General features: G+C 46.0%; 2 protein-coding genes across 3 annotated transcripts; one reads left to right on the top strand and one right to left on the bottom strand.

Annotated features, from left to right (window-relative positions):
* The first annotated feature begins 110975 nt into the window (after nucleotides 1–110975).
* APOBEC2 (apolipoprotein B mRNA editing enzyme catalytic subunit 2) lies at nucleotides 110976–222765 on the top strand. The gene is made up of 3 exons (XM_086923186.1): nucleotides 110976–111632; nucleotides 118166–118744; nucleotides 220844–222765. Exons 1-2 carry the CDS (start codon nucleotides 111505–111507, stop codon nucleotides 118701–118703), a joined length of 666 nt encoding a protein of 221 aa, XP_086779312.1. The 5' UTR covers nucleotides 110976–111504; the 3' UTR covers nucleotides 118704–118744; nucleotides 220844–222765.
* A 15452-nt stretch (nucleotides 222766–238217) lies between these two features.
* On the bottom strand, nucleotides 238218–283305 carry OARD1 (O-acyl-ADP-ribose deacylase 1). 2 transcript variants are annotated; one of them, XM_086923184.1, is made up of 6 exons: nucleotides 283047–283305; nucleotides 269186–269254; nucleotides 248485–248629; nucleotides 248302–248360; nucleotides 246623–246735; nucleotides 238218–239070 (listed from the first exon to the last, which is right to left on the bottom strand). In XM_086923184.1, the coding sequence occupies exons 2-6, from the start codon at nucleotides 269219–269221 to the stop codon at nucleotides 238968–238970; spliced, it is 456 nt and encodes a 151-aa protein (XP_086779310.1). In that variant the 5' UTR covers nucleotides 269222–269254; nucleotides 283047–283305; the 3' UTR covers nucleotides 238218–238967. The 2 variants fall into 2 exon arrangements, with proteins under 2 accessions (XP_086779310.1, XP_086779311.1); XM_086923185.1 differs by lacking the exon at nucleotides 283047–283305 and adding an exon at nucleotides 282714–282895.
* Between the last annotated feature and the right edge of the window lie 5053 nt (nucleotides 283306–288358).

Raw genomic sequence — 288358 nt, 5'->3', positions numbered from 1 at the left:
TCATATAGGGGAGTCCCAATCGGAGGAACCAGACAAGAGTCCTCTAATTGTGAGTCACTGTTGCAACTAAAACAAGACAACATTTTCCGACTTACCATTTTCAGTCCGGAACACAAAACAAACAAAACACGAAACAAATTGTGCACTTGAACCAAGAACTTAGGCCTACCAAAACGAACTGATGTATCGATACCCAAAACTGAACCAAATAGATTATCGTAACCAGAACAACTAGTGATAATCTTACAAAACCAAACCAAACCAAGAACCGATCAAGGATTTTTAACAATCCTCACAAAAGTAACCAGCTAGCTATCACTAAATACTTAACTGAGGCACTGAAGACGTCACCAAGGAGAAACCCGTCACGTTTCGCTGTACTAAGGACTGCACCACTTCGGGTCCAAGACAGGGCGACGGTCAAGGCAACGGCCCACTGCAGCCGTCCTGAACGGGAACCCTCGTGGAAGAGAACTTCAGGGCCACTTTTGCGATATGCCGGGATCGATGAAGTGGGGCGCCTCCCTCAGGAATCTTCACACGAAGCTTCTCGAACTCTTCAGGCTTTTGGACCGGTACCGAATGACGTCGCCCCACGTTGGGCGCCAATTGGAGTTCTGGACTTTTTTGGTTCCGTCCAGAGGTGTCAGGGTACAACACCCAAAGACCCCGGAGTCCCACCTGCCTTGGTGCACAAATGAACAGAAACACGGGCTTCTCGATGGTGGCGTCAAAGACCAAAGGTTTATTACTGCAGGGACACAGAAATCACAGAATCTACACACGGGCAGAATCTAGGAGACTGTTCGATTTGTACAAAGTGGGTTGTTCCTTATATACTAAAAATTGTGCTCTAGGCAAATATTTCACATGTCGGTACATTCCCAAACCTTTGTGTCTCTAAACAATAAATATTTGGCGTTACACAGGAACTGTCGATAATATCTGATACCAAACATCACGAAGAGGGGTTCCCACCAGTCCATCACAATCCCTTGTCAATATTGCATTCAAGACCCGGACCGCCTCATCGTAAAGTTCGTTACCTCCCCCTAATAAAGGCCCAGAAGGAAAGGAGCAGAGCCAGGTGCAGAAGATAGAAAAGCGGGATAAGAGATGTTTGTGGGTTGTAAATGGGCAAGGCTACCGGCTTCGGCCGCCTAATCATGATCAGGTACAATGGACAGGAAAACCAGTTCAGGTGGGCTGGCCTCGGGCAGAGGAGGCAGCCTTTGTCGAGTCATGCAGCTTCAGCGTGATCTGGTTTAAGGTGCACGTGTCATGTAAGAGGTGAATCTCCGGCTAAGGCTACGTGTCCTTAATCAAAGTGGAGTGAATGAAATGATCAGAGGCTATTGCATATGTGAGGGCAAGGAACCACAAAATGGCGGCCACGATCTAAGATGGATGCCGTGTGTATATCAGAAATGTGTCAGTGGAAGGAGTGCTCTTGCTCGTAGCGTAGCGAAAACACTAGGATATACTAAATGGATCATTTGCGGTTCGCTGATACTAATTTTATGTATTTCCGACAAACTTGAAAACACGGGTTCAAGTCGTCACGGAACCGTCACGGAACCTCAGCGCGTCTTATCCAAAACGGGGTAAGCCCAATAACTGCGCGATCCTTCTCACTTTGCATGGCCCTCTGTAATCCCCGATACTCACTTGCTGTTCTATGTTTAGGAGATTGTTCTCCGTCCCATTGCTGGAACATTGCCTGGATCAATACGGAACGACGAGTTCCTTCTTGGGTAGGAATCGGCGCTCACGACTCCGCTAGCAATTCCATTCCCATTGATATTACACTGCTTACAGACCACCTTGGTTTCTTGTAGGTCACGACTGCAACCCAAATAATTTCACCTTGTACCGGCCGGCACCAACTGCGTGCAAGCTGTTCATCGCGGTAAGACTGTATTTCGCGTGGCATGCTATCACGGGCTCCCCAGGCACCACTTAATATTTTGGCGCGCCATTTTCCGTTCTCAATCACTCCTTACTCACTATTGCTAAACTCCCCATGCCGCACCTCACACCGTTACCCATCAACTCGAACTCTCGATCACGGGGGTATTCACAACCGCCTAAGGATCTTTAACATGGTTGAATTGTTTAACTTATGGCTAACATTTTGGATGTACGCCCGCTTGGCAATATGTCTTCCCAGAATGACACTCCTTGTTTTCACTACATCCTTTTGGAAAGCGCGGGGACCGTATGAACGTGTTGCCATATAAAATTCATCAGCAATGCTATGTGTTTAGTCCTTTAAGACAAACAGTACTTCCTCAAATTGTTTATGATACTTTACGGTTATGCCTCACAGTGGTAGTTTTTAATTCTCTTCCAATTGTATAAACTTCACTTCACTTCTTGTGCACAACACCGTCGATATAGGCCCATAAGGCGACACGGAATGTCACCCATGTCTTATATTAAGATCATGTACAATGTAAGCTTGAAGCTCTCCTTAACATGCGTCCTCCCTTGGACAAATTGCTCTATTTTTCCCCTGTCCTTTAGGCTATCATGGCTAGGAATAATTAGGCTTTATTCAGTCCTGATGATGATCCCTGTTACTCTTTAATGGGATTGAAACGCCGTCGACAATTACTATAGCCTTATAGCCCGCCGTAGAGGGCTATACCGGCTATTAAAGGCCCTCTCCAGCGTTAAAGGCCCCGAGCCGAAGGCGAGGGCCTTTAACAAGGGAGAGGGACTTTAATAGCGGTATAGCCCATCTACGAAGGGCTATAAAGCTATTAGAACATTGTCACTAGAGGACAGAATGTTCTAACAAAAAAAAAAAGACTTTTGGGAGTGTGAGGGGATTGGAATCCCCTCAGGTTCTCTGAAGCCTTTGTTCACAGCCAGAGCTGTGAACAAAGAAACATTGGAATGTTGGAGCTCCGGACTTATACCAGCCATTATAAGCCCGGAGCAATCCATTGTTTTCAATGGAGCTCCCAACATTCCAATGTTCTAATACACCATATACTATGTTGTGTATTAATTACTATAATTCCAGTAATGGTGTGAATGAAAATTCTGTTATTGTTATATTCACAGAATACAATAGCTCTTGCCTAAGAATCTCGCTCTACTTTCTGTCCACTCTGCTAACCATGACAATTTGTAATTGTTTGGGTACAGGCTTGTGCCCGTCTCTAAGAAATTGTTGAAGGTATTCTTTGTGAAAATTTGTGTCAAAAATTAAATACTGGACCTCTGCCCGGCTGGGCAAGTTAATATACAATATAGTTTCCATTGTGTCTATATTTAACCTTTTGAAATTCCTCCATGCATGAGACCATTGTTGCTCTCACTAATATGTTCCCCGAGGTCCTGTGCTGCCTCGATTGGGTGCCCTTGTTGTGTTTCATAATCAGGGGTTTACGGGACATGGGTCTTTGGAAGTGAAGAGATGGTGTGGGGCGATAGATCTCAGCAGGCTTGTGGGGGTGGAGGGGAGGTACAGAGCGCCCAACACAGCTTAGCCCCTCTGATAGCATATTTTGAATCAATGCTATTTTTCTCCAGGTTGAAGCTGAGAAATTCCCTGTGTATCCTCTTTCTGTATGGGGGGGATTGGGAAAGCCTCCTGGTTCGAGTGGCCAAGACTGAGAAGGGCTTTTCGGTCTCACGTGCGAACTCTTAAAGTATGGATACTCAGGGCCCAGTGCATGCTTTAACACAAAGCAATTGTGAGGGGGGGTGCTGTTTGAGTGAGCGGGGAGCTAAGGGGTACTGTAACAGGATTGAACGAGTGTTGTGGCAGGGAGGGGCATTGTGATACAGAGGGGACACGGACTGTAAGCAGAGCGGCACTGAGATACAGGTGAGAAAGGCACTGTGGAGAGAGAGGCACTGGGATAGTGGGAGAAGGCCACTGTGGAGAGAGGTGCACTGTCGGAGGTAGTGGTGGGGCACAGTCACAGTGGCAGGGATGGGAGGTGTTCTTCAAAGCGCTTGTGGCTACAACGGTGCCCACTGCAGAAGGGAGAGGATTAGTGTGATAGAGACGAGACGGTACTGAGACAGTTAGGAGAGTGGTACTAATACACAGACTGGCAGGAAGAAATGTTTTCACCTTCGGAACACCCTCAGCTGCTTCCCGTATTCTGTTATTACGCTACAAGGCCTTGTCTGCGCTCCTGAGGCAGGCAGTTACTGTGCAGTTTTCTGCGGGTGCCAATGTGCAGGAATTTTTCGATGGTGTCCCACGGCCAAGCACTATTCTGTTGCCTGCAGGATAACAGTTGGGTGTAAAATAACGCACACACAACTCACCTAACCTTGCAGCTATGGCTACACTGGAATGCGCCGACCGCTGGCTGGCGCAGCTGAAATTATGCTCCTAGTTCATAGTGCGTGCAGTTTATACTGTGCATGATACAACACACCTGCCCTTCCCCCCCCCTAAAGACTAGGCACTGGTGTGCGCCAAAGCAAACACACTAGAAGCATGCACCAATGAACGTTCAGCTGCACAAGCCTCGCGCCGATGCTGGGGCATTTTAATGGTTGTGCACAGTGCTGGCTGTGCATGGGCGAATAATTCAATAGACCCGGCCCTGATAAATAGGTGCAGGTGCTCAGCACCGGAAAACACCTGCACAAAAAAGGCACTGCCTACCTCACTCCTTGGGGTACCCCACCTCACTCCCTCTTTCTACATGTCCTTCTCCTCATCTCTTTACCACTCTACTTCACTCTGAAAACTGTATCTGTCTTTGTATCTCTCTTTTCTCTACCTACCTCTTCCTCCTTTGATCTCTCCATATCTTTCTTTCTGGCTACCTCACCTTTCTCTCTTTACCTTATGTCCCTCCCTACCTAATCTACAGTTCTACCTCCCTTCTCCCTCCCCTACACCATTCTCCTTAGGCACGACCGAGGCTGAGAGTTAAACAGAAACATTTCCTATTTCACCATAGAGAATGGTGAAAAGTTGAATCAGTGCTTTGACTATCACTGTAGCAACAATTAGAGAAAACAATTCGCCGGAGGGGCATAAAAGCGACTGCGCTTGGGCTACAAACCTCAACAGAACCAGCCGTATCCAAGAACATGGCGACAGCTGCATGGAGGTGGTGCTATGTAAAGTTGTAATGTGCGAAGATAACGTGTTTCGCAGCGTGCATTACAGCAACCCTTTCCGTTTGTATGCGTGGTAAGTACATGCTGCTAATATGTCAGTTTAAATTTACTCACTTACTCGACCTCGTAAGTAAGAAGGCTTGGTGAGCCCTGGGAGCTTTTGAATTGTTGACTTGCAGTGCTGAAACCAACTTGGGGGCTAATTCGTGATTCACACCCAAATGAATCGTATTCATGTTAACAGCCTCAGAAGGATAAACGGCTAAGGCAACCATAAAACCTGAACACTGCTGAGTAGGTGCTTAGCCCACTGCAATATTAAGTGCCAAGCATTGGCAAAGCCAATAGGTCTCGCAAATACAAGATCTATTGACTTAGTGAATATTTTTGACCAAGTTGCATAGCAGCGCGGCCATCCCACATTACATATGGGGAAAGCTTGGAATCAGGAGCAAAAAAACACGACCCAATAGGTGTGTCAACAGTATGTACCCAGGGCTTTTTTGTGTGTGTTTTATGTTTCTCTACCACGAGAGCTGTAGGCCTCACATAGGGAGAGCAGTGCTTCCGCAGGGAGGGGCGTCTCACTAACTGCAATATTGTGAGGAGCGGCGCCCTAAAAGGAGCTGGGTGAGAGCCACGCAGCAGCCGGATAGATCCTGCGTCGGGCCGGTATTTCGGAGATAAGCCGTGGCTGCAGCGGCCTGCTATACTCCGGTGAATGCCGCGAGAGAATTAGTCAGAGCGGCCTCGGAGCCCCCTATCAGGGTGTCTAAAAATACCCCGCGCGCGGCAGATAAGTTTAAGAGGACACGCATAAAGGGAGGGCAGAGCAGCTGAGGAGAGGAAGCGAAGTCTGTCAACACCTCAGGATTCCCCAACAAACGCTGAAATGTCAGGGGTGACAACGGCCGCTTACGTCCTATAAACACATTGGAGCAGCCCTGAGGACACAGTGATCTCTCGATCTCTCCCATCGGCCCCGTCCCTGCTTGGCCTGTCACCTCGAGGTCCAACTATGTCTGTCCCATTCCTTACACCGCCGCCCGCTACACCCTTCATCCCCTAGCAAAGCACATGCAACTAGTGCTGGCGCTTCCCATGATAGCACCAACACAACTCACCACCACACTCCTATAAGTGTGACAATTCAGGCTTTTAATATACATTAAAGATGACTAATACCTGCCGCCCAAGCTATTCCTATAGCTTTGGGTGGTATGTATTACTCATTTTATTGTATGTTAAATTATTGAGTAAATGTTGTTGTGCTCATCACAAAATTACAGACCTGTCGTCGTTGACAATACAGTGCCAGTGCCCAGCACCAGAAACCACCAGCTAAAATTAACCACTGCAAATGTTTCATAATGCCCCCTGCTGAGTCAGAGTAGGTAAATGTATAACATTCACTATTTCATATTTAGTATGCAAAACAGGGTGCACAAGGACAACTGGGCTATCATACGGGTGCAAACAAACGCAAACTTTGGCAAACTGGGTAGGTTTCGAACGAGGGGGGTGAGTAATCTTCAGACCTCAAGTCAAAAATGCCTGTGGGTGCTCCCTCCATCGCCCTTCTCCAATGAGTAATTTGTGCAAGGTGAAAGGCTTTTACAAAAAGATTTCGTGGGGGAATGCTAAGCAGTGGCATAACAAGATTCTTTCTGAAGGAATGGCACATGGTTAAGACTGACTTCTAGCAGGTGCTGGAGCAGAAACAGAATTATATTAGCTTTAGCAAAGCCAATAGGTCTCGCCTATGCAAGAGCTAATGGCTTTGCAAGCCATGCCGGTGTGAAATATGGCTAAAACGCATTGGCCAAGCCAATAGCTCTTGCATAGGTGTGACCTATAGTCTTTGCCGTGTTATAAGACCTTATATATCCACGCTGATGGTCTCAGTCTTCTTCTTTAGCTCAGTTTTTTAGCATTTGGGATTTCTGACTGATGGGCACTGTGGAGTGAGTGGACTGTTTACAGCTTCCCAAGGGCTCTCACTGGCATGCCCTAATATCGTTTGAAGAGTGATTCCTATTTGTCATTGATTCCCTTCACTGTCACTCCACGTCTATTTCTTTGCCTCTCATTTTTCTTCCTGCCTTCTCCTGGTCCCCAATATCTTCCCTTTTATCTCCCTTTCTAGCTATTGGTGAGACACATAAGGCTGGCAATGTTGCTTTGTCTGGTGAGGTAGCAGTGTTGGGAAAGACAACCCCACTCTCAAATCTCCTTCATCATTCACTCTCCTGTGTATCTTAATTTCCTGTCATGGTCCCTCTTTCAGGCCTGCCAACTTGAACAAAAATCTCACAGTGTGAGGAGGGGGTGGGGCCTTTGCAGGGGCAGGGCTTAGTGCAGAGGAGTACCTGAGAGGCACTTGTGCACCAGCCCTGCCCCAACCCCCAAACCGATGCCCCCCTCCCCCTCCCCAAAAAAGCTTGCTGATCTTGGTGCTGATGTCTTGAGGTGTTTTCACACCCCTTAATGGAGTTGGCAGTTTAACACCTTGACCGCAGTGCAAATTCCACCACGGTGCTGGAATTCTAATAAGTGGGCGGGGTTCGGATGGCTCCCGGCCATCCTCCGCACACGCCCACCGAGCATCAAACAGGTTAAAGCCTCAGAAAACAAGTGGAAATGCACTATTTACCGTGGATTTGAGCTTGTTTTCCCTGCCAACATGTGGTATCATCTCCTCACTGGGTGACGGTGTGATGGGAACCGATATCGTGTGTCACGCAGTGGCACCATGTAAGTTGGCAGGTCTGCTATGGTGTACTTCCACTGCTCCATTTTGTGACCCTCACCACTTTGACGTCAGTCAGATCCGGTCGCTCCACCCGCTCCTGGCCGTCCTCGCATCTCATCCCCACTCTGTGCCCTGCCAGCCTGTGCCCCGACCTCGCTTTGCTTGGTATCGTATTTACTGCCTAATTAAGCATCGTGCCCTGCCAGCCTGTGCCCCGACCTCGCTCTGTTTGGTATCGTATTTACTGCCTAATTAAGCATCTGTGCCAGCCTGAGCCCCGATCTCGCCTTGCATTGCTTTCTGCTGCTGATATCGTATTTGCTGCCTTAATTAAGTTGCTGCCTTAATTTCTGTTGCTGATATCGTGTTTACTGCCTTAATTGAGTTGCTGCCTTGGTTTCTGTTGCTGATATCGTATTTGCTGCACTAATTAAGCATTTGTGCCAGCCTGTGCCCCGATCTCGCCCTGCATTGCCTTTTGTTGTTGTTTGGTGCCATTTTGTGTCCCAGCCCATCTCTCCTCACCGCTCCCTGCCGCTGCTCCCCCGTGGCCCCACCCCCGCTCCCTACAGCATCCTCAAGCAATCCCTTCCCCACGCGCCACCCCGCTCCCGCCTCCCAGCTGCTCCTCCCTCCCACTGGAACTTAAGGACTGACCAGAGCGGTGAAGAGCTGTGACCGTCCTGACTCAGCCAGATCCAGTCGCTCCACCCGCTCCTGGCCGTCCTCGCATCTCATCCCCACTCTGTGCCCTGCCAGCCTGTGCCCCGACCTTGCTTTGCTTGGTATCGTATTTACTGCCTAAATAAGCATCGTGCCCTGCCAGCCTGTGCCCCGACCTCGCTCTGTTTGGTATCGTATTTACTGCCTAATTAAGCATCTGTGCCAGCCTGAGCCCCGATCTCGCCTTGCATTGCTTTCTGCTGCTGATATCGTATTTGCTGCCTTAATTAAGTTGCTGCCTTAATTTCTGTTGCTGATATCATGTTTACTGCCTTAATTGAGTTGCTGCCTTGGTTTCTGTTGCTGATATCGTATTTGCCTCACTAATTAAGCATTTGTGCCAGCCTGTGCCTCGATCTCGCCCTGCATCGCCTTTTGTTGTTGTTTGGTGCCATTTTGTGTCCCAGCCCATTTCTCCTCCCCGCTCCCTGCCGCTGCTCCCCTGCGGCCCCAACTCCGCTCCCTACAGCATCCTCAAGCAATCCCTTCCCCTCGCGCCAACCCTCTCCCGCCTCCCAGCTGCTCCTCCCTCGCTCTGCCCCCCTCCACTCTCCACTTATGGCAGTACGGCATACACGCAGCGTTCACGCGCAGCGGACGCGCCCTATGCGCGCCGAAGGCGCGCCAAAGGTAAGCCTGTCTACGCCCGTCCGCGCCTGGACCGCGCCCAGCGCCAGACCCCCTGGACCCCGCAATCACCACTCCACCCGCCTAACATACGACGACGCAACCCTCACTGCACTTAACACCGGCCGACTCCCTGATTGCCACCAAGCCGCCCCAGGACGCGCCCTTGGACCCTTCACCTGCCGATCCTGCAAGTTCTGCTGCATCAGAACCCACACTGCAACCACAAACACCAAACAGAGCCCAAACAACAACCACCTGAAGTGCATCCTGCTCAACACCCGCTCGGTCCACAGACACGCCATTGAATTATGGAACCTGCTCGATACCACAACTCCGGACGTCGCCTTTCACACGGAAACCTGGATGAACGCATCATCAGCACCCGACATAGCCATAGCCATCCCGGAAGGATACAAGATCATCCGAAGGGACCGCATCAACCAAACAGGAGGAGGAATCGCCATTGTCCACAAGAACTCCATCCGCATCTCGACCAGCTCCGACAACACCCTCACAGCCTCCGAACATCTTCACTTCCAGATTCACACTGACCCCAAGACAACACTTAGAGAGCACCCTCGTCTACAGACCCCCAGGATCCTGCACACAATTCTGCGAAGACATCAATGACTTTATCAGCCCAAACGCCCTCCCCTGCGAGGACTACATTCTCCTTGGGGACCTCAACTTCCACCTGGAAAAGAACAACGATAGCAACACCACCACCCTTCTGGACAACCTTGCCAATCTCAGACTCAAACAACAGGTAAACACCTCCACCCACTATGCCGGACACACGCTCGACGCAATCTTCTCCTCCAGCAAACACATCTCCTTCAAGCACGCCACAGGACTCCACTGGACGGACCACAGCTGCGTCCACTTCAACTTCAGAAAAACCACGACACACCACCACCCACAACAAGTTCCCCGCAGAAACTGGAACAAAATTACCACCGACCAGCTCACCACATCGCTAAACCAAAACCCCCCGCCAGAGTATCGGACCCAAACCATGCAGCCATCAATCTCGCACAATGGATCACCCGCTGCGCCGACGAATTAGCTCCCTTGAAAAACCACCACAACAAGCCAGGAAGCAAAAGAGCCACCTGGTTCAATGACGACCTCAAAAACAAAAAAAAAAAATTCCGCACCTTCGAGAAAGCCTGGCAAAAAAAACCAACCACAGACAACATGACCGCCCTCAAGGACGCCACCCGCAAACACCACCAGCTGATCCGATCCACCAAGAAATCAGCATTCAAGGATCGACTCGACAACAACGCCCACAACAGCAAGGAACTCTTCAGCATTGTCAAAGAGCTTAACAACCCCAGGGCCGGCACCAACGACATCACTCCCTCTCAAGACCTCTGCGACTCTCTAGCCTCGTTCTTCCACAGCAAGATCGCTGACATACATAACAGCTTCGGCGAACAACTCACTCCCCTCACCACCGAACTGAAGCCCCCCACCACCACCCTTTGCGCCTGGACCCCGATCAGCACCAAAGACACCATCCGCTTGATGAACTCCATCCACTCCGGATCACCAACCGACCCATGCCCCCACCACATCTTCAACCAGGCCGACTCCATCATCGCACCCCAACTCCGGGATATCATCAACTGCTCCCTCTACAACGCTACCTTCCCAGAAAGCTGGAAACATGCCGAACCCAGCGCCCTCCTGAAGAAACCTACAGCAGACCCCACCGAACTCAAGAACTACCACCCCATCTCGCTCCTCCCATTCCCTGCCAAAGTCATAGAGAAGACTGTCAACAACCAGCTCGCCGCCTTCCTCGAGTCTAACGGCTCCCTCGACCCCTCACAATCCGGCTTCCGAGCGAAACACAGCACCGAGACCGCCCTCATCGCAGCCACAGACGACCTCATAACACTACTAGACAACGGGGAAACAGCGGCCCTCATCCTCCTGGACCTCTCCGCAGCATTTGACATGGTCTGCCATAGCACTCTTGTACAACGCCTCAGCAACGTCGGGATACAAGAAAAAGCATTGGACTGGATCATCTCGTTCCTCGCCGGAAGAACCCAGAGAGTCCGCCTCCCCCCTTCAGATCAGAGGCCACCGAAGTCATCTGTGGAGAACCACAAGTATCATCCCTGAGCCCCACCCTCTTCAATGTCTACATGAGCCCCCTCGCTTCCATCGCACGCCATCACAACCTTAACATCATCTCCTACGCGTACGACACACAGCTGATCCTCTCCCTCACAAAAGACCCAAACACCGCCAAAACCAACCTACACGAAGGGATGAAAGACGTAGCCGAGTGGATGAAGAACGGCCGCCTAAAACTGAATTCAGACAAGATGGAAGTCCTCATCCTAGGATCATCCCCCTCTGCATGGGACAACTCATGGTGGCCACCAGCCCTTGGCAGCACGCCCAAACCAATGGACCACGCTCGCAACCTGGGATTCATTCTAGACTCCTCCCTCTCAATGACCAGACAAGTCAACGCCGTCTCGTCATCATGCTTCAACATCTTACGCATGCTCCGAAAGATCTTCCGATGGATCCCCACCGAAACAAGAAAGACGGTCACCCAAGCACTTGTCGCCCTATACGCCGGAACCACAGCCAAACTGCAGAAAAAACTCCAACGCATTCAGAACGCCTCCGCCCGACTCATCCTAGACATACCCCGCCACAATCACATCTCCGGTCACCTGAGAGACCTTCACTGGCTACCCGTCAACAAGAGAATTAAGTTCCGTCTCCTCACCCACGCACACAAGGCCCTCTACGACCTGGGACCCAGTTACCTCAACACGCGCCTGAGAAGAAACCTATATAGTTCCTAGCCTCCTCCACCACAAAGTCGTTCATCTATTCTTAACCTCAAATTCACATCCCTTCCTGACTCCCTCTTTTCTTCTTCCCCAATGGAGATGTGGTAAATAAATTAATACCCCATACGTAATTTCTATACATTAACAAGAAGCATATATCTAATGAGAGGCAGAGTCTGTGGCGTCCGTTTCAGAAGGGCTTTATTACATTCGCTGCAGCCAATGGAGAATCGGGTTCCATCACCACTAAGGTTCAGGAAGGATCGAAATCTAACGTTTATTCACAGAGTACATCATTTATAGTACAAATGACATTAACTTGATGGAGAAGGTGGAGCAAGCGAAAGAGAGAGAGATAAGAACACATAGGCGTGAAAAAGGGCGTACATGTAGGCGTTTCCTTGGTGAGTCACAAGTGTGTCATAGGTGGGTGGATACCTGGAGGGGGTCTGTATGGCTTGGATGGGGTCATGGAAGGGGTCTGAATGTCCAGCTGGAACCTTTACCCTACTTGTGTGCGTAACCTAGTTGTGACGTGTAACAGACGTGTAGCTGGAGGAGACAGGAGGGGGTTGACTTTTGTGCTAGTAGAGGAGTCTTGGATGTCAGAACGACCTGTACCTTGAGTACTATCTAGTATCTTTAGTATCTTTAGTTTCAGAGAATATATTATCTAACTTAAAGTTCGCTCGGGCAAAGGCTATTCATCATTGAATACTAGTATGGGCCTATATTTCTCCATGCATAGCATGGGGGCTGTGGGCTTTCTATGGATGCGAGCTCCGTAAATCACTTGAATGGAGACAGGAAGGCTAGGCCCTATCTTCTGCAGGCTGAATATGTTTATCCTTTTCATTAAGCAGGAATGCGTTTCTGTGGAGCAGAGCAGATAACTGTAGCCAAAATACTGTCTTGGCAGGCCAGACCGGGCACCTCTCGGCTGAGTAGGAAGTAAGGGAGAGGTCAGGAATGAATAACTAAACTGCATCTTTCAGAGCATTCAGGAGGCTGAATTCGGGTCCTAGCTCGACTAGGCCACAAAAACGGGTGAATCTTATAAAGACGTTGGCAACATAGGCTTAAAAGCAGAATTATCGTTTCTAACATGGAGGGCCTAGTAACTGACATGTTAACGTTGGACGCAAAGGCATATGCGTCTTCATTTCGGCCATAGAGGGAAAATGCATGGATGTCATACATGTACATTGAACGTTGGGGTACACGATAGGGGACATACTTGGCCATATAAAATTCAATTTTCCTCATTCCCTCCTTGTCCCCTACGTTCCCTTCAAGTCACATCTATTTGCATAAGACCTTGTATATGGTCATACTGCATCATCAGCTCATCTTTTCTCTTCTGGATACGTGGATGGGGAATACAGGCAGTGGCGCACAAGCCGCAAATCGCTGGGCCACATTGTAGACAGAGACAGCAACTGAACAGAATGAGTAGCGCTATTCCTATGAATGACAGTACTTTCCATCCCCATGCTGCTATTACATTCCAGAGCCAACCGGACCAAGTCCATGTGCCTGGGTTCTGATGTATCTCGTGAGCTATCTTATGTAGTCTGGTTATTGCTGCATACACGGAGGGCGCGTTATTTGGAATAAACACTCAACAACTGGATCCGATGACTCTACAAGCTCCGCCCCTATCTGCCAGGATGACGTCAAGAACAAGGCGATTCTGAAGAACGACTAGTCTCATAGAAGACTGCTCCTCCGTTAAGTTTGCTAAAGCAGATGCAGTCTCATTTATTACTGCTTCAAGGGTTCTTGTCAACCTATGTATTAATTTACTGTTTTGAATGGGACCTATGAAGAAAAAGAATCCTTTATTAAAATCTGTATATTGCTCCAAAGTTGTTTCAGTCTGATCGACAATTAGGGAATCTGTCTCCCTCTTAGTTCTAACGTGTACTAGTCGGGAGTCTCGATGATAATGGGATGGGGCTAGAAAAACTGGTGGCAAAAGGAACGCTATATAACATGTTCCACCCCAGTCCAAAGGCAGACGAATATATGCTGTCTGACCACAAATGAAATAGGAATGGCGGGATGCTTTGAAAGTAGACTTTCCTTTATCATTAAACTCGACTACTGTTTTACAATCACTGTGTCCTAAATGTACTGATCCCCGTTTTCTAATACATAATTCACCTTTTACGGGTAGAACTGATATGAAGGGCGAACCTGTGTTATTCTCAGACTGGACATTTAAAATCATAAAGTTAAGGGAAGCATTTCCTTGTTCATATACCTCGTTTTCTAGATCTGTTCCTTTCCTTTGGGGAAGACCCTCTGTGTCTGGGTAACATGCCTCATATATTACTTTGTTCAAATCACCCCATACCCAATTGCTAGGGGAATCCGTAACCTTTTTGTCTAGTGAGGACATTAGAGCAAACCATGCTCCACATGAACCATTATGCATAAACGGGAAAGGAAAGAGAGGCAAAACTCCCTTTGTTTTCTGGTAAGGTGGGAGTCGGCCACATACCCAGCAATTCGTTACATTGCTGGCCTGATGAGAATGGTGCAACATTCGAATAAAAGTATTATTGCGTAGTGCTAGTCGATATGACAGTTCATGAGGTGGCAGATCACTGAACACGTGATCTGTGGTGTCATTGGAAAAAGAATGTGTATGCAAAGCAAGAGGTGGAAAGAAAACATGTAGCATTAAACTGATACATATAACTGATATGCTTAGAAGAAACATAATAATCAGGGTTACTATACATCTACTGCGAAAGGACTTGCAGTATTTCACTCTCTTATCTCTCTGTCTAATACTATTCTGATCTACAGTCTCATACATGTCAGGAACCTGTCTAACCGCTTCACCCGAGAGGGACTTAAAAAATTAAACTGTCTGACTTACTAGACCGTAATTTTAATTTATATTCCTGTTGCGGAGTTTTTTCTAACAAAGGGGGTTTTGAGTCACTGGTTTCGAGGCAGTCTTTTGGTTTAATTATAGTCTCTGTTTTCCCATGGAATTTTTTAACATGCTGGGCATGGATCCAGCCCTTCCTTCCCTCGACCTTCACTGCAGTCCTTGTTGTTAGAAGTACCAGCTTGGGCGTCTTCCAGCGGGGCTCGAGAGGGCTTGATCGGTCGAAGTTTCGTACAAGGACTGTATCCCCAGGGACAACAGCGTGCTCTTTCACTTGGGTGTTGTCGGGGAAGGCGGCTGCAACCTGTGAACGACAAGATAGGAGTGCAGACATCAAGGAAGCCAGGTAATCTGTCAGCATATTACTGTCAACATCTGTGATTTTCTTGGGCATCGGCGTACCCCACATATTTGGCGGTCTACCAAAAATTACTTCATAAGGAGACAACCCTGTTCTGAAATGAGCTACCATACGCATATAAAAGAGGGCAACTGGCAAGGCTACCATCCAATCTACGCCTTTTTCTACACAGATTTTCGCTAACTTGGTCTTGAGGGTCTGATTGTGTCTCTCTACGAGTCCGGCTGCCTCGGGATGTCGTACACAATGGAACTTCCACTGGTACCCTAAGAGAAGCGATACTTGTTTCATTAACTCGGAGGAGAATGGCTGACCATTATCTGAATACACGACACGTGGCAATCCGTATCGCGGGAAATACTCTCGGACCAACTGCCTGGCAGTTGTTACAGCAGTGTAATCTGGGACTGGATATGCTTCTGTCCATCGGGATAGGGCACATACAATTACTAAGACGTACTTGTATCCTCGACATCTGTCCATCTGGATATAATCCATCTGGAGGACTTCAAAAGGGTGGTCAGGGGATGGAATCCACCTTGTTCCACCGGAATGCCTTTACCTGGATTGAACTGGCAACAGATCATACAGGTGCGTATTTTCTGTTTCGCTGCTGCACGCAGGTGTTTGTTAAACCAAATGTTCTGTAAACTGTCTAGCATAGCCTTTTCTCCTAAGTGTGCTGGACTATGTGCTGTGTTTACCATTATTTGAACCATGGAATCTGGGAGAAACCATGTAGCTTTGCCTTTTGTCATCCAACCCTGGTCAGTCTGGACCCCTCCTTGTTCGGTCCATTTCTTTATCTCGTCTGGAGTGGCATGTGTCTGTATGTCGAGTACATCTTGTGAGGGATCCCTAACTGTCATGTTATTCGTCAGTGATGGTACTTCTGTCTTTGTCGTGTCCGTTGGAGTCTGGGCTGTCGATTTAGCTGTTCGGTCTGCCAGGTCGTTACCCTGGGAAATGGTATCTGTGACTTTCGTATGTGCTTTACATTTCATGATGGTTATGGCTGTAGGCAAGTGTATTGCTTCTAACAGGGCTTGAATAAGGGGGCCATGCTGAATTCTGGTCCCGTGAGAGGTCAAGAAACCTCTTTCCTGCCACAGCACACTGAAGTCGTGAACGACTCCGAAAGCGTACTGTGAATCTGTATAAACATTTACTTTCAGGTTCTTGGCTCGTTTGCAGGCTTGTGTCAGAGCGATGAGCTCTGCTGCTTGGGCTGACAGTGTGTCTATTCTGTGTGTCTCTATGACTTCCGTATCAGTGGTCACGGCATACGCGGCCACTAACTCTCCTGTCCTTGTTCTCATGCATGAACCATCTACGTAAAGTGTCAGGTCAGGGTCGGGCAGTGCAATGTCTGTCAGATCTTGTCTTGGTTTCGTCACTGTATCAATTACTTCCACACAGTCATGTGGTGTTGTCTCTACTGTACTTGAAGGCAAGAGTGTAGCCGGGTTTAGTATATTACATCGTCTGATCTCTATGTGTGGCTGAAATAATGTCAGCTCGTATCCTGTCAGTCTTGCTATAGTCAGGTGTTGTGTCTGTGTTCGGTTCAAGAGAACTTCGACTGCATGCGGGATTTGTACTGTCAGGGGATGGCCTAACACAATAGAGTCACTTTGTCTGATAGCCAGTGCTGTTGCTGCAACGGATTTCAGGCACGCAGGCAGAGCCTAGGCCACTGGATCGAGTGTACTAGAAAAATAAGCACACAGCTTGTGTTTTCCTGCTTGATCTTGTGTAAGGACAGATAATGCTGTTCCATCTCGCTCAGTGACAAAAAGCGTGAAAGGCTTGCTGTAACAAGGAGTCGCTAAAACTGGTGCTTGACATAAGGCTTTTTTCAGTTCCTCAAATGCAAGTGTATGTTCTTGAGTCCAAGGGAGGACAGTCGAAGAGGCTGCCTCCTGTGTTGTCAACTGTATAAGTGGTTTGGCTAGATATGCATACTGGGGAATCCATTGTCTGCAGTAAGAAGTGAGGCCAATAAAGGCCCGTACTTCCTTTTGTGTCATGGGCTGAGAAAGATTTGCAATTAACTGGATACGGTCTTGTGTCAGCTGTCTACTCCTCTTGGACAGCAAGTGACCTAGGTAGACCACTTGCTGGACACAGAATTGTAACTTTGAAGGGGACACCTTGTGTCCCTTGTCTGCCAAAAAGTATAAGACTGTCAGTGATGCATGTTCACAGTCAAGTTCTGTATGAGCAGTTATCAGAATGTCATCGACATACTGGAGCAGTGCGGTATTGTCAGGCATGTGAATACTGTCTAGTTGTCTTTTTAATGCTTGGCTGTAAATACTAGGACTTTCAGTGAACCCTTGAGGAGCCCTCGTAAATTTAAAGCTTCGTCCATTTAAACAGAATCCGAAAAGGTACTGGCTATCTGGATGTATCGGGACACTGAAGAAGGCGTTCTTGAGATCTATTACAGTGAAGAACGTCGCTTCGGAATCAATCGCAGTTAGTAAGGAAGAAATGTCTGGGACCACCGGGTATTGCGGAATTATACACTTGTTTAGTTCCCGAAGATCAATCACTAGCCTGTAGACTGGTGGTGCATTAGGGTCTGTTCGTTTGAGAATGGGGATGACAGGAGAATTACATATGTTCGAGTCTGTTTCTACTACCACTCCTTGTGCAATGAGCTCGTCAACAATTTTCAGTAATGCTACTATGGCATCTGGTTTCAAAAGACAGCGGTCCTTAGAAAGGAAGGGAATTAGAACAATAAATATAGACTCGATAGAACTATATTGTTAAGAATGCCCAGCCGGACACTTTAATTTCTTGATGAAAATAGTGTAAAACAAGGGAATGGAGCACACAGTGCGATGGAAGTGGGACACCAGCCGATGTCCAACCAACACACTTGGGGGACAGAACAAAGAGGAGGGAATATTCAGGCAACAGCAGGTTATCAATCAATGAAAATTGCAACAGTGATAATCCACATTGTACACACATGCATGTACAAATAATATGTTAACTCTGCATTTAGTGTACTAATTGTCGACGACGTTTCGAACCATACATATTATTGGTTCATCCTCAGGACAAGGAATAATTGCCTAAAGAATTAGTAAATCAGCTTAAGCCCCTGAACAGACATAAATTTGTTGTACATACAAACAGAACAAACATATTACAGATTAAAAAATGAGAGAAAGGGGAAACAAAAAAAGGTTGGAACATGTCAGTTAGTTGCTCGCTTGTCTTCATTGCATAATTATTGCCACACTCACTACATGCCAGAGTGTTTAAGGTGAGGAGGTGCGATACATGCCATGCACGCACAGTGAATTTCCAGATCAATCGAGTTGTGACGTGGTGAATAATTGACAGAAGGTCATAATAGTGAACACAGCATGCAAACTCGTGAAGGACGTGAACCAGCTCTAGATGAACAGCTTACCAGTCCGGATATGGTGAGGGTCGTACAACTGTGGCGCTCGATGTCACCAGTAGGTTATCAGAACGAGTGTAGCAGGCTGACAACACTCGACCTGGAAAACGTTTTCCGAAAATCTGTTTCCCGGATTAACATTAGGCGAACTAAACGGCACCCTATTGTGCTTTTCCCTCTGCAGATTCTTGTACCTGGGCATTGTTCCCCATTGACCCCACAGTAATTGGGCAGACTATAATCCCTAGGTAAGTTCTTTAAAAAACCCCATGGGCGATAGCAAGGTCATGCCCACCCCCAATTTTAACAAACCATATCCCCTTCTTTTGCCTTTAGAAAGTCACCAAGGCCAGTAGACTTTCTTTAAAAACGACCCTCACCATATCCGGACTGGTAAGCTGTTCATCTAGAGCTGGTTCACGTCCTTCACGAGTTTGCATGCTGTGTTCACTATTATGACCTTCTGTCAATTATTCACCACGTCACAATTTGTCACTAACGAGACGTTCACACTATGAACCGACGCAAACCACTTGTTTTTGCGGTCACCCAGTGTAAGGACATATGTCCCCCTCGCATCACAGTCAACACGGGTTATGCCGTCAGTCTCATTAAATACAACTCGATTGATCTGGAAATTCACTGTGCGTGCATGGCATGTATCGCACCTCCTCACCTTAAACACTCTGGCATGTAGTGAGTGTGGCAATAATTATGCAATGAAGACAAGCGAGCAACTAACTGACATGTTCCAACCTTTTTTTGTTTCCCCTTTCTCTCATTTTTTAATCTGTAATATGTTTGTTCTGTTTGTATGTACAACAAATTTATGTCTGTTCAGGGGCTTAAGCTGATTTACTAATTCTTTAGGCAATTATTCCTTGTCCTGAGGATGAACCAATAATATGTATGGTTCGAAACGTCGTCGACAATTAGTACACTAAATGCAGAGTTAACATATTATTTGTACATGCATGTGTGTACAATGTGGATTATCACTGTTGCAATTTTCATTGATTGATAACCTGCTGTTGCCTGAATATTCCCTCCTCTTTGTTCTGTCCCCCAAGTGTGTTGGTTGGACATCGGCTGGTGTCCCACTTCCATCGCACTGTGTGCTCCATTCCCTTGTTTTACACTATTTTCATCAAGAAATTAAAGTGTCCGGCTGGGCATTCTTAACAATATAGTTCTATCGAGTCTATATTTATTGTTCTAATTCCCTTCCTTTCTAAGGACCGCTGTCTTTTGAAATAAGTTTCTACCCATGGTCCTTAGCTTATTGCGTCCTGGGTTCCCTTGTCCTATTTAAAAGACTATGGCATCTGGTGGCAACTTGTATTGTCTGATTCGTGGCAGTACTACTCCTGATTTTAGCGTGACGCGATATGGTGTAATGTGCATGCAACCTACATCAGTCGGGCCTTGTGCCCATAAATGCGGGGGTACATTCTGGAGTCTGGGATCAAAATCTCTCATCACATAATGTCCTTTAAAATCACGTAAAAACAATCTCACTCCTTCCGGAGAACAACAAATAACAGCTCCTAGTTCTTTCAATGTCTTAATACCAAGCAAATTTTCTGGGCATGACTTAGTCAGCAACAAGTCTGTAGTACGGGACAATGGATCAACTCCTAAGGGAACTGGCTTTGACACTTCGTTAACAATAGGCTTTCCTGAAAAACCCAGGGAAACATTATGTGAGCCTGAGAGGGGTGCCCCTGGAACCTCGTCATGACTGATGGTAGTTCTGCTTGCCCCTGTGTCAATCAAAAACTTTCTGTCTTTTCCCAATACACGACTATGTACATAAGGACCTTCTTGATCTACAGGAATCTCGATAAGAGGCAAGCCAACCTCCCTCTCTAGGCTGTTTCATGAGTACTGCTGAAATTCTGGATAATCTGACTGTGCGTACTGGTACATCTGTTGTGTGACCTGTTGAGTGGCAGCTATCGGTTGTGGTAGGGCTACTGTCTGTTGCGTGTTCTGTGGGGTGCTGTTCTGTCTAGAAGGATGCGGTCTTTCTTTTGTCTTGCCTGTAGCTATATTGTGTTTCAGGACTGCGCATTCATTAACATAGTGACCTGGCTGTTTGCAATAGTTGCAATTTCCTTTAACTGGGGGAGTGCTTTGAGTGCCTTTTCTATTTCCATTAGCTGGTACTGATTGTGCAACTAGCATTTTCATTTTTGTATCTTTCAAACGTTTCTTTTCATGTTCCTGTTCTTCTCTAATTCTGTTCTGGTGGTACTGTAACATTTGTAACATTTGGGAAGGACTATTTGCTTGCCAAGTACTCTCAACCTTCAGTACTCTATTCTTGATCTGGGGTGAAGAATTCTCTACCAGTTTGCTCACAAAAAGATGTGGATATGATTCACTACTTGGCTTAAGGCCACTATTAATAGAAAAACATTTCTCGAATCGGGAATAAAAATCACTAGTGTCTTCATCTGGTTTCTGTTTACAGGCTGAAATAGCATCCCAATCTTCCTTTTTAGTAATCAATAATCTCAGCAGGACCTGTATCACGAGTTCAGGTAATGCTTTAGCTTGGTCCCCCAGACCTGTGCCAGGGAGCCGTCCTTTGTCCTCTGTTTCCAATAATGCCCAATCTATCTTTTTCTCTCCTAATTCCCAGTCTTTTTCTTTAAGCTTTTCATAAATGCCCGCAGGTAACAGTACTTTCAATAACTTAATAATATCAGCATACGTGTAATCCCCTATGCGGAGAATGTCTTTTAATTCACGATGGAATCCCCCTGGATCTTTATCATGACAGGGAAGCATCTTTTTCATTTCTAATATTTCCATTTTCGTCAAGGGTGTGTAAACATATACACGTTGGAGTGTACCGTCATTATCTTTAACGGGATGCACTTCTCGAAGGGGGTTCTGTCTGTCAAAATGTAAACCATGTCTGTCGTGGTGTGGGACAGGAATCATGCTCGTGGACAGAAACGTTACACACTTATGTCGTTGGTCCAGAATAACATTAATTAATTCAGTACCAGTACTTGTCCATCTATCTAAAAGTACGTCGTCTAGTAATTTGTACAAGGGACCGGGATCAGCATATTGGCTTTCATACAACGTGATCAGATGTTGAACCATGTAAATACCAGCTAAACACTGTTATTTTGGAGAAAGACTCAAAAAGGTCTGAGCCACTATGTCACCATTATGTATATTAGAGTTAGACACCCATTGAAATGCTGACCGGGCCAATTCTTGTTCATGTGGGGTGTGGGGTCTGTCACACTCTACTCTTTTTTTCAGTGCGTTCTCAGTAGCTTGGAACAGATTTTCGAGAGAAAATCGTTCTTTTATAAGGGGTCCCTTTTTGCGGTAATCAAGACATATGGGCCTGTCGAATGGTCGTGCTCTACCTACATAAGCAATTCTATCGGGGTTCTCGGTGTCATCCTCTTCCGAGGTTGAATCCTCTTTCTCTTCAGACTCTTTCTGGTGTATCTTTAAAATCTATTTTCGTATTTTCCTATACATGCATTCTGTCTTTCCTACTGTATCATGTTTACCGGCAGATATGTTGTCACTCCAATCAATCATACCTCTAGTTACTCCTTTTCCTGGCTGGTCTTGTTCCCTGATTAGACAATTAATAAAAAAACGTAGAATCATGTTTTTAACCTCTACTTTTCTGTGTTTCATGGCATTTTCTATACTCTCTGGTCCTTCTCCTGTTCGAATGAAACGGTATATATTGTCTAAGTGTTCCTTCATGTCTGGTAATGGAGATAGATATTCTGTAGCTCGTCTTAGTCGGAGTGAATTCACTAACAGGGAACCTGCACCTGGTACTGGATCGTATATACATTGCGATATGGGTACGGCAGTAGACCTATAGGGAGATGACATTGTCAGGGGTGTCCGTAGTCCTACGTCCTGCAAAGACCTTGTTGGTGGCGGTGTTCGGGGTGCTGTTGCCACTCCCACTGCCCCTTGTCCTGAATCATCTCTCACTGTCACTACAGTCGTTGGAGGTAGCGTTTGTATAGGCTGAGTCGGTGTAGGCTGAGTCTGTGATGCGGGTGGAGGGAGGGAAAAAGGATTGTTCGGATTATTGACGGGACGAGGAGGTGGAGTTGCTGCATTTACATAGTCCGGAGCAGGCTCCGCTAGATAGGAAGAAATAAAAGCTTCAGCTTCTGTCTGTCTATGCATACGTACTTTGGTCGGGATCAGAGGTGGCGGTAAATGACTAGATTCCTCCGTGAAGACAGGATACATGCCCATATTGAGGGCATTTCTCCCTCGGTCTACTTGTTCTCTCTGGACCCGCTCCCCCTCTTCTTTTAGTTCTTTTTCTCTGGCTTTTTCCCCAGCTTGTCTGGCTCTATCTGCTTTATTCATTTCTTTTTCGGTTCTCCTATGCGCTTCTTTACGCCATAATTCAATGGCATCTTTCTGTGACTGTCTCGATTTCTTTTTCCATAGCGCTTCCTCTATTCTCATAATGCATTCAGGATCCCATGTTCCTGAGGCAGGCCATCTATACTTCTCATCCAAATCTTTAGTGTAATCCACCCACAAATCTAAAAACAGTATGGCATCTAGCCCGTGTTTCTGATACATAAAATGACCAGGAGTATCTCTAGGTGGGACGGGTACTGATTCCTCGAGTATCCCTTTTCTTGTCCCTATCTGACGTAATTTCGAAAACAATGGCATGTTGGAACTATCTTTAACAAAAACACAGTGTACAAAAAAACAGACTGAGGACAACCATTCATACCACAACACTAGAACATTAAGAACAGATACATCCTAACTAGTACATAAGAATAACTCGTTCTTGGCCATTATTTACTTTATGCACTGCGAAGCAGCACAGTCATACCGGTCTCATAAAGAGACACGTCTTTACCGCGCCCCCCAAAGGTGGCACGTCTTTACCGGATCTGTGTACCCAGACCCGTCTTTACCCGACTCAAATAAATGAATCCGTCTTTATGCGTTCCCAATAATGGTACTCACCGGGAAGCAGAACTTGAACTGGAAGGCCTCGGACACTCGATACTGCTACTGCGGTTGCTGCTACGCATGCGCCTTGGAACAGGTGGGCTTCCGGATACCTCGGACCTTGCTCTCTTGTCTTGGGCTCTGGTTGGGATGGTCCGCAATCCTCACCGCCTCGTGTGGATGCCTGGTCGCAGTCTCCGTCACCTCCGTGGGCCTGAGGGAGTAGGCAGGAAATCCCGCGTTGTGTACACTTGAGATCCGTCACGGCTGTAGAAGGGTGGGGGGCTCGACCTACATCGCCGGCGAGTGGGGAAGGGGACTAGTCCCTGTTCGGGTGCCAGATTAATGTGGTAAATAAATTAATACCCCATACGTAATTTCTATACATTAACAAGAAGCATATATCTAATGAGAGGCAGAGTCCGTGGCGTCCGTTTCAGAAGGGCTTTATTACATTCGCTGCAGCCAATGGAGAATCGGGTTCCATCACCACTAAGGTTCAGGAAGGATCGAAATCTAACGTTTATTCACAGAGTACATCATTTATAGTACAAATGTACATTAACTTGCATGGAGAAGGTGGAGCAAGCGAAAGAGAGAGAGATAAGAACATATAGGCGTGAAAAAGGGCGTACATGTAGGCGTTCCCTTGGTGAGTCACAAGTGTGTCATAGGTGGGTGGATACCTGGAGGGGGTCTGTATGGCTTGGATGGGGTCATGGAAGGGGTCTGAATGTCCAGCTGGAACCTTTACCCTACTTGTGTGCGTAACCTAGTCGTGACGTGTAACAGACGTGTAGCTGGAGGAGACAGGAGGGGGTTGACTTTTGTGCTAGTAGAGGAGTCTTGGATGTCAGAACGACCTGTACCTCGAGTACTATCTAGTATCTTTAGTATCTTTAGTTTCGGAGAATATATTATCTAACTTAAAGGTCGCTCGGGCAAAGGCTATTCATCATTGAATACTAGTATGGGCCTATATTTCTCCATGCATAGCAGGGGGGCTGTGGGCTTTCTATGGATGCGGGTGGATGTAAATCACTTGAATGGAGACAGGAAGGCTAGGCCCTATCTTCTGCAGGCTGAATATGTTTATCCTTTTCATTAAGCAGGAATGCGTTTCTGTGGAGCAGAGCAGATAACTGTAGGCAAAATACTGTCTTGGCAGGCCAGACCGGGCACCTATCGGCTGAGTAGGAAGTAAGGGAGAGGTCAGGAATGAATAACTAAACTGCATCTTTCAGAGCATTCAGGAGGCTGAATTCGGGTCCTAGCTCGACTAGGCCACAAAAACGGGTGCATCTTATAAAGACGTTGGCAACATAGGCTTAAAAGCAGAATTATCGTTTCTAACATGGAGGGCCTAGTAACTGACATGTTAACGTTGGACGCAAATGCATATGCGTCTTCATTTCGGCCATAGAGGGAAAATGCATGGATGTCATACATGTACATTGAACGTTGGGGTACACGATAGGGGACATACTTGGCCATATAAAATTCAATTTTCCTCAGAGAGATGACCTTATAGTAAACTATTCACTCTTCCTGTAACACTCAGCCTTTCTTCTACTGCCCTCTAATCCTACACCTTACTAGCACATCCTCTCTACCACCAATATCCCTTAATCATTCCACTTCATACTATTCTTCCTTTAGACCTTCCCCTCGTACTCCAACGCACAATCCTACCTCTTCTTCAGTGCTTCCTCTCCCCTTGCACATCCATCCTCACTCCCTGTCTACACATCTTTCTACTGCCAACACTTGCCCGATCTTCTACACTAGCTCTTCCACTACATTCTCCCATCTTCCTTGCCTCGGATCCTACTCCACACCATTCTTACTCCACACACAATGTCTAATCTGCTAAATCTAATGTCCTGCTGCCAAACATTTCACTTCCCACAAGGCACCAGGACACAGAATCCCATAACCCTGGCCAATTTGTAATGTATTTCTCCACATCACCCTCAGAAGGGGAATCTTTCAAGTAGACAAATGTGGGTGCAGGGAACTCCCGTCAATTTTTACACCCCACAATTTACCTCAACAAACCAGGCAAAATTCGATGAATTAGAAATGGTGTTAAAACCTCAATGGCATAAGGCAATGAGTCCCTGAGGTAAGGCACCCCCAATCACAACGAAAATATCAGAAATATAGTCAATAAAGTAAAAGTGCTCAATGAATAACTAAGTTCTAGATCAGAGGCTTTGTTTAAAGATTTATTACACAAAATCAAGAGTAATACAATGCAGAGACACTACCATAAAGGCTCTCAGTAAGTAGAACATACAAAGAAATGCAAAATCAAAAATATTTCACGTCCCAAGTGGGCAGCAAAACCAAGAGAGAAACAAACAGGATCTCTGGAAGAAGGAACAGGAACGTTGCTGGCTAACTCCCATAATCAAGGGTTGTTACACATTATTTTGCATATGAAATTAACAGAACTGCAGAACCTCAGTGATATGATTGAAAATGCTGTATCTACAGCAAATCAGAGCACACTCCATTGAGTGTCATTGCCTTAACACCTAATCATACCTCATTACATGAATAATTAATATGCCCATGTATGCTAATTGCGATGACTTGAAAATATTATGCTGTCATGAACATTCCAATGTGCAGAAAACACTGAGCTCTTGTCTTAGTTCTATAGAATGCTCAGTGTAATCAAATATCTGACAAAAATTTTCGAAGTTATTTTAATTCTATACTGACCAACTACAGACCTCAGTTCTGTTCCAGTAGGTTTGAACATTTTTGGTATTGCACACAAAAAGAGTTCCATTTATCATCCTATAATCAATGGTACTATAAGAGGTTGAATATGACTCTGAAATAGAGCATCTAGTTGGCCTGGGCTAACGGTTGTGATTGGAAGAATTCTTTGCAAGGGAGAACCATTGCTTGTTGCATGTCACCACATACCTTCATTGGGAGGACTTCTTTAGAACTCTTTAAGGGCAGTGTTCCGAGTAAGATTTTGAGCCCGATTCACAGAACTAACTTAAGACAAAATCCTAAGCTTACTACCATTTTCGTATTCACAGAAGGCACTTACTCATTTTGGTATTCACAGAAGACACTTACTCATTTTGGTATTCACAGAAGACACTTACTCATTTCGGTATTCACAGAAAATCGGAGTCCTAACTTTAAGATTCCTAAATGCCTTCTGTGAATACTGAAAGTCTTAAAATTTGATTTTATTTCAATTTAGATTGATAGTATTTTTACACTGTCTCCCCCTGCACTTACCTGGTCGGTCCCTGTTCCGTCACGGCTGTTGTGCCGCTTGAACGGAGGGACGCGACTCCTCCCCCTCATTTCCTATAAAAACGCCAAGGCTATCGGCCACGCTGGTGTGACCAGCGCGAGCTGGGCGCTGAGAGTGAGAGGTGATTTGTGTAAGCTGGCAGCAGCTGGTTGACCTGATAACTGCGAGACCTTCTTTTTAACAATTTGTATGTTAACTTGCTGGGACTCATTTGGAGCTTCGGAATAATTTTTAAACTGCGTGTGTGAAGTCGATTGACAGATTTCCTACACACTGTATTTTTACACTGTCTCCCCCTGCACTTACCTGGTCGGTCCCTGTTCCGTCATGGCTGTTGTGCCGCTTGAACGGAGGGATGCGACTCCTCCCCCTCTTGGTGTCTCATATCCGGGTTTTCGCCCTTAAATGTAGATGGGAAGGCGGCCGCGCAGTGGACGGGCGCAGCGGGCGCGCCGACGGCGCGCCGAAGGCGCGCCAAAGGCAAGCCCGTCTACGCCCGTCCACGACCGGAATACGGCCTCGGACAGTTATGCTGCCCGGTCGGGGAGTGACATTGGAAGGATTACTTGGACAGGTGAGGACCTACTGTCTTTGAGGCCGGTACGGCCATGTAAAGCCGGTAGGACGGATTTATTGAAAGATTCCTTATCTCAGGTATGCTTGCATTGTGGGATGACCCTCGGTACATACAAACCTAAAGTCCCAGTTGGTCCTCTGGCCTGTAGTTTTAAAGCAGGCCTGTTGAACTGCAGATTGTTGTCAAAACATGCTGGGGACATTTGGCTATGGCTGGAAAGTGGGGAGTGGGATGCCCTGTTTCTGACAGAAACTTGGCTGAATGACCATAACATGACTGCCATTTCCTTAGCTGTGCCCCTAGGTTTTAAAATGTGTTTCTCTAATCGAGATGGAAACAGAAGGGGTGGGGTTGTGGCCCTCATTCTTAAAGACCGGTACAAACTTACATCTTCAGCACCGACTATGATTGCAGGGGTGGAAGGCTTGCACTTCTGTCTCCAAATTTCCCCTCAACAATCCTTGGCGGGTTTTGTTATTTATCGACCCCCGGATTGTTCAGAGGAGAACTCAACTGCGCTTATGGACATCATTGTCCAATGTTCTCTCCTCCACCCGCATTTTTTAGTGGTAGGGGATTTTAATGTGCATGTTAATGGAACTGATTGCCCCCGAGCGGAGCAGCTAATTTCCACTCTAAGCGCGGCCAACCTGTCACTCATGAATACTGGGCCCACGCATACAGCAGGTCACACGCTCGACTTAAAATTCTCCAACATCAGGGATATGTCAGTGGAGGCACCACAGCCATTGTTGTGGACAGATCATGCCCTAATTCCTTTCGCTATTATAGCACTGGGAGGAAGGTTGGAGGGGGGAAAACGTTCTGTTCTGCAGAGACAGTGAAAAATATTTAGACCAGAAATTATTGGTCCATCCCTAGCCCGGAACCCCCCGCCCCTAACCGCGAATACAAATACTGATGCTAATGCTGTGAATTAATGGATTAGTGACATGGTGGAGGCTGTTGCCCCAGTTAAACGAATATTGTCACGGAGGGAATCCCCCTCGGCCCCTTGGTTCTCAGAGGAATTGAAGGCAGAAAAATCAGCTTGTAAAAGACTGGAATGGCTGTGGAGGGCAAATTACTGTGAATTGGCAAGTGCCCGCAACCTGGCAGCCATTCGTAAACTTCACACATCAATAAGAAAGGCTAAAAAACATTTTATTGCCACCTCCATTCAGCAAGCAAATCACTCAAGCAAAGAAGTTTTTAAAATAGTACAGTCTTTTTTTAAACCCAGATGTATTGAGACAGAGGTTGTCCCTTCGGTAACACTCTGTGATAGCATATCGGAATTTTTTGATAATAAAATTAAGAAAGTTTACGGTTCATTCTCCTTGCCACGACCCACGGAAAAAGAGGATGCGGCCGAGACCATTTGCCCTCTGGTGTTCCTATGTCAATTCCAGGCGATCTCGTTACCTGACGCCCTGCAAGAAATAAAAAGCTGTAAATCCGGGTCTCCCGATGATCCCTGTCCACCTAAGCTCTGGAGTCTGATGGCGGAATCAATTGAGCCCGTTCTCCAGCATGTGTGGAACATATCGATTTCCTCTGGAGTGTTTCCGGATTGTTGGAAACATGCCACACTTCTCCCTCTGAAAAAGAAATTGAATGGAGATCCGGAGGATCTTAGCAACTTGCGACCAATTTCACAATTGGCGGCTCCTGGTAAAATGTTGGAGAACTTGATCCAACGGCAACTAAATAGGTTTACGGAGGACAATAAAATCCTGCATGAAACCCAATCGGGCTTCAGGGCAGGTTTCAGTACTGAGACCGCCCTGATTGAGGTGGCCAAGTCAGTTAGATGGTCGCTGGATTCAGGGGCATCTCCTATGCTGGTGCTCCTGGATCTATCGGCCGCCTTTGACACGGTTGACCACAGAAGGCTTCTGCATCGATTGGTGGAGGTAGGAATACAGGACCAGGCGCTCAGCTGGCTTCACTCCTATTTGATTAATAGGTCCCAGAAGGTAGCATTGGGGACCTTTGTGTCCAAACCTAGGCGGCTGGACTGCGGGGTACCACAAGGCTCGGCACTCAGCCCGCTGCTTTTTAATATTTACTTAGCCCCACTTTTTACTTTAATTTCTAACTGGGGTGTCAAGGCAATTTCGTATGCCGATGACACCCAGTTAGTTTTTCCTTACTCGGAGGTGTCAGAGGCAGAATTTGCTAATTTCAAGGGGTGTCTACGGGACGTGGCCAGTTGGATGAACACTAACAAACTGAAGTTGAACGCCGAAAAAACTGAGGTGCTCTTCTTTGGGAAAGGCCCCCACCCCTCTGCGGAGCTCTGGTGGCCTACTGAGATGGGCACGGCGCGTATCCCCAGCACTAAGGCTAAAAACTTGGGAGTACAGTGGGATGATAGCTTATCTTTTCTGCCCCACATCCAACAGGTGGTCGGAGGATGTTTAAGTAAACTGAGGAACTTACGAAAATTTCTCCGGCTTCTGCCAGAGGGATGCCGTAAAACGGTAATCCATGCTATGGTCACCTCAAGGCTGGATTATGCTAACGGTTTATACCTGGGCCTTCCGAAATATGTGATTCAACGGTTACAAACCATTCAGAATGCGGCTGCGAGACTGGTAAAGCATATTCCATTCAAGCAGTGTGTCTCTCCGCATTTGTACAGATTACACTGGTTACCAGTAGCTAGTAGAATCAAATTTAAGGCCCTAACCTTGGCTTTTAGAGCTTTACATGGAACCTGTCCTTACTACGTGAAGGTGCGACTCCCTAGATATGCACAGACGAGACATCTTCGCTCTAACTCCTTGCTCCAGCTTTGTGTCCCTTGAGTTAGGCGTGCTCGGATGGGGGGGCAGGACCTTCTCAGCCGGCACGGCAAAGCCCTGGAAACCCCTACCGCTGGCTATACAGCGGGCACCATCTGAAGCTATTTTTAGCCAGTGGAGGGCGCTAGCGTGCACAGCAGAACGGAGCAGAACGGAGCGAAGCAGTAGCAGCTGAGATTGCGAGCAAGACGCCATCGCCAACGCCACCGCCACCTTCACCATAAACGCCATCCGCATCTCAGCGGTCGTGGTAAAGAACAGCCTCCCCTGGTGCGAGCTACTGGCAGTAACTGGCAGTAAGAGGCGTTAAGCCTGGGGGCCGCGCGGGCATCAGACAGCAGGCGGATACGGAGGCAGCGGTGAGGCAGCGAGACAAGGTGAGGCTCATTGCGCCAGCGTTTCGCTTTGCCCCCTGCCTCTTGTGTTTGCCAATATCGGACAAAACCCCACGCCTGCAAGTGAACGAGGTAGGAGGGCGAGGGAGTGTCGGAGTGGACGGCGGGCTGCTACTACAGACTGTGGTGCTTTACAATATATCTGCAAACTGACTGGGGGTACGAGTCAATCCTCACCCCATATTATACTCGGCACTGGGAATGCCGGCCGCTCCATTGAATTTATTTATGGCATACGGAATTGAACATTGAATACTGAATACTGGATACTGGATACCGATCTTTTGAACTGAACTGAGTGTTGCTGCCAGTGACCAGTAGAGCGCAGCAGAGAACTAAAAACAGTGAAGGAGAAACAGAGTAAAAACGAAAACCTTGACAGACCAGGTTACTGATTACAGCTACAGCTGCAGCAGGCCCTCACGGGTGGGAGATCTTCGCACTGGCTGTATCATTGACTGTATTATTGGCAGCATCTTAAATGCATTTTAAATACATATAAATGCGTATAACAAGCATTTTATTCAAATATTTTACTACACGCATTTTACGCATTCTTATAAAGATTATTAAATCGCCCTTTTGGACAAACATGCAATAAATGGAAACGCCCTCCTAACGAACTACTTAACACCTGCGGCAGACTACTGGCAGACTAACAGCAGATTAACACCAGATTAACTGCATGTTAAATAGCTGACACAAGGGCTCCATAAGGTTTTACTATATACCTGGTAAAGTTGACTTCCAAAATTCCGCAGTCACAGGCTAAAACCCCGCCCTTAATTGGATTCTGAATGAAGCCAGCTACTGTCATAATCCTGTCATAATCCTGGAAAGGAAGTATTGCTCCTTCTGAGGATATTCTATTTTTGACTTGGAGTAATTGCAAAAAACCAGTAGACACCCCGCCTCATATACTACACTCCGCAAACCACACCTTGCTATCCTCCCTGACGGCAGCTATTCCTATTCAGAGGGACAGACAGGCTTGGGAGGGGGAGAGGGGGAGTGGGAAATTGGAGCAGAAGTGGTAGAGGTGGAACAACGGGTACAGATACCGGGACCTCGGCCTGACTAGTGCTGTGGAAGGCTTGGGAAGGCCTGGTATATATATATATAAACCTACAACGAGCCACAATCACAAATCAGAAGGAAGCCAAGAAGGGAAAAAAATAAAAAAAATAAAAAATCTTGAAGCCATAGTTCTAAAAATACGCAAGAACACGCAAATCAGACTGATCTCTGACGGACCTTATTAAACAAACGGGAAAGAATGAGATCTGGAAAAGTCCGGCACAACATAAGTGCAAGGTCAAAAAAAGACGAAGAAGACAGGAACAAGGGCACACAAAAGTCAAGTAGAAAAAGGAAGAGGATGGCACAACAAAGAGAGAGACTAGTGTCGGCACCTGAGCTAACAACCCCAAGTTCAAAACAAAGTAATATTGGGATCCAAATTTTTTTTTATCTAAAGGACCCCATGACGTCAATTTACGGGCAAACAAAGGAAGAAGCCCTCCAACCTAGCCCAATTACACCAGTGCCAAGTGTAAAAGAGAATGTGCAGTTACAAACAAATAGCATGAAGGAGAAGAAAAAAGATTCACAGGGCTTTCATAGTGAGAGTAGTCCAACAAGCAACCCAATAGACCAGCAACAAATCTCCCGGACTTTTGCCAAGCAAAATAGTAACACTGGCAAGTCCATTGTGGTAATAGCCCAAATAAATAAGAATGTCTCTCAAACTCATGAATCAAATAAGGAAATAAAGACAAAGGATAAGGTGAAAGAAGCAACAATGGGGAATAATTTGGCGGCCGGGCAAAATGCCGCACAGGATGACTCTTGGCCAACCTCCTTCTCCTTACCTGACGACATAATCTTAGACAGACAAACAGGAACAGAAAAAAACACCCAATCCCAGTTAGAAGCATCCCAAAAGATCATCCAAGGTCCGCACGATAATTATAGATCTCAAAAACACCAGAAAAACGGACCAGGTGGTAATGGAAGGCTGGAATCTACACCATTGCATTCAAGTGTCAACCCCCACAAAGGGGACAAAGGCCAAAATACAACTAAAGGATGGTCTAAAACCAATTTAAACCAGGAATCTCCTATTATGATATCATCTATGAGTAGGGCAGATGAAGAATCAGATGTACAGGAAACACCGTCCAAAGAAGAAGATAAGACCCCATGGAGTAAAACATTATTAAATACCTTAGACCAGGCAATTAAAGCACTGAACTTCCAGTCAGATAAAATGGACGTTCAGATCGACTTAATAAATCTAATTGCAGGTCATATTTCAGGTATAAATACCAGGCTGGACCACATGGCAACCCTGCTTTTAGGGAGGGCTGATAGGCGATTCCACAAAGAGACAATCCAGCCAAGCTGTGTATGTGGCAAACTAGTGGATAATATGTCAAACTTACCAGTAATATTAAATGACATTCTAAGGGCGGTTCAATCATCAGTGAATACAAAACACAACATCGAAACTACAAGCAATTCCGGGGCAATAAAACCTGACGTTGAAATTGGGAGCCATCACATAGCAAGAGACACTACCCAAAACAACTACGTAGAGGAAGAGACAAGCAAGTTAAGTAAAGAAAAATCTGATAATGAAGCAGGTCAAACAGAGGACGAAAAACGCGCAACAATCCATACTAAAGTCAAGTTAACAAAATGACAAAGAAAGCGCGCTAGGAAAGGGAGGGTACAACTTAAATTCCAACCTCCAACAGTCATTCATACGTACCCCATCTTTCACCATACCACCACAAAGAAAGAGAAACCAGCTTCTGAAGTAACAATTCCAAAGCATATAGGCATGTCCCCAGATCAATCAACCCAGTCAAGTGTAGCGAGTGGGAATAGCCGGATTACAGAATCACCAATCCTCTCAACCTCCACAAAACCAAAACACACACAAGGGATTATACAATTGATTAGCCAGAAAAAGAAACAAAGAAAAATCCCACGATCTCAGGATAAAGATAAGACTCAAGATGAGATTGATGGAAGGGTCTTAAACCAAGAGGCCTGTATAAATCAGATTGTAACGATTCACCAGACAGACGAAATACAAACACCCCAGGTCAAACAAGCAAATCAAGACATAAGGTCCCAAAATGACCCAACTAAAGTGGATACTAAACAAAATATAATAGACAAAACCAACCAAAAGCAATCCATAAAAAGAGCAGATGAAAAGGAAAACATAAGAACACCAATAAAAATTAACTCAAATGAAGAGGGACGAATCTGCAGTATCCTTGGAGCAAATAAACAAATAACGTGTACCCATATACTCCAAAATACGAATATTGACAAAAACACGGACAGGATTAATGAACTCATTACCCACATAAAAAAAAAACCAGACAATTCATATGAAGAAATAACAATAACAACTCTGAGTCAAGGGAGAAGAATAAAAGTAAAAGGTGAAACAACACAAAATACAAAACCAGAAGAAGAAAAATATGTAAAATTGAGCTCAGAAACACAAGTAGAAACAAACAATAATCTGGTATTCATACCTGAATACCAGACAACAGGGCGCCAAGACTTCTTGAATAGAGGTAATATAATGCGGCTTCTAAGAGAAATCCCAGAACTGGACGATATAGCATCCCAAGATCTTCTGTCCGTAGAATTTAAGCACACAAAAAATATTTTAGAGGTAGAAGAATCCTTAACCACCTGGTCATCCAAGGACATAGTTGACAGAATATTTGCAATGAGTAAGTCATTTGAAGCCTGGAGCATAGCACTGAGGCGGGACGAACGGAAAAAATATCCATTTCCACTTCTAAAAAACATAGACCTGGGTAAAAAGAAAATAGAAGAGGGGAACTCCCAAAAAACATGCTTAAAGGGAGCTCGTTCAGTAACTCCACAAAAAATATTACAAAATATAAGGAGACACGAAAATGCAATGGTGCAAGGAGGTGCTCAGGAACAGATTACTGATTGGTCGTGGGTGGCATCGGTATTGAGCAATAAATGTTCCTAATATGTCCAGTGATTTAAAAGAAGATTCAATACTACATCCACGGATAACAGTCGGTAACCAAAAGGAATTCACTGCGGCAAACCCCCACATGATCAACCTCTGTTCCTGGAATGTTCATGGTTTTAATAGTATGGGGCACGACCACGAAACGGCAAACTTCTTGGATCAACACGACTTAATATTGCTACAAGAAACCTGGAACCTGCACCAAGCTTCTATCCCGGGTTATGTCGAGTTTCACGTCCTCGCTGAAAAACTTTCTAAATTTGGACATCCTAGAGGAGGCTTATCAACGTATATCGCCCAACAATACAGATGGCAAGCGGAAGAATTGGACACTGTGGTAAACTGGATACAAGCAATAAAACTTACGGAGAAGTTGGACTCTGGTTCAGGTATTGGCAATCTTTTAGTACTTAACGTTTATGTACACCCGGAAAAGAAAGAGAAAAATGAAAAACTGATAACACTACTAACCTTGATCAGGGCTTTGCAAAGTACTCATGAGTCGTACTCCATGATTATCTCAGGGGACTTTAATAGCAATCTAACAAAAGATGACAAAATAACTCAAGCTCTGGGAAAACTGGGCCTTTCTATCCTGAACAAGAAAGATAGTGTGGACAGTGGCATACCTATAACTTTTGTAAGCGGTAATCGAAAGTCAACAATAGACTTCACAATAATGAGCAACAGCTTGATATCGATGGTGAGCTCATTTTCGGTGGAGCAACGTGTGGAAAGCGATCATCTTCCTCTAATTACCAAAATAAATATGTTGGTCAGTAAGACGGAAAAACAAAACACCGTCATCGAGTATACTGAAAAATTCAATCTACGTAAACTGAAATGGGGAGGTAAGGATATAAAACCAACAATGGATAAATTAAAAAATGAACTGCTCAGACTAACATCGGAAGAAAAAGAAAACCTGGTAAAAACATGGGAACATCTATGTGAAGCAGTAACAAGAAATCCCCCAAATAAAAATCAGAATTCGAGAAGACTCAATAATGGGAAACAGCCTTGGTATAACATCACCTTGAGAGAGGAAAAAAGAAAAATCGCACGAGAAGTCCGCAAGCAGGTATTATTGATAAAAAGTGGAATAAAACCAGATAAGTCAAAATTGAAAGTCATGCGGAAAAAATATAAGTTCATGCTGAGTAGCGCAAAAACATCGTACCAAGAGGAAATGTGGACAAAATTACTAATTGCCGGGAAACACAATAATGCCAGAACATTTTGGGGTATTATTAATAAACTGACAAAGGGGAATACCCTAACACAGGAGGCTGGCATAGGAGAAAGCAAGTGGACTCAGCATGTAAAAAACATGTTTTTCGACAGGATGGATGGTCAAAAATGGCCCTGTAAACCAGAGTGCAAATCCTGCATTAGAAATTCCGAATATGCGGAAACTATCTTAGGAACAGGACATAATCCACCAGAAGTAAGTCTGAAGCTAACTTTGGGTTGTGGAATTGGGAACAAAGGGAAACTTGAAAATATACTTGTTGGTAAATCAGAAAAATTAGTAAACATCGTGCCTGATACCCTAGTAACAACAGATCAGCTGAAAGCTAAAATAAACCGCCTGAAAAAAGAGGGTGCAGCGGGTCCTAACGGGCTTCCAAACTCTATCTTCAAACATTCACCTGAATTCTGGGCAGAATACTTGACACCATTCTTTAATTCAATTTACAACCAGAATAAACTGCCAAGATCCTGGAACGGGAGTATAATCCACCCAATTTTTAAACAAGGTGACCATAATGAGCCAGGAAACTATAGGCTGATTTCGCTGATGGATGTTGAGGCAAAATTATATGGGTCATGTTTACTATCACTTCTCCAAGACTGGATGGAAGACACGAATATAATACCCATGTTTCAAACTGGCTTCCGGAAAAGGACTGGCACACTAACAAACTTGATATCCCTGGCTCTCCTAAAGGAAAAAGCTGAAAAAAGGAAGACGAGACTGTACGCTTGTTTCATAGACCTGCGAGCAGCCTTTGACAGAGTGAACAGAACCCGCTTATGGGAAAAATTAAGATCATGGGGTATCCCGAAGAAGCTACTGGAGGCTATTATAGCCTTGTATAGTAACACCTGGGCCAGAGTAAAATTGGGAGACGGTAGCAGCGTAACGGCTGAAATTAGAACACAACAAGGCTTAAAACAAGGCTGTGTACTGGCCCCAAGTTTATTCAACCTCTACATGGGAGACATCGTCAGTCACATGGAGGTCGGGGAATGCCATCCACCCTATTTGTCAAACATTCCTATCCCCTTCCTGCAGTATGCAGATGACATTGTCGTTCTGAGTCAAACACCAATAGGCTTGCAAAGGTCGATTAACAACTTGGTAACCTATTTGGAACACGAATGTTTGGAACTGAATAAAGACAAAACCAAAGTGGTCCGCATTGTGGATCCAAAATAGCCAACATTCAAATGGTACGCAAATAGTACCCCAATAAAGGAGGAAACATCCTACAAGTACCTAGGTCTGAAGTTGGGGCGAGGACAAACTAACAAAGAACACAAAATCGATCTAAAAGCTAAAGCACAGTCCCTGATCTACGCATATCGGCAACTACAAAAAAAACTAAGTTGTCCAAATTATATACATCTGCTGAAAGTGCTAAAAGCACAAACCCTACCCACTTTATCATACGCATTGGCCACCTGGTGTGGCAAAGAAGCAGGGCTGTTAAACAGCTTACAAACAAAGGTATATAAGGCAGTCCTAAACCTCCCAAAATCGTCAGCACCGGCGCAGGTTCGTCTAGAATTCGGTCTTCTGAATCAGAAGTTTCGCAGTATGGGAACCTTTGTAAAACTCTGTCACAAAACACGAATGTCAGAAGACGGCTCATTGGACAACCTGTGCTGGAAAGAAATCGATACCCAGCAGAAACTGTACGTGCCGAACAGTTGGGGAGGTTTCCTGACCCAATCCCTGAACTGTATAGGAATTGAAGAAATTTGGGACACGAGGCCAGATAGATATACTTTTGACAAAATAGTAAACAAAGCGGTCAAATGGGAATCTTATCTGGAAGACAAAACAAGTACCGCAAAACGACGACACGGGTGGACTGTGATAAACTCATATTGCGGGATAAAGCCACAGACCTATCTGGAAAGCCACTTCAATAGTTCCCTAAAACAAAGATATATAAAACATCGACTAGGCTTACAGTTTTCAAAGGATTTGTTACCATCCTGGAAAAATTGTCACACTGACCCTTATTGTCGTCTATGTGGATATCAGAATGAAAAATTAATTCACTTACTATGTGTTTGCCCGGTGCTTAAGGATTTGAGGAGATGGCTTTTAAAGAACATTTTTAATAAATTGAACATTCGAACATGTAGGCAAGCTGTAATTCGATGGCTAGATGGATCATCTCCTATGTTGGCCTGCAGGGGAGTTAAATACATGATGAAAGCCCAATCCCTCTTACAGCAAGCTGAACAGGGAATCATAGTATCAAATTGAAATACATGATATTTATTTTTCATATGGCTAACAGTCTCTAATAGTTAACATTATATAAGTGTTTTATGTTCTATGATGATGAAAATGCATTTTGTAATGATTTTTAATAATTTTATACAATAAAAAATTGACTGAAGCTATTTTTAGGAAGCTACTGAAAACGTGGCTTTTTAAGTAATGAGCTTCCTTTTTTCTTCTGTCTCATTACGTCTTTTTTGCTTGCTCTGCACACTCAGCGCCGGGACACCTCTTCTTGAGGTAACTGCACGCGCTTTACAAAATTCTGTATTATTATTATTATTTTAGTAGTAGTAAAGTTAGGACTCCTAACTTTAGGACTCCTAAATGCCTTCTGTGAATACCGAAAGTCTTAAAATTAGGATTTTTCTCAATTTAGTAGTAGTAAAGTTAGGACTCCTAACTTTAGGACTCCTAAACTGAGAAAAATCCTAATTTTAAGACTTTAGGTATTCACAGAAGGCATTTAGGAGTCCTAAAGTTAGGACTCCTAACTTTATTACTACTAAACTGAGAAAAATCCTATTTTTAAGACTTTCGGTATTTACAGAAGGTATTTAGGAGTCCTAAAGTTAGGAGTCCTAACTTTACTACTACTAAATTGAGAAAATCCTAATTTTAAGACTTTCGGTATTCAGAGAAGGCATTTAGGAGTCCTAAAGTTAGGACTCCTAACTTCTGTGAATACGGAAATGAGTAAGTGCCTTCTGTGAATACCAAAATGAGTAAGTGCCTTCTGTGAATACTAAAATGGTAGTAAGGTTAGGATTTTGTCTTAAGTTAGTTCTGTGAATCGGGCCCATTGTGTCCAAGTTGGGTAAGATGGGGAAAGGGTGCTAAATGCAACGGTCCATGTGAGTGGAGTGAGAGAGAATTAGAGATACAAAAGAAGAGGAAACATTATTTTGGCAAAAAGAAAAACGTAAAGGTTTGTGCTTTTAGGGTTAGGCACATGGTTAAAATTAAGACACCCATTGGCTGTATACCTTGGCCTAAGTTTAATCACATTTACAAAGTAATACAACTTTTCAAAAATGCTATAAAAACTGATTATGGCAGAATTTGGAACTTAAATAGAGTTATGAGATTCATGCTGGATCAGACATAAGACAAAAAGAAAAGAAATGAGAAAGCCAATTCACGTGATAGCAATGGAATGTCTCAATTTTCTAAAGAAGGGGGAAATTAATCTGGTACTAGTCAAGGAAAGAATATTAGGATGCATAAACCTTCATTGTACTTGAAAGACTATGGGCCAGAAGTAGGAAAATCGATTTTACCGATGCTAAAATACCAAATTTTACCGAATCGGTATTTTAGAATCGGAAAATGGGATGTAGGTAAAAAATCGGTAAAAAATACCGAATCGGTAAAATTCGGTATTTGACAATCGGAACTTACCGAATCGGTATTCCCATTCATTCCTATGGGCCAAAAGGCCCACAGGAATGAATAGGGAATACCGATTCGGTATCGGTAAATACCGATTCGGTAAATACCGAATCGGAAAGCTAACAAAAGTGAAACTCAAGTAGGCAGCCAATCATGTGCCACCACCCTCCCCCTCCTTACCAGGAAGTGGCTACACAGGCAGCTGCAACTAATCAGAAGCTTCTGGAAAGGCAGTTGGAGCTGAGCAGAGTGCAGGAGCATTAGAAAGGGTTTGGAGCACTTTTAAAAGTGAAAAATTACAAGCAGCCAAGAGAAAGAGTAGCCTGAGAGGAGGAGGAAACTGAAATTCAGCAGCATGGAGCTGCAGGTCCTTGTGGAGGAGGTGGTCAAGGTGCACCGCAAATTGTTTGGCAGGCAGTCCCTCACTGTGGCTGAATCAGGCAAAAGAAAAATCTGGCTGGACATCATGGAGAAAGTGAATGCCGTGGGGGTGACCACCAGGGACATAGAGGACCTTAAAAAACGTTTTTATGACCCGAGGAGCCAAACCAAAAAGAAAATGGCAGAACAACACAAGCAGGCATCGAAAACAGGCAGAGGCAAGAACCCAGCAACCCCCTGACTGACCTGGAGGAGATGGTGGCCTCAACCCTAGAACCAGACACCGTCTGCGGACTGGGAAACGTAGACAGCTCGGCCAGAGCTGCAAGCAAAAAAAGTAAGTCAAATGCACAGCATTCCCCCCCATACCATCATCCTTACCTGTACCCTTAGTGGGCAAGTGAACCCAATTCCAGTACTGCTAGCAATATACAGGGCCAATGCATGATGCGATATGTAGACAGGAAATGTAAGGACATGTCATACAGCACACCAACCAACTAGTTCATGTAATGACTGCATGCAGAACATGGCCAATGTGATAATTATTTAATTGTAGTGACTGTGAGGCAGTAGCGCTTAGCTAATGTACGCTCATATGTCCACAGGTGAAACGTCTCGCAGGCGCTCGCAGGAGGCTGAAGGGACACCACCTGAGAGGGAGGAGAGTCAGGATGCAGGACAAAGTACCCCCAACGTACCACAGGAGAAAGCTGCATCAAGTAGCCATACACCTTCCCAAGACACAGAAATGGCCCAAGAATTGCTGGCATCCCCTAGCAGATCTCAGTCCCCACTCCTGCTGTCATCACCAGATATGCCAGCATCACAGCATGATGTGATACCCCCAACACAACCAGGCAGGAGGCATGTGGTGGGTCCACTCCCCGATTTGGAGTCCGTAGCAGCTGACATGGAGGGTGACGGACAACAGAACTTGCCTGTAGCAGTGAGCCCTGGCACAACACACGCCAGTGCAGGGATGGGCCATAGTACTGCAAGACGCCGCAGAGTGAAAGAAAGGCCAGCAGATGCACCAGTTGAGGGTCAAAGTGTGTTCCTTGTTCTGGAGGGGACCATGGTGCGGATACAAAGGATGCAGGGAAGAGCCATCCAGGCATGCCAACAACAGCTGAGGTCCCTGAATAGTAACATTGGAGAGATAGGAAAGGGCATCAGTGAGATGGTACAGGTCAACAAGGAGATGGTACAGGTAAACAAGGAGATGGCAGCAGGGGTGCGAGGAATCAACAACTCGGTGCAGCTACTATGCACAAAACTAGACAATGATTTTGCTGCAAGGGACAGGGATAGGCTTCGTGCACATGTCCAAAGTACAGCCATCAACCGCCTGGCCACTGCCACATCCCTGTTATGCAGGATGAGCTCCAACATGCAGGAGGCCATGACACAAAACACAAATGAGGTCACTAGGGGCATGGGAGTGATGACCAGTGCTCTTGAGGCGCTGTTGAATGCACAAACTGCACACACAGCTGCTCTGGATGTGCCTATCAGTGAGGAGAGCACGAGCAGGAGCAGCATTGGAAGCACCCCTGTAACTGAAACTAGGAGGAGCAGGCACCATGCTGAGGCCACAGGCCAGCAAGACAGTGAGCAGGTTGAACAACCTACTAGTGTTACTGGGAAGCGAGCAAGGAAATAACTTTCACAGTTCAAGGTGAACTTCAACAGAACTGAGAGCATTGCAGTTAAATGCTTTTTGTTGCACTTTTGTGCTTTAAAAACCAACGTCATTACAAAATTAAACTAGTGTTGTAGCATACTATGCCTGTCTTTGTCTCCTTACATACTTAAAAATAGTTGCGTGTGACCTCTTCCCGTCTGTGTCTGCCATCAGTTGATGTTGATCCTCCAGATGTGTGTGGTTCAGGGACGGCATCCTCGTCGTCATGGTCCTCATAATCTGAGATTTCCACTTCTGTGCCCTTCTTGACCGCCAGGTTGTGCAGCATTGCACAGGCTGTAATCATTTTGCAGCAGGTGATTGGTGTGTACTGGCGGGCCCCTCCACTTTTATGGAGGCAGCGAAACCTGCTTTTCCACATGCCAAAGGTGCGCTCCACAATGTTTCTAGTTGTTTTGTGTGCCCTGTTGTATCTCCTCTGACTTTATGTTGTTGGGTTGAGGTAGGGGGTGAGGATGAAGGACCGGAGGGCATATGCACTGTCCTCTATTAGTAATAAGAAATTGACATTAATCACATGCTCACACACATCCACCTGTAAACGATTCAAGTGATTTCCAAACAGTGTCACACCTAGCAAGTATCCTTAGCCGAATTCCCCCGCAGTCAGGCGTGCGTAGATCCCACTGTTTTGGAAGATGTAGGAGTCGTGGGTACTCCCTGGGAATTTGGCTACTATGTCAGTGATCACGTATTTTGCATCACAGATCACCTGTACGTTGATGGTGTGGGTGGACTTGCGGTTCCGATAGATGTACTGTACAGCTGGTGGGCGTATTGGTACGTGGGTACCATCAATACAGCCAATGATGTGTGGGAAATGCGCCATCTGGTAAAAGTCTGTCTTTGTCCTTAGAAGTTCTGCATGCATTGCAGGAAAGCGGATGTATAAATGCATTCTCTGCAACATGGCATCAAGGAATTTATTAAAAAAACGTGACAGACAGCTCTGGGACACCCCACCTACCGCAGCAACCACACTCTGGTAACTTCCAGATGCAAGCAGGTGTAGGCTGCACAGCACCTGCACATGGGGTGGGATGGCGTGGGCCATTGTGGTTGGATGTTCCAATAGTGGGTGGAGGTCCCTGATTAGGTCCAGGATGGTTTGGGGATCCAGCCTGTACCTCTGCAGGATCTCTGGGTCAGTTAGCTGGAATAGAGTGATCCTCTCTCTGTACACCTGCTCCTCCCTCCTCCAGACCCTCTCACCTTCAGCCTGTAGGCGTAGCCGCCTCGCAATGACATAGAATGCCGCCATTGTTGAGAAAATGTTGCATTTTGGGGCCTTTTTTATACCTTGCACCTGTTTACCACCTGATTTGAATTCATGGTAATTACAGATCCTTAAATACCGATTTTCAGTCGAATTCGGTATTTCTAAGGTTCCCTACATCTCAAATACTCATTTTTACCACTTCTTATTTTCCGAATCGGTAATTTTACCGAATCGGTAAAGTTACCGATTCGGTAAAATTACCGATTCGGTATATTTTCCGATTCGGTATCATTTACGAATCGGTAACTTTACCGATTCTGTAAAATTACCGATTCGGTAAATTTACCGAATCGGTAAATCTATATGTAGGTGGCACTGCAAACAGTGCCACAGGCCCCTAAGAATTCGTTATTTACCATGTAATACTATTGCATGGTAAATAACGAATTCCTGTGTACATGCACATCTGTGCATGTACACCTGTGCCATGTGGCACACAGACATGCCCTAAGGGCATGTATGTGTGTCACATGGCACACAAGCCTGAATCAGGGGTGCAACAGGGTGTCAAAGTGACACCCTGTCCCCCTTGTCAATTCGGTAATTTTACCGAATCGATATTTACAGATTCGGTAATTACCAAATTCTACAGATTCAGTCAATTAATCGGTAAAAATACCTACATAGCATTTACCGATTTGTAAATACCGAATCGGTAAAATTAGGTATTTACGAATCGGTAAATGCCATTTACCTACATCTGGCCCCTATGTGAGTTAAATTCTTTTATCACATGCATGCATATTTCACTATTTGTGCTGATATTGGACATCATTAGTTTTTATGTTTTTCTTCAAATATTTGTGTATAGTTGGTTCCGTAAGGAGAGAGAATTGTGATATCGTGAAAATACTATGCTGTGTCATCAAGGTTCTAATGTACATAGAACACTGACCACATGCTGTCAGAAGCAGTACCTGAAATATCCGGATTTCCGTGGGAGCGAGCGGCCCGTCTTCTACGATGCTAATTTCCAGATTCCCAAACACCCCTGCACCCGGATTGCTCCAAGCCCAGGAATGGAAGGGAAAGGGGAAGTGGATAACAAACAACAAAGAGAGTCTTCCACACTGGTGTCTTCGTAACTACCTCTGGGATGAGTAGCTGGGGAACACCTGCAACAGGGAGCAGAACATTACTAACGTTCTAACACTACGTGGGTAATCACACTCTCACTCCCTCAACTCTCTCTTCACTCATACCTGGTTAACGTGTGGAGTTAGCTTCTCTCTTACTGAGTCCAAATAAGTTCATATGATGGTTGGAGACTCTTGTTGCTTGTGTAGTGTGGCGGAAATGGTGATACGATGAATAGAGGTGTTAGACAACAGTATTACCATATGCATATAATAAATACTCTCATTTACTTGTCGAACCACAGAAGCTGACTGAAACTCTCAAAAGTCTTTTTCAGGAAAACTCTGAATGTGCCAAAGCCGTGATAGTTCTGCACAGGAAATCGGGCTTCACTTCTGACTGGAAAACTCTGATGCAGACGAAAGAACCAACTGGCACAGGGCAAGGATAGCACCAACAAAGTCTAAATAAATGGAATGTTCTTACCGCAATATGAGGATATGCGGGAAGGTACTTGCCCACTGGGATGAAACTCTGACGAGGAACGCTGACAGAACAAGTCTGCACAGCCGAACACTGGCACGCGGCAATTGACTTTCACTCCGGAATGCAGAAACCCAACGGGAATGGAACGTAAACACGCTCCCAAGGTTCCGAAATAAAGTCTCTGTAAATTCCGACTGGAAAAGGGGCAAAACTAGGAAAATACGCGGAGAATTGACAGGAGCCAAAATCAGGGCGTAGAACTGCTGGAAAGGGACAGTTGAAGTGCGCCACATAGAACGTGCGGGATTAGGAAATGGTGGACTGCTGGAAAAGGCTAGAACGCTAACCTTATCAAATGGTGGCACAAACCGGAGGCGTACTACGCCTCAATCAGACAGTGGTCATGGGCTAATTTCTGAAGGGAACCCCAGAGTGGAAACAGCCGCCAAACAGGAAATCTTCCCCTAGCAGCAGGGACAGACGGAGGTCTCTTAATGGGGGCCGGCATGGTCCTGACAGTACCCCCCACCAAAGCCCCCTCCCTGGGTTTTTGGGGATGAATTTTGTGGAATTCGGTGACCAGTCTCGGGGCATGAACATTACAGCTGGGTTCCCATGACCTTTCCTCGGGGCCATAACCCTTCCAGTCCACTAGGTAAAAGATTTTCCCTCTCTTGAGCTTGGAGTCTAGGATTCTTTTAACATCGAATTCTTCATAACTCTGAACTTGAACTGGAGCTGGTGGTTGGACACGCCTGAAGTTTGGTGGGTTTCTCTTAATCAGTGACACATGAAAAGTTGGGTGGATCTTCAAGGACTTTGGAAGAGCCACCCTGACACTCACCGGATTAATCATTCGAACCACAGGGTAGGGACCTACAAACCTAGGTTGGAACTTTCGATTCCCTCTCAACCGCATATGTCGAGTGGAAATCCACACCTTTTCTCCAGATTCATACATGGGACTCTCTTTTCTTTTCTTATCTGCCTGCACCTTGTAAGCATCCTTGGCTTTCTTGAGGTTGGAAGAGGCTACCTGATAGGATTTCTGTAACTCTTGTATCACCTCCTCCGCTGCAGGGACCTCAATGTCTACCCGACCCACTAGCATATTGGGATGCCGACCTGAGTTCAAGTAGAATGGGGAAAACCCAGTAGAAGAATGGACTGCATTGTTGTACGCGAACTCTGCTGTACTCAACAAAGAGGGCCATTCCCCCTCCTGATCCATCAAATATAGCCGGAGATATTGTTCTGAGTCCTGGTTCACTCGTTCAGTCTGTCCATCCGTTTCTGGGTGGAAACTGGTGGACAAACGAGAGTCGACTCCCAGACCCTTTAGAAAAGCCTTCCAAAATCGAGAAACAAATTGAGAGCCTCGATTTGAAATAACCACTTTTGGAACCCCATGCAGTTTAACAATGTGTTCTACAAATAGGGTAGCTAACTGAGACGCTGTGGGGAGAGACTTCAAGGGGACAAAGTGGCTCATCTTAGTAAACAAATCCACCACCACCCAAATGACTGAATACCCCTGGCTGGAAGGCAGGTCTACTATGAAGTCCATGGAGACTGAGTGCCAGGGGGACGGGGCTACAGGTAACGGTATTAAAAGGCCCTGCGGGGACTGCCTCAAACTCTTGCCCTTAACACACGGCTCACAAGTGGCGATGTACTGCCTCACCTGAGCGTCCATGCCTGGCCAGATAAAGGTTCTCTTGATTAATTCCAAAGTCTTCTTTGCTCCTCTATGGCCTGCTAATGGGTGGTCATGAAAATGCTGAATGACTTCATTTTGCAATTCCTCACCGGGAACAAACATCTTTTCTTGCCAGAAGGGTCTTTCGTTTCTCACACTGCGATCTGGACCTTCTGATTCCCAATTAGAAAATTCAGCCTTGGCAAACTCTTCCTTAATTCGGGTCTCCAAATCGTCTTCAACTGTAATGGCTACTATCTTTTCCTCTGGAATGATAAACCCTTCCACTTTGGTTTTGGCTTCTTCTCCCATACTCAAACGTGAAAGAGCATCCGCTTTTCCATTGGAGGACCCGGGCTTGTAAGTGAGGACAAAATCATAATCTGCAAAGAAGAGCGACCAGCGCAGTTGCCTGGGGGTTAGCGTGCAAGCTAACTTGAGAAACTGTAAATTTCGATGATCGGTAAAGACGGTGACCACATGTTTCGCTCCCAACAAATAGTGTCTCCACACCTTGAAGGCCTCCTTGACTGCCAAAAGCTCTTTATCAGCGATGGAGTAGTTGATCTCTGCAGGAGTAAGTTTTCGAGAATGGTATGCCACCGGGTGAAGTTGACCGGTGTCCTTCTGGCGCTGCGACAGGATCCCTCCTATGGCCAAATTGGATGCGTCAGCTTCAATGAAGAAGGGTTCACTCAAATCAGGGTGTTGTAGCACCGGAGCTGTCACAAATGCTTCCTTTAGCTGCTGAAAAGCCTCCTCCGATTCACGCTCCCAGACGAATCGTACATTTTTCTTTAGAAGACGGGTAATTGGGCTCACCTTCTCCGAGAAATTCAGAATGAAACGCCTATAAAAATTGGCGAATCCCAAAAAACTTTGAATCTCCTTCACGGATCTTGGCGCCGGCCATGACTTGATTGCCTTCAACTTAGAGTCATCCATGGATACTCCTTCCGGGGACAAAACAAAACCCAAGAATTCCACTCTGGAGGAATGAAAGGCACATTTCTCAAGTTTGACAAACAGATGGTTCTCCAGCAGACGTTTCAAGATGGCTCATACATGATGAACGTGTTCCTCTAAACTGTTGGAATAAATAAGGATGTCATCGATGTAGACCACCGCAAAGCGGTCCAGGCACTCTTGAAGCACGTCGTTTACAAAATGCTGGAAAGCAGTGGGGGCGTTACAAAGCCCAAAGGGCATCACTTGGTATTCATACAAACCAAACCTGGTTCGAAAGGCAGTTTTCCACTCCTCTCCTTCGGCCATGCGCACCAAATGATAGGCCCCTCGTAAATCCAATTTAGTGTACACACACGCATTCTTGACCTGATCTAGAAGTTCCGAAATGAGGGGCAGTGGATAACGGTTCTTCTTAGTGGCCAAGTTCAAGGCCCGATAGTCAATGCAAGTTCTCAAGGTCCCATCCTTCTTGGGAATGAAGAAGAGGGGCGAGGACACTGGAGACTGAGAGGGGCGGATGAACCCATTGGCTAGGTTTTGTTCAATATAGTCTTTCAAATGGAGGTTCTCAGGTTCCGACAGAGCGTAGATTCTGCTGCAGGGTAAAGACAACCCAGGCTCCAATTCTATCCGACAGTCATATTCTCGATGAGGTGGCAATTTTTTAGCTTCTTTCTCATTGAATACCTCCTTCAGATCCTGATATTCTTCTGGAATCTCTGGAGCCTCCAACGCACACACCATTTGAACCTGATTGGCCAGATTTTGCGACAACGTGGAACTTGTGTTCCCTGGCGTTGGCTGGAAACAATGCTCTAAACAAAAGCCTGAATTCATTTCAACTGAACGTCGTGACCAATCTATCCGAGGATTATGCTCGGTGAGCCAGGGCAACCCCAGTATGAGTTGGAACTGAGGGGCATCGATGAGATTGAATCGAATGAAACTTCGGTGCTCACCGGGTCCCACCACAGTCATCAATTCAGTATCAAAAGCGATTGGTCCCGACGACAACTGGGTGCCATCCATTGCTCGCACTGGTTCTGGTCTTGACTTCTTTTCGAATTGTATTCCAATAGATTTGGCAAACTGGATGTCGCAGAAGTTCCCAGTAGCCCCCGAATCAACCATCACAGAAACTTCCTCCATCTGAGTTTTTCCAAATTCTATCTTACACAGCAGATTCAGATGCGGGGCTGCGGATTGCAGAGTATTAGCTAAAAGTTGTGGCTTGGGAGTTGGCTCTTCACTCGCTCCCACCAGTGCAACTCCGTCTACTGGTGGAGCCGATCTTTTACCCACGTGCTGGCCTTTGATCTCTTCGGACATTCCTTGACAAAATGGCCCGACTGACCACAATACATACACAATCGACCTTGACGTCTCTTTTCTCTCTCCTCTTGAGTAAGAGGGCCTCGAATCGTTCCCACCTGCATCGGCTCTTCCTGACTTTGGCTTTCATGGTTCTTAGCTACCTCCGGCCGAGACCGATCAAATCGTGGCGAAGAGTACGGACATCCTTTCTACGTTCACTTCGCCTTTCTGCAAGCCGCTGATCAATCTGCAGTACTAGATCTATGAGTTCCGATACATCTGTGGGTCTTTTGGGAATCTGGGCCAGACCATCCTTCAACTCATCTTTTAGGCCTCGGTAGAAAATTGCCGCCCGCTTAGCCTCGGGCCAACTCGTCTCAACAATCAATTTATTAAATTGTGCCAAATAAGCCACCAAGTCTCGATTCCCTTGCTTCAATTCTAATAGTTCATTGTCGGTGGTCTGTGAGACGTTTCTTCGGTCAAAGATTCGCAAAAACTCAGCTTTGAATTCTTCAAATTTATACAACACTGGATCGTTGCTTGCCACCAAAGGCAAAGACCACGCTGCAGCATCTCCGCTCAGGTAGGACAGCACAAAAGCCACTTTAGACTGATCCTCCTTAAACAGAATGGGCTTACAAAGGAAGTGTAATGAACACTGAGTCAGGAAGATTTGAGCCTTGTGGGGATCTCCTTGAAATCTCTCGGGTGGGGCCAACGGAATGGTAGGGGACATTGCGTGCACCACCTGTGTGGTAAACTCCGTAGAGGAGGAGGAAGAGGGAGCGGGACTAAAGGCAGATGATTTCATACTCCCAAAGTTGGGGCGCAGGCTCTCTGCCAGCTCATCTAATCTCTGACGCAAATAACTAGCCTCCTGGTTAGATTTCCTAACTTCCTCCCTAGTCTCGCTCAACTGTTTCTGTAGTCCCTCTAACACGGAAGCCAAGGCTTTGACATCCAATCCTTCGGCCATCTCGCCCAGACGGAAGATAATTGAGGCACTTCAATCTGTCAGAAGCAGTACCTGAAATATCCGGATTTCCGTGGGAGCGAGCGGCCCGTCTTCTACGATGCTAATTTCCAGATTCCCAAACACCCCTGCACCCGGATTGCTCCAAGCCCAGGAATGGAAGGGAAAGGAGAAGTGGATAACAAACAACAAAGAGAGTCTTCCACACTGGTGTCTTCGTAACTACCTCTGGGATGAGTAGCTGGGGAACACCTGCAACAGGGAGCAGAACATTACTAACGTTCTAACACTACGTGGGTAATCACACTCTCACTCCCTCAACTCTCTCTTCACTCATACCTGGTTAACGTGTGGAGTTAGCTTCTCTCTTACTGAGTCCAAATAAGTTCATATGATGGTTGGAGACTCTTGTTGCTTGTGTAGTGTGGCGGAAATGGTGATACGATGAATAGAGGTGGTAGACAACAGTATTACCATATGCATATAATAAATACTCTCATTTACTTGTCGAACCACAGAAGCTGACTGAAACTCTCAAAAGTCTTTTTCAGGAAAACTCTGAATGTGCCAAAGCCGTGATAGTTCTGCACAAGAAATCGGGCTTCACTTCTAACTGGAAAACGCTGATGCAGACGAAAGAACCAACTGGCACAGGGCAAGGATAGCACCAACAAAGTCTAAATAAATGGAATGTTCTTACCGTTTTATGAGGATATGCGGGAAGGTACTTGCCCACTGGGATGAAACTCTGACAAGGAACGCTGACAGAACAAGTCCGCACAGCCGAACACTGGCACGCGGCAATTGACTTTCACCCCGGAATGCAGAAACCCAACGGGAATGGAACGTAAACACGCTCCCAAGGTTCCGAAATAAAGTCTCTGTAAATTCCGACTGGAAAAGGGGCAAAACTAGGAAAATACGCGGAGAATTGACAGGAGCCAAAATCAGGGCGTAGAACTGCTGGAAAGGGACAGTTGAAGTGCGCCACATAGAACGTGCGGGATTAGGAAATGGCGGACTGCTGGAAAAGGCTAGAACGCTAACCTTATCAAATGGTGGCACAAACCGGAGGCGTACTACGCCTCAATCAGACAGTGGTCATGGGCTAATTTCTGAAGGGAACCCCATAGTGGAAACAGCCGCCAAACAGGAAATCTTCCCCTAGCTGCAGGGACAGACGGAGGTCTCTTAATGGGGGCCGGCATGGTCCTGACACATGCCTTCGTTCTATGGAAAGCTCAATGTTAACTGGGCTGATATGACAGTTGATTTTTGTTAGCTCCTCCGGCTGGGGTGCATACAAAACAGTTCTGATTACACCATATCTTTTCAGAGAGGTCTCTTACCATTTCATACTAATGCCATTTGGAGATGTGGAACAAACTAGATACATGAACAACAGCACCCTTTCATGAATGAATAGGGTAGAGTGAACTCGCAGAAAGACCTTGAAGCATGAACAATGACAATGGAAATAAACAAATATTATTCTGCTTCCCCACATGCTGCAGAAATAACAAACAGTGAAATGTGCTGGCAAAGACAAGGGTGGCATCCATTTAGAAAAGAAAATGGCTGCTAGGTCAAAATTAAGTTCTAGTAAACTAGGGTCAGTAAAATACACCATTACAAATCATAAAAAATGTTTTTACAAGAAACGAGTACTATATCGGGATGCATTTGTATAATTAAGTGTGAAACTGTATTCAGCATTTTGTTAATGATGCACAAAAATATAAATGCACAATTTAAGCAAATTAGTCAGAAATTATAACACAATCTGCATCACTTTCTACTTCTGTTGGGTCAATTCCTCCGTCATTTGAAGCTGATTGTAAATGCAATCTTTGGCATTCTTCAGCTCAAAATATTTCTTTTTCTCTTTGAGGATATTCTGTTGCCCTTACACCAACATTTTAGAAAGAGTTACTCAGAAAATTTAAACAAGAGAAACAGGACAAATTGCACAAATCAATACAACTATTACACAGCACTCATTTCAAAATGGTGTTAAGTCTTATTTGCAGTAATTCAGCACAAGACCATAATATTTCATGCACGACTTCAATAATTCATATTATCCATTAGTTGAGTTTTGAAGATAATTCTTTATTCATGTTCAGTCTTCTTCTTTATTATAAAAGGGATAACCATAGTAGTCAATTGCATAACTGCAGCATAAAACCGGATGCCATAAGCTTCGCGCAGCGGACACGCGCTGTAGCAGAACAACTACTCTGCTCCTACAGTATTTTAGTTTTGAATCTCACTGTGTTGCCTGATTTTAAATCACTGCAATCCTTAGGGAACCCTTAAAAAGTAATTATTTTTACTTACATGCTCTCCTGCACTTCTCTAACACCCGGCACCCGCACTCTCCCAGGTCTACCACCGGAATCTTCCCGATTGATGTGGAGGGAGGCGCGGCACATTAGACCACTTCCAGGCTAGAGGGGAGGAGGGTGCAGCGTCATTGGCTGCTCACATCTCTAACTGCAGCATAAAAACCTGATGCCATATGCTTCGTTCAGCGGGCGAGCGCAGCAGGCACGCCAAAGGCAAGCCTGTCTGCGCCTGTCTACGGCCGTCCGGGGCCAGGGGCCAAAACCCCTGCTCATCTCTCCACTCATATCAGGAGCTATAGCCCCAACTCTCTTCTCAAACTAAGAGGAAAAACCCCATGCTCTATGCCACTTCCCATAAGACCTAGCAGATCAACACACCACATGCTAAAACTGTGGATTTCAGCTCCACTCTGCCCCACTAACCAAAAACCTCAGCGAAGCATGTACCTCTTGAATTGTAGGACACTCCCTAAACACACTACGGAAATCTCCATGCTTTTAGAAGAGCTCACCCCAGATGTTTTATTTCTGACAGTGACCTGGCTCAATACAGAGTCAGAACCTGATCTCATCCAGTCCCTCCATCAAGGATATCAAATACTACGTGAAGACCGCATAGTGGGAAGAGGAGGTGGCCTAGCAGTCATCCATACAGATTGTAAAAATGCCGCAGCTCCCCTAACTCGATATCAGACTGCGAAAGTCTCTCTTTCGCCTTAGACTTCTCCCCCACTAGCACCTTTTCTGGGATACTTATATATCGCCCACCCGGAACTCTGGGACAATTTCCTAATACCCTTTCCCCCAATATAGCCAACCTAGCATGCAGCCCATCTAGTTTTACACGATTAGGGGATTTTAACATCCATTTTGATGACACCTTGGACCTTACCACCCTAGAAATGACCCCCAGCCTCTCCTCACTACAATTTAAACAACTAGTGCTTAAACCAACCCACATCAAAGGTCACTTACTAGACCCCGTTTTTAGTAACTGCGCAGATATCATAGTGGGAACTCCGTCCACCCTTTCATGGACGGACCACTTCCTGATCCCCCTTTCCTCGGTCACCCCAGACCCCCACTCTCCTACCAATACAGTTATTCGTAGGGAACAACATTGGTCAAAACTCCCCCTAGCTGACTGGCTGGCGGTTCTTGAAACCTCAAGAACACCCAACAACCCTGATCCCACTCTAGCCACTGAGGATTATAACAGATGGATTTCCAATTCACTAGACTCCGTACTCTCCATGAAACACACTGAACCTAAGCGCAGTACCGGGACTGCTCCCTGGTATTACTCCGGATTAGGGGAAAGTAAACCTCACTGTAAAATATTAGAGAGGAAATGGCGACCGGAATATTCACCTTCCAGTAAAATTGCATAAAGAGAAGCAATGAAAACCTACAAAAATGAAATCAAAATCATACAATCGACCTTTTTTGAAGGAAAAATTAACGCAGCTGCCTCCAAGCCTAAGGAAATATATCACATTGCGAAAACCCTCCTCAAGCTCCCAGAAAAACCTCCAAACTCCATCAATGCAAAAACCCTCTGCAACAACCTGGCAGAGTTCTTCTTCCAAAACATACAAACCATTTATAACTCCTTTTCCTCCACTCAAATTCACACTCCGCTCACTAAACCACCGGAATCAGGGCCCCAGCCCCTGGCCATACTGGAATCCCTCCCCCTATTAATCCCACCATGCTAGAATCCATTATGCATCAGGTGAAATCCGGCTCCCCCAATGACCCAGCACACTCTGCTGCTTGTCACCAGTAACATCCTACCCACCATACTTGACCTGCTTAATGCCTCCCTATCCGCCGGCACTGTCCCGCTTCCCTGGGAGCGGGCCATGGTTAAAACCCTCCTCAAGAAACCCAACCTCGACCAAGATAACCCCAGTAATTATCGTCCAATCTCCCTGTTACCTTGGCTGAGCAAGATCCTTGAGAAACATGCCAACATAGTATTGGCAGAGTTCTTAGAGACCAACCACCTGCTCGACCCTTCCCAGACGGGATTACGTCCCATGCATGGGACTGAAACCACCCTTGTCGCAGTAACGGAGGAGGCCAGTAAGATCCTGGATCAAGGTGGCTTTGCAGCAATCATCCGCCTTGACCTAAGTGCCGCCTTGACACTGTAAGCCACAACATTCTACTACATCGATTTACCAGCTTAGGAGTCTTAGGAAAAGCAATTGCCTAAATTTGAATCCTTCCTTTCAGACCTCTCCTTCCATGTTTTAGAGGGCGAAATCACCTCCCCCAGCAAGCCTCTTGGCTGCGTTGTGCCGCAGGGCTCTTCTTTGAGCCCCCTAGCTGAGATTGTCCGCCCCTTCGGGATAAAAATCATCACCTATGCCGAAGACATTCAGCTAGTGGTGGCTCTCAATCAGCCATACACCGCTCATAACCGCCTGAGGGACTGCTTGGAAGAAGTGACCAAATGGATGACATTGTCATGTCTCAAGTTGAACGGAGACAAAACTGAGCTGATGCTCTTAGGTAACTCCCCCAAGCTCACCATCGACTCACTGTGGCCTACCTGCCTTGGCCCTGCTTCTACGCCAAAGGACACAATCAAGAGCCTGGGCATCTGGTTGGATAAGTCCCTTAACTTTAATTGTCAAGCAGCTAAACTTTCAGCCACCTACTTCGGTCTACTCAGGCTTCTATGGAAAATTCTCCCCCTGCTACCTTTCCAGGCAAGACAGATCGTTTGTATTTTGGGAATGCCCTCTATTTAGGGGCTCTCAAGCCACCTTGCACAAGCTCCAGATCATCTAAAACTGCGCAGCCCAAACACTCCTCCCCCGTCGACTCCCGGTTAAATCCGGTCTAAAGAGCCCCCACTGGCTCACAGTCAGGCAAATAATTGAATTTAAGGCCCTGTGCATCGCCCACCAAGTCTTTTGTTAAACGGGTGCTGTCATCAATCAATCAATCACTGATCACCCCCACCACCGAACAGACAGCTCAGATCAGCATCTTCGCCACAATGCCCAGGATTAAGAGAGCCAGATGTGGGGGCCGTTTATTCTCCTATAACTCGGCCAAACTTTGGAACTCCCTTCCCCTCCATCTGCGATCAGAGCACAGCTTACTCCCCTTTTGAAAACATTTAAAAACGCTGCTTTTTAATAAATCTGAATAGTCCTCAATTGTTCACCTGCACCCGTTGGCTGTAGCGCTAGGACGCCTGAGGGTAGCTATTGCGCTAAACAAATGGTCTTTTCATTTCATTTCATTCATTCATTTCATCCTGCTGGACTTCTTCAGGGCTACAAACACACATAAATACAAAATAACATAAAGACTTATTTACAATATGTACAAAAAACATACATTAAGTTACATATACCAAACTTACTACACATTAAATCAAAATGTCCTATCTCTTGCATATTACATGAACAATAGAACCCAGATATTTCAGTTTAAAGTTAGAGATTGAGCGTGATATTTCTTTTCAAATATTAAGTTTGTTACATGTGAACATTTTCCATGATTAATGTGAGCTAACATCGGTCTAATTGTAGATGTGTTACGTTGTTTTCTCACTAGAGATTCCTTAAAACTACTTTTATTTAGAGCTAAATGGATGGTACAAATTCTGTTTGCTATATTTAAAATGAGCACATACCTCTATTCACAAATAAATTCTTATTGAAGATGGTCATCATGTATAACAGATGATTTTCTTATGAGAGGACTTATCCTTTTGAGTCCTTCAGAGAATTAAAAAAAAGGCCAACATTCAAAATATATCCATTAAGTTAAGTTTTTGCCAGCAGATAGGCTAGAAGGAAGGAGAGGGAATGAAGACTGCATTCATTTTTTATTAGTACCTGGGATGTAAATGTGTTTCAAAGGTGACCGATTAGACCTTGGTGCTGGAGTGGTGTCCCTACTCATTGATATGTGTTTTTCTATAACCTCTTAACACAAATTTTATATTGAAATAATAATCCTTATTCCTATTAGTTCTAGTCAACTCTTAAATGTATATGTCAACACCAGCATTTCATAATCTGTGTTGTACCTGATACTAGCTCACCTTAAACAGCCGAGAACGCTCTTCAGCGCCGGCTGCAACGAACGATTAGACAGACGCCATTCGGCGACTTCTTGGGCCACGCCCACCTCGCAGGACATGCCTCCCTTACCGCCTACATCATGTGCTGTCACCGGAAGCGCAGCGGGAGCGCCGTTTGCGCGCCGAAGGCGCACCTAAGGCAAGCCCGTCTGCGCCCGTCATCGCCAGACCATCGCCTCTCGCCAGTCCCCCTGGTCTTTCTAGGTCACACCCACTTATACGTTATGACGGTAAGGAACTCTTACATTTGAACCCTACCCAAAGATGTTCCGATGCTACTGGCATCTTAGGTCTCACGCAACTCAACTGCAACCGTTGCCATTTCTCCACCAACACGCCCACTCGCGTGTGGGGTGACCGTCTCAATACAACAACCCCGCCGCTGAAGATACTACAACTTAACTGCAGATCCCTCACTAAACACCACCTTGAGGTTAATTCGCTTGTTCAGGAGGAAAATCCTGACGTCCTATTTCTGTGCGAAACATGGCTTCGAGACGGCATAACTACCATCCCTAACCTAACGCTCCCAGACGAGTTCCACCTGGTCACCATTAACCGTGATTCTCGTGGTGGCGGCATAGCAATTATCTATAAAAAACACCTGACCTGCTCTTTTACCAAAGAACCTCTCCTAGACTGTGAATGCGCCCAATTTAAAATTAGCGTGACCCCTCAATTTACGCTATCCGGCCTATACATATATCGCCCACCAGGCCAGGCCACTAGGTTTATTGACGCCCTCCTCGAAACGGCCACAGCGCTTACTACCAAATCCGCCAACTTCACCATTCTGGGTGATCTCAACCTACACTTTGATGCGATTGGTGACCATACAATTACGAACCTTCTTGCAGACCTCGCGGCATTACAACTTAACTCTCTAGTCCATGCCTCTACCCACATAGCAGGCCATACCCTAGATCCGATTTTTACTAACATTCAGGAGGCAGTTACAGATACCCCCACTCCGATGGGATGGACGGACCACCACCTTGTTAAACTGATGGTTCCGACTCCACAACGACAGTATAAAACTGAATCCAACCAGCGTTTAAAAAGACCTTGGCACAAACTCTCCCCCCCTGCTCTTCATGAAACCCTTGGAGAGTTCCAATACAAAGCTAACCAGGAGATAGAAGCGACCTACACCTCGTTCACTACATGGATTAGCAACGGCCTCGATACTCTCATTCCGGCTAAACTGACCAAAGGACGTAATACACCCTCTATTCCGTGGTATGACGATACCCTTAAATCAACGCGTAAGGAGTGTAAAAAAGCCGAGCGCCAATGGAGAAAAAACTATGACAACCAGGATAAGGCAAACTATCTATCCAGGCTTAAAATCTATCATAAAGCCATCAGATCTTCCCGTGCTTCTTTTTATGCCAACAAAATTAGCTCCAACCCGAATCCAACTAAAACAATCTTCAAATTAGTTAAAGAACTCCAAAACCCTAGGGCACCCCCACCAAAAATTTCTTCCAACGAACAATGTGAGCAGCTTGCAACATATTTCGTTGAAAAGGTCCAAAAAATCTACGCGACCTTTCCACAGATCCCTCCTCCCCTTGGAGTACCTAAGACCCCAGCTTCTAACTTCACTCCTCTTTCCAAAATCTCTGCCATCACTACTGTTGAACTGACCAAACTATGTAAGAAAGTGAAGTGTGGCTCCCCAGCTGACCCCATGAGTCCCTCTCATTTCCTGGACTCAATTGATTTTTTTCTATCCCCCATGCTGAACATCCTCAACCTTTCTTTCACCTCTGGATCTGTACCCATAGCTTGGAAGCAAGCGTGGGTATCACCGATAATTAAAAAACCTACCCTTGACCCTTCTAAACCGGAAAACTTCCGGCCAATATCCCTCCTCCCCTGGATTTCCAAGATAGCTGAGGCCCATGTCAATGGTATCCTCTCGAAACATGTGGATCGTCACGGAATACTGGACCCTTCCCAAAATGGTTTTCGCGCAGGCCATAGTACTGAGTCTGCCCTACTGGCCACCACAGAACATCTCCGGACGATTTTAGACTCCGGTCAAAGTGCTGCGCTGATCCTCCTAGATCTCAGCGCAGCCTTTGACACGATATCCCATGACATCCTTCTGAAACGTCTGGAGATGGCCGGTGTGACTGGCCTCGCTCTTGCATGGTTTCAGTCCTTTCTCAAGGATAGATCCTTCAAGGTGTCGGCCCCTCCATTTCTCTCTAAATCCCATCCCATAGCTCAAGGTGTCCCCCAGGGTTCAGCGTTGAGCCCATCCCTCTTTAATCTATACGTCCAGCCACTTACTGACATGGCAAAAGAGTGGGGGCTCACGCTGGTCTCATACGCCGACGACACCCAGCTGGTTGTCACCCTCTCGGAAAGCCCGTCCACCGCGGCATCCAAGTTTAAAGAGGGCATGGCAGCAGTGGCACAATGGATGACGGACAATTACCTCCAACTTAACGCCGGAAAAACCGAGGTGCTCCTCCTTGGCCGAAACACCAGCCTATGGAACGAGCACTGGTGGCCGTCATCCCTGGGCGCCACTCCACTCCCTAAAAATTGTGTTAAAAATCGGGGAGTCTGGATGGATGCCAACCTTAGCTTCCAGTCCCACACTAAAAAGGTGGCAGCCACCTGCATAGGTCTCCTAAGGAACCCCAGGCCTATACTTGGGCTCTTCGACTCTAAAGCTCGCCAGCTAATTATCCAGGCTACCATCTTATCCCGCCTGGATTACGCTAATGTCCTCCTTCTGGGAGCAAACAAAGCGGAAACAGCTAGGTTCCAACGTATCCAGAATGCGGCGGCCAGAACGTTGGTTGGTCTCCCACGTAGATGCTCAGCCAGAGCTACCATCCGTAAGCTCCACTGGCTGCCCGTGGAACACCGAGTTAAATTTAAGGCTCTTACCACGATCTTTAAGATCGTCAAACAAGGAAATCCCCCTCTGCTGCGGAACCTGGCCCGACCTTATGTCCCTGGTCGTGCACTTCGTTCTTGCAACCAACTTCTTCTGACCGTCCCCAGGATTAGGCTCTGCCGAACTGGAGGCCGCTCCTTTAGCGTCCTTGGACCCAAACTATGGAACGACGTCCCCCTCAGCATTCGCTCCATAGATTGCCTCCCAGCCTTCCGTAAAGCTATCAAGACCTACCTTTTCCCTGCTCTCTAGGCCCCCCTTCCCCCCCTCCCCCTCTTTCTTTTTCTGTCCTTCTGGTGCGTGCCTGTCTCATAGCGCCGGGACGCCCCATTGCTGGGGTAGCTGTTGCGCTTCACCAAACCTAGAAATAGAAAAAAATATATAAATAACCATTATCATTTGATTAAAAGCGTTAGATTCACAGCAATTATATTTTATCTCAATATTGTATTGATTAGAACATCTTATTCTGCATATTAACACAAAAAGTTTTTTTTAATACAGAGAGATCTTTATTGTTAAATTGGACACATTCCAAAGAATGTATCACAACCGCATTGCGCAAAAGTCATTGGTGCAAGTGGACTTCGAGCAGGCACTCTATTGTATTTGTTATAATCAAACAGTTTGCAAAATGCATAAAAATGTTTAAAAAGTCAGATATTGGTTTATAATGCTGCAGTGTCATCAAATTATAAGCATCAGCTATAGCATGCATCTGGCATTGTGTAATATGCAACCAAACTCAGGTATGCTTAAACCGTTGAGTTTGTTCATGTTACCCAAAATATATAATTCATATTGTACAGTAGAAGTGCATTACAAGCTGTAGGATATGTCCATTTTTCGAGACAAAAGAGTGCATGCAACGGGATTAGTGTGCATTACAGATGTGACAAAATATGCATAGCATTGTTTCTACAACAACAAGATAATGCAGTTTAGTATCGTAATGTTTACCTAATGAAAGTTTAAAGAGGTTGAACTTTCGGTTCAGGGAACCTTCATAAGTATTTTGACGACGCGGTATTGATGCCCAGATCGGGCTTAGCCCTACAAACGCTAATCACAACCTACTCCGCCTTTATCGCCTCCCTTGACCTAAAGGTCAATGAATCTACATCATTTATAATCATGGCTGGAGCCGCAAGAGGTGAGAAACATCCCCATTTCCAGTTGGCAGGCAGGAAAATTGAGACAGTCGACTCCTTTTCATACCTTGGAGTGCTTTTTGATAAAGACCACTTATGGTCTAATTTTGTGGCAGCAAGAGCCCACGGCATGCAAAGGAATGTTAACGCTGTCAAGATTTGCTTCGAAGTTGGGAGGCAGCCCACTGGATGCAATTAAGAATATATATACAGCTAAAACAAAGTCTGCTGCACTATATGGGGCAGGAGTGTGGGGTATGGCTAATGTTGCACCGCGACAACAAATAGAAGTCTCCTTTTTTTAAAACTGTGTGTCCTTACCGCAATCAGCCCCAAATCATATTTTACACTGTCAATTGGGGCTTCCTTATTTGAGCGACAACATAAGACTGGCTCCAGTCTTGTTGTGGCTATCAGTATGGCAGAGGTCTACAGTGGATTTGACACAAACCATTATCAAGGACTCTTGTAAACAAGATTATTATAAAAGGATTGGATGGTTAAATTACGTAGAGGTCCATCTGAAAGCGTTAGGGATGGGAGAATTATTTCAGGACCTTGAGTCTTGCAAAAGGGTTTCAAAGGAAAGAATAACTGATGTATTCATTAAGAGATCAAAGTAAGCCCGAAGAGAAAAGAAACATATTCATCATTCCTCCATTCTTTATGATGTGGTACCACCAAGATCGGGGGAAGGTTTTCAGTATTTATCACTCATAAATAATGCGCAACACAGATTTATCCTTTTGCGTTTCCACATGAACATGATCCCGCTACTCCTGGGATACCCCCAAAATAAATATAAATTTGCAGACCTCTTACCCTGTCCCTGTAACAACTACGCAGTACAATTAGATCTACACATTTTATTATTTTGCAAGACCTATACAGAGAAAAGGAAAACATTCATACTCCCAATCCTGAGGTACCAAAATTTTAGGCAGTGCTGGGTGGCAATGTATTTTTTAAAAACTCTACCGGATCCATTTGTATGCTGTTCTGTTGCCTCATTTTTGTGGGCTTGTCTTAGGAAGAGGAAAAAGGTGGGACGACATTTTAGTTGCAACAACTAATTAATTAATTTTAAATTCTGAACTGCTTTTTTTTCATAAACGCTTTTTATATGAATTTACCCGGATCACGGCAACTGTTTAATTCTTATTTTAAATGTGTATATATGTGTACTTATTGTGTTGGAATTTTTAGATAACTTGTGCTTTTATGATCCTATTTAAAAAGATTGAATAAAACTGTGTGACTGACTGACAAGTATTTTAATAATTTTCCTAAGGTTAGTTTGGACGCTGTAGTATACTGCCTCAACCTCTTTTGCAAATTAATTTCATAATTACTACAGGGTTAATAGCCTAAACATACCCATTACCACACTATTAAACCATTCACCAACCTTGTTAAAACCTTTCCTATCTCATTAACCTAGAAAACTACTGTTTCCCACATGCCATGTCATTTTGCTATAAAGCTTGGACTTCATGAGAAATATTTTGAACATATGCATTAATAACCCTACTGTTATCAGGTATGAAAGTGCAACATTTCCTAACTTTCAACACCTTGCAAACACTGCCTTCCTTAGCTAGAAGGATATCTAGTGCTAAGCGGTTTTGAATAATTATTGCACACATAGCAATGAACTCAGACTTAATCTGAGTTAGGGCACCAGCAATATTAGAAGAATCTTCACATTATTTCATATCCACACCTATAGATGGAATGTAAGCACCTCATATATCTAATACTATCTGTCCAAAACCTTGTTTTACTCTCTTTAAACCAACAGCATCATTCACTTTATTTACATGATAAACTCTAGGAAACACCAGAGCAAAATAGCATGATCCCTCCCAATTACGTGGCAGGTTGAAATAGGCAGTCTAACCACACATATAATAAATCCCTCTCTAAATTTGTTCTTCACCAATCAGGAAATAAACATTGACAAAATAACTTCTCTCACACTCACTCTCACCCACACATTCACGGTTCTCGATAAACTATATATAATTCACCCATTTTCTCATGCTTCATTCTCAATCTTGGATGCATATTTGACAATTTAATTTCTTCCTCTGCTTTAATCTGCTCTTTTATCTTCTTCTTATTTTTCCAATCTTTCTCAATTTTAATCTTCTTTTGTTGTATTCCCTAACAATCTCATGCTCTCCTTTATTAAAAATGCATACATACACTCGCTTAGTCATGTTAGTATTGCAGTTATGTTGCAACTGTATTTAGAAATGTATTGTATTTTAAACCATTTTTAGCATCTTCGGAGACAGGTTTGTCTTCCAGAGAAACATTGAAATCCAACAGATGTCAATGGAAATTCATGTTTATTAAAAATACTAACAAACACATAACAGGCTAGACCATAGGAAGCAGTAGGTATGAGGAGGAAGAAAAGTACACACAAGCCAATGCTTGTCCCCTATATTATCCTCATATTCACTCAACATGTTAATGTAAATATTATCATAAAAAACACCAACTAAGCTTTCCTTATCTGTCAATGTATTAGATTTGATGTAGTGATGTGCGGTAGTTAATTCAGTATGAGTGGAGATATATCCCAACAGAGAAAGGAGGCACAATAATAAGCCAACTAAGATTATTAGTGTCTTTATCAGGAGGAATAAGCCAATCAATTTGCAGCATCTGCGATATGCTATTTCAATTGGGATGAAAAAAAGAAAAAGAAATGTGAAATTCCAAAAATCTATATTTAAAAAAAAAAATAGAACTTCTTCTTTCTTCTTTTTCTTTCAAAGTAATAATCAAAAATCAAAATCAAAATAGACTTCAAACTTTTTTAATCAGTTCTTTGATTCAGTTTATACAGCTCATAATCTCAAATTCCTTTCTTTGTCTGGATTATTTTAAAACTTTTAACTAATCTCTAGCAGTCTGTTTTGAGCATTCAAGTTGTCTCTTTTTCTTCTGGTTCACTTTCAATAACGTATTGGCAACAGTTTATTAGACTGCTGATCTCTGTAAATGACTTTTCTCCTTCAGATACTGATGCGAGGTACGCTCACTCAGGTAAAACATACTTTCTGTTTGGAGATCTTTTTGTTGCTGCTCTTTTAGCAACTGATGACTCACTTTCACTGTTCTTTTAGACAATTTCAATTACTTCACGCTGTTTGTTGCCTGACTTTAATCTTTTGTTCTGCCAGTGCTTTCTTTTACAGGTTGTCTTTATGGCTTTTGTTGTTGTGACTCTTGCATCTTCAGTTGTGGCTACTGCTGAGTCTTCTCCACTCTCTGATGACTTTAACTTTGATTAGCATCAGCAACTGGACTCACTACAAACATGTTTCTTCCTATTGGGATCTTCTCATTTGAAATTTCAAGTTGAGCCTTTCAGCGTAGACTACTTCTTGCTGCCGCCCATGACTTTGTATCAGTTCTTCACTCAGACCCTGACTTGAAACTGACAACTGCTGCTAGTACCTTGACTAGGGCCTTCACTATCATAAGCAGCAACTTCTACAACTTCATCGTTTTTACCAGTTTCACATTTTTCAAAAATATCAACCCTCTCTGGATTTACCCTGTAAACTTGAGCTTGACTCTGTGAATCAGTGTTTGATGTAACCACTTCTCCATTCACCGTTTTCAGTTATTTTATGTGAGCAGTGTGGATTCCCTGCCAAACTCCAGCAAACTTCACGGCATTGTTAGTCTAAAGTACGACCTGGAATGGACACCTACAGTGCTCGTCGAAAAAATTTCCAAGAACATGTTTCTTGAGAACACAAGCTCCTGGGTTCAGTAGGTGACAGTGGGCTTCCTTTGTAGATGATGTTGCCAAATTCACCTGATGAGACAAGGATTTGACCATATAAGACAGACCTCTGCAGTAATCTATTAATTTTGTCCCAGATTCTAACAGATGAAGAATGGTACAGTCATTTACTTATGCCAAGCATTCTTCCCCATTCCACTACATGAGGACAGTTTATCTTTGTGTTTCAATTCCAATATAAAGTTCTTGCTTAGTGTTGAGTCCCACAGAGATATGCTGAAAGTGCTTCAGTTTTAAGTCAGACCCTAATGAAAGATTTGGAAAGTTTGCAGTTTCCCTGTTATTTAGTCCTCGGGCAATATATAGATCATCTATTGATGGCATCTAAGACAAAAGAAGATTATACATTTCACACAAGTGTGCCGTTGAATCATTTAGCTGACGATGGCTAGAAGGTTTCACCTAGGAAGATGCAGTATTGTAAAAAAAGAAGTCATTTAATTTGGTCAAAAAGAGGTAAGGGAAGTCTCTAAATATTATTTCTGTAGTTTTAAAGATGAATCCTACTACCACCCAAAGGAAGATGAGGATGTTCTTGGGAATTGTTGGTTACTGTCGTCAGTGGATTCCAAACTTTTTCCTGATTGTGAAACCTTTAGTGAGGTTAACCCAAGGTGACATTAGAGATCCATTACCATTTGATATTACATATATATGTATGTATATTAAGGGGGGTAGAACCCATGCAATCGCGGGGACCTGGGCGTTATGTGGTAAATGTATAGGGGGGTCCCCGTGAGAAGGAATTATTTATAAACAAACAATAAAAATTCAAAGGGACTAAGATGGTGTTCAAAAAGGAAAAATGTTGTCATTTATTCAACAACACATGATAACGATTTTAAAGCATTGTTACAATCATTTAGAAGAGAAACGAGAAATCGGAAAGTGAAATGGCCCCAAAGAAGGGAAGAGGGAGGGGAGTGTGCTCAAAGGCTGTGTGAAGGATTATAAAGATAGTACACAGACTTAAACATAATGTACATAAATCCAAGAATCAACAAGGAAATAAGAATTATTCCAAAAAACCAAAACGGCCTACATCAATTAAGGCAAGCATTGGGCAGGTATTTCAAAACAAGGGGGGGCATTCCACGGTCACATGTATAATTCACTCGAATACAGGAGATGTGCCGGATGTCCCAAAATGAAGAGGTGTCGACGTTTCGACCCCTGTTTGTAGGCTAAATTCAGTCCTTTGCCGGGGTCTTCATCAGGACCGTTACAGTGGGGGAAGGGACGGAGAGGGGCCGTCCTATCTGAAGTGAAATTAAACGCACTCCATCAAAGTCAACATCAGCAGGACCAATTGGCAAAATTGCCCGTTTGGAAAAATACAGCTGGGCAAATCTCAGTCTGATTTAACCAACTTCCATACGGAGGAACATCAACAGGAGTTATAATTCGCAGACAGGGATAAGCGCTGTGCTGGTTCAATTAGCTTTATGCTGTCCGTACAATACTTTACGAACCAGAAAGCTGAGTGCAAGCGGCGGTCGCCAAGGGGAACCGGTCGACTCCGTGCCGTCACAATCAAAATCTCGTGATTGAGGACGCGAGGCAGCAGGGCTTCTTACTGCGGGCGATACTCCAGACTCCGTCAACCGCTACGCGGAGTTTAGGGGCGGAGTTTAAGTCTGTGTACTATCTTTATAATCCTTCACACAGCCTTTGAGCACACTCCCCTCCCTCTTCCCTTCTTTGGGGCCATTTCACTTTCCGATTTCTCGTTTCTCTTCTAAATGATTGTAACAATGCTTTAAAATCGTTATCATGTGTTGTTGAATAAATGACAACATTTTTCCTTTTTGAACACCATCTTAGTCCCTTTGAATTTTTATTGTTTGTTTATAAATAATTCCTTCTCACGGGGACCCCCCATTACCATTTGATGGCAAATGTTTTGAGGACTTTCAGGTATTAGGAGAATTTTTTTTTATTGGAAACAAAAGTTGTTATGCACTATGCTAAGGTATGTGGAACTTCACTGAGTGTTGAAAGGAAAACTGTGTTACTCCTAAATTGTTTAGGTTTGAAAGGACAAGAGGTGTTGCAACATCTTCCTAGCATCAGCGGTAGTGAGGTTGATGGTCTAAATGAATTTGATGAGTGTATACACAAGTTAGAAATACACTATTTGCCAAACGTAAGCTAAATATAAGAATATATAATTTTGGCATGAGAACACAGCATCGTCAGGAATACCTAGAAAGTTATGTGATGGACCATCACAAGTTAGGTGTGTCATGTAAATTTGGCGGGTTTCTGGAAGAGCACATTCGAGATCAGTTTATGCACTGATGTAATGTTGATAAAGTTCATGATGAGCTGAGGTTAAAAGATGATGCTAGCCTTGATGAAGTGTTAGTGGTTGCTAAGAGAATTGAGCACTCACTAGTCTGTGTGGAAGTCATTGAACAAAAAAAGTCTGAAAGTAGCTGACGTTAAGGATGTAGATGTGAAAATTCAGAGTGTTAGCAAAGAGAAAGGAAAAGGTGTTTCGTTTCACAAAGTGAGTGATATGAAATCCTCCAGTAGCAAAATATATAATAATCTGAAGCAGTCAGATTATCAAAGAAGGAAATTTACTGGAAACTGTTTTCGATGTGGTATACAAGGCCACTATGCAAATGACAAAATGTGTCCTGATTTGAACTGTAAATGCAGGTCCTCTGGGAGGGCAGGGCTTTTTCTAAATGTTTTAGAGCTCAGGATAATATGAAGAATGTAAAGAAGATTGATGTGGGTGTTGGATATGATAAGTATGAATTAGGATCTGGTGAAATTGTTTTACAGGTTGGGGTTCGGAGTAAATGTGGACCTATTGATCATGGCAACATTAATGTTATGTTATGTTAATTAAATTTATATAAGCGCACGATTACCCTCGGGTGTCCTGGCGCTGAGTTCTGCTTAAGCGATAGTTGAAGGGGGATCAATAAGTAAAAAGCCAGGTTTTCAGACCCTTTCTAAAGGAGAGAAGGTCTCCGGCATTTCTCAGAAAAAACAGAAGCTCGTTTCAAGCCTTGGACACACAGGTAATAAAACTCCTGCCTCCCCAGCTGGATTTCCTAACAATTGGGATCTGGATATTTTTTGCTCTTTTAGACTGCAAGGCTCTGGCCGGGGCATACCATTTGAATTTTTGCCTCAAATGGTCAGGGCCAATACCATTGAGAGCCTTAAATGCTATGCATAAGGCCTTAAAACGAACCCTTTGCTTTACCGGGAGTCAATGTCGCCGAATTAACTCTCTTTTTACCGAGACATATTTCTGTATACCTGTCAGAAGCCTGGCGGCTGCATTCTGAGCTATGTGAAGCCTATTAAGATGTTCATTTTGGGCATTCAAATAAATGCCATTACAGTATTCTAGGCGTGACAAGATAAGGATTGTAACAACTGTCCTAGAGTCTGTTTGAGAAAGAAAGGGTTTAATTTTCCTCGGATTTCGCAAAATCAAAAAGCAGGAGGAAACTACTGAGCTTATATGATCATTGAAAGTTAATCTGTTGTCCACAATGGAAGTCCTGTTGAGATGTTTTGATTCTGGAGCTAAAATCTCTTTAATTTTTCGGACATTATATGTGGAGAAACTGGTGAACAAGGTGAAAGTGTTCAAACCTGATATTCGGTCAGTAGCCTATGGGGCGCAACCCATTAAATTGGATGGTTATTTTGTGGGAGAAGTGAATACAAAGGTCGGTTTATGGCGGAGAAAGTGTATGTGTCAACCAAAGGGGACCGAATTGTCAGCGTGTTCCATCAGAAACATTTGGGGCCCGATGTAGGAAGCCTAATTCCGGTCGGTAATGGCCGAAATTACCGAATTTCGGCCGTTACCGACCGGAATTAGGCTTTTCATATGTAAGTGGCATCATTTCAGATTCGGTAATTTACCAAATCGGTATTTAAGAATTCGGTAAATTACCGATTCTTAACAATACCGAATCGGTAAATTACTGAATCTGAAATGTAGGGAGCACTCAAATGAGTGCTTTTCCCATTTTAGGATTCGTTATTTACCACCAACTAGAAGTTGGTGGTAAATAATGAAAACCTTTGAAAAAGCATTTTTTTTGCTTTTCCAACACTGACGGGTTGCAGACATACATGCCCTTAGGGCATGTATGTCTGCAACATGTGCACCCATACACAATTGAGGGGTGCAACAGGGTGTCAAAGTGACACCTTGCCACCCTTCAATGTTTCTCCCTTTTACCGAATCGGTATTTACCGGTTCGGTAATTGACATTCATTCCTATGGGCCTCCAGGCCCATAGGAATGAGTGTCAATTTCCGAATCGGTAAATTCCGATTCGGTAATTACCGAAACTTACCGATTCGGTCATTTTTTACCTACATCCCATTTGCCTGTTCTTAAATACCGAATCGGTATGAGTCGGTATTTAAGAATCGGTAATCTGAGATTACCTACATCGGGCCCTTGGTGTTGATGTTGGATCCGAATAGTAATCAGCCAATTGTTTTAAAAGAAACCGCCTCACTACTTATCGATGCTGATTCTGATTGTGTCAAGAGAATTGAATGTGAGAAGAATGTATCTGATGACAAACTCTTGAGTTGGGTTTGTGCTAAATTCCCAGAAGTGTTTGCAGAAAAACTGGGGTTTTTAACTGGTTACACCCACAAAATCAAATTGAAGGAAGGTTACAACCTTAGTGTGAGTAAAGTGAGAAGTGTTCCGTTAAGGATGAGGCAAGTGAAGTTTGTTCAGATTGACAGTCTTAAAAAGGACGGTATTATTGGGGTGTTGGATGTTTCTGAGTGAGTGTTGTGCTAGCTCACAAGGCTTCAGGCGATATTAGTTTGTGTTGAGATCTTAAACGCAGTGGTGGACAGACATCCACTTCTAAACAATAACCGAGATGTTGACTCAATTGGAAGGTGCAGTGTATTTCTCCACTCTTGACTTGCGGTCTGCTCACCATTAGATTAGACTTGATGAGGACTCTATGGATTTGACATCTTTTATTTCACTGTTTGGCTTGTTTAGAGTTACCAGAATGCCCTTCGGGCTCATTTCAGCTGTGGCTGTTTTTCAAAAGGCCATGGAAGGTGTTTTGGATGGTGTTCACCAAGTAAAAATGTATCAGGATGATGCTCTGACCTTTGGCGAAACGATGGCTGAGCATGATAAGATTTTGAGAGAAGTTTTGAGGAGATTCAGTAGTAGCTGACTCACCTTGAGTTCTGATAAGTGTAACATTGGCTGTCAGGAGATCACATATTTAGGACATTTGTTATCTGAAAGGGGTGTGCAACCCAAGGAATGTTTGATTAAAACCATACATAGTTTTGCTCATTTCTGTTAACAGGACAAATTAATACCGGGGAAGGAAGAGGGCGCTTTTACTTAAAGACTGGATCAGAGACATCACATAAGGACACTCCCAAAACTAACTACCTTCTGGGAATTAATGCCTCTCACCTCCAGACCACGGGATATCTGGGAACCTTTCATTATGTGGGTCAGGGAAAGACAGGGGGCAGACGAGAACACACCTTCTGATGTGGGGGATATGGGGTAGAAAGGCAAGGACGGGGCTGCTGTGTTTCTCACCGGTAACTCATTAGATATGTGTCATGTGGTGGGTGTCATGCTGGACCCCAGAATATGCCGTCATGGGTTCTCTTAGTGTAGGCCATGTGGTACTCATGCAACAAGATTAGAACTGTAATTGTGGGGCAATCTGGATTGTGTTTCTGTAATAATTGTATACTAGCTGGTAGTTTGTTCTGTTTCTTTTTAAAATGCAAATAAAAAGAAATTAAAAGAAAATATTAGAAAAGATCGGAATCTCGATACTGAGCAGGAGGTATAGGGACTGCTAGGATGTTGTGACTAACTCAGCATAACTGTGGAAAGCTTTTTCTTGCAGTAAACATAATAACTTTATCAACATGGGATCTGACTGTCAGACAATCACTGGATCAACCTAGATTTCATAAGATTTCGTTTTCTGTAAAAAAACAAATATGGGTCATTAATAGAGGATGAGTATGTATCCCTGGTTGAAGCCACTATTGTCTTTCAGGGGAGACATTCTGTTCAATGTCGGGGTTCTATTCTCACTAACAGATTTTCTAGATGCCATACATAATGTGAACTGTAGAACCATATTGTGCATTACATATGATTAATGCTGTACATATCAGATTTTCTATATATGTTCATAGGAAGAATACATGCACAGTAAAACTTTGTACCTGGGGATTTATCTCATCAAAATTAACCTATGTATTATCCATCTATGTGCTACAAATTTAAAGAACAAATTCCTTTCAACTAAAGGTTGAGTACCAAAAAACAAGGACAAATTGATCACATTTTTGTGCATGACAGAATATTGCAATAAGTGTATTCCTAGATGTACCGATTGTACAAATAAACTTAGGTTGTTTAAAAAAAAGGGTGTGCAGTTTGCTTGGATGACTGAGTGTACAAGTGAATTCAATGAAATGATATTAGAGATGCTCTGTCTTGGGCTTCGGAGTTACTGAATTTTGACTCTTCAGAAAGGTTGGTTCTTTTGACAGATGCCAGCTCCAAAGGTTTGGGGGTGTTGTTGAAACAAGGACATGGTAAAACCAAAAGAACCATTGTGTTTATCTCTAGGAGGCTGGTTGGTCCTGAAAATAGATACTCAGTAATAGAGAGGCTTTGTACATCTTTTGGGCAATAAGAAGACTATGGAAGTATTTTTGGGGTACCCAGTTTGTTGTCAACATGGATCACAAACCCTTGAAGGATGTTTTTAGAAAGAAAGGTTTGGATGCAATTTAAGGTAGAATTTGTTGTTGGGTTGTAACGTTACAGTAATAGGATTTTACTGTGGAGTAGATTCCTGGTGTGGATAACTGTGTGGCAGATTGTCTTTCGCGTTTAGTGGTGGAAGCTCAAGAGCATAGTAGGTTTAGTGAGGATGATGATGCTTGGGACCTAGAGAATTATAACATTTACCAGATCACAGAAGGTGCTATTAGTGAGGAGGATTGGAAAAAATGGTCAGTATTGATGAATGTTTGGTAGAAGTGATGACTGTAATCAAAAGTTGTTGGGAATCCATGAAAGGTGTTAGTAAGGAATGTCTAAAGTTCTGAAACATTAAAGATGAGTTATCTGAGAATCATGGGGGCATATTATCAAGGGGGTTTATCTCCGCTTTTTTGGCTTTAAAAGCCAAGAAAGCGGAGATAAAATTATCTCCCTATTACCAAGCTGTCGCTAACACCAGTTAGCGACAGCTAGTAGGAGATAGCGACCATCTTGGGCCCCACTTTGCATGTCAGTGATATTTATCACTAATGAGATGCAAAGTGGGCGTGCCAAGATGTTAGAGACTGAAAACAGTCGCTAACATCGCTATCTCCTATTACCAACTTTTGGAGATATTCGTGCTAAGCGGGAATATCTCCAAAAGCTAACACCTGCCCTGAGCAGTTCTTAGCCATGTTATCCAATGGGAGGTGGATAACATGGCTAAGAGCATTTGCTCGATAATGCATGAATATCGCTGACTTTTCAGCGATATTCATGCATTTCGGCCGTTTTTTATCGCATTTGCGATAAACCTTGTTAATAGCAAGGTTTATCTGCGATAAAAATCGCCGATGTGCGGCGATAATTTTTGTCTCTAAACAAGTTAGAGACAAAAATTATCGCTAGTTGTTGGTAATATGCCCCATGGTTTGTTGTGGAGAGGGGCGAGATTGGTTTCTCCCAAGTGTGTCAGGGATAATTTGATTCAGTAAGCTCATCGTGGTTACTTGGGAATTTGTAAAACCAAGAAGAGGATCAGGTTGTACCTCTGGTGCCAAGGCCTAGATTTGCATGTAGAAAGAATAATTCATGAGTATTCTGAATGTTTAGCTAGTGACAAAGTTTGCAAAACTAGGGTCCAACTTATGGTGATATGGGAATGTCCTGAAAAGGTTTGGCAGGAAGTTGCATTGGACATTCTAGGACCTGTTCATCGTAAAGCTGGGCAAACTTTTGTGGTGGCTCTGATGGATATTTTTTTCTAGGTGGCCTGAGTTTTTCTTTTATTCAGAAGGTAGATACTTGTAATATAATCAAGTTCTTACAGGAATCGTTTGCAAGGGAAGAGATTCCTGAAAGTATTGTTATGGATAATGGTGTTCAATTAGTCCCAATTGAAATAGAGGAGTTCTTGAAAGGGAAGAATATAAAGCATAACAACTGTGCTTTGTATCATCCAGCTTCCAATGGCGTTGCTGAGAGGTTTAATAGAGTGCTGAAGGAATCGATTCAAATAGCCAAACAACAGGGGCAGGATTGGAAGCAAGTGATACAGGAGAGGGTCGAGATGTATTCCCTTACACCACACTCTGTCACAGAGAAAGCTCCTTTTAAATTATTTAGGGGAAGAAAGCCTAACTCTGCTTTGTGCCCTTTGTAGATGAACAATAAGGATGCAGGAATGTCATTGAGTGGTGTGGATGCTGATTGCAGAACTAAGCAAAGAGATAAATTGCTTAGCATTAAAGAGTTTTTTGAAACCGAGAAATTCGGTAAAAACTACTCTGGTAGGTGTTGGTGATTGGCTGAGAGTGAAAAAGGTGCATGTGGGTGGTAAATCAAGTTTTTTTTAAACCTTTGAAGGTTGAAAAGATTTTCAAGGATGCAGTGAAGTTCGAGGACAATTGCATATGGAATTTGAGCAGAGTTTGTGTATGTCTCAGTGCTGTGAAAAGGAAATTGGGGGATTCCATCACAGTGAAGAAGAGTGTAAGGTTATCCGGTAGACCTTGGTATATGTGGGATTATGTGTGAAGTTTGCATGTGGCGTGAAGTTCACATGTGGGTGTTTTCATAAGCTTGTTGTTTTTCATTCTCTTGTAGCTCTTCTTTCGATTGACGGGAGGAGATGTGAGGTATATTCCAGTTTGTATTATGTCTTTAATTACTGCAGCTTCAACTTGGGTTTTATAGAGTGTCATAGTGGAACCTTGGTTGTAATATGCTAGAATGTGCATCCTTCCGAAAGGGTCAGTTGCAAGGAGGACCTGAAGGTGGATGGGATGTTCTTTTGGGTTACCTTTAACTATTTTATGAATAAACCTACTTTGGTATCAAGCTTCAACTAAAGCTGTCAGGATTAAACTTTTCTACAGGCATCCCTTGGGGGACATACAGGGCGGCTTAGATAATCTGAGCATTGTACTGCAGCAATACATGATGGGTGGGATGCTGAATGAATCAAACATTCACCCCCAGTTAAGAAATCTTGGTTAACTCCATTGTTCCTTTGCTCACTGTGCCACCCCAGTTTGGACCCAGCCAAATGCAAATGAGTCTTGACCTTGTTCCTTATGGGAACAGTCCAGCCTAAACAGCCAAGCCAGGAACCCCCAGGACCAGAAACAAGCATCCTGGCACCAATTTCAGGCAATGCCTTCCATCAGTTAGGCTAGCTTGAATCCAGTGGCACAGTGAGCAAGGGAGCTACGTCTGGGCATACCCATCCCATTTAGGGTGAAAAGTGCTGCAGCAACAAATGATGGACAGAATGCTAAATGAATCAAACATTCACCCCCGTCAAGAGATCTGGGTTAAATCCAACATTCTTTTGCACACTATGCCACCCCAGTTTGGACCCAGCCATATGCAAATCAGTCTTGACCCTGTGCACTAGATTCAAGCTAGCCTGGCTGATGAGGGGTAATACAGCTAAACTAGTCCCAGGATGCTAGTGTCTGGTCCAGAGAGGACCTGGCTTGGCATTTCGGGCTGGTCTCTTCCCATGACGGACAGGGTCAAGACTGATTTGCATATGGCTGGGTTTCAATATTCAATATTGAAGAAGATAAGGTAATCATTCGAGCCAGTGCTGGTCTTTTTGAAGTTGAAGGTTCACCCCAGGAGTTTTGATAGTAAGGACTGTTACTTTTTATGTTTTCACAGGATTTAATCCCCCAAGGTCCTGAGGAGAACCCCCGTTATTAAGGGGCTTCGAAACGCGTCGACCCTTTCTTATTGTTCAGGTCAATCAAATGAGAATATTGTTGGTGATTTTCTATAGATTGTTGGAAAATGCTGATGGCCTGGTATTTTGACTGAAATGTGATTTTCAAAAAATTGTTGTAAAAATTCCATTAATACCCCACCCCTTAAAACAATAATAGATTCCTTGATTCTAGGTGAGGGTATTAAAATTTTCTGTTCCTTTTTTTCTTTCCTTTTTTCTTAATCTCATTTTACCTGTATGTCTGATTCAGTGTGGAAGAAGTTTGGTGTTTGGTTGCTTCACGGAATGTATGCTGGATGATTGAAGAGTTTGTGTGATTGAGCACTTGCACTTAGGTACTATCCATTTGTTTTGTTCATGATTTTCTAATTCTCATCACTTTACCAAAAGAAAGAATTTTAAATACCTGTTCCCTCTCTTTGTTTATATGAAAATTGACAATTTTGTCTAAAAATAAAAATAATACTTTTGCAAAAACCAAAAAATTAAATTGATTAAATCTGACATTTGTTTGTCCTTTGTATGTGGCAATAGTTTAAAGTCGTTGCTCATCTAAAACAGGTTGATCTATTGAGCAGTACTGGCACCTTGTTTTGTGTATACAGATTAGGGAAAAGGCACAGAGAAGTTCTATATTTAAAGGAGTCTGGGCTAGTTTAAATACACTCCACGAAGCACATTCGTTCAATAGGCAAAAGGAAATTTAGTCTGTGAATTGCATGATTCAAATATGCATAACTAAAGGTGTAGTCATCCTGATTCAAGTAAACTCCGGCATACGACTGATAAATATAGGGGTGGACGAGAAGGGACGATGGATTATTGTAGTAATCAGCATAGGCAACTCACAGTTTACTAGTGTATACTTGTTATGAAGGGATCCACACAGAGCCAACGAAAATGCTCAGCTAAATCTGGATTTAGAGGCATATAAGTAAACAAGTAGGCTGTGAATTGAGATAATAAATGCAATAAGTGGGAAACCAGTAAACTGCAACACTTCGAACATAGTGAGAAAGTGGGGAAGCTTTAAGCGTGTAAAGCCATACCCTAGATAACATGTAATGATATTATATGTATTTGGGTAATACAGAATGGCCTGGAGTTATTGCAGTCAGAAGAATTAGGGGCTGCATTCCAAAAATTCTACCAACAGCTTTACAGTGAAACAATAACCCCAAGTATACTAAAGATAAAAGATTGGATAGAGGCATTTCTACTCCCCTCACGAAGTACTGACCATCGGGAGAGGTTAACCCAAAAGATAATTGAAGAAGAAAAAGGCGATGCCTTAGCTGAAAGTCTATCTTGCCCATATGCTTTAATGGGGAATGCTGTGTATAATGTTTACCTTCATATCTTCCCATAAGAGCAAGATGGAAAATTAAAGTCTGGTTTCCCTGAACTCAGAATTTAATAACACATCTTTTAGGAATGATGGTTTTTAAACCCTGTGTTTGAAAACAGCACTTTTAGAAAGTGGCTATTTTCTTGTCTAACCTTTCTGTGTGCCTTGGCCTGTTTGTGAACTGACTGTCTGGTTTGTGAGTGACAGGGGCTGGGGTGGCTCCCAAAGGCTGAGTGAGTCATCCCTAGGCTGAATAGCTACATCTGCATCTTCAGTGGTGGGAGGGGATAGAACCTGGGTCTTAATAGGGCTGTGTCTGCCTTCCACAACACTGGCTCCACCTCCTGCGGGCGGCTGACGACCCTGCCCCTCTCTCTACAAAAAAAAGAAGAAGTCAAGTAAACAAAGTGCTCCAGGACTGACCAGAACTGGTTCTGAATAAGCCAAGGCCCCTCTGCCCTCAGAGAACAAAGGGAATATTGGTATAAAAAGGGCTTCTGAGGTTCCGTGACGATGTGAACCCGTGTTTTCAATATTGTCGGAAATACATAATTTTGGTATCAATGAACCGCAAATGGTCCATTTAGCATATCCTGGTGTTTTCGCTATACTACAAGCAAGAGTACTCCTGTTACAAACACATTTCCGATCTACCCATGGCATCCATCTTAGATCATGGCAGCCATTTTGTGTTTCTTGCCCTCACATAGGCAATAACCTCTGATTACTTCATTTCGATTAAGGACACGTAGGCTTAGCCGGCGATTCACCTTTCCAGTGACACAGTCACCTTAGAACAGAACACGCTGTAGCTGCATGACTCGACAAAGGCTGCCTCCTCTGCCCGAGGCCAGTTCTGCTATACTGGTTCTTGTGTTCGTTGGCCTGATCATGATTAGGCGGCCGAAGCCGGTAGCCTTGCCCATTTTACAACCCACAAACATCCCTTATCCTGCTTTCCTATCTTCTGCACCTGTCTCTGCTCCTTTCCTTCTGGGCCTTTATTAGGGGGAGGTAACGAAATTTACGATGAGGCGGTCCGGGTCTTGAATGAAAAGTTGACATGAGATTATGATGGAAAAGTGGGAACCCCTCGTTCGTAATGTTTTGACATCAGATATTGCTAACGATTCCTGTGCAACGCCAAATATTTATTGTTTAGGACACAAAGGTTTTGGAATGTATTTCATGTAAAGAATTTGCCTCAAGCTCAAATTTTAGTATATAAGGAGCAACCCTTTTTGTACAAATCGAACAGGCTCCTAGATACTGCTCGTGTGTAGTTTCTGTGACTTCTGTGTCCCTGCAGTAATAAACCTTTGGTCTTTGACGCCACCATCGAGAAGCCCGTGTTTCTGTTTATTTGTGCACCGAGACAGGTGGAACTCCGGGGTCTTCGGGTGTTATCCCTGACACCTCTGGACGGAACCAAAAAGTCCAGAACTCCAATTGGCGCCCAACGTGGGGCGACGTCATTCGGTACCGGTCCAAAAGCCTGAAGAGTTCGAGAAGCTTCGTGTGAAGATTCCTGAGGGAGGCGCCCCACTTCATCGATCCCGGCATATCGCAAAAGTGGCCCGACGTTCTCTTCCACGAGGGTTCCCGTTCAGGACGGCTGCAGTGGTCCGTTGCCTTGACCGTCGCCCTGTCTTGGACCCGAGGTGCAGTCCTTAGTACGGCAAAACGTGACGGGTTTCTCCTTGGTGACGTCTTCAGTGCCTCAGTTAAGTATTTAGTGGTTGCTAGTTGGTTACTTCGTAAGGGTTGTTAAAATCCTTTTAGTTCTTGGTTTGGTTTGGTTTCGTAAGATTATCACTGGTTGTTCTGGTTACGATAATCTATTGGTTTAGTTTGGGTATCGATACATTTGTTCGCTTTTGGTAGGCCTAAGTTCTTGGTTCGAGTGCACATTCCTGTTTGTGTTTGTTTGTTCTGTGTTCCGGATTATAAAATGGTAAGTCGGAAAAATTGTATGTTGTCGTGCTTTGGTTGCAACAGTGATTCCCGGTTGGAGGACTCATGTCTGGTTCCTCCGATCGGAACTCCCCTATATGATCTTTATTGTAAGTTTGGAGTGGGTCCTATATCTTATAATGAGGTGTGGGTCCGATACACTGAAAAAGATGGTGTCCTTAGTTGGCCACTACATGGTAGTTTTGAACCTGAAGTTCTTGACAATTTAGAAGTAAAATTGTTTAAAAAGAAAGCCCGGCCGGCAATGTTTGATTCTTTCCGTTACTGGCGAAAAGAATCTAAACAGAGAGAAATTAAAAGGTTGAAGAAAGAACAGAAAGAGCAAGAGTTAACTTTAGAACAAGCGGCTAAGCAGCTGCAAGATAACGAGTCTGAGAAGGCAATAGAGATAGCTATTAGAGAGCGTAATTTGGCGATCGACAAGTGCTATCCTGCCTTGCCATCAAGTACAACTAAGATAGTAGAGGACCCCGAAAACGATCCTCTGTTGTCTTACTTGTTACAATCACCCCCACCGGATGCACAAGGTGCTACGGCTCCACCTGTACCATATGTTCAATTGCCGGTTGCTGGACAACCTGGTATTCCTGCTCCTGCCCCTCAGAATCAGGCTCCTGTACCTCCTGTGGTTAATGTAAATGTTCCTACGGCACCACCTCTTCCTGGGTTGCCGACTTCTTTACCTATACCTATATTGCTTACACCTACTACGTCACAAGCTACCTTACTTGATGCTTCTACTGTCCCTGTGCTATCTGTTCCAACTGCTACTGTGTTTTCTACATCTGCTAGTATTATGACTCCGCTTTCTGTTCGTCGAAGAATCACTGATTCTGTCTCTAACATTCTGTCTCCTTTCTATAAATCTTTAATTAAGACTCCTACTTCTGACTCTGTACAAAGACGTAGTCAGCTCCCAAGTACTGAGGAACGGGGAATATTAGATTCCACGGCTCTCAGATGGATTTCGAAGAGTAGAAGATACAGTACTAGAGATGTATTGGATACATATATGCAATGGAATGAACCAACACAACGATATGTCTTCGACGAAATGTGCTCTCTTTTACGTGAGGAACTAGAAGAAGATGACTCTGAATTGAATTTAGAAGACTTAATTAAGGTTCAGAAAGAGTTTGCTGCAGGTATGATAGTAGGTCAAAATATAAAAGAAGCGATGGAACTAATTTTAAGTTATAGGAATGATCCATCACTTCGTTCACCGAGGGACTTAGAGAAAAGTAGTACGAAGCAGAATCGCCAATATCCAATGAGAGAGGTTCCTCCAATTTGGCGCGAAGCTATACAAGCTGATGCAGTCCTTGGTATTGCAGCCGCTCCGGCGCAATTCCAGAGAGTGTGGATACACATTCCGTGGAAGCGAGCCGAAGTGTTAGCAGTGAAACAGGCCTTGCCAGATCCGCGTAAGAATCCTGCCGGATATTATAAGGAGTTAGCACAAACAGTTGAGGCTTGTGTGATGAATCTAGCGGACATTGACATGTTATTTGGGAATGTAGTTCCACAACCAATTTGGGCTAAAATTCGTAAAGAGAATCATCCAGTTGCTTTAGGTGGTGATTGGGCAGCTATCATTGCAGCGGATGGTCAGCAGATAGGTGGTTCCAAACCCGAACCCCTAATTGCTAATCTTCCAAATAGGATAATCGACTTAATGAAGACTCTGATGCCAGCACTGCGTGTTAACTGGGACAAGTTGTCCGTATGCAGGCAAAAGAAAGACGAAAGTGTCTCCGACTTTTTCACGAGGTTCGAAGAGACTTTTGTAGATCACAGTGGTCAGGATATGAGCACAGAAGGAGGACAGAGATTGTTTGTCGATAAATTCGTACACAATTTGCTACCCGAGCTATGCAATAAATTAAAAGATTCCGTGGGCTGTCTCTACAACTGCGCAAATACTTGCAACTGCACAGTATTATGAAAACAGGGATAAAGAGGAGAAAGAGAAATCAGATAAGAAAACGAAAGATTTAAAGACTAAAGTTCTTCTGCAACAAGCATATCCGCCTCACATGAATCAGAATAATACACAGCAAGGGTCGTATCAAAGGACAGATTATGGTTCTCAGAGACCACAATACCAATGGAATCAATGTGCATATTGTAAGAAAGAGGGTCATTATAAGAATGAGTGTCCAGTCTTAGCGCAAAATAACGCAGCAGCAGCTCAGAGAGGTCGTGGTGGTTTTTTGCAAAATTCTAGAGGTCGAGGGCGAGGTGCTATGCCTCCACAGACGAACGATCGCCCTTCCAATCACTTTGATCAGCGTAATGGACAGCTTGCTCAACAGAATAGTTCGCAGCAGTATCATGTCGAAGACTATTGTGAAAATGATGAGGGATTTCAACAAAATGAGTACTAGGACAGCCATGGACAGAGAGAGGGAGTAGTATCAGTTCCAGTGGATCAGAGTGGGCCTTATGTTGCAGTAGCAACATCAGGTGTAGTCGAACCGTTTCTGTTGGATATTGGTGCCGCAAAAAGTTCGATCATGCATGCGAAACTCCCTGGCGCACCTTTGTCCGGCTTAACAAATGTTTCTGTAGGTTTTTCAGGCGCCTCTGTTTACAACCCTGTATCTGGTCCTTTGTCTATTTCTGTTGGACCGTGTCAATTGAAAGCACCCCTGATTTTGACGACAGGTTGTAATGAAAATCTGCTTGGTTTAGACTTGTTAAAACGCCTACATGCGACATTGTACTGTTCTCCGGAAGGAGTACAGCTTACGTTGGGTAAACGAATCACCTCTCCGATGTACTTGTCAATGGATGCACTCCCGCCAGAGCTGCGTTCACTCCCTGATACTCTTTGGGCGACTGGTCCTAACGATGTAGGCCTTTTAGAAATACCACCATATGTAGTCACTTTGAAAGCAAATGTCAAATTTCCACGAATTCCTCAATACAGAATTTCTAGTGAAGGCGAACGTGCACTTTTATTAATCGTGCAAGATTTAATTAAGAAACGGGTGGTTGAAGAAACTAGAGGAAATGTCTGTAATAGTCCTGTATTGCCAATTTTGAAACGTACTGATCCTTCAAAGCCTGCAGTATATAGATTTGTTATCGATCTCAGAGAGGTTAATAAAATTGTGGTTCTGCAGTTTCCTGTAGTTCCAGACATTACTGCATTGTTAACATTGATTCCTGCAACGGCTACATGGTTTTCAGTCATCGACTTGAAGAATGCCTTTTTCAGCATTCCAATAGCCGAGGAAAGCAGAGATATTTTCGGCTTCTGTCTAGGAGGTCGAAGCTTCAGGTTTAAACGCGCTCCACAAGGCTATTGTGAGAGCCCATCCATTTACAGTCAGGCATTAAAAAGTCAGTTAGATTCCTTTGTACTTCCTCCAAGTTCTGCTCTAGTGCAGTATGTAGATGACCTTCTAGTGGCTGCCGATGACAAGGAAACTTGCAAAGCAGCTACGATTTCGTTATTGCATCATTTGTCTAATTTGAATCACAAGGTGCCACCTTCGAAAATGCAATACTGCTGCCAAGAAGTGACCTACCTAGGTCATCTCTTGTCAAAGGAGGGAAGGAAGTTGACCCCAGAGAGAATAAAAGCAATTACGCAGATGAGTGTTCCTCGCACACAGAGAGAAGTACGTGCCTTTCTAGGTATTACCTCTTACTGTAGGCAGTGGATCCCAAATTTTTCTCTTTTAGCAAAACCGTTGGTAGCTTTGACTGGGAAAAATGTTCCGAGTCCGGTGCCATGGTCTGCTGAATGTCAGGAGAGTTTTTCTGAGTTACGAAATGCACTATGTTCAGCTCCTGTATTAGGTACACCCGATTACAGCAAGCCATTCACGCTCTATGTTCACGAAAGAGAAGGTTGTGCGTTGAGTGTTCTGACACAGAGATTCGGTGATAAACAACGCCCTTGTGCGTACTTTTCATCAACATTAGATCCGGTAGCTAGAGCGTTACCTAGTTGTTTGAGAGCTACAGCGGCAGCTGCGGCTTCCATTCGACAATCTGCTGGTTTGGTGATGAATAACATGCTAGTGGTCATGGTTCCTCATGCTGTGGATACACTCATGAACAGAACCAAGACACAACACCTTACCAGTGCTAGATTATCTGGCTACGAGCTGACACTGCTAGCGAGTCATATTCAGATCAAAAGATGCAATGTATTGAATCCAGCAACACTGTTGCCGGCTAATCAAGAGTCAAGTGATTCCGAACCCCATGATTGTTGTTTCAGAACCGAGGAAGAGACAAAAGGACGAATTGATTTAAAAGACACCCCATTGTCAGATCCAGATGGCACGTTGTATGTTGATGGGTCATGCTTTAAATTGGAGAATGGTGATGTGACTGCTGCCTATGCAGTAACGACTTTGAGTACGATTGTGGAGACTGCAAGAGTGAGTCAGAATTCTGCCCAAGCTGCAGAATTAATCGCTCTAACGAGAGCGTGTGTTTTAGCAAAGGGAAAGAGAGTGAATGTGTTCACAGACAGTCAGTACGCATTTGGAGTGGCCCATAATTTTGGCCGTTTGTGGAAAGAAAGAGGTTTCATTACGTCCCATGGGACTAAGATTCAACATGGTCAGCTAGTTAACGACTTGTTGGAATCTCTAACCTTGCCGATTGAAGTTGCGATTGTGAAATGCAGTGCGCATAAAGCAATCACGGATGATGTTGGTCGTGGGAATGCTTTTGCTGACGAGACCGCTAAACAGACAGCTAGAAATATGATGAGTAGAATGTATGTTGCAATGTCTGCAAGATGGATTTCTGAGTCTGTCTGGAATGTGTGAGGATACAGTGGAAAGTGTGAAAGAGATTCAGAAAGAGGCAACTGAGGAGGAAAAACGTGCATGGAAAGAGAGTACGGGCAAGTTGGATTCGAGTGGGTGTTGGATTGACTTGTCGGAACAACAGCGTTGGATGTTGCCTGATGCGTATGTGCTTGCAGTGGTGACAATGGCACATGGAGTAGCGCATATTAGTTCTAAAGGAATCTGTAAAATGTTGGCTCCAGTCTGGAAGAATGATGGGATTAGTAAATGTGCAGAGAGAGTGGTGAAAAATTGTATGGTATGCCTGATGCATAATCCTGGCAAGGGAATCCCTACTCCTGCTGGTCACTTCGCTCCACCTTCTTGCCCCTTTGAAGTGATTCAGTTAGACTTCATTCACATGGATCGGTGCAATAACTTAAAGTACGTCCTGGTGGTAGTTTGTGCTTTCTCCAGATGGATCAAAGCATATCCACTAAAGGACAACACTGCCCTATCAACTGCCAAAATTCTTCTCAAAGAATATTTCCCTAGATACGGAATGCCACGGATTGTATGGTCAGATAACGGAAGTGAGTTTGTAGGGAAAGTTATGCAGAGTGTGTGTGCCGGTTTAGGAATAAAGCAAAAATTTCACAGTGCTAACCATCCCCAGTCTGCTGGTTTAGTTGAGGGTTACAATGGCACCCTCAAACTAAAAATCGCTAAAATACAGGCATCCACGGGTTTATCCTGGCCAGACGCACTACCCTTGGCTTTGTTATCCACGAGAGCGACTGTACATTCTAGAGTAGGGCTTAGTCCGTATGAAATTGTCTTTGGCCGTCCTGCTAATATTTGGGGAGTGCCAAGGCCAAAGGAATTTTGTTCTCTGGAATATCCAATGTTGATTGATTACCTTTACGACTTGACTGCTAAATTGAGTCTTATTCACCAACAGGTTTTCGATGCATTGCCAAAGCCACCGGAGAGTCCAGGTCATCAGCTGAAACCAGGTGACCACGTTGTGGTGCGGAACTTCGCCAGGACGAAGAACCTTCAGCCCAGATTTGTTGGACCCTATCAAATACTACTAGTAATGAGAACTGCTGTTCGTGTGGCCGGACGTAAGCACTGGATCCATGCGACACACGTCAAACGTGTGCCCCTGCCACTTCCTTATGACAACTGGATTAAGAAGGGAATTGGTGCCTCTGAGTTCGAGCGAACACCCAAGTTTGTCCCTTTCAGCGATGCCGAACTGATAACTGACACTTCGAACTCTGACTCTCCTGAAACTACTTCTTTGACTCCTGAACACTTGCCCTCTGCATCAGAAGAAACTTTGCCATCTGCGAACTTGAACATTGCAACCTCTGCTGACAAGACACTGTTTCCTGATCAAACAGTTCCTGCAAAACTAAGATACAACTTACGATCTCGCAATATGGACAAATAAAGCAGGAAACTGCCTATTTTACACATTTGAAATGTTAAACACTTTGCCTCCAGCCAGGAAGTTTGCTATTGTTTTATTGTTTTTTTTAAATTGCCTTGCCGTCTGGGTAGCCGTAGGGTCGTGGCTGTGTGCCTAGTTGAATCTGCGGGGGTCAGACACAAGGTCGATCTTTCTGTTGGTTCTGGGAACTCCCAGGGCTGATAGAGGCATTTTCATCTACGTACACATCATCAGTGGTCGCGAGCGGATTGTAGAAGATGGAGCTTCCTGCGCTGCAACGAGAAAATGTGATTTATGTTCGCAGAAACAGACTTTACAGAATCCTTCATAGTAAATGTTTTCTGATGCAATGTGCTATTACATTTTTAATTGTTTTAATAACGTTGGTGGGTGGAATCGTTTTTGGTATAAATTTAATCTTTGTGCCAGTAACTACAGTACCTCCCCTTGATCCTGCTACCTCTACTGTTTCTTCTATGCACTCTTTTCACTCGTTTCCTGAACATGAGCAAGCTCGACGCTCAGAATTTATCAATAACACTTTCGTACAGCTCTTGCACCAACACCAACTGGTAGTTAACACTACAGACTGCTGGGTGTGTGGCTTGATACCCCACACTATGGATAAAGGCATTCCCTATCTGGTTTTGCCTTTTAGCTATAATGGATAATTTCAGGCCTTTCAGACCATCTTTGCTTATGCCCTTGAAACCTATCCTCCACGTCCACCACGTTCCACTAAATATAACTCTGCCAACAAAGCTTTAGTCCAGGGAATTATTGACATGATCAAGGACGTCAATAATACTCCATCTTACCCTAGAGACGAATTACGAGTATATTTGAGTTGGAATTCTTCAGAGTATCGCCTTAGTTTGGGAGAAAGCAAGCGTAAAAGCTCCACTCCAATATGGGTCGTACCTCACCGAGGTCAGGTCTGTTTGCAAGGTAATGGGAGAAATCCGAGAGCTCAGCTAGGGAGGAGTAAGTGCGTTGAGACTTATGTGTTTCCGTCTAACTCTTCCCCTGCTTTCCTTACTGCTAGGGGTACCTACTTCATCTGTCAAGACAGAGCGTATACATGGTTGCCTGCTGACTTTTCAGGTTCATGTTATATTGCCCGATTGTTGCCTCCGACATACACTGCTTCATCTGATTATCACAAGACCAGAGTAGCAAGAGGTGTTTTCAGCAAGGAAGACACCGCTGGTCAGGAAGCTGGAGACTTCTTCAAAGGTTTCCTTCCGTTCTGGGGGCCTATGGCCAATAGTAGAAACATACGTCAGCTAACACGGGTAGTTGAATCTACTATTACCGAAAGTGCTGGTGCCCTTAGCAATTTGACAGCTGAGCTTCAGGCGGATAGACTCATGACGTTGCAGAACCGTATGGTTCTAGACGTAATTCTTGCAGATCGAGGTGGGGTATGCAGAATGATCCAATCGAGCTGCTGTGTCTTTATTCCCAATAATGCTCCAACAGTCTATGAGGCGATCTCTAAGCTACACAAGATTTCCGACTCTATACATGTAGAGAAGGGAAACTGGTCCTTCATGGAGTGGTTGTGGACTCTGATATCAGCGTGGGGATGGAAGGTTCTGATGGTCATTGGTGTCATCTTAGTATTCCTATTCTCATGCTGCCTGATTATCCAGTGTGGTCCTGCTTTGTGTAGTCTCTGTGCTGCAACCTGTTTTAGAAAACCACCTGCGTTTGGAGAAAAGGCACGAGAAAAGATGATGATACAACAGCATGTCACTGACCTGATGAGCATAGAGTTAGACTCTGACATAGATTGAGTAATTGCCTATGTAAGGGCAAAAGGAGGGTCTGAGGTTCCGTGACGATTTGAACCCGTGTTTTCAATATTGTCGGAAATACATAATTTTGGTATCAATGAACCGCAAATGGTCCATTTAGCATATCCTGGTGTTTTCGCTATACTACAAGCAAGAGTACTCCTGTTACAAACACATTTCCGATCTACCCATGGCATCCATCTTAGATCATGGCAGCCATTTTGTGTTTCTTGCCCTCACATACGCAATAACCTCTGATTACTGCATTTCGATTAAGGACACGTAGGCTTAGCCGGCGATTCACCTTTCCAGTGACACGGTCACCTTAGAACAGAACACGCTGTAGCTGCATGACTCGACAAAGGCTGCCTCCTCTGCCCGAGGCCAGTCCTGCTATACTGGTTCTTGTGTTCGTTGGCCTGATCATGATTAGGCGGCCGAAGCCGGTAGCCTTGTTCATTTTACAACCCACAAACATCCCTTATCCTGCTTTCCTATCTTCTGCACCTGGCTCTGCTCCTTTCCTTCTGGGCCTTTATTAGGGGGAGGTAACGAAATTTACGATGAGGCGGTCCGGGTCTTGAATGAAAAGTTGACATGAGATTATGATGGAAAAGTGGGAACCCCTCGTTCATAATGTTTTGACATCAGATATTGCTAACGATTCCTGTGCAACGCCAAATATTTATTGTTTAGGACACAAAGGTTTTGGAATGTATTTCATGTAAAGAATTTGCCTCAAGCTCAAATTTTAGTATATAAGGAGCAACCCTTTTTGTACAAATCGAACAGGCTCCTAGATACTGCTCGTGTGTAGTTTCTGTGACTTCTGTGTCCCTGCAGTAATAAACCTTTGGTCTTTGACGCCACCATCGAGAAGCCCGTGTTTCTGTTTATTTGTGCACCGAGACAGGTGGAACTCCGGGGTCTTCGGGTGTTATCCCTGACACCTCTGGACGGAACCAAAAAGTCCAGAACTCCAATACCCAGACTTCAGAAAATTAGATCCTCCTGGAATCAAGAAGGAACCTCTGCCAAGGAGAAAGCTGTAAGACTGAAGAAGAAGGACTGTCCTGCTGTGTGTTTGTGGGCTGACCTGCAGTTGCTTTTCTGCCAAGGAGAGGGGAAGGACTTTGCTGTTGCTGTGTCCCCTTGCTTGAAGAGATCTCCAAGGGCCTGAGGAGAGCTGGCCTCCTGTTAGGAAGTCCCAGGAACAAAAGGACGTCACCCCCAGCTTCCCCCCTGAACTCTGCTGTGTGAGTTCTGCACTTCCTAGAGTGCTTGAGCCATTTGTGAGCCTCTGGAAGTTGTTGCCTACTGTTTGGGGAGCTGGAAAAGAAGAACAGAAGATCTCAAATTTGCACGCATCACTCGCTTGCGGAGCGCATCGTCGACAGTGCGAGCAAATTCCCGTTGCCGCGAAGATTGTCGCACCGCCTGTTACCGCTGCTAGAACCAATGCATCGTTCGCTTGCGGAGCGCATCGCCCCGGTGCGGGAAGATTCCTGTCGCTGCGAGTATCATCACAGCACCCGTCGTCGCTGTGAGAAACCATTGCATTGCTTGCTTGCGGATCATATCCAGTCGCTGCGAACATCGTCGCAGAGCCAGCCCATCGAGGGGCCGCGAGAGGACACACCGGAGATCGCTGCCGTCCCGAAGATAGTCGGATTGTGCCTGTGCGAGACGCTTCCTACCGAACCTGCGCACCGGAATCAATACAGACTGGATTTGTTGCAACACACCCGCTGCGTGTAGCAGGGCTGTCGCATCGCCTCCCCAGGCTCTCAGGAGTGACGCATTGCTTGTTTTTCAACGCTGCAGCTTCCACTTGGAACTTTCGTCGCATCTACAGGTACTTTGGGCTAAAAGTGACGCAACTTTGGATTATTTTGACGAAAACCCTAGAACTCTTTTAAAATCATATCCTGGGGTCGTGGCCATGATGGCGGCGTGATCGGACGCGCTTCTTTGGAGCTCCTGCCTACAACAATTATTAGCACAGGCCCTCGGCCGACATAGTGCCTGTCGGTGCTCTGCGGTGGTGGCCCGGGTCCCGGGGAGCATCGGGGGTGGCCAACTGTCGCTCCGGACTTGGAGGCGGTGCATGACGGCGGGGAGACCGCGGCCGGGCAGAAAGAGTGGCCGCTGAAGCAGAGTGCGGCGAGGCGGCTGAGTCGAGGAGACGGTGGGGAACTGCCCTGTCGGGGCAGGGTCCCCGCGGAAGCACCGGAGGCGGTGGGTGACTGCCCGCAAACAGGCAGAGGAGTGAAGGCCGGGGCTCTGGACTGCGAGGGAGAGGACAGAGGCTTCGTCAGCCCGCCATTTTAACGAGCACCGGCGGCAGCAGCCTGCTGGAGCCCTGGCCTGCGCCGAGTGGTGTGCGCCCCGACCACGGGTGAGACAGGCCCTCAGAGGGATCGGCGGTCAGCCGGGCGGCCGGGTACAGCGGCGGATGCGGTGAGCTACTGGCTGATCGCCGGGGGAGACGAGGAGTGCCGCCATTTTGCGTATTGGCCTAGAAGCCTTGGCAGCAGTGATCAGATTGAGGAGCGCATGGTGGGGGGCCCCGGCTGCTTCCGCGGAGAGGGGCAGACATGCATCGGGACCGCGAAGGAGCGTCCCCAGCAGTAGACGGGGGTGCTGGTTCCGCGCCTCTCACCACATACAGCCTGACGTGAGACCTGGGACCTGTGGTGTTGTGGTGGACCGGCGGAGGGGAGCCTGGAGAGCGCTGAATCAGGAATCCGGCCCGGCAATTGTGGTGTGGACCCACAGGTGAAGGAGGTAGAGGAGACGGAGCGTGGCGCTGGTGCCTGGCTCTGCCCCAGGACGCTGGGGTTTGGTCCCTGGAGCTATTCACCAGAGCGTGATCAGTCCGGAGGAGGGTGGCCATTCGCCAAAGCATCGGAGGAATGGTCAGTGCCTGACGTGCAGCAGGGAGCGGGGAGCGGCAGTTGTGACTGCCAGAGATAGCGAGGCCCTTCGCAGGGGGCAGGGCGAAGACGGCTGCGGGTGTTGCGGGTGTTGGGGGGTCGCGGTGTCGACTTCGGGAGAGGCTGGAGGCCTGAGAGAAGTCCAGCCTACAGTGTATACACGAGGGAGACCACAGCGGGTCAACGATGTCCGCTGCCAGAAACCGAAAGGAGAGGACGGTCAAGGACCTTTTTGCGTCGACCCAGGTGAGACCCCCAGCCAAGGACATGGTGGCCGGATCCCCAAAGCCCGCAGCGGAGATGTCGGAAGGCAAAGACTTGATAACGAAGGGATCAAACTTGTACCCGACACTGCTTGACGTCGTTCCCGTCACCTCTCACGCCCTTGTTAGAGAACCCTGATTTTAGCCCGGGTAGACATGTTCGAGCTTTCGCACGCTGGCGCCCTGCGGGCTGTAGATGGCTTTTTCACATGTATTCGGGTGATGGCGTGCTACCTTTCGAGGATCTCCGGAAGGTCTATGGCTTACCGGAAACAGAGCGCCTTCGTTATCTTCAGGTGCGACACTGGGTGCTCCACCCCTGACCCGTGGAGAAGGGAATCGTAAGCTTAGTAAGTACGAATATTGGCTTCTTTCGCTCACTGCAGACAAACGTCTTATTTCGGACATCTATCGTCTACTCTTGGACAGGTACTCACACGTTTACAACGCAGGACGGGTGAGGTGGGAGAGGGAACTAGGGCGGAACCTGAGTAATGAGGAATGGGACGACATTTACTACCGCGCCCGACATTCGGCTTACCACATGGGGTTGACGGACACCTTTACCAAACTAGTGACCTACTGGTACTATACGCCGGAATGGCTGCATGAGATGGACCAAACCAGGGATGCTTCCTGCTGGCGGGGCTGCGGGGAGAGGGGCACTTTGACGCACCTTCGGTGGGACTGCAGACACATCCAGGACTACTGGAGGGCGATCCTGGACGAGGTGGACACTCACTTCGAGACGGAGATCCCACGATTCCCGGCCTATGTCCTGTTGGGGCTTCCCAATGCCCTTACCTTCCCTTTGAGAGCACGCAGGGGCCGACTAATTGCGATAGCGCTGGGTTTCGGCCTTTCATGCTTTGTTGGCTTTGTGGTGCACTACGCAGATCCCCACTATTCAGGGTTGGTTGGGTCGGCTATGGCCTGTCCTAGGCATGGAGAAACTATCCCTGGTGAGGGCAGGGGAGGGGGCTAAATATGCGGAGCTGTGGTAGCCCTTCCTGTCCCTATTGGCCACTGAATTTCGAGAGGTGACTTGCCCAAGGTATTTAAGATTACTCCGCTTATCACACACGGATGACTGAATTGTTTAGATGCGTATGGTGGTATGTTTGGTGCGAGACGTTGGATCCGGAACGAGGGAGGGGGGTGGGTAAATTGGGGAGAGGTTGTGGGGGGGCGGGTTGAGGGTGGGATTGTTTCTGGTTGTGGCTCTGTGGACAATGGGTCAGCCTCACCTGATGGGCCCTCAACTTCCGAGGACTATTGGACGATGTGGAAGTACCCTATGTTGGTGTTTCATTAATACTGCTATGATAATCGTCAGCTTGCCACATGTTTTGTACAACGAAACTTCTCTGCTTTGTGAAAGAGCCTTTCTTTTTGCAATAAAAAGATTTAATACTAAAATCATATCCTTGAACTGTGTATGTGGGATTTTTGTCGTTTTGGTCTTGTGTAGTTTAGATAAAGATACTTTATTTTTCTAAACTGGTGTGGAGTCCATTTGTGGTGTTTTCACTGTGTTACTGTGAGTGTTGGTACAATACTTTACACATTGCCTTTGATACGCCTGTCTGCTCGTGCCAAGTTACCAAGGGGTGAGCAGGGTTTATCCAAAGAGTGTATCCCCCTTACGCTGACTAGAAGCAAGGGTTCCTATTTGGACATTGGTACCTACCTCTGCGAACTAGAGACCCCCAGATCTAACAAACATGGTTCAATAAATCCTGGTATCCAGGACCCTTTGTTGGTTCTCCTTTGCTAGTTTGAAACAATGAAGAGTCAACAAGGGTCAGTACCTCAAAAGTGGCTGGTTAAAAGCCACTTCTTTCGGTAACTCCCTCCCTACCCCCAACCCCAACCTCTGTACAGCAACGCAGGCCAGTGGTATTCAAAGTTTTCAGAATCCTTTGTGTCAGGGAGTACCATGAGCATTGTTGTTTATGGTATGAATTATCAATGAAGCTTCAAGATGAGCTATCTTGAAACCTTGTAGTTAAGTTCAAAGGATTCCATTGCAAGTTAGTCCATGTAGGCTTGGGGTACGCTTAAGTATGGGTTTGGTAGTGTTAGGGTACTTGAAGAGAATGGAGGGGCTAATAAAGCCTATAATTCAAAGTTTAGTAACGTCACTTACCGTAGGCCGGTGATCCCTCACTGAACAGAGGTTTAAGAGTGCTTTGGTGTCCTGAGGCATCAGCAAAACATAGACTTAGCCCGTTCTTTTATTTGGTGCAGGGACATAAGCTTGTTAGGCAGCCACCAAACCAGAGCAGCTAACATGCACTTAGAAGCTGAGGGGTCCAGCACATATTCAGTACAAGCCAGAGCAGGTAACATGCACTTAGAAGCTGAGAGGTCCAGCATATATTCAGTATATATTCTGAGTGGAGTGCGCATTTCCAATTAGAGTTGATAAAACTTTCAAATCAAGGTGATTGGCCTGTTAGGGGTATAGACTACTTTGAAAGTGTTTTCCTTTAAGATGGCATATTAAAATTGGTTTGCATTAATGATGGATGTTGATTTCGACGTGAAGCAAGACATCTATAAAATAAAACAACTTGCTCTGCGGGCAGATTGTGGATGGGGTAACAAATAGACAAAGAAGCTCTTTCTAAGGATATGAGAAGGGCCATATACTCTAGTGACCCTGCAGACATACCTGAGGGGTAGCCATAAATCTGCGGTGGAGAGCACAGAGACTGGACATCATTCATGCTAGCTCAGATCCCAGGTATACATGACTGTTGGACTTGGCCCTTTTTGCAGGTTCACCCCGAAACTTTTTGCTTTTGCCTAGCCTGTTTCTGTAACCTGGTGTTGGTGATTTTAGGTCTCTGCACACTTTTTCACTGTGGTCCAGTGTAAAGTGTCTGCGCTCTCTGAGTGCGTGTATGAGATTGACCTGCCCTCCCATAGGAATGCATGGGGAATATGTGTGACCATGGCAGTTCCTGATGTGTGGGGAGTGCAGGGTCGAGTTTGGTATGTGCGTACTCGTGAGATTGAATGCTGCGTGTGCGGCTTTAATGTGTCTAGTGTGGAAGTGCCACTTCTAGAAGTTGGTGTGCCTGTGCAGTGAATGTGCTGGCTTGTGATTGGCTGGAGCTGGCTGGTGTGCCTGGATCCTTGAGTCAGGATAGGTCTGCCCCGGTAGTGAATGGGGAGATCAGCATGTTGATGGCAGGGGGGGCTGCGCCTGGGGCTTGAATAGGGCTGGGCTTTCCCTCCACAATTCTGGCTCCGCCACCTGTGGTGTGTCTGATGTCCCTGACCCACCCTGTGAATAGGCAGAGGGGCTGAGCAAAACAAAGTGCTCAGGAACCAGTTGCAGCTGGTTCGCCCCTTGCCTGTACCTTTGGAGACAAAGGATTCCTGTGTATAAAAAGAGGCTGTGACCTCATGTTAAATGTTCTTGTTTTCCTGACTTGAATCTACCAGGGGCGTGCTGCTGCTGGGGCCTAGCGGAAGGCTTGCCTCCCTGGGCCCTGCCCAGCCCCTGGATTGCTGGAGGATTTCTTTCTGGGTCCCCTTCTGCCTGGCCTGAGGATGGCTGGGAGATTTTTCCTTGCCCCAGAAGCCTTGTCCTGTGTTGCTGGGACCCTTCTTGTTGTAGGGGTCATCTCTGGGGCCTTTTTGTGCTGTGTCCCCTGGCTTGAAGGAATCTCCAAGGGCCTGAGAAGAGCTGGCTCCCTGTTTTGAAGTCCCAGGAACAAAAGGACTTCACCCCCAGATTCCCTGAGCTCTACTGAGAGAGTTCCGCCCTTCCTGGAGTGCGTGGCCCATGTGTGGTGCCTCTGGAAGTTGTACTCGTGTTGAGAAGCTGGAAACCAAGATTGGGGAGACTGTGCTACAGAAAAGTTGTGGGCCGCATCACGTCACTGCGAACATCGTCGCAGAGCCATTGCATCGAGAGCTGCGAGAGAGAGATCGCCGCTGGATCGCCCATCATCGCCCCGGAGATCGTCGCAGCTCTACGAGATCATCGCGTCGTGCCTTTGTGAGAACAAACTTCCTACGGAACCTATGTACCGGAATCCATACAAGTGGCCTTCCTCCCCATACAGACCGGACAAGTCGCAACACGCCCGCTGCTGCAGCGGGGTTGTCGCGTCGCCTCCCCAAGGTCTCAGGAGCAACACTTTGCTTGTTTTCCACCGCACCAGCTTCTGCTTTTTGGAACTTTGTTGCAACTAAAGGTACTGTTGGCTAAGAGTGGCGCAGTTCTGTCCTAAGGGCCAGTGAGGGCCCCTGTCGCAGTTTGCTTCACAGCTGCCCAGCAAGTAGTGGGCAGCTGCACCATTTAGGTTTTCTTTCTAGGGACATGTCTCTGGACTAAGGAGTGAGTCGCACTCCTTTTTGCCCCTACTTTGGTCTTCCACAGCTGCGCAGCACTTAGTGCCAGCTGCAGCTTTTAGGCCCTGTTCTAGTCCTCAGCTGCCCCAGCAAGTAGTGGGCACCTGCGACGTTTAGGTTTTGGCGCAGTGGCGCAACCTGGACCTTGAGATGAGTTAGGGGCTAAATGTGATTTATGTGCCAATGCTTTGGGTATTAGGAAATGAACTGTGTGTAGTATGTTTTGCGCACCCTGTGTTTTATACCTCTAAACTGTGGTTTATGATTATGAGGTTGTGTAGCATATTATGGTTTATGCTGGTGAGATGATATTTCACTCTGTGCTTTACACCCCTAAATGTGAGTTATTCTTAGGAGGCAGGGTCTAATGTGTTTAGACTAGTGAGAGATTGCATAACGTGCTTATGCTGGTGAGGTTGGCGCTGAATGTAATTCGCGCCTGAGGGGACTGTACATAATGTAGTTTATGGTACAGGTTGAGATGGAGTACAGTGTACAGTGATTACCAGTAGTTACTGGTTGTAGGTTTATGATCTATGTTCTTGTACCAATTTCTGCTAAGTGTTGATCCTGACAGTGGCCGAAGTGGTTTTTGCAAGTGCGGTATGGGGTCTAAGTGTGAGATAATGCACATTCTTCTTGACTGTCTCAGGTATGTTGAAGTGAGAAAACGGATTCTGCGACCTATATTCATAAAATATAACACAAGAGTGAGAGCCCAAGCAATCAATTTAGTGCTAAGAATGGAATATCTAGAAATAGCTATAGCTTTGGGTTATTACCTGGAAGAAATTAATCAAATGGTCAGGGGAAAGCTCAAAGAAGCGTAGTGAGAAACCCCAGTTACCCTGTATACAATAAATGAAGAAGAGTAACTCAGGCAGGATAAGTCCAATGGGTTTTAATACCTTTTAATCTCCTTATAGCAATGGTGGATTGATGAAGATAATGAACAGTCCTGACTTTAAAAGTCTAAGATAATTCGGATTTTAAGTAGAATGTTCTGTATGTTTTATACTTTTTTAAAGATTTTAACAAAAGTTGTACACTGTTTTATTAATAACGAATTATGTATATTATGCTGAATTTTATTCGATTTGGTTTTAAAGACTAAGGTCTAAATAAAACAGAGTTTTTCTCTCTCCCAAGTGGCCCTGTCCTGTGTAAAGAATCCCTTGTGAATATTGCCCGTGTCAGTTGGCACAATGTATATTGTGTGATTACTATCTTTATGATGTGTTTTAAGAATACAAAAGTTATTTTTATATAACCTTGTGTGGAGTTCCTTTTGTGGTGTGCCTGGGATGTTGTTGCTGTGTGCCTGCGCAAATGCTTTACACATTGCCTCCGGGATAAGCCTGTCTGCTCGTGCCAAGCTACCAAGGGGCTGAGCAGGGGTTATCTTGGCGTGTGACTTCCTTGCCCTGACTAGAGTGGTGGTTTCTGCCTGGCTTTGGCGCAAGCTTTAGCCAACCCGAAATCCCAGTTCTAACAATGACCCAGTTGCAAAGGGGGATACGTTGTGGTGTTGATACCCACACTAGATTTTGTACGTTGTTAAGGGCAAAGCTCTCGCTGCTGAGGTACATAGAAGATCTGTACCTCGACCACTGTTTCAACTGCCACCAATCAGACAGTTACCCATGGACAGCCAAGAAGACTGCGCCCTGGGGATGAAAGGAGGAGCACTGTTTATGCTCCTTGACCAAAGATTATATACACGCCTTGTTGGAAATTTAATTTGGAAACTGGACAGTCCATTGGATTCAAATACCAAAAAAGCACAAGAACTTGCATGAGGAAAATTAAAAAGTTGCAGTACGACACAGCTGCGACAAGGAGCTCTGGACAATCGTCCTTAGAGCACTGCTATGTAATTTGGTCCTTAGGCTAATAACGCACTATATCCAACCTAAAAGGTTGGTCACTGTGCCAAGCTGTACATTCTAATCATCTATCTGCAAAGGCTGGTCCAATGTCCCTCGTTGGATCGCTTTTGGTCTGCAGTCACGCTTGATTGACTATAGGACATAGAATAAATCACTTAACCTTGAGGACAGATGAATGCTCAAAATATGAAACGTTTACTTACATTATTTTAGTTTAAATGTAACATGCTGCCGCCATATTTTCTGTCCTGCTAAATGTGCCTATTGGATGTGCCCTGCTCTGAGGTTTTGACTAATTGAGCCCTGTGGGTACAAGAAATGTGAAATCTGCAAACCTGCCGCTCCACCAAGACAGGTTACATTTTGTTATCCATGAAGGCTGTCTGATAATTCTCATGTGCTTACTAAGACCGTTGCTTGAACTTTTGGTGAGAATTTAGGACCTTGTACAAAATGTTTTAAAAGTCGCAACCCCTCAGATTCTGTCAATCTGAGAGTTTATGACTTCTAAAACACTTTTTTTGAAAGTTCTAACTAAAATTAACGATTTGAAAAAGGTTTTTGGAATCAATAAATGGGTGCGGCAAATAATAAGGAATCGTTATTTGGAAGGAGAGTGTTTTGGCATCCTTTCCAAATATCGAATATTCACAGCATGTATTAATGTGTTGCAAACAAATTCGCGTTGCAAGACATTCATATTTGACCACCAACTCAAAGGAGGTGGTAAGCAATTCACAAAGGAGGAGGGGTTCACCAAGGGACCCCTTCATCTTTGTGAATGTTGATCGAATTTTTTCTTAGGAGTAGGCGGTGGAGTAGGCACTGTCCCATTGGACCACTGCCTACTCCTAAAAATAATTTGTGTAACTTTTCATTTTCTTTTTATGTACCCCGTTCTACTTTAAGGAAAATGGGCTGCACTCATTAAACAAGGCAGCTTTAGGTAAAGGAATTCACAGACATAGCGGTCGGCGGACTCCAGCAGGTCCCCATCCCAGTGATTGTGGCCATTCGTAGCAAGGTCGCAATTTGCGATCTACCCCATGCATATAATGTGACAGGTTGAATTGCAACCCACTATGGTTCGGTATTTTGAGAACAAAGGGCCATATTATCAAGTAAGGGTGATACATTATCGCCGCTTTTATTGGCAGGAAACTGCCGCTAAAGCGGCGATAATGGGATTGATAATATGCCCTTGTGAATTCCCATAGAAGCCCAGGTTAACACCAGAACCTGGGCTTCTGTGGGAATTCACAAGGGCATATTATCAAGCCCATTATCGCCGCTTTAGCGGCCATTTCCTGACAATAAAATCGGCGATAATGTATCGCCCTTGCTTGATAATATGGCCCGACTTATTTGCACATAGGTCAGTTCGTAAAATATCAATGCTTTTGGTAGAAGTCACGACACAGATTGAGACCAATTTTACAGAATCTATTTTAGTACATTTAAAATTGCAAATCGTTATTAGGCACAATTTAAGATTTCTTATTTTGAATCTTTTTACCAGAAGCCCTTAGTCCTGCGATTGATACTTGAAGTCGGGTGCGTAGTGGGGTTAAATTCCATTCTCATGCACAATTACTATTAGAAGTGGTTTGAAGTTTATCACACCTAGCAATTACAAGGTGCAACATAGATCGTACCCTTCATTAAATTTCAGCACGTCCAGCCTGCCAGAATTAAACAGGCAATAAAAGGTTTATGATATCCTAAGACAGTATATTTTGGTGCAGTGAGCACCAAAATCTGCATGCTATTCCCCAAGTAAGAGGAATATGCGATCATTATCGCATTCGATAAATTAGGTATTGAGGGGCATATTATCAAGGGGGTTTATCTCCACTTTTTTGGCTTTAAAAGCCAAGAAAGCGGAGATAAAATTATCTCCCTATTACCAAGCTGTCGCTAACACCAGTTAGCGACAGCTAGTAGGAGATAGCGACCATCTTGGGCCCCACTTTGCATGTCAGTGATATTTATCACTAATGAGATGCAAAGTGGGCGTGCCAAGATGTTAGAGACTGAAAACAGTCGCTAACATCGCTATCTCCTATTACCAACTTTTGGAGATATTCGCGCTAAGCGGGAATATCTCCAAAAGCTAACACCTGCCCTGAGCAGTTCTTAGCCATGTTATCCAATGGGAGGTGGATAACATGGCTAAGAGCATTTGCTCGATAATGCATGAATATCGCTGACTTTTCAGCGATATTCATGCATTTCGGCCGTTTTTTATCGCATTTGCGATAAACCTTGTTAATAGCAAGGTTTATCTGCGATAAAAATCGCCGATGTGCGGCGATAAATTTTGTCTCTAAACAAGTTAGAGACAAAAATTATCGCTAGTTGTTGGTAATATGCCCCTGAATTTTTATTGAATGCAATAATAATCATAGCCGACATGGCCCACTTATAATCAGGCCCACTGACTGAAAGATGAGAGATGACTTCCCTTACAAGCCTGTCAGTCTCCTATCCCTAAAGTCGGTTCCAGACTCCACTTCTCATATTTTCCTGACCCAACACAAACACATCTGGTGCACTACTCAGGAAGGATGGCAAAAATGTTTGCCCGGGAGGAATGATGATGGAGAGGCATACCAAGTTTCAAAGCAAGAGCTGCTTTCTTCTCTCCGTGGGAGTGCACAGCAGTGCTGCAGTACGCAAGGCTTTGTAACAAGGCACATCATTGGCCTACGACTTTCCATTAGAACACACTCTGCACCCCCCATCTCCAGGCCTCTGTGCATGCAGTGGAAGGCACTAGCTGAACTCCAGGCGCCCTTTTCTCGGATGCTCCAGATCACGCGCTGTCTTCCAGGCCAGCACCACTACAGATGAGTCCCACAGAGCTTGAATGGATTAAATCTGCGCTGGGTAAAAGAGTCTCGCGAGCTTGTGCCGCTAGAAAAAATCTGCATCGGGTTAAATTTAGCGCCACTTGATATGTGCCCACTTCAGAAAAGACAACATTCTTGTTCTGTCTCTGAGAAGCGAAGGCAAGGGTCCAACTTACAGAGTGAAATACGCTGTTACCCGCCGTCTTCAGAGGTACAGTCAGGGCTCGAGTCGGGGTACCACACGGGTGGACGGCGTCCCACCACTTATTTTATCGGGTGGACGCCGTCCCCCCTGCACCTCAACCGCAGACCAAACCTACATTTCCAACGGAGCTGAAAATACATGATCTCAAAGGTTCACTGCTGTACCTCTGAAAACACCGACTCCTTCATACGTTTGTTCTTTGACATAATAAAAAGTAAACGTTCTGGAATGAGTTGTTCAGAGAAATTAGGACTTTGGTTCAAGCAGAGCACCATTTTCTTCAGCAGGGAGCATCCGTAAATTACGTTATTTTTTTGTTTCTGAATCATGAAGTTTAAGAGGCAGGACTCTGCCTAAGCGCTGGCTTCGCAGATGCAATCGCATCTAAGGGGTGAGTGAGGGGAGGCAATGAGCCCAATGGTGCAAGCCACCTTTTGTGACGTCACTTCCGGTTGTGACATCACTTCCGGTGACAGCCTCCCCCACTTCTTTTTTTAGGACTCGTGCCCTGTACAGTTACAGGGTAGGGAAATCAGAGGGGGGAGGAAGAGGTAGTTCTGCGTGGCACCGAGGTGGGCACGTCCTACTCTTGCGAAAGTAACTGTAATCAAAAGGGTCCACCTCGAAGAGGGTTAGTGTGTATCCTGTTGACTTTGGAGTACACACACTTGGTTAAAATACCCCTCACACACCAAAAGGGCCCTTGGTGTCATGCTTCATCATCGGGGTCTATAGGGTTATAGGGCCATTGCAGTGGTTCCCAAACTGTGCGCCGCGGCATCCTGGTGCGCCGTAATGAGGTGCCAGGGGCGCTGCGCACAGTGACTAGGGTGACCAACTGTCCGTAAATTTCACGGTCCGTCAGTACACCTTTTTTTCTGTAATTTTGGCCATCACAGGGAGCAGCGCTGCTCCCTGTGAGAGGCCTCACCCCCGCTGATGGGGCGCCTCGCGCTCCTCCTAGAGCACAAGAGCAGCCCCTCCTGACCATTGTCATTCTGTATGCCGCTGATTGCCAGACACAGAATGACAATGGGGCAGTCAGGGGTGTGGCAGCATGTGGCGGCCTCCTCCTGCCGCAGTGTACAGCAGGGCATTCTGTAAAATAAATGGTAAAACGCTAATGCTGCAACTTTAGCAATGTTAGAAAACAGTTTATATAAAGAAGCCTATAAAAAAAGTTAAAAAGAACGTGTTATCGTTCTTTCACTGTCTCATCATTTTTTAACTGAAGTATTTTATTCAACAAAGCCATGGTTGCTGCTTTTTTATTTTAAGGAACTAGCAACCTTTGACAAAGCCAATAGTCCTGGCTTGTTGCTGGTGTAATGATACTTGCTGTATTATATATCTGGATGCAATGACAGAAATAGCATAATACCAGTCGGGCGCAACACTATGCTAAGAGCAGATTTTTAGCCTAGGGGCAGACAAAGGCTCAGCTCATAATGTGAAAAGGTGAGTGAGAAAATAAGTGAAGGAATGGCTGGATGGATTAGTGAAAGGATGAATGGATGAATGAAAGGGGGGAATGGATAGACAATGAAAGAAAGGATGGATGGATGAGTGAATGATTGGAAGTATGGATGAGAGAAAAGGTAAATAGATGGATGTATGGGTGGAAGGGTGGATAGATGGTTAAAAGGCTGGATGGGTGTGTGAAAGGATGGATGGATGAGTGAAAGGGCAGCTGATGGGCGAGTAAATTGGTGGATGGGTGTGTGAATGGATGGATGGATGAATGAAAGGGTAGATGATGGGCAAGTGAATGGGTGGATGGATGAGTTGATAAGTGAAATGGTGAATGGATGGAAAGGGTGGTTGTAAGGATTGATGAGTGAGTGAAAGAGGGTAGATGGACAAAAGGATGGATAGATGAGTGAAGTGAAAGATGAGATTAATAATTCAAGCATTCCAACCATTATAATACCTTCATTGCGTCCCAATTACTTTAAGACAACAGGAAGTACATACCCCCCACCCACCCACCAGTAAAAATATGGTGGGGAGCCACGGCAAACTACCAGTTAGGTCAAGGGAGCCACAGGTCAAAAAAGTTTGGGAACGACTGGGCCATTGTGAGGTCATTTCCCAGGTAGTTCCTATGCGGTTCCGAAGAATTAATAATTATTCATCAACAGATCTCTCACGCAAGCATAGTTCAAGCAAGTACTGAATTAAAACGAGTACTTTGAAATAGTTCATTCTAGCACCCACTCCTTTTTTTTTAAAGGGTTTTATATAGCGCGAACTAGATCTGGATATATCAGGTATCAGAGCGCTTTACACTAGCACCAGTTTCGTTACACAGGGACACATTCATTTTGCTAGGCACGGGTAGATTAAGTGATTTGCCCAGAATCACAGAATGTTGAGCGACTCTGCCGAGACTCAAACCCGGATCCCCGGTTTACGAGGTCCACCGCCCTGGGTCCCTGGTTTACGAGGTCCACCGCTCTGGCTGTTAGGCCTCATTGATTTGAGCCCAGTGGACTTGCTTGGAAGGGATCTTCTTCGCAACATGAATTGAGTTTATTACTGAACAACGGATGGTGGTGCAATAGAAACACAAGATGAGGATTCTCTTTTTAAAATTAGTGGAGATAACGCCAGAGTTCAGATGTGCCTAGATTTGACAAAAGAAAACCTCCATCCAGAATTGACTTACTGTCAGAGAGGAGCTATGGAAATTTTCAGGGATACAAATTGGATTGGTAAAAAAACAGCAGAGCCAGTTAAAATAAAGGTGAAACCAGATGCAATGTCCCACCAGCACTAGACAGTATAGGTTAACTAACGAGGCTGAAGAGGGAATGAAACTATTGAATGAGAAAGTGATTGAACAAGGAATCCTTTAACCTCATGCGCGGTAGCGGAATTCCGCTCCTGCTCTGAGATTTTTTAAAACGCATGTTACGTGACGAGCTGGGCTCGTCATCAGCGTGCGAGGAGGCTACGCCATGACGAGCCCAGCTCGTCATCAGCGTGGAAGGGGTTAAGAGATTCTTGACAGTCCATGCAACTCCCCTATAATAGGAATTAAGAAACCGAGTGGGAAATGGAGAACTGTTCAAGAACTCTGAAAGATTAATAAAATTATGGTTCCTTGTTGTCCTCTGGTAACAAATCCAGCTGTAATACTGTTCCAAATTTCAGCAGAGGTAGAATGGCACACAGTGATTGACTTGTGCTAACCATTCTTTTCAATACCATTGAATGAGGATTCACAGTTCCCTTTTAAATTTCAATTTTTTAATAAAGTTCTTGTGCAGTGTAGAATCCCACAGGGGATAGAGAGAGAGCTTCAATTTTCTTTCAAATTTTTAAGAAGGATTTTGAAAGGTTAAGATTACCATATAATGTAGTTCTAGTCCAGTACATATATGATCTCTTGTTAGCAACCAATACGAAAGAAGATTGTAAAATTTAAGAAGATCGTAAAATTTACTCTATTGCACTGTTGAATCATTTGGCGGAAAATGGGCAAATGTCGCCCAACAAAAATGCTGTACTGTGAGAAGGAAGTTATCTAACCCGGACACCATATTGAAAATGGTGTACGAAACGTCTCAAAAGAAATAATTTCTTCAATTCTGAAACGGAATCCCCTACACTCAAAATGAGGTTCGGAAGTTTCTGGGAATTGATGGTCACTGTAAATGAATTTCACATTTTTCACAGATTGCAAACCCTTTAGTAAGACTCACATGTAATGATGTTCAAGATCCAGCACCATTTGATGACAAGTGCTTTGAATCATTTAAGAAACTGAAGAGAGTTTGAATCATTTGCCTGCACTCAGGATGCTGGACTACAATATGATTTTGTATTTGCTCTGCCATGAAAAAGATGGGCGTGCACTCTCAACACTTGCGCTGTCTAACACAGAGGGCTCATGCTCCCAATTGCTTATCTTTCAGGAGCGATGGATCGAGTTCCTGTAAGACTTCCAGGAAGTCTAAAGTCAGTTGCAGCAGTTTGTCTGGAAATAGAAAAAAGTGAATGAAGGAATTGTTATGGGCCATACTTTAATTGTGTATGTTCCATACTCTGTTGAAATTCTTTTAACAAGATTATCAAGGTTGACACGTTATGAACAAGTGATACTTGGAGCACAAAATATTTCAGTTCGAAGGTGGAATATCCTGAACCCAGCTGCACTGCCTCCAATTTCAGACAAATGTGAAGGCAAAGGAAATATTGTTGAGGATAAATTGGAGCTTGACTGCACTGAGGCAACTGAATTATTAAAAACGCCAAGCTCAGATATTAAGGAAATGCCACTAAAAGACCTTTGATGGTTCCTGTCCGAGAGATCCATATGGAGGATTGAGAGCAGCTTATGCAGTGTATTCTTTTGCAGAAACATTGGAGGCATCCTCCTTACCAAATGTGACATCAGCACAACTAGTGGAATTAATTGCTTTAATGAGTGCTTGCTACTTGTCAAAGAATTTAAACGCGACAATCTATAAACATAGCCAGTATGGTTGTGTTGTTGTGCATGATTACAACCATCTCTGGTTACAAAGAGGGTTCATGATATCTTCAGGTTCTTCAATTAAAAATAGTATGCACATATTGGATTTGTTGGACATAATTCAGAAACCAAAAGAAGTGGCAGTTGTACAGTGTCAAGTCCAATAGGCTAGCAAGGATTTAGTCACATTAGGAAATAAGTATGTTGACCAAATGGCAAGATATTGTGCCCTGCAGAAAGGGACAGTGATTCACAAAAATTAAGATGAGATTTTCGCAAATTATGGGAGTGTTCAAACAATGTAAACTGTTTCTTTATGGACGCATTGCAGACTTCTTTGAGCAAGGTGAGAGGTCTACAGGAAGATTCTGCTGCTGATGAAAAGTTCAAATGGATGAAATTGGATGACAAACAGAATTATCAGGATGTTCATGTAAATAAAGGTCAAAAGGATATTCTATCTGACTCGACATTACAGCCCATGTGTAAATACTTGCATAATCAAGTTCATGCAGGGACCTGGCCCAGAGTAACTGCCGGGGGCCATGTCCATGTGGGGTTGCGGTGTTTCATGTATATGACTAGTTGAATAAACACCAAAGGTGAATGGTGCTGGCGCCAATGTGGGGGGTAATAGACAGACTGGTGTGTTGTGACGTGCTGTTGGGGAAACGGAGGGATGGGGGAGGGTGGGGACACTTGCACTAGCACAGGTCTATGTTGTGGTTTTGTTTTTGGTTTTGACTGTTTTTCATTATAAAACATCTGTTCAGCAGCCCACATTGATTCATCTGAAGGACTTTAGGCGCTGGACTAATGGAACATGCCGTCACTGAACTGTAACTTTAACATTCATGAAGTGAGCTGAATACTGGACTCACACTCATTCAGGTGCAGCAGGCACCCTATGTACATTTGTCGTGCTCCAACCTCATGTACCAATAGCATGTTTCCACTATTGAAAAGTGATCCAATGCTTGGATAAATATAAGAGTATGTTGCTGTTCATGTACATGTACCCTAAAACTCAATAAAACAGATGTAAACAAAAAATCAAGTTCATGCGGGGACAAATAGCCTGATTAGGCTATTAAAAAAGAATTGGGAAAATACAGGATTTCAACATGTTGCCAAGAATGTATGGGACCACTATCAAGTTTGCCAAATAAGCAATCAAGCTAAAAAGAATGTTACTGTCATGAATCCCATTGGCAAATCAGAGGGCCCATATATGAGATTGCAAGCACACTTTATTTAGATGCCACTTTGCAATGACCTTAAATATATCTTGGGAATGGTCTGCTTGTCCCCTTAATGGGTAGAGACCTTTCCCACTAAGAGAGCAGATAGCCAGGCTTTCAGTAGCCACATTTTTGTAGAGGGAATGGATACCACGATTTGGCCTCCAGACTTCTGTTGAAACTGATCGTGGCACTCACTTAAAAAAATGAGGTGCTACAGATAATATGTACTGCTTTTGAGATCAAGTAAAGATTCCATTGCCGTTATCTACTACAATCCTCTGATGTGGTGGAGTGGACAAATGGTACTCTCAAGAAGAAACTGGTAAACAAGCATTTACAATGCAATGGTCTCAGCATTATTAAAGGTAGAGCTATTGGCATTGCTCATGACATTTTTTTTTCTTCAAAACATAAATAAATGGTATTGTCATTTACAATGGCAATAGGTGAGCATTAGAGTAGTAGAGAGTATTCGCGGACACAGAGCCACACACACACACACACACACACACACACACACACAGATAAAGCTGTGCACACACACACACAGACAGAGCCACACAAACACACACACACAGACTGAGCCACACACACACACAGACAGAGCCATGCACACACACAGACAGAGCCATGCACACACACAGACAGAGCCACACACACACAGACAGAACCACACACACAGACAGAGCCACACACACACACAGACAGAGCCACGCACACACACACACAGAGCCATGCACACACACACACACACAGACAGAGCCACGCACACACACACACACAGACAGAGCCACGCACACACACAGACAAAGCCACGCACACACACAGACAGAGCCACGCAAACACAGAGACAGAGCCACGCACACACAGACAGAGCCACGCACTCACACACAGAGCCACGCACACATACAGACAGAGCCACGCACACACACAGACAGAGCCACGCACGCACACAGATAGAAAAACCGGGATGACAAGCAGGGAACTGAGGCACAGAGAACACCAAAGACACCAAGAGTGAAGACACAAGCACACACCGCCCCCGCAAGCACTGACTCATAATGGTGACGCCGACCCCTTGCCCCCTGTACTCATGATGGTGACGCTGGCCTTGCGCAGGTCACGGTTCTCTTCCTGCAGGGCTTTGCACTTGAGCTTGTAGGTTTCTAGCTCGATCTTGAGGACCTTGTTCTCCTGCTGCAGAGACGCCAGCCGGTTGCTGAGCTCCTCCAGGCGGAAGGGCGAGATAACGATGCCGGACTTGCTAGAGGAGGAGGAGGATGAGCTCTGCATGGCAGTGGAGCATGCACTGGATAGCTTACACCTGAATCTTATCTACTGCCTTTCATTATATTGTTCGTAGAATTTTGAGAATGGATACATTTAGACTTTCAAAAGTGTGAAGTAACGGGGGCGTGGCCAGCAGCCGGAGAAGATGGCCGAACACTAGCCCAACTCCGTCCTCCCCCGATACTCTCCCTTAAATATCCTGCATTAATCCGCCGACATCTGACACACATCGGAAGGCAGATATATTAGGTGCAGTACAACATTGGAATAAGCTACAAAAATAGCCCAATCACTGTCCTTATAATTACTAAAAATCCAGTACAATGGTGAAGGTGGATTTTTGATAAAATATACAGGAATGGTAACTGTTAAAAAGTTATTCTTTCCCTGCCTGAAGTCCCTGTAAGACTACTTCACATTAGCCTGCCTGCAGCTAGCCTCTCGATGTCTCATTGAGGAGGTGTTAAATACTGCACTCAGAGCAGAGACAATGGCTAGGGACTGGCAGGGTGGCTTGGGGGAGGAATGGGACCAAGCTTCACCCAAGCTGGGCAGTTTGAGAATCCAGTAACGTTAATACCTTTAAAGAGACCGGGTTGAGACTTGTTCTTTTACAGTTTAGTATAAAGGGAAGTTGGAGAAGAGTCGTCTTTTGATCCCAAAACAAAATATTGCCTCATGGCTTTAGTATCAGTGGAGGAGGTATTTGGCCACAGAACCAGTGTGGAGTGAAAAAGTAGGGGGTCTGCTCTTTACCTTCCCACACACTAGGTGTGCAACCCACAGGAGCAGAACGTTTTTAACCATGTTGGATGTTACTGAGAATGGTGCACAGTGGGATCGTTTGCAGTAAGGAAAACCTAATGTGCTGCAAAAGTGGGAAGGGTTGCCTTTGGGACAGTTTGCCTGTTGGTCAGGAAGTGTCTAGGAGCCACTCATACCCACTAGCTAGTGAAAAAATTAATCTTGTGGTAACCCACTTTATACAGTTCAGGACGATGTAATAATCCATGGTGTAAATTGGGTGTCGATGCAGTGTCATACACCTGCACATACATTGGTAACATAGTGTTACCTTTTGATATGAAACGCTGGCCAGACACGTTTTTAGATCGTTAAAGGGGCGAATCAGACTTTCACCATTCCGAGGGCTATCAATGTCAGTACCACCGACCCGGGCAGCATTTTGCAGAAAGTGGAGGAAAACACATTAGAAATCCTATTGAATAAATATCTACCAGCGCAGTATGTAACAATAGCCCCCAGGTACCATGAAGAGCACTTTTGTTGATAAACCAGTGAATGAATTAACTTGAACGGAAATTCTTCAAACCGCAGTAGAGCAGCATTGCCGCTGGAGAGGGAGGGAGGGGTGGGGGCCCGGGGGAGCGGCAGAGCGCGACGGAGGAGAGCTGCGGCTGAGGGAGGGGGGAGGCGAGAGCGCGACAGAGGAGGGCAGAGGGAAGGGGGGGAGGCGAGCGGAGCCGAGCAGCTCCTGAAAGCAGAAGGGAAGGGAGGCGAGCAGCTCCGGAAACACCACCACGTTTATCCGAGGCAAGGCGGAAATGCCTGGAAGAAACACACGGCCATTTTGTGGATTCAGGGGCGTGTTTTTGGCGTTCTGAGTGACGGATGACGTCACAGTCGAAAGAACGCAAAAAAACACGCCCCCGAATCCGAAAGAGACGGGGCTTGAACTGAGAGATGCCCCTCTCATCCAATGGCTGGCCTCCATTTAGGGAGCCAGCCAATGGGGAAGAGAGGCGGGTTCAAGCCCCCCTAACTCCAAAACATAAAATCTTCGGGACTCCGCCCACTGCTTCGCAGTGCGACGGTCCCTCGACCTAAAAAGCACTGTACCTCAACAGGTCGGAAATGGCCTGATGCACTTTTCTTTGAGTTGATGAATATGGAAAGTCTAAACAGAAAGACAGGTTTATCTCTGAATTAAATCATCATGGGCAGAGCAATGAGACTTGCACATGTACCTTCAGCTGCATTTGTTTCAAACACTGATGATGCAGTTCAAGATAGTTGCAAAAGGTCTGGCTATTTGCGGTAAAATCTGTATTTCGCCTGGTGGATGCAGACACAGAAGACTACAGAGATAAGCCATGCAACAGCCTGAATGCAAGGGACTTGATTTTCATTCACAAACACGTCTCCGAGAGGTGTTTAGATTAAAGGTGGTGTAAAGATTACCAAGTTATCATGACTACTAATATTGCAGTCAAATGTGCGGGGTGGCTCAATGGACCCAGTCTGCTCACACATAGAGAGTTAGAGCAGTTGAAGCAGTGGAAAAGGCAGAAGTTGATGGTCAAGGTGCACAGACTGCTGAAGAAAGGTCCAGTTTGAATGACAAGTTAGCAGCATGTATCCGGAAGGGGGAAATGTTTCTTCTGTAACTGGTGACAATCAAGTTAAAAGAGAAATCTAAAGCAACAGTTTAAAGTGAGTTATAGTTCAAATGAAGAGCCTGAAACTCCGGAAGTCCAGTTACAAAGTGATCAGAGTGAAGGGCTGTTGCCTTGTAAAAGAAGGCAACAAGCATGGGTGGCAGCAAGAAGACGTAGGCTGATCAAAATCATAAGCTTGACAAGTTAAAACTGAAAATCACAGCTGAAAATACCTCCTTTGGATGAAGAAAAATTGCTGTAATGAAAGCAGACAAAAGAAAGCCTGAACAGAATACGAGATCAAGTGAGAGCCGAAGTGCTGAAAGAAACTGAAAACTGAAGACTGTCACTGGAGATGTAGGAGCTGAAGAAATTCCCTGGAAGATAACTTGCAGGTAAAAACACTGAGCTAGAGACAAGAAGGCAGTTCGCCTCGGAGACTAATGAGAGTGAAACATCGATTGGTGAAAGATCAGACTGATGCCGAGTTCCTAATTAGACGTATGCTTTTCCATGTGTGTGTGTCTCTCTAGATGAAATCTCAGATAATGACACAAATTAAAAAGATTACTTATCTTTCAACAGGTGCAATAGCTACTATGAGAAAGACCCAGAACTAGAGACAGATTCAGAAGAACCACCACCTTGAAGGTGAAAAAGAGACTTTGAAATACGTAATTTATATGAAACTCACAATATTGCTGATAATTTTGCATAAAGACTGGAAAACAATGAATACACATACAGACTGAGACATTTTTTATGAACTTGACATTGATTTTGAATTTTTTTCTTTTCCTTTAACAAGAACTGAGAGGTGAATATTCTTTTTTTTAATCAGTTTATAATCATAACATTAAGTATTGGCACAAACACATTTGTGTTTTTAGTTATCATAATATTAAGTATTGGCACAAACACATTTGTCTTTTTAGTTTCCAAAATGAAAACAGGATACAGCACTTTCTGAAAATGTTAGGCATGGCGTTATTAACTTTAATATAAATAGTGATCCGGCAAATGGAATTAATCATAAGGATTTAAGACATAAACTACCAATACATGTAAAGCATTCAGTTAGTGGTTTTAGAAACAATGTATAGACAAGAAGGATCAAGGAGAATATTGAGATCATGAAGGTTTAAAATTGCTTAGTGTGTACTTATCTTCCTAAATTGGCTGGAGAAAGGGTAACCTACGGGTATCTGGAGCTTTCTTCCTCACTTTCCTGCAGTGTGTTTGTAGTTATTTTCAATTATGAGGAATTTCTTTCTCAGATCTGACTAATTTTAATGGGACACTAGAGAATCAGTTAAAATGTTAAAGAGAAAAAATATGGTAAACATTTGAAAGAGATTATACAAATAAAATCTGAAACTAATATGGATGTTGCTCACTCACGTTTACTAAGTAAGTAAGAACATGATTTTATTATGGAATATAACAAGACAGGTATAAAAGTGGTATGAACTTTGGAAGAGCATGAGACTGCTTGGAAGAGATTAAGGAAGTAGAATTGAAGTTTTTGGGTTTGCATCCAAAATTGAGGGGCCCCTTCCTGCACAAAAACAATCCTGCCTGCAGCACAGTCCCCCTTACGCAGCACAGTCCCCCTTACACCAAGGTGCATGGGTGCCAAGACGGTCCCAGCACACGGGGAAAGGACAGGAATGTGCCAAATTGGCTAAATACTGCACATTCCTGCCCTTTTACTGTGCCGCAGGGCAGCGCAGCAAGCAGACGTGCTGCACTGCCCTGAGCCACTAAAGTCATAAATATGGTGAATCATGCATAGTCACACCTGTTCGAAAAGTGTATGAAATCCTAGGGTGAAGGAGTTTGATGGAGGTGTCCCCTTCACACACTTTACAGAGTGTATAGAGCCTGCATACACTCTAAACAGGACGGATCGGTCACCTGCTGATCTTTGGCAGCTGTTCAGGCTCTGAATAAGGCCCTTAGGTGCTTTTTCCTCCAATTATTCTCATTTTTAAAATCTGCAAAAAATATTTATTACCATCCTGAGGCATGAATCTAGAAAAGAATGTGGCTCCTTTTAACATTCTCCCACTTTCTTCCAAAGGATTTCGGCAGTACTCACCTCATTCTACCATTCCACTTGTCACTATTGTCGAGTCACAGCTCTGTTGAGTTTCTCTGAACCTAAATATATCTTATGAGCAGGAGCTAATTTTAAAGAAAAAAGCTGCATACCAGCTCTTACTTTAAAAAACAACAATGTTCACAAGGAGTACGCACGCACAGGGTTGCTGTCATTACGAGTGGTGTACTTGATAAACCATGGTGACAATCATTTGAAAAACGACAATCGGCCTCAGTAAACAGTAATAATGTGGATTGTAAATTAACAAAGTGAATATAATAAAAACAGCAAAAGTTCTAAGCTCAATGCCAAAAAGTAAACAAAAGGTGGGAGTAATACAGCAGTTGTTGCCCAAGTGAAATAAAACTAGAGGCAGAGACGGACTCAATGATGAGAATTAGAGTATAACATGTTTTAATATTCATGTATTTTGCATTTATTGTTTTGAGAAGTCTTTTGTGCCACAATTGTTGACAGTGTTTCTACCCTTAAGAGATTACCAGGTCATCATCAGGATGAAATAAAGTTATGGGCTGACCAAGAATCAAGTCTCCGAAAAAGTAGAGATGGAAATTGAGGGTTATAGCTTTAGGTCCTCGTTTCACTAGGGGTGTATGGGGTTGCTCCTCTACTTTGATTCACAATCCCTTACTTCCATCTGAACAGAAATCTCCTCGCTACAGAAACATACTCAAATGTACAATCTTACTTGCATAACACAGCTCTACCCTGCTATGATAAAAGCTGCACTATCCTGTGTCTAATCTCCTGTTGTGCCTATTCATAAATGCTTAAAGGTATCTAACCTATGCCTCTTAGTATGCCTACTATTCGATAAAGACAACATTCAGCTTTCTTCAAGGCGCATGATCAGGCAATTCGTCCAACTAAGGGGTAATGTACCAGAACAGGGCCAAGTAATATTAGACCTCATATTAGACACTCAACGCAAAGTTCTACCTTACAATAGATTATATTTAGGTTTAGCGTTCTGAAATTGTGACAGTGCAACGGATCTAAAATTCTCATGGTGTTCACTTCAGGAACCCTATTGATTAGAACATACATGCAAATATTTTCTCTTTTGCACCGTTGATCCTTCAGAAGAAAAAACCTGTTGTGGAAATCTCTTAATTCCACTATAGGTCAATGTCTCCAAAGTTGGCAGTGTCACAGCCGCATCGCCCAACCTTTTACATATGTGGTGACATTACACCGTTGCTTTAGAACTAGCTTGGGCATGGGTGGAAGGCATCCAGGTAACAAGAGGGCACAGCAAGAGCACTGAGCCGTAAACCACTCTCAGAATGCACTATCACCCCACAGGACTGTGAGTGAATCACAAGCAATGCACTGGACTTTGAGACAGGTGCAGGAGGCAGAGTCTGGGCAGTGGCACAGGGGCACTAGAACTGTCCGTATGAGAAGGATGCCAACATCCAAGCCCTCTAAATCAGAAGCAAGCTATGCCCTGCACAGGGGTGGACAAGTCTGCACCGTGGCATGTGATTGGTGTAATTAAGAGTTTTGTGCATCCAATCAATGTTGGCACAGGAGGTTGGTGTTTAGTTGATGTATTTACACACAGGGCAGATTCGCATTAGACTGGCAGATGACTCTCCCTCAGAATGTGCCTGCCTGCCTGCCACCACAGGAACACGCATCAAAACATTATGTATAAAAAGGCACACCCTACCGATGGCACCCCCTTAAGGTCAGGATTGAAATGTCATCGTGGGAGCCAATCCATCTGTCTTGTCCCTGCCAAGACTCTGTCCGGCTGATGGATTAGCAGGACAACGGCTTCGTTTCCAAGATGTTTTCCATCTCATACTCGTCATAGGTGCTAAATCCATGGTAGTCATCGGTATAATTAACAAAAACGAACACTAAATAAAAGGCAGCGAGGCAGACACAAAACCAAGCGCGCTTGGCACACAGAGGCCAGTCCCACCCGTGCGCACCTTCTGGAGTGGCTGCAGCCAGGCCCCGTCCGCCCATCCTCCACGGACCTGGGTCCATTTTTAGCTCCAGCCAGTTGCTTCTGAGCCTCCAGCTCTCGGACATCTTTGTCACAGCTGCTCAGGGACCTGCCGACCAGCGACTCTCTCTGCCAGACCTCCGCCGGACTCCAGAATGGCTGAAAAACAGGGCAATCCCGAGCCGTGCAAGAACAGCCATGATGACCCCGAAGCTACTGAGACACCGGAGAACGCGGAGAAAAAGGTCGAAGAGGAGCTGCCGCCATTCGAGATTGTGTCAGGGTAAGAACTAACTTTATCACACTTCAAACCGAAATGGGAATTTGCAAATGCAGAGTAAACCGTGTTTACCAACTCCCCTCGCGTGTTTTTAGCCACAATTTTTTTTGTCCTTTGGCCATTTTATAAATAGCCGTTGTTCTTTTGTATTAAATCAGTAGGTAATACGTGCTCGTCATCTTTCTGTTCCGAAATCCCATCTTGTTTGGTCTCAAATATTGCTATGTGAAGATAACCATTGCCCTTCAGTCTCATGTGCTACTCTTCTGGTTTTTATACCATCCTCTGTAAAAACCTTGATAAAAGTGTGTTGTAATATCAGGAAAGCATTACTTCTTAAGATGGCAATCAAATAAAAAGGAATTCAATTTAACCAGCGTAAACGGAAAATGAAAACTAGGGAGCATAAAAAATAAAGCAAATAAAATAGCAAAATGAACCAACAAAAAGTCAACAAACAATTAAGCAGAACTTTTGTCTGTGATCGGTTCAAATCAAGGTTGTCCTGTTGGAAAGTGATCTTTGGGTCTGTGGCCCGTAAATGGTATAAGCGCTACAAGGGCCAGATTAGAATTCCACAAGGAAGTGGCAACTGACACTAAACAGATTTGAGCAAGACAGTGGATGTAAGATTAACAACAAATTAACCATGAAACGAACACAGATCAGATAGAAATGTACAGAAAACAAGATATCATACATTTTGGTTTATAAAGGCATGTAACTGCAGAGGGTACATTGGGGCAGGGCTGAGGTGCCCTGGAAGAGCTGTCTACATTTGCTATCAAGGGGTGCCACGGGTAGTAATGAGGTGCACCGGCACAGATGCACATGGATTTCCTGAAGAGCAGGGGCCATGTACGTTTGAGATGAGGTACTTTGGTGGAGCTCGCTGTGGATAGTGCCATTGCTGAAGTAGCAGGGAAGCCTGTGGGCTTGGAGTGAGTGGACTGACAGACCTCTGTGGGTCCCAGCACCGGTTAGCAGGGGAAGCAGCACTGGTGAGATGTTTGCAGCTATAAATCTTAGAATAGCCTGGACGCTCCAGGATAGGAAAGAGGTGCATTCACAGAGTTCTGTGTGGGTCCCAGGAATAAATTAGCAAGAAATCTGCACAAGTGCCCAGGCTGAGATGTTTGTGGTAAATAGTAATGAACAGAAGTGTGTGGCGCAGGTTGGTAGCGAGGTGACCTCTCAGAAGGTCCCAGTGCTAGAGCAGCCGAAGGGTGCTCCTCTGCAGGATATGGACCAGGCGTATTAATAAGGCTGCACACACGGTTCTGTATTGGAAAACAATGTTGAGATACTCCAAGCCCTAAGGTGCACAGGCGAGCAGTATAAGGGGTTCTATGAGTAAACAGCAGGAAGTACATGCAGCAGGACAGAACTGAGGCGAGTTCCTAGATGTTTCTACATGGAGCCTAAAGCTGATCGAGCGGGGGCACAAGTGCAGAACGAGGGGTTGGAGGAGATGTTGGCACCAGTGCTTAACTTGTAAAAACATAAGTGCCAGGGCCCTCGCCAGGAGACCACTGCAGCTTGCACCGCTCATTGTCCCTGTCAGTGTTGACAATGACACTACCAAGACAACTACTGACAATCACACTCATAGGACAATTCGGACTATTCCAGGCCCCCAAAGCTACAGGAAGGGCATTGGGCGGCAGGCACAAGCAATTTTTACTGAATAATTAATAAACTATTGCTGTGCTCATCCTAAAATAAACTAAACAGAGCCATCATGCAGCAGATGGTAATAGGCGCCGCTGTTGACAATCAAGTGCTGAGTACCTGAAACCACTGGCTCAAATTAAGCACTGGTTGTCACTCAACACAGGGTCTGGGCTTTAACTCTGCAACAGAAGGGGATTCAGACCGTGCCGCGGGATGTTGGCATAATGTGGTCACTAACACTAGAGCAGGAGTAAAGCACGCACAACGATGATGACTTTTAGAGGCTGCTTTAGCGCTGAAGGCGCCAGTTGGAACAAACTTTGTGACCTCCTTTTCCACAAATTTCCTCACAACCACCCTCCACCAGTGACCATCTTCTATCCATAGACTCTTTCTCACATGTATTTCATTTGCTTTATAGTGCTACTCATACCAATGAAGGGTGTCAGAGCACTGAAATGTTACATAAGACAGTGAGGACTACAAGATGTAGGAGTCATATGTCATCTATACTGGTAGGCGGGATATATTAAGAGTGCTTGGTCAGGAAAAACACAAACTCAGATTTGAAAACATATCACAGTTGTTGACTTTCCCAAGAAGAATGTATTTCTACCCACACAAACTCTTTTTACTAAATTAGGATACTGAAAAAGTGGGAAAAAAATCATAATGGTCTAACCTAGACCTTGCAGTTCACATGCATCTCTTTGTTTTGCCAATTCATAGCTCACTTTACTATATTAGGATTGTAACTTGAGAATAAAACTAACAAAAGAAACTGGGTGACAAAAGCACTAATATACTAAACGGTCTATCTAAAATTCTAAAATACAGTTGTGATCTGCTCAATATATATTTTTTGCAGCCATCATATATCAGCCCTTCGTTATACTTTATGATGAAAAAAAGATCTCTTTGATAAAAGGACTCTCCCGCTTAACCCTCTGCGTTAAGTCGTTCTGTTCATTCTTTGCAGAAGGCATATGAACCCTCTGTTCTACTTTATGATATGTCAGAAGTGCAACTAGGCCATCTCTCTCCACCAGGTACACTAATAACTTGAGTTATCTTGCCATTTTTTTTGCTGCCTGAAAATTGCTGAACACACTAGGAACTCTGTAGGAGGTGCTTTTAAACCCATGCGATATTTAAGAGCACAGTGCCCCCACCCCCCTCTTCCCCTCCACCTCGAGCTTGGCGCAGTGTCCTAAAGCCGGCCATGATGACTCTAAGGCACTGAATAGTCTAATTAAGTAGCAGCACACACGCCTCCCACTCCCATTTGCAATCCGTGCTCGTCTGATGTCCCTCAGAAGCGATGATAGCTCCAGACAGCCTGGCTGGCATGTGAAAGATTACAGGATCCAAATCTGGGAGCGCAGAGCTCTCTGTAACCCCCTCGCAGGGCGAAGCAAGGGGTCATAGCAGCTCCCTCTGCTCACCGAGCAACAAGCCCAACACACAAACAGAGCCCTGAACCGAGATGAAACGGCAGAGGGAGAAAGGGATGGGCAGGCCTTGGGTGCATCGGTGCCCAGCGTTTCTAGACAGCCACCCACTGCCCCTCTTGTGCAGCTGTCCTTGCAGGCGACCGGGCACTCTTTCAAGAGTTATTTTTAACGATGCACTGAACCATGGATTTATGTTATGTTTACTTAACATTTCAAGTGGCAGAAAAAGTGGAAATAATACCGTGACCCCCATCTAGGTCATAAAAATGTCACATTTTAAAAACAAAGTGGATTCAACCGTTTAACACACCCTCCACCTGGATTTCAGTGATACAAGGCAAAAAAGAGCACCCATACAATACAGTACAGTCCAGTTCACCTTCTATGCAACTGGAAATATAGATTAACAAATAAAATACTATTATCCAGGTATAATCTAGAATGAATTATACAGCAACGTGCCAAGACACATATTAATGCAGTGACTGAGTACTCTGTTTGCTACAATATTTATTAAGAATGCATGCAGGTGTTTTATAAAGGGCCAATTGTCATCTTACAATATCTTAGGAACGCCATCATGCACAGGAGAATAGAGGTATAAACAGCATCCACAATATAGTACATTTAATTGCCAAATCATTAGAGTGTCACTTGGACTCCTCACTTCCAACATGCTTCAAACATGGATCCTGAGACATATCAGTTGCAAGTCCTTCTTAAAAAGTTCCGCTTTGAGAAGTTGCCTGAATCTTAGGTAGTTGGGCAATTACTTTTGGACCCAAAGGGATCTGAAGTTTTGGGCCCAGCATTCCCACGGCCTGCATTTGGTTGGTGGAATGGGTGCAATGGTATCAGGCGTGAAGCTGCTGAGTAAAGGTTCCTATTTGTGATGTGGTATTGTACCAGTATTTGTTAGTATGTTGGTTATTATCCCAACAGACTTTCTGGATGATGCAGAAGTACTTGAGTGTAATCCTCAGTTCCACAGGGAGTCAATGGAATGCTTTCAGAAGCATTTTGCAGAAAACATAGGCACATCCTAGCTGCTTGATTTTGGAGTCTCTCAACCAAGTTTGTTGTTGCCAGGTCTCTAAAAACAATGTGACCAAACCCTATACGTCCCAAAACAGAAACTCTTCCACGTTCAATTCAATAAGAGCATTATAGGAGAGGGAGGATTTTGTGAGCCGGGGCTGATACACAACCTCTCAAAGGCGGGAAACATTTCAAATGGTAAACAGTTACTGCATAACAAATGGAGCTTACAACGTTGGCATGTTTGAGCTTAGTACTAAGCAGAGCATCTACTGTCACTGAAGGTTGCATTTTTATTTCCCACTCTTCTTCCCATGGTAACAGGAAGTGGTCAGTTGCCACAGTTCTATCTGAAAACAAGCAGAAGTGACTGTCAAAGCAAAACTAATGTAGAACATTTAAAGATCGACAACATTTGCAGGGCTTTAGTGTAAGTTTGTGCAATTATTCCTGCATATGGATTGCTCCCTGCTCAACCAAAGGCTTTGCATACGGGGGAGGCAGCTAGCAAAATTGAAATGTTAGTGGTCATTCCCCACATTTTGAGGGGGAATGCGGCTCATTTTACATTACGTCAAAGGGGATCTGTCTAATAAAAGCAGATTTGAATGACCGAAAGCCAGACACGTATTTTCTATCTTGCCTTAATTCTTACTTGCTGCCTCATTTTTCCTGTTGTTGCGTATTGATAGACAGGCACTGGGCTCAATTTACAAAAGATTATATGTGACAGACTCCTGCAGGTCCAACAATATGTAACACCTACTCATGGAAGAAGTTTTTGACCCAGAGCAATTGTGTGTATAGAAAACAATTGTTATCCCCCCACACTTCTCATTCAACCACGTGGAGCCAGGAGTCAGGCAGCAAACTGTGCACCACAATCAGAGCACCTTTGACTCCACTTCAGGTACATGCAGGAAAGTATTCTGCCTCTTCCGCTCTGCGCTCACATGGAACCACTCATACATCTATTTAAACACTTTTCCCAGATTTTTCAACCTTTATTTTTTGAGTATGTGTTCTTTTCAATCTCATTTCTTTACATTCTAATTTCCACATGTTATGATATCCTCTTGGTTTCATTGGGGGTTAGCAGCATACTATTGTGCTAACTCCATGGAAGATGGGGCATACTCAACTGGTGCGAGATGAAAGGGAAAGAGATGACTTTAAATCAAGAAAACACTTTATTTGTCCTGCTCTAGAACGCCTTACACTCACCCAGCACCTACAATTTTTTTGCAGCCAGTGACCTAAATACTCAGTGAATGTTAATGTTCCACAAGTACCAACGAGTCCCTCTTTGATGGCTTTTTTGTCCTTGTGTCAGTGTCTCTGTGCTCTGAGGTTGGGTTCTACCACATACCTTAAGTTCACATTTTACACTACTCCAGCTCCCATATTCTACGTGCCTCCACTACTACACACCTTCCATACTCCTACTACACATAACTCATTCTCTTCCCCATTCTGCAACAAGCCCTCCATTCTCCACCACACATTATGTTCCTTTTACTCAAGGCACATTACATTCAACACCATAAATATGATTCCTTATTATGTAAGTTACTATCCAGCCTCCATCTACACACGCAGTGTATCTCCCATTGCACATGATGCCTTGCATCCGCCATTCCCTACCCCGCGAGCGCATTGCACCTCCTCCCCTTTTATTGCGAGATGTAATCCATCTGCAAGGCTTCTCTTCACACACTATAGAATATCTTTCCACATTTATCGGCATAATCTCCTCCTTTGTTTTAGTCCTCATTGCTTAACGTGCATGGGAATGTGTCACTTGCAGGGCTGCTGTTCTAATGTCTACATAGCCCTCTACGCAGACTTCTTTTCTCAACCCTATGGCACTTATAACTTGATCTACAAGATACCAACTCCACTGGTATAGGTGAATCACTATTTCTAATCAGTGTATGGAATGTGAACCAAGATGGCCTCTGCTGTGACTGTTGCGCGTGCGACCTTGAGCCAGAATCTCTCTCAGGCACTCTTTTGGCGGGTACATGAATTGTTTTTCGGTGGCATGCATAGGTTGCCTGACAGATGCTGCAGGCATAGCCCATCACTGCCCAGCTATATGGCATTCTTATACTTGGGGTTACCAACTTGTTGCCTTTTGTTACCTAGAATAACCCTACAGCATGGAATCCTGTAGTCTGGACAGCATGTTCCCAACCAGTAACTTCACTTCAATCACCAGTATTTATTGTCCCACTGCTACACATTAAGGGAGCTAAGATAACGCCATAATCCATGTTTTGATGCAAGAGGGACCGATTCTAACTCTACTACCAGGAGTGCTCAAAGTGCACCATCATATTCACGCTCTCTCTCTTCCTATTTTTTTAGGAGCCGACTTCCAGCCTTCTTCTTCAAATTTCAGTTTCGAAATGTGGAATACAGTTCTGGAAGGAATAAAACTTTCCTGTGCTTTGTGATGGACCTCCAAGGCAAGGAGACTGGGGTCTTCCGTGGGTATCTGGAAGATGAGCACATCTCTGCCCACGCCGAAGAGGCCTTTTTCAACACTGTCCTGCCAGAGTGCAAGGCTGGCGTTAAATATCAGGTGACCTGGTACATGTCCTCCAGCCCGTGCGTGGCCTGCTCAGAGCGCATTGCCGGGGTGCTGAAGAAGAACAAGAACCTGCGGCTGATGATCCTGGTGGGGCGGCTCTTCATGTGGGAGGAGCCAGAGATCCAGGACAGCCTTCGCATGCTGAAGGCTGCAGGCTGCAAGATGAAGATCATGGGCCCACAGGATTTCGATTTTGTCTGGAAAAATTTTGTCGAGCAGGAAGAAGGCCAGGATGGACCCTTCGTGCCATGGGAAGACACACAGGAGAACTTTCTTTATTATGAAGAGAAGTTGGCCGAGATCCTGCAGTGAACACTGCCAGAGGTCCAGGATAGAGCCGCATTTCCTCCCAGGTTAGTTTGACTATTTTCCAAGAGATCTCTCTTTCAAACTAAGACACAGTAAGATAATGAGGAGGTACATAGAGATGTAATTCATTAACAAGCAGTAGACGTGAGCAAGCCATTAAAGCTCGAGCTAGATGCTTGGCTCAGCTCGAGGTCCTTTTGAAAGTTTGTGCCTAAAATACACTGACCTATCACATGGCAGCTGATTGCCACCTGCCACCCACGCTCTAGCTTCTTGCACTAAGTATTAAACACAGACATTAACCTTTGATGTAAAACGGGAGGGAAAGTGATACCCACCTAGTGGATGAATTCCAGAAAGTGAAACCAAAAAACCTCGGCTCAATCCCAACTTCCTCACTTGACCATATTTTGTGACCCAAAGTAGTGGTGTCTCTAGAAGGGAATTCTTAGGGGTGGGGGTGGATCACAGTGGACTACAAATAAAACTGATGGAGACATTTACAAGGATTAATTGTAATATATATATATATATATATATATATATATATATATATATATATATATATATATATATATATATATATATATATATATTACAAACAATCCTTGTAAATGTCTCCATCAGTTATATATATATATATATATATATATATATATATATATATATATATATATATATATATATATATATATATACGAACAAATCCCTTTCCAGCGGGAAGGGGAATGAGGCAGCACTCACGGATACAAAGTTTCCCAAAGTTCTTTTATTCTTCTTTCCGTTGTCAAATACTCCAACCAATACACAAACCAACGCGTTTCGCAACAGCAGTTGCTTGATCACGGTCGATTGCTAATGTGGATTCTCCTCCTATATGTTAGAGGGACCCGCCTTGTGTATACATTTACTTCCTGTTGGTCAACAGGAAGTTGCTGGGAAATGTAGTTTATATTGACACATTACATTTAAAACATATATATAAACGGTGCAAAAAGTGAGATCCGGTTTAAATAAAACAAAAAATCAGGTGATACGAAATTAACCAGTGTCTATGTGTCTGTCACATTGCTAGAGACATCTCATTCCATCTCTGTATTGTTATCTTATATTTCACGGAACCAACAGCATAACAACATTGTGGGTTACCAATTCGCCCTCTAGTGGGCAGACTCAGTATTTTAAAGTACAATATTACCAAAATAAAGCCCTCCAGTGGGCCTATGGTGGGCCTATGGTTTTTTCAGTGAATATATATATCGCCAGTAGGTAGTTATAGTTAGGATTATTTTCAATGCAAAATCTCAACATTCTATTGTGAATAACTTTGGCGCTGGTTGAGGAATCTGCCTGAAAATTTCCTCAAATTTGCCTCGCGGTGCCCCGTCCTTCCCTGAAAATTTGGGGGGGATTTATCAAGCGGGGGCCGAGATAAAAGGGGGGTCCCAAAACGTGTTTTCCCCATGTTAATTTCCATAGGGCGGTCGACCTCACTTTTAGCCCGAACGGCTGAATGGATTTCCACCAAACTTAGCAAAATTGTAGGGACTGGTACCCCGATGTGCCTTTGCTATGTCTCAAGATATATGCTCCAGTGGGTTTTACGAAAATTAACTTTGAAAAAATATATATTGGGCTACATTGGGCTATATATATGTTAGAGCCCAAATGTAGCCCAATGTAGCCCAAAGATGGCCACCAGAGACAAAAAAAACAAATGTAGCCCAAATATCAGCCAGATGTAGCCCAACTATAGCCCAATGACAGAATGTCCCAGAGTGTTCTAAAGAACAACTAGAGCGCTAACAGTCTTACTTATGACAAAAGTATGGCACACCTGAAGTCATCTTGATTGGAATAAAGTGTTAACACTTAAAACATTTAATTTGCAAAGGAACAAAATGAGGGGGTTCATTTTGCCATAGAAATTATGATTAGTGCTGAAGAAAGAAAAATTAGGGCACGTTTTGAGTGACTTCTCAAATCCTCTTATATTTCATTAAAAAAATTCTGATATGCAGTCTCCCAAGATGGCCACCAGAGACAAAAGAGCCCAAATGTAGCCCAAATATCAGCCAGATGTAGCCCAACTATAGCCCAATGACAGAATGTCCCAGAGTGTTCTAAAGAACAACTAGAACGCTAACAGTCTTACTTATGACAAAAGTATGGCACACCTGAAGTCATCTTGATTGGAATAAAGTGGTAACACTTAATACATTTAATTTGAAAAGGAACAAAATGAGGGGTTTCATTTTGCCATAGAAATTTTATATATATATATATATATATATATATATATATATATATATATATATATATATATTCACTGAAAATACCATAGGTTTCACACCAGTTATAGTTAGGAATTAGCATTTAAAAAACCTATTAAATTCACTGACAAAACCATAGGTTTCACACCAGTTATAGTTAGGTGGAAATTTTACTCGCATAAAACCATTGAAATTCCCACGTTATAGTTAGTTGGACTCACTATAACTTGCGCGTGCAATGCACTGCTGATGACGTCAGATATTACATCACTCATGACATGGTCAGTGACATCACTCATGACATCTCTGATGACAGCTCAAATGACATCACTGATGACATCATCCAGTGAATGTGTATCTTTCTGAAAAATAAATATTTTTTATATATGTATATCTTGATGTCATTTGAGATGTCATGAGTGATGTCATGAGTGATGTCACTGACCATGTCATGAGTGATGTAATATTTGACGTCATCAGCAGTGCATTGCACGCGCAAGTTATAGTGAGTTCAACTAACTATAACGTGGGAATTTCAATGGTTTTATGCGAGTAAAATTTTCACCTAACTATAACTGGTGTGAAACCTATGGTTTTTTCAGTGAATATATATATATATATATATATATATATATATATATATATATATATATATATATATATATATATATATATATATATACACAGATATATATATATATTTTTTTCCAAAGTTGTCCTATGCTTGAAGGACACCACTCACCAGGATTTGTTCACAGAACCTTTATTTGCAGCGAACAGCTTTTTAAACGGAGTTTGTTAACCCCCTGCATGCTGCCGCCATTCTGGGCCTGTGCGGCACATTCCGATTGTGGGTGCGGTCATGACGGCCGGGAGCCGTCATCAGCACACGAGCACTGTGTGCCATGACGGCTCCCGGCCGTCATCAGCATGCAGGGGGTTAAAGAAGTCCTGCCGCGTTTCGAGGCAGCATGCCTCTTAATCATAGGGCAAAGCAGTTAGTGCGCGGCTGCGCATTACAACCTTTTGATCCCACTCTGCATGCCGCTCCCACATGTGTATTGCAACAGCATGCTGGGCGTTGTAGTGCATTGCGATCCCTCCAGTGGGTGATTACATGCCCTTAGTGGCTTGCCGGGCACCAACCTTAATTGTCACTTGTTCAATCTTATTCTAACACCCTCCAGTGGGCCTCCGTTTGGGAAGCTGTCCGTTGATTCAAAAGCAATTCTGGTGCCGCACATCATGCCCGCATAATTTCGGCATGCAGCCCCGCCATTCCTACACGCGGGCGTTGCATCCTCCCATGGCCGGACTGCTGTGTCGAAAACATTTTTCAAAAGTTGTCCTGTGCTTGAAGGACACCACTCCAACAGGATTTGTTCACAGAAGCTTTATTTGCAGCCAACAGCTTTATAAACAGAGTTTGTTAAAGACGCCCTGACACGTTTCGAGGCAGCATGCCTCTTAATCATAGGGCAAAGCAGTTAGTGCGCGGCTGCGCATTACAACCTTTTGATCCCACTCTGCATGCCGCTCCCACATGTGTATTGCAACAGCATGCCGGGAGTTGCAGTGCATTGCGATCCCTCCAGTGGGTGATTACATGCCCTTAGTGGCTTGCCAGACACCAACCTTAATTGTCACTTATTCAATCATATTCTAACACCCTCCAGTGGGCCTCTGTTTGGGAAGCTGTTCGTTGATTCAAAAGCAATTTTGGTGCCGCACAACATGCTCGCATAATACAGGCATGCAGCCCCGCCATTCCTTCACGCGGGCGGTGCATCCTCCCACGGCCGGACTGCCGTGTCGAAAACATTTTTTCAAAGTTGTCCTGTGCTTGAAGGACGCCACTCCACCAGGATTTGTTCACAGAACCTTTATTTGCAGAGAAAAGCTTTTTAAACGGAGTTTGTTAAAGACTCTCTGACGCGTTTCAAGTGTGGCCGAGGACTTCGCCTGCCCTGTGGGCCTTTGGATGAGGTCTAGTGCCCGCAGCGGGGAGAAAGCAACGCAGTGGACTTGTTAAGAGTTTCCCCCAGAAATCTGAAGACCGCTGCTTGTGGTGGGGTTGGTGGGGCTGCTGAATGCAAAGGGGCAGCGGAGGAACAACCGTTCTCTCTGGCCCCAGCTGACCTCAATGGTTCGCTTGGGTACAAAATGTAACTGAAATGCGGTTTGCGGTCAAACATTACCTAATCTTTGTATTTTTGAATACATTTTGTTATGTAAAATGACCAGAATTACGCAACAACTCCAGAATACTTTCAATTTCGCCCAGGCGTTAAAAAATTACATTTAGTAGGAAAAACTCTCTTACCTGAAAGCACTCACCTGGACTATTTTAAGAGATGTGCCTCTCAAATTTAGAAAGTGAAAACTGAGGAAAGACTTGGTGGAAAAGGTACACAACTCGAGCAAAAGACCTGAAGCAGGAACGCCAAACACTTCCTACAGGGCATTTTGGAAAGGAAGGGTGGTAATTTTGATCAGGAAGGTGCACCTGGTATGAGTCAATTACTCCTCGGCAGAACCAGGATGCCAATATATTTTTATTAAAATGCACATACATCAGGAGACAGTAGCACTCAACTCTTTCTTCAGGGATGTCACCAGAATACTATTGCCCCTTCCTCGCCTGGTAAGCGGTGACAGGATCTTAGTGAAGGATCTGTTTCTGGATAAGTCTGGTCACCACACTCTAACCTATCCTGGGGAGTGGTATACCTACCCAAAGAGTTATGGCAGGGCTTTCCGCTGACAAAAGAAAATTAGGGTACGATGACCTCACTCCAAATGTTATGGGCGGCGGGAAACGCCTATGTAAAAGGATAAGTTACTAAAGACTCAACCTCAAGAAAGAAAAATTCAACCACTAAGCAATCTCTTAAATTAAAGGATAAACGCAAATGAGAACACTGCCAAGAGACAATAAGGCACCAACTCAGTACAAAATAAGAGCTAAGCATGTTGCTAACGCACCACGCCAAAAAGGCACACTATCATTTACGCTAGTATTACTATGAAAGAGGGGGAAAGGCGGGCTGTCTCCTGTATCTCCAGCTAAAACAGGAAGCATAAAGTCCCAGCGATCATAAACAGGTATGAAGAACTGGTGATATATCTCATCTATATCTTGACGACTTTCCAGGATTTCTACCAGTTATTGTACAAATCTGAATGAAGTGACTCACAGATGCAGGACGACCAATTTTTCTCTCGCTTCTGATTAAAGACACTATCCCCAGACTTCATTCAGTAGTTAGAAGCTGAGATAACAAAAAAAGATATAGTCTAGGCAACTGAAGCGTTGCCTTTAGGTAGGGCTCTGGGATTACACTGAGGTGGGCGTAATTTGTGGAATTTCGAGTAAAGTAATTGCGCAAAATGTATTCCCGACTCAAAACATTGCTGAGTGGTCCATTTAGATAAATATTTAATTTTGAATTGATTTCAGGTTGTTTGTGTTCAAAACACTGCTGCTTCCATTCGTATTTGCAATTTTGTGCTAAATAAATTACCTGACTGGCCCCACTGAGGTACAAAGTCTACCTGCAATGTTTGTTGATGCCCCTCCCCCCGCCCCCCACGTTAAAGGAACTGATGCTTGCATTCAAAATACTGAAAATGTGTTTGGGGAAACCCAATAAACCCTTGTAGGCTTGGGCAAAGTACGTGATTATAGTAAAGGGTGTCTACAAGGGATTTTGTTTTTATACACTTAGTCTATTCTCTTTAGAATGTTTTTTCAGGTTTGCTGATGAGTCAAACCTAGCTGTATCTCTAGGATAACTAAAATATTTCAATGTTATTCAAAATCATACATTCAATGAGGTAGCGAAAGGAGGAGAAAGAATTAAAAAGCACACAACAAATAAATTGTATACCAAAAAAGTTTTTGTATTAAGAACAAATCATTGGGATGTATAGAAATCAATCAGGGTAACAAAGTCATGAAAAGGGCTGTACATATAATTTCACAGATCAATTTAATAACAAATCATCAGCTCCATAAACAAATAAGGAAAAACCAATTCATAAATGAAAAAAGGTTTCTTCCAATGCACAAGGGCTCAGGAGATGATGATGCTGGTCGACGTTTCGGTCTCCCTTGTTGGCATCTATGAGACCATCATCAGGACTAGTATTTCAAATTAAGAAGAAAGCCCCTTGGAAAAGGAGTACAGATTGTCACTCTTCTCCTACTGAGATGGAACGAAGTGAGTTCTTTTTGATGTGGAAAATCTGACAGGGTAATACTAGTCACTTCGTATTACTGAGGTGTGTAATCCAAAGGATAGTCGCAATTAGATCAGCTAGCACCGTGGTATTATTCTCACGAGTAGCAGAATTCCGTAGTGGCGGTAAGACCTCGGCGGTAAAACAGGAAGCATAAAATCCCAGCGATCATAAACAGGTATGAAGAACTGGTGATATATCTCATCTATATCTTGACGACTTTCCAGGATTTCTACCAGTTATTGTAAAAATCTGAATGAAGTGACTCACAGATGCAGGACGACCAATTTTTCTCTCGCTTCTGATTAAAGACACTATCCGCAGACTTCATTCAGTAGTTAGAAGCTGAGATAACAAAAAAAGATATAGTCTAGGCAACTGACGCGTTGCCTTCAGGTAGGGCTCTGGGATTACACTGGGGTGGGCGTAATTTGTGGAATTTCGAGTAAAGTAATTGCGCAAAATGTATTCCCGACTCAAAACATTGATGAGTGGTCCATTTAGATAAATATTTAATTTTGAATTGATTTCAGGTTACTTGTGTTCAAAACACTACTGCTTCCATTCGTATTTGCAATTTTGTGCTAAATAAATTACCTGACTGGCCCCACTGAGTTACAAAGTCTGCCTGCAATGTTTGTTGACTCCCCTCCCCCCGCCCCCCACGTTAAAGGAACTGATGCTTGCATTCAAAATACAGCTGTTCATGCTCGGATTTTTAGTTTCATACTCAAAAATAACCTCAATTGTCCGCTCGGGTAAAAAATGTAACTGAAATGTTGTTCTGTTAAAAAAATGACCTGAACTGTACATCTCACGTTAAATTCCCCAAATTACATGATGTGGCGTAATGATGTAATCTTGGAATTTTTGCATACATTTTGTAATGCAAAATTACCAAAATGATGCAAATACTCCAGAATAATTACGATTTTGCCCAGGTTTAGATTAAAGGGATTTCCCATGCGATTTTATAAAGCCAACAAAGAGGCAATTGTTCTTCTCTTGCAGAAGATCTTCGCAGTTTTAGCACCAGGCACAACCCCTCACCCAGAACTTCACATGGCAAAAACTGCTCTTATAATAAAGTTGGACAAACATCAATTGCAGTGCGGAGGCCACAGACCAATTTAACTCATATACACTGGCATCAAAATCCTCGCATACGTCTTGGCAAACCACCTGAAGTGAATCTTAAGGACACTGATACACCAGCTCAGGTAGGCTTTGTCCCACATCACTCCTCCTCTGCATTCCACCTACTAACACTTTTTTCACATATTGCGGCAGGTACGAAATGACAGAGGTGGGAAAGTAGTTGTAGCTTTAAAAGCTGATACAATTAGTCGATAGGGTAGAGTGGGATTATTTAGAGTGCCAGCAAGAGAGGGGGGATCCTCCCAAAAATAAAATGGCTATATTCTAACCCATCAGCAGTGATGTCTTGCAATGGCTGTACTTCCCTGAAGTTAGAAATTGGCAAAGGGATGAGGCAGGGCTGTCGCCTATCACCCCTACTCTTCATTGTAGCACGAGAACCACTGGCAGCAGCAATTCGGGGTAACATCAGCATCATAGGTATACAGACTTCAGGCAAAGAGCATAAAGCACTGTGTTGAGCTAACAATATTGGGGTGCCTCTGTTTGACCCGATGCAATACACTACGGCACTGATTAAACTGATCTCTGAATTCTCCGTCTTTTCTGGGTACTGTGTCAACCGGGACAAACGCAAAGTACTTCCACTGACTCCGGTTACAACCATGACATCACTTGGAAATTCACAAAAACCACTAACTTGACATATTTAGGAATTTACCTGAACAGAGCGTTGCAAAATGCGATGAGTGGTCATCTGGGTTTGTTAATTGATACAATTCAGAGACACATAGGTCGATGGTCCCACAGGGACATGTATAAATAATAAAGATGAAAATCATGCCCATACGGATTATATATTTGCCATGCACCTGCTCCGAAGCCCCAGGACATCGGATTTAAACACTAACTAAATAGTGGAAAACGTTTCTATGGCGTGGCAGTGAGCCCAGACACAAACGACCCAAGCTGAATGTATTTATGGAAAGTGGAGGTCTCTGATTCCCCCATGTAGTAACTTATTGGTTATCCTTCCAATTGAACACAACAACAAAACTACACTTGCCTCGCACCTCACAAAATCATCCATGTACACTGGTTCCCATGTTTATTAATAAAAATAAGTAAGTTCCCACACCCAGTGACTGGGGAATCATTTAAAAGAAAGAGGTGCAACTCTATTCAAAAGAAACCCCCCACAAATGTGCATTGAACAGTGACAGTCAAAACCATCCAGCGAAAAGGCGAGGAAATAAAATAAAATACATAGGAGGTGCCTCACGTAGATAAACACCGAGTGCCTGTCGAGGAATGCTTCCAACTGGCTAGATATCTCATCATCGGCACGATCCTAAAAATGCAGGAAAGAACAAGGGCCAATCCCCCAAAAACTACATATTAGGAGAGGCCTTAGTGGTACGTAAAAAAAATACAAATACATTAGTGCCTGCATCCACTAAGGCCCTCAAATGAAAAGAGAATGTTATCATTACTCTCTAGAACACAGACTGACTAACAATCAGTTAAAAATGTGTCCGAAGAACCTGCAATTTAAAAAAAAAAAAGAGCCTTTAACGCATAATTAGAAACACATTGGATATGCTCCGCCTAGAAACGAATTGTTCACATGTTTCACTGGCAAGTATAATTTACAGTATTTCATTAGGACTTGAGGACCAGCTGTCACCCAGTAGTGCACTGCACCTAATGAGAGAAGGGAATAAAACACAAAAATATATAAGGTAAGTGATGCAACGACACAAATACTCCAAGTATATAATGCATGCATATTGACTTTTTCAAAAATATATTTACCACCATGCCAACAGGTGAAGGCCTACCAGTGGTAAGTAGGGAGTCATCAAATAAATCGTTTATCAGTACCTACCTTCCAGCTGACCAACTGGGGTACCGCATCCAGGCTACGTTAAAACCCAAAACTGGGTCAATCTTGAAAATGGGATACAAGGAGAACAGGTGTGTGGTGGGGGTGGTCAGGCTATATTAAGGTCTTCGGGAATTCAGAAAAGACAAACCCTATCCTTCATGCTAACAGTGTTTGCATGGCACAAGGTGCATGAGAAACTAAGAATTAACAGCAGGCACCACAAAAGGGCAAGACTCTGCAGCAGCAGCAATATCCACGTGGGGAACAGAGAACAGTTCCAGCCTGACTTTGAGACCAAAGGGATTTCCACATCAGATCACATCATTTAGGCAGATAGACTTAAGACATTTGCAGAACTGCAGGCTGAGCTCAACCTCCTTCCCTTGCTGGCTCTATTCCAGCTTGCCATGATCAGGCACAAGAACAGATGCACCCAAACAACCTGTGCAGGAAGCACTTTGTGAAAGGGTCTTTTTGGTTTTGCCTGCCCAGTGAAACTTATTGTATTAAATATATCTTACAAGGGACTTACACCCCGCCTTCACTGCTTGTGCTTGTCACTTTAATTTTCCTCATTTCTATTGGTTGTAGGCTTTCTATTTCTTTTTCTTCCATGTGTTTCTCTTATCAGTTTCCCATTGGCAAAGTACTGTGCTCATCTACTTTGGTGGAACGTCTTTTAAGCATCTCAAGCAACAATTGTGAAAACAAAATAAAACCTAACAAGAGTTATACCCTTGCTTTAAAGTTACAGCACTGCCTGAGGGCCCAGCACCCTGTTCTTATCTCAGTGGAAATCCTCTGATGTGCCTTTTATTCCTTCTCGCGCTCCCGACGAAGCATGCGCTACCAAGCAGGCGCCCACTTGAGTGCGGTTGTCATCGTGTGCACTCCACCGCCCCCTCGGGGCCCAAGCAGGCATCCACTTCAGTACCTGTAGGTCGAGGTTACTCTTGGCTTTTTTACAGAGAGATTGTGCTGGTTTTTCATTCAGAAGCTGGCAGCGTTTAAGTTCTGTTGAACTTAAACGCTGCGGCGGAAGCATTAGCGGTTGCAGATCAATCTTCACCTTCCCCATCAATATCTTGAATGGATGCCTCTCCACCTGCCATTTGTTACACTCTCTGGACTGCCTAGTTTTGGACTTGAGAGGTTGAGAAAGGATCAGAAATTATGAACCAGGTAAGAATTACTCTTGCTCGGAAAATTATCTAATGAACAAAGGTATTCTGTTTTTCTCAACCCTCCAAAGTCATACCGAGCCATGAAGGAGCCCCTGGCCTTTCTGCATGTTAAGAATGGTTACGTTTCTGAACTGAATATTTTTTTAAATAACAACTAAAATCCCCAATGTCTTGCTGCGAACCACATCTGCAGTGCAGCAATGGACCAGCTGTTTTCCACCCCTTTGCACAGTGTTTTGTGTACAATTTCATCCGAAATATGGCAGGAAGAAAACTCTCATGCATGCAGCCAAAATGATGAGTGATAGAATATGAGACTGCCAAGGACACTTTATCGGGATCTAGAGATCCCTGCAGTAATTAACAGCCTAGACACCGTTGATAATCGCTTTGTAGTTGTCGATCAGAAGGCACTTGGCTCCATTTTCAGACACTTGCTTAGCAGAAGAGCTTTAAAAAGCTTGTGCCTTGTATATGGAAAGGGGCGACCATTCGGTCCCCCCGAACTTATGGCGGAGTACCACGATCCCCCCGGGAAGCCATCTTGGGCGGGAGGCGAGTCTCGGCTGGTATGCCCGAAGCGGCGTAGCCGGGGCGCGCCTTTTCCCGCCCTAGAGTGGGCTGGCCTAGACACTGACGCGGCCGGGCACGCCCTCGGGGCAGGCCGGGGCGGGTTTACGCCCGCCCTGAAGATGGATAAAAGGAGCAACAAGCCAAGGAAGCATCCTCTTGTTCCTGTGCTCTGAAGCTGCACCACCTCTCTGCACGTGAGCTCGAGACGGAACGAAGAGCCAATTTTGAGCGTTGTAATCTTTCTTGTTTGTTTTGCAGATACTCTGTCGGAGAATGCCTAAGAAGGCGGGAAAGCGAATGACTACCGACCAGATGCTGAGTGTTCTCATGAAAGAGGTGACCGACCTAAAGAAGCGAATGGCGGAGAAAGACGAGGAAGGGGGGCCGAAACGTCCTCGTGCAGGAGCAGCTCCAGGAGGAAAAGGCAAGAGGCCCAGAAGGGGAGCAGCTGGGGGAGACATCCCAGTTCCCTGTACTCCACTCGAAGCGCCCACCCCTGTGCCGGAAGAAGGGAATCGGATTCCCGTGGTGGTCACCCCCGTGTCCGGGGAGGATATGCCGCCCGAGCTGGCAGCACAATTAGCAGCGTGGTTGGGTAAAGGTAGCAAGGGCGCCACGGCTGACGACGTGCAGGTGTTGATGAAGCAGCTGCGGGAAACAAGGGAAGCGACGAAGGCACCATCGCCGGCTGCGGCAGTGGAGAAACTATCTGGGTCAGGTCCAGTCGCAGATACAGCTCCCGGTTCAGGTAAGCGGCCATTGCCGATTGCGAGGGATGAGTCGGCACCCTCTCGAAGGGAAAAGTTGGGTCAACATGTCCCTCTGGCTATTAAAGAGAAGATATGGGCAGGGGAGTATATAAACATCTTCTCGTTGCTTACCGATCATTATGAGATGGAGCATGTTAAGAGCCAGAAGGAGCTCATGCATCCGAGTGTTTGGCGCGCAAAGATGGCCGCCTTTAAGGTAAATGAAAACATTGGCAATTGGGGAAAAGCATGGGGGGTCTTTACATCCATCTTGGGTGAACGTAGGCCCGAATTGCTGCCCGAATTACCGATTTATCAGTCACGGATCATGGGGTATTCAGTATCTCACGAGGGCAACCATTGGTTTTGTTACGATAATATTTTCAGAAAAGCGAAAGAGCATGATAAAAACTTAACTTGGGATTGTTATGATTCTGTGTCCTGGTCCAAAATGGAGGATTCTGGTATGTTGAAGGCGCCATTGATAGGGAGTAACGTTGGTGAATCCTCCCGCCAATATGCGGGGACGCCCTTTCGATCAGGTACGAGTAACGACAATCACTCGAGGCCAATCGGCAACACAGGTAAAAGGGGGGTTTGTTGGAACTTTAACAGGGGGAAATGTACTAGGCCCCAGGGGTCATGCAAATTTAGGCACGAATGTGGGGGGTGTGGCCAATCATCCCATCCTGAGTCCATGTGCAGAGCCAAAACGGGTGATAACGGGGGGAGAGGAGGCGCCAAACAGGTCTGACATAGTCCGAGGGGCGCCTTTACCTACCCCGATTGATACCATGGCAATGATTCCCTGGCTCAGCGAGTACCCGGATCACGCTTCCGCTGGGGTGTTGCGGAACGGATTTTCATATGGTTTCCGCATCCCAGTGGGGGAGTTTCTGGGTATAGAAAAATGTAAAAACCAGATATCGGTCTTACAGCATACGACCGTGGTACAGGAGAAGATCGAGAAGGAGGTGGCTCGAGGTCGAGTCGCCGGTCCATTTAAGGTGCCACCAGTTGCTAACTTTGTTTGTTCCCCTTTAGGGGTGGTCCCCAAGAAAGACCCGGGTGAGTTTCGGCTGATACATAATTTATCAGCCCCACGTGGTCTTTCCGTAAACGATGCGATAGACCCGGAAGTGTGTTCGGTGCGGTACGCATCCTTCGATGAGGCCGTAGCCATATTGAATCGCCTGGGGCCCGGTGCGCTGATGGCAAAATCTGATATCGAGTCAGCGTTCCGGTTGCTCCCGGTACATCCAGACGATCAGCGTCTCCTTGGTTTCATGTTTCAGGGTCACTATTACATGGATAGGTGTATGCCGATGGGGTGCTCTATATCGTGTGCCTATTTCGAAAAGTTCAGTTGCTTCTTGCAATGGGTCTTCACAAAGAAGACGGGGTTTCAACATGTTATGCATTATCTCGATGACTTTTTGTTCCTGGGGGCAGCAGGGGATCCGGAATGTGGGCAGGCTTTGACTGCATTTTGTGTCTTGATGAATCAGTTTGGCGTGCCATTGGCACCAGGTAAGACCGTGGGTCCCTCGACTTGCCTCGAGTTTCTGGGGATCGAGCTCGATTCCGAAGAAGGTTGTTTTCGTTTACCAGGTGACAAAGTGTTAAGATTCAGGGCATCCCTGCAAATGTGTATAAGCGAGTCTAAAGTTAAGCTACATCAATTACAGAAATTGGTGGGACAGTTGAATTTTGCCCTAAGAGTTATACCGATGGCCCGCCCCTTTTCTCGCTCGATCGCTCAAGCCATGGTCGGCCTGAAGGAGGGTCATCATCGCACGAGACTCTCGGCAGAGGTGCGCCAGGACATGCGCATTTGGTTGGCATTTCTGGCGGATTTCAATGGTCGAATTGTCTGGAACAAACCGGCCGTGTCCTCTGAGGAGCTGGGGCTGTGGACAGATTCGGCAGGGAGCATTGGTTTTGGTGCCATATTCGGCACTCAGTGGTCGGCACAAAAATGGCCGTCATGGTGGCATGATAGTGGTCTGACAAGTAACATTGCTTTCCTAGAACTTTTTCCCATTCTGGTGGCCCTGAGAACTTGGCCTGAGGGGTTCAGAGATCACTCTGTGGTATTCTGGTCTGATAACATGACCGTTGTTGAATGTATCAATAGCCAGGCAGCACGATGCAAATGGATTTTGAGATTGCTCAAAGAAATTGTGTTATTGTGTATGCAATTGAATGTACTATTTAAGGCAAGACATGTCCCGGGGGTGATGAACCAGGCGGCTGATGCGCTTTCTCGTTTTCGTATGCAGGCCTTCTGGGGTTTTCTGCCCACAGCGGACCCGGTGGCAGCACCCTTTCCCGAAGCTCTCTGGTCTCTCGGTGCCCCGAATTACAGAACCTCGTGGGAGAGAGTTTAGCACCCAGGACGAGGAAGGCATATGAAGGGGCGTTCCGTTCCTATTGGGCCTTTTTGGGGGCGGCTAGAGGGGAGCTTTGGGGCCAGGAGGAGTTGGTAGTGAAATTCCTGCTGTCTTTCCGTCAGGCAGGCAAATCAGTGGCTACGGCCCAGAGGCATCGGGCCGCCATTTCCTTTGTGTCTAGGGCTCATGGGATCCAGGACCCGACAGCGTCTTTCGTTGTGCAAAAAGCGCTACGTGGGTGGCAACGCCTTGAGGGTCGCAGAGTAGATGAAAGGCGCCCCATAGGTTTGGATAGGTTGGCCCTGTTACTATCTAGACTCCCTGCAACATGTTCATCCCAGTATGAAACAGTGTTATTCCGAGCCGCTTTTACGCTGGCATTCCATGGGGCCATGCGGGCAAGCGAACTAGTGGCGAGGAACAAGCAGGACGTGATGGGGGGACTGTGCCAAGAGCACGTTCAGATCAGAGGGGAGACAATGACTGTCTCGTTCGTCAGGTCCAAGTCCGATCAGGGGGCGATGGGTGATTGCATAATCATACAAAGGATCCCCGGGTCCTCCATGTGCCCGGTGAGTTGTGTAGAGGAATATTTAGCACAAAGGGTGGCATCATGGGGGGGGACCTTGTTGAGACACGCTGACGCCACCCCACTGACGAGGTTTCAGTTTCAGAGGGTGCTTGCGATGTCGATTATTGCTGCGGGCTTGAACCCGGGCGAGTTTGGGACCCATTCCTTTCGGATAGGGGCTGCTACAGAGGCTACAGCCAGGGGTCTGAATGTCGAACAAGTTAAACGTGTGGGGCGTTGGTCCTCCAACTGTTATAAGAGGTATGTGCGGTTGCACATGTTGTGAAGCTGTAACGATGTACTCACGCTTCTTGTTTTGTTTGGTTTCAGTTGCGCAAGCCTACGAGGCGGGGCGGACTATGCAGTCGACCCAATACCGGGCCAGCGGTCAGACTTCACCGGCTGTGAAAAAGGAGGTGTGGGTCGTGGGCCACTCATACGTGAGGCGTGCCGCGGACGTATTCAAAGCAGGTGACATGATTCACGGTGGCTGGGGAATACGGGTACAGTGTGTCCTTCTACGGAAAGGGCGGACTCTGTATTGACCAGTTTCAATCATTTTTTGAGGGTTTGCTAGGGCGGACGAGGTCACCGCCGTCTATAGTCATAGTACATCTTGGGGGCAATGATTTGGTCACCACTGGTAGACGACTTCTTCTTGAGGCAATGCTTTCCACTGTAAGTTGGTTGGCGAGGAGAGTTCCAGGGTGCACGATTGCATGGTCACATATGATCCCACGAAAAGTATGGCGGGGGGCTATTTCTGTTTCCGCTCTGAATCATTCAGTAAGAAAAATTAATAACAAAGTGAGTAGATTGTTCCGTTCCAATTCACTGCATTCTATTGCGCATGGTTGTATTACTGGTGATAGTATGTATTTGGGGGATGGTGTTCATTTGTCCCGGGTGGGGAACGAGTTACTCATAGGAGACTGTATAGCTTGGCTAAAGACTTTAAGACATGACCTTTAAGTAGGAGTGTTGTGGGGGGTCCGGATAGCCGGTCAACTATCCGGCCTGTGGCGGTAAGGTCATGATCGGTGAGCACTAATTGGAAGATCCCTATGAGTGGGCGTCACCCATTACGGATGGGAGCGCTCGAGGGAGGTGGCCATTGGCCCCTCAACGGGGAAGGCGGTCCCTTCTAAGGATGGGCCACCGAAAGGAAAGGAAAGGCGGTCAAGGCCCCTTCCTGGGTAGGAGGGGCTACAGCCCCCTCCTGGAGAATTTCCCGGGGCCAGGACATCTGCGACGGCAGATGTGGTAAGTTGTGTGGGGTTTGGGGGGGGGTCTACGCTACCTTCTAGATTCCTCACACGAGTCCTCGGACGACCTTTAAGTGGCGTCGAGTTTTATTGGGGCCCCCGTCAAGTCAAGGGAAATTGGTAGTTGCACTCGAGGTACACCTCTGTGCGGTCGCCCCTCACAAGTGAGGGGGATATTTATGGTTAGGGATCTTGACACCGGTTACGACCTTGCCGTTGGCCCTTAAACGTTAGGATGTACAATTTTCAAAATTTCAAGTTAGATGTTTTGTAGGATGTTAGTTCGGCTAGGAGAACCTTTGTATTAGAGAATATGTTAAGGTTAGCCAAACATCGCAATGTGGTAATGAAATTGTACATAATATGAAACTGTTATTTTAATGTTTTAATTTTGTTTCATATTTTAATAAATACGGCCGGGAGGGTCACTCCCTCCCGTCTTCCAAAAGTTCAGAACTGTTTCCGGTTTCCCATCCTTGGGGATTGTGTTGAGAGGGGGTGGCGGGTATCCCAGCCATATGGAAAGGGGCGACCATTCGGTCCCCCCGAACTTATGGCGGAGTACCACGATCCCCCCGGGAAGCCATCTTGGGCGGGAGGCGAGTCTCGGCTGGTATGCCCGAAGCGGCGTAGCCGGGGCGCGCCTTTTCCCGACCTAGAGTGGGCTGGCCTAGACACTGACGCGGCCGGGCACGCCCTCGGGGCAGGCCGGGGCGGGTTTACGCCCGCCCTGAAGATGGATAAAAGGAGCAACAAGCCAAGGAAGCATCCTCTTGTTCCTGTGCTCTGAAGCTGCACCACCTCGCTGCACGTGAGCTCGAGACGGAACGAAGAGCCAATTTTGACCCACCCACCAGCCCCTGAGGACAGCAAGTGGTTTTGAATAAAGTTTGATGTGGTAACTCTTTTGTTTGCAGGTCCGGATGATTATCGTGATAACTTTGAATATGCAATAAAGAAATGGTCAATTTGTGCTATGTTTTGCAATTAAAGTAATCCTGCTCTAGTGTTGATCAGTAGCGTGCTTTCAATAAAGTTGTTGCTTTTAACTGTCTTTTAAGTAATTTAGTCATTTAGTTTAGAACTGTCGTATTTATTTTGGTCGGGCGGTAAGGTCATGATCGGTGAGCACTAATTGGAAGATCCCTATGAGTGGGCGTCACCCATTACGGATGGGAGCGCTCGAGGGAGGTGGCCATTGGCCCCTCAACGGGGAAGGCGGTCCCTTCTAAGGATGGGCCACCGAAAGGAAAGGAAAGGCGGTCAAGGCCCCTTCCTGGGTAGGAGGGGCTACAGCCCCCTCCTGGAGAATTTCCCGGGGCCAGGACATCTGCGACGGCAGATGTGGTAAGTTGTGTGGGGTTTGGGGGGGGTCTACGCTACCTTCTAGATTCCTCACACGAGTCCTCGGACGACCTTTAAGTGGCGTCGAGTTTTATTGGGGCCCCCGTCAAGTCAAGGGAAATTGGTAGTTGCACTCGAGGTACACCTCTGTGCGGTCGCCCCTCACAAGTGAGGGGGATATTTATGGTTAGGGATCTTGACACCGGTTACGACCTTGCCGTTGGCCCTTAAACGTTAGGATGTACAATTTCAAAATTTCAAGTTAGATGTTTTGTAGGATGTTAGTTCGGCTAGGAGAACCTTTGTATTAGAGAATATGTTAAGGTTAGCCAAACATCGCAATGTGGTAATGAAATTGTACATAATATGAAACTGTTATTTTAATGTTTTAATTTTGTTTCATATTTTAATAAATACGGCCGGGAGGGTCACTCCCTCCCGTCTTCCAAAAGTTCAGAACTGTTTCCGGTTTCCCATCCTTGGGGATTGTGTTGAGAGGGGGTGGCGGGTATCCCAGCCATATGCGCATGTGCTATTAGGAAGGGCTTATTCACGACTGGGCTTTGGTTTTTAAATGTTCCATCACTTCGAAGAGGTGACTCGTTTTGCTTCAGTGGGATGCCTGGGAAGTGTGGCTCACTGGTTAGAGGAGGCATACCCTGAAGCAGAGGTCAGACCCGGGACCAGGGTTCAATTCCTGATGCGGCAGGGTCTGAGCACAAGTGTCCACGGACTCGATAATTCTCACTTCGGTGCCTACTCAAATCACGTGTTCACACTCTGCAATAGCTTGCTTAATCTCCACTACGGCCCCCCGCGGCGGGATGCCTGGCTTTCACCTTGGGTTATCTTACAGGGAAAAAGCCAGGACGGGTTCCCAATGCAAGCACAGAGATGCCCTAGGGTAAGTCGAGCGCTATATAAGAACATACATACATACAGATCGAAATGTCAGGTCTATATTTACCTTGTATTCCTTTCCAAAAATTACTGCAAATCTCAGGAATAAATACCACAGCTGCAAGTCTTTCATCATGTTCATGCACAGATTTTATTTATTTATTTATTTAGGAGGTTTTCTATAGCGCTAACAAGACCCGAAGGTAACAGAGCGCTTTACAGTAAGAGAATGACAAATAATCAGCACGAACATGACATATGAAAAGTAATAGCAATCAACGAGTGTCTATAGTTAAGGAGAACATTTGGACAGCAGAACTTCTTTGGTAACAGGATTCAGGGTAGCCACATGCTGTAGAGGTTTGTATTGGTCATCCTGATTTCAATCAATCAATCAATCAGAGTACTTGTAGAGCGCGCTACTTACCCGTGAGGGTCTCAAGGAGCTGAGGGCGGGGGAGGGGGGAGGGGGGGAAGGGTTGCTGCTACTGCTCGAAGAGCCAGGTCTTGAGGAGTCTTCTGAAGGCAAGTAGGTCTTGGGTCTGCCATGTGTGAGTAGGGAGGGTGTTCAAGGTCTTGGCGGCGAGGTAGGAGAAGGATCTGCTGCCGTAGGGTCGTTCGTTGGATGCGGGGGACAGAAGCAAGGGTGAGGCTGGCGGAGCGGAGCTGGCAGGTGGGGGCATAGAAGCTGAGTCTGCTGTTAAGGTAGGCTGGTCCAGCGTTGCGGAGTGCTTTGTGTGCGTGGGTTAGGAGCTTGAAGGTGCCAGTGTAGGTCTCTCAGGTGGGGAGTGAATTGACTGCGGCGGGGGACGTTGACGATCAGTCGAGCAGAGGCGTTTTGGATGCGTTGTAGTCGTCGTAGGTGTTTGGCTGGGATTCCTGCGTAGAGTGCATTGCCGTAGTCCAGTCTACTGCTGAGGAGGGCCTGTGTCACCGTTCTTCTTGTTTTGGTCGGGATCCACTTGTAGATCCTGCGGAGCATGCGGAGGGTGTTGTAGCAGGAGGAGGAGACGCATTGACCTGCTTAGTCATGGAGAAGGAGGAGTCGAGGATACATCCTAGGTTCTGTGCATGGTCGGTGGGTGTTGGTGCTTTTCCCAGTGTGGCCGGCCACCAGGAGTCGTCCCAGGCTGAGGGGGTGGGTCCAAGGATGAGTACCTCTGTCTTGTCCGAGTTCAGCTTCAGACGGTTGCTCCTCATCCAGTCGGCAATGGCCTTCATTCCCTCATGGAGGTTGGTTTTGGCGGTGTGTGGGTCCTTGATGAGGGAGAGGATGAGCTGGGTGTCGTCAGCGTAGGAGATGATGTTGAGGTCGTGCTGGTGGACCACTTGTGCAAGGGGGGCCCTGTAGATGTTGAACAGTGTTGGGCTGAGGGATGAGCCTTGGGGGACGCCGCAGATGATGTTGGTGGCTTCGGATCGGAAGGGTGGGAGGCGGACGCTCTGGGTTCTGCCGTAGAGGAAGGACGTGGTCCAGTCAAGGGCCTTCTCTTGGATTCCGGCTTCTATGAGGCATGTCTTTAAAGTGTGATGGAAGACCGCGTCAAAGGTGGCTGACGTGTCCAGAAGGATGAGGACTGATGTTTCGCCATTGTCTAGTTGGGGCCTGATGTCGTCTGTAGCAGCGCTGAGGGCTGTCTCATTGCTGTAGTTTCGTCTGAATCTGGATTGGGACGGGTCCAAGATGTTGTTGTCTTCCAGGTGGCGTGCCAATTGCCTGTTGACGATTTTCTCGACGACCTTTGCTGGGAACGGGAGCTTGGAGATGGGCCGGAAGTTCTTGAGGTCCTTGGAGTCCGCCTTGGGATTCTTGAGGAGGGCGTTGATTTCGGCATGCTTCCTGCTTTACGGGAATGTCGCTGTTTCGAAGGAGATGTTGATGACCTTCCGTAGTTGGGGTGCCCTGGCTGTGTCTGCTTTGTTAAATACGTGGTGTGGGCACGGGTCTGACGGAGATCCTGACTGGATGGAGTTCATGACCTTGCGTGTCTTGTCGTCGTTGATGTTGGACCAGGAGGTCAGGCGGATGGCGCTGATGGTGTTCACAGGGGAGGTGGAGTCTGGCGTAGTCGGGCGGTTGTGGTGTTGAAGCTGTCGTGGATGTCAGCGATCTTGCGATGGAAGAAGATGGCTAGTGAGTCGCACAGTTCTTGTGAGGGCGGGATGTTGTTGGCGTTGGCGCTGAGGTTGGAGAGTTCTTTTACGATGCTGAAGAGCTCTTTGCTGTCGTGTGCGTTGTTGTCCAAGCGGTCTTTGAAGGAGGATCTCTTGGCTAATCTGATGAGGTGGTGATGTCAGCGGGTGGCGTCCTTGTGGGATGCGTGGTTGTCCGGTGTGCGTTTGTGGAGCCATATTTTCTCCAGTTTCTGGCATGCGCGTTTGGAGGTTTGGAGCTCGTCGGTGAACTAGGTGGCTCTCTTGCTGGCATGGCTGTTGGAGGGTTACTTGAGCGGGGCGACGGTGTTGGCGCAGTCTTCGTCCACTGTCTGAGGTTGCGGGCTGTGGTGTCTGGGTTGGTGGGGTCGGTGGGTGGGTTCTGGGCGAGGGTGGTTATCAGCCGGTCTTCAGTGACTTTGCTCCAGCAGCAGCGAGGCAGCTGTTGGGTGCGGTGGTGCGTGGTTGGTTTCTTGAAGGTGAAATGAATGCTGCGGTGGTCTGTCCAGTGGAGTTCGTTGGTGTGGTCAAAGGCAACGTGGGTGCCTGTGGAGAAGACGGGGTCCAGTGTGTGGCAGGTGGCGTAGGTGGGTGCGGTAACGAGTTGTTTGAGGCCGAGGTTGGCAAGGTTGTTGATCAGGGTGGCGGAGTTGGTGTCATTGTTGTTCTCGAGGTGGAAGTTCAGGTCCCCGAGGAGGATGAAGTCCGTGGAAGCGAGTGCGTGGGTGCTGGCGAGGCCGGCGATGAAGTTGCTGAACTGAGCCCGGGGTCAAGGGGGGTCTGCAGATGAGTGTTCCTCTGAGGGTGGTGTTGGGGTCAGTGTGGATCCGGAAGAGCAGGTGTTCGGCGGTGTTGAAGGTGTCATCTGCGTGGGTGGCGACCTTGAGGGTGGACTTGTGGACGAAGGCTATTCCTCCCCCAGTTCATTTGGCGCGATCCCTGAGGGTGATTTTGGAGCTGTACGCAATGGCTATGGCGATGTCAGGTGCTGAGGAGCCGTTCCACCAGGTCTCGGTCAGGAAGGCAACGTCTGGGGCGAAGGTGTCGAGCAGATCCCAGACCTCGACAGCATGTTTGCGTGCGGAGCGGGTGTTGAGGAGTATGCAGCGGAGGTGGTTGGGTCCAGTCCTTGGAGGTTTGGTGGTTCTGTTGCAGGTGAAGCTGCAGGTGCGGCAGGAGAAGGGTCTGTGGGTCCGTTTCGGGGTGGCCTGGAAGCAGGTGTGGTTTCGGCCGGCTTTGAGTGTGTGGAGGCTGCTGGCGTCGAAGTGGAGTCTGGTGTCGTGGCGTTTGTGGGGTCCAGGGGTTCTGGCGCTGTCGCAGGGATTCTGCTCCTACAAAGAACTGTGCATAGAGACTTGGAACCTTAGTGAATTAGGGTGTGCCAAAACTCACCTTAGTAGCCAAAATCCCCAACCAGACTAGCAATCAGTGTCTCATTGGTTCTTACATACCCCCAATGATTAGACAACCCAGAACATGAACTTAGAACACCTCAGATAACGTGGAACACATGAACACTCTTTCGTTATACTATCATACTAGCCCAAAATGAGGAGTAAATGAGGACACGTGCAAGTTTGAAATATTTATTTCTAATGCCGTGTTCTCAGGCGCAGTATCTTAGCTAATACAAGCAAACATATTATAAGTAGGGCTCCAAGTTTTCAGTTTTTACTGATTTTTACAGATAAATACAGACAGAAAACTATTTTTTTCCTGTCTGTATTTATTTTTAAATACAGAAATATATGGAAAAATATGTCTTCTTTAAATGTTTTTTCTACTGTCAATCATGAGTGCCAGGTCAGTAGGTGTACAGATTGAGAGGTAGGGGAGATGAAAAAAGACAATACATTTCCTAATTAAGCTTTAATTAAGTGCAGATCTACAGTTATTTATGCTATTCTGCAATGCTAGTGTTTTCAGATAACGCTATTGCACTGTATACTGCTGAAACCTTTTGGGACATTCAAATACGAATATACATTTATCAGTCAAATAAATGTGAAAAATACCCATGGCAGCTTCATTTATACAGAAAACACAAAATAGAAATGGATAAATACAGACAAAATTAGCAAAAAATAAATATGGATAAATACAGATGGAAATGTAGAAAAAATAAATACCTTAAAACCGGGAGCCCGAATTATAAGCAACAAGGTTATCAGCATAGTTACTATTCCATAAAATACAAAGGGTGAAAGCTTGTTAAAATGCTAAAGGGAAGAAGTCTAAATAGCACCTCAGTCTTACCCTCCCTTGCTAGTATATTATATTATATCTACAGAAGGTCTCTTTGGGTTTTAGAAGGGCGGCCCCATACCTCTGTTCTTAGTAGAAAGGGATCACATCATCTTCTACACCAGCTCTCTCCTGCAAATATTCATCAAGTGTGTTTGCATGCTCTGCGCAGTGCATTATTAAATGCACCAAAACCAGAGTTGGCCACAGCTGCATATATGTTATGTCTAGGACGTGCGCTGATCAGACCGAACAACAACCACTGTGTTGAAATAACCTTGAAGGCCTCAGCACTCAGTATTCAGGCATAGCTTATCAAGCAAAGCTGATACAATAGGAAAACATATTATGCTCGTGTGAAGCAAAATATTCTGCTAGTCTCTGAACATTTGTAATAATATGTGCTGTGTGCAAAAGCAGCAGAAAGGAAAGATGGCATTTAAACTTCTAATAAGCTCATGCTAACTTAACACAGTGCATAGGCAAAGCCCATCTCCATGACACCCTCCCTTGATTCGAGCACGGATAAGATAAGATAAGATAAGATAAGATAAGATAAGGGGCAAATTTAGGAATGCAGAGTTCAAGAACAATAGTCAGAACAAGTTTCCAATTTGCATAAGGAGGAGAGAAAAATTTTTTGAAGAAAAAACCTCATAATCATTAATAGTCCAATTTTAAGAAATGTAACCTTTGGACATAGGGAAGTCAATAGGTCTGGGCAAAAAAATTTTTGGATGAAAAAGTAAAAAACATCCGATGTCCAATAAGTGGCGTTGGTCATGGAAGAGAGAGACGAAGACACATCTCATTCTAACAATGAATATGCAAAATATGCCGCAACAGCCTCCAACAGGAAGTCACTGTTCTCATCTGAAAATAATTCAGCCATCCCATTTAACAAAGGGAAAGATACATGTTCCTCAATCACCGGAGCCTCTTGCACCATCAGAGGACAACTCGGCGGGTTTTCTTTTGTTTCCTGTGTGCCGGATTAGCCGCCCACCCCTCCACCCCCCTCCCCTCCTGCCCCAGCCCGCCCTGAGAACCCCCTATCCCCCTCCCCCCACCATCAATTGAGGCATCCTGAGTCAGAGGGCGCCCAGGTGTGGGCGTCCGAGTGGTCAGTGCGCCTCAGCTTGCCCGGTGGCCTGACCATGAGTAGATATAAGTGAAGTGAATAGGATGAAGAGGGGGGTCAGATGTGAAAATTAATTTTTCTCTATACCTTTCTACTTAGCCTTATCTTATGAACATTTTTGAGGTATAGGACGTTATCAATTCCCCATCCCTCCTGCCTACCACCTATTCTGATTGAGCCCCATAGTCCTTTGAATGGTTGGCGTTGTATTCTGCTCGGTCTACTATTCCATCTGTTACATTTTAATGTTTGTTACTGTTTTCCCGTGCTTCGCTTCACTGTGTCTGAGATTTATTTTAAGTAGGCTTCCGCCTGGATTTCGCTTGTGAAGTTTTTGGTTGTTCCCTTGTAGATTATTCTTAGGCACGCTGGGTTTTGCAGGAACACAGTCGCTCCGATTAGCTCGAATGGAGTGAAGAGTTGCCACATTCTCCACCTACGTTCCACCGTACAATGAGCGAAATCTGGACATGTAAAAAACGTGAATCCTTTGTTTTCTCTTTTGTTTGTCGGCCTGGCAATGTCATAGATAGCCTCTCGTAGGAAAAAGTTCCCGAAATAAACCAATATAGCCCTTGGGTATTGATTTGTCTTATGAGTGTGTTTGGGGAGCGTTAAGGGGAAGCGATGAGCGCGTTGAATTTCCCTGTCTATTTCCCAGGATTGAAGTTCGAGGAGGTCTGATTTTAAGAGGTTTGATATGAAGCCCTTTGGGTCGTTGCCCTCTGCACCTTCGGGTATTCCGAGAAAACACAGGTTATTTCTTCTGCCTCTATTCTCTAGGTCTTCGACTTTTAACATTAGGTCTTTTATGATACCCGCCTGCTCTTTTCCCTGGGTTTGGAGATTAGTAACATCAGACTCAAGATTTTCTGTGCGTGTTTCAACCGAGACCATTCTTTCTGGGATCTCTGAGCAGGTGTTGCCCACTTTTTGGATAGCGCCTTGCAATTTTTGTATAGCTGCATGGTTCCTCTGACTATCCATTTTTACACCTGTGTGGAAATCCTTAATGGAGTTGAGTACTTCGCTCAATGATGGCTCTGTAGGCTTTGCCGAGCTGCCACTATCTCCATGTGGATTTTGGGCTCCCTCTTCGGTACCCCCTTTGGTGTGCTGATTTCATTCGGGTTCACCTGTTGGTTTTGGGGTTGAACTTTTCAGTATATGATTAGTTCTTTCTTTTACTTGCTTTGTATTGCTCCCCAGATCAGTGGTTTCATCGTATGTTGCTTTGTGTGATCTTTTGTGCCTTGTCCTCTTTTTTTCCAACCTTTTCTTTGGAGTTGTGTCTTGTCCGGGTTCACTTAATTCCTTTGTGCCTGTATGGTCAGACACCTCCAGAGTTGTTACATCAGGTTTTTGGCCATGGCTTATTTTGCTTGTCCCACTTGTCTCACTGGAGATGGAGACTCCTGTTTCATAAATGTCTGAGTCTGATTTTGATTCCTCAAAGGATTCTTCCTTCTCTGATTGTGGTATTTTCCCCGTCGAGGAGGTTTGTGCCGTGGAAGAGAGATGGTCATATTCCTGGGTATCCCTTGGGTACATAGGTATTAGCTAATTTTTGTCGGTTGCAATTATAGCGTGCTGGCAATATCTTTTCCCGGGGTTATGTCTGAAAACTGATTTCGTTGAGCCGGGTCTGAAGCTGTTTTTATCCCAATGATGGGTTGCTCTATGCCTGTATTTGTGCTGGTTCCGTTTGTTTAGTTATTTTGCTTTCTTTGATTATCCTTGGTTGCCGGTTGTTGTTTTCCATTTTTAGCGGTACTGCTCTGCCCTTCCTTGGGCAGCGGGCTAAATATATTAGAGATCCTCGGCTGAGAATCTACAGATTGACCAGTGGTTTTGGCAGCTGCCTTCAGATTTTTGATAGTTTGTAGCCTTTTAGCCTTTTTGGCCATTAGCTCCAATTTATCGTTATCGTTATCTTCGATACCATTACACTTCTCTTGCTTGTTTGCCTTCTTCCTTTTCACTTTCGCTTTATCTTTCTCCTTGTCAGCATTCTTATCACCCTTTAGTTTCGGGTCTTCTCTGCATGCTTTTTGTTATCTGCGAGCTATGTGCTTTTTGTGGGTTTGAAGTGCTTTTGTTGCTCTGTGATTCTAGTGTGTTTGGAGTTGCTGGTGTTTCTTCTTGGGCCTGTTGGGTTTCTTGTGTCTCTTGGGCGGGTTTTTGATCCATTATTTGTTCACAATGTCTCGAGTTACCTGCCTCCCCTGTATCTGGGCCGGTGTCTGTGCTGGTTTTAGTTTGGTGGTTACCTCGGTTGTTGTATATAGTTTGAATGGACTTGGCTCCGTTGTCGCTCTTGCCCTTGTGGCAATCCTTATCACTATCTGGTCTCTTTTGACAGTTTTTTTGGAAGTTTTAGTAGTTGTTTTGACCACGTCTTTATACTTCCAAAGGTAGATTTTAGGACGTGAGTATTTAACGGAGGAGTTTGCCTTGATTATATATAGGTTTGTTGAAATATAGATATGGACTCCAGCACCCCCTATCTGAGGCTCTACTAGCGCCCCCAGCTTCTCAGTGCGCTATCCCCGATCGCGGACTTCGGGCGATCCTTAGCGCTGTATTAGTCTACTGGGTATTAGGGTTTCACTTGCTGCTTTTCTGTTTTTCTGCTTTTCTGCTTTTTTGCTTTCAGCTTTCAGCTTTTCCGCCGATTATTACAGTGTCTTCTGTATCAGCTGTATCAGCCGCGCCGCGCCGCTGCCATGCACGCACACTCTCCGTGTTCCCTTGACGACAGTAAGTGGTGTGGGTCTTTGAAACTCAAAACCCCTGGTGTGCTCCGTTGACGGGAATGATGAAGCAAGAGGCGAGAGTATGACGACAGGCAAGTAGTTCAATGGTAGCGGCGGTGAAGGGTGGTGAAAAGATGGTGGGAGCTAGAGAGCAGAAACCCCCGTGGAGGTGATGGATGGAGACGGAGACAGCCGGACAGAGCAAGCGAAGCGGTATGACACAGTCAAATTCAAATTAGCGTTCACATGGAGTATAGCCACCGGCACCGCGCTGTATGTTTGCTTACTTACAGTTACTCACAGTTACTCGCAGTCGCTCACATCTGCTCACCATGATATAGCCGGCAGGTAGCTCTGTCGACTCTCTGATGCAGGTCACATATTTCAGATATTTCAGCCTGAAGGCTCCAGAGACCCACAAAAACACATTTGTATCCGCATAAGTACCAGCGTATGTACAAGCATGAGCGTTAATATTATCAGAAGTCTTCACAGAAAAGCTGGCAATAGACCCACTAATCCACTAGCACCCTAGTCCGAATTGATCCTTCTCAGATTATTTGATAACTCAAAAAACAGAAGCTCCGGTAGGTCATAGTTTGGAGGGTTAGGGGTTAAGTCATTGTGGTAGCCACAAGCTCAGGCTCGGGCTTACTCGGACATCGGTATGTTGAGGCAGAATCCGGTGCTCAGGTCAGGACTCACAGAGCGAGGTTTGTTGCGACCGCTCACACCGATGCCATCTTGCCTCTCATCATCATTCTAGAGGTGAGTGCATCCAACTCTGCGAGTTTTCAATGAAGCTGCGTGCCAAGAAATCTTGCGCTGCTGCGAACTCATTCCAACGACCTAGTACTCTATGTATCGCTGCAAAGGCCATAATCCCTCCATCAGAACAAAGCAATTCATGAGCAACTAAGGGGCTCATAAATTGATTATAATCCGCATTGGGAGACACCGTATTGCAGAGACACAAATCCAGGGCCCATTCGAAGTCACAACTCAGGCTATGAAAGACAGGCTGGACACATTTAAAGTAGGAAAATCAAAACGATAATCCATATGCTGCACTCAATGTAGCAAGAGGCAGCGCTCCACAGTACTAAAGCATTCGGGCGCGAAGCAGCCCCAGCCTAGACAGCTCGTCTTGTAACACAGGATATGCATGCATCCATTTTGAAACAAGCAAAACAGCAAGAGCACGCCAGCAGCCAGAGCCCGCAGTAAGGGAAAACCACCAAACAAGCTGGAAAAAATAGAATGGAAGAATGCTGGGAACACACCAAATATAGTTTTAAAAGAAGTCACAAGGCCACTGTTTACAACTTTAAAAAAGTGTGCCACCCCAGTTGTGGAGGATGCATTGAAGATAGTGTGAATTAACTCACCGAAATCCAAGGGCAAATCAGTATTCAAAAAGGCATGCACTTCTGTGCGGGTGTTAGCCACATGAAGGACGAATGTTTCACGAGCAGATGTGAGGGCAACTTCTTTCTGGGACAATAGAGCTCTTATGCGACTCATTTTGTTGAACTCTGCTTCAAGGTCGGAATCTTGGGCCAGATGGAAACATCAAGCTTCCCATGCGGAGGAGGATACATTACATTTATACAGCAAATCACACCCTCACTGACGGTAACGACATAAGCAATTCCAGCTACTAACCCACAACAATCTTCATTATTAAAAAGTAAATAACTCCCGTTTGCCAGTAATGTGAATGTTGGTACGATAGCAGGCACAGGTGTACCTTTCAAAATACAGGCTAAATTTGGCTCATTCTGATTACAGGAGCCATGTAATTGGATATGTCTACACATCAATGAGAGACCCGGTGTTTCAGTGCAATCCTCACCATTCAAATAACCTTCCTTACCCTCCCTAAGGCATCTATAGGTAAATGGAAGCGACCAAGCTTCATGGAGGTAATCACTGCCAAGAGGCTCATATCTACCAATGGCAACGTACTCATACATGCCTCAAACTTGAATAAAGGAAACAGGGGAGTTATTAACCCGTGTGTAGGAAGGTGGATATCTGACTATGGTTACCCCCAAACATTTTGCCTGGTGTTTAGCTGGTTTTTCACATAGTTGGCCTGGGATCCTGCTATTCAGGGCCCCAGGCTAATTGCTCTCTCCTTAAAATGGACTCCATGTACCTTAGGTGCATACCCAATTGGAACTGGTTCACCTTATAGGCCCCTGTAACAGTGTACCCCAGGTACCCAGGGCATTGGTGTATCCAAGGCCTACCAGGGGCTGCAGCATGTATTGTGCCACCCCTGGCCTGACCTCCATATTTGACACAACTGGCTGATCACTCAGCTGGGGTAAGTTGGTGTAATCACCTCTTACTTAGATATAGTATCCCTATATCTAACCCTAACTGGACACATGGTAACCTATAAGCCACTCCTATGGAAGGCCTCAGCAATCCTAGAGGCAGAGTGCTTGGTTTCATGTGAGATGGTGGTCTAGCATGAGCTGAGCCTGTCTGCAGCTGTCGGGAACAACTCCCTTAGCTGTTCCGGGATATTGCCATACCATATACTCTTAAGTGCATTATAATCCTCGCGGTTACATGCTAACTTTGGTTTGGCTTTATCAAAACATGTCGAGTAAGGTGTCATACGATTTGGAATACTATCCCCTCGACAGTCCTGTCGACGGGGATAGCATTCCACCCTTCTAGAGGGACACGACATGTACATAACCTGAACCCCGGTTAAAGTTAACCCGAGCCTCAGCATCACAAAATGGATGCTGCCACCGCAGACACAAATCTGACCTCCTGCTGCTGGGAGTCCTTACAGCGAGGGAGGTTTGGACAAAGGGTTTCCTGCCTTAGGAGGTGCGAGTGCCACCCCAGACAGGATTTTGTGTATTGGGTAGGACAGGGCTGAATAGATTGAGACATGCCTGGGGCACACAAGGTGTCCCCGTGCATAAGCCAGTCCAAACCGGTGCTGGGGCTTTCCAGCCCCAGTCCTGGCGCAGAGCTGGACAAAGGAAAGCGGGTGTAACCGCCCCCCTTCCTGGTCCCACCCAGAGGAGGGACCTAGCAGGTGATCCACCCCTCAGATTGGGAATAAGAGTGGGAGCAGTGCCATAGCACCTCAGATCATCCTGAAATCAACTTGAAACAAAGAAGAAGACTGGACTTCGACATTCTGCTGCACAGAAGACTGAAGAGCATCTCCCTTGTGGCCTAGGAGTGGCCACCCTGTGAACACAGGCACCATCCAGCAACTCGACGTCTGCTTTGCCGCTGCCTCCTGCCGGAGCCCGAGCCCAGAGACCAACAAGACCCAGACTCCCAGACATCTCAGAACCCGATCCACAGTCCCTGCAAAGAAGAGACCCGCGGAGGCACCGAGAGACGTGGGTCCGGACATCTTGAAAGACCCCCGAGAAGCTGACTGCAAAGCACCCGAGGCACCCTTGATGCTGTGCTTTGGGGTTTGGGAAGCCCCACCACCGAGCAGCGTTTGCACTGAAGATCAGCCCCCCAGCATCTCCACCATCTGCGTGGGGCCCTTTTGCACTTTGCCACTTGATGCACCATCCCGGCCACTTGCCACGTGGCTAGCGGCCATCTTGGCGACGAAACCTACAATCAACACTGCGGGTCTGGTTGCTCCAGACTTGCCCTCGCTCCTGTAAAAAGGAGCACCTGCTCTGACCTTGCTGGTCCGAGTGATAAGCTTTCTTCACTTACTGCATGGCTTGCATTAGCCAAGGCCTGTTTGCTCCAATCAAGTTGCCGACACCGCCATCAGCTAGAGCCTTTGTAGGACAGCTTGTGATCGACTCCTGGACATCCTCGACCTCTTCGTGTCCACGTGGCTGAGGAGACAAGCTATACCTCATCGCCTGTTTGCACCCGACATCGCCTGGTTCCATCCTGGTTCCACAGTAGTCACTGGCTAGTGACTTTGAACATTGTCCCATCTGCTTTCAGGTCTTCACCACTTAAGATCCACCCTTGGATCCACCGGAACTCCTCTCAACGACCCACCTCCAGCATCTTCATCTTCAGGCACCATCGACCTGCGTGACGAAACCCAACACTACTTTGCACCTGTGCACCCGCTTACTGTGGGTGAGGTAACTCAGCAACGCCGGTGTTCCTACACTGGTACACACCTCTAGTGTCTAGGTCTTAAGTTTTGTCCTTCTAGGTCAGTCGGAAGGTGCCTTAAACACTAACTTTGTAACTTTTACGCACCATTGACATTGCATTGGTGTATGCGTGCACTTTAAGCGCTGCACCGAGTCCCGCGGGCCTTTCCCAACTTCTTCACTGTTAGTCCCGAACAGCTCCAGCGATTCCCCAGGCCCTAGGCCTATTTCCTTTCAGCTAGGGGGTTCTTAGACCACTATTTTAGTATATGGTTTAGGTGGCCCCAGGGCTCATCCATATTGTGCAACTTTTGTATACTTAAACTGTGTTTTGTTTTAACGCATTTGCTTCTGTGCTCATAAAGAGTATAGGGGATATTTGTAGTAAATAAATATATATATATTTTCAATATATATCTGTGTGGTGTCCTTTCATTTGGTATTCAAGGGGATTGTGTATGGTAAAACAGCTTGCTTCACATGCCTTTACGGAGTTTAGCCTAAGACTGCTTTGTCCACGCTACTAGGATAGTTGGTCTATAAGGTTGACTTACAACCAATCATCATAAGGGTTGCTTGGCATGGTACAAGGTGATCACTAGAACTAGTGAGCATCATATACCAGGCCAACTTCTCACATTGGTGAGCAGCGGTTGGGATTTGAGCTTGCTGTTGTTTTACCATTACAATCTTTGAGAGTATCATTTGAAAGATCATACAGGTACCTGCTAGGTACATATAAAACAAGACTAGTATACTTAAGTTCTACTGAACTTAGTTGTTGTAGAGGATAGGGAGTAGCACACCCTGACTACAACTACTAGATAGGTTTAGTAGGTAAACACCAGTGTAGGTAGATTGCAACATATCCACCCACACTAGAGCAGTGTCTGGAGCAAGGGGTCCACTGGGACTGTCCCTGATGAGAGTGACCCTACAAGGGCACCATCCAAATTTGCTATGCTTAGTTTTAAAAAACTGAGGCAGATCTGTACCTTAAGAGGTCTCAAGACTGGTCCAAACCCTACCACAGACCACCTCAGAGAGCTTTTAGACCAGTCTGAAGCTCTAAAGACCTCTAAAGCAGACCCCACAGGGAATGCTGAAGGAGGCTCTCCCACTGAAGATGATAATACTGACACCCCTGTCCCTGTAGTCCAGATAGATGAGGATGACCAAGTCACTGGAGATATTCAGCCTGAGGAAGAGGAGGAGGAAGAAGAGGAGACAGAAGGGGAGAGCAGTGATTCTGATGATGACAGAAATAGTCAGGTGCCAGCTAGAGGGCTTAGCATGGCTAACATAAGCCTATTTGGGACTGAGTCAGGGATGAACCCACTCAGACCCCCAAGTGGACTTAACCAGGAGCATAGGAGGAGGAGGAATCACTCAGGTGAATCCAATACCTCCCAGGCTTCTAGAGGTTCTCATGGTCACTCCAGAAGGGGGATGACTAGCCCTCAGAGAAGGGAACATGAGGCCAACATGAGAGAGGCTGAGCTTAGGATCCAGAAAAGAGAACTGGAAGTTGCCCTGGCCCAAGAGAAACTTGCTAGAGCAAGACAGCCTAGAGAGGGTGGGTTAGTACCCACTGGTGGCAGCATTATCCCTAAGGATAAAGGCAGGTCCTATGACAATAGAAACCTGAGTAAGATTGTGTCCCCCTACAAAGCTGGGGATGATATCCACAAGTGGATGACTGCACTTGAGAGAGCCTGCAGAGTACAGCAGATCCCTCAGGAGCAGTGGGCAGCAATCTTGTGCCTCTCTTTTGAAGGTAGAGGCCGAGAAAGACTCCTCAAAGTTAGTGATGGGGATTCTAGAAACTACCTGGTCCTGAAGAGTGCTCTGATAGATGGGTTAGGCTTAACCACTGAACAGTACAGGTTAATGTTCAGAGAGACCCAGAAGACACAGACTCAGGACTGGTCTGAATTTGTTGAATGTGCCACTAAGGCTCTGGAGGGATGGTTGCTGGGAAGTAAGGTTACAGACTATACAGGATTGTATAATTTAATTATGAGAGAGCAAATCTTAAGTAATTGTCAAAATCAGCTTCTACATCAGCACCTGGTGGACTCTGATCTGACCTCTCCACAAGAATTGGGTAAGAGGGCAGACAAATTAGTCAGAACCAGGATCAGGCCTAAGAACCAGGGTGGTGACCAAAAGAAAGAGACTACCAAGCCTCAAGAGAAAGGTGGGGATAAAACCAAAGAAAAGACTTCCCCAGGGCCCCAAAACTCCAAGGATGGGGGTGGGTCCAAAGACACTTCCTCTACATAGAAAAAGCCTTACTGCCATACCTGTAAACAGGTTGGACATTGGAAAACAGACAGCTGTTGTCCAAAGAATGGTAATAAGGAAAATATACCTCCAAGGAAGGCTCCAACACCTCCTGTCACTGTTAGCAGTGGTCCCCCAGGTGGTGGGAGCACCCCCCAAGAATTTGGGTGGGTTTACTTTTGGAGCACAGGTGGACTCTGGCCTAACCAGGTCCCCAACTAATCTTGTCTATGAGACTGGCATGGGGTTTGCCAATTTCACTGATTGCCCAAACACTTTGAGCAAGTAAAGACAGGAACCCCTCATCAATGGTTTGAAAGTTGAGGCCTTTAGAGACACAGGGGCTAGCATCATCACGGTGGCTTGAAGCCTAGTCCCCTCAAGGCAACTTTTACCTGGTGCCACATACCAGGTGACAAACATTGATGGAGTTGAGAAAAATCATCCCACAGCAGTGGTAAATCTCAGCTGCGGAGGAGTCACTGGCCCAAAGAGAGTGGCAGTGTCCCCAAACTTGCCTGTAGATTGTCTACTGGGGAATGATTTGGAAATCTCAGCCTGGGCTGAGGTTGAACAGAAAACCCATTCTAGAATGGTAAATCTCCATGGAAAGGTTAGTGGGGCTGTGTTGGCCACAGCCCCAATCCAAGATTTCCTTCCTGAAAAGGTTGGTAGGGCTGTGTAAGTCTCAGCCCCATCTTCAACAGATTCCTTTCCTGAACAAGTTAGCAGAGCTGTTATGATAACAGCCCATACCCAAACTGAGTCTCCTCCTGAAAAGGTTGGTGGGGCTGTGATGGACACAGCCCAAACTCAAACTGATTCATGTGTTGTGAAGCCTGAAATGATGGATCACTCCACACAAACAGAGAGCACTGAGGAGGAAGAGCAATCTCCCTCCCACCAGACTTTAGGAAAGGATCAGCCTCCTCAGGGAACTGATCTTGCCCCTGATGAAGGAACTGTCCCAGAGGTTGTTAAGACTAGCCTGACAGAGCCCCTGATGGCAGTGGACCCTTCTCAGGTGGGATCCAGTCTGGAGCAGGTAACCTGCCCCTCTCTACCTTGCCTTACTCAGCCCAGGGCTGAAGGGGACAAAAAGGACAGTGAGCCCCAAAGGGCCCCCTGTCAAATAAAGCACCCCCATCAGCAGATTAGGGGCACCGAAGCTAGCAGCCCTAGCCAGGTGAAAACTTTAAAAACTCCTGAGGGATCCCCCTTAAAATTAGTTAGGGACCTCCCACAGATGGATACTGTTGGGCACAGCCAAACCTGGGACCCAAAGGGCCCAAACCGGAACTGTCCCTCCAGTAAGCCAACCAAAGGGACCCAGCCTCCAGCTTTAGGTAGCCAGAGGTTGACCCTGGGAGCACAGTGTAACTCAGTCAAAGAAAGAAAGGCCTACATGGTGGAGAGTGATTGGAGGAAGCTGAGTCCTACAGAGGAATCTCACTTCAGTACTCCACCTCAACATCAGCCTTTAACTTTGCCAAGACACACTGCAGGTAGAGATTTCCTATGGTGGAGACCCTCAGATACCCTTAGGGTGAGGGATTGCTTAGTGGACCATGAGACAGGGGGTAACCAAGCCAGAGCTGGTACTTCCTTATATGGCCACTTAGGCAAAATAGGCTTGCCTGGTCAAGGATAGCCTTATCTCCTTTCGTTTGGAAGGGGGGGGGTTGTGTAGGAAGGTGGATATCTGACTATGGTTACCCCCAAACTTTTTGCCTGGTGTTTAGCTGGATTCTGACATAGTTGGCATGGGATCCTGCTATTCAGGGCCCCAGGCTAATTGCTCTCTCCTTAAAATTGACTCCATGTACCTTAGGTGCATACCCAATTGGAACTGGTTCACCTTATAGGCCCCTGTAACAGTGTACCCCAGGTACTCAGGGCATAGGTGTATCCAAGGCCTACCAGGGGCTGCAGCATGTATTGTGCCACCCTGGTCTGACCTCCATATTTGACACAACTGGCTGATCACTCAGCTGGGGTAAGTTGGTGTAATCACCTCTTACTTAGATATAGTATCCCTATATCTAACCCTAACTGGACACATGGTAACCTATAAGCCACTCCTATGGAAGGCCTCAGCAATCCTAGAGGCAGAGTGCTTGGTTTCATGTGAGATGGTGCTCTAGCATGAGCTGAGCCTGTCTGCAGCTGTCGGGAACAACTCCCTTAGCTGTTCCGGGATATTGCCATACCATATACTCTTAAGTGCATTATAATCCTTGCGGTTATATGCTAACTTTGGTTTGGCTTTATCAAAACATGTCGAGTAAGGTGTCATACGATTTGGAATACTATCCCCTCGACAGTCCTGTTGACGGGGATAGCATTCCACCCTTCTAGAGGGACACAACATCTACATAACCTGAACCCCGGTTAAAGTTAACCCGAGCCTCAGCATCACAAAATGGATGCTGCCACCACAGACACAAGTCTGACCTCCTGCTGCTGGGAGTACTTCCAGCGAGGGAGGCTTGGACAAAGGGTTTCCTGCCTTGGGAGGTGAAAGCACCACCCCAGACAGGATTTTGTGTATTGGGTAGGACAGGGCTGAATAGATTGAGACATGCCTGGGGCACACAAGGTGTCCCCGTGCATAAGCCAGTCCAAACCGGTGCTGGGGCTTTCCAGCCCCAGTCCTGGCGTGGAGCTGGACAAAGGAAAGGGGGTGTAACCGCCCCCCTTCCGGGTCCCACCCAGAGGAGGGACCTATAAGGTGATCCACCCCTCAGATTGGGAATAAGAGTGGGAGCAGTGCCATAGCACCTCAGATCATCCTGAAATCAACTTGAAACAAAGAAGAAGACTGGACTTCGACATTCTGCTGCACAGAAGACTGAAGAGCATCTCCCTTGTGGCCTAGGAGTGGCCACTCTGTGAACACAGGCGCCATCCAGCAACTCAACGTCTGCTTTGCCGCCGCCTCCTGCCAGAGCCCGAGCCCAGAGCTCAACGAGACCCAGACTCCCAGACATCTCAGAGCCCGATCCACAGTCCCTGGAAAGAAGGGACCCGTGGAGGCACCGAGAGACGTGGGACCGGACATCTTGAAAGACCCCCGAGAAGCTGACTGCGCAGCACCCAAGGCACTCTCGACGCTGTGCTTTGGGGTTTGAGAAGCCCCACCACCGAGCAGCATTTGCACAGAAGATCAGCCCCCCAGCATCTCCATCATCTGCGTGGGGCCCTTTTGCACTTTGCCACTCGACGCGTCATCCCGGCCACTTGCCGCGTGGCTAGCGGCCATCTTGGCAACAAAACCTACAATCAACACTGCGGGTCTGGTTGCTCCAGACTTGCCCTCGCTCCTGTAAAAAGGAGCACCCGCTCTGACCTTGCTGGTCTGAGTGATAAGCTTTCTTCACTTCCTGCGTGGCTTGCATTAGCCAAGGCCTGTTTGCTCCAATCAAGTTGCCGACACCGCCATCAGCTAGAGCCTTTGTGGGACAGCTCGTGATCGACTCCTGGACATCCTCAACCTCTTCGTGTCCACGTGGCTGAGGAGACAAGCTACACCTCATCGCCTGTTTGCACCGGACATCGCCTGGTTCCATCCTTTGAACATTGTCCCCTCTGCTTTCAGGTCTTCACCACTTCAGATCCACCCTTGGATCCACCGGAACTCTTCTTGACGACCCGCCTGCAGCATCTTCATCTTCAGGCACCATCGACCTGCGTGACGAAACCCAACACTACTTTGCACCTGTGCACCCGCTTCCTGTGGGTGAGGTAACTCAGCAACGCTGGTGTTCCTACACTAGTACACACCTCTAGTGTCTAGGTCTTAAGTTTTGTCCTTCTAGGTCAGTCGGAAGGTTCCTTAAACACTAACTTTGTAACTTTTACGCACCATTGACATTGCATTGGTGTATGCGTGCACTTTAAGCGCTGCACCCGAGTCCCGCGGGCCTTTCCCGACTTCTTCACTGTTAGTCCCGAACAGCTCCAGCGATTCCCCAGGCCCTAGGCCTATTTCCTTTCAGCTAGGTGGTTCTTATACCACTATTTTAGTATATGGTTTAGGTGGCCCCTAGGGCTCATCCATATTGTGCAACTTTTGTATATTTAAACTGTGTTTTGTTTTAACGCATTTGCTTCTGTGCTCATAAAAAATATAGGGGATATTTGTAGTAAATAAATATATATATATTTTCAATATATATCTGTGTGGTGTCCTTTCATTTGGTATTCAAGGGGATTGTGTATGGTAAAACAGCTTGCTTCACATGCCTTTACAGAGTTTAGCCTAAGACTGCTTTGTCCACGCTACTAGGATAGCTGGTCTATAAGGTTGACTTACAACCAATCATCCTAAGGGTTGTTTGGCATGGTACAAGGTGAACACTAGAACTAGTGAGCATCATATACCAGGCCAACTTCTCACACCGTGGATAAGCCACGTTGCTGAATTAGCATCCGCACCGAAAATAGTAAAGGTTCCAACCTTTCAATGTGTAACATAGAAAAAGATGCTTCTTTCATTGAAAGTAAACACTGCTTGTCAGTCAAATTAAACAGGGCAAACAAGGATGACGTGTTCATGCAATGCCAGGGCACTTTTCCTGCCTTCAAAGTCTGCAGTGTCCATGCAAACTGCATAATAGAACGCAATTGATTTTGACCATGGTACAAAACAGACACTTCATCTTGCACAATCTCAACAACAGATGATACAATATTGTCTAATGTGTAAATGCGGGAAGAAAGTGTGTTTATGCTATTATCTACAACTGCTAGCACCTTTTCTAAATTAGCCTGATCTATAGCTCTAATGCGGGTAGCCGCCTCAATCTGGGATGTTTTCCAGACTTCGTTGTAAATAGCATATATCCATTGTTTAGATCTGCCATTAGTCGTGCCCCTTATAAAATCATTCAGATCAACATCGTCATTCAGTTTAGACAAATGTAGTTTAACTGACGCCAAGGTAGAATGTTTGAGCCAATTCTGACATAATTTGCCTACAGAATAGGTAGTCACAGAATGGCCACTTTCAGAACGGGGATCCACCCTGACCTGTGTAAAGCCATGAGCTAAACCCAGAAAACGATGCTGGCAAGAGTCTGCACTTCTGTGCCAGAGGAACCAACCCTTGGGATCCAAACTGGATATATTAAAGGAAGAATTTAGCAACAGTGTTTGTAAATCTCTGATTGAAAATTTAGTGGCATTATTCCAACCGGAATATTCTTCCAATTCAGGAAAAGAAGGAGCATTTCATTTTTTTTGTAGTAGCCAATCCAAAGCAAGTCGTCTGTGAAATTGTAGAATTCAAAAACAACATAGAGTTCGGGATGAGGCATGCACGGTGCAAAGCCTCAGTGCCTTGCACTTGCCAGGTTTTAGAACCCCAAAGTGATTTAACCCCTTCCATGCTTATGACGAGCTCAGCTCGTCATGCAGTACAGTGCTCCTGTGCTCATGACGAGCTGAGCTCGTCATGACCACACCCGTTTTTATTAGGGCCCAGCACAGGAGAGGAATATCTCAAGCAGCGATGTGGTTAAGGTCAATGGTATCCTTCCAAAACTCGTAGCCTCCAACAGCCAACTGGTCTAGAAAGGACTTCGAATACAATGATTTGGTATCAGTAAGTCTAACATTGGATGTGGACTTTTCAGTAATTTTAAAATAAAATGCATTGGGATTTGACTGATTAACATTGGTAAAGTAAGTGAACCTTTTCAAAAAGGAAGCAGAACTGCCTGGTATAGGAGCTGGACAATGTTCCCATTGTGTATAATTGACAGTGTTCCTCCTGGTATTAGCTTTATGGAGTTAATGATTCACAAAATGTTGGTAACAATATAAATCACCGTAATTAGCAGATTCTAAATACAAATCTTCAGCATCAAAGGCAGCATAATATTTCAAATCAGAAAACAATGCTTCTACGGCCTGAACATCCCAATCATCAGAACGTATATTTTGTTTAATTACGTCCCCCATAGAAACTCTAAGCACATTAGGGACATTTATAACCTCAGTGGGCCCATGAATCTGAAATCGAACACAGCATCCCATTCAATCCCATCTAAGACAGGCCAAGCAGTGATATTAACAAAAGCCAGGTCTCTCTTCAATCTGTGTGATGAGGAATGAGGAGCCAATGTTCCATTGATATGTTAGATGCATGTTCTCTCCTCGACATAGTGTCCATTCACGAGTCAGAAAAAATACACCACAAAGCCAATTGACATAAAAAGGTAATTCGAAAAAAGCACCAACCAAATGTAAGTCCAAGGGGGAATCAAAAAATGTTTTTAAAACAGTTTTGCTAAAACAGTTAATTTTAAAGGTTTCTTCGATGTGTGTGAATCAGTGTCAAATGAAAATCTGGATTCTGTAGCCAAACGAGTTTGCAAATCAGGCATCGATAAGTCAGTTGGGTAAGTGTAGTCAGTTTCATCAAGTTGAGTACCAGGCGGTGTACTCAATAAAGAACTAGAAATTGCAGGCCTCTCGAAGGCAACATCAGGCATTGGATTAGAAGCCGGGGCCAAAACAGAATTTCTCAAAATCGAAGTACATGAGACTGCCGGTGTCATACTAAGAAGAATCGGTCACTTTGTGTATTTTGACATTGTCAATGGAGATATACCTGTTTCCTGACCACCGGGAAGTGGATGTAAAATGACTGTTCTTTCGCCCTTTACCAGTGGCGGCTGGTGAGGTTTGTGAGTGGTGAGGCTGGGCTTGTTCGGCAGGGGTCAGGGTGCACAGCATTTATTTTTTGGGGGGGGGGGGGGAGTGTTAGTCACCATTGCAAATCTAATTGACCAAAAATGCAATAAAAAGATGCATTTTCCGTCTCATTTTTAAAAATAAATGAAAAAACAATGCTTTAATTGGACTGGCTTGTTGGCAAGCCTGACTTCCATCTTCCTGACTTCCTACTTCCAAATGTGAGCTTTATCCCTGACAAGGCTCAAAGCACATGCACTTCATCAGATCCACTATCTAGACAAACTACCAGCAAGGTGCATGGCCAAGCCTCCTGCTTCTTGTGGGATGAACCTCCTGCCAACGTCATCACTGAGCACCTCTTGAAATGAGGAATCCTCAAATTTCTCTTTGCTCCTACTCTCTTTTGCAGCTTTGGAAACGGATAAATGTATCTAGTTGAGAGAGGCTGCATTAAAGGCTTGACTTCATTGACACCAAGGAGAGTCAAGAGAAAGACGTTTCATGACTCCCAGAAGATCTTACTGGCCTGCACTAATACCTCCTCTTCCCCTCTCTTGCTTTCTCTTCCCAATACATCCCTTGCTCCCCACTTCCTTCCTGATAGCCAGATGCCCAAGAAGTAGCTGCCCATAGTTCACTTCTGCCTTGCCCTCCACGGTATGAGTGCTTTGGTGGAAGACCACAAACTCTTCAAGGCTCCTTCCTCATTGGGACTGCATGTTTGTCTTCCTTACTCTTAGTCCCTCATTTCCATCTCTGGCTCTTTCCCATCACTTGTTATCTATCCCCACTCACCTCGTCCCTCTGTGGTGACACAATGGTGATGTAAAGCACTGAGTAAAGAAGGACTATATTATAACATAACACATGCTCATATATAGAAAGTCCCATATGTAAACACACAGAGAGACAGATAGATATGGCAAAACACACATTTGTACTTAAGTGTGTTGGCTGTGCATTCATGCATGCACATATATATGCATGGCACACACATCCATTAATACACATGTGTATATACAATACGAGATACGTGTACTGATAGGGGCAGAGAAGTGTATGTGCGTGTCAGTGTTCATCTGAAAGGGAGTCTCAGAAATACTGCATGCACATTTGCATGCATTAAGTGCTACCAACCAATCATGCTGCAGTCTCATGAAGCATCTGCTTTGGGAGTGATGCACGCTACTCCACTACACATTAGAATGGTGTTAAAAACAAGTTCAGCATTTCTCAGCTTGCACCAAGTAAATAATTTTATGTGGTACAATAGTACCATTCAACACCGCTCTTAACCAGCTGCCTAGATCCCAAGTGGCATAGTATTCGCACTCTCTGCATAACACATTCCACCTCACAATCCACATACTCATGCATCCGACACACAACAAATACCTCACACCCACATACCACACATGTGCCACAAGCACATATACTGACTTTCTGTAGCTTTTTCTTGCAAGAACACATATATGCGATCTTGGTGTTAACTTCACACTACTAAGTGCCTCGTCTGGGTATTTACTATTCACCTCAGAAACAAGAAACAGGGCGACGCTTCAGGTATGCAGATTTCTAATATGGGGTGCACCCTGACACAGGGTGTAAAGGAGACCCTACAATAAAATGTGCAAGCCCCAACCTCATTCACTGTAATTTCTTTATTATTGATGTAACACGTGCAGGAGCGTAGCACAGAGAGGCAGGGTGCTATACAACAGGATAGCAATATTAGCACAGAGCAGGGGAATAACTTATTTCCATTCTCATACGGAGTTATGAATACATTTACTGGGGGTGAAAAAACTGTATAACAGCATTGACAAAGATATAATTTCACGTTGTGCTGAAGTAGAATATGTGACTTATATAGTCAGGAGTTTTTGAGTGGGATCGCTTTACACGTGATGCATAGGCATACCGTTTTCTGTGAAAAGTGAAGTCCTGTCAGAACAGAAGGAAACCTAGGAATGTACAATTTATAGCTAATATCAGCTGGTTTAGAATTGCCACTACCCCTAAACATAATCACAACATTTCATTCAGAGGCAGACTGCCCTGCTGTAAATTTTTTAACTCACCTCGACTGTGTAATATATACGCTGTCCCTGTTCCTGGCCTCCCAATAAAACTCCTCATGCGTTGTGTGTAAAAAACATTCTGCTTTTGGAGCTTCCCAAGCCAATTATTTTTAAAGGAAGGAATCATGATATTTGTCCATGACGTCTATGTCTCACTGACCTTGCTCCTCACTGGCACTGTCGCCACCTTACCTGGCCTGGCAGTAAACAAATCAAGTGTCTGAACAGACACACGCACGCTGGTGCTTCAATGGAATCCAGGATTAATACAGGCGGGAAGTAGTCAGAGACACCTCAAGTAGAGTTTGCGCAAAGCGTGTTAACACACCTTTTCCCACCTCGTCACAGGGTGAGTCCCACACCACCCTGTGACGAGTTGGGAAAGGGTGGGGGTGTCAATGCTCTCCACTCCCTGATTGACGTGGAGTCGCAGAGCTACAGGGCTTGCATCTGAAATGCCCGGGGCTCACTTCACCTCCACGTCATCAGGGAATGGAGACTGTGCCTTGTTGGTATGTGTTTGCCGAGCTGATGACCTCACAGACCTCAGGGCTGAGAGGTTGTCTGCCCGGCAAAACTTTCTAAACCCATCAGGGTCAGAGCATTACAGTGAGTGGCAAGTTTCTTTTTATATGTGCAAATACACAGTTTTAAAACAATGCAGATTTAGCATGCACATTTCTTTCTTTTTCTTCGTGAAAGTTAAGGGGGCGCTGCCCCTACGCCCTGGCACAGAAACCGCCACTGCCCTTCACGCCAAGCACCGGAACAGGAGCTTGATAAGAGGGACTCAATTCTTTCTTGTTTTTGATCTTCTCTAGAACCAGTTCTCCAACTTGGGGTAGCCAGCCAACTATCGGGATCTGCAACGCATCATCCGAGGTGGAGGGCAAATGTTCTTTTGCAAGACTGTCTCTCGTCTTTTGTAGATCCTGTAAAACATTGCAATGTTCATCTACGTCAAAGGAGGCAGCAACAGCCGCCTGGTCTAGACTGTCAAGGCCCGGTACGAACATCTTGATACCAAAGAGCATTTCGTATGGGGTCCACCCACCCAGAGACCCAGAGACCTTCTAGGGAGATTATTAAGAACACGCTGCACTGCCAGTGCCTATAACTCTAGCTGTCAAAGACTGCTTTAAATCCCGGTTCATTTGTTCCACAACACTATTACCCTCAGGTCTGTATGGAGACAAAAACTTGACTTGGACCCCCAACGAAGTCATGGCATCCTTGTTATGTTATGTTAAAAATGCTTATACCGCGCTCGGTCACCAATTGGTTTCATGGCGCTCAAAACAATTGCAGGGAAACAGGACAACACAGTAACTCAATGGGATAACTGAAACAGGTGAGTCTTGAGTAATTTACGGAAGCAAGCATAGCGAGGGCAGATCCTGAGGGAAATAGGAAGAGAATTCCACATCGTGGGGGCCAAAAAAGAAAAGCATGAACCACCATGCTTTTTGCGTCTGAACCTAGGGGTCGACAGCAGGTTGTGAGAAGCCGATCGAAGGTCTCTAGAGGGGGTATAGCGCTGAAGGCTAGATGTAGTAAAGGCCGGTGCTAGATCTGATAGTGCCTTAAAAAACCGTGCAGCCAAGTTTGAACAGGCAGCGGTAGGCTACGGGGCGCCAGTGTAATCTTTTCATCAGGGGCGAGACATGTTGGAATTTGGGATGATGAAAGATTAGTCTAGCCGCCTGGTTTTGCACCAGCTGCAACCGATGGAGATGGTAGGCAGGAATTCCAACATAGAGGATGTTAGCGTAATCAATACGCAAAGTGACCAGAGCCATGATGACAAGAGTGAGTGCCTCGGTGTTGAGAAATCTACGAATTTTGCAGATCCTGCGATGATGGAAGAAGCAGGAAGATGTTACTGCGTTAATTTGGGGCCTCATGGACAGGTCACTAGATATGATGACCCCTAGACTCTTCACAGAGTTGACGGGGCAGGGCGGAGACCCCAGAGATGTTGGCCAGAAGCTGGAGGTCCAAGTATTAGCTGGCCCGCCCGTCAACACCAACTCAGTCTTGCTGGGGTTGAGCTTGAGCTGACTGTAGTGCATCCACTCAGAGATCGCCAGCATGGTGGTTTGAAAATTGGAAGAAGAGGAAGGGGAGGGATGAAGTGGAAAAATCAGTTGTAAATCATCCGCATAATTGAAAATGGTCACAGGAGTGTGACGAAGAGAGGCCAGGAGGGGTTGCATATAAAGATTAAACAATAACGGTGACAAAGCAGAGCCCTGAGGGACTCCGCAAAATAAAGGGGAGTAAGGGGCAGAGTAAGTGGACAGGTGGACGGCTTGAGATCGCTGGTGCAAGAAAGATCTGATCCAGGAGAGGGCCACACCCTGGATGCCCGCGTTATTGACACGGTCGATCAAGATGGTGTGATCGACCGTGTCAAACGCCGCCGACAGGTCCAACAGTACAAGGGCTTGGGTGATGTTCTTGTTGGCACCTTGCCTCAGTGCTTCCATCACAGCCACAATAACAGCTTCGATGGAATGCGCTGGTCGGAAACCTGCTTGCTGATTGTCCAAAAAGGCAGAGCTCTCGATGAATGCACTGAGGCAGCGGGTGACGTAGGTCTCTAAGATTTTCCCCAAATAGGGAAGAAGGGAAATAGGTCGAAAGTTACTCATGACTGAAGGGTCGGCGCCCGGCTTTTTTAATATGGGCAACACGACCGCCTTTTTGAAGGAGGCTGGGACGATGCCAGTGGCAAGTGATTTATTGAGAAGTGACAGGGGGGGATCAGGGCAGGCCAAGAAAGTGTCTTTGAGAATTTGCGGGGGACAACAATCGTTAGGGGAACCAGAGCTCACTAGGTGTAACAGGGAAGGGAACTCAGCCAAGGAAATGGAAGGGAAAACATCGAATCGACAGGGGCTCATAGGGGGCAGAGGAGGGGGAGTGGAAGAGGACGGGGAGGGGATGTTGTTTTTAATGGTGACAATTTTTTCAGTAAAATACGAATTCAGAGATTCGCAAAAAGCTTGGGTGGGTAGGGGTGGGGCCGTCAGACGATCGGCAGGGTGAGCTCCTCAACGATGGAAAAAATGTCCTTAGCCTTAGAGGCCGAGTTCATGACTTTCTGGGAGAAGTAGGAGGTTTTGAACAATAAAATTGATTTTTTATATTGTTTTAGTAGGTCAATATACGCCTTTTTGGATGTGGGGTTGTAATTGCGCCTCCATCGGCGCTCCACTTAGCGGAGGGACAGTTTGTCCGATTTTAGTTGCTCTGTAAACCAGCGCTGAGCGTCATGGGGACGTTTAGTTTTTATATTTTTTAACAGGGCCACTTTGTCGCTGGTGGATTCCAGCCATTGCTCGAGGAGGCGAGCCTGGTCAGACAGCGAGACCTGATCATTAGGGACAGTAGAGGCCAAGATGGCATGGAATTCTGCGAGACTAGCATGTTTCCAGTTGCGAGCAGTAAAATTAGTGATTTTGGTAGGAAGGGCAGGCTGAGTGAAGTTAATAGAAAAAGATATAAAGGAGTGGTCGGACCAAGGGCAAGGGAGCACTGATGGGGGACAGATATCAAGATCGGTCGTCCACACCTGGTCAAGAATGTGGCCTTTACTATGGGTAGCTACAGTGATATGTTGACTGCAATTCATACCCAGTAGGAGATCGGTGAAGTCTTCGGAGATATTACTCTCCCGTGGGTCAGTTGGCCAATAATTAAAATCCCCAATGATCAGAATATTGGCGGAGTTAATAACAAGCCTAGAGGTCAGTTCGCCAAACTGTTGAGAGAAAAGAGGAATGCTGTCAGGGGGTCTGTAGACAAGGACGCAAATAAAAGAAAACATAGGAGAGGAAAATGTAAGAGTGAGACAATCCGTTTTAGCAATGGTGAGAGTTTCCAGGGTAGAAAATTTAAACTGGGAACGAATGATAACAGCAACCCCTCCTCCGGCTCTCCAATCGGACCTGTTGGACTGGAGAATATAATACCCAGTAGGGAGGGCAGCCAGAATGTCCGGGACAGAGTCTTCCGTGAGCCAGGTTTCAGAGAGTAGGAGGATATCCACATTATCATCGTCCAACAGCTGAAATGTCTCAAGCTGGTGCTTCACCAGCGAGCGAGTATTGAGATATACAACCGCAAGAGAACGAGACACAGTGGACCTTACGCCAGATAAGCTGGTAGGAGAGGGGGCGTATTGTATCGGGGCACTAAACTCACAAAAATCCGGCGAAGAGCCCGGGGAGATAAAGATGCCACTATTTATGGCGCAAGAGTCCAGGGGGCCTGAATGTCAGCACGAAGTTGGCGCGCCCGCTGCGCTCGTTCGCTGCGCGTCCTCCAAGTCACCATCTGAAATAGCCCAGGGGGAGGGAACAACTAGCGCGCTGACCTGCGTCGACAGCGTGGCAGGCAGGAAGTGGTGTAAGGCGTGTTGCTCTCTAAGTGACCCTCCGCTCGATCGGCACACAGCCGCGACGGAACCTGGTCAGGAGCAAAGGAGGCAGCAGGTAAGTAAGTTAAAAACAGTTTATTAAAAAATGCATAGAGTGTCAAAATCACATCATAGCAGAATGAGCATACACACAGAGGAGGCTAGCGCGAAGTGAATTTCAAGCAGCATGACTCGCCGCAATAGTCTCCAGGAGCGCGAGATCCCACCTCTTAAGTAGCCTGAAGCTTAGTAGCAACTAGCGCGCTGACCTGCGTCGACAGCGTGGCAGGCAGGAAGTGGTGTAAGGCGTGTTGCTCTCTAAATGACCCTCCGCTCGATCGGCACACAGCCGCGGCGGAACGGGGTCAGGAGCAAAGGAGGCAGCAGGTAAGTAAGTTAAAAACAGTTTATAAAAAATGATACGCCTTAGAGGCGAAAGCCAGACTCTGATCCGAATGGAAGGTACCACATGCAAAAATCCCTACAAAGACATGCAAGTCTCTTATGACAGTTCGTAAATCAGCGCTGCGGTATGGCCACACCCACACAAAGCATGTGCATGAATCTAAATAGACACATCCAAGTGGTTTATTAGAAATGTAAAACTGTGTCTGGGGCGGACGCGTAGCAGTAGAAGGCTTAATCTGCTGGCGAATGTCACATTGAAAGACATAATCACGCGTCTGTTTGTACAGCCCCCGCCACCAGAAGCGTTGTTGTAACTGAGCTACAGTAACGCCCGCATGGGCAGACGCAACACCTTCATGGGATGCAGTAATCAGAGCTGGCCTGCGGTCCGCGTTGAGAATTAACCTCTCACCAACGTCAGGTATTTTCACATAAGGAACTTTATCAGGACTTAAGTGGTATGAATACTTCGAAGGCAAAGTTGAATTTGTAACCGAAGTCCGCAAAGTTACAAATTATGCGGTCAACGTGACACAGATGCGCCCAAATTTCTTCTGTGAGGTATATCTCATGCACATACGAACACGCATCTGGGTCGACCCTCTCCAAGAGAGAGACAATACGGGCAGCAAACACGCCTGGACTATTCTTATAGCCCATCGCTAGGCGTTTAAATTGGCGTTATTTGCCACCACAGGTAAAACTGGTCCATTAGAAACTTAGACCATCCAAATTGTGGGCAATAAAAACGTTGGAAATGTCAAGTGTGGTTTTAAACTGTTTTCGCACAAGACCAGAGCCATGGGTGTTCTCTACTGCACAGGTACAGCAATGCGAGTTCAAATGCCGGTAATCTAATACCAAACGGTACAAGCCGTCTGGCTTGGTCACACTAAAAAGAGGTTTATTCATCAGTGACACACAAGTTTCAATAACACCTTGATATACCAATTGTTCAAGGATTTCCGCGACCGAAGCCTTAGCTTCACGTCGGATGGGATATTGAGGTTGAAGCTGTGGCACAGACCGTAAAGGAATCTCGTGGTGTCAGGAAAATTCATCCCAACCACAATGTGTATGGTACAGAGTCGGCGCAGGGGCCTTAGCCCACTCTTCTGCAAAATTCAGCGCATGCTCTTTCGAGAATGTGTGCGCGAAACTAGGAAGGATTACCTCCTCCCCTCTCGGAGCCGCGAGAACAAAAGGTGGGGGCCAGTCAGTCTCTGCTAACAAAATGTCATAGGTAGTTGTAAGATTTTCCCAAAATACCCCTTTTATGGTACGTTGTATGTCACTTTCAATTAAAATAACTATATTATAAAGCCTATCAGGGGGAGCTACTCTGGTATCAGCTGTCTCCACAACAACATATTGGTCAGTCACTGTCACCTTCAGTAGTGGACGCAGGGCCTCTCGCACTATGGTAATCTCCACCGCGCTGTCCAACAACGTCAGCGCCCATGTCTGATTCCGAAGCTGCGTTCTCACTATCTGTGGCATATCTCGCTGTTAAAGCAGCAACTTTCTTTTTCTGAAACTGGGGTCTTTTCGGTGTTGACTCTTCCTGCTTGCCTTTACCGTATTTCGGGAGGGGCTAGTCGCGTCCCTGCTGGCCACCCCAACCTCTGCCGCCTCCCCCACCACCGGTCGATGAGGCCGATGAGTCCTGAAAAGAACGAGGAGAGCGTTGTTCAGAAACCTGAAAACGATCAGGTGATTTTATCGTCACGCGATCGCGCAAGTCATAAACACGTTCTGTAGGTGTAGGCACTGGAGATGCAGGACGTGATCCCTGTTTATGTTGCTGTTGTTTACCCTGTTTTTGTTTTTTCGGCCAATTTAGCTTTTAAGCCTTGGGCGGGTCGTCCGTTTCAGACTTCTGCCCTTGGGGTTGTTTTTTCTCTTTTGTAGAGGAAGGCTTGACACCCAAACTATTACGGCCCACAGTCTTATAAGCCGCCGTAATAATTCTCGGCAACTCGCGGGGTTTATCGGCATCAGGAACAGCCTGCAAAGCATTAGACACCTGAAAGCTTACCGCATCTCTCTTGATATTCGGAAGAACGAGATCGGAAACTACGTCAAAACTGCCACACAGCCGCATACCCAATTCAAACGCTGCCTCAGGTCCGTGCCCATCTTGAACATGCTTAATGACGAAGGGAAGGACAGTCATTGACGGAGTGCCGCAGCACCTCGTATACACTGCTGCAAAAATCTTACCCCAAGACTCACAGTCACCAGCCTCTGGTATCAAGTCTTTCGGCAAACTAATTGTCAGAATCCTGTGTTTTTCAACAGGAGTCGTGTTAGGAAATACTGCTTCCAACTGGTCAAATTTTTCGGCAAGCCAGAAAGGCATATCATCCTTATACTGGGGACGCTTGCCCATCACTGCACTAACCATGACAGGACTAAGCTTCATTCCGCTCGGTCCGGTTGGAAGCACCACAACACCTGGGGCCCCGCCCGGAGATTGCAGGTAATGTACTGCACTAACGACCTAATTACACTAATCGCGACAGTATGTAGCTGCCGAATATCTGTATGGAGAACCGCACCATGTCGAGGATGCAGTGTAAATCCAGCCAAAACAGCCCAAGTAGTGCCTGGAATGGACAAAGGACCTAACCGTGTTGCTAACAAAGTGTGGGGTAGGGCACCATTAAACCAAACTCGGTGCTGCCAAGCGTTAATCGGAACTTCCTGTGTCCTATACGGAACATATTCCTGTGGCACGGCAGTGGGTGTATAACTGTCGAACACACCAGTATTTGCGTTCACTGCAGGGAAGGTCACCCACGAGTAGAAAATCTCGAAAGGGTAAGCTACTTCCGCATTCACCACCATAATAACTACCATACCCTCTAACAGGACATTATAAGCCTGCAAATGATTGCGACCGCAATTCGACTATGTTGTGGTATGTCAAAGTCAGCCATAATGACACAGTAAGAAAGAGGTATAATAAAAACTTACGTAGCACAACTGGATAGTAATTCAAAAGGAAACCGTTTGAAAAGATTCAAGCTTGAAAAGACCTATGTAGGTATTAGTAGGTTTGTCCGACACAACTGTTATCCGGAAACAATAGCGAAGGGGTTAAGGACTGAATGAAGTACTACTCGAGTGTCATGTAATATGACCACCAACGGTTGGGCGCCATGTCGCAAGGATTCTGCTCCTACACAGAACTGTGCATAGAGACTTGGAACCTTAGTGAATTAGGGTGTGCCAAAACTCACCTTAGTAGCCAAAATCCCCTACCAGTCTAGCAATCAGTGTCTCATTGGTGGAACTTATTCCATACTCCCTCTCTAATGCTACCCTGGAAAACTTTATGATTCCTTCGGAACAGGAATTCTTAACTACAGCCCTCAATACGTCTTCAGGCTCTCCTCTAGACCCTCTTCCCCATAGAATAGCCAAGAAATTCGAGGATGATATTCTCCCAGCCCTGCATCAACTATGTAATCAATCTCTGTGTACAGGCTCCGTGCCAAAAGACTGGAAACTGGCAATCGTCACCCCGCTATTAAAAAAACCAAATCTGGACCCAAACTGCCAAAAGAACTATCGACCCATATCCCTTTTACCATATCCAATAAAGATCATAGAGAGATGGGCCAGCAGATCTCTAGCCCTCTTCCTAGAAACCAACAACATCCTGGAAGAGGAAGCAATTTGGCTTCAGACCAGTTCATGGAACGGAGTCAGCCTTGCTGGCAGTCATGGACGACCTGCGAATGAGGGTGGACAGGGGAGAATCAGCAACTCTGATTCTGCTTGACCTGTCCGCCGCGTTCGATACGGTGAACCATGGCATCCTGATAGAAAGATTAAGGAACATCAGAATTGGAGGTGTCACGCTCGATTGGTTCCGCTCTTACTTGACGGACAGGTGGCAAGCAGTAGCTATCCCCCCCTATCAATCAGAGTTCATCAAAGTCCCGCACGGGGTCCCACAGGGGTCTGCTATCAGTCCCATACTCTTTAATATTTATATGCAACCCCTGATGTGGATCATTAAAAGCCATGGCATCAGCGTGACAAACTACGCAGATGATACCCAGCTGATAATCTCGCTTGACGGAGCTCGAGCAAGCTCAATGGAAACTTTCCACACCTGTATGCTGGAAATGTCTCTCTGGCTCAATCAGAACTCACTAAAATTCAACAGTGAGAAAACTGAAATACTGCATTGCACAGTAGGAAAAATTCCCAAAAGTTTACCACCAGACTTCTGGCCTCAGTCGTTAGGGGACTCACCCACCCCAGTGAGCTCAGTAAAAAACCTTGGAGTCACTATCAATAACAAACTAAGCCTAGAGACTAATGTCAATAAGCAGGTCAGCTGCTGTTCCGCTCTATTAAGAGGACTCCGAAGGCTGCTACCTCTCCTGCCCCCACAGACCAGAGCCGACATAGTCAGGAGCACTATCCTCAGCCGCCTGGATTACTGCAATGCTCTCTTGCTGGAATCCCCTGCCTATCTCATTTCCAGACTCCAAAGTATCCAGGCAGCTGCAGCCAAACTGGCACTTTCTCGTGAGCGAAGATCTTCTACCACTCTTGCCCTGGCTGACTTACACTGGCTGCCCATACACCAAAGGATTTGCTTTAAATCCCTATGTATTGTTTTCAGGGCAGTTCACGGGCTAGGTCCCCGACCACTTCAGAACAAATTCAAGTGGTACGAGCCCACCCGGTCTCTCCGATCCTCATCCTTAAATTTCATCAGCATTCCTAGGATCAAGAAAGCCACCTGTGGGGGACGAGCTTTCAGTATAGCTGCAGCCCACCTATGGAATAACCTCCCCATCGATATCAGAAAAACTGATGATCTTCTGACCTTTCGAAAAAAGGTGAAAACTTGGCTTTTTCCAAAAAATCCTCCCAAAATCCACCTCAATAAATAAATCTACTCTGTTCAGCATCTTGTCCTTGTTCCTGTCCCCACAGAGCTCTTAGCTATGTACCTAAGCGCCAGGATGCCCGTAGGGTTACAGAGCGCTCTACAAATGCTATAAATAAATAAATAAAATTACATACCCCCAATGATTAGACAGCCCAGAACATGAACTTAGAACACTTCAGGTAACGTGGAACACATAAACACTCTTTCGTTATACTATCATAATAGTCCAAAACGAGGAGTAAATGAAGACACGTGCAAGTTTGAAATATTTATTTCTAATGCCGTTCTAAGATACTGCTCAGGCGCAGTATCTTAGCTAATACGAGCAAACATATTATAAGCAACAAGGTTGTCAGCATAGTTACTATTCCATAAAATACAAAGGGTGAAAGCATGTTAAAATGCTAAAGGGAAGAAGTCTAAATAGCACCTCAGTCTTACCCTCCCTTGCTAGTATATTATATTATATCTACAGGTCTCTTTGGGTTTTAGAAGGGCAGCCCCATACCTCTGGTCTTAGTAGAAAGGGATCACATCATCTTCTACACCAGCTCTCTGCATGCAAATATTCATCAAGTTTGTTTGCATGCTCTGCGCAGTGCATTATTAAACGAGCCAAAACCAGAGTTGCTCACAGCTGCATATATGTTATGTCTAGGAAGTGCGCTGATCAGACCGAACAACAACCACTATGCTGAAATACATGTTTATAGAAAGCATTTGTAAAAAATGATCTATGGTTGTTAAACGCCTCGTTTGAGCAATGAAATGCTCTTACAATTGCAACTACATTGGGCGGAATTTGCGACGTTGCCTTTTGCAAAATTCAGGAAAACGGGAAGAAACCTTCGCGAACACACGAAATTTTGCGTGATCGTTGAGATTTTGCTGTGTCCGTCGAAAGTATCGCCTGTAAAGTGGCGCTACTGTGTTTGTGTGAGAATAAAATATAAAACCAACCGGGTCACTGTGTCTTGCTTTATTTATTCATTTATTTAATTTTTTTGCCGCTTTGCGTGCCAACGTGCTGTGCTTTATTTATTTATTTATTTTTCACATTTTCTTAAACTTTTTTTTCCGCCCTTCTCCATCCAGACGCTGCACTTTGAAAGAGAAAAATGAAAGAAACAGACTGCTTTTCCAGCAAGTCAGTAGGATCGAGAATCTCGACTTGCTGGAAAAGCAGTCTGTTTCTTTCATTTTTCTCTTTCAAAGTCTGGGTGGAGACACTTGCAGGAGCCCGAGTGTCACTGTCCACTTCTCTGCCTCCCTCCCTCCTTCCCTCCCTCTCTCTCTCTCTCTCTTTCTATCCATCCATCTCTACCTCGATCTCGATTAGATCGAGGTAGAGACGGACGGAAAGAAAGAGAGAGAGGGAGGGAGGGAGGCAGAGAAGTGGACAGTGACACTCGGGCTCTGCCTCCAGCAAGTGTCTCCATCCAGAGGCTGCACTTTGAAAGAGAAAAATGAAAGAAACAGACTGCTTTTCCAGCAACAGAGTTTCATTTGATTTTGGATCCATTTCACTGGGGAACAAATGGAGGAAGTTTGCCAGCAAGTCAGTAGGATTGAGATTGCGGTAGAGACGGATGGAAAGAAAGAGAGGGAGGGAGGGATGGAGGGAGGCAGAGAAGTGGACACTTGGGCTAATGCAAGTGCTTCCTGTGAGATTTAAAATACCTCATGCCCCCCGCATTCCGTTCCACCTCAGATCACGAAAGTTTCGACATTTTCGCATTCTGCACGGAATGAGAAAATGCTGAAAATTCGCAATTTCCGCGAGCGGAACGGATGTTGCCGCCCACCCCTAGTCTAAATTCCCACAAGCAGCATAGAGCGGGACTGTGTGTGCTCAACAATATGCAGAGATCAAAAAACTTCAGTTAATAAATGGGAAACTATGCATTCCTGAAACCGGACTAATGGGCACATTCTTGGACAGTTAAACTACTTACTCCACCATGTTATTTTACCTTAAATTCAGATACCAGAAAGTAATTTATATTTTTACAACTACCCAATTCTTTTGCCAACAATGAAGTCCAAAACATGCACTCCTGTAATCTCTGTTGAATATATTCTACTCCTCTTTCTCCAGAAGAAGACTGCCACCTTCCAGAACAGTGGGCGTCTCGTCTCAAACGGGACCTCTGGAGCCAGTCCCGGCAACACTACACCTCCAAGGCAGAAAGACTACCAGAGACAAGACTTGTGCAGACCAAAGTGTTTATTGCTAAGTCGCCCTCGGACGCGTTTCGCCTGACCAGCAGGCTTGTTCACCGATATATATATAGCTGCACGTTTCTGTAGTCCCATAAAGGTGTCGGAAAAAGATAGGCTGGCACACTGGTATCCGATTTACAGATTTTATTACACCAAAAGACCCCCTTCACCCCTTACAGACGCGTTTCGCCTTTGCAAAAAAAAAAATATATATATATATATATATATATATATATATATATATATATATATATATATATATATATGTTCCTGGATTCTCCTCGCCCCCCACTTGTCGGCAGAAGTCACAGCACAGCAGCCGGTAAGTTTTTCAAAACTTCTTTATTATTCACACACCATGTGCAGGATGCAGCTCATCAAAAAAACGGACGGCCTATGCATTTCGGCTTCTCTAGGCTTCCACTGGATCATATATATATATATGTATGTATGTATGTATGTATATATGTAAAGGTAACGGTCTGCCACCGGAAACCGAAAGCCGGTAAAGGGTCCGAGCAGCCTCAAAAATAGGACTGCCAGAGGAGCGAGGTTGCAGGGAAAAGGTGTTGAAGTCACAAGTTTGTGAACAAACCTATTTGATGGCAGCAAGACAACAACATCGGCAAACACCCAATGGAGGGCTCGCACAGTGACGAACTGGATAACTACAAGCACCAGCCTGCATTCGTATCTCCCATCCCACTACGGTGTCCACCAGGGGGCCAGAATACACCTTAAATGCAAGCGACTGTGTGTCACTCACCCGAGATTGCTGGTTGTCAGGCTTACCTTCGAAAAAGGTCAAAGGTTGACCGAAACACGTCAGGATTGCCAGTGCTGCCAATAAAATATTCAATATCTGCAACGCGTGTGCGGCTTTATCTTTCCACGGAAGGGAAGAAACCTTGTTTCATATATATATATATATATATATATATATATATATATATATTCAAGCTCTAGGTGTCCCCTTCTTTTGGAAACGCACTCGAAAAGGTTGGAATCACAATCCTTTATTAGGAACAGACGTCTCCCAGCGCTGTAGGAATTACAGCATGTCGAAAAGCCTTACGCGTTTCAAAGCAGGTTGCTTCTTCCTCAGAGGCTCGACTGATGCAAAGGGACACACCCACAGTTTTAACACATCCCACGCCCATCTCGGGGCTAAGCATTCTGGGTCCTGTAGTGTGTCCTGAAAAATAATAACATCCACAGTTTAGGCGCATCAATGTTTTCTTGCTGCCCTTTTACAGTCTTTTATAAGAGCCCGCAGATGGGCCCCAGCGTAGAGATGCCCCATGCGATACCAACCAAGTCCCACATATGAGGTCATATAAAGTCAGCTCGTGGCCCACGGTTGATGTGGAGGTGCATTTCCCGCGGCTAGGACTGCTGTGTGTTATATTCAAGCTCTAGGTGTCCCCTTCTTTTGGAAACGCACTCGAAAAGGTTGGAATCACAATCCTTTATTAGGAACAGACGTCTCCCAGCGCTGTAGGAATTACAGCATGTCGAAAAGCCTTACGCGTTTCAAAGCAGGTTGCTTCTTCCTCAGAGGCTCGACTGATGCAAAGGGACACACCCACAGTTTTAACACATCCCACGCCCATCTCGGGGCTAAGCATTCTGGGTCCTGTAGTGTGTCCTGAAAAATAATAACATCCACAGTTTAGGCGCATCAATGTTTTCTTGCTGCCCTTTTACAGTCTTTTATAAGAGCCCGCAGATGGGCCCCAGCGTAGAGATGCCCCATGCGATACCAACCAAGTCCCACATATGTGGTCATATAAAGTCAGCTCGTGGCCCACGGTTGATGTGGAGGTGCATTTCCCGCGGCTAGGACTGCCGCGTGTTATATTCAAGCTCTAGGTGTCCCCTTCTTTTGGAAACGCACTCGAAAAGGTTGGAATCACAATCCTTTATTAGGAACAGACGTCTCCCAGCGCTGTAGGAATTACAGCATGTCGAAAAGCCTTACGCGTTTCAAAGCAGGGTGCTTCTTCCTCAGAGGCTCGACTGATGCAAAGGGACACGACCACAGTTTTAACACATCCCACGCCCATCTCGGGGCTAAGCATTCTGGGTCCTGTAGTGTGTCCTGAAAAATAATAACATCCACAGTTTAGGCGCATCAATGTTTTCTTGCTGCCCTTTTACAGTCTTTTATAAGAGCCCGCAGATGGGCCCCAGCGTAGAGATGCCCCTTGCGATACCAACCAAGTCCCACATATGAGGTCATGTGAGCTGCCGAGCCCACGAAGCATAGTTGGTCCTGGAGTGCCCCCGAAACTGTTGGGTAACCTGAGCTTTCATTTACACCGGCGCAAGCCCTGCAGCGCGGGAGGCACCACTGCTGCAAATTGAGCAGGCAAAGGAGCGACGCTGGAATAATGACTCGCCAGCACACAGGGCCCATCCAGGGCAGGCATTAGTGACTGTAAGAACTTGGCACCCATCCAGGGTTAATTTGTACTTCACTACGGATACCATAAAGCAGTGGGAACCTGTGGCCTATCAGAAGGCAGCATCTTCAATCCTAGCGAAGCACGCATTGCCGAGTGACAGACAAAAACGGCCTTTGAAAAAGCAGCAATGCGAAACGCGTCAGGCCGCGACTTGTGAGCTGCCGAGCCCACGAGGCATAGTTGGTCCTGGAGTGCCCCCGAAACTGTTGGGTAACCTGAGCTTTCATTTACCCCGCAGCAAGCCCTGCCGCGCGGGAGGCACCACTGCTGCAAATTGAGCAGGCAAAGGAGCGACGCCGGAATAATGACTCGCCAGCACACAGGGCCCATCCAGGGCAGGCATTAGTGACTGTAAGAACTTGGCACCCATCCAGGGTTAATTTGTACTTCACTACGGATACCATAAAGCAGTGGGAACCTGTGGCCTATCAGAAGGCAGCATCTTCAATCCTAGCGAAGCACGCATTGCCGAGTGACAGACAAAAACGGCCTTTGAAAAAGCAGCAATGCGAAACGCGTCAGGCCGCGACTTGTGAGCTGCCGAGCCCACGAGGCATAGTTGGTCCTGGAGTGCCCCCGAAACTGTTGGGTAACCTGAGCTTTCATTTACACCGCGGCAAGCCCTGCCGCGCGGGAGGCACCACTGCTGCAAATTGAGCAGGCAAAGGAGCGACGCCGGAATAATGACTCGCCAGCACACAGGGCCCATCCAGGGCAGGCATTAGTGACTGTAAGAACTTGGCACCCATCCAGGGTTAATTTGTACTTCACTATGGATACCATAAAGCAGTGGGAACCTGTGGCCTATCAGAAGGCAGCATCTTCAATCCTAGCGAAGCACGCATTGCCGAGTGACAGACAAAAACGGCCTTTGAAAAAGCAGCAATGCGAAACGCGTCAGGCCGCGACTTGTGAGCTGCCGAGCCCACGAGGCATAGTTGGTCCTGGAGTGCCCCCGAAACTGTTGGGTAACCTGAGCTTTATATATATATATATATATATATATATATATATATATATATATATATATATTACCTACTGGCTATCGCCAGTAGGTATATATAGTTAGGATTTTTTCCCTATGGGATTTTTGAAAATTCTATGTCTAATAACTTTGGCGTTTGTGGACGGAATCGGCTGAAATTTTCAGGAAAATGGCACATTTTGTTTCTGAGCAGCCCCTGAAAATTTGGGGGGGGTTTCATCAAGGGGGGGCCGAGAAAAAAGGGGGGTCCCAAAACGCGTTTTTCCCATTCATTTTTCCATAGGGCGGTTGGACTCACTTTTAGCTCGAACGGCTGAATGGATTTGCACGAAACTTGGCAAAATTGTAGGGACTGTTAGCCCGATGTGCCTTTGCTAGGTCTCAATATATGTGCTCCAGTAGTTTTTGAGAAATTAACGTTCAAAACAAGATATATATCTGTAACAGCGCTCCGGGCAGCGATCCGGTCCGCTTACTTTTCGCGAAACGGAACTTTGCGCGCAGAAAGCTGATTGGCTCTCCGGTGTCTGTCAACATTCTAAACAGTCCGGAGCGGCCGCCATCTTATCTCTCGGTAGGATCGAGAGAGAAGAAGAGGTGAAAAACGAAGGGGGAATTTATTGAAAGGGGGCAAGGTATACCCCTCTTGACCCCCTAGGAATGTTGTTGGGGTTATTAAAGGGTCCCGTGGGGAAAATAAAAAAAAAATGATTTTTCACGGTAGAAGCGCTTCACGGGCCGCGAACTGGGCCGCAAACTGGTAGCGAAACGGGAATTCGCCATTTTGTGCTTCGTTTTAATTGTTTAGAGACAAAAATTATCGCCGCACATCGGCCACAATGCATGAATATCGCTGAAAAGTCAGCGTTATTCATGCATTATCCAGCAAATGCTCTTAGCCATGTTATCCACCTTCCATTGGATAACATGGCTAAAAACTGCTCTGTGCGTGAGCTTTTTTTTTGCTGCGTGACGTTTGTTAACGTTCAATTCGATGGAAATCAGGAAGTGTTGACCACCATTTTGTCACTGCGAGTAAATATTTTGTTATAAATGAATCCTTATTGATAAACATTGTCTGCGCCATCTTGCGTTTTTGTCCAATGCCACAATTTTGTCGTGCACGGCAGCCACTTTAGATGGCTTGACCAGGGCCACTCTCTGCACGCCGCCGATCCTCAGCATGGCTCCCCACCCTCGCAAGCATCTCCCCCACGCACTGGTCACCCCCGCTCTTTCTCTCATGCATGGGCCATATACTTCCCCCCATCTGCGCTGCTCTTCTCTGAGAATCACTCCCTGTGCCCGCCCGACACCTCCCTTTCACCCTATTCACTACCGCACCCTCTGACACTCCTCTTCCTCTGTGTCCGATTGTCCAGGCCGGACCTAGGCTATCACCTAGCCCTGCGGATGTAGTTTATGGCCCCAGCTGTAGAGTATCCAGACATGCCAACCCTCCCGATTCAGGCGTGAGACTACTGATTTCAGTGCTAGTCTCCCGCCTCCCGATTCCTGCAAGCAAAAACCCGGGGGCATATTACCAACAACTAGCGATAATTTTTGTCTCTAACTTGTTTAGAGACAAAAATTATCGCCGCACATCGGCGAATTTTATCGCACATAAACCTTGCTATTAGCAAGGTTTATCGCAAATGCGATAAAAAACGGCCGCAATGCATGAATATCGTTGAAAAGTCAGCGATATTCATGCATTATCCAGCAAATGCTCTTAGCCATGTTATCCACTTCCCATTGGATAACATGGCTAAAACTGCTTAGGGCAGGTGTTAGGTTTTGGAGATATTCGCGCTTAGCGCGAATATCTCCAAAAGTTGGTAATAGGAGATAGCGATGGTTAGGGACTGTTTCCAGTCGCTAAAATCTTGGCACGCCCACTTTGCATGTCATTAGTGATAAATATCACTGATATGCAAAGCGGGGCCCAAGATGGTCGCTATCTCCTTTTAGCTGTCACTAACTGGTGTTAGCGACAGCTTGGTAATAGGGAGATAATTTTATCTCTTTTTTTTTTGGCTTTTAAAGCCCAAAAATGCGGAAATAAACCCCCTTGATAATATGCCCCATGATTTCTCGGGGGTTTCAGCTGACAGGGCTTGGTATTGTGTTACGTGCTAATTCTTCCAGGAAACGTCAGAGGGTCGATGCAGGGGTTCTAGAAGGGGTGATAAACCATTTAAGCCTCATGAACAAGCGCATGGTCTTTTAAAGATTTGTGAAGTACTCGGGGCGGCGGTGTGTGTGTGCCCTCTTTCAGGAGCGGGCGGGGGGGGCACTGCCAGCAACTTGCCAGGCCAGGCAGTGTTCAACACGTGCATCACCCTTTCTCTGCCTGCTATTGCGCTCCATGCTTCGGAAAGGTAAGAAAAAGAACGTGCATTTGAGTTTGAAATGTCCGATCTTGTTGCAGTACACTTGCAAAGCCCACACATGACAATAACCCGATTCAAGGCCCCATTCACTCGATTTTTTAAACATATATAGCACTCCAACAAAGTTAGATTTTAAAACTTTATTAACATTTAACTATAATGAACGGAACAAAAACTGTAAAAACATTTAAACATTTTTCACCCAAAAAAGCAACAATGGTCAGAAGCTGTCTTTTGTGCGAATAGTCCCAAGGCAGCACAACGTGCAGAGTTCTGGACGGCACCCAGGTGATGTCGCCTGGGTGCCGCACTGGTTTTGGGATCCTACAATGCTGCTCCGAAAATTGGCGTGGGGCGTCCCGGGTGGGGCGGGGGGAGGCCTCGTCAGTAGCGGTCTGTTGTGCGAATAGTCCCAAGGCAGCAGAACGCGCTGAGATGTTGATGGCACCCAGGTGATGTCCAGTAAACTGCCGCACTGGTTTTGGTATCCTACAATGCTGCTCCGAAAATTTGCGTGCGGCGGCCCGGGGGGGGGCGAGGGGGGGCGTGGGGGAGGCAGCGTGAACGGGCCTCCCCAGGTGGCGGCCATCCAGCTGAGTTGCGCCCGCTCTTGCGGCTACAGCGTCTCGCTCACCATGTTGTTGAGTTGCTCCCACTCTTGCAGTGCAGCGATAGGCGCCTGCCACATGACTCTTAAAATGGCGGACGGCTCTTCGGTTTTGGGCCTGGTCCACTGAAATGGCCCTGGGACACCTTGGAACTCGGACGCTTGCCTGCTAGGGCTTGGGCTCCATTCTCGAAAAGCGTTCCCTCAGCCGTGAAGATTCTACAAAAGTCTTGGGGGCCCCCGACTCCCGCAGGCTTCCGGTGGGGAGCGGCTGCCATGATTGCTCGCGGAATGACCACGACGGAGCCACGAGATGGTGGTGCTCTCATGCTGACGCCAGCTTCAGTCTGAATGATCCAGAAACAAGGTGGGGCTTTCATCGTTTGGGAAAAAAAAATGTTCTAAACCAATGAAAAGTGTTATTTTTAGGTCATATGACCAAGCCTTCCATCTTTAGGAAACCAAAAGTAAAATGATCCAATGAAAAGTTTTATAAACAAGTCACATGACCTGTTATGCGGCATAGGGCTACAAAAAGCGTAGAAAATCCGTTGGCACGTGAGGCGGCGTCAGTAGCGGACCGATGTGCGAATAGGCCGAAGGCAGCACAACGCGCCGAGATCCGGATGGCACCGAGTTAGTGTCCAGCAAGTTGCTGCACTGGTGTGGCTATCCTACAATGCTGCACCGAAAGACGGCGTGTCCAGCTGAGTTGCGGTCACTCTTGCGGTACAGTGACTCGAACGCGCCGAGATCCGGATGGCACCGAGGTGGTGTCCAGCAAATTGCCGCACTGGTGTGGCCATCCTACAATGCTGCGCCGAAAGACGGCGTGTCCAGCTGAGTTGCGGTCACTCTTGCGGTACAGTGACTCGAACGCGCCGAGATCCGGATGGCACCGAGGTGGTGTCCAGCAAATTGCCGCACTGGTGTGGCCATCCTACAATGCTGCGCCGAAAGACGGCGTGTCCAGCTGAGTTGCGGTCACTCTTGCGGTACAGTGAGTCGAACGCGCCGAGATCCGGATGGCACCGAGGTTGTGTCCAGCAAGTTGCCGCACTGGTGTGGCCATCCTACAATGCTGCGCCGAAAGTCGGCGTGGGGTGCCCCGTTGGCTTATGAGGTGATGTCAGTAGTGGACCGATGTGTGAATAGGTCGGAACCAGCACAAGGCGCCAAGATCCGAATGGCAAGTCCTGGATGTTGAGTGCCTCAGTTGAGATTTCTGAGCAGTGCTTGTAAGACTGTCTGAAGCTTATTTGCACCTGCTGCAGCTTCACTATTGCCCTGGTGTGGCCAAAGGTCGCACATGACATAGGCGGCCGGCTCCCGAGGTCCGGCGGAACTTTTTTCCTTTTCCTTTCTGCTTCTTTTCCTACAATCCGTTTCATCTGAAGACACGACCAGGTCCCTGAATGTGTGCAGGGGGACGCTATTGATTGAATGAAAATGGCGGCTTGACACAAAGCTGACTCAAGCGTTGCTGTTGATGCTATACAGACAAAAATTGGTTTTCAGTTTGTACATTCTTCAGGATTTTTTTTTCTATCCAAGTCTGATTGAGAGTTTGTAGAAAAATGGCTTCAGATTTTCCACATACTACTCTTCAACATTCTTCCTAAATGTAACAATGTGAAACTCACTAGGAGAACGGCTGTTTCTGTTTCCTTTCAAAATGCTGCCAACAATATTTTCTGAATGGAAGACACCATCTTGTAGCATAAAGGGCCGAAAGGGGTTCTGGTCTGGCCGATGGTTGGTGGAGACATTTTGACTATATCTTGGACCTGCCCGGCCTCGCACAAAATGGCGCCGGTATAAATGGGACTCGTAACTCCTTGCCCGCAAATGTATATCTAGAAAATGTTATTGTAAGTGGCCCTGTCGTATTTTAATTACAAAATGTACGTCCACCGATTCCGCAACTGTTAGACACCTTTGTTCTTGCAACCTAATGGCCCGCTCGTTACGTTCCTCTACAGTGTAAATGTCTTCTCATCATATACGATTTCAGTTTGCTCCGTGGCCGGCCCACGTGGTTATAGGCCCGTATTTGTATACTGACATTTTCACAATAAAGGTTTTTAAAACAAAACACGGTAGTAGTATTTACATTGGTAAAGTTTTTACTTTTAGTCACTGTTTTCGAATCAGTAAAAGGCAAGTGAAATAAAGCAGTCCAATTACATGACGGATAAAAGGTATAATATGTAGGAACGCAGTAAAGATAAATGGTCAAGGGCAGTTGTGTTTTTCATTTCTGCAACATAAAGTGATCGATAAGAATCTGATAATCAGGCGTATCGGCGACTAAGACAGCAGGCCGAATCTCTTTTACTCAACGGCTCCGTCATGGAAGGAAGAAACGCCCTTTTTCTCGAAAAAGGAATATATTTTACTTGCAGGACAGTTGTAAATTTTCCGGGAAAGTACATTAGCCTGGAATATTATAACATATATGTTTTAAAAAAAATAATGTTCGAAAACAATAAAAAGCGTAATTTTTAGGTCATATGACCAAGCTTTTCATCATTAAAATAACAAAAGCAAAATGAACCAATGAAAAGTTTTATTAACAAGTCACATGACCTGTTATGCTTACGTTACGCGCTGCGCGCCGCGCCTCGGATCACTTCCGGGTGCGCTAACGCGGCGTGTCATATAACGCATTACGCGACAACGTAGGTCAAGAATATAGTCAAAATGTCTCCACCAACCAGCGTTCGGAACACAACCCCTTTCAGCAGTCCAAAAAGTTCTGTTAAATGACAACAGAGGGGACAGGCAACAAGAACCATCAGTCAAAGAGGGGAGGGCAAGTTCTTCTCTTCCGGGTCATGTTGGGGCGCTACCGGAACTGATCGAATTGGTAGTCTACAGTGTTTCTGGATGTTTCAGACTAAAGCTGGCGTCAGCATGAGAGCACTACCATCTCGTAGCTCCGTCGTGGCCATTCCACGAGCAATCATGGCAGCCGCTCCCCACCAGAAGCCTGCGGGAGTCGGAGGCCCCCAAGACTTTTGTAGAATCTTCACGGCTGAGGGGACGCTTTCGAGAATGGGACCCAAGCCCTATCAGGGAAGCGTCCGAGTTCAAAGGTGTCCCAGGGCCATTTTAGTGGACCAGGCCCAAAACCGAAGAGCCGGCCGCCATTTTGAGAGTCCTGTGGCAGCCGCCTATCGCTGCACCGCAAGAGCGGGAGCAACTCAACTACATGATGAGCGAGACGCTGTAGTCGCAAGAGCGGGCGGTAAACAGCTGAATGGCGGAAGAGGCACAGTGTAGCAAAAGCGGGCGGAATGGCAACTGAAACGGTAAAGGGGCGCCCCACTACAGCGTGTCTTCAGGTCAAACGGATTGTGGGACAAGGTCCAGAATTGAAGAGTCATCAAAAGGCAAAAAGTTCCGCCGGACCCTGGGAGCCGGCCGCCTATGTCGGGGGCGATCTCAGGCTACACCAGTGCTATAAGACTTGGGGAGGGTGTCGGAGCCAAGCGTCTTCTCCGAGTCCATGGCCATCACACCGCCCCTCAGGGGCCTCCGTCAAGCTGTTTAGGAAGGTAACATATCACATTGTTTTCTAATGCAGTCAGGTCCACAAACGACACTCACTTACTTTGAGAATAGTGAAGCTGCAGTAGGTGGAAATAAGCTTCAGACAGTGTTACAAGCACTGCTCAGAACTCTTAACTATGGCACCCAACATCCAGAACTTATGCCATTTGAGAATGGTAGTGACATTGAAGCAACTCAGGGACCAAAACCATTAACGTACTTTCACGTATGAAAATCTTACTTGGGGAGGGGGCAGGAGCGAAGCGCCCCCTCCCAGTCCGCGCCACCACACCGTATGTTGAAAATCTGAAGCCATTGTTCTACAAAGTCAACCAACCTTGGATTGAAAAATCTAGAAAAATGTACAAACTGAAAACCAGTTTTGGTCTGCATAGCATCAGTAGCAACGCTTGCTATCAGAGTGCATGAGTTTCATGCTCAATCGATTGAGCTAGCCGGATCGGGCAATAAAAAGTATAAAATAGTTATGTAAATAGTTATTTAATAAAATGTTTTACCCTGTTACTTTGCTGGTGTGTTGTCTATATTTTTAATATTTGCATAGGGTTCGTCGTTATTTTGGGCGGGGTGGGTGACGGAGCCGAGCTGTCTTGCAGCCCTCATGGTGTGGAGCTCAGTTCATCTCACTATTTTCGTATTTCTCATGAAGGGTTGTTCCTAATATTTCTATTTTAGCGAGGTCAAAAAGAGATCCAATTAGTGGCCTACTGATTTTGCTCGATTACTTTTATTTTTTTACACGATTTTTCACTATCTGCAAAGACTAAACAGAGTATTGCGACTTTGTGCTTGTTTGTAAATAGAGAATGATCCAAAGAGAACCAATTCTAAAACAGTAAATGCTTGGATAACAATCAATCAAATGGAGAGACAAGCAGGCACGACGGATTACAACGGGGGCAAAGGCCTGCGTTAACTACCGTTCACTATCTGCAAAGAGAGAGTACTACTAAGAGAAAAGAGGGGAGGGGGGGTCAGCGTTCAAAGCACATCAGCGTGCATAAATACGAAAATGTTTTTATCTATCACGTACTTGACATTTTAAAGCTTTTCATATTTGCTATTAAAAAACCAATGAAATTCACAGAAAAAACCATAGGTTATAGTGGATATATAGTTAGGAATTTGCATTTACAAAACCTTGAAAATTCAATGAAAAAACCATTGGTTTTAGGCCATATATAGTTAGGGATTTGCATTTACAAAACCTTATTTTACTCGCATAAAACCATTGAAATTCCATATATAGTTATAAGCGCTAACTATATATCGCGCACCCGCAATCCACTGCTGATGATGTCACATATTACATCATTCATGACATGGTTAGTGACATCACTGATGACATCACTGATGACATCTCAAATGACATCACTGATGACATCACTGAAAACATCTCATTTGACATGACTGATAACATCACTGATGATATCATTCATGTGATAATACCATGAACCTCTTCAGACTCTAATATAACCTTAGATACAATCAGTGTAAACAGACAGTCACAGACTGTCACTCATCCATGGAGTTACTCACACACCTAGTCAGTTATGCCAAAAATCAATCACACCTCCATTTTCTCAACTATACAGTTATACACACCTTACTTATTCAAACATATACTAACACATATTTACTTTACTCTCTTATACAATCTCTGATACATGTTCACAATGATCCATACAGCCACTCACACATTCACTGGCTCTTATGCACAGTTATTTATAGATGTCAACTCTCACATGTACTGTGTTTTACATATGTACTTAATTTGACATGTAGCACTGAGATATCCATTCACTCACTAATACACTCATGCACAGTCAACCGCCCATACAGCTGTTTCCACATACACTTTTGAATCCATACATATAGTGAATCAACTACTCACACATCTATGTACAGAGTCACACACCTCCCAGCCACCCATACACACACACTCATTTTCCCATACAAATACTTGGACAACCAATGAATAACCCATACAGTTACTCATATAGCTACTGATCAACATATGCAGCAGTTTGTAGAACAACAGATATAATGATGCACAAATTAAAACAGTTTAGTCACTAACCCATGCACTCAGTGAGACACATTTAATCACTCACTCATACAGTCAGTCATGCACCTACTAAATCCTTCATCCAGACACTTATACATCCACTCATTCTTCAATATGTAAGACATATTTTAACTTTACAGAAACATACAGTCACTGGATGTTGTCATCAGTGATGTCATCAGTGATGTCATTTGAGATGTCATCAGTGATGTCATCAGTGATGTCACTAACCATGTCATGAATGATGTAATATGTGACATCATCAGCTGTGGATTGCGGGTGCGCGATATATAGTTAGCGCTTATAACTATATATGGAATTTCAATGGTTTTATGCGAGTAAAATAAGGTTTTGTAAATGCAAATCCCTAACTATATATGGCCTAAAACCAATGGTTTTTTCATTGAATATATATATATATATATATATGCACGCTGGGAGTGGCGACATAAGGGGACGTGGGAGACTGGCTGCTTTTAACCCCACTACAGTGGTCATCGTGTCCTGCTCTGGTGATCGCGAGGAAGACTTCTATCACCCCTCCCCACCTCACCAACCCGGATAGCCAAAATCACTAGGCTTTCTGGGAGTTGTAGTCCTCCAACTGAACCGGACTCCAACAGGTGAGCCTTATTGCTAGGGGGAGGAGCGGATCACGCCAGTACTTCAACGGAGGCAGCAGGATGAACACACAACGGATGAAGGCTCCCAGTGTTGGGTACTGAGGAAGCCACGACGGCGAAATGCATCTACCGCCACTGGGACTACCTGACAGTTAATAAAGCCCGTTTTCCATGTCCCCCTTGGGCTCCTGCTTCATTATTTTTGGAGGAAGTTTCAATGTTATTTATTGTGCCTGCCAGTGGCGCAATCCAGGAGCACCGCCACGTTTCTGGGACCCGGACAGCTGCTGGTAACTCGCCTTGCTTGGCGTCCACTGTTTCCCGGGAGGGATAGTCCGGCACCCGCCCCGCCTGCAGAGAATACGGAGCAGAGAGGCATTGCCTCGTTTGGGACTCTGTGCACCTGCACTTCTGATCCCTGCAACCTTCACTTTCTGCAAGCTGGGAGTGGCGACATAAGGGGACGTGGGAGACTGGCTGCTTTTAACCCCACTACAGTGGTCATCGTGTCCTGCTCTGGTGACCGCGAGGAAGACTTCTATCACCCCTCCCCACCTCACCAACCCGGATAGCCACAATCACTAGGCTTTCTGGGAGTTGTAGTCCTCCAACTGAACCGGACTCCAACAGGTGAGCCTTATTGCTAGGGGGAGGAGCGGATCACGCCAGTACTTCAACGGAGGCAGCAGGATGAACACACAACGGATGAAGGCTCCCAGTTTTGGGTACTGAGGAAGCCACGACGGCGAAATGCATCTACCGCCACTGGGACTACCTGACAGTTAATAAAGCCCGTTTTCCATGTCCCCCTTGGGCTCCTGCTTCATTCTTTTTGGAGGAAGTTTCGTTGTTATTTATTGTGCCTGCCAGTGGCGCAATCCAGGAGCACCGCCACGTTTCTGGGACCCGGACAGCTGCTGGTAACTCGCCTTGCTTGGCGTCCACTGTTTCCCGGGAGGGATAGTCGGCACCCGCCCCGCCTGCAGAGAATACGGAGCAGAGAGGCATTGCCTCGTTTGGGACTCTGTGCACCTGCACTTCTGATCCCTGCAACCTTGACTTTCTGCACGCTGGGAGTGGCGACATAAGGGGACGTGGGAGACTGGCTGCTTTTAACCCCACTACAGTGGTCATCGTGTCCTGCTCTGGTGACCGCGAGGAAGACTTCTATCACCCCTCCCCACCTCACCAACCCGGATAGCCACAATCACTAGGCTTTCTGGGAGTTGTAGTCCTCCAACTGAACCGGACTCCAACAGGTGAGCCTTATTGCTAGGGGGAGGAGCGGATCACGCCAGTACTTCAACGGAGGCAGCAGGATGAACACACAACGGATGAAGGCTCCCAGTGTTGGGTACTGAGGAAGCCACGACGGCGAAATGCATCTACCGCCACTGGGACTACCTGACAGTTAATAAAGCCCGTTTTCCATGTCCCCCTTGGGCTCCTGCTTCATTCTTTTTGGAGGAAGTTTCGTTGTTATTTATTGTGCCTGCCAGTGGCGCAATCCAGGAGCACCGCCACGTTTCTGGGACCCGGACAGCTGCTGGTAACTCGCCTTGCTTGGCGTCCACTGTTTCCCGGGAGGGATAGTCCGGCACCCTCCCCGCCTGCAGAGAATACGGAGCAGAGAGGCATTGCCTCGTTTGGGACTCTGTGCACCTGCACTTCTGATCCCTGCAACCTTGACTTTCTGCACACTGGGAGTGGCGACATAAGGGGACGTGGGAGACTGGCTGCTTTTAACCCCACTACAGTGGTCATCGTGTCCTGCTCTGGTGACCGCGAGGAAGACTTCTATCACCCCTCCCCACCTCACCAACCCGGATAGCCACAATCACTAGGCTTTCTGGGAGTTGTAGTCCTCCAACTGAACCGGACTCCAACAGGTGAGCCTTATTGCTAGGGGGAGGAGCGGATCACGCCAGTACTTCAACGGAGGCAGCAGGATGAACACACAACGGATGAAGGCTCCCAGTGTTGGGTACTGAGGAAGCCACGACGGCGAAATGCATCTACCGCCACTGGGACTACCTGACAGTTAATAAAGCCCGTTTTCCATGTCCCCCTTGGGCTCCTGCTTCATTCTTTTTGGAGGAAGTTTCGTTGTTATTTATTGTGCCTGTCAGTGGCGCAATCCAGGAGCACCGCCACGTTTCTGGGACCCGGACAGCTGCTGGTAACTCGCCTTGCTTGGCGTCCACTGTTTCCCGGGAGGGATAGTCCGGCACCCACCCCGCCTGCAGAGAATACGGAGCAGAGAGGCATTGCCTCGTTTGGGACTCTGTGCACCTGCACTTCTGATCCCTGCAACCTTGACTTTCTGCACGCTGGGAGTGGCGACATAAGGGGACGTGGAAGACTGGCTGCTTTTAACCCCACTACAGTGGTCATCGTGTCCTGCTCTGGTGACCGCGAGGAAGACTTCTATCACCCCTCCCCACCTCACCAACCCGGATAGCCACAATCACTAGGCTTTCTGGGAGTTGTAGTCCTCCAACTGAACCGGACTCCAACAGGTGAGCCTTATTGCTAGGGGGAGGAGCGGATCACGCCAGTACTTCAACGGAGGCAGCAGGATGAACACACAACGGATGAAGGCTCCCAGTGTTGGGTACTGAGGAAGCCACGACGGCGAAATGCATCTACCGCCACTGGGACTACCTGACAGTTAATAAAGCCCGTTTTCCATGTCCCCCTTGGGCTCCTGCTTCATTCTTTTTGGAGGAAGTTTCGTTGTTATTTATTGTGCCTGCCAGTGGCGCAATCCAGGAGCACGGCCACGTTTCTGGGACCCGGACAGCTGCTGGTAACTCGCCTTGCTTGGCGTCCACTGTTTCCCGGGAGGGATAGTCCGGCACCCGCCCCACCTGCAGAGAATACGGAGCAGAGAGGCATTGCCTCGTTTGGGACTCTGTGCACCTGCACTTCTGATCCCTGCAACCTTGACTTTCTGCACGCTGGGAGTGGCGACATAAGGGGACGTGGGAGACTGGCTGCTTTTAACCCCACTACAGTGGTCATCGTGTCCTGCTCTGGTGACCGCGAGGAAGACTTCTATCACCCCTCCCCACCTCACCAACCCGGATAGCCACAATCACTAGGCTTTCTGGGAGTTGTAGTCCTCCAACTGAACCGGACTCCAACAGGTGAGCCTTATTGCTAGGGGGAGGAGCGGATCACGCCAGTACTTCAACGGAGGCAGCAGGATGAACACACAACGGATGAAGGCTCCCAGTGTTGGGTACTGAGGAAGCCACGGCGGCGAAATGCATCTACCGCCACTTGGACTACCTGACAGTTAATAAAGCCCGTTTTCCAAGTCCCCCTTGGGCTCCTGCTTCATTCTTTTTGGAGGAAGTTTCGTTGTTATTTATTGTGCCTGCCAGTGGCGCAATCCAGGAGCACCGCCACGTTTCTGGGACCCGGACAGCTGCTGGTAACTCGCCTTGCTTGGCGTCCACTGTTTCCCGGGAGGGATAGTCCGGCACCCGCCCCGCCTGCAGAGAATACGGAGCAGAGAGGCATTGCCTCGTTTGGGACTCTGTGCACCTGCACTTCTGATCCCTGCAACCTTGACTTTCTGCACGCTGGGAGTGGCGACATAAGGGGGCGTGGGAGACTGGCTGCTTTTAACCCCACTACAGTGGTCATCGTGTCCTGCTCTGGTGACCGCGAGGAAGACTTCTATCACCCCTCCCCACCTCACCAACCCGGATAGCCACAATCACTAGGCTTTCTGGGAGTTGTAGTCCTCCAACTGAACCGGACTCCAATAGGTGAGCCTTATTGCTAGGGGGAGGAGCGGATCACGCCAGTACTTCAACGGAGGCAGCAGGATGAACACACAACGGATGAAGGCTCCCAGTGTTGGGTACTGAGGAAGCCACGACGGCGAAATGCATCTACCGCCACTGGGACTACCTGACAGTTAATAAAGCCCGTTTTCCATGTCCCCCTTGAGCTCCTGCTTCATTCTTTTTGGAGGAAGTTTTGTTGTTATTTATTGTGCCTGCCAGTGGCGCAATCCAGGAGCACCGCCACGTTTCTGGGACCCGGACAGCTGCTGGTAACTCGCCTTGCTTGGCGTCCACTGTTTCCCGGGAGGGATAGTCCGGCACCCGCCCCGCCTGCAGAGAATACGGAGCAGAGAGGCATTGCCTCGTTTGGGACTCTGTGCACCTGCACTTCTGATCCCTGCAACCTTGACTTTCTGCACGCTGGGAGTGGCGACATAAGGGGACGTGGGAGACTGGCTGCTTTTAACCCCACTACAGTAGTCATCGTGTCCTGCTCTGGTGACCGCGAGGAAGACTTCTATCACCCCTCCCCACCTCACCAACCCGGATAGCCACAATCACTAGGCTTTCAGGGAGTTGTAGTCCTCCAACTGAACCGGACTCCAACAGGTGAGCCTTATTGCTAGGGGGAGGAGTGGATCACACCAGTACTTCAACGGAGGCAGCAGGATGAACACACAACGGATGAAGGCTCCCAGTGTTGGGTACTGAGGAAGCCAAGACGGCGAAATGCATCTACCGCCACTGGGACTACCTGACAGTTAATAAAGCCCGTTTTCCATGTCCCCCTTGGGCTCCTGCTTCATTCTTTTTGGAGGAAGTTTCGTTGTTATTTATTGTGCCTGCCAGTGGCGCAATCCAGGAGCACCGCCACGTTTCTGGGACCCGGACAGCTGCTGGTAACTCGCCTTGCTTGGCGTCCACTGTTTCCCGGGAGGGATAGTCCGGCACCCGCCCCGCCTGCAGAGAATACGGAGCAGAGAGGCATTGCCTCGTTTGGGACTCTGTGCACCTGCACTTCTGATCCCTGCAACCTTGACTTTCTGCACGCTGGGAGTGGCGACATAAGGGGACGTGGGAGACTGGCTGCTTTTAACCCCACTACAGTGGTCATCGTGTCCTGCTCTGGTGACCGCGAGGAAGACTTCTATCACCCCTCCCCACCTCACCAACCCGGATAGCCACAATCACTAGGCTTTCTGGGAGTTGTAGTCCTCCAACTGAACCGGACTCCAACAGGTGAGCCTTATTGCTAGGGGGAGGAGCGGATCACGCCAGTACTTCAACGGAGGCAGCAGGATGAACACACAACGGATGAAGGCTCCCAGTATTGGGTACTGAGGAAGCCACGACGGCGAAATGCATCTACTGCCACTGGGACTACCTGACAGTTAATAAAGCCCGTTTTCCATGTCCCCCTTGGGCTCCTGCTTCATTCTTTTTGGAGGAAGTTTCGTTGATATATATATATATATTCATTCATACATTCAAAATCAATCTCCACCTGTTTGGCGTGTTAAGGTATCATCAAAGCTGCCAGTGACACCAGTGTGCAGAATCTCACGCCGCAGTGGGATACTGAGAATGCTTTGACTTGAGAAGACAGAGTCGCCGATATGCCAGCTGTGTCCGTCTGTCTGTCTGCGTCACACTTCCACAGGATTCAAAAGATTCAGTAGATATCTCATTGTCCTTCAGACACAAAGTTCACACATAATCCCAGTGTAATAAAAAAATAGTTTTACGGCAGAGTAACATTTGGAGACTCCCAAGAAGAAGAATTTGCTGTGAGCTTCTATTTGTCTTTTGGTTTGGGTAATAATAAAATATATTAAGTTAGAGGAAACAAAAGACCATTTAGAAAATGTCCGGTTTTAGCTAAATAATACATCTGAAAAAGAGAGCATTACATTGCCCGAATATGAACATTTGCTTCGTGCTTTTTGAGACATCCACCATTTCAAAGAGTTTATGATGTAGACATTGGACAGAATTGTGACATGCTACACCGACAAAAGAGTGGACTTTGACACTGATTTTTTTAAAGAAGGAACATATATATAAGAGAGCCTGTGTGGTTTACCCTTTACATATGATAGCGCTTCAGGCTGGAGGTTGCTGGGTTAAGGATGGCCATCTATTGCCAGCTAATTTCACAGCTTACTGGCAGTTCCAAATATGTGTGAATGCAGCGTCATCCTGCGACTGTGACAACCAGAGTATTGTAATTAAGTCAATTTTGTAAAGTCAGATGGGTAAAATTGTGTATATACATTCACAGAAATATGAAACAAATACAGTATTTATTTATAAAGTTTTATCGAACCCTTAACAACCCGCAGTACTTGAAATTCCCAGAAGGTAAAATGATAGCCCCATTACCTGATTGACATATTCTCCAGACCGACCACATTGCTTGGCACAGACATGTATTCTAATTATAGAGACACGGAGGGGTACGTCTAGGTCAGACGTACAGTATTACACTGTCTGACCATAAACACGTGTTTTGTATTTTAGCCTCTTTTTAGTATGTTTTCCACCTCTTTCTTCTCTCAAACTTTGGTTGATAATAGCCTGATTATGGATGCATGAATCTATACTACTATTTTAAAGAGAGAGATGAAACCTTTGAGGCGGGTAAGCTCAAGAAGTACAGCACCAATCACAACACCCAATACAGCATTGTAAAGGTCAGGGTAAGCAGATGGACATAGGCTATACACCAGCAAAAGATATACTTTAGAAGGGAAAAGTAAGTTGTTTCACAAAGAAGTCCCTTGGAAGTAGCACCAGCTCTGAGATAGGCGTGTGCGTTCTGCGAGGGTGGGCGTATGGGTGGGCGTGTGCTTTCAGCATTCACCATTGTAACATCTGAGACACCTGCAGCATGAGAATAGCGTTGTATCACCGTGAGAAAAGCGTTCAAGCACGTCGTGAGGTGTTTTCTGCGAGGGTGGGTGTGTGCGTTAAGCATTCAGCATTGTAACCCATAGAGACGCCTGCAGCCTGAGAACCGCGTCCTATCACAGCGAGATTAGCGTTCGTGCTCGTTGTGAGGTGTGCGTGCCGTTCAGCATTGTTGTGGGCCTGTGCAACCGGTAGCTTTCGGTAAGGTTTACCGTCGGACTTTGCCGCCGTGTGTGGCGTATCTGTGCACCACGCCGTCTTTGGGGAGTGCGTGAAGCGACCAAGCTGGGACAGCTCAGGGGCATTTGCACACTGTCGCTTTCGAAGAGGACAAACACATGCTCAGCCTTCGTAGATGCCAGGATGGTAAATTTTTATTTCATCCCCGGACAACGTCGGGACGGGCTGGTTATATATATATATATATATTCACTTAAAAAACCATAGGTTTCAGGCCTTATATAGTTAGGAATTAGCATTTAAAAAACCATTGAAATTGCTCCTATATAGTTAGTTGTACTAACTATATTTCGCGCACCCGCAATCCACTGCTGATGATGTCACATATTACATCATTCATGACATGGTCAGTGACATCACTGATGACATCACTGATGACATCTCAAATGACATCACTAATGACATCACTAATGACATCTCATTTGACTTCACTGATGACATCACTGATGATATCATTCATGTGATAATACGATGCACCTCCTCACACTCTATATAACCTTTGATACACCCAGTGTTAAATACAGACTACCATTCTTGAAACCATTGACACACCAATACCAGTTACTACATACGCACTCACTGATTCCTAGGTCTACACACACATTCACTCATTCACCCATAGAATCACTCATACATACAGTCACTCATCAATACAACACTATCATATGCACACTGGCTATAGAACAGAAAAGGCAGCACACCAGCGAAGTAATGCAGGAATCTCAGTGAAGTGAAGATTTAGTCCATGGCAAACGGTTCAAAGCAAAAACAAACAAGGTCCACGCGTATCGGATGGTGTGCTGTTTTTTCTGTTCTCTACTCAATAAGGGAATTTGTTGCTTCCAACTAAGTGGATTGGTGATGGCCCTTTTGGTTTGGCACTGGTTTACAAGGTGTCAGAGCAGGGCCGACTGGGAGCCAAAAGCAGCTTTGGCAAGTTTTGTTGGACCGGCCCGTGCAGTGCATAGTGAGTCCAGCAAGCAAGCCTGTCTACTACAAGAGGGGTGGGGGGTTCTCCCCCCCCCCCCAAGAATATTTGGGCAAAAGTGGTGCATTCAACAACGCATATTTCATTATATATTAAATTGTATTGGTTTTTAACGCTTAGTAAATGAGGACCTTACCAGGAGCCCCTACTGACACCTATTGCAGCTGCATACCGGGACTACCTTACCCGACATCCATAGCGCCTGGAGGCGCCAACGTGGTTCTTTCAGCACCAGCTGGTGCATAAATGTGGCCTCGGGCTCACGCAGTGCAGGAGCCCCTACTGACACTGCCACCACTTGCAGCTGCATACCGGGACAGGGACTGCCTTACCCGGCACCATAGCGCCTGGCGGCGCCAACGTGGTCCACTCTGGACCAGAAACAAGCATCCTGAGGCCTGTTTCTGGGTATTACCCTTCATCAGCAAGGCTAGCTTGAATCCAGTGGCACAGTGAGCAAGGGACCCACATCAGGGCATACCGGTCTCACTTAGGGAGAAGGATGTAACTGCAACAAACGATGGACAAACGATGGACGGTATGCTGAATGATTCAACCATTCTTCCTTCGTCAAGAGATCTGGGTTAAATCCATCGTTCTTTTGCCCACTACGCCACCCTAGTTTGGACCCAGCCATATGCAAATCAGTCTTGACCGGAAACAAGCATCCTGGTACCGGTTTCAGGGTATGTCACCCTTCATCAGCAAGGTTAGCTTGAATCCAGTAGTGCAGTTGATGAAGTGGTGGTTAGTCCAGTTGCAAGGTAGGATGGATGTAATATGTATTAGGTTCTCTTTTGCAATGAATAAATCAAAGGGTGGCCCCTTTGTTATGGGTTGGGCTATTGCACGCTTGGATAAGGTTAAGGTCCTGGAGAAAGGATTTTAAACTGTTCATGAGGTGGTCATTGGAGTTGTTCCAATGACTAAAATGTCAAGGATTGAAGTAGAGGATTAGTTCAACCAAGTTTCAGTGAGCACAAGGATGTCCAGGTCAAGGTTAACAATATGTACGGCTATATCCGCCAAGTGTTTCACAGCTGACTGGCAACTGAGTAATGCACATTTTAGGGATGTATGAGTGTGATCATGGGTGTATGTGAGAAACCTGCACCACCAAAGGATGAAGATGCCACTCATGATCAGCAAAACATTAACTGTTCAGTTCATCCACTCTGGCATTCAGGGACCCTGCTAGGAGGTTCCCAATCAGGAAAATGCCCTGGTGCTCTAAAACCTCTAGCGATGCAGAGCATACTGACCCAAGACCCCACTCCATCTTGTTTGTTGCAGTACCACATGGTACTGATGTTGTTCGTGAGAACCTGTACCAGCCTGTACTTCACAGACAGTGGGAAGGCCTTCTGAGCCAGGCAAATCTCCTGCAAATGCTGCAGACTGATGTGCAGCTGACTCTTCCCCACAAACCACAGTCCCCCAGATCTCCATCTCCCAAGCCTAATATAGATGCGCTTGTCATCACAGTCAGATCTGGGTGGGAAAGGGAGAGGGTTCTGCCACTGAACCAATTGCATTTGGTCGGCCACCACATCATATCTCAACCTTTCTCCTCCAAGATCAGGATGACATCAGTCACCTTGGCTTGATGCTGGGACTATTGGAATGTCAAGTTTTATTGCAGTGCCCACATACACAACCTCGCATAGCTGGTGAGTAGGTTGTAGGAGACTAAGAGGTCAAAATTCCTCAAACCTGCTCTTACCATGAATCAGGATTGAGCATAAAACTGGATCATAGCTCAAATTCCTGGACTCACTATGGTGGAAGGAAAACCCTTGAACTCCACTGTGTCCAGGATTTCTCTACTGAATGCACACCTCTGCTAAAGAGTCATGTGGGACTTCTGCTCATTGACAGTAAACCTCTACAATATGAAGAGATTTGCCAATTTCGGGAAGTGGTCCACAACTGACTGTGGCAAGCCCCCTTTCAACAGCCAGTCATCAGGATATGAGAACACAGAAATCCCCGAACTCTGAAGCTGAGCCGCGACCACCGCCAACACTTTTATGAATGCCTGAGTGGTACTGGATACGCTGAAAGGCAGGACAAACAAAAACTGCTCTGGCCCACGTTGAAGTAGAAATAGGGTCTGTAGGACTGCAGGAGGGGTATATGTATATATCTGTCCTGATGGATGAAGGACACAATTCAATCACCTTGATTTAAAGCGGAATTTAACTAATCTTGCAAGTCGAACGACATGGTACAGTTTCCCGAATCCAGATCAGAAAGAATCCAGGCCAGTGTGAAAATGTTTCATTGGTCCTTCCGAAGAAAGGCATTCAGAGGCTGGAATTCCAGATTAAGCCTGAGGCTGCAGTCCTTTTTCAGAATGAGGAAATAGCAAGAGTAACAAATGCCTCCTCTTTCCAAGGTCGGAACTCTCTTGATGTTCACCTTTGGAGAGCAACCACCACAGCTCTTCTTACAGGATTGACTGGTGCTCAACAGAAATTTGCTCTGTTGTGGGAGGAATAGCATGAGGACAGAACGAAAAGGTAGAGCATGGTCATTTTGAACAATCGGCAAGACCCATTTGTCTGACATGATGGATTGTCTACTTGGCAGGAAATGTTGAATACTGCTCCCACTGATTGAACATACTCCACTAAGGGCAAACTTAAAGGGTTTAGAGGCCGTTGTAAGAAGGGAAGAGGAATTAGAGGAATGGTGCCCCCTGCTGACCTGCACGCTGCCTGCTAGACCACTTTCACTGCCCCAAAGGGACTGAGGTGGTTGAGAAGATTGTCTATGTCAATATGCCAGTCCTGTGGATATCCTCAGATCTTTCTGAATTGATGCAGGAATTATTTAGCGGGGGTGAACAGTCCCTAGAAGTGCAGCGTAGTTCTACTGTCCTTAAAGTTCCCAGCCTGCTTTGTCAATGAGGAGGTGGGGCCCATCAAAGGGCATATCCATGAGAGAGACCAGTACATCCCCCGAATATCTTGTGGAAGTACACAACCAGTACCTACTGCCCTCCAGGGACAATCTGTAGTATCTAAACCTGTGTGGATGACATATTTGGCAGCACCCTGTCCATCATGAGTTATCTGAGAAAATCAATCAGGGATTTGTTGAGCGCGGCTAGTCACCCATGAGGGTCTCAAGGCACTGAAGGGGGACTGCTGATCCGCCTGGGTGTGGAAGTTCAGTTGAAAAGCCAGGTCTTGAGGTCTTTCCTCAACTGAATCAGTTGGGCGGAGCAGAGTTGCGGGGTGCGTCTGTGGAAGGCGAGGCAGTGGTTCAGATATTCTGGTCCTGCATCGCGCAGAGATTTGTAGGCATGTGTGATGAGCTTGAGGGTGATTCTCTTTTTGATAGAAAGCCAGTGGAGTTGTCGGAGGTGTTGGGTCATGTGGCTTTGGTGGGGGATGTCAAGGACCAGTATGCCTGCAGCGTTTTCGATGTTCTGTAGTTTCCTGAGCCGTTTCTGGGTGACACCAGCGTAGAGTGTGTTGCTGTAGTCCAGTCTACTGGTGATGGGTGTGTGGGTGAATGTCTTTCTGGATTCTGTGGGGAGCCATCTGGAAGTCTTTCAAAGTAGGAATAGCGTGTGGAAACAGGATGAGGATACTGCGCTGATTTGGCGGTTCATTAAGAGCGAGGAGTCTAGTATGATACTAAGGTTGTGTGCGTGGTCCATAGTCGTGGGAGGGGTTCCTAGTGCGGAGGGCCACCAGGAGTCATCCCAGGCTGAGGGGGTCGGTACCAGGATGAGTACTTCGGCTTTGTCCTAGATGAGCTTGAGGCAGTTATCTTGCATCCAGGTAGCGGCTGCCTTCATTCCGTTGTGAAAGTTGATTCTGGTGGTTGTGGGTTTGTTTGTGAGGGAGATGATCAGCAGGGTATCGTCGGTGTAGGACACGATGTTGAGTCCATGTCTTCGGACGTTGGCTGCAAGGCGAGCCATGTAGAAGTTGAAGAGGGTGGGGCTCAGATAGGAGCCCTGGGGAACTCGGCAGCTGATCTATGTGGGTTCTGAGAGGAACTGGGTTAGTCTGACTCACTGTGTTTGGACGGTCAGGAAGGAGTGAATTCAGTTCAGTGCCTTGTTACGGATGTGTGTCGTGGAGATTCGTGATTAGGGTGTATTTGGGGACGGTGACTGAGGCAGCCAAGAGGTCTAGTAGGATGAGTGCTGCGGTTTCTCACCAGTCTAGAAGGGAGATCATGTCGTCGGTAGCAGCGAGGAGTGTGGTCGCTTCGGAAGCCCGACTGAGAGGTGTCCAGGACATGGTTCTATTCGATTAACTCGGGGAGTTGGGCGCCGATGGCCTTCCTGATGATGTTGGCTGGGAAGGGGAGGAGGGAGATGGGTCTGAAGTTCTTGAGGTCTGTCAGGTCGGCGGACAGTTTCTTCAGCAGAGGATTGATCCCAAGGTGTTTCCAGTCATCTGGGTAGGTGGTGGTTTCGATGGAGAAGGTGATGGTGCGGCGATGCAGGGGGGCGATGGAGGTGGCTGCTCTATGGAAGATGTGGTATGGGCAAGGATCCGATGGGGGTGGATGCTCTTCATGGTCTTGAGTAAGTCACCTGTGGTGAGAGGAATTCAGACAATGAGGTCGTACAGTCTTCTGGCCTTGCATGTGTATAGCAACACAGCAAACAAACAGATTGCAATGCTAAACTGGCAGAGAAGCTCTACTGCTTGGCCCCAATCCTCTTGGCTTCCATGTCTGGAGTAGTACTTGGAAATAAATTAGGACTCATCTTATTGGCTGAGGCCTGCACAATAAGGCTCTCTGGAGTGGGGTGATTGGTGTAAAAATACTGATCACAAGGCACCAGTCTGTGACATCTGGCCACCTGCCTATCGACAGGCAGGTAACAGGTCTTTGTCCAAGCAGCCATCAACAGAGTATCAGTGAGGGCATCATTAGAGAGAAGCAACTGCTCAGAATTAGCTGGCCCAGATTGCAAGATCTCTGTTAAGAGATTTGTTTTGGTCAGATGGTAGCTACAATTCCAGTGCGTCAGCCGCACTCCAAACTACCTCCTCAATCGAAGCATTCTCTTCTCTTGGTGGCCGAAGTGGGGAGTCAAGCTCTGTCTCAGGCGAGGTGTCAAGCCCACTGGCATTTGGAAAATCAATGTGTAAGGCATCATCAGTATAGTGACGGTGGAGCAAGCCATATTCATCTTGTGGTGCTTCCTGCTATGACACAGCGTCAGAGTCAGAACCATAAAAAGACAATGGAGCCTCTGCTGATAAATGTGACATGGCAGAGGCACCGGGTTAGAGTCAGGTTACAGAAGGACCAGTTGCGCTTTTGTAATCTCATAGCATAACATTGAGCCGAAGTCGGTTCGGAGTCTGACACTGGCATCAGCACTGGATCCTCTTCCCGCATTGGAGTAACAGGGACCAGCATGGATCTTGTTCCCAGAGTAGAAGTCTGTACAGGAGTCAGTACAGGACTGGTAGCAAATTACAGGGGAGCAGATTGCGTCAGAAATGGACGTATCAGCATTAACCTGACTGTGGGCACCTCCATTACCATGGGGCTCAAAGGCACTCCAGAGGGAGGGAAGCCAGCCAAATATGTGCAGAATATTGTCATTTAGGTCTCGATTTGCTGTAGGGTCGACAATGGCCTGGGAAATTTGTAGCTCATTAAGACGAGCTTCAGGATATCTGTTCCGTGGTTGGAGGATTTAAAGGGGTGTGAATAACATCATGACACCCTTGTATCTTCTCTTTTGAGACAGAATGGCAGGATGGTGTTTCTTTGGTGTCTCATACTTAGACTTACCGGAGGACTTTGAGAGCAAACTTAAGCAACCGTTGAAACAGCCTCAATATCGGGACTGAATATGTGACTTAGATCAGGACCTACACGAAGACCACCATTTCTTACGTTCTGCGACATAATGCTTCACCTCCAGGTCTCATATCGCTTCAGATGCAGGAAGGAATTCTGATCATAAGGCTTAGAGTTGTGGCCTGAGCCCAAAGATGCACCTCATGCATTTAGGTGACCAACATCTGCTTTGTGCAGTCACAGCATGGCGTGAAGCCTTTTGTTTTGCGTGGGGGCATCGTTCAGTAACACACTGTTGAAATTGTGTATCAAAAACCAACACATTTGCAGCAGCTCTTCCATAAAGGCAGAGGTGTGTTGTCCCACTGCTCTCAGCAGTGCAAACAGGAAAAAAATAAGATAATAAAAATTTTATTATCATTTTATTTCTCAGCACTGAGGCAGTCCAGAGCAGGATGGGGCTGAACTTAGCTATTGTGACAGAGCAGGGAGGAGGAGTGGTGGGCACCATAAATCAGCATGACGGTTTGGCCAGCCAAACTGGCATGCACACTTAGCATTTCTCCACTCTGCTGTGTTGCACAACCGGGTGGAGAACAGTCCCAGGCACTATCTGAGCAGCAAACCAGGCTGCTCAGACCAATCAAGTTGCTTCTGTCATGCTGGTAATACAATTACCAGCATGACAACAGTGTTGTGATTGTCTTAGAGAAGTCTTGGAGCCTGAGTGCTGCTGGGAGTCAACAGGAACAGAAAAGGACAGAGGCGGCGGGAATCAGGTAAGTAATTGTTTTTTTTAATCCCATGCACTGCCCCACCAAAGGGAAAGATTTGGTCTTGCACTGCAAATTTGGGAACGGAGTCCTGGCTCTACATCAGAAGGGGCAGAAAGAAAGCAAAAGATGTCAGGGCGCAGGTTATCATGTTTCCCATTCTTAAAAGAGTGTTCCGTCCAAGCCCTGTGGAGCAGGAGCAATATTAGGTTCCTCTGGGGTGGATATTTCCTTTGAAGACTAGTGTACTGAAGTTAAGAGTTGGGAGTGAGGTACCAACTCCATAGAGCTGGGGTATGGAATTGCCCTTTTAATTTTTAGGTACATGGAACTCTGGGATATGTTTGTTACCACAAAGCAAATACCTAGGCCAGGATTGACATAATGTTACTACAAAACCAGGAGTAGGGAAGCCTGGTAATTTTATTAGGAGGGGCTAACCTCCCCTGAAAATGAAAGAAAGATGAAGATGAAAGAGGAGTTCTCTTCTCACTCAGAGAATAGTTTTTGTGTGCCTGCCTCTGTATTGGAGAAATTGGCCTCCACATCTGTATTGAGCATCTGGTTTAGGATTTTGCTCAAGAACTGCTGATGGCAGTCTACTGCTGTCCACAGGGCTAAGGACAGTCAAATTAAAAATAGTAAAAACTATATTTTTTTGCACTTATCGTTCAATATTTTTGTCATCCATATTGTGACTATGGTATTAATGCATAACAATATTCCATACTCCGTATTCCAGACTACAAGCCTTAAAACAGTCTTCTCCTAGACAGATCCTTTAATCGTTAATTGGTCCTTTTAAAAAAAGTGCACTTTTGCCACTTGTTAATGAAAGATGGAAACTCTGAATATCTATGCATCTTCTCTGATAACAAGGTAGAGTGTAACTGTAGCAAAGAAGAACAGTAAAACCCAAGGTACGTCAAGTCGGTGATAGCAACTGTCCTCTTAAGTTGGTTTCGGAATGGGGGTACCCTCCAAAAGGCAAAACAGCTGAGCCCAGGGGTTGGGTCTGTCCACTTTCTCCAAAAATTCGGAGGATGTGTGTATCTTGTTAGTTCTAACTGCCCTCAATACATGTATATTCTGATGAAGTGTGCCAGGATGTTGGAGGACTGGAACTGAGAGTGCATGAAGGCTACTCCTCAAAAGAGGCTACACTAGATGCCCATTTCAACTCCAAGTTTGCCATTTATAGTACTGGCATCAAGAATACCAATGGCCCCTTACCCGAATACAGAGCAGGTGGCTTTTGTATTATTTCCCAACATAAGGTACATTAAGCCACCAACCAGTGCTTAATTTGCAAATTGAGTCAGACTCCTACAAGTGTGACAGTTCCAGGCCCCCAAAGCTTTAAGATTAAAATGGGCGGCAGGTAATTGTGATTTTTAAGGTATATTGAATTAGTAAAAAACTGTTGTTGTGCTCACTTTAAATCAGACAAGCAGCACACCATTTGGCATTGCAACTGTTTTTTTGTAGGCACAGGACATTAAGTCGTTACCCAGCTATAAAGTCGGCAGCTTTGGCTAGATGTAGCTTTCATTCTGCCGGCGAGCTAGACGACGCTGGAAGTCAGTAGTGAGCTCTCTATATTTTGAGTCATTAATAAAGGCTACTTCGTTGGTGTATCCTCTGAGGTCTCGCCATGTTATTTCAGGGGAGAGCATACACAGTACTTTGCCAACGCTGCGTTTTTCGCAATAAAGCCATTTACTGGTTAATGGTGAGGAGTGAATTTTCCTAATTTTGAACTTATGTTAGTAACTAAGCACTGTTAGTTTAGAATTATGTTAATGTTTGTATTTAATAATACAATGAAAAACCAAATTTAATTGTGTTATTTACAAGCCTCAGATGCAGAGTCATGCAGAACGGCAACCAATAGAAAGTAAAAACGTTCTGTGTATCGGCAGCCTGCACTCGGGTCAACAGGAGAAGCGACGGGTGTGTGCCCGAATCAGCTCAAGTTTTTAGCAGCAACCAATAGGAGGCAACATCCAGTGAGCCAATTTGAGCCTGTGCAGCCGTGTCGCCACCCCCACCCCAGCTTCCTTCTCTAGACGCTAATAGGGATAAAAAAAAAAATCGAGGGGCTGGCATGATTTGAAAGTATATAAAACACGATTTGGACGAGTTGCGCTCAAGATGACGCGAGGCAGCCAATTATTTAATGTGAAAGAAAAAACAAAGAGTTGGGCGAGCGGGCAAGGCTCATGTTTTTAACAGCGACAAATGGGAGTTAACATATAGTCAGCCAATTCAAGCCTGTGCTGCAGCCATGTCGCCGCCCCCCACTTCCTTCTCTAGATGCTAATCAGGATTATAAAAATTGAGCGGCTGGCATGATTTAAAGTTAAAAAATGGGAACTATTTGAAAAGTGCAAGGTGACATACCAGTATTTTATGAAACGAGGAGAAGCAACCGAAACATAAGTCGCCGCACAGACGCATTGCCTTTCACCGCACTTACAGAGTGCTAAATGAGCGAGCAGCAGAGTCTGTTCTTCAATCCCCTGTAGGGCAGGCTGGGTGTGATTCACACACAGGGCTGCATTTCTGTAATGTTGCACTTTGCCCCCTAAGATTACAGGACGCCTGGGTCTGGTCAACGCGTAATTTATTTACTTAGATAGAGCGCCGGGAGACACGTCTGCTCCGTGTCCTCTCCACGCGCTCAATGCTGCACCCAAAATGGCGGCCGCGGTCGGCGTCGTTACGCAGCAGCGTAACAACTAGACCGCTACACTACTTATCTCCTCCCTTTTATTCTTTACACAGAGAAATAAATGTCTCAATATCTGTCAGCCCTCCAACTGTCCGCCACCTGTCATATCATAGTCTCTGTACCTTGCTGGTCTTACCACCAACCTCCCCAACTGGGTGTGCCTCACCGGTGTATACTGCAGATCGCCTGGACTCTCTTCTCCTGCAGATGTTACCCTTTTACCGGCCGCCAGGGGGGTTCTCTGCTCACCACTGGGCTGGGGCTGTTCTGGTGTTCCACACTTCCAGGGTCATTCTCTCCTTCCAGCTCTTCTTCATTTCCTCTCATTCTTGAGTTCTCTTCTTCTTCTGGTGACGGTATGCTGACCTCCTGTTGGTTCAGGCTTCCTTGATGGTGCGATTCTTCTCTGGCCCACTGCAGTATCTTATTGCATTTTGCCATCCTATCTTGGGACCATGTTTTTCCATCACTCAGGAGCGCAGCCCTCTCATACACCTCCTTCACTTCTAAGGGCTCGCTAAACTTGCTGTCTCCTTTTCTTTTCAATTGGGCCAATTAGACTCTGACACATTCCCCTCTTTCCAATTTTGTTTCCTTCACATTCCTCCTCTTGTTGGAATGTTCCGTGAATATCTTCTGGGCCCTTTCCAAATTACGCTGGACCACTGCTGGGGACCATTCGCTCATGACCGTGTGTTCCTTCCATGCTAGGTTGTCTTTCGTGAACGGATATCGTCCTCTGAGTATTTGGAAGGGGCTGTATTCTGTGCATGTCGGCGTGGTTCTGTATGCACATAGGGTATTTTTCACCTCTTTTTCCCAGTCCTTCCCCACTCCTATTGCAGCTTGAATGGAGCCCATTATAACACGATTGAACCTCTCGGCCAATCCGTTGCCAGCCGGGTGATAGATGGAGGTGTGCTTTATCTTAATGCCATTCCTTGCCATATAGTTGTTTCACTTCTCTGAGATAAACTGAGAGCCATTGTCACTCAAAATGGAACGAGGGATGCCTTCCCTGATGAAAGTAGCCGTGAGGAACTTTAGCACTCTCTCTGTGTCAATGTCTTCCTGGATATCTATTTCTGGCCATTTCGAATACCTATCAATGAGCACTACTACGTACTTTGTACTCCTTGTGCGTCCAGCACCGGACCCAGGATATCAATGGACAACTCCTCCCACGGGTTTGCCGGGGTGCCAACGTTTGGGATTAGTCTGTTTTTTGGCATTGTTCACACTCCCGGACATATCTTTCAATCATACTATCCATCGCTGGCCACCAATACATCACTTTCGCTTTCAATTTTGTTTTCACGATGCCAAGGTATCCTTCATGCAGAATGGCCATCAACCGCGGTGTCAGGGAGCCGGGAGGAACTACCTTTTCACCTCGGAATAAGAATATACCTCGGTCCCCAATGGACAACTCTTCCCTCACTTCGAAGAACTTCCTCAACTCCTGATTCATGTGTCTTTTCTCAGGCCATCCCCGGAGTATGCATTGTTTCACTCCTTCTATGTCTAGGTCTTCCTCGTACGCTTTCACCCACTCCAGTTCACTTATTACTTTGTCATGGTCTTCCATGAATGCAACACTGTCCTCTTTGTCTTCTGCCTGTGATGGGGCCTCTTCCATGGTGGAAGCACGGCTGAGATAGTCTGCCACTTTGTTCCTTGCTCCCGGGATGTACTCCACGTCATATCTGTAATCCAACAGCTTCAAAGTCATTTTGGCTATACGCGGGGTGGCGTTCTCAAGCCCGCTTGATGGGAGTACTTTGTTTAGGGGTTTGTGGTCTGTCTTGAGTCTGAATCTGGTCCCCCAGATGAATTGTCGGAACTTGCCCATAGCTCATACAGCTGCCAACATTTCCTTTTCTATTATACTGAATTTCTGTTCAGTGGTCGAAAGTGCCCTGGACGCAAAACTAATGGTGACCGTCTCCCCATTACCCCTTTTCTGCATGAGGACAGCTCCCAGCTCACTCGCGTCCATGGTCAATATGGACTCTCCCTGTTGGTCAAATCCTTGCAAGGGGATAGCCTTGCTGATGTCTTCTTTGATTCTCCGGAACTCTTCTTGAGCCTCCTCCATCCATACATATGTTGTCTTGTCTCTAATGAGTTATCGCAAATGGTGGGTCTTGGTTGCAAAGTGTTGTACAGATTTACTGTAGTACTCCGCCATCCCGAGGAAGGATCTCACTTCTTCCTTACTCTTTAGTGGCGGCGCCTCACAAATGGCTCTGACGTTTGCTTGCTTGGGCGTAATACCTTGATTGCTAATCTCATGGCCCAGGTAGGTAACCGACGACATTCCAAACCGTCACTTCTCCCATTCTGCCGTGAGACCATGCCGATCTAGGATCTGCAACACTTCTCTCAGCTTCTTGTAGTGATCTGCTTGATCTTTGCCCATCACCAGGATATCGTCCTGAAAGTATTGTACTCCTTCCAAGTTCTTGAACAATCTGTGCATCAGTTTTTGGAACACCGCTGCAGATGCCAGCCCGAAGGGCATCCTGCAGAATTGGTAGCATCCGAAGGGTGTTATGAACGACTTGAGTCTCCGACTGGTGTGGTGCAGGGCTAATGGATGGTATGCTGAGGTAAGGTCGATTGTGGAAAACCACCGTATTCCCTTAGTCCTTGTCAGCATCTCATCTATCCTGGACAGAGGGAATTTTTCCACTACAATATTCTTGTTGAGTTCCCTCAAGTCCACACATAAACTGACCTTGCCGTTGGAATTCCTTACCTCCACTAGGGGTGCCAACCATTCCGCACAATTTATCGGCTCTATGATTCCATTTTCCTCAAGCCTTTGCAACTCTTGCTGTACTGTATCTCTGTTGGCCATCGGTATAGTTCTCACTTTGTGGGATACCGGTTTCGCCTCGCTCTTGAGATCGATCTTGTGTGTAAATTTAGTCAGTTTCCTTACTTTGCCACCAAATACTATGGGGAATTCCTCCTTCAAATTTGTGACTTTAGGTTGTTGTTCAGGACCGGTCATCAAGATTTGAATGGCACCTCCCAGATCCAACTGTATGCCCAGGTCGCCTTGGTCCATCCATCCTAGCCCCGAGGGACCCTTCTCCACAACGTACAGCTTGCACTCCGCACTGCGCTCCTTGAATTCGAACTTCAATCTTCAAAATCCTACCATGGGGATAGGTTCCCCGGTGTAGGTAACCAGCCGGATATCCAGAGGTTCCAACTGTGGTCCTACTTTGCATTTGAAACTTTCATTCCAGACGGTCCTTTGTATTATGGTATACGGGTACCCAAAATCCGCCACCATCTTGATCGGTACTCCCCCTATCACCAAGTCGCACTGCAGTTACATGGAGCGCTTGCAGTCAATGCCTAGGATGTACTCTTTGATACACAGTACACTGTCCTTCTCTTCCTCTTCCTCCTCTTCTTCTACCCTTGACTCCTGGGCTATGTACTTGACTGTCGGCCTCTGCTTTTTCCAGCGACATACCTTCTCATAATGTCCCACTATTCCACAGAACATGCAATTGGCGCAGAAAGCTGGGCATCGTTAGTCATATGCAAAAACAACAATTGATGGACAGAATGCAGAACAATGTCATACATTCACCCCAGTACAATGGCTGAAGACGGCTGATAGCCAGAAACCAGTCCTAGGATGCTTGATTCCGGTCCAGGAAAGACATGGCTTGGCAGTTCGGGCTGGACTGTTCCCATGAGGCACAGGGTCAAGGCTGATTTGCATATGCCCATGTCTGAACTGGGGTGGTGTGAAGTGCAATAAAACGATGGATTTAGGCCCAGATCTCTGTACTGGGGTGGATGTATGACATTGTTCTGCATTCTGTCCATCAATAGTTGTTTTTGCATTTGTCACCCCGAGTGAGATGGGTATGCTCAGACGTGAGTCCCATGCTCTCCACACCACTGGAGTCAAGCTATCCTGGCTGAAGATGGCTGATAGCCAGAAACCGGTCCTAGGATGCTTGATTCCGGTCCAGGAAAAACATGGCTTGGCAGTTCGGGCTGGATTGTTCCCATGAGGCACAGGGTCAAGGCTGATTTGCATATGGCCATGCCTGAACTGGGGTGGTGTGGAGTGCAAAAAAACGATGGATTTAGGCCCAGATCTTTGTACTGGGGTGGATGTATGACATTGTTCTGCATTCTGTCCATCAATTGTTGTTTCAGCGTTTGTCATATGAAGCATGGGACGAGCTGCCACATCAATTGCACTCCTTCCTATTCTCTTTGGATTGACTTTTACCCGGCTCAGCCAGGGGTGTCCCTCTGGTCTGCCTTTTCCCTTCCGCTGACACTGCCTTGCCCCGCTCAGGTGGTTCCTTGTCAGTGATCCTGTTGACCATAGGCCTGGCTCCGGCGCCCCTTTTAGCCGCTTCCGCACACCTTTTTGACAATTCCGCTTTCTTTACCATAGCGATGACTGGCTTCAGGGTGGCATCTCCATTCGCCCACAATTTGTCTTGGACAGCCGCATTGCTCGTGTGCATGACTATCTGATCTTTGATGAACTCATCATGCATGGCGCCAAACTGCACGTGATCGCTAGCTTCTTCAAAGTTGCGACATACTCGTCGATGGACTCTCCAACCACTTGTTTCCTTTGTTGGAAATTGTATCTGTCTATGGATGTGCACACCGCAGATCTGTAGTGACTATTCAAATCCTCAATAGCATGGCGAAAAACATCATCGTCATCCGCTTGTCGTGGTGTTGGGACTAGGTTCTGGAACACCCGTATGCCTTCTGGGCCTAGGTTGTAGAGCAGTATACTCCTTCTTCTCTTGCTTGGGTATTCCTCTCCACTCTCGTCTTCCAACGCCTCCAGGTAATTCATAAAGTATTCCCTCCAGTCTTCCCACTTCATCACGGGGTCTCCCGGCTTGAGAAGGAACGGGATTGGTGTCGTAAGCGATGACGCTTGAGCACACATTTCTGCCCTTCTTTCTGGCTGCTCTTCCTCTCCCCTGGGGCTGCCTGGTGCACCCGTCCTGCTCGGGTGTGTGCGGTTCTGCTGAGGACTGGACGTGCCCACTTCTATCCGCAACACGTGTTCCGCCAGGACCCCTTGTGTGTGGGCTCTGTAGCTCAGAGTGTGGGATATGCTGCTTGGGGTAGGTCACTCCCCGATATTCTCCCACTGCGCCTGGGCCCCGGTACTCACTGTGGGCACTGTTCTCTTCTTTCCTTGCCCACTTCCCGCAGGCTGCTTGAGGGTGCAATCCTGTGGGGCTCCAGACCTTGCCTCTCCAACCCGGCCGTGTCTGCTCTGCTTTTGTTTCCTTGCTTGGCTAGGGTTCGTGCCTCAGCATGTAGCGCTGTCCCCTGCTGCGCTCTCCCTGTGTTCCCTCCAGTTGCTTCCTCAGTCTTGGGGTGCTGGGTCCAGTCCTCGGTGGCTGGTGTGACTTTTGCCTTTGCTTGTGCTTGTTTGCACGATTCATTTTTTCGGCCGATCCCAGCCTCGTCGCCACTGTAATGTTGCACTTTACCCCCAAAGACTACAGGATGCCTGGGTCTGGCCAACGCGTTATTTATTCACTTAGGGAGAGTGCCGGGAGACACGTCTGCTCCGTGTCCTCTCCGCGCGCTCATTGCCGCACCCAAAATGGCGGCCGCGGTCCACGTCGTTATGCAGCAGCGTAACAACTAGACCGCTACACTACAATTCCCACTAGCACATGAGAAAGGAAATAACGCACAGTGGCCTCCGGGCCTCACTCCAAATCAATAAAATAAATAAATAAACAAGCGTGAGGACAGCTCTGCAAATAACAAAACAAGATGTCGCCATTGCGCGAATGAGGAAAAGAGTGCTCACAGAGTCATTGAAGGAGACTGTATAACGGCGCAAGTAAAAAATCCAGTCTGGGTGGGCCGTCGAAGGAGACAGGACAGTAACAAAAGAGCCTCCTTCTCAATCAAAACACAGCGTTTAACATAAACGATGACGCCAGTCAATAAGATTGATGGGCGTGGCTTCAAGTCCCCTTCTGAAATTGTGTTGATTATAATAAGCCTGCCAACGCGAGGAGCATTGCGCGCTCCAGTCCTAGAGCTGCAAGACCTAAAAAGGGGCTTTTGAAGGACATCGCTGAAGGTTTTTTGCATCTAGTAAGAGCTGAGAAACAGAAAACTACACATTTTTACCATCACTCATTCCCATGAATCAGAGATGGCTTTCTCTCTGCTGGATGGCCATCTTTTCCTGACTTACAAAAAAAATATTCAACGGAACTATTCCTACCACAACACCAACAGTTGGTCCACAAGAAGAAAAATGGTCTTTTAGCTTCTCTGATAGCAGAATGGTGATAGATAAACATAAAACTACAACATGAAGAACTGTTCATACTGTGACTAAGCAACTTGTCGTCCTTCTCTGACGGATGATGGCGTGTGGGTGCAGGTGTATGATTTTTAGGTTTACTCCAAGCAAAACTACATCTGTCTCTTAGATCATTTTGCTATAGGTCTGGCTTGAATCTGCAGTTGTCTGCTAGACCTGTTGTTACCAATTCTTTTAAATATATATAGAGCAGGTCAGAGGAGTATTTCAACTCGCTATTTGATATATGATTCCAACTCCTATTGAGTGCTTGCATTGCAATGCTTAAGCGTATAGTTTGTATCCTAAAAGTGCACTAACTCCTTAATCTTAGGTCTGGCATTAGCCAAGACCTTTTGATTTTACAAAAATTAAATTATATGGGTTATACACTTACTTATCTGGGGCTTTCAGTCAGCCCTCTTCACCCATTTGTCTTTAATTGTGTCACTCATACTTTTATTCAACCCATTACAGCATACAGCATGGGGAAGTGGATCCGCCCACTGCTTCAATAGGAGTGACAACATTATGCCCTTTGTCAAGGAACCTATCCACATTCAGAGGTATTACTTTCGGTGCCAGTGATGACTAACGCAATGTGGCTTTTTGAGACCAAATAATATTTTTTGCTTGTAGCCAATGTTGTTTTCCTTAGATTGGTGAGTGTCCTTGAGCTTCCTCAACATTACGGCTTTGCACACAACATGGTAAAACAAGCATTGACAAAGCCAGAAGGCTGGTAACCAATGCCAGGCCATACTTTCTGACTTTGCCACTGGCAGTTTGTTTATATTTTCAATAAGGGAGTTTTTTTAAACATGTTTTAGCCAATACTGAAATGCAAGTCAGCCAGTGCTTGTTAATCAGGTCTACAGAATAAGCAAGAAGGTTACTCAAAGAGGCAGTATAAAATGTGGGTATCAGACCCTTGAGTTCTACAGGGAAGGAATGACAATTAAGACTTAATGCCCTTCCAGAATATCAAGAATAATCGCTCATATTCATATTCTGTAAGGGGAGAATTGGCAAGGTGAGATTTTTCTTATTCAAAATATGTTGTTGTTGTTTTGGCCAGCAGTAAGGGAGCCAGGGGTCTGCAACCTTTGTGAATCGAAACACTAGCCACTAGTGGAAAATAGTACAGAAGGGACACCCTTGCACCGTGCCCCATACAATTTGAAGACAACAGGATAAAAGGCAATAGCCCAGTTTGCAGATACTGTTGAAATATAAGCAGCAGTACGGGTTCTGGGCCCAATGGCAGATGTGCAGGAAGGTTGCAGTAAGTGAGCATGTGAGAGCGACATAGATAAAGCAACATCTCGGCGAACAGCTAATTTTGATACAAAGTACTTAAGTTATAGTCCTTGTCCAAAAGATACACATTCTAAAATGACAAAATCACTGCTAGGCAAACCAAACAAAAGAGGGAGACTTGACGAGTTAAGACTAAAGTGTCATGTTTGCTAAACAATGGAAATGTTGCTGCACAAATTAAAAAAATGACTTTTTCTATGCATTTGATCATTCCTAAATAAAGACTCTGGCTTCGAAGATCATTTTTAGCTGCTCAGTTCTCTACAGGTATGCACAAACAGCAACCCCAGTAATTCAAGGGATGAAATAATTCCCTAGAGAATTTTAGTTAAGTAATTTCATCCTCCTGCCAGATTAAAAGCACACCAGGGACACGAGGCAGGAACAGAGACCAGAGGCAGGATTGCAAGCATTATGGCACTGGACCACCCTTAACAAACAGCAGTAGCGAAATCCAAATGTTACGTTTGGAAATGTACAAAGTATTAAAGTGGTGAGCAAAATGCACAATTCCAAAAGACTAATAAAGAACAGCGGGAGTTAAGAGACACCAAGAATCAAGCATGCACAAAACATTAGATATAATTTTTATATGGGAAAATGCGTCTTCAACAAGTGGAAAATGAGTGTGTTTGTGCGGTCGAACGAGTCAACAGCCTGGCTGAGTAGTTGGATGAGTCAGTGAGTAACTGAAGGCAAGGTTGAGGGAGTAAGTCCATGGAAGCATGAGTGAGTGAGTGCACAGATGGCTGAGTTTGTGGATTGATGAAGGGGCAAGTGTAGTGAGGGCCAGTGAGGGGACAAGGGCATAGCATTGGGCAATTCCACTTTGTATGGGGCAAAGGAAATGTGAAGGGGGGCAAAGACAGTGTGGTGGACCACTGTGTTATTCAATGGGACTCAGCAAAGGATGGCACTGTTATTCAAATAATGTAATCACAGAGACAGGATTACATACAGAACAAATTAATGTAGAAATATTCACATGGCACCGTCCAACGACACTGTACTGTTAAGTGCATCATGTCCTGGACATACATACAAATATAAAATTGTCACAGCATAACTAGAAGATACCAAGTCACAAAAAACACACCTTTAAGCCTTTTGAAAGTTCACCATAAAGCTACATAACTTTACAAGGCAGTAATAAGTCTTGCGTGAACACACTCTTCGAATAGGGTGCTATGTCTGCTAGAATGACAACACAAGAGAGCTGACTCAATTGCTCCTTGTGCCGGCAGCTCACAGCTTCCCAGCCTTATCTCTCCGCCCCAATGCAGTCAGTCCAAAGGGGTCTATACTGCATTGTGCCTGCAGGGTCACCACAAGTGGCATATAGCGTTGTCTCCACACAGCAACATTCTCAATCTACTACTGCCCTTGCCTGCCCCTCACAGCAGAGTCATGTTTCCAGAATGCAGCAGACGCCTTTCACAGAAGAGGTTGCAAAATGTCATTAAAAACAAACATTGGCCACGCGACCCGGCTGGGAGATGTCACGCGCAAAAATTAATTTAAAAACAAAAAAAACGCGAGTGGTGAAGCCAGTGATGCACGCGCGACGTGAAAAAGTGCTGTGCAAGTCACACGCACCTGTGCGCGTTCTGGCAAGCTGGTTGCCGCTTTGGGAGCACTTCTCAAAGCTGCTCCTAAATGTCTCTCCTAGCAGCGCATGCGCGCTGACTCAGCGAGACCTAAAAACTAGGCAGTCTGGTGAGCTGAAGTCCTACAAGCCTTCATAATGCTTCAAAAGGGCACACAACACCAAAGGAACATTGATGAATTGGAACACCATGCAGATGCACAAAAGGTGAAGACAGAGTAGATCAAATTTGCTGTAAAAGTAACAAATGGCAAATAAACCATTCACAGCATAGAGTCTTACATGGGCTATCGAAAAAGGATAAGCATGCTAGAGACCAATGAAGATGCCCAATTAATGCAAATGGGGAAGACAAAGGATCCTGCCCATGTAGATCAAAAATATCTAATACCTGATATTCTGAAAAAGGGATGGTTAACAACTAGAGAAGTATTCCAGAATCTCAATGCCTACAGCTCTAAATAAGATGCCATATGCCCATTACGCTAACCAACATCAGCAGAAGGAATCTGATGAATGGAGAATAGGAGATGGTCATAGGATCACATTGCTCTTCACGCTTCGAATTAGAGTATTGTGTAATTTTGGGGGTAAGCTTCAGCTGAGGTTATATTTCACAGGTAAACAGAGTTTACTTTGCATACGATACTTCGCATGCCATTACAACGCGGTCATTACAACAACTGTGTTGTTAGTTCACATACCTTTACAACACGAGTCGGAACAATGACTTGCGTTAGGGGGGAGAAGGTGTTACCTTCCCTAGTGCCCGCACAGACTGGAGTTGGAAAAGTAAATTATACTATTCCAACATCCAGCGCTCCCTACAGCAATTTGTTGTTCCGAATTGCGTAGTAAAGGTATGCGAACTAACAACACGTTGTTCTAACGACCGCATTGTAAAGGCATGAGTAGTAAACGCATGCGAAGTAACGAGTGCTATTCTATTTCACATGGTTGAAAGCAGAGGCACCCTTCAAAGGTAAAGTATAAAATGCTGACACGGGTAGGTTATCAGATGATTGAAAAGGAACCCATCCATAGATGCTTGTGAAAGCTTGGAAACACAAGGACAGCTCCGACTCTTTGCCACACAGTGTGACAGTGTGAAAGGTCTAAACAAATGCATCGAAAGGGAGGCAGGGGGGGGGGAGTGCTTCAATAACTCAAATGGCAAAAACATGCTGCATCAATAATACAGGAGATGTTTGACAACAACTGATGCAGAACATTATTCACTGCTGCTTGATCGAAAGAGAAACGTGGGATAGCTATCCTGATAGGTACTTGAGTGCAAGGTGCCTGAGCCACAGGGAAGGTAGCGTGATAGAGGAAAACAAAAATGTTGAGAAAAAAGAATTTAGAGATGCGGCAAGATGCATTTATGTGCCAAGAACGGCTCAGGCGGTGTTACTAGTTTCGAAAGCGGTTCATTGGGGAACTAAAAGTGCTTTGTGATTTCTAATTACCTTGACAAATCTCAATTACCAAACTGCAAGATGCAAGAGAACGGGGTGGCTACAGCCATTCCCTTCCCACTACAATTTGCAATGTTTTGTATAAAAACTTGGCAACCGCTTTTGCGGTTACAAAGCATGGACTAGTTGGTGTCTGCTGAGGCCAGCCTGGAACTATTATCAAAGGGTAAGGTGACAATAGGTGACACTTTCATTATGATCGAGTATGCTACGGACAATAGGAAAAGCATATAGTGGTCCCATGATTACGACATGCAGTCCCAATGTGAAATTTAGAATGTGCCACTGTTTGTGACTCCGCGAAGTCTGTCCCTTGAAAGAGGCAGGCCTCACAATGAAGGCAAATGCAGAAATCTAGGTCTGCTATGCCATGCACGTCTCGCTCCCCAAATTCTCTTACTTTCTGAATCAAGAACCTATTCCTAAACTATCAATAATAATGAAGTTGGCGATTTGTACGCCTCACCATCCTTGCGTAGGAACTCTCGGCCAACATGGAACACCTCCACTTCCAGGTCCAGACCAACCTCCTCTAAAGACCCCCTAGACTCTTCGACTGAACAAAAGCGCCTTCGGCAGACAAGCAGCCCTTCTCCCCCTTCCAGCACCTTGAGACCCTTACGATTGAGTGGTTGCGCTTTACAAGCCATTGATTAACTGACTTTGTGGAAAGTCCCAATGCACATTAACGATTTGGAGAATTCCTTGCACCAAGAAGGGTGCAACAGTTTGCAGAACAAATAAAAAAATATGTTCTGCAACTAGCCTCCTTGTGCATCAGGCCTTAGATGTTAACACCAAGAAAGACCATGAAGTTATAAGAGACCTGGGCCTCAACAAGTCATGTTGAAATATATTTCCGACCTATCAGGAGTATACTTACCTTTCTTGTCTGCACGCCATAGTCCTGGATTAGACTGTTTTCTACAATCTTGCACGATTAGAAACCAGATGGTACCTCATGGCATATCTAACCACTTATTAGAACAACTGAACATCATCTTAAAAACAAATAAAATCCATGTGCTGCAGGAAGCAGATGAATGTAAGTCACTGTATCAACCCGAATGCCATGCCCACTATGAGAGCCGGTCTGAAAGACTTATAATTCTTAATTGAGTTCTAGTCCACCCTGCAGTAATGTAATTGCCAAAGCATATGAGAAGCAGTAGCAACTAGAAGACAAAGAAACTTGCACATTAATACACATCCATAGACTAAGTCGCAGCACAAAAACTACCAAAACTAAAATAAAAGAAAAATATTTTTGCTGAATAAGCCAAATACTCAAGGGAGAAAAATGGCATTGGAGGAAACACTCATCAGGACAAAAGTTTGACCAGCCCAATTGATATTCCCAATACACTTCTCTAACTCTAATTTTATATACCTCAGAGAAAACAGGATTTCGAAGCGCATATTCTAAATTTACTCAAGATGTGTAAATTTAGAATATAAAAATGTAGCCTTAAGTGAAGATAAACAATTTGAGGCTGAACTAAATTAAGATCCGAAGGGTTTGTCAATAGACAAAAGATTTGAGAAGAATCGAACTCAACTTCCATCAATTTCTATCTTGGCAGATTTCAAAATTGTAAAATCAGTGGTTGCCATTATGGTTCACGCTGAGAAATAGTTGGGCCCTCAAAAATTTGGACACCACGATCATGGCAAAAATACTTGACAACAGGCCTCAGAAACATAACACCAAGCAAATACACAACTTTCAGCCAGATATTGTTCTGGGATAGAAATATTGGCTTTAAGTGATGGCATTTTGTGTGGGAGAACTCTTTTTAACGAAGTTTTGATGCACTCAAGTCCCTTCCCGTTGAGTGCTTCAAATATATTGGTATTGTGAGATTTTAATATATGGGTTGACAATTTATCTGATACATTATCTGCTAACCTCCTTGCTTTTTGTGGTTTAAAGGGCCTAATGTAAATTGATTCATAATCCTACACATATCGCTGGACATGTATTGAATTTAACTTTATCTTTTGGGGGATTATCTCAAATACTAAGGCGCTCTGTTGAATTGGACAGACCATTTGGCTCTGATGTTTTCACTTAAAATTGATCAATGGGCCCCAAAATCAACAGTTTCCCACAACTATGTGCAGAAACATAAACTACCACACAGGATAGTCTAAATTATGCAAGGCTTGAATAAGCATAGTTCTACCATTAAAGTGTATGTAGAGGCTCATAAAATGAATTTCAAGCAATGGCTAACTTCTGCATTAGGCAAGATTGAACTGTAACCAAAGCACTATCTTTTTCTTCAAGACCCTTCACTCCAAAAATGGCAGATATTAAGCATCAGTGTAAGCCACTAGAATGCAGTTGGTGAAAAGAATATCAACAGAAAGAAAAGATCAGATACAGAAAAGAATGTAAAGATTACACAATTAAATGTACGTGCTTATGTCACGTTTTACATATGTGCACTCAAGCTATTAACAAACAAACATTTTCCAATTGTTAAGGAGTTTGCCAACTTAATTAGTGCACAAGCATGCATTCCACCTTCTAATAATCTATGTGAATGTTTGTGATCCCTTTTCATGGAAAAAATAGAAACGGTTATTCATTTCAGAATAGTAGTTCCAGGGCCTATGACTTCTTTGAGAAGACAACTGTTACTGTATTGTCTTTTGGAGTTTGTTCAAACTACGATTTGAGATACAGACTAGACTATACACAGGTTGATTTTCACTGATAGGAATGTTTACTGACTGTGCAATCTCAAACTCCACTTTTACTACAAGAGTGGAAGCAAGCTTGTCTAAGACTATTGTTAAAGTAGGCTTCCTTTTATCCAGACATTCTAGGCAATTGCCGCCAGATTTCTTTAGTGTCATTCTGTTCTAAGATAGTTGAAGCAGAGAATGAACAGCTGTTGGAATATGTCTTAAACATTACACCACAGCAAGATTCAGAGAATTCGACAGTATGGGCACAGCACTCATTTCGGCTCAGAATGAATGAAGGATGATATTAGACAGGTGTGGTGGTGTTGGGTGTTGCAGCCCTTGTGTTACCTGGCCTATCGGGTGCATTCAATGCCGACGACGATCAGATAGTGGTGAGCGACTGGCAGAAGCAAGTGTAAAGGGGTTTGTGTTGCAATAGCTTCATTAATTGTTATTTGATTGCAGCTATTCAGTTGTCATGCAACTTCACAGGTCACTGGCTAAAGTTATACAGTGTGGAGTACCACATTAATCCTCTCTGAGTCCAACACCGTTAATTTGTACGTAGCCCCCTTGTACATCTAATTCAGGAGGATTGTTATCTTTTATTTGTTATTGACTTTTATTTGTTAATGAAACAATGCTAAATAAATGTAAGGATTGTTTGAACCAAGGAAATGAGGAAAAGCGGAATTTTCTACAAGAGCTGAAGGAAGTGGCAGATGGGTGCCCCCGCTTCTTGTTGGAAGCTGAATGGTGGCCATGGGATTGAAGCTCCAAAAACAATTGAAGACCTGACTATTCTTCTCTTGATTCATGACACTTTAAATACGAAGTATCTTTCACCTTCAGAACCACAACTCCGGTAGGCAATTCTGCACTTTACAAATATCACATACAATTCGGTTACATCTCTATATGCCTATCAAATAGGAAATGCATGTAGTAAGTGACAAATATCAGATGTCTTTGACAAAAGGAGGGGGAGGAGCAGGGGCTACTTATTATCCTCCTTTCTCAAACCTGCCGCATCTTGTATCACAGTCAAAACTCTTAGAACAAATCACGTTAAGAGAATGGGGGTGAGATAAGTTATAGTCATGATCGAGGCAGATCATGTCGAACCATTAAGGTCATAGGACCTCCGTAAACAAACTGTTGGAATTGGTAAACCCTTTTACTCTTTTCAGTATATAATAAAAATCAATTGAAACTGGTCTTCAGGACACAAAAAGTAGTGACTGACTATCACTTCAAATGGTAAGATCTGAAGTATCTATGAATCAGGGTGAATGGTTAAGAGGGGGAAAAACAGCAGATTATGTGACAAATAACATTCACTTATAGAATGTGTCATTACAAAATGTCAAGGCATTATCCAAACTACAACTTTCCATGTGGCATAGGGCACAGATTGTAAAAATGGCAATAACCAAATACAAGTTATATACTTGGCATACTACAAACTACTGAATTATGAAAGCAAGTATGGAAGTCAAACGTTTTGTATAAAGAGGGCATCCTGCGAATGGAGACATTCAAGCAAGGAAAACTGAACGATCATATCTATCATCACAGGTGTCGATGACCTCCCTAATTTGAAGGATAAAGCAGACACAGTCAACCAATAAAAAGTCCATTTGGATTACCTCAGAAAGGAATGATCTACCAATGAAAATTCAACTTAGGATAACCAAAAAAAGAATTAATCGACTGTTTGGCAGTAGCGGAATTCTACAACAATGGTATGTTGATATATGAAAAATTGTATATATGCCATTAAAACTGGACCTATCGTCACATAGAACATCAACTATGGAACACATGCAGGTTAAGAAGGAGAAAAAGAATTTCTCAGGCTTGCATGGGAAAAAATGCATACATTTTATAGATGTTTTAAAAGAGGACACCTCTCAACAAGCTCACATATTTCAAAGGACTTCACATCACTTGGAATATGCCCGACTAAAATAGGTTTAAAATGGTCCATTAAAAAGCCAGAAATCTGCAGCAGTTACCCTGAGACAATTACTTGTGTAATGGTTATATTAACAGAAGGCTAGCAGTAACCTTAAACTTTCCAAAGCAGTTGAAGTCTGAATTGCTAGAATGAAATGTATTCAAATTAAAATTTTAGAGGAATGTTATTTGACAACAGGAACATTGTGTGGAGCATAAAAGTTGAAAATGAGCAATGCTTGAGATTCAGTAGTGTAAGAGTAGACATTTTACACATCGTCTGAGAATGCCTTTTCTTGCTTTGAAGTCTTAATCCCAGACATTTAGCGGGAACTACCCAAGATTGCACCAGACAAAAAAAGGTGAATACATTGACCATGACCTTTCAGCAAGCAGTGAGCATGACCTTTCGGCAAGCAGGGAGCAATTCAAACACGGACCATGCTTATGGCCACCATGATCATTCTTAAACAATGGGCGGACAACAGAAATTCAATATATCACCAACACACAGATATAGAAAATATATGTCTAAAGCACAATTTGGATCATTGTGGTATTCTTTCTTCTGCTCTTTATGGTTGTAATGGGGAGACGTAGATAAAAATAATAAACGTTAGTGAAGTTATGGGTATGTGCTAGTTACAGATTAAAAAACATTTGTAATCTGTTACATTGTAAAATTTTCATCACACTTGGGTTGTTGTTTAGTAAACAAAAAATGATATACACCGCATGTATGAAGCAGTTTGAGGCTGCGCTATTATAGCCCGAGGATAGCTCAGCTAAGAATCTTTACCAATCGAGCAAACAACCCGATTCGTATGTTCTATTTATTTTCCTACTTATTCCCACTTCTATCCCCTCACACATTGACAAGTACTAGCCAAATCTTCTGCATATTTGTCCTCGAAACTTGTAATACAATTGTTCCATTTATTTTCTTTTGAATATCTTACATTCAAATTTACGAAGTCTATTTTCCTAGTTGATTTTTTCTTTTTGATTTGTAATGTCCTACTTTCTTGATTTCAATTAACATTTTATTTTCTATAGGTTTCCATTATTGTAGTTCGTTCTCAACCCGCAAAAATAAAATAACTAAAGAGAGCAATATCTGGAGGTATAACAATCGAAAAGTATACTCTGAGTGGGCAATTCATGGCATGTACTGTGTGATAGTTATCAAAAGAGGGGAGGGTGATCAATCGATCAGCGGGGCATTCTTTACCACTTAGCCAAGTGGAAGGTCCAGTATCAGCCAGTGCCCCCAAATAGTCAATGTAAACAAAGTGGGTAGCTAAACCTTTCCTGAAAAAGAGTTATGTGTGTTTGGCGTGACCGGGGGTGTACATGTGGCACCCTAGGGCATCCATTTTGTTGGATGTATTTGCCTCACACACCCGAATGGGTGTCATGCTTCATCATTGGCGTTGCTCCTCGTCGGGGAGGCGGTGCAATCCCCGACGGGCTCATCTCAAAGAGGGGCTCTTTATCGGGGATCTTTTCATTTTCATTGGTAGATCATTCCTTTCTGAGGTAATCCAAATGGACTTTTTATTGGTTGACTGTGTCTGCTTTATCCTTCAAATTAGGGAGGTCATCGACACCTGTGATGATAGATATGATCGTTCAGTTTTCCTTGCTTGAATGTCTCCATTCGCGTTGCTCCTCGTCGGGGAGGCGGTGCAATCCCCGACGGGCTCACCTCAAAGAGGGGCTCTTTATCGGGGATCTTTTAATCCAACTGCCTCATGGTGAAGTGCGGGTATGTGGGAAGATGGGAGTCGATAGCCTGTAGAGTGATTAAAATGTAGTAGGGAGTACCAAAAAGTACTACTTTATTCTGAGGGTCTCCCGCTACGGTTAAAAACGTGAATCCAACTCACTGGGTACCACCTAGTTAGGTATGATGGCACTAGATGAAGATGGATAGAAAACTGGTCAACATGTTTCTCGCCTAAGGAATTATCCGCGATTCATCAGGACCTTAAAAGTGTAGAAATTATGGAATATGCAGTCATTCAGCAACATGCTAGTGTCATGTGTGAAATGCAAGCAATATAGGTTTTAAATTACCTCTGTAGTAATATCCTATGCCTAAGGGTCGGGGATTATGTACTACATGAGTACTCGGCGGTAAGTAAACGTCAGGGGAGAGCCTTGGGATGTAGCTCTATCAGCCTGCGTTCCTGTCTGGAGACCTACCCATCGCCGCCGATGGGTAGGTCTCCAGACAGGAGCAACGCCAATGATGAAGCATGACACCCATTCGGGTGTGTGAGCCAAATACATCCAACAAAATGGATGCCCTAGGGTGCCACATGTACACCCCCGGTCACGCCAAACACACATAACTCTTTTTCAGGAACGGTTTAGCTACCCACTTTGTTTACATGTACTATGTGATCCCATTGTACTGGGAGGATACGAAGCTACTTACACAATATCCTATAATGGTGTACTGTCAATCACAAAACATAAAAAAATAATGAATCTTTGGTTTAACAGAAGAGCATCAGAAGTCATGCCAAGTCAACCACTGACCTTATGAAAACTTAGTTATTTTTCTGCACAGAGAAAAATACAATTTCAATTTTAGTAGAAAATGTGCTCTGAACCCAAACATCGAAGTGAACGGACTGATGGATAAAGAGAAGTTATTTCTCTGTAGTCATTTAACAGTTAGACTCCTTGATAAGGCTTCTTTTTCAATGTAACGAACTGAAGTCAAAGACAGAGCCCTATCAGAAGATCAAATCTCTTGACAGGAACTACGATCATTGTATTTTTAAAGATTTCGGGTGTATTTTAATGTTTTCTTCTGGTTTCTTCATAGGTTTGGCTTGTATGCAACACATCATCTGTCCACAGAAAGGGAGAGATGAAAAACAGGGACATCTGGAACAGAGCATTTGCATTGTAAGTCATTCCAAGGCTGACATGATGCAAGCAGACACCATTAAGAACAGAAGCCTGCAGGTTCCAAAAATATGCGTTAATAAGCAAACTTTACGCAAATCAATGCTCTGCTACTTGGCCATTGCAGAGTGAGAACAAGGGCTTCAACAAAGTACTATGCAAAACACTGCTGAACCCTCCAAGAGAAACGTATGAGTTGCACCTCCACCAGCTACCAGTGGACACAAGCCTTGATGTTCAGAATGCACCACTGTAGAAAAGTATTGCTGTGTGTACAGAAAAAAAGAAGAAAAAAAAGGACTGGGGATTTTGTGGTTCTTCTATTTTTTTTAAAGAGAAAATCAATTTTGTGTTTGAATGAAAATATAAAATATTAGTTCTTGCTAGTGCCTCAAAGTGGCAAACTTTAGGACCCAGGTTAAACAACTGAATATCACTTGAGGGGTGAATTTTCTCAAATACAACCACCAGTTATTTTCAAGGTATATCGCCCAACTGCGGTCAAAATGTGGCTGTCACTGTTATCCAGCACGGCCATGGAGCACAGCAAAATAAGGAATCTTTAATACTACTTAGTGACATTACTAATTTCTGATGCATGTTAGCTGGTAATAAAGACCTTGGTATTCACGTGGTATCCCCAATTAAGGAGTCATAAGGCAGTCTATTATTAAAACTTGCAATACAAAACTGACATTCCCATTCACAAGAATGCCTTAAAACTACAACATATATGCACACAGCACAGATAACAAAGTAGACCTCGTCTAGGGCATTTGTAGTGGACAGAAATGTTATTAATGCAACGCAGCACTACTAAAGTTAGTATGTTGAAAAAAAAGGGAAACGGCAAAAAAAAAAAAAAACACACACACACACTTGGTCTGTGTGCAAATTCCCTTTCCTTCTCCAACTGTCAAATATCTAGCTCCTTAGAAATGTGACCACCTTTAGTATCGGTTTCTTGCTTTGTTAAATCCATCTCACATTTAGAGTTTCAACAATGTAGCCAAAGCAAGACAATTACAAACGCATTGGGCAATGAAAACCAAATAAAATCAATGACATGCTGGGGATGCAAGACGTGGTAGACAGTCTGTCAAAATGTAAAAGGCAGTCCGGCTCCCTGAGCATCGGGGCCATTTGCTTTTTTTTTTTTTAGAGAAACTCCGGCTTGGGAGTTTATGTTCTGCAAGCGCAAAACAAGTCAGCACCTACGAAGCAACCCCGCAGTGTTGCAAAGGGAGCCGCTGCAGTGGAGGCTTCCTTCACATCACAAGGCAGGGGTGATTCGGAAATAGGCGGATGGCCCTAGACCTGAAGGACGCCTCTGCCCTCTGGTGGCCTGGCAAGCCATTCACCGAGGTCTAAATTATCCCAAAGCGAAAATTTAAAAATCCCAGCCCTGCATATAGAAAGGCAAGTATGTTTAAAGTAATTGGAAGAGCGAAAAAATGCAAGAGATGCTTTGGAATAACCGATACATGAATTGTCTATCTATTTAGTGTTAAATAAACACACGTGGCCAGTATTAAGGAGGTCATCCTGTTACCAAAAACTGCACCCTTAAAGCATGGTCTTGTGTGACAAAATCCATTTGATCCATGTGGACGCGTGTCGTTATTTACTGTTCTAGCCGCCTCCCGAATGTATCCCAATCCTGAAAGCTAGCTCTAATTTTGGACAGCCACAGCGACCGATGTTGAACTCCTGTTACGGAAGAGAGAGCATCTGTGATTCGTCTTTATAAATCCTGCATCTGTACAAATCAGCCTAAAGGAGCAACCAGTCACAACACAAAATCTGGGCAATAAATAAAATGGATTTGATCTTTCACAATCTGTGCTGTTTCTTTCAAATAGACGTGTTGTTAACAGTAGAATAGATGACTAAAACCGGGAGAGGTGCTTCTTACAAATAGGGCATCTACGCACGTGTTGATGTGACAAGAAACAACCATAAGGATGGCGGGTTACTTTTAGTGTCACAGTTTTTTGTTTAAGGTTTTGGAAGTAAAAGCTCAGACACTATAGTCCTAAACAAGCAGAAACAGAGCATGGAATGTGCCGAAATATCATAGTGCATATATTGGCAACACTCCCCAACCAATGCCCGTGCTTTCAAGTCCTGTGTTCCGACCATTATGCAAACCTGGCGACTCACGAGTGACCGATCACCCACACCTTGAACCCTGGCAAAATAAATGGATGCAAATTTTCACACACTATTACATGCTACATATTACACACTGCAAGTATAGTAACAAACCATATCGGAAAGAAACAGGTAGTGATAGATTCCTTACCTTAGAATTACCCCCATGCTTCAAACTGGATCCGGAAAGTTTTCGTCAGCAGTACCCCTGGGCGTCGGTAGGAGTCGTCATGCAGATCAGTGTGCATCTTTGGGACCGTTATGGCGTTGCTGCAGCTACTTAGCCGTGCCCACACGCGCAGACGTCAGTTCTTTCTTTTTCCGCGCCAGCAAGCGCAGATCCGGGAAGAGCAAGTACCCCCAGTCCCTTTTTAGGTCTCGCTATTCGATGCGCATGCGCATCGAGCTTGCGAGGATATAGGGCTTTAACCAGAGTTAAACTAACTGGGCGATTTGGTGCTGTGCCCGTGGCTTTTAGGTCAACCCCTCACCCTCAACCCCTCACTCACCCTCACTCTCACTCACCCTCAACCCCTCACCCTCAATCACCCTCAACCCCTCACCCTCACTCACCCTCACCCCCTCACCCTCACTCACCCTCAACCCCTCACCCTCACTCACCCTCAACCCCTCAACCCTCACTCACCCTCAACCCCTCACCCTCACTCACCCTCAACCCCTCACTCACCCTCAACCCCTCACCCTCACTCACCCTCAACCCCTCACCCACCCTCACCCTCACTCACCCTCACCCTCACTCACCCTCACTCACCCTCAACCTCACTCACCCTCAACCCCTCACCCTCACTCACCCTCAACCCCTCACCCTCACTCACCCTCAACCCCTCACCCTCAACCCCTCACCCTCACTCACCCTCAACCCCTCACTCACCCTCAACCCCTCACCCTCACTCACCCTCAACCCCTCACACTCACTCACCCTCACTCACCCTCAACCCCTCACCCTCACTCACCCTCAACCCCTCACTCACCCTCACCCTCACTCACCCTCAACCCCTCACTCACCCTCAACCCCTCACCCTCAACCCCTCACTCACCCTCAACCCCTCACTCACCCTCACTCTCACTCACCCTCAACCCCTCACCCTCACTCACCCTCAACCCCTCACCCTCACTCACCCTCACCCTCACTCACCCACCCTCACTCACCCTCAACCCCTCACCCTCACTCACCCTCACTCACCCTCACCCCTCACTCACCCTCAACCCCTCACTCACCCTCACTCTCACCCTCAACCCCTCACCCTCACTCACCCTCAACCCCTCACCCTCACTCACCCTCAACCCCTCACCCTCACTCACCCTCACCCACCCTCAACCCCTCACCCTCCCTCACTCACCCTCAACCCCTCACCCTCACTCACCCTCACCCTCACTCACCCTCACCCGACTCACCCTCAACCCCTCACCCTCCCTCACCCTCACCCTCACTCACCCTCACTCTCACTCACCCTCACTCACCCTCAACCCCTCACTCACCCTCAACCCCTCACTCACCCTCAGTCTCACTCATCCTCACTCACCCTCAACCCCTCACCCTCACTCACCCTCAACCCCTCACCCTAACTCACCCTCACCCTAACTCACCCTCAACCCCTCACTCACCCTCAACCCCTCACTCACCCTCAACCCCTCACCCTCACTCACTCACACTCACCCACCCTCACCCACCCTCAACCCCTCATCCTCACTCACCCTCACCCTCACTCACCCTCAACCCCTCACCCTCACTCACCCTCAACCCCTCACCCTCAACCCCTCACCCTCAATCCCTCACCCCCTCACTCACCCTCAACCACTCACTCACCCTCAACCCCTCACCCTCACTCACTCATCTTCACTCACTCACCCTCACTCACCCTCAACCCCTCACCCTCAACCCCTCACCCTCACTCACCCTAAACCCCTCACCCTCACCCTCACTCACCCTCACTCACCCTCACTCACCCTCAACCCCTCACCCTCAATCCCTCATCCCCTCACCCTCAACCACTCACCCTCACTCACCCTCACACACCCTCACTCACCCTCACCCTCACTCACCCTCAACCTCACTCACCCTCAACCCCTCACCCTCAACCCCTCACCCTCACTCACCCTCACCCTCACTCACCCTCAACCCCTCACCCTCACCCTCAACCCCTCACCCTCAACCCCTCACCCTCACCCACCCTCAACCCCTCACCCTCACCCACCCTCAACCCCTCACCCTCAACCCCTCACCCTCAACCCCTCACTCACCCTCACTCTCACTCACCCTCAACCCCTCAGCCTCACCCTCAACCCCTCACCCTCACTCACCCTCACCCTCACTCACCCTCAACCCCTCACCCTCACTCACCCTCAACCCCTCACCCTCAACGTCACCCACCCTCAACCCCTCACCCTCAACCCCTCACCCTCACTCACCCTCAACCCCTCACTCACCCTCAACCCCTCACTCACCCTCAACCCCTCACTCACCCTCACTCTCACTCACCCTCACTCTCACTCACCCTCACTCACCCTCAACCCCTCACCCTCCCTCACTCACCCTCAACCCCTCACCCTCACTCACCCTCAACCTCACTCACCCTCAACCCCTCACCTTCACTCACCCTCGACCCCTCACCCTCGACCCCTCACTCACCCTCAACCCCTCACTCACCCTCAACCCCTCACCCTCACTCACCCTCAACCCCTCACAACACATATTGTGTTACAATAGGTGTCACATTTGCGAAAGATAAAACTATTGGCATTGTAAATAACAAAGCTATTAATTCGCTATTTTCAAAACAAGCACATAAATAAAAAATGTGTCCTTTACAATACCAATAGCTCAAACTTTCCTAATGCGAGACCTATTGCATTGCTGTGCTTCTCTCCCCTGCTGCACTCTCCTGCTCTCTAGAGATGTGGCCTAACGACCAGAGCTTCCATCTAAGTCACGTAAATACAAAACATGTTGCATTCCAAATGCTATAGGTGTCACATTTGCGAAAGTTATAACTATTGGCATTGTAAATGACAAAGCCATCAATTTAGCAATTTTAAAAACCAACAAATAAATAAAATATGTCATTTACAAGACCAATAACTCCAACTTTTCTAATGCGAGACCTATTGCATTTCCAATGCTTGTTGACTGAGTTTTTTCAAGGCCTTTTACCTCATTTCTTCTGAGTCGATCGACTCCTGGTGTCGTAGGGATGCCCGGCTTCAAGAACTGCGAGGACTGTCACCGCCTGATGTCAGTGACGGACCCACACCGCGTGTGTCTCTACTGCCTGGGGCGCGACCACGACTCCAAGTCGTGCCCCGACTGCCAGCCATGGCTCCAAAGACTTTGCGGGAGAGTTCCTATAGTTGCTGGAAGTCCAGCAGTCGGCTTTGCGCCACTCAAGGTCCTGGTCCCGTGGGAGGTCAATGGACCGGTCGCGGAGCCATCACCATCGTTCCTCTGGATCCAAGTCTTCGCACTCGGGGTCAGGTAAGTCAAAGCATTCCAAGAAGAAGTTGAAGAAGCGCTGTCGCTCTTCAACTTCCTTTTGCGTGACACGGGTGATGTCACTCTTGCAGCTCCGGCGGAGTCTGCGACGTCGCCGCTGGCCTACTCACCCTTTCCAGGTCCATCAGCGGCACCTGCACAGGTGCAAGAGTTTCTTGCTGCCATGGCCAGACTCTTTGGGCTGTCTGGCCCCGCCGGCGTACCTTCGGGCCCCGCGGGCCCAACTGAGGGTCCTGTACTTCCGACACCTGTGGCTTTGGCCCTGGCGTGGCCGTCAGATTTGGCCCCGGCGCTACAGGACCTCCCTGGATCCGGGCTCGGATCCTGGGCGACATCGGTTAACCTGATAACACATCCACCTGTGTCGAACCCGGCTCCGACGTCGTCCAGTACTACCACGACATCATCCCCGGTTTCAGCCCTGAACCGGACGCGGCCCCGCTCAACACTGATTCTGCCGCCAATGAGGCCTTTCTACCCCTACGTCCGTCCTCCTTATTTTCAGCCTGTTTCGCAGATTTCGGAGGAAGGGGAAGACTGGGAGGGGTCTGAGGACCCTGTCACACAACAGTGTGGTTATCATCCAGACTGGGCAGAGGATTTGGGGGATGCCAGTGGTCTAGACACCATGCCGGACCTTGGCATATGGTCTCCTCCTTCCGTGGCTATATAGGAGGGAGCAAGTTACGCAGTGGTGTTGCGTAGGGCGGCTGAGGCTCTCCACCTCAAACTCCCTACAGTGGACATCAGGACTAACCTCCTGACAGAAGTGCTGCAAACGGCGGCAACATCTTCAGAGCCCTTGCTGCCTTTTAACGATGCACTGTCTGGCGTTCTTTTGGGCACTTGGTTATTCTTGTAGCTCCGGACTGTGCTCGAAGAGTGTGGTATCCCGAGCTACTCAGCATGGTCGTCCCCCCTCCCCCCCCCCTCAACTGCCTCTTCAGGAGGATCTTCTGTCGCAGCAGCAGGGGAGGGCCCTCCATCCAAACCTGTCCAACCTCCACCTCCTTGCCTGGAGATTGAGCGGCGGCAGTTGACATCTTTTGACCTGCCTCCCGAAGTTTGTGATGTTATCTTGTCAGCCAGGCGTTCCTCTACTAAGACGGTATAAGCCTGCAGGTGGAATACGTTTGTGGCATGGTGCACAGCAAAGGCTGTAGATACCCTTTCTGCCCCTCTTTCAGAGGTCCTTCTATGCCTCCTTTCTTTGGCCCAGGGTTCTACTCTGGGCACTCTCAAGTGCTATCTTTCGGCCATTTCAGCCTTTTTACGGCTACAAGATCAGCCTTCCCTTTTCAAGTCCCCTGTTGTAAATAGATTCTTAAAAGGCATTAATCATCTTTTCCCTTCTGTTCCTTTCATAATCCCTCAGTGAGACTTGAATCTGGTTCTAACATATTTGATGTGTGCTCCCTTTGAGCCACTTCACAACTGTCCTCTTCATCTTCTCACTTTAAAGACAGCTTTCCTGGAGGCCATCACCTCTGCCAGAAGAGTGAGTGAGCTCCAGGCTTTTTCTTCTAAACCTCCTTTTCTCTCTGTCCATCTGGACCAAGTTGTTCTAAAGACTCGTCCTTCTTTTCTGCCAAAGGTTGTCACTGCCTTTCACATAGGGCAGACCATCACTTTGCCCACCTTCTTTCCACCTCCGCATCCCTCAAAAGAGGAATAGAGGCTTCACCGTATGGACCCAAAACGTGAGTTCTCATTCTATTTGAACCACATACAACAGTTCCAGGTGGATGACCAGCTCTTTGTTGGCTACGTGGGCGCCAAGAAAGGTTGGGCCGTGCACAAGCGGACCATCTCTCGGTGGGTTGTTCTGTGCATAAAGGTTTGTTATTCTTTGGCTAAAAAAAGAGCCTCTGGTGAGGCTGCGTGCCCATTCTATCAGGGCGACGGCAGCGACTACTGCTTTGGGACGGGAGTTCCCTTGCATGACATCTTTCAGGCGCTACGTGGGCCTCGCTGCACACGTTTACCAAGCATTACTGCCTGTTCAGACAAGTCCGGAGTGACGGCTTCTTTGGCCGTTCTGTTCTCCAGGACTTTCTGTTGTGATTTTCGTTCGTAGACCCACCACCGGTGTTGGTAGTGCTGGGGTATCCATTCTAAGGTAAGGAATCTATCATACGTGTTTCTTTCAGATGCACAAGTTACCTTCAGTAGCTATATATCTGCAGGAAAGATTAGTAGTGATAGATTCCTTACCGCCCCACCCATCCTCCCCCTTCCGCGAACTGATTTCTAGGGTTAAGGTCATCCCTTTCAGGGCCATAGTTTCGTGGCACCAGTGGTCAGTTTCTTGCATGGCTCTGGGTTCTTGGTGCGGAAAGTCATGTACAGAACTGAAGTCAGTGAGCTTTGGCGCACTTAAGTAGCTCCAGCTACACCATTCCAGTGCCAACGACGCACGTGCAGCCGCACGAAGACGCCCACCGACACACAGGGGTACTGTTGACGAAAACTTTCCGGATCCAGTCTGACGCCCGGAGTAATTCTAAGGTAAGGAATCTTTCACTACTAATGTTTCTTACAGATACATTGTTACCGAAGGTAAGACACTTGTGCATCACACTGCACGCAAAACTGTACAATATACATAAACAGAGTAACCTTTTCGACATTGGGCGTGTTTGTCGGCCCGGCCGTCCGAACTGCGCGTGCGTCGCATTCGGCGGCACCTTGGCGAAATGTCTGCGTGGCGAAAAGGCTTATGATACCACGTAGCCTATCCTGTTGGTGCCTAGTCAATCACTTCGAGCCCGTTGAAATCCTTCACATGCGGATGTAGCGCTCATAACAATGAGACTCCCAGCGTCCCACCTTCTTTATGCGCTCCGGTGACAGGCCAACCTTGAAAGCCACGGTGGCCGCCCTAATTCTAAACAAATGACTGGAATACTTCCTGTCTGGGTGCGCCTGGACGGCCAACGCACACCAAGCCATCATGATCCAGTCCACCTGGAATTTTGTGAGTGGCACCAGATCAGCATAAATTAAAAAATAGCCTGCTGCAGCTGGGCGGACAGTTAAATAATCGCTGACCGTAGTGACCGGGCAGTACCTCTTGTCCACAGCGGCAGTAAAACTACGTCTTTCCCTCGCCCTGCCTTGTCAGTTTTAGCTTTATAATGCTTATATTTAAGGAGTGGCTCGTCAGCTGGACATCCTGGCTGCATAAGGCGTCGTCTGACTCATCCCTTTTGGATCAAGCCACTAGTTTGCTTATCCGAAACCCCCTAAAAAATGCCCCGCAGAATGCTGCTGCAAAGAGACTGGCCTCAAAGTGAGAATTGGTGGCCTTGCCAACAGCCTCTAACATGCCCTGCCTTGTTGTCTGGTACCTTGATCTCTTCTCTGCCCCCCCCCCCCCTTGAGAGAAGCCTAAATGAGCAAGGCCTTGGCTGGATCCTGCAACCCCATGAGTTTTGCATTGTGACTTACAGCTGCCAAGTGACCTGTGACCCCAAGAATGGCTCTTCCCGTTCCTTAGCCCAGAGTACAAAAGATTGAACTCTGTGCTCCAAGGGGGTCAAATCCTGCCCCTGCGCCCCGTGATTTTTAGAAAAGTGGAGACATAGGCCTTGTACCGCTTCCTGGTCCCAGGTGCGGGGGAAAGTTCACCCATGCTCCTTAGGTGCTGTTCCACCGTAGAATATGCCAGAGGTGTGCCGGGAAGGGGGTCATCTCTGCTCTTCCTTGTGGCCATGCCTCCCGGAAACGGAGCCACTGAAAACGAGAGAGCGTCAGCTGCCACGTTCTTGACTCCCATGTGTCTCACCCTAAACTCCACATTGCAGCGCAGGCAAGCCCCGACTAGCTCTCTTAGCAAACAAAGAATCAGGGGGCACTTAGCTGTCTGCCTGTCCGACCAGACTAGGACTCTTCTGGATGCTAGAGCCTCAGGCCATAAGTGCAGGGCAGCCACTATCGAAAACAACTCAAGTACAGTGACATTCGCTGTGATCTTCTTGCGCCAAGTATTCGGCCACTTTTCGGCACACCACTCATTGCCCATTATTGCACCAAAGCCCTCCCTGCCTGACGCATCAATGAATAGGCAAAATTCTGGATTATCCGCCCAAGGGGATCTCCAAATCACAGTACCATTGAACTTCAACAAAAACTCGTTCCACATTAGTAAGTCATCCCTTAAACCTTTACTCAGTCTGACCATATGATGCTTCTCAACATTAGCTGTGGCCCTGGCTAGTCTCCTTGCAAAAACTCTGCCCGCTGGGATCACCCTGGCTGTGAAATTTAGTTTACCCAAGAGGCTCTGGATGACACCCAGGATAGCCTTGTCCTTACCCAAGACAGCCTGAATATCCTGGCACAAGGCCCGCACCTTTTCTGCCAGAAGCCTAAACACGCCCTGAACCGTGGCAAGCTCAATGCCCAGAAAAGTGAGAAACTGTGCTAGACCCACAGTCTCCCCAGTCGCCAAGGGAACCCCTAAGTGCCCAGTTAGCTCCTGGAAGCACTGTAATGCCTTGCTGCAGTCCTGCGTACCTGCTCCCTCAATGAATAGGAAGTCATCCAAGTAGTGGGTTACTCCTATGCTGTGTGACCAAGTGAGAGCCCATTGTAGAAAACAGCTAAAAGCCTCAAAGTACACGCAGGACTTGCAACCCATAGATACACCTGTTGAAGAAAAAGCATCCCTATCACTTGAAACCCAGCAGGTGGTGATTTCCTGGGTTGACTGGTAGCAGGCGGAAGGCCGACTCAATGTCCGCCTTGGCCAACCAGGCCCCTTTACCTGCTCTCCTCACCATGTCAACCACTACAGCAAATGAACAGTAAGATAATGAACATGTTCCGTACTTAAGCGAGTGGTTCACTGTATTGCCCTCAGGGTAAGACAGGTGGTGGATCAAACGGAAAGTCCCCAGATCTTTTTTAGGGACCACCCCCAAGGGGGAAACCAAAGAGTTGTCAAGCGGGGGCTGGGCGAAAGGCCCAGCCACCCTGCCCAAAGCTGTTTCCTTCATAACCTTCTCTCGTACTACTTTTGGGAGTTCCTTTGCTGACCTGAGGTTATCTGCGACCCTGCAACCTAGCGGGTCTAGATAACGTATCCTGAAACCCTCAATGAATCCATCAGCCAGGAGCATGCCATCTTTAGTTTTGGGGTAGGCCATGAGAAGGGGAAGGAGGTTGTCAATGATTTTGCAGCGAAAACCCTGGCTGTGGAAGTATCAGGGAGTAGGGCTGGGGGTGGGTCCAGGCCGTCGGATGATGGTGTGCAAGGTGGGAGGGGCGACAGGGTGGGCAGGGATGGCCTCACTACGTGATGCTAGCTAACTGTCCTGTCTACTGGAGGGCGTGGGGGGACCCTTCTGCTTGACACTGCAAGACACTGCTGGGTGATGGGCCCCGCACTTACTGCAGCTGAGGGCAAACTTGCATGCCTTCTCCCAAGAGAAAGATCCTGCATTAAACAGCCTGCACGTGCCGATGTTACACAGTTTTCAACCCAGTTTCCGGTAATCACCGCCCTGTGCCCCCGAAAGGGCTGTCTGAAGAAGCGCTTGCCTGACTGGCCCTGTCCTTTGAAAGTGGCCTATCCTTTCTGACTCTTGGTCGGGTTGTCCTTTTGGTACAGGGTAAACCCACCCATGTGTTCCATCCAGGGCTGGACACATGGCCATTTTCTTCCTGAATTCTCTGTCATAATTGTACCACCCGATCCCACTTGCCTTTATGGCCTCATTGTTTATGGAACGGGCGTATTGAAACAACGCGGACCCAGTGATAGAGCGCGCGGGTCACCCGGCTCACCAAACTTTTCCACGCACTGGGCCCTTTGCGTGATTATTTCCAATGTTAACGTTTTACTGGGGTGAACCAGGCGATTTCACGCACGCTCTTATGAGTAATCGGTTGGGTGACTCTTACACCACATACTATTCATGTACCTGACTTACCACAGGCACATTACTCCTGACAGATCAGGAGCTAGCAGTGGACAGGTGATAAGGGTTTTCCTAAAAGAGAGAAGATTCTACTTTACACATTTGATACCTTTAATATTACTTTTAATGTATAATGACCACAGACACCTTGTTGGGTTTAAGGGTTTTATATAGTATAAGTTTAAGACGAAAATGCCATTACAAGCAGGCAAATGCACAGTAATACATCAATGATAAGTATTAGAACCAGAATGTAACTCTGGATCAAAGTGAGTATCATAGAGTAAAAGGGAACACTATAGGGCATGAATCATAAGGAACACTTTTTTAATACAGTTTAATCTAGGGCAAAGACGTGAGGAAAAACCTAATGTGTGACCTAATAATTTTACACTATTTCCTAAACCTTATGCTATCTTACTAACTTCACGGCAACCATACTAAGGGAAAGGGAATAAGTGGAACAAGCTAGATAAACAGTCGGGTTTAACGATGTCCTATAGGAAGGGTAAAAGTGGAACATTTACTAAAAATCAATTGCATAGAATTACATTCAAAGGAGATATGGAGAATATCACAGGCAAGATTTGCTTTAATCAGAGAAGGAAAAGTTGAGAGTAAGTACAGACAGACACCTATGTCAATAGTTACCTAGGTGAGAATGAGGACTAACCCTGGCCACGGGTCAGTTAGGAAAGAACGGGACAAGGACCCTCAAGGATTCAGGAAATACCAGAAGTCGAGCAGGTACAGCTCATGGACAGTCAGGACAGGATACCCCTCAGGTCTGGGTCAGGACTGGGTTCACCAAGGCACGACCAACCCCTCACAGCATCGGATGCAACGCCAGCGTTACCCCCTCTTCTGCACGGAATCCGCCAATAACCCCGATTGGGTTTTCGAATCTCCCAGCAAAGTGCTTCGTTTAGCACTTAGGACTAATTTCCACCCCTTGGAGTTTGTGGAAAGTTTCAGGCAGAATGCTCCGCAGCACTCTGTATCAGGCACCTATAGAGTTCGTAGGGTCAGTGACAGGTCTGCTAGTCGGACAAGTCGGACAATTTCTCTAAGCTAAGCTAGGCTATTTATACAGGTTTAGATTCCCAAGACCACCCATAAATGTTGCAAAATGACAAAGTCCCATCTTCTGATTGGTCAAGGGAGGTGGTTTGGTCATGGGTACCACCTATACTGCACGTGACATTACCCCTCCCCCTAACACCTGGTTCCCAGGCCTACGTGTGGGAAAGTACAATAGAGAAGAAAAGGTTTGCAACATTGTTGCACATTTCAGAATAAAAATAGAAAGTCTTCAAGGGCAAAGGTGCGCCTGGAAAGGACAGTCCCCTTTTCAATGGCCAATCTGGTCAGGTTCCATTGCTGCACGTCCCAGATCTTAGGTCATGTGATGTGTGATACGTCATCATCAAGATGGATCCCATCCCTAGTTCAAGGCCCTCATTTACGCGGTACATGAAAAGTAAGCGAAAACAAATTAATAACACAGAATAAAATGAATACACTGTACACCATGACCAACTACTCTTAATCCCTTATTTTATAATACTTATAGCATTAAGAGTTAGTGCAGAAAAGATGCATAGACAAAAGCGGCTTAAGATAGCATGAAGCATGATTAGTGACAAGCGGCCATTTTAACACCACTGCGCATGTGCGAACTTTTCCCTCCAGATTGCGAGTGCGTCACGTCACATGGGTATGACCGACGCATGCGCAGACTGAATTTCTGCAAAGCGGCCATTTTATTAATGTGCAAGCTTGATTATGATGAAAAACACATAGGCAAGCCTCCTAGGGACACCCGTGTGTTGGGGAAATACAAATAAATGACAAACAATCAGAGTTAGTACAGTTATGATTTAAGCCGAGGTTCATGAAGAGAGCAAGTCGCGTTACGTGCGAATCCTTGCTCCATCACCAGAACTCGATATTTTTCCATAAACACGGCTGTCAATATGGAGAATGACTTCAACCAGTTTTCTCAGGCCAAGCCTGGTATTTCACTTTTTTCTCCTCATCTCCCCTCCCCCATCTACCTAGTATCCAGCCCATCCAAACCTGTGAATCAGTAATGTGAACAAGTCCACGAAATCCCGCCTCCAGATATCCACTTTAGTCGCAAATGGCAACTGCAATGCAAGGAAGCAGCGTCCCGCTACTAAGGGCGCGATTGTGACCAGCGGTGGCAGCACTGCAAATGTGGGTGCTTTGGCAGCCTCAATCAACACGGTGGGGGTGCGGACCTCCTGGGGGTTGACCGGCAGGAGCAGTTAATCCGCCTAGCGCACTGGGACCTGGGATGCCTGCTAGGAGTACCTCTGGGGAGGGGGTGCAGGACAGGGCAGCCTGCTCGTTGGCAGGTGACTGCTGCCGGCTGCGGCGCTACTGGTGACCTGCGCTTGTGTTGACTGCAACTGCTTTTCTGGTAGTGCCACTGGGGCTACTTCGGAGGTGGCTGAGCCAGCTGGTCTCGGGACAACGCTGACTTGATAACTCCAAACCTGTGAAATTGATTGTGCATCACCCCCCACAGGAGCAGGGGCCCCTGGAAGGAGTGGTGGCCCAGGGTTAGAAAAACATTTACTCAAGTCCGCCACAACGATCAACATGGAGTCCATTATCTTACCCATTTTGTCAATGTTATCATGGTTGGCTGCGGGTGGGTTCACAGAGCTTGCCGGTACCACCAAGGGCACTGCTTCTTGGTGTGGGGAAAGTGACTGACTTCCGGTGCGGGCGCTCTACAGGGAACTCCTTGTTCATGGGCCGGCGAGCCCGTTTAGGCCTCACAGGTCCAGACTCCACTGGTCCTGCCTGGGCTGCCCCTGGTAGGTCCGATACTACCCCGGAATCTTCTGTATCGCGTGAGTGGAGGCTGCCTTTTGCCTACTTTAGTCCTCAAGACTACGCCATTTCCATGAAGTTCGGCCAGACTGCCTCCTGCAACGTGCCAGGTTGGAATCATCGATGGTGTTGATTTGGTAAAACAGAGGGGGTGAGCCTTGGCTATCTATGCCCTATGCCGGTCAGCAGAAACCTCTTGGCAGGTCCTGCAGGGATAGAGAAACATAAAAGGATGGTTCCCATTGCCACTACGCAGCTGATCCGAGAGGATCCGGTAACTAATGCGGCCCCAGCGAGTTTCCCTTCACCCAAATGTTCGCCAATACTTACTTTCTCCCTTGATTCAAGACAGCGTGTCCAGTAGCAACGAGGGTGCCCAAAAGGCAGGGGGGAGGTAGAAGTACCTTCCCGCAACTCTCTGCGTACCGTCAATGACGCGGCCCGCGCATCTGGCTAAGGGACTCCTCCCAAGGTGCCCCAGACTAGAGGGGTGATGATGTGCCTAAGTGGCACTAAGGTGGCCGCCCTTTTAGGTGGCCAACTGCGTGAACCGCAGGCAGCCACATTAATTGCACTGCAATGCTAATTTCTCTCCTTTGGCAAATGGAAACTAGCATTTTTCCTATGGAAGGCCGGTGACTTGCCAGTGGACGCCATTAATCTATGTGCGTATCAAGAGAGAGAGGACTAGAAAGCTAGTCCGAGTCCCCGTAGTTTATATGTGTTATCAAAAGAGACTAGCTTAAATATGACCAATATTGTTAGGACTCTGATTAGATTTGTCATGGGCACCTCGTTGGTGGCATGCTTCATCATCGGGCCCACCCAGTGACACCTAATGTGTCCCGGGTGTGCTGCGACGCCCGATTACAGCGGAGCTGGTATTTTACTGAGAGTGCAGTGTGAGGTGTAAAGTGAAGTACCGGAGTACGAGGGCGGTGCAACAATTACAAGGCAGGCTCTGACCAGAAAAGCTGGCCAACCCCTTACCGCTTCACTCCTGGAAGCATTGGCTGCAAAATCTAAGCGCATATTTGAGAAGGGAATCCCCTCTCACACTTAGAGAAACACCTTAGTGAGTGTAACACATAGCCTGGATTACACTCCTTTTTAACCTGCACTACACTCTATTTTAAAAAGGTCCTGAGGAAAGCCAGATTTAGTTTAAGGCACTGGCTGAAGCATGTCGACCAACTGATGGATGCAGGAGGTAGTAACTCGCCTCCCTTAAACATCCCCAAGCCTTATTTTAACCGCTGACGGGGGCCCAGTTATTAAAATTTAATTTACCCTCGGGTACTGGGACCCTCGCCAAGCCGTTTTAACTCACACTTCACTTTACACCTCACACTGCACTCTCAGTAAAATACCAGCTCCGCTGTAATCCGAGTCGCTGCACACACGGGACACATTAGGTGTCACTGGGTGGGCCCGATGATGAAGCATGCCACCAACCAGGTTGGTGGATGAGGGCTTCATGAACTCACCAACGAGGTTCCCATGACAAATCTAATCAGAGTCCTAACAATATTCGCCATTAATCTATGCCACAATAACACGTACAACCTGCAAACCCCCCACCGCCCCCCAGCCCCTCTCCCCAATGCATTTGTTCTATACAAAAGGCGTGGGTTGTGTAATCAAATTAGTCTTCCAAGCTAAAGTCTGAATGTTCTTTGCAGCATCCATGTTACTCTGCAGTTACTTAGAATTCTTTGCTTTACTACATCTGGTTAAGATAATCTAGAAGCTCGTTAGAGTAATCCAAGCAGCTCATCCTTTATTGAAATAAATTGCTTACCAGGAGCAAGATGCTAACTCACCAATCTGTTTTTTGTCTTGAGTTGCACTAACACTCCTAATAAATCCTCTACTGTAGACTGCACATTTCAAAGCTAAGATGCAAATAGTTGGTTGTCCCTATCCTTGGGTCTACCATCATAGCAGGTTCAGGGTTGCCAGTAGCAACATAGGGTTTACAAACTTATTGATATACCACTAGGAAATTTTCTAAGGTAAAATGAAGATCCACATTGCTAAAACGAGTAGGGTATTATGTCTTCATAGTTTTTCAATCCAAGCATTTTCAGTGGAGGCAATCATACAAGCCTATTTTCAAGAGGTTGGGTAGCTATCATGCTCAGTCGATCCATATGTTGTAATAACGCAATTCAAATGAACAACAACTTGAGTGAGATTTAATCATCAGTTTGCAGTCCTTGTGCCCAATGAACTACTCCCTGAGCCACAGTAGGATCATCTCTGTAGGGGGCTGTGATGCTAGGGAGTTGAGCAGGCATTAAGGAGACTAATGTATATCTCTCCGAGTCCCCATTCCCCATCCAGAAAAACATTTCCAACTGGAGAGCTCAAAACCACTATCTTACACATTAAATAGTTTGAAAATATGAAAGGTTGCTTCAGAAGATCAGAGCGTATAAGCCACCGTAATCAGTAAACTCATGGAAGAATTACTTGTGAAGTTGCGAATGGATTTAGTTTAGCTTTGATCCACTGAGACTCTAGGGAAGGATCATAACTGGAGAAGAGGGGGTATAAGAGACCTGTGAGGCCACTAAATCCATGATTTGTTTTCAGAAATATCCCCTCTGGAGTTATGAAGGTAGTATTTAGGCATGTTGATGAACTACTGGTCTTTTAATTGGAGGATCTCCTCTAGCGTTGAGAGGCTAGTAGTGTATGCAAATCTCTATATTGAGAGCTGTATTTCTTTCTGAGGCCAACTGATAAGACAACAAATTTCACTTTGAATGACTATGTTAAATAATCCATACCTAGCATCTAAAAAGCAAAATATGGTACTTGTGAACACAACATTTTCTATCTAAGTGGACATTTTTATTTTATAAAGTGCTCAAGCTTGAAATGAACCTATATTTAAGCACAAATAATTACTTTGCTGATTGAGACATGGACACAGTTTTGAATGGTGGGCAGTTCTAGATACAGTGACATGGCTACGAGCACAAAATAATGTCAGTTGGTGAGGTCTGGATTCAACCTAATGTCTTTTTCTGGTTCCAGAGAGAAGTAATTAACCTCTTGTCTGCATCTCTATGCAAGGGGTCTTCTTTGATCAAGTAAATGGCTGGGTTCTAAAAGTGAAAACAACCCCAGCGTTGACATCCAAGTTGAAGACTAACCTTCATTCCACAACCCTCTGCTGAAATACATACAGTGCTTTTCTTGCAACACACAGTGTCTGTTTCATCTTTACAGAAACGTTGTTAAACTCCTATTCAAACTCAAAATATCAAGAGTCCTAAACAGTGGGCAGGTAATAATGTGTAATAGTGCCTCTTTACATGTAATGGAGGTCCCATGCAGCGCGCTTTCAAACCGCCAAGTGAGGATTTCTGCACAACTTTAATGTCACCAGTTCCCTGAGACAGCTGAATCCACCTTGTAAAACAAAGACTGCACATTGGCAAAGTCCCAAATGTGTTAATTCTTCTAGTGCAGAACTGGAAGAGATCAATGGAATTTGCTTTCATTCCACTATTATTTTATCAGTCATATTTTATAAAAGTTAAATAAAAGCAGTTATTTTCCAATGTACTGGGACGTCATAGGCTGTACACCGTGATTTTGATGTCCGTTTCACCAAAAATATTCTCCAGTATACCAGAAACTTTCTCCCATTGCAGTCCGTCGAGTCCACATCCGATCCTAAAAGACAAGAAAGGGACATTTGTCCATGGTCTTACACTTTCAAAGGAGTTCTTGAGGTCATCTGTTTGTATGAATTTAGTCATTTGGAATGAAGCTAAATGAAGAGCACAGTGATGTTTTACATGTATCCGAGTAAATGCAATACCAGTGTAAGAGTGGATTAGCTAAATCATGCCAGCTTCAGACACTGACCCTGCCCACATTCACAACCCTGATGACTCAAATGATATTCACCAGCAATGTCTTCTACTACTTCACCTAATACTTGTCATCCATATTGGTAGCTCAATATTGGAGTGTTCCAGCATTTATGCTCTCCATCTTAAAACTCCACTTGAAGTTCCTTAGAAACCTACTCACTGAGAACACCAAAAATAATTCACTAATACACCAATATCACTTAAGGACACATTAAACTCACTTCTGCTCTCAAGCACTGCCTCCAAGTCAATCAGATCTGGAGGCTTGATGATCAAACGCCCCCACAAGACTGTAATCCTGCTGCTAAAACCCACCAAGACTGAATTCTTCCTACTTGTCAACAACAAACAACTACTCCAACCTGGTTCAATAACACTAACTTGGATGGCTTTAGCACTCAATTTTCAACCATTCCCAAGTGACTCGGATTTATGCTCAACACCGACTACTTTCTCTCTCTCAAGGAACACATCCACAAGATTAAAACAGCCTAGTAACAGCTCTCCTTCTTTCAAAGGTGCAACTGATACTCCCTGAAAACGACTTCAGAACTGCTCCAATCACTCATACTCTAGCATCAGGACAAAGGCAGCTTTTTTCTCAAAAGCCTTGCAGACAACAAAATGCCCAGCCAGAAAATAATTTTGACTGCCAAAGCGCCCTCATAAAGGGCTTGGAGAAAATCAGTTACATCAACTCTTCCATGACTGTACTCAAATGGCTACCTTTGCATATCTGTATCTATCTTGAAGACCAGCAAAATTCGTTACAAGACCACCATGGATTGCAAACCAGCTTCTTTGACTGGCAAACCATCTATGGCCGATTCAGGTCAAGTTTGCACTATATAAACTTCCCCCTCCCCCAAAGAAATCCTGAAGCACAAACTATTTGAATATTCATATTCCAAGTCATATCAACTGCGCTTATCGGGCATGGCCAAGCAAGATGGCCGACTAGTCGCTCCTAACAGAGCTCCTGCCAGCCGCAGAGAAATCCAGGGAATCTGCTCTCAGCTGGATGGTTCACAACCTGTAAATGTTAAGCAGGGTAGATAAAAAGGTGGTAGCCCTGCAAAACGTGAGAGGCTACTGTTGAGGTGCTGGACTCACCACTGCGCATCACAGGCAATGTCACAAGGTTTGCAGCCTTCTAAACGTTGCTCCTGTGCGGACGAGGAGCTGGCTGCCCAAAATTAGTCTGCCTGGAAAGAGGTTACGGGCACCAACGGCACACCCACACTGCGCCAGTAGGTGACAACACTGGAGATGGGCCAGCATAAGTCTCGCGAGATCGTACTGTGGAGGAGCCGGACCACAACCCGTCCCCGTCTGACTTGATGAAGGCCAGCAAGAGCTCCAGAAAGGAGTTAGCGTCCAAGATTGACTGGGTTGCCATCGATGTTAACCTCCTGAGGATAGATCTGAAGAAAGTAGCAGAACAGAGGACAGTAATGGAGGAGAATGTAGGTGAACTACAGCGGGATGCCACCACCATGGAGGAAACTGTGTTTTCATTGAAGAAGATGATGGTACGACTGGAAAAGAGAAAAGAAGATTTTGAAAGAAAATCGAGGAGGAACAATCTGCATTTATAGTGGGATTTCCAGAGAATGAGAAAGGGAAGTCTGCAAAATTATTCCTGGAAGAATGGACCACAACTACCATGGTCCCACAGAGACTGTCAAAATTCTTTACGATCGTAAGGGCCCACCGGGAGCTGGCTCCTCTGTCGTGGCCTGGGGCACCACCACATGCAATCATTGCCTACCTATTCAATTTCAGGGACCGAGATGCCATCCTGCAACACGTATGAATACAGGGTCCTCTAAAATTTGCGGGCAGCTAATATCAATCATCCGTGACTATAACCAAAAAACCAGGGAAACCCATATCTGGAAGTCAAGAAGTAACTGAGGGACCTTAATCTGAGGTACAGCCTCATGTTTCCGGCGAAACTACGAGGACGGAAAAGTGTTCTTCAGCGCAGGCAAAGCAAGTCACTAGGTGGACACGCTGGTAGGAGGTCCTCGTCAGGAATACACACAAAAGGGCCAGTCATCCCGCAGCATGTAGAGACATTCAGCCTGCTTTTGGAAACGGAATAGTCAAATCAAACACTAAGATGCATTGGGTCTGACAGGACGAACTGTGGTATGCCCAGATGGCACCCTCATGGACACTGATGTATTGCTAGACTCCTAGGACTCATTTCATGAGCTGTGGAGCAATCCTGAATCAGTCACTGACAGCTCAGATGGGGGACTGGCCTAAAGGAAGATTAATGTAACCAGAGTAAAGACAAGGTACTAAGACGGTGGAATAGACTGAGTGACACTGAGGTGACAAGTGAGTGCCTCTAAGGCTGAGGATATGTAGACTTTTCCAGTGGAAGGAATTGGGCCTTGATTTTTGGATGTTTTTGCTTATGCCACTGGTCTATAAATTCTAAAAGGGGTAGAGTAATAGATGAGAAGCATCAACTGACCGTATTACTCATTGGGCAGGCAGGAGCAGTAGGGACGAAGGGGTGCATGAGTTGAGGGAACTGCTGGAGTGGTAAAGCCTCGCAGCACCCTTTGCATACTGGCCTCTAGCGAAGCATAGAGGTAGTAAGTAAAGAGACTTGGGGGCATAGTTACATAAAGGAGACGGAGCGCAGCATTAGCCTTCTTGGCTTAACGGCGCGTTCTGTCAGTTCTGAAACACAGGGCTGCACCGTATTTAAAACAATATGTTGCAGCCCTGTGTCTCCTTCTGCGCTGATGCCAATTTCAGCTGCCTTGCACCCACGCAGGCACCCTTGCACCATAGTGCAAGGGTGCCGGCGTTGTGGGGAATGATTATTTATGTGCAGGAAGAGACACCTTCCTACACATAAACAATCATGCATGGCGTTTTTGCTGTTTTTATGTGTGCTGCACAGTGCGGCGCACATAAAAACAGCAAAAAGGAGGAGAAATAAAGCATTTCTCCTTACTGCGCCCTGTTAAGACCAGGTTTTCCCTGGTCTCAATTTTGGTGCTGCCCCATATTTATGCCACTCATGTAAATAGGGGGCAGCGTCTAAATAAATGAGGATGGCGGCGGAACGCCCACCCCTTTCACGCTAAGTATAGCGTGAAAGGGTGTCGTATTTACAAGGCAGCGTTAAGCCACCTTAAAAGGCTTAACGCTGCCTTGTAAATAAGGCAAAGCCAGTATCGCCACCAAACCGTCAAAAAAAGTGACGTTCAGGTGGTGACAGAGGCATGTAAATATGCCCCTTGGCTGGACTATACTGCAAATTAATGGGAATTGGGCAGGAAATCCAAGTTCACATCCAGCCTACTGTCATGCAGGGCGAGTTAGCTTAACTGCTCAACGGGGTGGGGGCATTGGGAAGGTATTATATTTTGACAGTTTTACAGTTTTGGTGAAAAGCAAGCTGCTCATCTGAGTGGAAGCTCTACTGTCCGACGCTGTGGGGCCCTGAGAGTCTGATGTATGCCTGCATGCCTGGAAGGTCTGGTATGGACAAACGCTATCATGTATCTGTTGTATCCTACAGGAGACACATGAGTGGGGAGAACTGTATCTCTAGTCTCTGGAAGAGATGGAGCAGCAACAGCATGCAACTACATATTCTGGATGTACACAGGGTGCTCCCATATGGGTGGCTCATGGGGTTCCCTACCAGCATTCAAGGCATATACTTGAACCAGAGACGGTGGTATGTAATCCTGTTTGGTAACTGAGATGGGCGTGAGAAGTGCAGGATGAATATCTATGCTTCTAATAACTATTGTGGGAAGTTTTATAGTGGGGTGACGGCGGCAGCCGCAGCCTATCTGCAGCCAACATTGTGTCAGCAGGGACAACAATTATGTCCTTAATGGGGTGCTCAATCGTGAGCCACCAAGGAGGCACACAAAACCGCATATGACGGTGCCGTTGATAGACCTGCTACAGGGCCCTCAATTTGATGGACCCCTGGAGGAAGACACACCCAGATTCTAAAGTGTACTCTCGTTATACACCTGCAATGGGGACATATAGCCTCCTAGATTCTTTTTTGTATCAACCGGACTAGCCCGGGGGGTAAAGATGTTTCCTATTTCTTGTGCGATCTCTCAAAGCACTCCTCAGTATTGATGTGCCTGGGAAAGATATGTAACCACCCAGTGGTTCCGCTGTGGCGTCTTCGAGCAGAAGCACTAACTGGCCATCTCCCTCCCGCTGGGAGATACCACCCACGTGGTGTTATTGTATGCTAAAAACATCTTGGTATATTTGTAGGGTTACAAATAGTGAGCTCCAACATGCGATTTAAACTAATGCAATATAATTATACACATCAGGTGTATTTCTCACCCAAAACTTTACATAACATCTACACCACGCAGCCAGATCAGTGTACTCGTTGCAGGAGACTCCAGCAGTGGACGTTTTGCATGTAGTGTGGCACTGCCCATCAATAACACACTTCTGGAGGGAAGTAAGAGAGAACCTAAACAGAGCCGCTAGATGGGAGTTACAGCTCACGCCGCGGGCAGTATTGTTGGGTCTGGTTCCAACACTGTCAAAGGAGAAACTTATTTATATAGAAAAACAAGAGCAACCTATATGTCCCATGCAAACTGGGAATCGTATTAACTTGTAACAATTGTTCACATGTAAGTTAATGAAAAGACAGTCTCTAGATGAAAGCACAAGAGAATAATCTGGCTGCTCCTATTTCATTGTTTTATAAAACAATATTCAGATGTCCTTGTGTATACCAATAACTGTATTTTACAAATACAAAGTCAGGTTATTGTCACTTCCTTACATGCTTGGTTATGGTTTCTCAACTAGGGATCCTTATTCTCAGTCACTTTTTCTTAAACATTATTCATTGAAAATTTCATGAGCTGAGAAATATATGTGTGTTTTGTAAGATAACCTATGGTATTGTGATAAATATCAATAACTCAGTTCAGCTGAATTGAGTTTGTGATAATTTGGGGTAAGGAAGCAGTGTATGAATTAATTTGCTAAAGATATGTTCTGTTTAAATTTGAATTTTTCTCTCTAATCACACGGAATAAATCTGATAATAAAAAACTGTTTTTAATAAATGCGTTCCATGTGAAAAAGAGGAAACTTTCTCACAAATTAATTTTACTGGGCCTGCTGCTTGTGAAGCAGCGCATGGTTATAAAGTGGATGAGCACAGTGCTCCCCAAGATATGCAGACTGGCTATGAGATATGTCAGTATGGGCAGTGGTAGAAGAAGTCAGGATGAAATGTGTGGAAGGATGAGAAATTAGAGGATGGTTTGGCTACATGCTCACTGATGCTTACCGACTTAGTTGAATTGGCAGATACGAGCGTGGAAACAGGACCAGTTGGAGGTGTGGGGGAGGAATGACCAGTATCATGGTGGAGGGTTATAGGGAAGTCGGGGAGGGTGAGTGACCATTCTAGAATCCAAGTTAAACCTCGATTCAGGCCAAGAAAAGGTAGGCTCGATACAATGGGGGAACAGGCTAAAACCACAGCCAAAGGGCGGGCAGTCCATAGGGGCTACTGATGACCTAAAAGATGAAGCTTAAGTCCAGACCATTGCTTCTAGGTATTATGATCGCTCACAATTGAGATGTGGATGCAGAAGAATAAGAGTAGCATGGGGGGCGGGAGGGGAGTTGGGGCACTGTTATCAAGCAATATATTACTGAAAAATGTGTGGAAGTATTGCAACACTGGAGTTATAATACAGTGTTAAAATACTGCGAAAATCAACAGAGTTTAAAAAAAAAAAAGAAAAAAACTGCCCCATCACTACCACAAAGACATCCGCATGACTCTGGACAGAGGAGACATATTGGCCCTCAACCTCCTAGACCTCTCTGCAGCTTTTGGTCCAGTCCCTCATCCTATACTTATGAAATGCCTACACAATATCTAAGGACAAGCACTCTGATGGATCTGCTCCTTCCTGACTGGAAGGACCCAGTCAGTCAGCCTGGCTACGCACCCCTCGAATGCCTGCAATTTCATCTGTGGAGTTCCACAAAGATCCTCCCTGAGCCCGACCCTCTTCAAACCATACATGATCCCTCAAGCCAGCATCATCCACTCTCACATCAACCTCCTCTCCTATGCCATGCAACTCATTCTCTCCTTCACCTACAAGAAACACAGGATCCATGTCAAGTTCAATGCCTGCATGACTCAAATTCCTCACTGGATGAAGACCAACTGTCTGAAGCTGAACACCGATAAGACCAAAATCTTTACCCTCTGGAAGAGCACTTCACTGTGGGACTCCACCTGGTAGCCTACAGTGCTAGGACCAACACCCAGCCACGCCAAGAACCTCAGGATTGTCAGCAAACTTGAAATGACCGCTTAAGTCAACGCCGTCACTGCCTCATGCTTCCATACCCTGAAGATCCTGAGGAAGATTTTCAGATGGCTCCCAATCAGCGCCTAGTTTTGCCTATCTAGCACTTGCTCAGTAGGAGGATACCCTCTCTAGTGATAATGCGATCTACAAATCTGCCTAACATGACAGGACATAAAGGCATTTGGAGAGTAGCAATTTCAAAAAAAAAGAAAATATGTTACAACATTTACTATAATTTTCAACAATGTGCTGTGGTTCATTTAGTATATCTACACAAATCACTGTCCGCGACTTTCAAAGAATAATAAAGTCAGTGAACAGATGTGCTTGACCACCTTTCTGCAGGTACCTATATTTTAGGAAGTGTGTCAACATGACTGACCAAATAATCCATATATTCCACTGAATACCCACTCACCGTAATAATCAAAGCTCGTTTCACAAGTTGAACCAGGGTTCCAGAAAAAATGAACAGAGACATCCCTAGCAACATCCCTTGCTTGGATTTCACTAACGCTATTAATGTTTTAAGGTTTCAAGATTGTGCACCTGTAGGTGTGCAAAGGCATAAGCAGACCTCAACTTTTAACTCTATCATCATGCAGGAATATTTAGAACTCATTATCACCAGCTCTGAAAGCCTACCGAGGTATGGAGAACAAGAACCAGGACCTCTATAACTCAAAGCATAGAAGTATGAAAATGAGTTTCCTAATCCTATATTTCATGCCAGTGCAGTGCTGCTTAACATACAGCATCACAAAGAGCTCTTGCCATGACCAACACTCCTAAAGAATTAATAGGCCACACGCATCATCAACTTTGCCACTGTATGCCAAGAGAAGACACAACAGGCTTTACTAACAGGAAATACTACCTAGAAAACAGAAATGACCAACTCTGCCTATCTATTAAGGCACAATGGATTCTGACACCCATTAATGTAGGTAGTGTATCTTACCAACTCCATCTACGTACCTTGGCATGGACACGCTATTGACTCCATTAGCCAGACAGTGGTCTTGCATGGCTTCCAAACTTTTGCGTAGACTCTCATAAGTTGGTTTGTCGGATGCCTTTTTTTTGGTGATCTACAACGGGAAATAGGTGAGAGAGGCATTAGAACAGAAAAGTAGCATTTCAAGTGTTGGTATTGGAAATAATTTCATGCCATAACAGTAGGCAAAGGTAAGATGTTACATTCATCACGCATCACGTAGCCCTTCAGAATCTGAAATCAATGTACCGGTAGCAGAATTGTTCCATGTGATACTTCAGGGAATGGTCAATTTGCAGGGGAGATTAATGTGACTGACCCGAAGAGTTTCTAAAAGTGAGACAAATTTCAGGTAAAAGGGGCTAACAGATTTAAGATGTCATGTATTTATAAAACGCATAATGTTCGGGTGTTACATCCTGTAATAGTGTACATTTACAACCCCACAGCTATAAGAAAATAAACATAGCCAGACTCACAACAAGAATATATCAATGCAATACGTACAAGTACATGGCTGGAAGGAGTTAGCAGAAACAAAGCATAGAGGCAGGTTTAGAAACAATGTTAAGGCAATACTTTAACATAAGCCTCAGTCAACCATAATTATATGGATAAGGAATAACAGGATACAGCAGCAAGAGGCAGATGGAGATGTAGGGGACTGGCTTCTTAAACCAATTACATAATATCATGGGAATTAATTAACAAGTCGACTCAAAAGTGCTGCATAGGGGAGTAAGAGAGAGATAAAATGTGGATGGTGCGAGGCAATTTGTTAAAAGCAAAAATGCAATTATAAAGATTAATCTCCAGGAACATACAACATTAGCTTTCTGTGTCCCTTAAACCATGCCCCTGAAGAACTTTCTTGCCTGAAAGCCTCCTACCTTTTTCCAATGATGAAACATATACTGTACTTGGACTCGAAAATGTGATTAGTACCATTCACATCATTTCCAAGTTTCCAAATTTCATTAAGTTTATATAAACAGACTACTCGAGTACTTGTTCCTATCAACATTGAGAAAATGCTAAACTTTGCAACTCTAACTTAACACACTGCATACCAGGAGACAAGTTATTGAGAAGCAATCAAGTGTATTTTAATCACCTATCCTTTTTCTCTACGTTAATCAACAGCTGATCTGCATCCTATCTTCCCAGCTCCTCCTCTCACTCGAAAGCTGTGGTCTGCTAACAATAACCTATCTGTGTACAATGCCCCCTCCCTCTGCACCATCCAGATTCCGTTCGGTGAGGGCCTACAGGCCAATCCATCTCTCCCGGCTCTCAATACTTACCACAAATCGTACATTTTCAGCCCAGCATCTCTCAAACGCAACCTCACCAAAAATATACACGGTAGTCGCTCGCAACCGTTTTTCAGTCTGCCCACAATGTGCATAGACATCACCTACTGCTTTCTTCACTCTGTAATTAACCTCTGGAAATAAGTACAAGTTTACAAAACCTCTTGTGGTATGGATGTGTCTCCTGTCTCGTCTTCTATTTGATAATCAAGCTAACAGCTATAAAGGCATCATCCCAAATTCCATCACTGAGCTACGTGTGAATGACAGAGTGCTCTGCGTTTTCTGTTTCAACAAATAAATATATTTTTAAATATATTTTTAAAACATATAATATTGTCCCTTACCAGATAATACACATATCTGTCCCCATCCTTCAGGAAAGCAACTTCTCCGGTCTTCTTATCTAAATGTAAAGTCAACACTGAATCAAGATGCTTGCAGCAGCTAGCTGTTTTTTTCTCCCCCTGCATATAAAACTAAAGACTGGTATCTTCTGATATAACCTCCTCAAGTATCCCACAACTCACTCTGATTCTTCAATTCTTTAATGCCACCAAACTTCTTCTTGAAAATGACTGCGATGCCAGCTCCCATGCGGCAATCTTCGCTGATGCAGTGTGCTAAAGAGTCTGTGGCTGGGCAGGAAAAGAGGTCCCCTTTGACATCCTGGACCTAGAATCAGTGAGAAGGACATTGGAATTAAGTACTGGCAATGGCGACTTTCTAAACAGGTTTCACACAGGATCGTGGTGCAGCAACACAATAGCCCTTTGGCTCTATTTTAACAAATGTCAAGAAAACTTTTCTCAGCGAATTCGAAAGGTAAATAAGAAAATACAGACATGACACTTAACTACACTTACAACAAAGCACACTTCCCTTTTCAGGTCACAGATTGATGAACTCCGATTTATATGGGTACTGAATGAATTACAAAACTGCACGCTTAAGCGTCTTCTAATCGCTGTGAGAGCATAATAGTTCTAAAACAGGGCCTACATTATTTCGTATTACAGGTGTGTTCTGATGTGGAAACACCTGTAACAAGAAAAATAGAAATGTCGAACCAATTGTTCTGGGCTTGGAGAAGTGAAAAGTATTTTTCGAAGTTTCACTAACAACACAGACAACAGAGATAGAAACAGGGGCAGCTTCACTAACAATGACGGGGCGTGAATGTTTGCTTTGTCCAGCATTCCGTTCATCAATTGTTTCTTTGGCAAATGTCACCCTAAGTGGAAAGGGTATGCCCAGACGTGGGTCCTGTGCTCACTACACCACTGGATTCAAGCTAGTCTGGCTGATGAAGGGTGATGCCCTGAAACCGGTCAAAGGATCCTTGTTTCCGGTCCAGGGAGGACCGGACTGGGCTGTTCCCACAAGGAACAGGGTCAAGACTGATTTGCAGATGGCTGGGTCCGAACTGGGGTGGTGTGGTGAGCAAAAGAAAGATTGATTAAACCCAGATCCTTGGGACTGGGGGTGAATGTTTGCTTTGTCCAGCATTCCGTCCATCAATTTTTTCTTTTGCATATGTCACTAACAAAAAGGCACGAGGGCAAGGCGGAATAAGAAAGAAGAGACAAGCATTTACAATGCAATAGGTCTCGCAGCATTAAAGTTTGAGTTATTGGCATTGTGTATGACAATGCGTTGCATACATTTGTTAGCAAACTTTGAATTGGTGAGCAGTGAGAGTGTGTGCAAGAGTATGCTGTTGCTCACAGCTGTTATTATTCACACAGCTCTGATGATGCACCTCAGGCACGGGGCTGACACAGTTATTATTCACACAGTTCTGATGATGCACCTCAGGAACGGGCTCACAGCTGTTATTATTCACACAGCTCTGATGATGCACCTCAGCACGGGGCTGACGTAGTTATTATTCACACAGCTCTGATGATGCACCTCAGGCACGGGGCTCACTGAGGTTATTATTCACACAGCCCTTATGATGCACCTCAGGCACGGGGCAGACGCAGTTATTATTCACACAGCTCTGATGATGCACCTCAGGCACGGGGCTGACACAGTTATTATTCGCACAGCTCTGAAGTTGCACCTCAGGCACGGGCTCACAGCTGTTATTATTCACACAGCTCTGATGATGCACCTTAGGCACGGGCTCACAGCTGTTATTATTCATACAGCTCTGATGATGCACCTCACGCACGGGGCTGACGCAGTTATTATTCACACAGCTCTGTTGATGCACCTCAGGCACGGGCTCACAGCTGTTATTATTCAAACAGCTCTGATGATGCACCTCAGGCACGGGCTCACAGCTGGTATTATTCACACAGCTCTGATGATGCACCTCAGGCACGGGGCTGACACAGTTATTATTCACACAGCTCTGATGATGCACCTCCGGCACTGGCTCACAGCTGTTATTATTCACACAGCTCTGATGATGCACCTCACGCACAGGCTCTCAGCTGTTATTATTCACACAGCTCTGATGATGCACCTCATGCACAGGGCTAACGCAGTTATTATTCACACAGTTCTGATGATGCACCTCAGGCACGGGCTCACAGCTGTTATTATTCACACAGCTCTGATGATGCACCTCACGCACGGGGCTCACAGCTGTTATTATTCAAACAGCTCTGATGATGCACCTCAGGCACGGGGCTGACGCAGTTAATATTCACACAGCTCTGATGATGCACCTCAGGCATGGGGCTTACAGCTGTTATTATTCACACAGCTCTGATGATGCACCTCACGCACGGGCTCACAGCTGTTATTATTCACACAGCTCTGATGATGCACCTTAGGCACGGGCTCACAGCTGTTATTATTCACAGAGCTCTGATGATGCACCTCAGGCACGGGCTCACAGCTGTTATTATTCACACAGCTCTGATGATGCACCTCACGCACAGGCTCTCAGCTGTTATTATTCACACAGCTCTGATGATGCACCTCATGCACAGGGCTGACGCAGTTATTATTCACACAGTTCTGATGATGCACCTCAGGCACGGGCTCACAGCTGTTATTATTCACACAGCTCTGATGATGGACCTCACGCACGGGGCTCACAGCTGTTATTATTCACACAGCTCTGATGATGCACCTCAGGCACGGGGCTGACGCAGTTATTATTCACACAGCTCTGATGATGCACCTCAGGCATGGGGCTCACAGCTGTTATTATTCACACAGCTCTGATGATGCACCTCAGGCACGGTGCTCTCAGCTGTTATTATTCACACAGCTCTGATGATGCACCTCAGGCACGGGGCTGACACAGTTATTATTCACACAGCTCTGATGATGCACCTCAGGCACGGGGCTGACACTGTTATTATTCACAAAGCTCTGATGATGCACCTCACGCACGGGGCTGACACCTCCTGAAAGTGCCTGTATTTTAGAGCCTCCCTTGAAACTCGAAAGAGAGGCAAATAAGTGATGCACCTCACGCACGGGCTCACAGCTGTTATTATTCACACAGCTCTGATGATGCACCTCACGCACGGGGCTGACGCAGTTATTATTCAAACAGCTCTGATGATGCACCTCACGCACGGGGCTGACCCCTCCTGAAAGTGTCTGTATTTCGGAGCCTCCCTTGAAACTCGAAAGAGTGGCAAATAAGTTCCCTAAATATTATAGGAGAGGATAAATTACTATTCTACCATTAATCTTTGTTTGCTTCAACAAAGTGTTTGTGGGTCTTGAAGTACTTTGGCCAAATAGGGAGACTAAAAATACCAGCATGCAAGTGCTTTTTTCCCTTCAGATGACGACCGCGTCGTACGTCACGGACGTTCTGACGTTCCTGCGCGTAGTGTGATCGTATTGCACTGTCCTGCCCTCCCACTGCAGCGGCGCGAGGCAGGGCTTGGGCTCAGTGGTCCAGGAAGGGTGGGCTCCCTCAAGGCTCAGGCAACAGCAGGACGGTCATGGTGCCCATATCGCCCGAGTGATGCCCCTCCCCTGGGTAGGAAATGTATTTGACCAGCAGTCTCCACGGAAGAAGCCAGACTAATGCAGGCGGGGTGCCGGGAACTAGGCGATGTGGTTGGTGGGTCCGAAGCTGATGCCCCACCTGGGCCGGGAGGAGCGGCGCCGATGCGGTGAGTGGGGCTTAGTTGGAGGGGGGCGGCGGGGGGGCCTCTGTGCGCTCATGCGTGTGTGCTGCGGCGGGGGCGTGTCTCTGTATGTGTGAGTGTCGGCAGGGGGGTGTCTCTGTATGTGTGCGTGCATGTGCGCTCGTGTGTGTGTGTGTCTCTGTGTGCGCATGCGTGTTTGAAAGCAGGGGGGAGGTGTAGCTGTGTGTTTTTGCGCTTCCCAGGAGACAGGAGATGGCCACAGCGAGCGCGTTTGCGCGTGCGCGGCCCGCTCCGATCCGATTCGATTTTTCAAGATGCGCGTGGCCATCTCTTGGCTCCTGGGAAGATGAGCCAGTGACAATAGGTCTCTGGCGAGACCGCGCTTTCGCGCAGTAAACGCCACGAGACCTAAAAAAGGATGGTGAGCTAGAGAGGGCATGTTGAGGAGGAGAGAGGGTAAAGTAAGAAGTGAGGAGAGAGGGTACTGTGAGAAAGAGGAGGGTGAGAAAGAGAGAAGGGAAGGAGCGGAAGTGAACAAGATGAAGGAGCGTTCACGTAGGTGAGGGAGAGGCTGGAGAAGATTGATGCAGAGGGAGGGAAAGGTGGGGCTATATTGCAGTGGCAGTCTGGACTTTTTAAAATCTTTTTAGCAATGAGAGTGAAACCCCCCAAAGTAAGGTCAGTGTGCAGAGCTGAAACGTGACATAAGGAGGGAGGTAGTCGCTCTTAGCTCCTTAGGACATACTTTACTTAGAAACCATTGAGAAGCTGTAGTTCACGAGTGCTCCCAGCTTTCTTGCTTCTGATTATGATGTTGTCAGTGGCCCATGTTCCTAGGGACAGACTGAAGTGGCAGGTAGTTCTTCCAGCCTCTGGGAGTTAAGATCTTTTTTTGTACGAGTTAAACGTAAGGTAGGGTGACCATGTGTTACAGATTGCCAAAACTGTGCCGGTTTTCTCACCAGCTGTCTCGGCAGATTTCAGCAAATCTAGAGCATGTCCCGGTTTTTAGGCAGGAGCAAGCTGGAGGGAGCACCATTTTTCTCGGTTATAGGGCAGGACTACTTAACAGCTCTTATCAGAAAACAACTTAATTAAATGTCCTTAGTGCCTCATTGTCTGTGTTTCTATGTTGATAAATTCTGTCATTTGAGTCATTTTGTGCCCCTAGGTTGATGTAGAATTGTAATCCCTATTTTTGCGAATTTTCACTGTTTTCGGTTTTCAATATCTGGACACCCTAGCTTAAGGTTGTTAGTCAGCAACTACTGGTTGTGAGAAAGTGGCTCTATATATACTGGACCAAAGTAAGGTATGGTGTGTATAGAGGCCAACAACCCCAGAGGTATAACAGAGGTTAAAGTCAGGGCTGACCTTACTCTCAAAAGTGGTAGCTTGGTCGAGCAGTAAGGCAGTACCAGAGGGCAGTGTAAAGCCTTTGTTGTACACACTCAGTCCGCAAAAGGTTTCACACACTCAAGGACTGAACTCCAGGTCAATTGTTTTCATATCAAAAGATATAGTTGTATCATTTTTAGAACCAACAGGTATAAAAATATACTTTTCTCAATTACGAGTAATCTCAGGTAATTGCTTTTCAGAAAGGAAATAACTTTGTAAACAAAACAGGTACAGGGGTTGCAGTAGGCAACACAATTGTAAACACAATTTAACATTGAGCTCAATGGGTTTTTCTACAAAACATGCAGTTAATTACTTTGTAAATTACTTTTGTAATTCCAGGACTGGATCCTAGATTCAGTCCTGGGGTCTAAGCTGAAAACAGTTTAGTAAAAACGTTTAGGTTATTGCGATGATTTTTAAGGAATAAAAAGGTATTTTAAAAGTTCACACTTAGAAACTTTTCAGTGAGAATCTACGAATGTTATCCAATGGGAGAAAATTCAGGTTGCAGGTAAAGTACGTTCTCGTTACTTTTGTAATCCAGTACTGGGCTCCTAGGTCCAGCACTGGGATCTCGACTTAAGAAAGGTGAGTAATTACGTTTCAGTAATATGTACGATTTTTAAAGAATATTTCAAGTTTTCAAAAGTAGACACTTGGAAGAAATTTCATAGAAAAGCAGACAATGGATTCCTATGGAGAAAATGCAGGTTAATAGTAAACCCGGTTTGGATTACTTTTGCAGTTCAGTATTGGGCTGCAAGGTGCAGTACTGGCTTCTCTCCTGATCACATGTGAGTACTTCGGAATTCGGTATTCGGCTGATTTAATAGGAATATTTTAGAGTTTAAAAACTTCACACTTAGAAGATTTTTCTAGTCAAACCAGTCAATGTTATCCTTTGGCAGGAAGGTGAGTTATTGGTTTCCAGGTGAGGACTTGACCAGTGAAGTTAAGGTTCTGGGCATAGACTCAGGAGTCCCCCAGGGTTGGGTAGGTATAGTTCGTACACCATCAGCGGCACAGGCGCAGCCGGGTGCAGAGGTGGTTAGGCCCAATGTTATCCAATGAGAGGTAGGGGGCCTTCGGTTGGTGGCTGCTGGCTAGCAGGCCACGCGGCGGTGGGAGCTGGGCTCCTGGTCACTTGCTCAGGGCAAATGGGGAAGTAGGATAGGACACCGGGTGTATGGCCAGAGGCACACGGGCTGCTGGGTGAAGGGTGCTTTTGAGCCTTTTGCCGCTCAATGTTATTCAATGGGAAAGGTAAAAAGGGAACAAAGGCTGCAGACTCGGGGACAGTGATTCTTCAGGTGCGACCACCACTTCGAGAGGAAAGTTGGGATCCAGGAGAAGAGATAGGTACCCCAAAGGGAGGCACAGGAAGCAGCAGGGCGCCGAATCCTGGGGTGTCTTTGGGCGTCGGGAAATCGTACCCTCAGCTGGTCGCGGTTGGAGGGGTCCCTGGTTCTGAGGCTGCAGGCGTCGTCTGGTTCGTCGAGGAGGGTCTTTGGGCACAGGACTTCGGGTCCCAGTCGCCGGGGGGACGTCCTCATGGTCTTGGATCACTCGGGAAAGGGCCGGGCTCGGCGGGTGCAGAGTGGGTTGGTCTTGTGCGTCCTGGCTGGCACCAGGGGTATGTTTGTTGAAGCAGAGCTTCTGCTTATGGGAGTCCCAGTCTTTAAGAGGGTCAGGGCAGGCAGGTCCTCCGGCGGTCACAAGGTTGCTGATCGCAGAAGTCGCCGGGATTAAGCAGGGGCAGGTTCCAGGATCGACAGGCCGGTAGGGCTGGGGCCAAGGCAATTGGTGCCGTCCTGTTGTTAGCAGCTGAACGGCGAGTCTTCTTCTTCTTGATCTTCTTTCTTCTTTTCCTATCAGGATCTGAGGAAGGAAGGTTCAGGAAGCCCCTGAATACTGAATTTAGGGGCGTTGTAGGTAGGGCAAGGACAGGGACCTATAGGTCCCTGTCCTGGGGTGGGTACACCCACTAGTCTGCTCCTCTCCGGTGGGAGGGGGGCAGGAGCCTAGCTGTGATTGGGCAGGGCTCCCCATCCTCAAGATGGCCAGAGCCCGGGCCGTGCTTCACCTCGCCTCTTCCACCTGAGGGGTGGGGTTAAATGTAAATGTAAATGTGTTTGTATTTATATAGCGCACTTCTACCCTGAGGTCTCGTAGCACTGTATTCATACCGCTGTGGAACACTTCCTGGCTTCCCTGTGAAATGTCCACTCCTGGGCACCCCCAAGGTGAAGCCAGGCATCCACGTGCTGCTGGGGCCGTTGTAGAGATTAAGCAAGCTATTGCCCAGAGTCACAGAGTGGGACCCATGATTAGACTAAGCACCGAGGCGAGAATGATCAGGTCCGGGGAGATTGAGTCCAAGAGCCGCCGAGGCGGGAATTGAACCCTGGTCCCGGGCCAGACCTCTGCATCAGGGTCTGCCGCTCTAACCATTGAGCCACGCTTCTCACGGCTCAGGCTGGCACACCCCCCTTCCTGACATAGGGTTTCCCACCAGTCTTCCCGCCAGAGTGGGGTCAGAACCGGTGGGGCCAGTTGCTGGGTACAGCTAATCGTCTGGAGAAGCTCACAGAGGCGGCAGGCCTTTGAAGCTTCCCCCCCAGGATGTGCATTGTTGCAGGCCCAGGAGAGCGGGGGCTCTCCACCCAGGGGTCCAGCAACATGTCTGCTGTGTGGCAGCCTAGGCAGCCCCTCAGTCCAGACGTGGATTGTAGGTTAGGTTTCAGGGGGCATCTCTAAGATGTCCTCTGGTGCATTTTACATTCAATCTCACACTGGCAACAATGTGCTGAGAAGTTTGAAACCAAACTTCTCAGTCTTCAGTGAGGCCATCATGGTGCTGCTGAGTTCGTAATGTCGACCTCCAAGCACCATATACTCTTAACGGCAGCACTGCACTTATAGTGCCCAGGAATGGCCCTGGGTACTGTAGGGGCACAGGGCCCATGCACCTGTGCCCCCAACACTGGCATAGGGCACCCAGCTAGAGGGGTGACTCAGGTATGCCAGGGCAGTGGGTCTTGTGGGCATGGCACACAGGGATGTGTGCCATGTCTATTCTTCGTTTCGTTTTGTACTTAGACACTCAGCTTGCAAAGGCAGTGTGCGGGTGTCAGGGTATAGGGCCCCTAAGGGTGGCACAATAAGTCCTGCAGCCCTTGGGGTCCTCTCTGGTCACCATGCCCTGGGTACTTAGGGTACCATTTCCTAGGGGCTGATAGGTGGCCAGAGATGCCAATTTGGGTTTTAGTTTCAACACAGTTTTAGGGGAGTAACACAGGCCTTGGGCACCTGGATGGCAGGAGCCAAGGGCACACTCAGGCAAAGCATATCAGCAGTTCAGCAAAAAGTGGGGGCATACCAAGATGGCACTTTCTCGCACTGGTTAAGTACCCAAATATACTCAATCAATCAGGTGACTTGTAATGTGTCACTACTCACCTGTAAGGGTCTTAAGGCGTGGGGGGTGGGGTGGGGGAGGAGTTAATGGTGGGCTGCGGAATCGCAGTTCGGTCAAAGAGCCAGGTCTTGTGGGCCTTCCTGAATTGAGGCAGTGACGGTGATTGCCTGAGGTGGAGAGGCAGGGTGTTCCAGGTGTTTGTTGCACGGTAGGAGAAGGATCTTCCTCCAGCCGTAGTCTTCTGAATATGCGGGACAGTGGCCAAGGTCAGATGGGCGAAGCGGAGGTCTCTGGTTGGTGCGTGCAATAAGAGGCGGTGGTTGAGGTACGCAGGTCCCGCGTCGTGTAGGGCTGTGTAGGCGTGTTTTAGGAGCTTGAAGGTGATTCTTTTGTTGACTGGGAGCCAGTGGAGGTCTTTGATGGGGCTGGTGATGTGGCTGCGGCGGGTGATATTGAGGTTGTGTCTGGCGTAGGAGTTCTAAATGTTCTGCAGTTTCTTGACGAGTTTCTGGGTGCACTGCCGTAGTCGTATCTGCTGATGAGGAGTGCGTGGCTGACCATCTTTCTGAACTCGGTGGGGATCCACTTGAAGATCTTTCAGAGCAGGTGTAGCCTGTAGATGCAGGATGATGAGAAGCCATTGATGTGGCGGTTCATGGTGAGCAAGGAGTCCAGAATGATGCCAAGGTTTCGTGTATGATCTGTGGGACTGGAGGGGATCCAAGATCTGCGGGTGGAGCCCAAGAACAGGACTTTGGTGTTCTCAGAGTTGAGCTTGAGGCAGTTGTCCTTCATCCAGGTAGCGACAGCCTTCATCCAGTTGTGGAAGTTGTTCTTGATAATCACACTAATTGCAGCACACCCCTTATCGCAAATAATATTCTTTTCCTTTTCTCTCTAAAAAAGCATTAAACAATCCAAGGCTTTTGAAGTTTTCTTCTTTTTTAATTATTTCCAACGCCAGTCCCATGCCAACGTGTTTCGCCGTGGTTATACACAACCCATCGTCTTTCTCAAGGCTTGAATCTGTGTCACTTCAGTACCTCCTGTATGGAAATAACTCCTTATCCAGTGTCCTTGCTTCATTAATAGTTCATAAAATCTATAAATGCATCCGCATTCGTTCTGCGTTTTCAAAGCAGGGGGTGCAGTTAATTAGCTGTATTCCGAAGCTATACCTTCCAATCCCAAATTAGGCTACAATCGCCTCATCTCAATCACATCAATCAAAATCCGAACTTCATATCTTGCCGCCACCTGCTTATTCACGTCTCTCCCTTCCGCGTTGTGTACCACCCGAGTGCAGGCGAGTTGTTCTTGGCGACTGTGGGTTCGTTGGTGAGGCAAAGGATCAGCTGGGTGTCGGCAGCGTAGGAGACAATGTTGAGTCTGTGGTTCCAGACGATGGCTGCGAGTGGGCCATGTAGATGATGAAGAGCGTGGGGCTCAGGGAGGAGCCCTGAGGCACTCCGCAGCTGATCTCTGTGGGTTCAGAGTGGAATGGAGGTACTCGGACTCTTTGGTGTTCGGCCGGTGAGGAAGGAGTAGATCCAATCCAGGGCTTTGTCGTGGATGCCAGCGCTGTGGAGTCTTGTGCATAGGGTACGGTGGGAGAAGGTGTCGAAGGTGGCTGAAAGGATCAGGAGGTTTGAGGGCTGCAGTTTTGCATCAGTCGAGGCAGGTGTTGACATAGTCTGTGGTGGCGGGAGGGTGGGTCTCAGTGCTGTGGTTGCTTCGGAAGCCAGATTGAGAGAGTTCCAGGATGTGGTTTGCTTCTATGAACTCAGAAAGTTGGGCGTTGATGGCCTTCTCAATGACCTTTGCTGGGAAGGGGAGCAGAAAGATGGGTCTGAAATTCTTGAGGTCCGTTGGATCCCCAAAGGGTTTATTCAGCAAGGGGTTGATCTCTGCGTGTTTCCAGTCTTCTGGGAAGGTGGCAGATTTGATGGAGCAGTTGATGAATGAATGAATGAATGAATGAAAATTGCACTTGTATAGCGCCAAACTACCCGGAGGCCTCGTAGCGCTTGTAACTGAAATTGCTTAACGCGGGCTCAGGGCAGATCAGCAGAATTTAGCGTACAAGTGTGTTTTCAGGGCTTTCCTGAAGGACAGGTGGCTACTGTTACCTCGAAGGGACAGAGGGAGGGTGTTCCAAAGTTTGGCCGCAGTATGGGAAAAAGAGCGGCCTCCCCATCGGGCTTTCCTGACTCTGGCGGAAGTAGCCAGCTGGAGGGTGCAGGAGCGGAGGGAACGGGACGGGACGTAGGGAGTAACCAAGGGATGCAGAATGGCGGGCCCTGTGCGATAAAAGGCTTTGTGTAAAATACACATAGCCTTAAATTGTACTCTTGCCGCTATAGGGAGCCAGTGAAGTTCCCTTAGGGCATTCCTCGCTGACTGCCAGCGGGGGAGGTTATAGAGTAGGCGGGCCGCACTATTTTGTGTGATTTGGAGTTTCTGGGTAGCAAAGGTCGGAGCTCCCATGTAGAGGACATTCCCGTAATCCAGGCGGGAGAGTATAAGGGCCTGGACCAGGATCCTCCTTGCCTGGAATGGGAGCAGAGGGAGCACCTTCCGCAACATCCTCATAAGCCCAAAGCAGGTGGTGGCAGTCTTTGTGGCTTGGACTGAAAAGTCCAGAGCTTGATCAAACCAGATCCCGAGGCTTTTTATTTGGGACTTGGGGACGGGGGCAAGCCTAAGCATGGTGGCCAGATGGATGCAAGAACAGAGGGAGAAGGATTGCCCAATAGGATGACATCTGTCTTCTCCCCGTTAAGTTTTAGACAGGAAGATTGCATCCAACTGGCGACAGCCTCCAGACAGGGGCCTAGGGTGTGGGACGATCCCTCGGAGTGCTCTAAGGAGACCACCAGTTGGGTATCGTCCGCGTAGGTGACAATACGCACACCGAAGGGATGGACTATCCTGTCTGGGGGTTCCATGTAGGCATTAAACAGGGTGGGGCTCAGGGAGGAGCCCTGGGGGACCCCACACCTGAGTGGATGTTTAGTGGACACCACCTCGCCCTCAAAGACCTGGAAGAAACGGTCAGTCAGGAAGGATGTCAGACATTCCAGGGCCGCGCCCGACACGCCCATGTCCGCCAGTCGTTGTAATAGCGTGACATGGTTCACCGTGTCGAACGCAGCGCTGAGATCTAAAAGAATGATGGCGACTTTTCCACCCCGGTCCAACACAGCTCTTGCCTCTTCCGTCACCGCTAAAAGAGCGGTTTCAGTCCCATGCAGAGGACGGAACCCTGTCTGAGAAGCACGCAGAAGACTGTTAGACTCCAGATAGTCCATCAAGGTGTTATTTACTTGCCTCTCTAGCAGTTTGCTCAGCCAGGGGAGTAAGGAAATGGGACAGTAGTTCGCTAAGTTGTTCTGGTCAAGATTGGGCTTCTTCAACAGAGCCCTCACCATCGCGCACTTCCATGAAGGTGGTACGGATTTAGAGGTGATGGATGTGTTGAGAACGTCCAGTATGACCGGGCGAACAATGTCCATGACCTAAGTGAGGGTCTGAGGGGGTGCTGGATCGTTGGGAGAACCAGAGGTGATTTTGGGGATGAGTTTATCCAAGACAGGAGTGTCCAAAAGAGGGATTGTATCAAGCGTTCAAAGGACAGAGGAATCGGAGGTTGTAGATACAAGGAGTTCCGTACCATTGTTGACGTCCCTAAAAGAGGAGTATATGGCCTGGATTTTTTGAGAGAAGAAAACGGCCAAATCGTTACAACGATTTTGCGCCTTCGGCAGAGGGACACTCAGCAGGGGGTGAAATAAGGGATTTGACAATTTTAAAAATGTCCCTTGGGGCGTTAGCGGCTGCATTAATTTTGCCACCATAAAAAGAAGCTTGTGCCACCTTCATCTCCTGTTTGTAGAGCTTAATAGCAGCTCTGTATTCAGTTTTCTTGAGTTGGGAGTAGTCCTGTCTCCAGGCTCTCTCGCTTTTCCGGCAAGCTAATTTCATGATCTTAAGGGCAGGTGTGTACCATGGGGCTGCTTTGGGTCTTTTTATGGGGTTACTAGATAGTATGGGGAGGACCAGGTCAAGTGTGCTAGAGATCCAGCTATTAAAATTGTTGGTGGCTGTATCGGGATTCGTAGTCTTCCTAGGTGGGTCTCTAGCAAGGGCGTCTTCCCATGCAGGGAGGGGGATTGAGGACCACTTCCTACCTCGATGTCTAGCAGGATGGAGAGTCGAGGGAGGGGGGTTTGTGCGCCACGTGAAAGGTATTAAAAAGTGGTCAGTCCAAGGTAGTGGTATAGGGGGATCTACCACAAGAGCATCTATATTGCTATAGATGTGGTCAAGAAGATGACCCCTATTATGGGTTACGTGAAAGCCCTTTTGATGTAAATCCAAGGCTTGTAGGTTGGAGCGAAGATTGTTAGCTGTAGTATCGTAAGGATCATCTAGATGTAGATTGAGATCCCCCAACAGAGTGAAATGAGGCGAGGACAACACGAGACTTGCAGCAAGGTCTGTTATTTTAGTAATGAAGTTGTTAAGAGCGCCGGGTGGGCGATAGGCTAGGATGCCAGAAAAGGTGGTAGTAGGGGAGAATTCTAGTGAGAAGTGAAAGCTCTCACAGGTTGGTGAGGTGGTGGGGGTGATACTGCATTTATAGCTGTCTCGGTAGATGATGGCCAATCCACCACCTCTCCCGGTCTGGCGATCCAGTCTTTTTAGCGTGTATCCTTGTGGGGTGGCCCAAAAAGTAGTCGGATCGTTATCTGTGCGAAGCCACGTTTCAGTTAGGAAGAGGGCCGCGGGTTTGAGCTCTTCAATCAGTAAATGCAGTTCGGTATAGTGTTTGCATAAGGACCTACAATTAAGAAGGAACATTCTCCATTCCTGGCCAGGGGGTGAAGGGCAGGTGTGAGATGGGCTCCAATTACAACTTTTACATAGGTACTCAGTAAAGGATGGAAGGAACGTGTGACGACATAACAGGTTGGAGCACGGACGTAGGGCGAGAAGCGAAGAAGAGTCGTAGGAAAGTAGGGGCCCTACCATTGTAGAAAAGCCTGGCCGCCAGCAAGCAGGAAGCGTCTGGACGCGGACTGGCTTCTCTTAGGCGCCTCTTCGGCGCGTCTCCGGCGCTACCGCTGCGCGTCACCGCTGCGCAGGAAAGTGCGGGGCTAAATAGATTATGATGATGTAGCAGAGTTCGGCGGCGATGGATGTGCCGGCTCTGTTGAAGATGTGGTGAGGGCAGGGGTTCAAGGGTGCTTCAGAGGGCATGCTCTCCATGATCTTGAGGGTATCATCAGCAGTGAAGGGAGTCCAGCTCAGCAGGGGCTGCTGGGGTTGGTGTTGTTGGGTGGGATGGTTTGTGTGTGAGGTGAGAGGGGCTTGGGTATCGAGGCTGTTGAAGCTGTCGCTGAGCTCATGTTGCAGTGGAAAAAGGTGCAGAGGTTGCTGCAGAGGTCTTGGGAGGGATGGATGTCTGCTGTCTTTTTACTGGGCTTGGGGAATTCCTTAACCACAGCGAAAAGTTATTTGCCATTGAGTTGGTTGGCGTTGATCCTTTCTTGGAGGGTGGCTTTCTTTGTTATTCTAATGAGGTGGTCGTGTGCAGTGACAGCGGGTTTGAAGCCTGAGTGGTCTTCCAGGGTCCAGTTGCTCCTCCATCTCTTCTCGAGCCGTCAACAGGTGCGTCTGGACTCATTGAGGGTGGGAGAGAATCAGCTAGCTTTTTTGGTGTGTCGCTTGCTTGGAGCTTTCTTGAGGGGAGCCAGTGTGTCGGCGCAGTTGGAGATCCATCGATGGAGGTTGTGTGCTGAGGTATTAGCGTACCCAGATTTCGGTGGTGGGGCTTTGCGGAGGTGAGCTTTTCTTCTGTGACCTTGTTCCAACTTCTGTGAGGGTGGCAGTGGGTGTGGTGGTGTACAGTGGGTTTGGTGAAGGAGAAGTGGGTGCAGCGGTGGTAGGTCCAAAGGAGCTCAGAGGTGTGGCTGATGTTGATATTGTCGCTGGTGGAGAAGATAGGGTCGAGCGAGTGTCCTGCTGAGTGGGCTGGGGAGGTGACCCGTTGTTTTAGTCCAACAGTGGCAAGATTCTACAGCAGGGAAACTGTGTTCTTGTCGTTTAGGTAATCCAGGTGAAAGTTGAGGTCGCCGAGGTGGATGTAGTCTATGGAGGTGAGGGCGTGGGGTGTGATGAAGTCGATGACTGAGCTGCTGAAGGGTGGACAGGGTCCGGGGGGGTCTGTAGATGAGGGTGCCACAGAGGGTGGTGTTCAGGTTGGAATGGAAGTGGAGGTGCTTTATGTTGATCAAGTGGTCATCTGAGTGGGTGATGAGGCGTAGGGTGCTTTTGTGTACAATGGTTTGTTGATGCGGTCCTTGTGGGAAAGCGGAAGTGCGCCGTGTGGGACAAGCAGCGGCGGAGACACAGCGAGGAAAAGGAGCAAAAATGTCAAGAGGTAAAAGTGGAAAATTGCAGAAAGTAACAGAAAAGCAGAAAAAAGCTGAATGGGAAAGAGTGACAGAAAAGCAGAAAATATGAAAGAAGGAACAAAAGAGAACAGGAGAAGAGGCAGAAAAACAGAGAGATGGAAGGCTGCTGATCAGTCAATGGCTGGCAGTCCCAATCTACGCGCCCCAGCCTCACGAGTTAGCAGTCACTCACTGGCAATATCTGGGCAAATTTCAGGCCCTGCAGGGGTAGCAGGAGGGAGCCACAACAGCATACAGGCCCCAAGATGTCCGTGAACAAAATCCAGGGACGCCACGGCCCCCCAAGAAGCGCTGGCCAGCATCGGCTGTCCCACACCCAAGATGGCAGCCGCGATTTAAGTCTTTAAGCCGACGCCCAGTACAGAAACACGACCCGTGGATCAGCACGGCTGGCACTCCCTCCCCCTCCGTAGCAGGCTGTTGTCACTGGGGCTGGCGCCGTAGCGGGCCCAGAGCCGCCTGAAATCTCAACGGGAGCAGCAGCGAGAAGGGCCCCAGCACGCAGCCTTTCAGCTACACTGTCCGAACTCCTCACATATCCCAATCAGGGGCATGCAGCCGCGGCAAGCTTTGAAGGAGGCAGGAGGTAAGAGGAATGGGGGCGGGGGGGAGGATGTCCCAGAGAAGTCCGGCTACGAGAAGGAAAAGCTCCTCCGACAAGTATCTCAGCAAGTGTCTCAGCCCCTGAGCATGTGGAATGGTAATCACCATACTAGCTAATCCTGATCTGGAAAGATCTCTTAGAATTACGTTTATAATCAGAATGTCATAAATTAAGCAACTCAGCAATGTTTCTCACGCTGATATGACTACTTTCAACATAATCCATCTCCTGCTGCATAATTTTAAGTTTTCAACCAAAGTAAAATGTTTCCAACTCTAGAAACCAAAGGTTTCTGCTTCATTCAGAAGGGCTGTGCAGCGCCCGACACTTTGCAAACAAATATCTAGTCACTGTTTGTCACATTATGAAATGAGATAATTTTGCCCAGATTGTATTAATATCATAAACTGGGCACTTATCAAACATTTTGCCTCTTTTTACATGTCTGACTGTCTGAATCTTAATCGGTCCCCTAGAGTGACACCAACAAAACATATATGCAAGTTACATTACTGTTCTACATGGCTTCTTCTTACCCTTGAGAAATGCTTCAATACATGGTCAACAAAAAGCTCAAAACTGAAGAAATATTTTAAAGCATCGCTGGATTGTACAGAATCAAACGGGGTGCTTTTATAACAAGAAATGTGACCAAGACTTTTTCTGCTAAGTGCACCAGTGTATACGGTTTACATGTTACTGTATACTGCGAAGGTATGTACTTTGCCACTAAAAGGGAAGTCCTGTGTTTATTCGCAAAACAAAATCATTAATAGTCCAAGAAAAACATTTTGAATAGAATATGACTCGTTACTACGCGAGTCATTACATTGCGTGCGTTCACAACGCGGTCGTTACAACGACTGCGTTGTTACCATGCAATGCCATTACTACGCAAGTCAGTCAGTCAAGCAAGCTTTAGTCGACAAATGTCATAAAAGCATAAAAATACATACAATTCATCTCAAAAGTTAAAATTGCATACAATTCATGATACCTAAAATACACAATATACTACAAAAGCATAATATGGACGAGTCACCCCTTCACCACTTTACTCCTTATGGTCCAGGACCACCCTAGGAACTGTGCCACTGCTATATAAACAAAAGAGTTAGTGCTTGTACAGATAATTCTAGCGGCGGCCATGCCACTCCTAGTACCTAGTAATTTACACATTGGGCGCAAACAAGCTCTACGCGGGGCAGAATACGCTGGGCACCCAAATAGCATGTGGGTAATTGATTCCATAGGGACTGGACAACAGGGACAAGTGACCTTTCCACCATTTAACCACCTAGATGTAAATGCTCTAATTGGCAAACTACCAATTCTAAGCTGGAAATAGAGCTTTCTATCCAGTGGCTTGGTTATATCATCCCAGAATGTTTCTAGGATGGTCACATCTTTAAAATCAAGAAAAATCCCTGTAAGCGAAAGGGGTGCACTAGTCCTAAAAGTTTTTTAAGCTACCATCTCCCTGTATATACCCTTTAGGGCCTTTTTAGATGGAAACCTAGCATTAAGTGGATCCTCCCATAACTCTTGCATTTCTAGTTCTCCAAGAATCCCCCTAACGCCAGATAGCCATTTAATTTTATGGAAAGGGTCACATTTAATTATATCCATTAGTCATTACATCGACTTGCAGTAGATGGCGTGCTAACTTTAGGAATGTATAATTTACTATTCCAACTCCAGCCTACGCAACAGTAGGGAAGGTGTTGGCATAGTAAACTATACTTTTCCTTATGTTAGCGCGCCATCTAATGCAAGTAGGTGTAATGGCATTGCGTGGTAACAACGCGGTTGTTGTAACGACTGCCCTGTAATGGCATTGCGGTGTAATAACTGCAATGTGAAGGTTGTTTCCCTTTTGAATAGGGTCTGCTGAACACGTACAACTTTCTTCATTAGGCAATCTAGGCATGTCCAATATGATTGACCCTTAATTAGTTTTCACTGGTGTTCAAATTTCAAAAGAAGCCTATGAAGCCACTGAAGGTTTCATATAAGTGTGTATTCTTCATAAATGGGCTTTCTTTTTCATGAATTTCCATTTCCTGTGGAGGGAAAATTATACCACCAATGCTGCCTTATTCCATTAGCCCAGTATATAATAATGGATATATATAAGGCAGACATCACATTGAGTTATGTGCAGTACCTTACTTTTTCCTTTATAATAAAGAGTGAAAAGGACTTTAATTATCAAGGTCTGTGAGTACTCTCAGTACCTCGTGCTTTTTAATTTATTAATTAACTATATAGTAGAGCAAACTCACTAAAGAAAATATTGATGCCTAGTTATTAGGTTACATTTTACCACAGAGGACTCCTAACTTGATCTACTCATTGCTTTCATTCATATAGGAATGCATTTGTAAATATTCAAAGAGGTCAGAGTAAAAGTGTACTTTACAACTATGGCTTCTGGTGCAATAACTGAATCAGCCAACATGAAGTTCCGTTTATGGTTATGTCAATCTCGAGTTTTATCATGGCCTCATGAAATATGACCTAAGCAAATAGGGTTGAAATACAAAAGTCAAAGTTCTGATATTCACTCTTATTTGAGTCCTGTATGTGTTTAACCAGGGTGTCGTTAATTATGCCAATATGTTGACTGACAGCTGGCATCTCTGTATTATTCTTAAAAGAACGATGGTCATTTACCTTCTGTTAGTCCATGAGAAACAGAGTTTACATCGAATTTCAGATATCAAAATCACCCCTACGCCCCCAAAGCAACCTTAGCACTAGGTTGTCAAATAATACATGATTTTATAACCCAATTTAATGGGAAGTCACTTTGGAATGACTGTAGACCACACCCACCTTGCAGAGATTTGGAACAGGACATGGAGGTCTCAAAGTCGGTGCATAGCCCAGTAGGATAAATAACTTGATTGAGTTTCATTAGCGATTCCTAATGGGTCGCAAATAGACCTACTGCATGCATATTAATGAGGTAGTTTGCGAACCATTAGGAATATATGCCATCACAGGGATGGTAGAGCCTGCTGAGGTTAGCAGACTATCATGTCTGTGATTGCTTTTAAATAAAGCAGTCTTTTTTTAAAGGCATCCCGTTTTCCTTAAAGGAAAACAGGATGCATTTAAAAAGAAAAATTAAACTTTGCAGTTTCATTTTTTAAGAGTAGGCAGTGGTCCACTGGACCATTTTTTAAGAGTTGGCAGTGATCCGCAGGACCACTCCCTGCTCTTAAAAAACATTTGTTTTTCATTATCAAAGAGGAAGGGGCCCCCTGTGGACTCCTTCCCATTTGCGAATGGGTTACCACCTCCTTCAAGGATTGGGCAAAATATGAATGGCAATCGTAATTCGGTCGCAAAGCATTCATACATCCCATTCAGATTCGGTATTTGGAAGGAACGCCCTAAATACGCCTCTTCCAAATACCGAATCGCAAAAACAAAAAATTGCGATTCGGTAACATGTTACCGAATCGCAATTTGTGTTTCATACATATATAAAAGCATTTTTGCGGTCGAAACTGACTGATCGGCCGTTTCCAACCGCAAAAATGCTTTATACATGTGGCCTCTAGATATCTACCAGATAACATTTCTTACATAGTGGACGATTTCTGTCTGCCCTCTGTATCCTATCTCAATCTGTCTGCATTTCCTGATCAAAAGTGAACCCATTTTCTTTTTTTTTAAAAAGTTTATATAGAGCGAACTAGAACCGAAGATATCGGGTATCAGAGCGCTTTACATAACTACAGTTCATTACATGAGGACACATTCATTGTTGTTAGGCACGTGAGATTAAGTGATTTGCCCAGAATCACAGGATGTTGAGCGACGTTGCCGAGACTCGAACCTGGTTCCCCAGCTTCGACGTCGACCGCTCTAGCTGCAAGGCTACATCCTGTCGCCAACCTACGTCTTCTTATTCTAAGTAGCCTTCCCTTAGATCATTAGATTATTGCTCCTCGCTATCCATGGATACATTTAGAACTCACTCACCTCTATCCAGGTCTACGTGTCTATGGGTTTCGCAGTACCATCTCAAACAATCAAGTGTGCCTATTATGCACCATTGGGCCTGGGACTTGTGCATCAAATGACATGGAACTCTGGACTGGGGTAAACTTCGATACTAGCACTGTATACAGTCAGAAATGGTTACGCGATCTGTTATGTATTCCTAGCACTGTATACAGTCAGAAATGGTTACACCATCTCTGTTATGTATTTATATGTGCAGTTTTCCCTATCAATGATTGTAGTTCCAAGATCGCAGTTGCCTTGAGGGGAATGAGCAATCTTCCTATGCTGCGAGTGTCTGTTACTGCAGCTGTTATTTTTGGCGTGCATGCTTAAACATGGGTCACTGGGAGCTGAATATGCAACTCCCCCTCCACAATGATCTATCGCATTCAACGTTGTAGATGGTAACACAATTAAAGTAGATCCTGAGCTGCATTACATATGTACTTTTATTCATTTTCCACTGTGCCAAATTAATCCGAGATTACCCAAAACAGAAACTTCTTAATTCATCAGGCTTGTCTTTTTAAAGAAAAAAAAATATGAGCTAACCCAAGAACAAGAAACAAGAAGCATACTGTAATGTTATTGCCTTTGAAAAGAAAGGTAAAGCAGTCATTAAAGAACATTGCCAAAGGGCGGTATTTTGATCTAGGTGACACTGGTATGTTTGTAAGCACAATGTCTTCCCTGCGGTTGGTTTCAAGGCATCACTTAAGGGTCAAAAAAGGGCAGATGGCCCACTAAGGCTGAAGCTTCGAGTACACTTTTATGCTTAACAACATTATCCTTGTGCAAGAGCACGTTGCCTCGGCTGTGGACGAGAAACCTGGCTAACCACTTCGATCCCGTCAGAAAAGCTCATCTAAATGAGGATGGCTGCAAAAGCGTTTTTGAAATATAAAGGGGTCTAGCTTCTGGTTGATCAGCAAGAACATCCGTTATGAACACTCGAGTTTCTGAAAGGTAGGATTCATTTCATATACACCTAATTTCTCTTGACTGGAGGGGCACAGATCTCTCTGATCAGTCAAATGGTCTGCCACGTACGATGCCCATTACAGATATGCAAGAAGATTCATCGTTTTATTCAATACACAGACTGGCAAACTCACCAGCCACTGGGAAAACATATATGTTACACTGAATTCTCAGGGAATAATCAAACTTTACAAGATAAGCATGCTCATGACACTGATGGTTTTGAAGTTTAGAGACAAAGTTTCTACATACCCATTGCTTTGGCGCCTTGGAAGGGCTGGAGGCCATTTCAAAGTCTTTTTTGTATTACAATTCTTTACTCTAAAGTGAAATCAAAAACAGCGCAATGAAAAACGTGGGAAAGATTTTCATTTGGAACATCCATTGTGCTGTAAAGAGAGAGTAACTAAACAAGCTAAAAGAACCAAATGATACGCATGAAAGTGTTATGATGCAGCTTACTTCATCGTTGCCAGTAGAGATGAAGTTTCAAATCCACTTTATCTAGTGATGATCCATGAAAGCACTGTGCCATTTGATCTGCCTATGCACACCAGTCCTAACCCTCTGCAAACGTGCTGGGCCAGAGCCGAGAAACAAGAGCACAACAATCCCAAATAAAAAAAGGACTGCCATTAAATCAAAATTGGGAGCTGCTTGCAACTTTTAATATAAACGCAAATCCCCATATACGTTTCAAAACCCTCAGCAATGTACAACAGCATTGCCTTAGAGCAGTGGTCTTTAACCGCATCGCTGCTGCGGTTATTTTTGCGCTGTGCGGCTGTTTTAAAATAACCGCGTTACATGACGAGCTCTGTTCGTCATCCGCACACGTCACCCGTGGCTGATGACGAGCTGAGCTCGTCATCAGCATCGAAGGGGTTAAACTTTTTGATGACGAGACCCCCCTTCAAAATTCTTTAGGCGTAGGGACCGCTTCCCGAAAACAAATTCTAGAACCTCATAGTCCTCATCATTGACAACCATAAATGTTCTCCAGAGAAACGGTCAATCTGTGGTTGTACCTCATTAATACCAGTTGAGCACCCAAATATAGCAATAAGCAACAAAAAGGTGACAAGAGCAGCTTTACAAAGGGCCTTATAGAGAGCGCCAACACCTGTTGCTGGTTTTTAGTACGTTTTAATCCTTTTGAGTAAATACATTTTTTTGTGTTAAAATCAACAGATTATGCGGCAGATGATGGATTATGTTGCAAATGCGGCAAGCCTATAATTATGCTAAAATTACTGCTGCCGCACAATTGTATAATTCCAGTGGCCCTTGGAACATTAGCTGTAATGCATGGGCTGCAACTTTATTGCACTGCATTAGAGGAAAACCATACTATATTCCATAGGATGCTGACAGTTTGGCATTTACAGCTGCATGTAACTGGAGGTAGCTGAACATCATTCATAATAATTAAAACATACATATGTTTTCTAGGTCTTTCACAATCAGGTAGCTACATAAAAAATAACAGGCAGCTTCAATGAATAATACATACATTTTAAAAAGTTGTTACTCAGTGGGAAATACAACATAATAAATTAGCAAACCTCTATTAGTTAATGCATTGCAAAGGTCTGTGTGAAAGGAGAGCCACAGAAATAAATCGTGATTGGCGCAGTGGAGAATAGTGACTTGTGTATTTTTAGTGCTATGAGGTCACAGCCTGTGACAGAAAGCACTGTGAATATTTAAGTCTTTATTTTATACTTGCATTACACACAGTATAAGATAGCCCACTACAAAATGTGCCAAAAGTTTTACGATAAAATGGTGCTTCCAAAATATACGCAAAAAACACAGTTGATGGACAGAATGCAGAACAATATTTACATTCACCCCAGTACAAAGATCTGGGCCTAAATCCATCGTTGTTTTGCACTCCACACCACCCTAGGTCAGACAATGGCTATATGCAAATCAGCCTTGACCCTGTGCCTCATGGGAACAGTCCAGCTCGAACTACCAAGCCATGTCTTTCCTAGACCGGAATCAAGCATCCAAGGACCGGTTTCTGGCTATCAGCCTTCTTCAGCCTGGATAGCTTGACTCCAGTGATGTGGAGAGCCTGGGACTCACGTCTGAGCATACCCAGCCCACTCGGGGTGAAAATTGCAAAAAACACAGTTGATGGACAGAATGCAGAACAATGTCTTACATTCACCACAGTACAAAGATCTGGGCCTAAATCCATCGAGTGGGCTGGGTATGCTCAGACGTGAGTAGTTCGGGCTGGACTGTTCCCATGAGGCACAGGGTCAAGGCTGATTTGCATATAGCCATTGTCTGACCTAGGGTGGTGTGGAGTGCAAAAAAACGATGGATTTAGGCCCAGATCTTTGTACTGGGGTGAATGTAAGACATTGTTCTACATTCTGTCCATGAACTGTGGTTTTTCCAGAATATACGGGCTGCTTCCAAAATATAAATAAGCCCCTTACACTGCAGGTGCATCATTTTTAGGTCTCGGCGTCAACGCGCGGAAGCGCGTCTCCGCCGGAGATCTTTTGTCAGGGACTATGCTTCCCAAGAGACAGCCTTGGCCACGCGCATTGCCTCTTCAAGGAGGCGATTTCCGCTGGCCACACGCTCGCGAACGCGCTCAGCTGCTGTCTCCTGGGAAGCAGCAACACCACACGCGCATGCGCAGAAACAGCGACAGACACACACACGAGCGCTCATGCACGCACGCACCCACACATACAGCGAACCCACCCCCGGCGTCGCATGCATACACACACACACACGTGCACCGAGCATCCCCCCCACCCCTCCGCCGTCGCATCCCGCCCCCCACCCCTCCCCTCCGCCGTCGCACACACACACGCAGACATACAGGCCTTCTCCCCCCCCCCCGCTCCCCCCTTCCGCTCCGCTCCGCTCACCGGTCAAAGGCCCTCCGGACTTGTGCAGCCTCCGACCGCGGGCCTCTCCCTCGGTGCTCCTCCAGGCACTCCGTGGGCGCGGGCTTCACAAAACGGAAGTCCCGCCCCACGATAGGTTTCGTTTTCTCAGTCCCGCCCCACGATAGGTTTTGCCTGCAGCTCGTCTGTCTGCTGGGCCGGTGTCGGCTCGGTTTGCATTGGCAAAGTCAGTAGGTCGGGTTTAAAGGGTCAATGCATATAAAGGCATTCACAAATGCAGTTTACATGCGCCCCATGTACAAACTCAATTTTACATTAACAAATGCATTGTTAGCTTTGCCAGTGCGGCGGAAAAAGAGCCAAAAAGGACTGCTTTATCTATAGAATACATTTAAGAAATTAAAGAATTGAGTGGGGGAAGCAGCGTGATGATTGAGTTCATTTTTTAGATTGCAAATATCCCATCGTGCATTCTACTGGAATAGTTTAAAAGCTGAGTAACAAACCAAGCCACCAGTGGCATGAGGTGAGCGGGCAGTGCTGCTCTGGGTGGAGAAATTGATACAGTTGGAATATTTGGGATCAATACTTTTAGCAGCCATCTGTCTAGTAAGTAACACCTAAAACGGATATTTTTAATGGATACTTCTAACTGCAGATTTTAAGCAACTAAATAACCACAGGCATATTGGTATCGGAGATTATATTTAGTTACACTAAAGGGACAGGTGTAGTGAGTGCAGAGTAGTGAGTGCTGAGTGCAGAGTGCAGAGTGCTGAGTGCAGAGTGCTGAGTGCAGAGTGCTGAGTGCAGAGTAGTGAGTGCAGAGTAGTGGGTGCAGAGTAGTGAGTGCAGAGTAGTGGGTGCAGAGTAGTGAGTGCAGAGTAGTGAGTGCAGAGTAGTGAGTGCAGAGTAGTGAGTGCAGAGTAGTGAGTGCAGAGTAGTGAGTGCAGAGTAGTGAGTGCAGAGTGAGTGCAGAGTGGTAATGCAGAGTAGTGAGTAGTGAGTGCAGAGTGGTAATGCAGAGTAGTGAGTGCAGAGTAGTGAGTGCAGAGTAGTGAGTGCAGAGTAGTGAGTGCTGAGTAGTGAGTGCAGAGTAGTGAGTAGTGAGTGCAGAGTGCAGAGTAGTGAGTGCAGAGTAGTGAGTGCAGAGTAGTGAGTGCAGAGTAGTGAGTGCAGAGTAGTGAGTGCAGAGTAGTAAGTGCTGAGTGCAGAGTAGTAAGTGCTGAGTGCAGAGTAGTAAGTGCTGAGTGCAGAGTAGTAAGTGCTGAGTGCAGAGTAGTGAGTGCAGAGTAGTGAGTGCAGAGTAGTGAGTGCAGAGTAGTGAGTGCAGAGTAGTGAGTGCTGAGTGCAGAGTAGTAAGTGCTGAGTGCAGAGTAGTAAGTGCTGAGTGCAGAGTAGTAAGTGCGGAGTGCAGAGTAGTGAGTGCAGAGTAGTGAGTGCAGAGTAGTGAGTGCAGAGTAGTGAGTGCAGAGTAGTGAGTGCAGAGTAGTGAGTGCAGAGTAGTGAGTGCAGAGTAGTAAGTGCTGAGTGCAGAGTAGTAAGTGCTGAGTGCAGAGTAGTAAGTGCTGAGTGCAGAGTAGTAAGTGCTGAGTGCAGAGTAGTAAGTAGTGAGTGCAGAGTAGTGAGTGCAGAGTAGTGAGTGCAGAGTAGTGAGTGCAGAGTAGTGAGTGCAGAGTAGTAAGTGCTGAGTGCAGAGTAGTAAGTGCTGAGTGCAGAGTAGTAAGTGCTGAGTGCAGAGTAGTAAGTGCGGAGTGCAGAGTAGTGAGTGCAGAGTAGTGAGTGCAGAGTAGTGAGTGCAGAGTGCTGAGTGCAGAGTGCTGAGTGCAGAGTGCTGAGTGCAGAGTAGTGAGTGCAGAGTAGTGAGTGCAGAGTAGTGAGTGCAGAGTAGTGAGTGCAGAGTGGTAATGCAGAGTAGTGAGTAGTGAGTGCAGAGTGGTAATGCAGAGTAGTGAGTGCAGAGTAGTGAGTGCAGAGTAGTGAGTGCAGAGTAGTGAGTGCAGAGTAGTGAGTAGTGAGTGCAGAGTAGTGAGTAGTGAGTGCAGAGTAGTGAGTGCAGAGTAGTGAGTGCAGAGTAGTGAGTGCAGAGTAGTGAGTGCAGAGTAGTGAGTGCAGAGTAGTAAGTGCTGAGTGCAGAGTAGTAAGTGCAGAGTAGTGAGTGCAGAGTAGTGAGTAGTGAGTGCAGAGTAGTAAGTGCTGAGTGCAGAGTAGTAAGTGCTGAGTGCAGAGTAGTGAGTGCAGAGTAGTGAGTGCAGAGTAGTGAGTGCAGAGTAGTGAGTGCAGAGTAGTGAGTGCAGAGTAGTGAGTGCAGAGTAGTGAGTGCAGAGTGGTGAGTGCAGTGAGTGCAGAGTAGTGAGTGCAGAGTGCTGAGTGCAGAGTAGTGAGTGCAGAGTGGTGAGTGCAGAGTGGTGAGTGCAGAGTAGTGAGTGCAGAGTAGTGAGTGCAGAGTGGTAATGCAGAGTAGTGAGTAGTGAGTGCAGAGTGGTAATGCAGAGTAGTGAGTGCAGAGTAGTGAGTGCAGAGTAGTGAGTGCAGAGTAGTGAGTGCAGAGTAGTGAGTGCAGAGTAGTGAGTAGTGAGTGCAAGGTAGTGAGTGCAGAGTAGTGAGTGCGGAGTAGTGAGTGCAGAGTAGTGAGTGCAGAGTAGTGAGTGCAGAGTGCAGAGTGCTGAGTGCAGAGTAGTGAGTGCAGAGTAGTGAGTGCAGAGTAGTGAGTGCAGAGTAGTGAGTGCAGAGTAGTGAGTGCAGAGTAGTGAGTGCAGAGTAGTGAGTGCAGAGTAGTGAGTAGTGAGTGCAAGGTAGTGAGTGCAAGGTAGTGAGTGCAGAGTAGTGAGTGCAGAGTAGTGAGTGCAGAGTAGTGAGTGCAGAGTAGTGAGTGCAGAGTGCAGAGTGCAGAGTGCAGAGTGCTGAGTGCAGAGTGCTGAGTGCAGAGTAGTGAGTGCAGAGTAGTGAGTGCAGAGTAGTGAGTGCAGAGTAGTGAGTGCAGAGTAGTGAGTGCAGAGTAGTGAGTGCAGAGTGCTGACTGCAGAGTAGTGAGTGCAGAGTGCTGAGTGCAGAGTAGTGAGTGCAGAGTAGTGAGTGCAGAGTAGTGAGTGCAGAGTGGTAATGCAGAGTAGTGAGTGCAGAGTGGTAATGCAGAGTAGTGAGTGCAGAGTAGTGAGTGCAGAGTAGTGAGTGCAGAGTAGTGAGTGCAGTGAGTGCAGAGTAGTGAGTGCTGAGTAGTGAGTGCAGAGTAGTGAGTGCAGAGTAGTGAGTGCAGAGTAGTGAGTGCAGAGTAGTGAGTGCAGAGTAGTGAGTGCAGAGTAGTAAGTGCTGAGTGCAGAGTAGTAAGTGCTGAGTAGTAAGTGCTGAGTGCAGAGTAGTAAGTGCGGAGTGCAGAGTAGTGAGTGCAGAGTAGTGAGTGCAGAGTAGTGAGTGCAGAGTAGTGAGTGCAGAGTAGTGAGTGCAGAGTAGTGAGTGCAGAGTAGTAAGTGCTGAGTGCAGAGTAGTAAGTGCTGAGTAGTAAGTGCTGAGTGCAGAGTAGTAAGTGCGGAGTGCAGAGTAGTAAGTGCGGAGTGCAGAGTAGTGAGTGCAGAGTAGTGAGTGCAGAGTAGTGAGTGCAGAGTAGTGAGTGCAGAGTAGTGAGTGCAGAGTAGTGAGTGCAGAGTAGTAAGTGCTGAGTGCAGAGTAGTAAGTGCTGAGTGCAGAGTAGTAAGTGCTGAGTGCAGAGTAGTAAGTGCGGAGTGCAGAGTAGTGAGTGCAGAGTAGTGAGTGCAGAGTAGTGAGTGCAGAGTAGTGAGTGCAGAGTAGTGAGTGCAGAGTAGTGAGTGCAGAGTGAGTGCAGAGTGGTAATGCAGAGTAGTGAGTAGTGAGTGCAGAGTGGTAATGCAGAGTAGTGAGTGCAGAGTAGTGAGTGCAGAGTAGTGAGTGCAGAGTAGTGAGTGCAGAGTAGTGAGTAGTGAGTGCAGAGTAGTGAGTGCAGAGTAGTGAGTGCAGAGTAGTGAGTGCAGAGTAGTGAGTGCAGAGTAGTGAGTGCAGAGTAGTAAGTGCTGAGTGCAGAGTAGTAAGTGCAGAGTAGTGAGTGCAGAGTAGTGAGTGCAGAGTAGTGAGTAGTGAGTGCAGAGTAGTAAGTGCTGAGTGCAGAGTAGTAAGTGCTGAGTGCAGAGTAGTGAGTGCAGAGTAGTGAGTGCAGAGTAGTGAGTGCAGAGTAGTGAGTGCAGAGTAGTGAGTGCAGAGTGCTGAGTGCAGAGTAGTGAGTGCAGAGTGGTGAGTGCAGAGTGGTGAGTGCAGAGTAGTGAGTGCAGAGTAGTGAGTGCAGAGTGGTAATGCAGAGTAGTGAGTAGTGAGTGCAGAGTGGTAATGCAGAGTAGTGAGTGCAGAGTAGTGAGTGCAGAGTAGTGAGTGCAGAGTAGTGAGTGCAGAGTAGTGAGTAGTGAGTGCAAGGTAGTGAGTGCAGAGTAGTGAGTGCAGAGTAGTGAGTGCAGAGTAATGAGTGCAGAGTAGTGAGTGCAGAGTAGTGAGTGCAGAGTAGTGAGTGCAGAGTAGTGAGTAGTGAGTGCAAGGTAGTGAGTGCAGAGTAGTGAGTGCAGAGTAGTGAGTGCTGAGTGCAGAGTGCTGAGTGCAGAGTGCAGAGTGCTGAGTGCAGAGTGCTGAGTGCAGAGTGCTGAGTGCAGAGTGCTGAGTGCAGAGTGCTGAGTGCAGAGTAGTGAGTGCAGAGTAGTGAGTGCAGAGTAGTGAGTGCAGAGTAGTGAGTGCAGAGTAGTGAGTGCAGAGTGCTGACTGCAGAGTAGTGAGTGCAGAGTGCTGAGTGCAGAGTAGTGAGTGCAGAGTAGTGAGTGCAGAGTAGTGAGTGCAGAGTAGTGAGTGCAGAGTGGTAATGCAGAGTAGTGAGTGCAGAGTGGTAATGCAGAGTAGTGAGTGCAGAGTAGTGAGTGCAGAGTAGTGAGTGCAGAGTAGTGAGTGCAGTGAGTGCAGAGTAGTGAGTGCAGAGTAGTGAGTGCAGAGTAGTGAGTGCAGAGTAGTGAGTGCAGAGTAGTGAGTGCAGAGTAGTGAGTGCAGAGTAGTGAGTGCAGAGTAGTGAGTGCAGAGTAGTGAGTGCAGAATCTTTTGATTTAAAGAAAAAAAATGTCATGAGCAATGCCAATAGCTCTACCTTTAATGATGCCGAGACCATTGCATTGCAAATGCTTGTTTATGATGCTCTGGTTGCACAGAGAGCAGACCCATTATGTACAGGGTCATGCAAAGTACCTTTGTGTGGCTTTTCAAGGCCACCTAGATATGGTGTACGGTAAAGCAGTGCAAGTCAGCACGTTGCCTTACATTGCGCAGGGGCGTTCTGTGGGTGTTGCAGTGGGTTTTCCTATGGGTTTTGACATATTCTCAGAGTTACAAGGATCTGTAAACCTGAGGATGGGTCAAAACTGTACGCTGTCCCAGGGAATGAGCAACAAGGAGAAATATCTTTATTTCTCTTCAATTGTTTCCTCTTTCTATGTGTGACACACATAGAAAGAGGAAAAGGCCTCCATGGGTTGTTTTTGCGCAGAAAGGCGTGCCTTCTTGCACAGAAACAATCCTGCCAACAATGCGGAAACCCTGCGTTGGGGCTAGGCACCTAATTGTGCGCCGGCAGAAAGGACAAGAGTGCACCGTATCTTATAAATACAGTCGATTCCTATACTATTGAATTGGCATAGGGCAGCACAGCAAAAATACTTGCGGAGCTGCCCTACACCATTTCATTGGAAATGAGACCCATAGATTTTAGTAATAACCAGACCCTAGGTCATGTAATTTTTTTTACATAACTGTTCCTTCAACACATTCTCAGGGATAGTAAGCACTATGTAAATACAACGACAATTAAAAGCAAGCACTTCACAGCTCGGTAAACTCTGTGCACTACTACTCAAAAAGTGATTTGATCAATTAACTGTAGCGGAACTCTCCCATCCAGAGAAATAAAAGCCAGGCAGACAGCTAAACACACATTTCTGCCAGCGTACTGCTGGCCTGAAAGTAATGCAAATGTGCACGAGTTAATCAGCAAATCCTTTACATTTGCAGATTAACTGGTTGTCCAAATTGCATTTCTTTCAGGCCAGCAACACACTGGTAGAAAGGCGTATTATTTAGCTGTACCGGAATCAACCATCTGGGCCGTTTTCTTTAGCAAATGAAGAGCGCGACTCCCTTCTCATGCCTCCAGGGCCCCCCTGGGGGTCGAGCCCCACAGATTGAATACCTCTGACTTAGACACATAGCAATAATTAGATCATAATTACAATAGTACTTAGATGTAAATACTACAAAACGTATAAGTAACTGTTCGTGCCATTGCTCTGTCCATCTCTACATCACCCTTCCTACAACCTGATTCAGGTCACCAACTCATTGCAACGTCACATGTATGGGTCATTTGAAATGTACTTCTCTGTTTGATATAGTGCTTTATCGCTGTGATGCACCAGGGGGGCTTTATATAGTAATCGAGAAATACAACATAGACCGCAGAGGAGAAAACAGCAGGTTAGAAACGCTAATAGACTTTGGTATATATTGTTCTCAAAGACTAGGTGAGGGCCAGATCAGATACGTATAGATGGATGTGACAAGATAAGCTCTTAATTGGGTCTTGAAAGTAAAGTTCAGATCTCGCCTCGTGGTGAGTTTCAAACAGATGAGACGGACCAATCTTTGGAGGTTTTAAATTTTAGTGTTTCTGGGTGCAGCGTGATTCTATTTAAGCCACGTTAGCCTCCAGAGATTGTGAAAAGGCAGAAAGAGGAAGTGGATATTTTGCGGGGACCTATGGACAGCAGATCCAGTTGAGAAGCAAAACTTCGAAAGAACTCCAAATACCAACAGAACTTTGGAATCCATTTGCTGACACTTCACATTTCAGCAAACAGCACCATCGTTTCTAGAAATACCAAACTCCAATCATCTAAAACTGGCATCTGTATATCTCTGTTGGCACAAATCCAAATCTTTAGAACCTGTTATAAAGAAGGGTAAACACATAGCTTTGCTAATGCAAATACAAGCACCCGTAACCCGTTAACCGCGGCGGTAATTCCGCCGCGGTGTGGGCGTTTCCGTGCGCAGGCGGGGCCGCGTCGGCCATTGGTCGACGGCAGCACTGGGAAGGTAGTGCTGCCGTCGGCCAATGGCCGACGGCAGCAAGGAAAGGGTTAATAACACATTACATGCCCCTAAATAATCCAATATGATGTAGAATACAAGATTAATAATATTGTTCACAATAATACCAGTAATGGGATAACCGCACATTCTTGACACAGCTCCTGAATTCTTTAACGGCTAGTGTGGTTCCTTCACACGTGCTATCTACAGCAGAAGTGATAATCTGAGGATAACAAACATGGAGCCACAATACTATCAAACAATTAATGTGTGTCAATCACTCCTTCTGTTTCCACTGTAATTGAAGGGATCATGTGACCATGTCGCAAAACACCCAAAATAACAACCATTGGCAATACCAATAGGTAGGCTTAAAAAGAATTATACATTGTAATGTGAAGCATAGCAAATGGGTAGCATAGAGATAGATTTGTATGTGCGTGGAAGCAAACTGTAGAACAATATTGGTATAGGTTAAAAGGGCAGGTGACTGTTGCACTGTCAACAGTGGAGGTCTGTGCAGGTAAGCCTGGTGGGGCGGGGGTGAAAGTGAAAAACAACGGGAGAGGGAATGCAAAATTAATGAATAAATAAAACCACTAACCTTACGCTCGCAAGGTAAGTGTTTTTTTATTTATTTAACTTTTTCTATCCCGTTGTTTGTCACTTTCACCACCCCACCCCACCGTGACCCCGCCATGCCCCACCGTGCTTACCTGCACAGACTGCCACGGACTGTCAAGCTAGACCTAAAAATCAATGCAGGTCAATGACTGCCATTCTCCCATCTGTGCTGCAGCCAGTGAAAAATGCAATAAATTATCTAGTTATCCATAGCTTCCGGAAATATGTAAAAACCTGGCTTTTCCAGAAACAACTGAGCTAAAATCTAACTCTGCTTATACCTTAGTCCAACCTAATGTCATAGGCGCCGGGAAACCCTTGTTGGGTAGCTGAGCACCATACAAATGTAAAAAAAAAAATAAAAAAAAAAAAATAAGGCACTTTATTAGGTTTACAATGTCATGCATGCCCCTGAAGGTTAAAACAATGGAAGGTGTATAAATGAACAAAATGATCAAAGCTGTGTGGAGGAAAAGCACTTATGTGGAAGCACAAAACGTATGCCCAATTTAAACATGTATTTCTAGCTCCCAAAATGTGCCCAAAGCCCCTCAGCTGGTGATTCTCACATAATAGTTTTGAGCCAGCTTCGCTGTCAAGCCAGAGCACAAAAACTAAGCACAGGCGCCGACACACTGAACTCAATCCCTCTTGACTAGACTACAAGCCTATAATGCAGGGGTACTCATAGTACGGCCCGCGGGCCGGGGGCGGCCCGGCAAGCCTGCCCTGGCGGCCAGCGGACCTCGCAGATATCGTACCCGTATTTTAAGAACACATTTTTAAAGAATGTCTGCAAACACTGACGGGTGCAGCAGCGACACTTTGAGAGACTCTGCTGCTCTGTGGGGGCCGGGTGATTCATTCCAGTGACAGGCAGAGCAGCAGAGTCTCTCGCACACACAGCCGCACCCGAGTACTTCACAGGTTTTTAGAAAGACAATTTGCATGTTAGTGGAGCTTTGTTGATTTCACCTCTTCTTAGGCCCCTGCAGCTCCGCTCTGTGGGGGCCGGGTGATTAATTCCAGTGATAGGCAGAGCGGAGCTGCAGGGGCCCAAGAAGAGGTGAAATCAACAAAGCTCCACTAACATGCAAATGGTCTTTCTAAAGACCTGTGAAGGAGCACTTCGGGTGCGGCTGGAAGCGGGAAGCTGTCTCAGCACTGGCAGACACACAGTCATGTTAGAAGTCTACTCAAGGTGACATTTTACCACAGAGATGCACTGCTCTAAATTTAATGCAGCTAGTTCCTCCAGTATTGAGTCAAGGGCAGTTTCCGATATGGTGGTGGGGGTCATACTCTTCTTCATCCTGCTTGGGAGTGCCCAAGAAGAGCATTTGTCTATGCTGCTTTTGGAGAGGCATGCAATGATTTTAGCAGTAGAATATAATGCATCATAGTGTGGCAAGGGTCTCGGAACACCTCAGGGTTCACAAGGTTGGTGGCACTCTGTCTGGAGTGAGGGCACGTAAGAGAGGCTACTTCCAGAAAGTGAAGTGAATCAAGATTAGCCACTGCTTAGAATTAGTCCTATAGAACATTCTGAAGGAAGTGAAACTCTTTACGTCGAGGGAGGGAGGGAGACAGAGGGAGAGGGAGGGAGGAGGGCGGAAGTGAGGCAGTGAGGGAAGGGAGAGGAGGAAGGGGAGGGAGAGGAGGAAGGGGAGGGGAGGGAGAGGAGGAAGGGGAGTGAGGGGAGGGAGAGGAGGAAGGGGAGTGAGGGAGGGAGAGGAGGGAGTGGGAGAGAGAGAGAGATGTGTGTATGCCGGGTCTGTTGGCTCAGTGGACGAAGGCGTCCGCTGCAGGGACCTGTGTTCAACCTCATGGCACAGTTTTTTGTTGTTGCTCTAGCCCCGCCCCCTCCCCACTGACCCCGCCGCCACCGGTGCGGCCCTCGGACCCAAACCACAATGTAAATTTGGCCCCCGAGAGAAAGTTTGTGAGTACCCATGCTATAATGGAAGGAAATAGAGGGGTGTCTTTACACAACATGGGAAGGTTACTGTCAAAGTGAGCATTAGTAGAAGTGTGGGAGGGTCTGAAAGGCACAACGTGCCCATACTTTTTTTTAATTCAGGAAAATAGTTCCCGGGATGGCTCTCTTTTTTTTTTTAAAAAGGGACGTTAATTTTGACAGTTAATTCCAACAGTTGAAAGGCTTCTGCTTAATTAAAGGTACGGAGTTTCCTGTGCTGTGAAACCGAAGGAGGTGCGGACAGCTATGCAAGCCTTTCTACCAGGGTGCCTGCTTTCCTGAAAGAAATGTAAATGTGCGTTAACAGGTCAATCTACAAATGTAAAGGGTGCTTGGGTACCGGTTTTGGCTTTAATTGATGGAATCACTTGAAGCTCCCTGATGACACACACTTATTAATGTTGAGAGGTACTGTAAGCGAGTTACCAGTGAAGCTGTGTAGTGTATGCTTTAAAATGACAGTTATAAAAAAAAAAAAAAAAAAGAAAGTCAACCACGTACAGTGTGGGTGTTACTGCGATCTACATTTTGGAAGCACTTTTTTATCCCAAATCTTTCTGTACCTTTTGTAGCGGCCTGACTTATACTGTGTGTAATGTAAATTTTAAAACTACTTACATGTTCATATTGCTGGCTATCTCATACTGGGACCTTGTAGTAAGTACTATACATTCACGATCCACTATTATCCACTGCAGCAAGCAAGATTCAATGATGTGGATGAATTAATCGAGCTTTCGTGATGTACAATAGTGCATGTCCTACTGATTAACATAACTTGCATTTAATTTTCATGTATGCTATGCGTTGTTTTATATGCGGTTACCTGAAGATGAAAGACAAAAAAAATAGCTACAGATTTTTTTTACACCACACCCCCATTGCGCACATTACATTACCGTTCCTGTTTAATGCACTTCGACCACTGCATACGAGATGTAGTTGGATCATTCGCTGTGCATTTTCGCTCAAGTTGAGGGCACGGGGAACTGGAACGTTTGCCCAATTACTGTCACCGTTCGTGGACATGCGCCTCTTAATTCCCACAAGTGAGCAAGTTCTTTCACCACAAACAGGTGCACATGGTAACAGCTCCTTCACCCCACACAACTCCCCTCGACATAACGAGTTTCCTACAAAACAGATTCTTTTGAAAGCAGGACAAACTGTTTACCTGGACAATTCTGCTGAAAACTAAGAATCTTTAGTGTGGGCAGTCTGGTCCTAGCAAGCAACGGTTCCAGTTAGCAAGCAGCACTGTACAGGCCGCATATGTGCAAAGCACTGAAGAAAACTTATACAAATCGAGTGAAGCGGGTAAATGACAGTTCGTCACAAAATGACAGCGGACTCGAGGAAGCTCTGCCCTAAGCCCCTCCCCGAACTGAGAAAGAGGGCAATGGGCTGCGTAACCCTAAGGATGAGGTTTTTTCTTTTTCTTTTTTCATTTAATGCGATTTTACTAGCCTACACCACAGCTCCTTACTACAAAGGGTGTCGCACTCACCGCAAACGGTAGGCCCAGGGCCACACGCTGGCTTCGGAGACAAGGAGACGGGCCGTCCTGACTGAAGCCGCAGCTTTCGCCCAGAGCTACGCACACAACTTGATGCGGCCTAGGACCCTGAGGGATGCAGAGGAAGCCGCAAGGGTCTGATGACGCGCTTGACACGCGGTAAAGCCCGGGTGGCTCTCGGCATCAGAGCGCGCTAGTGAAACTGCTGGGACTGTAGTAGAGTTTGACCGTGCAGCTCCGCTTTGGTCCTTGACAGAAGTCACGAACCAGTAGGTTATCAAAAAGATGTATTAACAACAAAGGCCTGAATGCAGGCAACAAACGAGCGCGGCTCAACAGCCAAAATGAGTGGCTTAAAATGAGCCCACGATTCTATGACATCATGTATATACAAGCTGAGTGTTCTGATGACATAACAATAAAAGCATCAAGTTAGTAAGAGTAGTTTAGAGCAAACAAACTATGAATACATTAAATACATATCTAATATGTGATGAATGTAATATACAACACCCCACAAGCATGGAGCCACATCAGATCTGCATCGCTCAAAGGACTCTCTCTGCGCAAATTGCTGGAGCATGCTCGCTGCTATTCTGTAACATACATTAACAAGCATTTGCAATGCAATAGGTCTCGCATTAGGAAAGTTTGAGCTATTGGTCTTGTAAATGACACATTTTTATTTATGTGTTGGTTTTGAAAATAGCGAAATTAATAGCTTTGTCATTTACAATGCCAAAACTTTTAACATTTGCAAATGTGACACCTATACCATTTGTAATGCAACGTGTTTTGTATTTACGTGACTTAGATGTATTGATATTACGAATAACTATGGATTTTAATTTCTTTCAATAATACATTTTTAAATAAAAGTTATTGTAATTTATAATGGCAATAGCTTAAACTTTTGTAAATAACTTTTGTGAAGATTATGTTCAGTGTATTTTATTGTGACGAAAATCAAAGAACAGAAGTGAAATATTAAATTTTTTTGTGACATTTGTAATAAATCTTGAAACATTGAGAGAACATATTTGAACCAGTTGGTTGCACAGATTGATACTGTGGTGGCGCTGAGTGATGTTGTGGTGGCGACGAGTGATGATGTGGTGGTGTGATAGATAGATAGAGTGAGGGCGATAGATAGCTAGAGAGAGGACGAAAGATGGATAGAGTGAGGGCGAAAGATGGATAGAGGGTGATAGATAGATGTGTGTGGTTGTCTATGTGGTTGTGTGTGTGTGTGGTTGTGTGTGGTTGGGTGTGTGGTTGTGTGTGGTTGGGTGTGTGGTTGTGTGTGTGGTTGTGTGTGTGGTTGGGTGTGTGGTTGTGTGTGTGGTTGTGTGTGTGGTTGGGTGTGTGGTTGGGTGTGTGGTTGGGTGTGGTTGTGTGTGTGGTGTTGTATGTGTGGCTGCGTGTGTGGTTGTTGTTCTCTGTGTAGTTCTGTGTGTAGTTGTGTGTGTGGGTGTGTGTGTGGTTGGGTGTGTGGTTGGGTGTGTGTGGTTGGGTGTGTGTGGTTGGGTGTGTGTGGTTGGGTGTGTGTGGTTGGGTGTGTGGTTGGGTGTGGTGATGTGTGTGGTTGGGTGTGGTGATGTGTTTGGTTGGGTGTGGTGATGTGTGTGGTTGGGTGAGGTGATGTGTGTGGTTGGGTGTGTGGATGTGTGTGGTTGGGTGTGTGGATGTGTGTGGTTGGGTGTGTGGTGGTTGGATGTGATTGTGTGTGTGTGGTTGTGTGTGAGATTGTATGTGGTGTGTGTGTGTGGTTGTATGTGTGCACGGTTATATGTATGTGTGTGTGCAGCTAGAGAAGGATGTATGTGGAAGAGAGCAGCAGATCAGCACAGCAGAAGAGAACAGGGAGTTAAAGAAGGAGGCGGGTGGAAGAGGGCAGCAGATCAGCACAGGAGAAGAGAAGAGAACAGGGAGTTAAAGAAGGAGGTGGGGTGGAAGAGAGCAGCAGATCAGCACAGGAGAAGAGAACAGGGAGTTAAAGAAGGAAGCGGGTGGAAGAGAACAGCAGATCAGCACGGGAGAAAAGAACAGGGAGTTAAAGAAGGAGGCGGGGTGCAAGAGAGCAGCAGATCAGCACCGGAGAAGAGAACAGGGAGTTAATGGAGGAGGCGGGTGGAAGAGAACAGCAGATTGGCACAGGAGAAGAGAACAGGGAGTTAGAGAAAGAGGCTGGTAGAAGAGAACAGCAGATTAGCACAGGAGAAGAGAAAAGGGAGTTCGAGAAGGATGCGGGGTGAAAGAGAACAGCAGATCAGCATGGGAGAAGAGAACATGGAGTTAAAAAAAGGAGGCGGGGTGGAAGAGAGCAGCAGAACAGCACGGGAGAAGAGAACAGGGAGGCAGAGAAGGAGGCGGGCTGAAGAGAGCAGCAGATCAGCTCTGGAGAAGAGAAGTGAACAGGGAGTTTGAGAAGGAGGTGGGTGGAAGAGAGCAGCATAACAGCACAACAGAAGAGAACATGGAGTTAAAGAAGGAGGCGGGTGGAAGAGAGCAGCAGATCAGCACAGGCGGAGAGAAGAGAACAGGGAGTTAGAGAAGGAGGCAGGGTGGAAGAGAGCAGCAGAGCGCATGAGAGTGGTAGAGTGAGTGCGGTATAGTGAGGGTGGTAGAGTGAGGGCGGTAGAGTGGTAGAGTGAGGGCGGTAGAGTGTGGGCGGTAGAGTGGTAAAGTGAGGGCGGTAGAGTGGTAGAGAGGGCGTGAGGGCAGTAGAGTGGTAGAGAGAGGGCGGTATAGTGAGGGCAGAATGAGGGCGGTAGAGTGGTAGTGAGGGCGGTAGAGGAGTAGAGTGAGGGCGGTAGAGTGAGGGTGGTAGAGTGAGGTCAGTAGAGTGGTAGAGTGAGGGCAGTACAGTGAGGGCGGTAGAGTGAGGGCGGTAGAGTGGTAGAGGGAGGGCGGTAGTGTGAGGGCGGTAGTGTGAGGGCGGTAGAGTGAGGGCGGTAGAGTGGTAGAGTGAGGGCGGTAGAGTGAAGGCGCTAGAGTGAGGGCAGTAGAGTGGTAGAGTGAGGGCGGTAGAGTGGTAGAGTGAGGGCGGTAGAGTGGTAGAGTGAGGGCGGTAGAGTGAAGGCGGTAGAGTGAGGGCAGTATAGTGGTAGAGTGAAGGCAGTAGAGTGGTAGAGTGAGGGCGGTAGAGTGGTAGAGTGAGGGCGGTTGAGTGAGGGCGGTAGAGTGGTAGAGTGAGGGCGGTTGAGTGAGGGCGGTAGAGTGGTAGAGTGAGGGCGGTAGAGTGGTAGAGTGGGGGCAGTAGAGTGGGAGCTCTATCAAAATGGAGTCTCTCTAGTTCTGGGCCTTGTAGGCCTGAGAAGGATGAAATAACCCTTAGCTCTATCAGAGTACCTACACAAACAATACTAATGTGTAATATAAAGTCAGGACCACAGGATCCAACCTCTACTATAGGCAAAATAATGAAAGACAAAGCCAATAGGCAATAGATGGATTAGAGTAAGGGATCTATCATCATATAAAGCAGCTATCCTCTTCTAGGTCTGGAAGAAAGGGCTTAAAAGGGAAGAATACAGCCTATAGATGTGAGCAAGCTTAAAGTCTTTATCACTCCGAAATAGAGCCAAAAAGCCTGTCAAGACAGCAGCCTACCGTGCTTGCTGAACCTTCGACTGGTCACAGATGCCCAGACCCTGCCATCCGCTTGTGACCCTTGATACTTACACCAGTAATGGTGTCGAACTACAAGATTGTGTGTCACAAGTTTCCCCTATTTGGTCTTTATGGTGGATCCGCTGGTACCCTTCTGAGATATTGTAAATTCTGTGACACGCACTTCAGTCCTATAATGCCCTTACCCGTCCCTCAAAGACACCTACAGCCCGCTGCCCCCTGCCGCTCAGACAAGGGTTCTTTGGCCCAGTACACCCCAGACTGTGTTTCTAACATTATCACCTCTACAGGCTCCAGCTATTGTGATTGGCTACCCCTGTCCTGGCAAGGCCTGTCAGAGGCCAATTCCCCCCCCCTTAGGAGACTATCTTACCATGGGGTATGCGCCCTAAGCATGGGTGTCCTCGCATACTTGCCGTGAAACAAGTGGGGAAACCCATGAACGAATACTTGCCCGTTTTTGATCAGTGGGAACGTCCAACAATCCTTCTTCAATCATTTTGCCAAATTAAGCTCTGCCCTCATGCTCCCCTCAGCATCTTGCACCCCAACCCACGAAATAGCTGGCCTCTTCTGCCAAAGCCTGGCTATAGGACGGGACTTATTGTCTGTCTTGGATGATCTCGAGGATCCATCTCTTGGTGCATGCTTGCAACCCTTAACATATTATATTAGTTGGACCGCCCACTGTCTGGCCGCTAACTTACCTGTCAACAGTATAAGGCCAGTTTGAGTTTTGCTTAGGCAACGTCCCTTCTAACACTGTACAGTATCTCCTCGTGTTTATCACTTGTACTATTCGTCCCCCTTTGCCTGGCACTCGTTGGACCCTATGACGCTTTTAACAAGCACTATATACAACTGCATATACAAGTTGTGCAACTAGGGGAGCTGTTACTTCATCACTCGTACTTCCTGGCGTGTGAAAACTGCAAAATGAAACCTTACTTTAGTACCTGAATAACCATCAAATAAAATACTGTCTAGGTGAAAGCTTACCAGTGAACTTAGCCAAGGGCCCTCCACTGCGTGTTAACCCAAGTTGTTGAATTTTTGACTGTTAGAATTTGCCTGCCCACCCGGAACCTTCAAGTAAAAATTAAAACAATTGCCTACATGGCCAAAACGCACCAACCTGTGTCCAGAGAAATAGACAAGTTAGTGTCTTTATTGTATCATCCAGACCCGGAGAGGAGCCAGACTAGAAGGCCCTAGTGGGGTCAGACTGGAGGATGTTTGTGTGGCTAAATCAGGCACAAAATTCTGTGCAAATTGATCCCGCATCACAATAATGCCAATGGGCCTGAGTATAAGAAACTGGTGATGCTGTGATGCAACTTATGTGAATGTCTCAACGTGGGCCAAAAATGTTGCACTTACGGAAGTCCAGACTTGACAATACCGTTGCCCCAGACCACCTGGACAGGCCCTCTCCCCTGCTGTGTGCAAACCCTATAGTGTGTCACAAGTACTGACCTTCAGATAACTTCTGGAAAAGACCCCTGGGCACCCCCCTAATGATTACCATACCAGTCTTCTGCCAATCTACCCGTGTGGTTATCCCTCCTGTCATCTATGAGTTGACGCCAGTAGTTGAATAAGGAAATGAGCACAACTGGGCTGAAGTGTAATGATGTCATGGTACTAGCACAACCGCTACACTTAACACT

The sequence above is a fragment of the Lissotriton vulgaris genome, chromosome 5 (assembly GCF_964263255.1).
Source record: "Lissotriton vulgaris chromosome 5, aLisVul1.2, whole genome shotgun sequence".
Lineage (NCBI taxonomy): Eukaryota > Metazoa > Chordata > Amphibia > Caudata > Salamandridae > Lissotriton > Lissotriton vulgaris.
The sequence above is the reverse complement of the archived record's forward strand: the minus strand, read 5'-3'. Positions and strand labels throughout refer to the sequence as shown.

What these genes read in the sequence shown, in the direction of transcription:
- OARD1 (XM_086923184.1), bottom strand. Translation starts at nt 269,221, where the DNA reads ATGGCCTCCAGCCCTTCCAAGGCGCCAAAGCAATGG. An exon ending in TAAAGAATTGAAGAATCAGA is followed by an intron (nt 248,361 to 248,484) that starts GTGAGTTGTGGG and finishes CTTTACATTTAG; the next exon opens with ATAAGAAGACCGGAGAAGTT. An exon ending in AATAGCGTGTCCATGCCAAG is followed by an intron (nt 239,071 to 246,622) that starts GTACGTAGATGG and finishes CTTGTCTTTTAG; the next exon opens with GATCGGATGTGGACTCGACG.
- APOBEC2 (XM_086923186.1), top strand. Translation starts at nt 111,505, where the DNA reads ATGGCTGAAAAACAGGGCAATCCCGAGCCGTGCAAGAACAGCCATGAT. An exon ending in CCATTCGAGATTGTGTCAGG is followed by an intron (nt 111,633 to 118,165) that starts GTAAGAACTAAC and finishes CTATTTTTTTAG; the next exon opens with GAGCCGACTTCCAGCCTTCT.